At 39.9% G+C, this 224,039-nt stretch overlaps 1 protein-coding gene across 3 annotated transcripts; it reads right to left on the reverse strand.

The window, feature by feature from the left end:
* Positions 1-9,169: 9,169 nt before the first annotated feature.
* On the reverse strand, positions 9,170-223,786 carry arhgap36 (Rho GTPase activating protein 36). Of its 3 annotated transcripts, none has more exons than XM_072595113.1 (12): positions 223,753-223,786; positions 96,006-96,162; positions 67,477-67,545; positions 48,614-48,861; positions 47,666-47,861; positions 44,005-44,060; positions 36,861-37,011; positions 33,696-33,844; positions 31,452-31,628; positions 19,608-19,705; positions 18,820-19,064; positions 9,170-13,111 (listed from the first exon to the last, which is right to left on the reverse strand). In XM_072595113.1, exons 1-12 carry the CDS (start codon positions 223,753-223,755, stop codon positions 12,465-12,467), a joined length of 2,196 nt encoding a protein of 731 aa, XP_072451214.1. In that variant the 5' UTR covers positions 223,756-223,786; the 3' UTR covers positions 9,170-12,464. The 3 variants fall into 3 exon arrangements, with proteins under 3 accessions (XP_072451214.1, XP_072451215.1, XP_072451216.1); XM_072595114.1 differs by lacking the exon at positions 223,753-223,786 and adding an exon at positions 129,421-129,787; XM_072595115.1 differs by lacking the exon at positions 223,753-223,786 and adding an exon at positions 121,659-121,698.
* Positions 223,787-224,039: the final 253 nt, after the last annotated feature.

The raw sequence follows: 224,039 nt of genomic DNA on the forward strand, positions 1-224,039 counted from the left end.
GACTGTTCTCCTCCACTCCATGCACAAAGTCCTCCAGGTCCCTTTCAGAATTATGGTGTCAGTTTCCCCCTCTCTGTCATCACTCTCACTCCTTCCACAACCGAGCAGCACAGCTTCCATATGACACCATGCCTGCAGGCTTTGAAAGATGGCACGGCCACAAGGGATGCTGGCTTATGGGTGATTCAAGAAATTCACTTCAATGAGACAGGAATAAGTGTTAATCGCATGCAAATAAGCCTCTTGCTGCTCACTGGCAAACTTCTCATCTCATTTTCCAAAATTTAATTGCAGAGTTAGACTTTTGTCCCTGATGTTGAGAATATCATTACTGCCAACCTTATCATATTTTCCCAATTGACTCACCATTGTTTGGAGGCTGGGAATAATCTATCCATGAAGAAAATTGCAATACAACAGTAAGTCAGAACCTGGTGTATCTGAGATTACCATGCATTACAGAATCCAATAATTAGGTTACTTTGAAGTCTCAGCTCAAAGATAGTTGTTGACATTTCCTGACTAGTCTGTAAAGAATCCAAACTCAGCATGACATCAAACTGCACAATTAAAAGAAATTACCTTCTGCCATGCTAAAAAATATTAAGCAATATTGCTAATAGCTTCATAATGCTCAATATTCCTTCTCAACTAAAGATGCCAATTAAGCTTGAAATAGCTCCCCCCTTTAATGAGTTAGTTGTACAGCTTCACCATTTCGTAGGGAAATAAATGCTAATTGTCTTGACAATCTCTTGTCTTATGTATACAAACCCGAATAAATTTATTTGAGGTTTGACTTTCCCTGTGCTGTACTGTATCTGTCCTGCAAGGATATCACTGAAGCAATGAAGGGACTTGAGAATGACCGCAGCTGAACATATGAACAACAAGCAGGATTAGGCAATTCAGCTCCTTAAGCCTGCTCCATCATTCAATATGATCATTTCTAATCTCATCACAACCTCAAATCCACCTTTTTGCCCTCCCCCCGTAACCCTCTAAACTAGTATTGAAAAATCTCTCTTTCTCATCCTTCAATTTACTCAATGTCCCATCATCTACTACAGATTTATTACACTTTGAGATACGCTAGTGGACTGAGGAATGGCAGGTAGAGTTTAACTTAGATAAATGATAGGTGTTGCATTGCAGTAAGACCGACCCTATTACACAGTTAATGGTAGAGCCCTGAGGAGTGTCATCGAACAGAGAGGTTTAGGTATGCAGGTACATAGTTTTTTGCAAGTGGTGTCACATGTAGACAATGTGGTAAAGGCGGTGTTTGGCACACATGCCTTCGTCGGTCAGAGCATTGATTACAGGAATTGGGATGTCATATTACAGCCGTACAAGACATTGGTAAGGCCACATTTGAAGTACTATGTACAGTTATGGTTGTCCTGCTATGGGAAGGATGTTATTAACTGGAAAGGGTGCGAAAAAGGTCTGCAAGGATGTTACCAAGAGCAGAAGGTTTGCATTACAAGGAGATGTTAAATCAGCTGGGACTTTTTTCTTTGGATCTTAGGAGGCTAACAGGTGACCTTATAGAGGTTTATAAAATTATTAGGGGCATAGATATGGTGAATAGCAAAAGTCCTATCTCCAGGGTAGGTGAGTACAAAACTAGAAGGCATAGATTTAAGGTGAGCAGAGAAGGATTTAAAATGGACCTGAGGGGCAATGTTTTCATAAAGAGGATGATGCATATATGGAATAAACTGCCAGAGGAATTGGTAGATTCAGGTACAATTACAACATTTAAAAGATATTTGGACAGGTACATGGATAGGAAATATTTAGAGGGGTATGGACCAAATGCAGGCAAATAGGACTAGTTCAATTTAGCAAACCTGGTCAGCATGGATCAGTTTGGCCAGAGAGCCTGTTTCTATGCTGTATGGCTCTATGACTCTAAGTAATTTCTCCCTATTTCTGTTTTAAATCTTCTACTTACCCTAAAACTAGACCTCTCATTCTAGGCTGTCCCAAAAGTTGAAGAATCCTCTCTACGCCAACTATGTCAATATCCTTTAGTATCATGCATACCTCAATTAGATCTCCTCTTGTTCTTCTAAATCCAAGAAAGTGTAGGCCTAAACTGCCAATCTCTGTTTGTAATATGAAATCCTAACCTCTGAAATCAATTGAATTTGGAGAAGTGAACCAATAGAGAAATTGTGAGTCTCTTTGCTGAGAAATAGTGTTTAAAATCCAGCCTTCATGAAGAAGCTGTTTGTGCACATGGGTGGACAGATCTTTGAAGATTCCTGTATCAATAGTTGGTATTAGGAGTCTTGAGTGAGATTCAATGCTCATGTGAAATGCCTGAGATATTTTTCACTTTTAATAATGTTCTTGCTCATCTGTCTGTTAATCAGGCAGTTGGGGAGAAGAGAAAGGGTGGAAGTCCTGACAGATGGGCATATAACACTCAAGAGGTAAAAACAATGACTGCAGATGCTGGAAACCAGATTCTGGATTAGTGGTGCTGGAAGAGCACAGCAGTTCAGGCAGAATCCAAGGAGTTTACTTGCCCTGCTATGCCAAAAGATATGGCACAGTCAGATATTTTATGGAAGTTTAAGTAGCATTGCAGTCCGGGCTATTGGTAATTGCTAGAAGCTATCAGTTTGGAACAAAGAATTAGTTGTCCATTCAGGATGTTGCAGACTTTTCATAGATTTGGGAAAACCGTCTATGCATTGTAATTTTAAAGATATTCAAGAGACAGCAGTACAGGAGAGATTGATATTGAAAGGGTAAAAGTGTTCCTGGTGAGTTGCTGATATTGCCAAATTTAAGTGTTAATGTAACTTGCCAAACAATGTTGTCCATGTGTGGTGGAATGTAGTTCAACAGAAATCAGAGCAAACAGTTGCCACTCATTTACTGAAGTAGATAAGCTTCAATGAAGTAAGCAAAAGGCATTACCAAAAGAGTCACAAAGTCCTGTTACTTGTTTTACGTCAACAATGAACACAGAAATAAAAACAGGAAATGCTGGAAAATATGGCAGGTCTGGCACCATCTGTAGAGAGAGAAAATGAGTTAACATTTAAGTCCAATGTGACTGTTTAATTTATTTGGGAATGCAGGGTACTACAGCTGCACAAAAAAGGATCATATCGTCAAAGTGTGTTGGAAGAATGTCAACGGAAAAACTTCCGGCTGGAGGAAATGTCAGTCACTGCATAGCTTTGTTGGACAGTGGAAATTCACAGGACATTGCAGTTCAAGTAGCATTGGATAGAGTTCCAGTAAACATAAATGTCAACTGTGGGATAATAGTTAGCATGATTCCTGAATCAATATATTTTCAAAAATTGAGTGACCATCAATTGGAGAAATTGTGTAATGAATTAAGATCCATGGTAGAAAGAAATTTATCATAACAGAAAGGGGAACATAAGAAATAGAAGAAACAGTAAGTCATTCAATCCTGAAAGTTTGCCCTATTATTCTAGAAGCTCATGGCTGATCTGTCCCAGACTCTTTCATTTCAGCTCCTCATTGCCCTCAACTCCCCAATATTTCTAATACCTATCTACCTCCTCTTTAAATACTTCCAGTGCTCCAGCCTCCACTGTTGTTTGAGGCAGAGAATTCCAGATGTTTACCACTCTCTGAGAGGTGATATTCTTTCACATCACAGTTTAAAGTGAGTGTCTCCTTATTCTGTAACATAGTTCAAGACTGACCTACTAGTAGAAACGTCATCTCAACATCAACCCTGTCAAGCCCCCTCAAAATCTTATACGTTTCAATGAGATTACACCTCATTCACTTAAACTCTAATCAATAAAGGCCCAACCTGTTGAGCCATTCTTGATAAGTCAACTCCCTTGTTCCAGGAATTCGCCTAATGAATCTGTTTTTGAATTACCTGCCAATACATCCATTCTTCAACATGGGGATGAAAACTGTACACAGTACACAAGGTGTTACCTCATCAATACCCTGTACAGTGGTAACAAGATTTACCTGTTTTTAAACTTCAAACTCCTAACAATAAAAGTCAAAAGTCCATTTGCCACCTTAATTATTTGCTGTAACTGCGTCGTATTTTTGAGTTCCATGCACAAGAATATCTGGGTCTCACTCTGCTGCTCTTTTTTTGGAATCTCTTTAATTAGTGGTCTGCCTTTTGATTCTTCCTACTAAGCAGACTTTTCTACATGAAGATCCATCTGCCAAGTTTTTGTTCACTACTCATGCTATCTATATCCCCCTGCAGATTTCCTACAACTTCATCATAACATGCCCTTCCATTTATTTTTGTATTATCAGCAAATTTGGATACATTACACTGCATCTCCTCTTACAGATATCAATATAGATATATCATTCAAACCCATGACCATTACCACCTAGAACCACAAGGGCAACGGATGCCTGGAAACATCACTACCAGCAAGCTCCTTTCCAAACCAGTCACCATCCTGACTTAAAAATATATAACACTCCTTCGGTGTTGCTTAGTCAAATCCTGGAGGTCCCTCCCAAACAGCATTGCGCATGTACCCACATCAAATGGTTTGCAGTGGTTCAAGAAGTCAGCTCACAATCACTTTCTCGAGGGCGACAAGGTATGGGCAATAAATGTTAGCCCACATAGCTGCACCCATATTCTATGAATGGATTAAAGGTGAGGGTTGCTAGGACTTATCCTGAAAGACATTGATTAATCTCAACCGTCTGTCTGCTATGTGCTAACTAATCTTCAATTCATGCTAATATATTATCCCAATATGTTGATCGCTTATCTTGTGCAAAAGTGTTTTCTTTTATCAAATGCCTTCTGGAAATCCAAATACACAAAATCTACCATTTTATCAACTTCTTTTTTCATAATCCTCAAAAGAACTCTAGTAAGTTTGTCAAACATGTCTCCCTTTCAGAAAATCATGTTGACTCTTTTTCGATTGTGTTCAGCTTCTTTAAATCTCCTGCTATTTCGTCATTAATAATGGACTTTAACATTTTCCTAACAGCAAATGTTAGGTTAACTGGCCAGTAGCTTCCTGCTTTCTGTCTCCTTTCCGTCTATTATAATATTAACAAGAAGCAATAGTCAAAATTACCCATGATCAAAGTGATAGGTAAAACCAGTCTTGCTCTGAAGGAACTGACGTTAGGAGGAAATCAGAAATAAAAACCAAAATTGCTAGAAAAATTCAGCAGATGTGGCAGCATCTGTGGAGAGAAAGTTACTGTTTTAGGTCCAGTGACTCATCTTCAGAACTGATTGTAACTAGGAAAATGTTGGTTTCTAAGCTGAAGATGGGGTGGGGAGGGGGCTGTAAAAATGACCCTGAGCTTCCTGTTGCCTGCTACTTCATTACACCACTGTGTTCCTTGCCCAACATCTCCATTTCAGGTTTGCCTCGATGATCCATAGAAGTTCAGTGTAAGCTGGAAGAACTGCATCTCATTTTCTGCTTGGGGATCCTGCAGCCCTTAGGTCTCAATATTGAGTTGAATAACTTTCGGGCCTGAGCACACCTCCCATAGCTTTACCCCACACCGGCCTTGGGGTGCTACCACTAACAACCAACTATCAGTTAAAGGTCTCCATTAGAATTGATTCATTCCCCAGGCTGACCTTTACCCATTCCTTTGTCTGCCAAACTGTTGCCCTCTCTCTCTCTCTCTCTCTCTCTCTCTCTGCACTTGATGCCCACTATTGTTTATTCCTCTTCCCCTTCCCAATTTTTAGCATATATACCAACTATTTTCCCAGCTACAATCAGTTCTGAAGGACCACTGTACCAGAAATGTTCACTCTGCTTTCTCTCCGCAGATGCTGCCAGACCTGCTGAGTGTTTCCAGAAATGTCAGGAGAGATTTATAGAGTTGTAGATTCATTCAGCACAGAAACAGACTGTCCAACTCATCTGCACCAAACAAATATCTCAATCTGATATAGTCCCATTTAACCATCTAAACCGTTCCTATTCACGTACACATCCAGATGCCTTTTAAACGTTGTAATTGCACCAGCTGCCATCATTTCCTCTGGCAGCTCATTCTCCACATGCACCACCCTCTGCCTGAAAAAGTTGCCTTTCAAATCCTTTTTAAAATTTTCCCCTCTCACCTTAAATCTATGCCCTCTAGTTTTGGACTCCCTGCCAACCTCGGAAACAGACCTTGGCAATTCACCCTATCCACACCCTTCATGAATTTATAAATTTTTATAAGATCACCCCTCAGCCTCTGATGATCCAGGGAAAAAAAGCCCCAGCTTGTTCAGCCTCTCCCTGTAGCTAAAGCTCTTGAGACCCAGTAGTATCCTTACAAGTCTTTTCTGCACTCTTTCCAGTTTAACAAAACCATTTCTATAGCCTCACCAATGCCCTGTAGAGCTGCAACATGACATCTAACTTTGATACTCAATGTTCTGATCAATGAAAGCAAGTGTGCCAAATGCCTTTTTCACCACTCTATCTACCTGTGACTCCATTTTCAAGGAACTATGTACCTGCACCCCTCGGTCTCTCTGTTCAGTAAAATTCCCCCGGAATCCACCATTAACTGTGTAAATCAAACCTTGATTTGCCTTCTCCAGTTTTCTTCCATTTACCCATTTGGCCAAAACTGTCGTCTTTTCTCTGGGCAGTGTGAACATATTCTCCTTTTAATACTTTTATTTGAAATCTCAATTGTTCCTTCCTCATGGTTAGCTACCTCCGCTTTTGGCTGTGAACACTCACACAAATTGTTCCTCTCACTCTTCCTCCTCCTCTGGCTCTGATATAAAAAATATCTTTCCAGCATTTGTTGTAGCTTATTTATGATTTATGGGTTCGCAGAGGAAATCATGTAGACTGACCTCAGTTATGAGTTAAGAGTTTTCAAATTTCATGAGAATGGATGGAGTAAAACACACTTGGGGTGGCATGGTGGCATAGTGGTTAGCACTGCTGCCTCACAGCACCAGGGACCCGGGTTCAATTCCTGCCTTGGGCAACTGTCTGTGTGGAGTTTGCACATTCTCCCTGTGTCTGCGTGGGTTTCTTCCAGGTGCTCTGGTTTCCTCCCACAGTCCAAAGATGTGCAGGTTAGGTGAATTGGCCATGCTAAATTGCCCGTAGTGTTAGATGAAGGGGTAAATGTAGGGAAATGGGTCTGGCTGGGTTGCTGTTCGGAGGGTTGGTGTGAACTTGTTGGGCTGAAGGACCTGTTTCCATACTGTAAGTAATCTAATCATACATCATCCCACTTCAAATGGAGCACAAAGCAGATTACATATTGTTAATTGTGCTGTTCTTTAGCAGATTAACTACAAATTGGAACAAATATAAAATGTCTTTCAGTCAAACTTGAAAATTCATATTTATTTATCATCACATAGCTCACTTGCAGCAGAATACCAGCTGATTTGTTCTTATACAACCTAAAACGGGGTTTCCATTGCTGAAGCCACATTGAAAAAAAATAAACCAGCAGAAACCAGATTGTCATTGGGGATCGAGTGAGGGAAAGGAATCTGAATTTGAACTGGAAGTTAATGTGAAAGGACCTTGCCATAACTGGTTGAAGTGGCTACTGTGAATTGGAGTGAAACTATGTGGTGAAATGGTCGTGTGTTAATCTTTGCCTATATTTATTCAAGAAGTTAGATAATGGAAATGTTGGATTTATATGTATAGTTCTTGTTTTACCTTTAGAGGTTTATAAAGAAGGAATTTGAGAAGAATGAAATGAATCCAATGATTTGAATAGTTGCGATACAAGTACAGTACCGATACTTACATAAACACAGCTTGTGTCTGAAATCAGTTCAGATGTGAGTTGAAGTCTGACAGACCTACCTAGTGAAGTGAAAAATTCAACTGAAGGCCAAGGTCAAAATCAGTCCTAATTGGAAAAAAAATCTCTTCAGTCTCAGTCAAGTTGAGTCAAGACCTTTTTCCAAGTTTTAGAATTTTTGGTCAAGGAAGGATATCCTATTAAGAATAGAATATTAATGACTAAATTAGATCTGTATATAAATGAACATCATGAAATGAATGTAAGTTGTGTAGAATTTTGAACATTATGTAACATCTTCATCAAGGTATGAGGACTGTAATGGCACTTTCTTGTGGCCATTGGGTGAACATACCAAAGAAATCAGTTGGGGGTTTAACTTTCCATGTGTTGTACTGTCTTGTGTGTTTCTGGCAACAATATTAAACCAACCTTTGACCTTGTAGAAAGTTTGTAAATTTTGTGCTTCAGAAGTGAGCGGATTGTCACTGGAAAAAGATATTTTAAAAAAACTGCAAAACACTTCACAAATAAAATACTTTGAGAGAGGAATTGTTCTTGCCTTTCATATGCTTCTCATTTATTTTAATTTTTCTCCAGATTGTGGATGATGCTGCAAGGGCTACTTTGTATTATCCATCCCTTGTATCCCTGAGCAATCTTCTTGAATCATTCAAGTCAGCATTGTTATTGTATTGATGGTGTTTGATACAGTGATATGAATAGTAATATTGTCCAAGTTAGGACAGTTTATGATTTGGATGGAATCTTGGGGGCGATAATGCTCCTAAACCCCTTCTTCTGGAGTAAAGTTTCCAGAGATGGAGGCAGAGTTTAAATAAACATAGGAAAGTTACAGCAGTATCTCCTCAGATCGTCCATACTGCCGTCATGATGGAAGAGTAGATGCCAAATCTACTTATTCCAAACAGAATTTTCAACTGATAGCAATAAATACGGTTATATCCAAGGAGCAGGAGAGTCAATGTTTCGGGCAAAAACTCTTCATCAAGAATGAATACGCTAAATGAATACATTTCGTCAGTAGACCTCATTCTTGATGAAGGGCTTTTGCCTGAAATGCCCACTTTCCTGCTCCTCGGATGCTGCCTGACCTGCTGTGCTTTTCCAGCACCACACTCTCGACTCTAATCTCCAGCATCTGCAGTCCTCACTTTCTCCGAACAAATAAGGTTAATCAAGTTTAATATGGTGAACTTTGTTGTAACTAATGCTCAACAAAGAACAAAGTTCTACAGAAGCTGTACATTTTTTTGATAATTAGAGCACTGCCTAACTCTTTTGCAGAGTCAGCCAATTCAGAGATTGGGATCATTAGCAAATATGAGCAAATTTCCATGAAAAATAAAAATGTCAGGCAAGGAATTCATTTCATTCATTATCTGACTGGTTTATTAATTTCAAATTACAATTTTACTTGAAGCTGCCATGGAGACACAATGGTAATGCAATTGCTAAGTCAATCAGCATACAAAAAAAAACTGACCACTGCTGCTTCTGCCAGAGGAGAGGAATACATTTTGCTTTTACATTACAACATCACAAAAAAGGCTCCTCAAGGGGAGGCAATTTGTTTGGTATTTATCATTATCAATTTTCTCCACAAAAGATCCTAATTCTTCATAGAAAGAAAGTCATACAATCACTTCCGGTCCTTGAGCATCTCCTCCAAGTAACCACTCTTCAAACATGAGCTGGCTAAATATAAATTGAATATGAAGGTAGGCACAGATTTTTCACCAAACATTTATTGTTGAAGCATGTGGAGCAGGAGCTTTGGTTGAAATGTTTAACCTTCCTTAATCTATGTGAGACAAACCCTATCCTGTCCTGTATCATTTGATTCTATCTGTAGCTGCATTCCACATCAGATGTATAATTCAACAACTTGTCACAAAGGAGTGTTTGATCATTACGTCATCATCAAAGCTTCCACCCGAAACCTATTGCAATCTACCTTAACATTAACTCATTGGTTCCTTTATGTTTTACTGTATCATAAAGCCTGACAAACTCAATAATATATCAGTCAAGACCCCCTTGGAGAGCTGGGAAATCTGTTGAGAATACTGACAATTGTTGCAAAATGACCAATTTGTTATTTGTTGCTTTTTGTATATTTTTATCAAGATGACCACTGGTGAACTGATCAGGTTTGCAATTTAAGAAACCAATCTCAGAGGTACTCTTAGGTCTGTTGTTTTCTTTTTCAAGGTAAGGGTACAGAACAGACAGGAACTCGTGGAGTTTTAAAGAACAGGAGTTGTCAAGGTGGGGCTGTGCTGGTGAAAATTGAATCTACGTGTCATGGGCTGAGTGGAATGATGTTTGAAGTGAGTTTGCTGGAAATCTGGGGGTTACAATGGGACTGTTCCTGTAATGCTACAAATCTATAAGTGCAGTGAAGAGCAAAAAGGATTATAAGGCATAGCTTGGTTGCTGAGCTGGCTAATGTATAGAGTGTATTTTCTTTACTTAGTTGCAACTAAATCAAATTAATGCTTTATCTATACTGATTTTAGTTTGTAGATTACAGTAAATGTCCCAGAATGTAGCATTTTATCATTCAGTTTACTTGTGTTAGCCACTGGGAATGTTTGTTAAAAATTTATTCATGGTATGAGGGTGTTACTGGCTGGGCCAACATTTATTGCCCATCCCTAATTGCCCCAGAGGGTACTTAAGAGTCAACCACATTGCTGTGAGTCTGAAGTCACAAGTAGGCCAGACCAGTTAAGGATGGCCTTTTCCTTCCATAAAGGACATCAGTAAACTAGATGAGTTTTTCCAACTATTGGCAATGGTCATCATTAGACTCTTAATTCTAGATTTCAAATTTTAACTCAAATTCTACTACCTTCCCAGGCAGGATTCAAACCTAAGCCTCTGGATTAATGGTCTACTGATAATACTACAAGGCCATCACCTGCCCCAAATGATCCCTTTATGAAAGTTTTTGGTTTTCTGTAGACATAATAAAGGAATCAAACTTTATGCAACCTCAAAATATTAGTACACACCCACATGGAGAAAACATGACGAGCTAAATGAAGCCTGTATTAAGTAGAGCTGCCGCTGTATAAGTTTCGGTAGATGTCAAGATTTGCCATGCCATCACCCTATATCGAACAACCTTTACTTTTTAATAGAACCAAAGGAACAATCACATCAGCAAATTCCAATGGACATTTCTTCCTAATCTGTAATTTCAACTATTAACTGACCTGGCATAATCATTTCTTATTTCAAGCTGAAATGTCGATTTAATTTATCACAATATACTGATGTACAAACTCTTGTAGTATCACAGCAAGTTTGAAGCAATGAAAAGTCTGAAAATCACAACCCACATGACAAAGAAATTATCATGTTTCTGGTACAAATGAAAGCACTGAAATAAATCTTGACAATAACAGGCAATACGTAAACATGATTTGAACACAAATAACACTCAATAAAATCTTATTTAGATTCAGAAGGAATCATTGCACTTTATGATGCAATGGAATATTCTAACCAATTAGAGGAATGTCCAGGATGATAGGAAGATTTAATTTGAAATATTTGTAAAATAAAGAGGAGCACTTATTGTATATTTAGCTGGTACTTTGTGCTTACCAAGATGACAGATATTAAAGCTAGAGCTTTGTAAACAACCATTTTCAGGATCAAATCTCCAGTGACATTTCCGTTTCACATAGCAGTGTTTCTACTAACCAGTTCCATATTATGGATGGACTGTGTTCCAGTTCCATATGATGGATGGCCTGCCTTCCAGTACCCAATAGCAACTAGTTCGATCTTGGCCTAAGATTATTTAGGATAGGATATTCACATCAAGCAAAGAGGAAACATTCATCTCATTATCAGTGTTGGCTTTAAATGCATTGCATACAGTGGAAAAGGTAATGTGTTAATCCACCAACTCTTAGATTATATCAGTCCAACACGAGGAGGAAAAGTAAGATCTGAGGCACAATTTAGGAATGGAATGCTCCCTTATCGTGAACTGGTCCATAAACACCAACAAAGTAAGCACCATCCACTAAGCTAACCAATGCAAAATGATTTAATGTGTTTTATAAACATTAGAAATTTATGAATTCATTGCAATAGGTATAAGGAAGGCATAATTCTGGAGTTTTGCTAGTTTACTTCAAAGGGTTGAGGACAGATTTTTGCAAAACCTGTCCTCAAGAGACTGGAATAAATAAACTTGGTAAAGCCCATTATAGAACAAATTGTACAATGCATGTAAAGAGCAGAGTTCAGAATTCAAAATGCCTTTTCTCTGTGTTCTCATTCCTACAATCCCACAAGGCCTGAACATTCCTTTGAGTGTTAATTATTCAAGGACTTAGTAGGCTAACAAGGCAGACGGAGAAACATCCTCACTCATTTTAAAGAAAGTACAAATGCATAAAAATATAAACATTTCAGTTTTGCTAAGCCTAAATATCTACACAGAGACAACTGCTGGTGGCAACAAGGGGAAAATCAACAATACTGTCGGTAGTGTTTCCTAACAGGGAAATAATAGCAGATTTGAGATTAGCAAATCAGACAAGTCTTACACAATGTCTAATATCTAACTATCAGCATGAAATAATGGTGTCAAAATTATTCCCAGAAGTGCTGAAGCAACTTCCTTTTGGAGGTGTTCAATGAATGGGAAATTTCTCAAATCACACAGCAGTTTCACGAAGAGAATTTTTTTTCTGCTCATCTTTGAACTTACAATGCTGAAGTTGCTGTTGTCTCTGTGTTTTGTTTGGAGAATAAGCTTCACTGGCCCTTTTCACCCAAACTTTAGCTTCCATTTCCTCCCTATTTTTCTCATTTGGTAGTGCCTCACGCCTTTTAGATGCCTCAAGAATGAAGCCAGACTCAGTAGTTAGAAATTTTCTCAAATGTTCACTGTCAGGTGAGCTAGCAACTTCACTGAACTTTTTAAAGTTTCTGTCTGTTTTATCAGTACATGAATGTAAGATAGGACTTCCACATTTAGAATGAAGGTCTGAACGTACTCTTCTTAGCTTAGACGTTGCTTTTGTATTCTTTTTTAATTCTTCAGTGCTGCCTGTGAGGAATCGAGTGCAATTAAGACTTGTGAGCATCTGATGTCTGTTGTAGAGTGGTTGGGAACTGGTTGCTAAAGATACATCTGGAGATCTGTTCATTGGAACTAAAGTTGTGTTTTGTGTCCTCCACTCTACATCTTGCACAAAACCTTTTGTTGGTTCCAAAAGAAGTGTAGTTGTAAGGTTCTCCTGTGAATGAGATGCTCTCCGTTGACCAAAAGACCATTCCTCCCCAGACTCTTCAAATGAATCTAAAATAGTTTTAAGACAAAATGAAAAGTAAAGCTAATGACATCTTGAAAACTTTGTTAACATAATTTATGAACAAGCTTTAATTGAAAAAATGTTCTCATTAATTAGCTGCGAACTGACTTTGATTTTCTGGAGAAAATAGCTACAACCATTTCAATCTTTTCCAATTGGTATACCTTCTCATATAGGTATACTAATAGGTATAAGATCAGGCTTGCCACAAGTACACAAAATAGCAGCTTTTAATTTTATTTCATTGATGTGACAGATTAGTACCTGTAATACAGATTATTCACCACTAGGGCTGAGAATAAAATAATTTTGACTACTTACATTAGATGGTAAATGTTATGATCCCAACCCATATTTTGAAACAGTGTATTAAAGTTTTATAGTAGTGGTTTGCATGTTAACCAGATAATCTGGAAATTGTGCACAACTACATCAACTAACAGCAACCAGTATTTTGAAAATATGTTAAAACAAACTAATCAACCTGTTCGTAGGTGGTACTTCACACCTCTGGAGCAGGTGGGACTTGTACCAAGACCTCTGAACTTGAGATAGGGACATTGCCACAAGACCCATATTAGTTTTACATTAGGAGCCCGGTTGTTGACATGATAATAAGTCTTGAAGATTACTGTAGGCTACACATAGAAAATCTGTTTTCAGCTGCAGGGGGAAAAGAACACAATAAAGGCTCATAAATATATAATAGATTCAGGCTTGATAGGGATTCAGAAATGGTCTTGAGAAATGTTGGTTTACATGATTTTACTTCTTTCAGTTTCTCAAGTGAAAATTCTGAACTTTGAGCGAAACAATGAGGACAAATAAATACCAGTCTTAATTAACTATGAATTGCAAATAAAAGATGTTGGCTGGGATTGATGGCTCCCAAAAGCTGTGAATTAGATTGTGAACTGCCGAACTTAGTTTTATTTGCTGGAAAAACTGATTTCTTGTGCTTTTTTAAATCTTACACCATTTTTGTGTGGCCTGTTTGTGTGTTGGAAAGGTCATGAAGGCTTAAGAATATCTGTGTACATGCATGGCTAATAATATGCATTTCCAACCCTCACGTGACTTTTCAAGGGTTTGGGTTCACAGTGTATTTTGAGCCACAAAAGAGTATATAAGGAGTCTAGGTATAGTGTGAGCTTGTAGAAGGCCCAATTCAATCTCCAAACTAATAATCCAGCACCTAACATTGTTTAAAAATATTTATACCTCAACTCTCACCTCCCTTCCTCACTCTTTTCATCCAATCCCATGCAACTGCATTCCATCTTTGGGGGTGATGTTGTGGGATGATTGTAATCTTTTAAAGGCCAATTGATTAGATTCCCTACAGCCTGATAACAGGCCCTTTGGCCCAACAAGTCCACACCAACCCTCTGAAGAATAATCCACTCAGACCCACTTCCCTCTGACTAATGCACCTAAGTCGATGGGCAATTTAGGATGGTCAATTCATCTGACCTGCACACATCTTTGTGACTGCAGGAGAAAACCCGCACAGACATGGGGAGAATGTGCAAACTCCACACAGACAGCTGAGTCTGGGTTGGTTACCCTTTAGAGGGTCAGTGTGGACTTATTGGGCCGAAGGGCCTGTTTCCAAACTGTAGGGAATCTAATCTAATTTTTGTAGTTACCAGAAGTTCTGAGGAAGGGTCGCCTGACCTGAAATGTTAATTCTGATTTCTCTTCACAGATGCTGCCAGACCTGCTGAGCTTTTCCAGCAACTTCTGTTTTGATTTACAGCATTTGCAGTTCTTTCAGTTTTCATGTATTTCTGTTGGTTTTGAAAGCCCTAAATTTCCTCCTTAGAGTGTTTTTGGCCACTGGGGAAAGCCTACTGAAGAGTTGGGAATATCCTGAAAGGAAAGTGCAAAATATTTTAACACCTTCAAATGACATGATGATGCATAGTATTGTAATGTACATGTATTTTCATATGATTCATCATAGATGTCTGACCTGCACAATGCTTACATTGGTCAGCATTGTGTAATTGTTGCTGTGCATTACAACACTTTTTCCATTTATAATAATGCATTAAAAATTTAAAACAAACGTCATGTTGTCCTGTGATTTAAATAGACTTGCAGCCCTGGTTGTACAAAAAAAATGCTGTTTTTGAAAGTTGAAAAGAAATGTCGCACTTGCTCTAATTCTTTGACTGGCAGACACTCTGCTTTGAAATAGAAATGGGATACCAGTCTGTTCTCTGTTTCAAGCAATGTAGCTAGAAGTGATGGGAAAAGCAGTTCTATGTTCTAGTTTTCAAGGACAATGGTATTTTACACTGACACAACATCACTACTTAGGTAGATACTGTAGGAAATATTTTGTAGGAGAATGGTGGATCAACTACATCAAAGGTTATAAACAGGTTAAGGAGGATTACAATGTACCATGCTAACTGTATAATAAGAAATGAGATATATTAGTCATTTTAGTATTATGTTTTCTACCACTTCTTGTCATAGGAATATCAGGAGAGAGAACAATTACATTTTTTGTTAACTTCTCATTCTTTGAACCATATCCTTCAATGCTTTAAATGTGGGTAAGCCACTAAAGTCTAAGATAATTATTACCATTGAAAGAGTGAGGTAGATATTTGGATGTACCCATTTTTAGGCAGTGACATGGTGGGTTCAATACTTGCACCTGAATGACTGAGCCTCCTTTCTTATCGAGCTGATGTGTTGCCAATAATTGGTTGGAGAAGTATAAACTAGCATTCCAGAAGCCCTCAGGGAAGTAAAGGCTGGTGGACGCATTTTGCTGGTGGATTGTGTTTGAAGAAATAAAGACAGAGTGATTGCACTATGCAGACCTAAAGGCCTGAATGCCCATCTCACATGTTGGAATTGAACAACACTTCCCCTCCCACCCCACCCCAAGCTTACTTCCTGGTGGAAAGGTTTGAGTGCTTCCTACACTGAAAAAAAAGATGCCATATATCTCAGTTTGCAGGACCAGTGGCTTTTGGGCTTAGAGAGATTAGGCTATTACACTGAAAGTGGAAGAAAAACTCAGTATTCTGTTTTTATTGGACAGTTTCCAGTGTCTGTTATGCATTCTTGATTGATTAAATAAACAACTCAGATTTCCATGATAGCACTTTAGCATTTGATCTGTAGGTCACATTCTGTGATGCAAAGATAGTTATTTAGATCATTACCTGTGGCAAATCATCAGAAGACATCCAGATGTTCATCAGGGTACAAACTATGTCACAAAACCTTTTTTTATTTGTATGTACAATAGCAAGTTTATTTGCTTTTCAAGCTTACCTCATGGCCTACCCAATTTTCACTGGCTGAATACTAACAGTAGCATGATGAGGCCCTGAGTCAGCATTAATTTCTCACTTCAGTGCCTCATTTAGTTGTGAGCAGGGTGGCTATGCGCAAACGTTCCCATCCTGGAGTTAATTGGATCAGGAGTGGCAACGTGACAGTCTCCATTCCCCACTGTTCTGCTCAATAAAGTTCTTGTGTCCTCGAAACCCACCAGAAGGGGAGGGCAGTAAGTTTTTCCCTGGTTGACACCGTTGACTATCTGACAACAGGGCAATAGATGCAAATGTCTCAAACATTTAGGAAAAGAAAGAGAAGATGAGTTTCTGCTATCTAAGAGTAGAGCAGGAATATCAAAAGAGATATCGAAATGGACTAATGGTGCTTCTTGGTTATCATAACAATAGGTTGATATGGAGGACAGCTCAAGAGATATATGAGTAGTGGGAGTGGATTTTCTGGAACTGGGACCAGTGGCTCTGATTTGTGTACACGTAATAATTCTGAAGTAAAGGTAAGGTTGCCACAGTCCCAGTGGACCATAAAGCTGCTTTGTCTAGAGAGAGAGGGTCAACACACCATAAGCAAAGGGCAAGGTTGAGAAAATGGGACTTCTGTGGAAACTTCAGCTACTACAGGAATTGAACTCAGGCAGTTGATTTCACTCTGGATCGCAAACCAATTGCCAGACCAACTGAACCAACCAACCATACAGAGTGTACTGGAATGATGTTCAGTTACTGGAGTATTGAAAGAGGGTTTCAAAATCTGGCAGCAACATGAAAGTGTAGGACATTGGTAGGTTGTAGTTCCAGGTAGGAGAGAGATGCTGAGGGTTATTCTCAAATCTTGGTCCTGCAAACATTAGGGGCTAGGTTCATGAATCTGAGAGAGCTAGGGTTGTGAACTTCACTTGGAAAGAGGAAAACCAGAGTATGGTCGGACTAAAAGTAGAGAGGTATGGAATATAAGGAGTGGTGGAAGTACTAAGGTGTTGCAATGAGAAGGAAGATATAGGTGCTCAGAGAAGAGAAGAATCAACCAAACACAGGGAATAGGTAACTGCTTAGGATTGGGAGAGATGAGAAAGATGGATAGTATATAGGGTAGAGGTGAGGGAAAGCAGGTGAGCATCTTGGCAAGGATTGTGACAGATGGAATATGAGCTTGTGCATCTCTCTCCTACCTGGAACTACAAACCTACCAGAGTCCTACACTTTCATGTTACTACCAGATTTTGAAATCCTCTTCCAATACTCCAGTAACCGAACATCATTCCAGTACACTTTGTGTGGATGGTTGGTTCAGTTGGTTTGTCAATTGGTTGCGATCCAGATTGATATCTACAGTGTGAGTTCAATTTCTGTAGTAGCCGAAGTTTTCACAGAAATCCCATCTTCTTCAACTTGCCCTTTGCTTATGGTGTGTTGACCCTCAGGTTAAATTGCCACCAGTTCTCTCACTAGAGAAAGCAGCTTAGGACAGTGAAAGAAGGCTGAAAAAAAAATTACCCTTAGAACGAAGAGGACAACAATTTCTCTACACTGTCACTGAAGAGTTATCAGCAAAACCTATGAAAATGGCCATGAGAGGGAAGGGAGGTTTAACAGTGGTCACCTCTCTATCCCACTGACATTTGAATGAGAGTAAATCTGCTCATTGCAGGGCTTTTTGTAAATGTTTGGGAAACATTCCTCAGCATACTCTCCCCACAATCCCAGTTGCATACTCCAAATTCATACATAAGTTCTCTATCTTATTCCTCATTTACTGCAGTGGATAACCTGCAGAATGGCACCAAATTCTCATTTTCTGGTGGCAGAATTCAGCTGAATGTGACAGGCAGTTCAGGCAGTACAGGTACACAATCCTTTATTCAAAACCCATGGCGCCCACTAACTTTTGGAATTCAGAATTTTTCGGATTTCGGAATAAGTGACAATTTAACAGTGAACTTTTTAAAATCTTACTGAGCAGCAGACGCACCTGTGAGTATTATGAGCACTGAGGGAGAACTGACACCTGCCAGTGCTGGGCCACATTGGCACGTCACATCTGAGGGAGGTGGGTCGATTGGGTGTGGAGTTGGGTTAACTGTTTGTACACCAAACAACTGTGTTATGGAGAAAAAAAACTTCACAAAGAAAATTTTGGATTTTGGGGTTTCGGATAAAGGATGTTTACTTGTACATATATCTGCTTCTAAGATGATGCCTCAGGATTGTGATGGAAGAGGAAAGGGATGCCTTTTAAATACCTATGAAGTTTCCTTGGAGAAAGATCGCTCCCAGTGCTTTTACCTCGATCTGAGATTTTCTTTTGCTTTAGATGTTTTAAATTAATTCCATAAATCATTTTCCATTTCAATGTCATGAACCAGATATGTTACCTTTTAGAGATTCAGTAGAAAAGGCCTTTCCATGCTTTCCAAAGAATGACAGTGCTTCAGGTACTTTAAACAACTCTGAACCTGGGCTCATCTCCTTCTCATCCTTCACAGATGGGCTTTCACAGAAGCTGGGTGAAATGTTCATTGGTGTGTGGTCGCCACTTCTGGAGCTCCAGGAGTCACATGTAGACTTTGAGCAATGGCGTTCTGCCTTTGCAAATCTCTCACTTTCGTCATTGGAACCCCTGTTCAAAAATTAAGGGATGTTGTATTATTTGAGAGAAAGCATGTTCAGCCACACCATTTACACCGGAGAGCAAACTATCTTGCTTCCGATCAGATTTTTTTCAACACCTCCCCATCTAAAATTCTTCTGTCCTTTCACTGACATGGTACTTGTTTTTCTTTACCTATCAATGTGCTGTGATTTCTGTGATATTTCTGTGATATTTCACAAATATATTTCTGTGATAGTTCACAAATATCAAAAGAGGCAGGGCAGAAACAATAAGTATTTGCAGCTTTAATAATTGAAATAAGGGCCTTGTCATTGTTTGTGTGCATAGATTTTTGCGATGACTAATGGTTACAGAACATTCAAAAATGAAAAGCTACCTAAGAAAGTTTAACAACTGGAGTCCATGGCCATCCAAAGGAGGAGGATAATTACAGGTATGAATAATTTGTCACACCACACACTGTTAAAGGCCTTTGATCATACAGCTTTCCCTGCTTGTCAGTTATTTAAAATAAAGGATTTTTATTTCATTCTGTTCAGCATTACTTACAATTGGTATTTCAGCTTTCTGCGTAGGAGATAGTGAACAACATCATTGTCCGTTTGCATCAAACCCATTAACACTTCATGCTGGAACTCTGGAGAAACCTGGATAAAGTAACCAATGAAAATAATAGTGTATTGAAAAACATAAGCATAATGCTTTTAATAGTGAACATACAGAGGACAATTGAAATCTATGGCAAATTACAGCAGTTTAATGGTTTACATATTAAATAACGGACACAGGAAATGATTAACAAACTGTATTTGAATTACAGGATTTGACTGGTATATATGTAGAGTAATTCATACCTGGATATGAGGAATATGCTAGAATCAAATTAATGGTTAAAATTATAGTTGTTTAGTTGTTAAGGATTCATAAGTAAGCTCCCTCACCTCAGTGCTTAAGTGAGCTGTGATTTAATTTGCACAACAGGGGTCTTATCCATTGTTTGGTGAACAAGTTGGAACTCTGTATTCTATTCTCTGTATTCAAGTTAATTTAAAGTGGGCAATTGATTGGGCAGCCTTAGGCCTCCTGCCTAATGAAATCCACAGTTGGGCAGAAATCTCACCCCCAAGAGCTGATGGCCGGGTAGAGCCTTGCTCTGTCGTCAATAGTGGCCACTGCTGATAGACAACATTGAATATAGGAGCAGGAGTAAACCATTTGAGCCTACTCCACATTCATTGTGATTATGACTAATCATCCAACTCAATAGTCCGTACTTGTTTTTCCCCCCCATATCCTTTGATCCTTTTAGCCTCATATCTAACTCTTTCCTGAAATCATGCAATGTTTTGACCTTAGCTGCTTTCATGGTTTTTGAATTCTATAGGCTCACCACCCTTGGCTGATGAAGAATTTTTTCCTCACCTCAATCCTAAAACCCAGTATCCTTAGACTGTGAGCCTTGCTTCTGGACTCCCCCACCATCAGGAACATACTTCCTGCATCTATCTTGTCTAGTCCTGTTGGACTTTTATAGGCTTCTATGGATCACCACTCACTCTTCTGAAATCCATCCTAAATTCATGTTCAAACTCTCCTCATGTCAGTTCTGTCATCTTAGGAGTCAATCTGGTAAATACTTTACACATTCCGTCCATAACAAAAACATTCATACTTATGTACGGAGACCAAAACTATACACAATATTCCAGGTGTGGTTTGAACAAGGCCCTGTATAATTTCAGCAAGACATCATTGTTCCTCTTTTTGAATCCAGTCAGTATAAAGGCCAACATACTATTTGCCTTCATTACCACTTCATCCCCATATTCTCACATTCAGTAAGTGGTGTACAAGGACCAGATCTTGGTACACATTCCTCTGTCTCAATTTAGAGCCAGATAATAATCTGCCTTCCTCTTTTGTTTTGATGCTGAACAGGATAATCTCATATTCATCCATATTATATTGCATCTGCTATTTGATACTTCAAAGGGGACCTACAAGTGGGGGGCTGCCATTGATTCATGGAGGTGAGATCGGTCAGGATTGGGGTTGAAGAGAGAGTCTGACAAATGGGAGGAGGGGGAGAGGGAAGTCAGAATCAAGAGCTGGTGGCTTCCTGCAGGGGCTTACCTTTGCCGATGTCAACTACAACACAACGCATGGACTCCACCACCAGCTCACTCCCACACTATAAGGCATTGGCAAATCTGCCAGGGTTTGCTGGGCAATCTACCCCAGTTGCCACTGGTTGAGACCCTTAAGCATCCCTGTAAAAGATCTCAGTTACCCCTCCTTTCCATATGTTATATAAAATCAAAAAGAAATGTATTCATTTCCTAAAAATATGAAAATTTTGTAAATATTTTGCAACATTCAAATCTAAAATTTCTCCAAGAAACAAATTAACATCAACTTCATTTATTTTGTCTATATCTATTTGGCCTGTAGTGATTAACTTATGGAATGATTCTGATACAGTGCAAGACTGAATTCCCAAACAGTTAATTTCTAAATGTGGAAACAAAGTAACATTGAAAACAGGAGTAGGCCTAGGCAATTTTGCTCAGCAGATCTGCTCCTCCATTCAGCATGATCATGGCTTCTCCTTTATCTCAACACCATACTCATACCTTTCTCCTTGTACCACTTGACACCTTTAGCCTCTAAAACTCTTATCTAGTTCTTTCCCTAACATTTATTTTTTTTAAGACTCATTAATGTAATGTGGGTGACATTGCCTGAGCCAGCATTTATTGACCATTACTAATTGCCCTTGAGAAGGTCATGGTGAACTGCCTTCTTGAAGTGTAATCCGTTTGGGGTAGTAAAGGTGTGCCAGGAATTTGATGCTGTGACACTGAAGGAACAGTGATGTATTTTAAATTCAAGATAGTGAATGGCATGGTGGGGAATTTGCAGGTGATGTTCCCTTGTTTTGTGACTTGGCCTCTATGTTCTTCTGTGGTGGTGAATTCCACTGTAAAGACTTGGCTGCTCACTTCCATTCAAAATATGTTCCTTGCCAGCCTAACGCAGTCACAGAGAAGATCTGGGACAGAAAATAGATGAACTTTTGTTCTTTTTAAAAAAGATTTTATACCACAACAACAGAGATAATGTAGTTAGTACCTTTTAATATCCTAATGTGTCCTAGGGCAATTTGTAGGAGTGTGGTAGTGAATAATTTGTGAATAATGGAGAATACAGCAAAAGAACATTGGAATACTCAGGTATAGAAGTAATGAAGACTCAAGGGATTTCAGTTGCAAATAACCCAGGACTAGACTGGAGTCAGACATGCTACTGAGTAGTGGACAAATAGTCTTAGTAATGTGTGGAAATGTTTGGCTTCAGACAGCTTCAAGGAGACAGATCAAATTCCTGGCAAGGGAATGGACCATGTAGCTGGGATTGAAGGCAGTTTTCCAACCTCCTCAACACTTAGTTGAAAGAAATTTTAATGATTGTTTTTGCAGCAATTACATTGAGTGGGCCAGAAATGGATGATGATGTAGAGGTGAAATTGGGTGAGGTTCTTGATGATGAGGAGAGCACTTGGTTAGGTCTCTGCTGAAATACTGCTCCTCACTTTCAATTGCAATTATCCAAAAATTAATTCCATAATTACATTCAATCCACACTACTCTAGATTATGTTTCTTCCCAGTTAAAACAAGTGAGAAGTCCGTCATCAAGATTTATATAAACCTCTGGAGTTAAAATACTCTGGTCTTCATTTTTAGAATTATAGATGAATTTCTCATACACCTACTGGATCATAAGTACAACCAATGTTCGTTACTCAAGATCATATAGACTGCTTACATTTACCTTCATAAAACTGTTAACTTTCACCCTTATCTCAGTCAATTTGCTGTTAAAATTATCATTTGTGCCTTTCCCATTTATATGCTTAACCATTCTGATTAATTTCTGACTGGCCCTTCACTCTCCTGCCTTTCCAAAAATCAACGCATCCAGAATACTGTAGGTGATTTAAGAAATGTCCAAAGAACTGTAGATGCTAGAAATTGGAAACAAGAACCAAAATTGCTGAAAAATTCAGCAGATCTGGCAGCATCTCTGGAGAAAATTTTAAAACCTTAATCTTCGACCAAACCTGGATCACTTCTTGTCTTTATTACGAAAATTGGATTTTTTTCCTACTAAATTTGCTATATCAATGCAAATTTGTTTTAAATTTATAACATGATACTAGGCCTTGGAGTGCAGGTTCACAGTTCCTAGAAAGTGGAGTCGCAGATGGATAGGATAGTGAAAATGATATTTGGTATGCTTTCTTTTATTGGGCAGAGCATTGAGTTTAAGAGTTGGGAGATCATGTTTCGGCTGTACAGGACACTGGTTAGGTCACTTTTGGAATATTGCGTGCAGTTCTGGTCTCCTTTCTATTGGAAAGATGTTGTGAAACTTGAAAGAGTTCAGAAAAGACTTACATGAATGTTACCAGGGTTGGAGGATTTGAGCTATAGGGAGAGGCTGAATAGGCAGGGGCTATTTTCCCTGGAGCACCAGAGACTGAGGGGTGATTTTGTAGAGGTTTATAAAATCATGAGGGGCATGGATAAGGTGATTAGACAAGGTCTTTTCCCTGGGTTGGAAAGAACTAGAGGGTAAAGGTTTAGGGTGATAGGGGAAAAGATATAAAAGGGACCTAAGGGGCAACTTTTTCACACAAAGGATGATGCGTGCATGGAATGAGCTGCCAGAGGAAGTGGTGGAGGCTAGTACAATTACAATGCTTTAAAGGCATCTGGATGGGTATATGAATAGAAAGGGTTTAGAGGAATATGTGCTAAATGCTGGCAAATGGGACTAGATTAATTTAGGATATCTGGTCGGCATGGATGAGTTGGGCTGAAAGGTCTGTTTCTGTGCTGTACATCTCTATGCCTCTGTGGTGTAATATTGGAATTCTGAGAAATTTGATTAAGTTGTTCATGGGGATGTGAAAGACACATACTTATACTGATGGTCTTGGATATCAATCAGGAGCAAAAACTTATGATGTACATTTCATCTTTTCTAACCAGAAAGAAATAAGGCTGAAAGTTGCCATTTTACCACTGGAGACCTCAATTCACTTCTGTGTTTTCCTGGTTTGCATGCTTCAGTGCCATGATAAATATTGCATTATTCCATTGAGACATCAGCAAGGCCGATGCTCAGTGCTTTGTATTTCATTTTTCCGAAAAGGCTGCAAAGAGTGACAATAAATTATCTTGATCCCTCCAGATGTTGGAAACATTTTTCCATTTCCCATATGAAAGCAGAAGCAACAGATGAAGATAAAACAACTAAGGGAAATGTTTGTGATAATGCCGGAATTTCTGTGTAAACACTAAGAGGAAAACCTTGGCAATGATATATCACATGGCAATGAATGACACATTGTGATATTTACTTGAATGAAACTGAAGAGCCAACCTTGCACTATGAAGGAGCTTTATCCCCCTCTAGGGCTTTACGATCCCTCTTTGAGCAGAAGATTCTGTTTGTTTAGTGTTATCTATATATAGGCTGGGAAAAACATCCTCCCTGTTGCTCTTCTGCTTTGTTGAAATTGCTAATTTTGGCTGGAATACAATTACAGCCAAAATCTCACCCAACTATTAATTCTTTGTGTTACAAATGCATGTGCAGTTGGGTTTATGTTCCTGGCATTAGAGAGAAGAGGCTTACACTTTGTTTGTTTGTGGTAGAGCATGATCTGATGCCACTGAATCAAAGGTCATGAGTGTTACACCATAGATTCCCTGTGGGATTGCCCAATGAAGAGGAAACTCACTTGTATTATGAGAATAATATGATAGTGCTGGTGAGTATCTTTAAAGGGGAAAATCCATCCTGAAGATTGAAATGCATTTCCCATAAGGGTCTTGACCAAGATCCAATATTTCAGTAGACTAGTGTTATGATCAGAATGATGGAGGGGACTTTGCTACAAGGCCATGTCAATGCTGTACGTCACAGTTATTGCTCTCTCTTTTTCTGGGGCTCTCAGGAAGAGGCAATAACTTGGCCCAATGAGAGAGAAATTCATCAGTGAATTAGGTTTGCCCCTGCTATCATTTGTGTGTGGTGAGTGGGAGGAAGAGGGTAGTGGACTCCTGGTAGGAGTGCAGGGATGGGAAATCAAGTCAGGTGGTGGTATTTGTTACCACTCACATTTTCCTGCATTCTCCATTTGATTCTAGCTATGATCAGAGAGATGACCACAAGATATAAGAGCAGAATTAGGCCATTCGGCCCATTGAGTCTAGTCCACCAACTGATCATAGCTGATATGTTTCTCAACCCTATTCTCTTGCCTTCTGCCCATGACCTTTCATTCCCTTACTAAACAAGAACCTAGCTAACTATGACTTAAACACATCCAATGAGTTAGCTTCCACAGCCTTCTGTCGCAATGGGTTCCACATATTCCTCTGCCTGAAGAAAATCCTCTTCATCTCAGTTCTAGATGCTCTTCCAATCACTCTGACATTGTACCCTCTAGTCCTAGTCTCTCCTAGTAGTTGAAACATCTTCTCTACATCCATTCTATCCAACCATCATAATTCTGTAAGTTTCAATCAGATTACCATCTCCATACTTCTAACCAGATTCACAGACCCAGAGTCCTCAACCACTCCTCATCTGTCAAGCCCTTTATTCAGGATCATTTTTGTAAGCTTCTTTGCACCCTCCCCAAGGCCAGCTCATCCTACCTTAGATGGGGGGGCCCAAAACTCCTCTCATATTTCAAATGCAGTCTGACCAGAGCCATACACAGCTTTATCAGTATATCTCTGCTTTTTATAGCCCACTTGAAATGAATACAATCATTACATTTAGCTTCCAAATTGCCAACTGACCCTGCACGATAACCTTAAGAGAATAGTGAACTAGGACTCCCATGGCCCATTGTGCTTCAGATTTCTGGAGCCTTTCCTCATTTAGAAAATAAGCTACACCTCTTTTCTTCCTACCAAAGTGCATAACTTCATACTTTGTCACTTTATATTCTGTTGCTATTTTGCCCATTCTTCTCGTTTATCCAAGTCCTTCTGCACTTTCCCAATTTCCTCAGCAACAATGCTCTCAAGTTTTGTCATCTACATCATTAATGTATAACATGAATAGTAAGGGCCCCACACTGACTCCTACATAACTCCACCAGTCACCAGCTGCCATCCTGATAAAGATCCCTTTATCCCCATTCTCTGTGTTTTGCAAGTTGGCAAATCAACTATCCATGATAGTAGTTGCCTGTAAAACCATGGGGTCTTATTTTATTTCGTGGTAGGATTCGATAATTAAGGAGGCAGGTAGCATTCTTTAGAGGCAGAATTGAGTGTCCCGCATTGAGTGATGTCAAAGTGAAGAACATCTCAAATCTGCTTGCAAGAATCCTGGAGAGGGAGAAGGAGGCTCTAGACACCTTGGAGTGCAGGTTCATAGCTTCTTGAAAGTGGAGTCGCAGGTAGACAATTAGTGAAGAAAATGTTTGGTATGCTTTCCTTTATCATTCAGAGCATTGAGTATAGGAGTTAGAAGGTCATGTTGTGGCTGTACAAGATTGGTTTGACCACTTTTGGAATATTGCATGCAAATCTGGTCTCCTTTCTATTGGAAGGATGTTGTGAAATTTGAAAGGGTTCAGAAAAGACTTACAAGGATGTTGCCAGGGTTGGAAGATTTGAGCTATAAGGGGAGGTTGGAGCTGGGGCTGTTTTCCCTGGAGAGTCAGAGGCTGAGGGGTGAGCTTATAGAGGTTTATAAAATCATGAGGGGCATGGATAGGATAAATAGCCAAAGTCTTTTCCCTGGGGGAGAAGAGTCCAGAACTAGAGGGCATAGGTTTAGTGTGAGAGGGGAAAGATATAAAAGAGACCTGAGGGGCAACGTTTTCACGCAGGTGGTAATACGTGTATGGAATGAGCTGCCAGAGGAAGTGGTAGAGACTAGTACAATTACAACATTTAAAAGGCATGTGAGTGGGTATATGAATAGGAAGGGTTTGGAGGGATATGGGCCAGGTGCTGGCAGGTGGGACTAGATTGGATTGGGATATCTGGTCGGCATGGATGAGTTGGACCGAAGGATCTGTTTCCATGCTGTTCATCTCTATGACTCTATGTTTTGATCCACATTGGCACCAATAAAATAGCGAAGAGATCCTATTTGGGGAATGTCAGGAATTACAAACAAAACTTAAAAAAAAGACAAGGGTTCAAAGGTTCTAATGTCTGGATTAATATCTGATCCACGTGCAATTTGGTAAAGAGATAAGATGGGGAAAGTAAACATACGGCTAAAAGAGTGGTGCAGAAACAAGCATCAGTACTGAACCAGACAGAACTGTATCATTAGAACGGGCTCCACCTAAACTGGTCTCGACTAGGATCCTAGTGAGAAAGGCTAAATAGGGTGGTCACAAGGACTTTGATAAGCTCTCTTGAGCCCTCCCCCACTTAAACTGGTTTCAAGGTTCCAGAACAGTGTATGTGCAGAGTGGGTAGAAAGGGTCAAGAATCTAGCTTCAGATATAGACGATAAGGGGATAACTAGGAGAAGGGGGATGAGAGTTTTGTACTTAAATACACATTGTACATGAGAAAAGGTAAATGAGCTTGTACTGCAAGCTGAAATTGGTGAGTGCAATGTTGTGGGCATCACAGAGACATGGCAGCGAGGGAATCAGGGCTTAGAACTAAATATCCTATTGAAAGGACAGGTAGGTGTGCAGAGGGAGTGGGATTGCTTTATTTAGTAAGAATTGAAATTAAACTAACAACAAGAAGTGACAGAGTTGGAAGACATAAAACCTGTATGGGGAAAATTGAGGAACCAGAAAGGAAAGCAGAACCTGATGGGAGTTATGTACTGGCCCCTTAGTAACCATCAGGTTGTGGTGGCCAAGCCTTCTCATTTAAGACAGTCATAGTTAGGGTCTCGATTAGTAAGGATTACAGAAGGTGGAAAAATAGGGTTGAGAAACATGTCAGCCATGATTAAATGGTAGAGCAGACTCAAGAGGTTGAATGCCCTAATTCTGCTCCTATGTCTTATGGTCTGTCATCTTGGTATGTGGACTAGTGTACTGGGAGGGTCACAGTTTTGAGAGCAGTCATTGGCACTACTGCCCTGCTCTTGAACAAAGAGAAAAATATTCTTCTGCTCTGATAGCTGTCAGGCATTCATTGTCAAAGGAGCTGGTGCAAAAGAATTTCAATCAACCTGCAAAGCCAACACTTTCAAAATCAACTGTGCAACTGCCAATATCAATACAATTGGTAACATTCACTTTAACAGCTGCAACATTCTACCATTTAATCTTCACAAACAACCTAGAGACTGAGCTATTTATTTTGTGTTAACTCAGTTTTATTTAGACTCACGACTTATTCTTAATTTGTGTGTATGCAAGTTGCATTATTATCTCTTCTCACATTTAGTAACTAATAAACTCCTTCTTCTGTTAACTCAAGAAGGCCAGGTTGAATTGTCTCTTTCAAACATGTACATTCACGTATTTGTGGGAGAACAGCAAAGTTATACTTGTGTCCAACTGAGAGGGCAGGAGAATAAAATGGAGGAGTCAATTTGTCCCTTCGCATCTGTGAGCTTACCGATTTGGAGTATCCAGTCTGAACTTTGTAATCACATGGGGAAACTCGCTTGGTGCCAGCCTGAATTCATCAATTCTGTACTGATTTATACCATAATATATACCAGGTAGGTTTGCTTCCTATATTGAGCACTCGTGCACACTATTTTTTTTTTTGGAGAATCCAAACTGGATTAACTTTGAGGAAAGGTCACTGAACCCAAAACATTAACTCTGATTTCTCTCCACAGATGCTGCCAGACCTGCTGATATTTTTCAGCAATTTCCATTTTTGTTTTTAAACTGGATTATCTTTCCTTTGATGAAGGATGTAACTGCAAATGGGATTTGTGCCCCTGCCTTCAACAAAACAAGTGTGATATTTCAGGCTGGTCATTTTTGTTCATTCTCTTTTGAAAGTACAGGATTTCACTGGTTACATTGACAATTCTGGAAGCCTTATATGATGAAAGCATTGCTCCATCAGAGTACCAGGCCTGGCCAGACATATTGCTGGAGTTTTTATTGGGAGGCATTTGATTAAGTGAAAAGTTATTGCATTTGACTTACAAAGTTTTTGACTGAGATTTTCATTCCTGAAACTAGTATCATGCTGGTCATGTGTGGTTCAGGAGAAAATACCCAGTTTGGCATCATCTCCGCTCCGGGAAGGGGAAGGATAGAAAGGGATAGAGTTTTGCCTCATATGCACATAGCCACACAGGCTAGTTCATGCTGACACAGGCAATTGAAAAGAGCTGCCTAGATTTTAGATGAGATTCTCTACAGTGTGGAAATAGGCCCTTTGGCCCAACAAGTCCACACCGACCCTCCGAAGAGTAACCCACCCAGACCCATTTCCCTCTAACTAACGCATGGGGAGAATGTGAAAACTCCACACAGACAGTCACCCAAGGCTGGAATTGAACCTGGTACCCTGGTGCTGCAAGGCAGCAGTGCTAACCACTGAGCCACCTTGCCACCCACTTTTCTTGGACTTCTCTTAGATGTTTAATTAGACTTTAGGTACTCTAACCCTCACCTCTCTTAACCCAACACCCCCTTCACCCACTCCCTATTCCACCATCCTACCTCAATGCCAGTTTAATGCTAACCCTATTCCCCCATTACCCATTATAGCTCAATACTAATCTAATGCAAACCCACCCACCACCTTGGTCCTTACAGCCCTCATGCTAAGTCACCCAGTAACCACAATAAACAAACATGGAAGTCACGTAAAGATGAAATAAAATGAAGGTATAGAAATATATTGCAGACTTCTACAAGGGCTTCTATGTGTGGAATGTTATAGGGCCCTGAAAAACATGATCTATAGTGAGAAATCTATAGTGAGGGAACAGTTTCTGTGCAATGTTATCAATGTTAGTGTCCCCTTGGTCCTCACTTTCTACCCCACAAACCTCCACATCCAAAGGATCATAATGCCACTTCTGTGACCACTAAAGGGATGTCATGATCAGACACACATTCCTCTTGTCAGCATGCCGCAGGGACCATCCCCTCTGGGACAGATTTGTAAACTCCTTCTCCACTCCCAATATCTCCTCACACTCCCAGAACACCTTCCCCTGCAATCACAATTGTATAACTTACTTCCTCTCTCCTCATTGTCCAAGGACCTGGACATCTTCCATCTGAAGCAATGATTTTTCCGCACTTTACTCATTCTAGTTTGCCATAACCCTGCTCACAATACGTTCATTTTAAACTGGGGAGAGGAAGCACAGACTGGATGATTGCTTTGCAAAACACCTACTTTCTACCCACAAAAATGACCCTGAGCTTACAGTTGCCACCACTTTAAAACACCACCATGTTCACATTTCAGTTGCCGCCCTGCTTCAATGTTCCAGTGAGCCTCCGTGCAAGCATGAGGAACAGACTCTTACTTTCCACTTGGGGTCCCCACAACTTCTAGATCTCAACATCAAGTTCAATAACTTGAGAGCACGATTCCTTCCTTCCATGTTTATTATCTTATCCACCCACCCCCAAACACCCTGCTATGATGAATTACTTTCAGCACAGTCTCACCCACTCTTAATTCCATTATCATATTACATGAATCACTTTCACACAGCTTATCCGTTTTCTCCCATTGTTCATTCCCATTATCACTTACTCACCTTCTCTTCTGTCCTGGCTTACTATCAATAATTCCCTTGTCTCTCTACCCTTTCATATCCATCTGTCTCTGGGCTCTGTCTCCACTTGCCTGCTCAACACCTCTACCAACACTCCCACCCAATCTTGTCTTCAGCATAGAAAACACTTTTTCCTAGCTGCTAACCAATTTGATGTAATGTCACTGGACTCAAAGCACTGACTCTGCTTTCTCCTTCACAGATTCTGCCAGACCTGCTGAGTTTCTTCAGCAATGCCTGGTTTTGTTTCATATCTTAAGCATCAATAGTTATGATAGTTATGTGTTTTATTATTCTCGTTGAATAAGTATATTTTTAGACCCATCTTCCAATTCCCATGCAGTTTCAGTCCCTCTGTTACTTGTGAGGAATACCAGGATGATCAACAGGGAACACAGACCTGGTGTTAGAAATCTCCCAGCATTTAGTTTATCAATAGACATGGGCAACAGGAGCATAACACGCTTGAAGCTGAAGACTTGAGCAAAGTACTGGAATAGAAACTGAAATCCTGGAGCTATATTACTTTGTAATTATTTAGTGTTTTCAGGAAAGTAGAATATAGAGAAAAGTTTGCACAGAAAATGGCAAAAATTTATGCTGTACTTACTACAAAGAGGGTTGAGTAGTTTTCAATCATCTTTTGAATGACCCCAATGATTGCGGAGCTTTCCTCTACTTGTGCTGCCTGTACACTGTAGTCTTTCTCAGACTGTATCTCCCTATAAAGGAGGTTTGGGCCAAAGATGGTAGCCAGATTGACGACAGTCATTTTGTTTCCAGTCATCTAAGAAAAAACAAACAACCACCTTCTCCATGAGTACCATTTATTATATAGATATCTGGTAGAATATTATTCATCAACTGGAACAAATGGGACAGAATAATATGGGCAGTGAGTTCACAGTTTCCTTGTCTGATGGGAGAAGCCCTGGTACTGGAACACAAAGTTCTAAAAGTGGATCCACATTGAATACATACATCTTTTTATACTGACTTCCTTCGCAATCATTAAAAGATAAATATACAGCTCATTCATCCAAATTTATTTAACACTTGATTTGTCATACGTAGAAATTAATTCCATATTTAATTAAAGAGAAACTGCCTGATACCAGTCTGAAATTTGCATTTTGTCAGAAGGAATTTGTAGATCTACTGCTACAGGTTCATTTGAAGTTTCAATATGACTATCTTCCCCTCTTCCACTGTGTATCTCCACCTTGTGACAAAGCAAATGGTTCTTTAGGCTACTTCAAAAATTCATAGGATCATGTCAGACTATTCAGCCATTTGAGTCATGGCTGATCATCCAACACAGGACCCTGTGTTCTTAAACTGTGACCCCTGTTTCATTCTATCTTTTCTCACACTATGAGCTCTCCAGAGTGATCTTGTCAAAGAACTTCACATTGACCCAATTCTCAGTAAGCTGCTAATCAACAACTAGTATTCTGGGCTCATGTTTTGAATTTTACTCTATACACCAATGCTGGTTTACAGAGAAAGAAAATTACCTTTGACAGCTCACTCTTTGCTAACCACTGCTCCCATGTTCTTTTCATTTCTTCAGTCCTATCTTGATAGTTCTTAAACCTTCGTCCTGCTCACCTATAAGCAGCCTCATGGTAACATTACATAGAGATGTAGGAGCTACACTGATTTGTACCTTTTCACCACCTCTATGAACTACTCCACTGTTTCTGTCAGACAACATATCCAATATCCAGTCTTAGAAAAGTTTAGTTAAATTAGTAATTCCTCCTGTCTCCATCACTCTTCTTGATTCTTCAAATACTTTTGCAGTGTCACCCTGCTTAACTGACATGAAGCGATCAATGAGTCAACATTTGCCAGCAAGTGTGAGGAAACAAGAGAAAATTGTAGTTTAAGTTAAAGATAGAATCATAACATTCAAAACTAAAGGAACACTATTTTCCTTAAGTGTGTGTATCACACACTTTGCTCTGTCACACTGTGAGACATTATGATCCTTTCCAGCCACATTTCCTACAATAATGTCATCTGAATATTTTATCATAACATCCCATAATACACTCTATTTCATGTCTCAAATAAACAGTATGGCCCGAAAGTTCCTTAAGGTTTTAAATGCTTTCCTACCATAACCACTTTGGGTAAAACACCCAAAAAACTGGCACGGACCCACTTGATGTTTATTTGTTACTCTCCAAATATTCTTCAGGTGAAGGAGCGGCACTCCAAAAGCTAATGCTTCCAACTAAACCTGTTGGACTATAACCTGGTGTTGTGTGATTTTTAACTTTGTACACCCCAGTCCAACACCGGCATCTCCAAATCCAAAAATTCTGAGTAAGTGAGGAAGATTGTTCCCATCAGAGGAGAGTGCAGGGCCAGGACTTTCGGAGCCTGCAGTTTCTACTTCATTATCTTGAATGGAACTCAGGATATTAGTGGCAACCAATTAGCTCAACACAGGAGGTTATGCATTGGCTTCCGCAAGATATGTAAAGCCTGAAAAAATTTAATAGAATTAAATATTCTGCAGATCAGCCTGTTTTCTGAGAGTCCTGTCAAGATAAATGCTCAAAGTGGAAAATGGTAACAGAGAGTTTAGAGCTTCAGGACAGCTAGAAATGTATGTCCACCAGATACAAGAAATATCAGAGGCTTTATGTATAGTCAATCTCTTTTAACTGACTATTAGGTAACCGAGTATGGAAGTTAGCTTTGCATACTGCAACCAAATCTAACAGTCAGCAAACAGAGGAATGAGGAATTAATCTGATTTTATTGTCATTGGATTAGACACCAAGAGAATTACTTGCTTTTTTCAAAATTGCTGATGTATCAAAATTGATGTCACCATTACCTCTTGTCCATCTTCTCCAAGCGAGTCATGGGCATGACTTGCCACCTTTGACAGCAACTCAAGCAATCGGAGTAATGTGTCACAGTTACATGGAGGTAACAGATAAATCAGCAGCTGGAGGACAGAGAGCTGTTCCTTCTGCTTCATGGCTACACCAGACAAAACAAGAGTTCAGGATATTATGATATAACAAAATCATTTGATGTCAACTTATTAATCAAACCATACATCAGCAATTTGGATACGGTGATGATGGGTGTACAAAACATTATTAATGTCTGCGAAGGTAGGTTGGAAAGTAGAGGTCAATACATTTGTGCTTCACAATTCTGTGAAGATGACTTTTTTTTAAAAGGGACAGAAACTTTATTTTAGCAGTGAGTTAAAACCAATATTTCAAAGCCTGTGACTTGAACTAAATGACAAGATAAGCTAGGTTATGAGATAACTGTCAGAGCATTTTTGAAGTTGATTTTTGATGACCTACAGGAAGAGAGGATAGAGACCTGAAGTAGGTTCAGTTCAGAAGCAAGTATCTAGAATAGCAAAAGGGTAGTTTGGCTTTGAAAGTCTCCAGTCCATTGGAAGTGACCATAACCTCTTTTAGCAGCCAAAGTAGAGAAGGCTGAAAGCCTTCAGGTTTGCTTTGAGATCAGAGAAGAAAGATTATTGAGTTAACCTGTGAGAGCATGTCTTGGGAAGAGACAGAAATGGAACAAATCCCATCTGGTGACTGCAGAAATTTGCCTGTGATCTCATCAGTTCAATTATAAAGAAAGTGCACATAGGAGTATTATTTCACTGGGGTTGGATGCCTGTAATGGATATTGCTTGGAAAATACTTTGCTGTGTATAAGATCATCCCAAATAATCTTATATTTTTCTTTTATGTGAAATCAAGTTTGATGTTCTTCTGTTAAATGTGCATTGTCTTGTCAACATGTTCAGTGACTGATCACCATGGTAACCAAATTGTAAAAACAAAATTTATGGTCAATCAAGCCAAATTTCATTCTAGCATCTGACTTACTTGGTACTACTGGGGTCTCTGGGGTCATAACCATGTGGAGGCTCTTGGTGGAATGAAAAGCCACTGAGTTTAAGAAGGGTGTCTGTCTTTCAAAGTGAGTATATAGAGATATTAAGCATAAAAGCTGCAGATGTGTTGTGCAGTATAATTGCGTGGATTGGAATTTCAAAATCCCTCAGAGCCCTGTCAATTTCAATCCAATAATGTACTTACGTTGTAATAAGGTAGGACACACCAAAGTCATTTGCTGGAAGTTACATAGGCAATCTGTTTGAGCAATAGGAATGCCTAAAGAATCTTAGAAAAGGGGGGAAATCAGGAAATGAAAAAGGTATTAAAATGCAGCAGTATGTTCCCTCAGAACCTGCGACAAAGGAATATATGATTCAGGACAATCAAGAAAGTCAGACAACTGGAGTTTCTGAATATCTTATTTCAAAGGGACAGCATGCCCATATTTTTCTAATAAAGGAGATAAACCAGTAAAGTTATTGAAAACCATTGGAACAAATCAGTTATTGATTCTGGATAATGATACAATTAGTCTTCCAGAAGGGCTAATGAATGAAAGAAACATTAACTGGAAGCATTTGTTACAAATTGGTCCCATTATATACAGTTGGATTAAAGAGTGATTTAGTAAATGAAAAGTTGTAATTACAGTAATAAAGCAAATCCCTTTAAAAAAATTGATGTTATCTTGGCATAGATCTGGTGGATTAAAAAAAATGGCCTCTAAATGTTTTGGACCAACCAGTGAAAGTAAAACAAAACTGAAACATTCCAGAAGGTACAGCCTTGGATGTTTCCTGACTGTATTTTGTCTATATCACAGATTAAAAGAAATAAACAGGAAGAGTAGCATCGATAAAAAGGGAGGTGAATTGGAAATTCAGTTGTTATCTGACACTATTTTCAAAACTTAAATGAAAAGGATGACTGTAAAGAGAATGAATCTGGTCTGTTTAGCTTACCTACTTTAATAGAAATGCGACAGATAGGTTGTGAGTTGAGAGAGCCATATCAAATAGCCTACTCAGGGGATTGAATCAGTGCCAATACCTGAGTGTTATTATTGAACTAATGAAGTGATAATGTGGAAATGGATTCAACCTCAACTAACATCCAATAGGGGATGGGCAGTAGTACATCTGGTGGTAATTCCAGCTGAGTATGACAAAACCATTTTCCAAGTAGCTCCAAAATTCTGTGACTGGTTACTTGGATATTCAAAGCTAATATACAAAAGCATCTCTATTGGTCAGGATGATGTAAAAATATAGTTGCAGTTTGCTAGACATCACACATATCATGTAGTCGGAAAACCCAAACTATCCATTAAACATGTGCCTTTGATTCTAAGACCAGATTTTAACAGGATCTTAATAAATTGTGTAAAACCTCTCCCTAAAACTGAATTGGGAATTAATATCTTTTCACTTTTATGAAAGCTTAAACCAGAGTTCCTAAAGCATTGTCTTTTAGGGAAAGCAAATTGCAAAAATGGCAGTGGAATAGTTAATCAAATTTTCATTTACAAAGTAAAGATTATCCAAGGAAAAAATCAGATCAAGCTTCAAAATTTTATATCACAAATATTCAAAGAAATATTAATAAAACAATTTATGTCTTCAATTTATCATTGACAATATCAAAGAGAATTGGAAAGATGGATTCAAATTTTAAAGACTGATAGTTGTGCTTATTTTCAAAAAAGATGTCCTAATGATTGGGATAAAGGAATTGCCTTCTTACTGTTTACCAGTAGGGATGTCTCTCAGTCCACATGATTCAACCCTTTTGAACTGATATATGGGCAGTAGGTGAGAGGACCCCTTAAATTAATCAGAAAAAAAACAAAACTCAGAAGCAATACTTTTCAACTACGTGTAAAGTTTCTGAAGCAAATTAACAATAACACGGGAATTGGTCGAAATGTGTTTGAAAGTGTTCAACAATGAAAACTAAAAGCAGAAAAAGGTCAAAGCTCAGAGCTTTGTAGCTGGAGCCACGTTGTTAGTATTGTTAGCCATTTTCAGGAAGGTTTACTGGACCTTATCAAGTTAAAAAAAAAATTAATTCTGTAAGATTGCTGTCAGTGTGACTGTAAATTTGAGTAGTCTGATCTCACTCACTCATGGTGTTGATGAAGGCTGAGTAGAGTTCCTTGGGGAGAAGAGGATCTGGCATGTCCCGCAGGAATTCTTTCAATAATGCTGCTACATCATGGACACTGTGTTCTTCATCCAAAACAACTTGCAGACCTTGATCAAAATCATCTCGCAGCTGAAGCAACAAATATTCCCTTCAATAGTCATCAATTCATCAAAAACAAACCTTATTTGAAACAGAAATTCGTGCCAAATTCAATTTAACAGTTCATTCACAGGTCAACTCATTGATCGGTTCCAAATAGATCAGGCTAAACATCACAAAATGTGTTCACATCCTGGTGTAAATAAATTAACACTAATTTAACATTTTATTTTACCTATTTCAATATTCTTCTTAATTTTCATCCCCCCCCCCCCCCCATACTCCACTTCAACCAATAACACCCTATTTATTTTGAAGACTGTACCTTGCCCAATTTGTAATAATTTTCAAAGCTCATCATTAGGTGCTTTCAAACAATTTGCCAACAGACTTTATAAAAGACTTATAGAGCAGCATGGTGGCTCAGCGGTTAGCCCTGCTGCGCCACAGCGGTTAGCCCTGCTGCGTCACAGCGTCAGGGTCCTGGGTTCGATTCCAGCCTCAGGCGACTGTCTGTGTGGAGTTTGCATGTTCTCCCCGTGTCTGTGCAGGTTTCCTCCGGGTTCTTGAATTTCGTCCTGCAGTCCAAAAATGTGCAGGTTAGGTGAATTGGCCATATCATCCAGGGAAGTGAAGGTTAGATGCATTAGTCAAGGGTAAATATAGAGTAACAGGGTAGGGGAATGGATCTGGATGGGATAATCTTCAGCGGGTTGGTTTGGACTTGTTGGGCCAAATGGCCTGTTTCCACACTGTAGTGCTTCTATAAAAAACCTGTTCCTATCTTTGGTCAATATCCTTGACTTGGTTTTCCTTTTTTGAACCAACTGGTGTTCAGTTGAGAAGCATTTGCTCAATAGAGTCTGAGGATCCATATTCATATCATTTCACCTTATTTATTTGTATGAACTGGTCACAAACTGGTTCACAAACTGGTTGCATTTTATTTCATAAGGCTGATTCTTTTAGAATGATCAAGGAAATTTGCAGATGTTTACAGCACAGGAGGTCATTCAGCCATTAACCAGTTAGTTTACAAACTCTGACTACACTAATCCCATTTTTTAGCTCTAGGCCCATAGGCCTGGAGGCTATAAAAAGTAAGTGACTATCTGTACACAGTTACAAATCACACAACACCAGCTTATAGTCCAAAAGTTTTATTTGGACACACTAGCTGTCGGAGTGGTGCTCCTTCATCAGGTAGCTGTGGAGCAGGACCAATTTAGGATTGTTCAATATAGCATTTCAATTGCACAACACTAAAATCATTTGCTATAAATTCTGTGTCTTATGGTCCTGTCCACCCCAGTCCAACACCAGCTCCTCCACATCATACCTGTACACTGTTTAACTTAAATACCTGTTGAATGTTATAGAATTCCCCATGCTAACAGTGTAACCTCACATTTACCATGTCAGAACCAGCTAGCCTGCACTTTCCTGGACACTACAGAGCAATTTAGCATGGTCAATCCACCTAACTGGCACAGCTTTGGACTGTGGGAGGAAACAGGAGTACCTGGTGGAGGGGTATGGGGAGAATGTGCAAACTCTAAACAGACAGTCGCCAATGGCTGGAATTGAACCTCGGCGCTGTGAGACAACAGTGCTCACACAGTTGTATGAGTTTTTGACTTAACCACTCATTAAGACAACAATTCCAGAATCCCATCATCTTTTGAGTGAAAGTATTCCTCCTAAACTCTCCTCTTAGATTCAAAGTTAGAGATAAAAGGTGGTGACCCCTCCTCTGTGCCTTTCTATTCATCCTATCAACACACCTCAATCTTTTATATATCTTTCAGGTCACTTATCAACATCACTGCTCCAAGATAAACAACCCTAGTCTACCTAAAGGCTTAGATTTTCCATTTCTTCTCTTTTACTAAATCTTTGGTCAACCAAATTAATAATCTCGTTAGGTGCTTCTGTATTGACTTTTGATTTACAATGCTCTTATGAAGTACTTTTGGAAAAGTGAAGAATACATCTGGCGTGCTTGCCTTTATTGGTCAGTGCATTGAGCATAGGAGTTTGGAGGTCATGTTGCGGCTGTACATGACATTGGCTCGGTCACTTTTGGAATACTGTATTCAGTTCTGCTCTCCCTGCTATAGAAAGGAAGTTGTGAAACTTAAAAGGTTCAGAAAAGATTTACAAGGATGTTGCTGAAGTTGGAGGGTTTGAGCTACAGGGAGAAGCTGAATAGGCTGGGGCTGTTGGAGGCTGATGGGTGACCTTATAGAGTTTTATAAAATCATGAGGGGCATTATAGGATTTATAGCCAAGGTCTGTTTCCCAGGATAAGATAGTCCAAACCTAGAGGGGATAGGTTTAAGGTGAGAAGGGAAAGATTTAAAAGGGAGCTAAGGAGCAACTTTTTCATGCAGAGGGTGGTGGTGTATGGAAAGAACTGCTTGAGGAAGTGGTGGACTCTGGTACAATTACAACATTTAAAAGGTATCTAGTTGGGTATATGAATAGGAAGGGTTTGGAGGGAGATGGGCCAAATGCTGGCAAATGGGTCTAGATTAATTTAGGACATCTGGATGGACGAGTTGGATTGAAGGGTCGGTTTCCATGCTGTATAGCTTTATGACTCTATGACTATTCCTGTTTAATTCTCACCCCTCTTGAACAATTCAAATAACAAAATATTTGCCACATCATCTTAAGCTGTTCTCTACAGTATTTTGGCTTGAGCATGTTCTTCAATGAATTGAGATATTTTTCACCAACCTGTTACAACACGTCAGTGGTACGTGAACTTTGAACCAAAACTTCTGGACCAAACATAAGGAATCTCATCTGTGCTCTACAAAAACCCACGAATGATTGAATTTGCAGATATTTTCTAATCAAACTGCTGAGATATTATAACACACCTGTGGTCCAGGTGAGATTTTGAACCAGATCTTCTGGCCCATAGGAAGTTGCATGAGCCCTGCACCACACCAGCCATCATTGATTTTACAGATATTTTCCAATTAGCCTGTCCAGAGACTATATTGCATACCTCTGAAGCAGGTGAAACTTGAACTCTGGCCTCCTCACCCAGAGGTAGGGATATTGCCAGTGTGTCGTATGAGACCCAATATCAGCGAAATTACATTTTGCCAGTGTTAAGGGTCAACGGTCATCAGCTGTGGCAGATGATAAGGATTCCCTTAATTACCTGTTATGAGAAGCTCTAAAGGTCGTCTGTGGTGCAGTGGTAATGTCCATACCTCTAGACTAGGAAGCCTGGGTTAAAGTTGAACTAGCTTCAGAGGTGTGTAATAACGTTCCTGAACTGGTTGATTAGCAAAAACCAGTAGAACTCCATTCAGACTACCTGAACTATACCGAATGCCAGTACAGTGAACTGCCACATAATAAAGGTGAAATAAGAGTTTCCTGGATATTAAGAAATTATTTGCAACTTGTTTCGCAAGTTAAATATCTAAATGACTGAATGTAAATTACTTAGTGCTCTGGTCAAACCACACTTAGAGTACTGTGTCCACTTCTGGTCATTGAGCCCCATGGAGGCATTCAAGTCCCAGAGAGGCACACAGATCCACAAGGATGATCCATGACCTCAGCAGTTTGGGTTACGAGGAAAGATTGGTGAAATTTTACTATTTGTCTTCAAAAGTCGAAGCCTCATTAATCAAGATTGTAAATGGTACAGAAAATGTAAATCTGGAAAATTACTTCAAAACGAATTATAAGAATATTTTCAGCAGCTAAAGACTTAAACCAGTAAAAGTAAAATTAAAATTGATAACACCGAAGCCTGAATTTTACTATAGATCACAAGCACCCAGCTGGTTAACAGTTTGCAATGCTGAGAAGTAGCACCTACTTGGCAACTTCACGATAGACAGCCCAGTGTCTGGCCATGACTGTGTCTGCCGTCCAATTATAGGAGGCTGAGCTCCTGATGCTACTCGTCTAACTAGGCTGGTAGCTCTGAAGCCTCAGCAGCAGTTTTTAAGGGGGAGTTCTACTAAGGTTCAGAAGGACTGGATCTCTAGGCTCAAAGAAAGGAAATTATGAATCTGAGTGGAAGATAGTTGAGGCTGCAACTGCTGTCGTCAGTGCCTGTGGCCTCATCTTTCCTTTTTTGAGCCATGAGCCTCCAGTGGAACTGTATTAGAATGCTGTGCCCACATGTCTCCCTCTTATTTTACTACCTACTCCAAAACTCCACTCTTGGTACTATCAAGACTGAAACTGTCATATTCATATTTCAGTTCCTCTGTGCACAAATATTGATCCACATGTGAACTAGATTTTTTGGATCGAATTGAAAATCCTGAAATTATTTAACATCAAAACTGATTTTACAATGATGGGATGCTTTTAGGCTGAACACATTTATAAAATATCCAACCAGGATACAATAAAATATCTTGGGAAGGTGGGGGCTATGTATTGAGTGACATTTTAGTGAGCAATGGCAGGAGTCTGGAGGTGGGTTGATGGCAAGAGATCATGTAATGACATCTTCTGGAATATTCCCAGCTCCACTTGGGAATTACATTTCATAGATCATGGATCACTGAGAAGTGACTACCAATTTAGTTTTAACCCAATATCTTTCCACCTGGAACACTCCAAGTTTTTAAGATACCATTTCAGTCCTGCTTCATTGTGAAGTAATTTTAAATCTTGCATGCTTCTCTGTTTTTGTAAAAGCAAAAAATATGCACTAAAACAATAAGTAATTATAAATGAGCAACTCAAAATAATGGTAGCAATCCAGCCCATCAATTACAATTGGAAATAAAGGCAGAATATATTACCGTACAATTGTGTTGCACTTATGAGCATTTATCGAATATCATTTAATTTAATTTCCACACTGAATGTGTTCGTACATAGTAATGGATGCTTCATGAACATTAGATACTTGGGTTACAAACTGTCCTACTGATCTGTTTTTATGGCCAATTTTCTTAATTAACTAAATAATTCTAAGTTTAGTTGAAAATTAATTACGCAACTGATTTAACGACTGTGACCAAATTGTTTTGCCACTCTGGCGGTCAGCCAGACCGGGAAGGGATAATCCTAACCTGCCAAGTGATTGACAGTTCCTTGCAGCCACACATACAGGTTTCAGTAAGGTTAACCTTTGCAGAGGGAGCTAATAACATTGCCAAAGAAAAGGGCTGGGGAGCAGATTGATACTGTAGGTTCAGTGAAACATCATATGATGTCAGGTGAACTGGGCAAATGGTTGGCTATCATGACAAAACTTAAGAGGTATCATCAGCAACACTGCCTTCAATGCCAACAAGGTAGTTACAATCCCTTGGACTGAATTCCAGCTTTTCCTGGCTGCACAACAATGACGGTAACTACTGCTAAATTGCTGAAGAGTTCTGCGTGGATTTGGCTTGACTCCTAAATTCCAGTGCAGCAGTTCAGAGTTTTGTTTTTGCTGACAGGGAATTAAATGTAAAGAATGGGGAAATGGGGAGGAGCCTTAGCAGAATGAAAAAATGGATTTTTGAGCTATGTAAACAGTCGTAGCACCGCTGTGCTTTGTGAAAAACGAAGGGGAGGTGGTGGCCTGGTAACAATGTCACAGTATGAGTCAGGCAGACTATTGCTCTAGTGACATAGGTTCAACTTACAGCATGGCAGCTGGCAAAATTTTTAGTAAATCTGAAAATTAAAGCTGATCTCAGTAATCATGACCACGAAGATATCATGAGTGTTCTAAAAGTACATCTGCTTCACTCATGTTCTTTCGGGAAATAAATCTACGCCCCTATTTGGCCTGGCCTAAAAGTGACTCAAGATCAACACAGTAATGTGGATTATTCTCAACAGTCCTCAGACATGGCCCAGAAAACCACTCAGTTCGAGGGCAGCTAAACATGGGCAATGAATGTTGGCTCACTAGTGATGGCAAAATCCCATGAAAGAATAAAGAAAAACAGTCTGAGATTGTCCCAGGCAAACTTGAACATCAGGTCACTAGATTTTTGGTAACTCTGGTTGGAAAAGCTAAGGTGGAGTAAATAGAATATTTAATTCTGAATTGAAGCCTTTTATTTTAATTATGTAACAGGATTGCTGTAAACATTTAACATCGTTGTTCATTGTTGGCAACTTGTTTCACTTGGTGAAATTTCTGTTGTCATTGTCCAGATCAATATTTCATTCCACAGAGAATAAAGCAATTAATTCTTGCTCAAGATTAAAACTTCATAGATGACTACTTTTCCAGAGAGATTCTTTAGCCTTTCATTTGCTCTATTATTTCTTGACTTTTTAGCCTCAATACTGTTGTAGTTTTTTCCTTGGAAACATAAAAGTTGTGCTAAATAAATCAATTTGTCAGTGCATTGAATATAGGAGCTTGGAGGTCATGTTGTGAATATACAGGATATTAGTTCAGTTACTTTTGAGGTATTGCGTGAAATTTGGCTCTGCTTGCCATAGGAAGGATGTTGCAAAACTTGACAGGATTCAGAAAAGATTTACTAGCATGTTTCCAGGGTTGCAGGGTTTGAGCTACAGGGAGAAGCTGAATAGGCCCAGGGCTGTTTTCCCAGGAGCGTCTGAGGTTGAGGGATGACCTTATAGAGGTTTATAAAATCATGAGAGGCAATGTCTTTTCTCCAGGGTGCAGGAGTTGAAAACTAGAGAGCATAGGTTTATGGTGAGAGGGACAAGATGTAAAAGGAACCTAAGGGGCAACTTTTTCACACAGAGGGTGTTGTGTGTATGGAATGCACTACCAGAGGAAGTGGTGGAGACTGGTACAATTACAACATTTTAAAAGGCACCTGGGTGGGTAGATGAAGAGGTAGGGTTCAAAAGGATATGGGCCAATTGGTGGCAAATGGGACTAACTTTATATAGGATATCTAGTCAACATGGACAAGTTGGACCAAAGGATCTGTTTCCATGCTGTATATCTCTATGACTGTAACTTGTTTCAGATAAAATAGCAGCTTCTTTTATCTGGAATCCCTCTCAATTGAAATGCACTTCATGATTTTTAAACTTTTTATTTACCTGTCGAACTCTTTTCTTGGAACTTCCAACTCGGAAAATACCAACTGTTTGAAGACCTGAAGAAAAATAAATGAAAATTTTTTAAAATGTTACTTTTGATGGGTGAGCTTTGGAAATGATCAACATTCATAAAAAAAGATAATATTCGATAGGACTTGCAAAAATATTCATCAGGTATCCTTCCTTTTCTTTCCTGTAATCCTCCCGTTTGGGTTTGAAAGAACTAACTGAATTGGTATTAGATAATGTTTTTAAAACCTACTTTTAAATGAGAAAAGTAAAATGATAAAGTAAGCAACAAATATTAGCTGTTTAGAAATTAAATTAAGAAGTTGAAAAAGTTGTAGGGTCAGTGCGAAGCTACCTCATTTTTTTATGGAGCCCTTGCCACTACAATATCTACTTACAATGTGGAAGGAGATTGTCCAGGCTGCTACACAAAGACTGGAAATATCAGACAGGCAAAGGTAGCCTAGATGAGGAATTTATAGAATATTTTCAAGATAGTTACTTAGAACTGCAGGCTCTATTTGATATTGTGGAATTAATTAATGCCCTCATGATGAAGGCATCCATTAATAGCAACATTTACAGATTTCTACAGTCAGTTTGAGGGAGAGATGATGAGAAAGGTGATTCCAAGACTAGTATTTTAAACTTGGAAATGGGAAGAATTGTGGCACTGTGTAAGCAGTGAAAGTGAACTAGCAGATTATGTTCAAGAATGGATCAATACAAATACAATGGTTGACATTTAAGGAGATATTTCAGAATGCAAAAAAATTATATATTTCAATTAGGAACAAATATCCATGGTTAATTAAAAATTAAAGGTAGTATGAAACTTGACAAAATAAATATAACTGCAAAGATGTCAGAATACATATAAAAATAACTAAAATACTATTGAACAGGGAAAAAGTAGAGAACAAGAAAAGGTTAGCTAAAAGTATAAAAATAGAGTTTCAATTGATAGTTAAGAGTTTACAAAGTGAGCATTAGTCCTATGGAAAGTAAACTTGGGGAATTATTGATGGAAAACCCGGTAATCACAGATGAATTAAAGTAAAATACAGTGTGGCTAAACTACATCTTCAGACAATCACCATGAAATATCCTATAATGAGATGATAAGCCACAACCATATCAATTGCTGCCACCAATCCTTCTTATTGCTGTTAGCCCAAGTTCCTGATACTAGCGAGGACAAATGCTGCTGCAAATCAGCAGCAAATGACAGACTCAATCTTCAAAAAACAGTAAAGATTTCTTATATATTACATGCTATATCTATGATATATGGCAGCTTCCTGTGAGACATGTGTCTCAACGATAAAGAAAGTCTACATTACTGTTAGCTACTAAAGCATTCTGGTACACATAAGAATACATTGGATGTTGTATAATTCCTCTCAAGAACAATCCTTTATCTCCTGATGGCTGGAATTTATCTCATGATGTCAGTTAACCCTTTCAGGTACTGTCTTATTCAACGTCTCTCCCCAAGATTTTTCTGGATGTTATATTCATTGTATATTTGATTTAAATGATTCATGCCAGTCAAAAACAACCACCTATCACTTTGTGCCACTGAAAATATGCAACTTTCGACTCAAAAAAGAAACAATCTTGAGTAGTTGAAATCTACACCACACAATCTCTTGATTTTCAAGTTGAAAGAAAATCTCCTGGTATTTTTAGCAATGTCCAATTTCCACTTCCATTGAGCGAACAGCCAATGGTGAACTTCAAACCAGCGTCTATAGGAAAACAACAAATATGGACCAAATACTGAACTACAGAAGCAATCATCCCAACATCCACAAACGGAGCTGTGTTAGAACATTATTTCAACAAGCCACTACACAATGCAGCACAGAGGAACTACAAAGAAAAGAGGAAAATTACCTGTACAATGTATTCAAAAAGAACGGGTACCCAATGAACACTGTCCAACGATTTCTCAGCAACAAACCCAAACAAGCAGACAAAACACATCCAGAAACCCTATCCACTCTCCACTATATCAACGACATCTCAGAAATGTCTGCCAGACTACTTAGACCTCTTGGCATTATGGTCGCCCACAAACCCACCAACACACTAAAATAGCAGCTAATGAACTTGAAAGACTCTATACAGACAACAAGCAAAACTAATGTAATTTACAATATACTTTGCAAGAACTGTAACAAACACTACATTGGACAAACAGGCAGAAGACTAACCACCAGGATACATGAACGTCAACGAGCCACAAAAAGACATGACCCACTCTCACATACAGATGAGGAAGGACACCACTTCGACTGGGACAACACATCCATCCCAGGACAAGTCAAACAGAGACATGCGTGAGAATTCCTAGAAACATGGCATTCCAACCGGAACTCTATCAACAGACACATTGACTTGGATCCCACTTACCACCCCCTGAGGAAAAGAATGGGAAATGATATCACCACAGAATATGACATCACTGCAAGAAATGTCATCACTAACCCAAGGAAACCTAAACACTTAAATAGAAAGCGGGCCATACCATCAGTGCTTCATCCGGAGGATCACTAATGATGTTACCCAGTATGGTGACAAAACCTCTGAAAACGAACCTTCCAGCTCAGTGAGCGAATGTACATCCAGCACCTCAACCTGAGCTGCCAAACTTCTCAAAACTCACTAAAACCAACTGAATTTATGAAATCAGAAGACAGAATCTTTGAAGACCGTGAATGACATGTGCCATGGAGTAAAAGTTGGGAAACTCACATAAGATGACCAGCAAGGAGCTTATTGCTGTCAAAGGAACTAAGTGTTGAGCATTTCTTGTCAGTGAGCAGGAGGATGCCTATCTATTTTCATGTATTGACATTTCACCTCATTAATATTTATTTAGTCTCTCTGACTTTGCACTGAGACATCTTAATCTCACACCTCCGTACATAGCAAACACACTGCAAACAAAAGTATATCAACCAAATAGAGTCATAGAAATGTACAGCAAGGAAACAGACACTTCAGTACAACTTTTCCATGCTGACCAAACATCCTAAATTAAGTCAGTCCCATTTGCCAGCACTTAGCCCATATCCCTCCAAACCCTTCCTACTCACGTACCCATCCTGATGCCTTTTAAATGTTGTAATTCTACCAGCCTCCACCACCTCCTCTGGCAGCTCATTCCATACACGCACCTCCCAAATGACCATATATCATACACTAAGGACAGTAATCATCAGTCAAAATAGCACTGGAATATTTCTGTTAGCACAAAACTGTGGAGAGTGGTGGTGGTATAGTGTAATGTCACTGAATTAGTAATCTTGAATACCATGCTAACGTTTTAGGACAAGGGTTCTAATCCTATCATGGCAAGGATCAAGAATTTATTTTAAAAAGCTAATCTAATGGTTACCATGTAACCATTGCTGACTGCCATATGAATATCCATTTAATTCATGAACCTTCTTTAGGGAAGAAAATCTGCTATCCTTACCTGGTCTAGCGTACACGTGACTCCAAACTCACAACAATCTTAACTGCTCTGTGTCCAATTTGGCAATAAATGCTGACCCAGCAATGTTCCCCAATGAATGTTTTTTTTTGTTTAGAAAACTATGTATTTACTTTAATAGAACGGTAAATGTTTATTGCTGCTTACCATATTTTTCAATATGCTGACAGCATTGCTGCACTATTCTCGGGACCTGCCGGAATATGGGGTTCAGGCTGAGCTTCTTTTTGGTCTTTCTTACACTTTTCCTTTCCAGTTCCAATGGCAGAGAGAGCTGAAGGGCTTCCAGCAACCGTGACTGGTTGTCGTCTAGGTCAGTGATGGAGTCAACAGACACCGCACCCTAAAAAACAAAATTTATTCCACATTCCAGCTGAGTGACTTAAGACTATAGGGGTGTAACAATACATTAGTCTAGAATATAACTAGAAACTCTGAATGAAATCCAGATACTTGCTTTAAATAAAACAGCAAAAAAAAAGAAAGATTGCAAGAATCCTTGTTGCATCACTGATCGTGTAAGTGGAGCTGGGATTCTTGTGAATGATAAGGCATGTTACTGGGACTGTTGAAAAAGGTACCTTGATTTATGTTACAAATAGATCAAGTGGAGTGGTTAGCAGCAATTGGATGATCTGAAACTTGAGCGAGATCTGGGGAAGCTTCAAGTCAAAATTGTAGTGAGAACTCAATAAGATAGGGACTTCAGGGTGTGTAAGAGTTTCAGGTACATGCAAACAATCAATAATAGATTAAGAGGATTGAGAAGAGTTGCATGATGTAAAACCTTGAAAATTTCAGGAATTGGTTTTAGGTTAATGTAAACAGTGCTAGTAGATGTATGACTAAATGAACATTTGGATCAAATGGCCATTGTGACCATTGTGTCTTCATTCAGCAGTTAGATCCAATAAAGATTAAATATTTTCAAAAATCTTAATATACGTAAACATTTCAGTGCTCAACAAGTTGTTACAATCATCAGGAATTATCTAAAACTATTCTATATCATTTTGTGGCATACTTATCATCCATTCACAATGAATATTTATTATCTTATCCAAATTGGCTTCTCACATTAGAAAAGTAACGTACCCGTCTGTGGCCTCGAGAAAGATTATCCAGAAAAGTTGGAGAGAGGGGTTCATTTACTATTTCTGACAGGAATGCATCACTGTCATATAAATGTTTATGTTGCTTCTCAGCCCGAAATCTCATTACTGTTGACTCCAAGTCAAGGCAATCTCTGCGGCCTTCCTTCATTGCGTCTTGTTTTTTCTTACATGCACGGTCATTGAGGATAACTTGTGATAAAGGAATCCCAAACCCTAAAGGATACGATTCTGCAAAAGGAAAGGAACAATGCTAGGTTAGATATCTTAAACTTTTATCTAAAGTCTACATATTTTCACATTCACTTGACTAAGATTTTGATAGGAGATCAATTGGTTTTCACCTTTGGCTAGTAGTCAATTACACCATAGCATGCTTTATGAATTTCAAGCTTGTTATCTATTTACTCTTCTCTTTTGAAAGCATTACTGTCTACTACCTAGGCCTATGTCTCTTTTCCACCTCTTAAATCTGCCTATCATCTAATAGCTTTTGAATTCAGACTTTCAAATTTTTCATGTAAACTGAACAGCAGCAGTTTATTTTTTTGACATTTTTCATTAGGTATTGCAGGATTTACAATAAATATATCAGCACAGCCATTCCAGTGCCTGTAAAGTAAACAGCACTTCAGAATGAAGCCAGCAATGGCATTCAATGATTACTGAATACCTATAGTTTCTTACAGGCATTATTTTAACCCAATAATTTATTTATTTCACAGTTGTTATTAAAATAACATAGACTAGTAAATCTAGTCTTAAATTATTTAAATCAATCTTTTAAAATATATTCTTGACTTAAGCTAATCCTGTTCTGTCCTGCTTATCATTGTCCTGCAGCACAGTGGAGCAAGATCTTATTGTGAAACTTCTTTTGATACTCTGTCATATTCATTTTCAGGGTTCTTAAAAAAGGCTGAGTTCTTTAAGTTTCTGGAATAATGAGAAAAAAGTGAGACATGCAACAAATGGTGGAAAGGAAGCTTTCTTTATTCCAATAAACTGATTTAAAATTGAACATGAATTTTAAAGAAAATTAATCTTTTCTGAATCAAGCACATAAGATGCAGTCGGTTCTGCTATAACGTGGATTTCTTCAATGCGAATGAAGAATTTTAACCATTATTTGTAGAATCTGAACTTTCCTTACCTGTACTGGCTGTAACGTGATTTCGTTCCATTGGTTTAAATTGTGTTATTACGCAACTTTCTTATAATGCGGGATTGCACAGAGATGGAACTATTGCCTTATATTAGAACAAACTGTAGTTTGGGACGAGTGAACCTGGTTGAAGTTAATATCCCACTGAAGTTAATTTCTGTGTTGGTGACCATCAAACTATGAGAATGACATAAAAACCACCTGGCTGTCAATTAGTTTTGTGAAAGGAAATCCAATGCCTTACCCAATCTGGCCAAATGATTTCAGATTCACAGCAAGTGAATTGATTCTTACCTGCCCCTTCAAATGATATGGAGAAATTACATACAACATAGATCATTGCAGTGCAGTACAACCCTTGATGTTGCGCCAACCTGTGGAACCAATCTGAAGCCCTTATATCCTACACTATTCTAATTTCATCCATACGTTTATCCAATGACCATTTAAATATCCTTAAAGGTGACGAGTCTACTACTGTTGCAGGCAGTGCATTCCACGTCCCTACTCCTCTCTGAGTAAAGAAACTACCTCTGACCTCTGTCCTATATCTATCAGCCCTCAATTTAAAGCTATGCCTCCTTGTACTAGCCAGCACCATACAAGAGAAAAGGCTATCACTGTCCACCCTATCTAACCCTCTGATTATCTTATGTGTTTCAATTAAGTCAACTTTCAACTTTCTTCCCTCTAATGAAAACAGCCTTAAGTTCCTCAGCCTTTCTTCATAAGCCCTGCCCTCCACACCAGGCAACATCCTAGTAAATCTCCTCTGCACCCTTTCCAAAGCTTCCACATCCTTCCTATAATGCGGTGACCAGAACTGTACGCAATACTCCAAGTGCAGCTGCACCAGCATTTTGTACAGCTGCAGTATGACCTCGTGGCTCCAAACAAAATCCATCTACCAATAAAAGCTAATACACCATATGCCTTCTTAACAAGCCTATCAACCTGAGTGGCAACTTTTTGGGATCTATGTATATGGACAACAAGATCTTTCTATTCATCTACACCATCAGGAATCTTACCATTAGCCCAGTACTCTTTATTCCTGTTGCTCCTTCCAAAGTGAATCACCTCACACTTTTCCACATTAAACTCTATTTTCCACATCTCAGTCCAGCTCTGCAGCTTATCTATGTCCCTCTGTATTCTGCAACATCCTTCCACACTCCCACAACTCCACTGACCTCAGTGTCATCCACAAATTTACTAACCCATCCTTCATCTAGTGGCCCCAAAACAGATCCTTGCAGTACACGACTAGCAACTGAACTCCAGGATGAAAATTGCCCATCAACCATCACCCTCTGTCTTCTTACAGCTAGCCAATATCTGATCCAAATGGCCAAATCACCCTCAATCCCATACCTCTGTATTTTGTCCAATAGCCTACCATGGGGAGCCTTATCAAATGCCTTACTGAAATCCATATACACCACATCAACTGCTTTACCCTCATCCACCTGTTTGGTTACCATCTCAAAGAACTCAATAAGATTTGTGAAGCATGACCTACCCTTCACAAAACTGTGTTGACTATCCTTAATCAACTTATTCCTCTCTAGATGATTATAATTCCTATCTCTTATAATCTTTTCCAACACTTTACCCACATCAGAAGAAAGGTTCACTGGTCTGTAATTACCAAGATTGTGTCTACTCCCCTTCTTGAATAAAGGGACAACATTTGCTATCCTTTGTTACACAGTTGTATTTAAGGTGACTCGACATCACCTTTCTAAAAGCAATTAACAACAGCAATGCATGCTGACTTTGCTAGTGACACAAATATTCTGCAATTTTTAAAAAAATTTTGAGTGGGATCTTTAACCTTTGGAAACTTAGGGTAGAAAGTGGGAATGGGTATAAATGATGGTGGTTGAAAAATCTGGTGAGTGACAGTAGTGGAAGATGGAAGTAAGTACTTGGATTATTTATGGTCAGGGCGAACACAAGAACGTCAAATGATTATAATTGATACAATGCGAAGAAAGAGTGCTAATTGGTTGACAAGTTTATTCTGATTGGCTAAAGCATTATCATGAAGAAAGTAATTAGATTACTTACAGTGTGGAAACAGGCCCTTCGGCCCAACAAGTCCACACTGACCCTCGGAAGAGCAACCCACCCAGACCCATTCCCCTACATTTACCCCTTCACCTAACACTATGGGCAATTTAGCATGGCCAATTCACCTAACCTGCACATCTTTAGACTATGGGAGGAAGCCCACGAAGACACAGGGAGAATGTGCAAACTCCACACAGACAGTTGCCCGAGGCAGGATTTGAACCTGGGTCTCTGGCACTGTGAGGCAGCAGTGCTAACCACTGTTCCACCGTGCCGCCCAAATGGGAGCTTATAGGTTTCTCAATCTCTAGGGTAATTCACAATAAGTGCATTGAAAGGATTTAGTATATTGCTTTTGTTGGCACATGAATGCATGTAACTTCGGACAGTATAAATGATTCGCATTCCCTCTAAACTACACTGCATGCAGCATTTTCGAGGATCCACACATACCAATCAGCCAATGCATTCACTTCTAGTTTCTGTAGCTGCTTTTGTACATGAACTTGGGATGTCCAAGAATGTAGTTTACGAATTTGACTGATTGTTCTAAATTGGTTGTAAATGTAGCTATTTATATTTGGTATCATTCAGCAAGTGTTGCCCAAACAGGCAATCACATCTAACAATAGATGTATGTGTTTTACAAGCAAGGGCAGGGTGCTTATTGGAACCTGTATTCTGCTTATTGGAAACAAAGAAAGGGGCATGCCTTCTGATTCAATCAATCAATTGCTGGAATGTACAACCTTCACGCAGCCACTGAAATTATAACATCCACTTTTAGAGCTGAAACTGGTCTACATCAAATTACCCTGGAAAAGCAAAGTACCTTAACAATTTGGACAACAGGTGAAGCAAGCCATTTCAGTTGCTACAATGTAGTCATTATGCCAGTATCATTTTTCAGGAGGAGGCTGCTGTCACCAGTTCAAAAGTCAATCTGCCAACTATAGGACAGATCAACAACACGTATGAATTTCAGTGCACTTGCTGAACATGCCTGGGTATGTAATAGTTACATTCATACCAATAAAAATAATCAGTCAAGCTCATAACATGGCTCACACTGCTCAAAGTAGCATACATTCATACAATAAAACCCATTCTCTGCAAACAAGTGCAATATTTTCAAACCTTGCACCATTTTGAATTACTCGGGAGCTTGGGAACCTATAGTTCCATATCATCCTTTCAACGGCAAAGCTTTTGCCAATCAGTGTTTACTTGCCAACCAGTCCATACCCGTTACTCCTATCATAAAATATTGTTGTCATCATTTGAAATTTAGCATTCTTGAATTTATCCAAATGAGTGCAAGACAAGAATGACATGATACATATGCTACGTTCTGTACTTTTATGCAACTTTTTTTAAGAAGTGAAAAGGTGGCAGTACTCCCTGGGTTGAGAAGCTTGTAACACTTTGAATGGAGAGTGGGACACTGCAGTAGAAACAATGGCAGTGAGGGGATTGGGGTGAACTATAAATGTTAGGTGGAGGAAAGGAAAAGATGTCTGAGGAAGACAACCTCAATTGAAAGTCCAGTCTGCAGTCATTGGTAGCTCTTTTCTCTCTTAACCACATGTCATTCACCATAAAGATGGAGAGAAAAAGGAACACAACAGGGTGATACTTGCTTCATTGTAACATTACTGGACTAGTTATCCAGAGATCTCGAAATGTGTCAACTTCCACCATCCCAGCTTGTAGTGTTTCAATGAAATTCACCTGGAATGAAGATCTAATTTAGTAATCATCATTAAAAACTAATTTAGTCCGCTTTAGGGAAGAAAATCCACTGTTTTTATCTGGTCTGGGCCTACATAGGGCTCGAGACACACTCAATGTGGTTGACATTTAACTATCTTCTGAAATGGCTGTACAAGGCAATGAGATGAATTAAACCACTCCAGAAAAGACAAAATAGATTAAAACCTGACAAATCACCTAGTCTTGATCCATACATTGAAAATGACAAATGGAAACATGCTGCAAAATCCTCCTCACTGACAACTGAGAACCTGAGCCAAAATTAGGAAAGCTGCACCACAGACTAGTCAGGCAATATCTTGACATGATCATGGTCACTAAATAATACATTACACCAATGTCCTGGATTCTTCACCAACTGGACAGGTCTATCACACGGGGCAACTGAGTGATATACAGTCAGGAGAGAATTGCCTTGGAAGTCCTCAACATCCAGATTACATTAGCACCAAGCCAACCAACAGCAATAAACCCGCTGTTGATCTTTGTCTGTTGCTGCCTCTCAGTATTTCATTTTCAGCACTGCTTAGAAGAAACACTGAGTGTGGTAAAGGCATGGACTGTACTCTGGATGGCATCTTCAAATTCTATTGCCAAGAAAGGCAAAGTGCCAGAACTAATGATTAAGCTGGTCAAATCCCTAAGGAAATATTTGCCATACTGGGTCTGTGACAGGTTGTGAGAGAACCAAAAAGAGGGAGAGAAACCTATGTGGCCACGTCTTCACCAGCCTACAGCTCATGAGGGAATCTGCCTTTGACAGTATTGGTAATAATGACTACCGTACAGTCTTTGTGGAAACAAAGTCCAACTTTACACTGAGCACACCTTCCACTGTAATAATTCCATTGCAATCTAAAACAGCCCTCCACACAATCCACAACTCCACCAACCTTCGTATCATCAGCAACTTACTAAACCACCCTCCCACTTCCTCATCCAAATCATTTATAAAAATCACAAAGAGCAGAGGTCCCAGAACTCGATCCCTATGGAACACCACTGGTCACCAAGCTTCAGGCTGAATACTTTCCATCTACTACCACCCTCTGTCTTCAATGCCTAGCCAATTCTGTATCCAGACAGCCAAATTTCCCTGTATCCCATGACTCCTTACTTTCTGAATGAGCCTACCATGCGGAACTTTATCAAACACCTTGCTAAAATCCATGTATACCACATCCATTGCATTACCTTCATTGATGTGTTTTGTCACATCCTCAAAGAATTCAGTAGGACTTGTGCTATCAGCAAGTGCTTCCTAAACAATGTCCACATTCCTGTGGTGCATTTCCCTGAGAACTTCTGTTCCCACTTTAGGTGTCCCAGTTCCTGCCTAATAGCATTGTAATTCCTCCTCCCCCAATTAAATACTTTCCCATATTGTCTGTTCTATCCCTCTCCATGTATCCTGTCAGGTTTCCAATGCAACCTTGACTTGCAACCACATTACCATTCCTTCCTTTCCTGTCATTGGCATCAACTCTCTGACTTCTCACCTTTGCAGCATTGTGGCTGCATCTAAAGCATCCAGATTACTCTGATCTAAAAAGATAAAGCTCCATTATATGTTCCAGGACTATTAGACATTGACAATGAATAATGGTCAGTCACAGTAACCCTCACATTCCAATAATGAATAACTAAGAGCTCAGGGTAAGAGAAATATCAGAGGAGATGAAGAGGGAAATGAGAGAGAGAGAGAGAGAGAGAGATGATTAGCAATCCAAAAACATCAGAGAGAGAGAAGAAAAAATATACAATGCCACTTGGTCTGGCCAATATGTGACTGTAGATAGGGTTTTTGCCCGAAACATCGATTTTCCTGCTCCTCGGATGCTGCCTGACCTGCTGTGCTTTTCCAGTACCACTCTAATCTAGACTGTGACTGTAGATAAACAGGAATATTGCAACAGATGATGGTTCTGTAAAGGTTAAGCTTCATCCAATTGGATGAGATCTTCAGGATGTAGGTAGGGAAAGGCTGAGCCTTTTAGAATCTGAGAGAGAGGCAAGATTCCCAGGAGACTTAGTCACAGCGTGCAGGTTCTCCTGCGCCCCTGAAAAGCCCAGGCAATGGCACGTCAGTTGACAAAATGTGGCAAGAATGGAAAAATTAGACTTTTGACATTGAGAGAGGAAAAATAAATCAAAATTTTCCACAAAAGGTTGTAATTGCGAGGCAAGAACCTTACCGCATAGTCATCCCTGTAAATTAAAAGTAATCACAGGCAACTATTCCTGTGTCACCCTTGGGCCAGAATGCAGAGTCTTGTCTAAAAGAAAAATTGACAAAAACCAACAGACCCTAGCCCAAAACAGCTTTTGCACATCAGCCTACACAGCGCAAAGAATATAGGGCCTACAGAGATATTTGACATTCAATCTTGATCAAAACCATTCACATGTATTCTAATACACGTAGATTAGATTAGATTCTCTGCAGTGTGGAAACAGGCCCACGGCCCAACAAGTCCACACCGCCCCTCCGAAGAGAAACCCACCCAAACCCATTCCCCTATCCAATATTTACCCCTGACTAACGCACCTAACACTGTGGCCAATTTAGCACGGCCAATTCACCTGGCCTGCACATCTTTGGGTTGTGAGAGGAAACCGGAGCACCCGGAGGAAACCCACGTGGACAGAGGGAGAACGTGCAAACTCCACGCAGACAGATGGGAATCGAACCCAGGTGCTGTGAGGCAGCAGAGCTAACCACTGAGCCACCGTGCTGTCCACGAGTATTCCAACCATCTAAAAGCCTATTAACTTTAGAAGAGAACATTAAGACAATAGTGGCATCCCTGATTTCCCCTGAGGGGCCTTTTCCAACAAAAAGCTCCAGTACGAACAGCTTCCTCACAAGTAGCTTCGGATTCAAGAACCATCGAGGCTGAACCAAGAACCAAAAACAGAGAAGGCAAACCAAAGACCTCATCGGAACAAAGGACACCCGAGGAGGGGAAGCCAATCAATAGAAATTTGAATAAGAGATTTCAAACACAGATCTTTTCCAAACAGAGAACTGTAACAGCAAGAACAACAACCACATACAACCATCAGAACTAACAACCAAGAACTTGAAACAATGTCTGACTTGACCAATACCACAGGTTCTCAGACACAACATGAGGTGAAAATCAAGCTCACCAAATAAGCAAAAGTAGAGAAAACTAGGTACTGTAGGGGTTATGCCCGAAACGTCGATTCTCCTTCGCCTTTGATGCTGCCTGACCTGTTGCGCTTTTCCAGCAACACATTTTTAAGCACTTACCCAATAGATCCAAAATGCACCTTACTGCATCAACAGATTCAATCCAAACTTGAAACGCCTACGTCATCTGAAGTCTTCACCCAGGCTCTGGTTACGGCAAGCCAGAACAAGTAGGTGCAATTCAAAACTGCGTTCTGAGTGGTGAGCATAAACCCCAAGACCCCAAAGTTCTGACCTAGCTAGCAGGGAGGAGAAGGCAGGTAGTGACAGTGCATTAGGACCCTATGGCTGGGATATCTGATTAAGAGTCTGATTAACAATGTTTAATTTCAGTAGGATAATGCTCTAACACTAATTAATAGTGTATTTTAAAGTACTATATTAATTGTGTTAATTTCCATGATTATTGCATTATGTATTTTTTACATTATTATTACCTTTTGTATGTTAAACAATTGCAAATATTCTTCTACCCTTAGACATCTGTCTATTGTCTCTTCATTTCACATGCACTAAATAAGTCCAGTGTCCAGTAACAGGGGTTTGTTAGCAATTCGAACCGCTTCAAGATCACAAAATAACTAATTGCAAATGAGAACCTTACAGGTTCCAGTGTACCATGTGCAGCATATCAGAAATGAAACAGTTCCATAGTAAAGAGAGCAGTCAACATTTACATCAGATGACATTTTTACTAAAGTCATTATAAAGTGAGACATGGAGAACTCAGAGAAGGAGGGCCATGGAATGAGTCTAAATGAACCTTTGCCATAGTGGACATTATGCTGATGTACGCAGCACATGTACTGTCAAACTGTATTCGGAGACGATAAGCATGCTTGGATTAGTCAAACCTTATCTCTTCTCAACTCCACACTATAACACCCTTCCCCCCCCCCCACCCCCAAAGAAAAGTAACATAGAATATCACAGTATGTCATTAAACATGTACAGTTCAAGGTTAGAGGAAATTGGCTCTGTGTCACTGTGGAATGTATTTGTAAATTGTGACCTTCAGGTGAGGTTGCCTATAATTATTATTCCTTCACAGAGGTGACTATGATCACTTTTGGTACCAAAGTTGCTTGTGGCCAGGATTGCTATTCAACTGAACTGGCTACTGCTCACATTCCAAATGCAGAATTGAATGATTACAAATATCTTAAATCTATACTGTGTATGTGTTGATTAGTGCAGCTGGAAAGACCTCATCACCCATAAGAAGATCCTAAATGTTCAAACAGAAAGTAACTTTTTTTAACTCATTCTGGTTGTGGTCAGAACCATTTTTCATTTCCATTGCACATTTGCAATTTGGCTGAGGATGGAAGGTAACATAGAGTATTGCAGACTGGGGGATAATCTCAGTGATTCCACCATCTTTCTTTTCTTCTATGTAATCCTTGTTAACCTCATCAACTCTAAGTTTACCCAACACTTTCATTGATGTCTTCATCTTCTCATATTTCCCAAATTCCAAACCTAAAGCTCAGTTATGTCAACCATTTAATGCATTACACCACCATCAAACCAGTGACAATGCACCTACCCTGCAACTCCTGCTGTATCTGTATCCTCTAGTGCACTATTATCCCCTACACGTATGTGTTGAGCTGCCCTTCCCATCACGATAATCATTTCCTCTCTATTCAAGTATGCTATCTCTGATCCTTAACTTGACAACCAGAAAAGTCCCTGATAAGTCCCCTTTTTTCAATGAATAGACCGCAGGACTGACCATGACCTGTGAACCTGATTGACTTGAAATGTCAGTTCTGATGAGTGACCAGACCCCTGACAGAGCACTATGATTCATTGTGTTCCAATGCATGAAAAAATACTCGTCCCTGTGTACAAATTGGCCTGTCAGCTGAATTACAATGCAAGGTGTTGGTGAGCTCTAAAGTGCAGCGTTGAAGTGGTGAACTATATTCTAATTGACTTTGAGATGTATCATGATTTTGGAGTGAGGCTGATGTATCCAGTGCTGTTCTGCTTGGAGAAGGAATGCAGGAGGCCACTGTCCAGGGAGTGAGCCCCAAGATGATGTCGTAGATCTGAACTGTGGAATTTCTTCAGCCAGAGAGTGGTTACTCTGTGTAACTCATTGTCACAGAAGGATTTGGAGGCCAGGTCATTATTTAAGACAGGTTTTGATGGATTCTTGATTAATAAGAGGATTAAGGGCTGTGGGGAGAAGGTAGAAGAATGGGGTTAAGAAACACATGATCAAATGCTGGAGCAGATGCAACGAGCCAAATAGTCTAACTCTGCTTCTATATCTTATAGTTATGATGCTATAGAAGGGATAGACAGGCTTGAGAGGTGAATGGCTTATGTCTGGTCCTATTTCTTAGCTTACGTTCTTGTATTCACCCTTAGGTATGAGCCAAAGAATTTTTCATTAGTTTCTATGGCTCTTTGCTCTCATCAGTGCTTGTGAGATTTTTTATATCAACTCACAAGATCATGAGAACATTTCATTGAATTAATGAATTTCTCATGCTTTATGCTTGACAGTAGAGACACTTTTCTGGCCCCACGCATCCCTGTGGCGTATGAACAGGAAGATTTAAATTAAAAAGTAATCATGGGGTTATTGATTCAGCTGTAAAGACTGGATTTTACTCTTCTACGCTTCTTATTTTGGACAGAAATGGGGAAGGAATTGTTTTCAAACCGAGAACTGTTGCACTCTTTGAAAACAAGCAACTGACCCTCATTGTAAGTGTTGCTTCACACAGCTGCTTGTCTGAGCAGTCATGGCAGAAGATTTACAGAGCCAAGGGTTGTGTACAAATGCTGACTTGGCAGATTAAGAAATAAAAAACCTCTTCTCCTGTCCACCGACTGCATCAAAAGCTCTAACACTGATTCTGGGAGTTTGGGTTCACTCTCTGAACTTAAGTCGTCAGCCCGCCCTTGGAAAGTTTGCTTGATCTTTGTCATCTCTTTTAAAAAGATGCTTTTTGTCTTTAATTGCCATCAGTGGAGCTCAATTACCTCTTCTCCAATACACCTCTTGACCATCTCACATTTCCTTCTCACATGGCCAATAAGCAATATTGATATTTGTTGCAGTATTAATAGCAGAATAAAAGTACAGAACCAGAAAGAGAACTAATTCAACTTAAACTACTTCTTTACAACAGGACAATCTTTATTTATGATCATGATGGATCTGAAAAAGAAGTTGCTGGTTTGGAGTCTTTAAGAATTTCATTTAGCCTTGTACTGTTATTTCCTTTAGTCTTAGTAACAGTCAGTACAATGGAATGTTCTTCAATTTGATTGCATAAAAAAAGGAATGAAGGAGAGGAAACGTTTGCAAAGTATGGGATTAAAATTGATTCATGAGGTGCACATCTGGAATAATAATGTTATCTGTATATTGCTGTCAATTACTAGTTAAAAATGAAATTGAAATTTCAGTGGGGATGTTGCAGTACTTTGAAAGCATTTTGGTGTAAAGTTGCATAGAAGAAATCTTACAGAGCAGTCATTACAGATTTTCAGCCAGGAAAGGTAACAGCAGCCTTTATAATCAATTGCAAAAATATTTATAACTGCAGTTGTCAGACAGGATTTTAATCTTGAGTCAAATATTTAATTCTCTTGCAATGATGCCAAACTTGTAAATTGCAAAGGCATGCAGAAAAGTTGGAATCAACAACATCGAGGGTAATAATTTCACAGGTGAGACTGAATACATTTAGGAGCTTGAAAAGTCATCTGTAGTCGACCTTGACCAGAAATGCATTTTGTGTGTACATAGTGTTTAGAGAAATTCCACATCAGCAATCATTTGACAAAACAGGCTCCTATTTTATTCTCTCTTAGGGTTTATGATCCATGCCTGGATGCCATTCCTCAAGTTCCTCTAGCATATTGACCAACTGACCATTCTTTGTATGAGCCAACAAGTAGTGCTGTCGACTTTTAGCCAGGAGAGGATCATGGGTTTGTCCCATTTTATCCTCCTTTATATTTTCTAGTAATGGTTTGCTTTATACGGATCAACTGCACTATGTTTTTTTGTCATCATCTTCCCTAGGTCATTACCATTTTAACCGGGATCAATTGATTCAAGATGCACCAAAATTTCTGTCTAAGAACTCCCAATATATTCAAATCTTTTGTGGGCATTGTCAAGGATAACCTTTGGAAATGGACCATCACAACTAGCATACCCTTTCATAATATATTGAATGTGCTGGTGTTTATGCAGGTCATGGAAGAAAGCTGCAGAAAGCTGAAACTGCAGGGGGTGTGCTGGGGGATATTGTTGATTGAAAAATATGATCTGAAGATCAGCTCAAAGTTTGGTAAAGCATAGTGGCATACACGGTCATGTTCAGCTCAAGCATGCAGAAGTGAAAAGGAACTGGGCGAAGATCCAAGCCATGATATTTCTGATGAAAGGCAAATATTATTCTTGTCAATTCAGAGCACCAGGAGAATTTAGTTGATGAGGTTGGGTTTGATTTTGCATAAGTAGTTGTACACACTAACAATCAGAAATTTGATGATCATACTGGAATGTGGTACCAATAGTAGGAAAAGGTCATGGCGGAGTCATGTAGTCATGCCAGGAAAAGCAATTGCAGAGGGTTTGATGCTTATGTTGGGAGGATTGGACAGAATGGAACATTAGAGAACAAAACACAGAGGTGGATCAAGCAAACACATAATGGAGTGCAGAAGCCCAATTAATGAAAAAATTGCAGGTGAAGATTAAAAATGATGATACCCTGAAATTCAAGTGGCACATGATATATCTGGCTTATTAGGGGCAGGATAAAATCACAGTAAAAGCACTTAATCAAAGATAGAAGGGGAGCACAAAATTCCTGATCCATTAACCATTAGAAGGATTGCTTCCACCTGCAATGTGATCTTTTCATAACCTCAAACATATTTATCATAGCAACTTGTAAGCTGCAATGACTGAAGAAACAAAAGCTCAGATTTTCAATTCAAGGCTCTAAATATGAAGGATCAAGAGTGTAGTCGTGGAGGGTTGTTTTGTAAACTGGAGGTCTGTGACTAGCAGTGTTCCACATGGATTGGTACTGGGCCCACTTTTGTTTGTCATTTATATAAATGATTTGGATGAAAACATAGTAGGCATGATCAAAATGGTGGCATCGTCGTCAATGAAGAAGATTATCTAAGACTAAAAAAAATCTTCATCAAGTGGGCCAATGGGCTGAGGAGCGGTGGATGGAGTTTCATTTGGATAAATGTGAAGTATTGCATTTTTGTAAAACAATCAAGGGCAGAACTTATACAATTAATGGTAGGGCCCTGGATAATGTTATAGAACAGAGAGACCTAGGGGTTCAGATACATAATTCTTTCAAATTTGTGTCACAGGTAGATGTTTAGAATGGTTGCTTTCATTTCTCAGACCATTGAGAATAGGAATTGGGTCACATTGACGTTGTACAGGATATTGGTGTGGTCTCTTCTGGAGTACAGTGTGCATTTCTGGTTGTCTTGCTCGAGGAAGATATTATTAAGCTGGAAAGATTTCATAAAATATTTACCGGGATGTTGCCTTTAATGGAAGGTTTAGTTGAGGGAGAGGCTGGGACTTTCTAGAATGTAGGAGATTGAGGGTGACATTATAAAAGTTTATAAAATCATGAGCAGCATAGGTAAGGTGAATAGCAAGGATCTGGCATGGAGGAATTTAAAACTAGGGGACATATTTTAAATGTGAGAGTAGAAAGTTTGAAAAAGACACAAGGGGAAAGTTTTTTTAACATAGAGAATTTTTTTTTGTGTGGAATGAACTGCCAGAGGAAGTGGTGGATGCAGGTACAGTCACAACATTTAAAATACATTTGGATAATTACATGAATAGGAAAGGTTTGGAGGGATATGGGCCAAACGCATGCAGGTGAGATTAGTTTAGTTTGGGGACATGGTTGGTGAGGATTAGTTGGACTAAAGGGTCTGTTTCTATGCTGTATGACTCTATGACTCCAAGTCAAAACCTTTTGTCCTTGCCTCCTTTTATTTTTGCATCTAACAGGATTTAACATTAATAACCATAAGTGTAATATTAAATGCAAAAGACATATCTCAGTGAAGGAGCAAAATTTCTTTATGCAGAAACATAAATATTTGTGTTTATGTAGGACCTTTCACAACATCAGAACGTTCCAAAGACTAAATAACCAATGGAATATGTTTGACATATAATCATTGTTGTAATGTATATAAAACACAAGTGCCACTGTACTATCAGCAAGAACCCAGAAAGAGCAACTTGATAATAACCAGATAATTAGCTTTTAGGTTATTTGTTGAGGATAAATATTAGCCAGGGCACCAGGAGAATGTTTCAATTTTTCTTCAAAAAGAGTCTGTCTGAATTTTTCATTGCCTTGAAGGACAAGTCAGATCAGGTCTCAGTTCAAGTTCTCAATGGAGATGGCTGCTTCGAAACGCAACACTTCCTCAGTACTGCACTGGCACAACAGCCTACATTTTGTACCCAGATTTCTAGCATTGGGTTTGAAATTGGCAACCTTCTAACTCTGAAAGAACAACACAGCCACTCAGCCACAGCTGGAAATTATTATGTGGCCGAGGTTATAAAATCACTTCCAACACTAATAGTTGAGGCAGTAATAAATGGTTGCATTTCACACGATGCTATGTTTCTCATACCAGTCCCACTCCAACCAAGCCAAACAGCTGATCAAGAGTCTAACCACAATAGGCAGCCATTTTGTACTTGGCATAGAGCATGATTTCAACCTATTTTATAGAGTTGTCAGATAATCTGAATGATCAGCAGTGTTTTGTTCAAGCAGGAGCTGCTGCTGGGGTTATAGACAGTTCCCATGGAAGTGGAAGTTATAGAGGCCAGGCTGTAGAAATTCAAGGGCTAATTGAGGGCTCTGACCTTGTTGAGATGTGATTTAGACACATTGCTTTGTTTATCCACTTGCAGCAGGTACAATAATAATGGGAATAAGGCAAGGCATTAAATAGATCTTGAATAGACCTCTCATAGCTGCAAGGGTGACTGAGCTACCTGACAGCTGTATGTTCCTGTTAAATGGGAGGCTAGCTGTGAATGGTTGAATGGGATAAATGGCATGCAGGCCACATGTTACATTTTACAAACTTTACCCAACCTTAACAATCAACTAGGTAGAGATGGCTGGGCAGGTGATGTGCTGTAGCAGTATGATGTGGGAGTTGGCAGTTCCCATTGCAAGCTGCAGGGACCACATCTGCAGCAAATGTTGTTTGCTCGAGGAACTTCGGCTCAGGGTTGATGAGGTGGAATCTGAGCTTCAAATACTGCAGCACATCCAGGAGGAGGAGAAGTACCTGGATGCTTTGTTTCAGAAGGCAGTCACACCTGATTAAGTACTTCAAGTTCAGTCAGTGATCAGGGACAGCAGGGTGTGATTGCATGTGCACCAAGTAGGGGGGTCCTGAATTCAGGAATGAAGAAGGCTCAACCCTTGACCTTGTCCAACAGGTTTGAGGTACTTGCTCCCTACGTGGATAACGAAAAGGTCTCTATGGAGGTTGAACCAGCTGACAACAGCACTATGGTGCAGGAGACCATTCCAGAGGGAGCAAAAAAACAAGTGGTAGTTGTAGGGGACTGTATAATTGGGGGATAGATGGTATCCTTTGTAAGCAGGATTGTGAGTCCTGCATGATATGTTGCCTGCCTGGTGCCAGTGTTCAGGACATCTCTGACTGGCTTGAAAGGATATTGGAGTGGGAGGGCGAGGATCCAGTTTTTGCAGTCCACGTTGGGACAAACAACTTAGGCAAGACTAGGAAGGAGGGTTTATTTGGCGGATTATCAAGCACTAGGACCTAAATTGAGGAACAGGTCCTCAAGAGTTATAATCTCCAAATTACTACCCGAGTCATGTGCAAATTGTCTTAGGGATAAGAAAATTAGGGAAGTAAACACATGGCTAAGGGTATGGTGTGGAAAAGAGGGGTTCCATTTCACAGGGCATTGGCATCAGTTTTGGAACAGGAGGGATCTTACTGATGGAATGGTCTCCCCTTGAACCAATCTGGAACAAATATTTTAGTGAAAGGGATAAATAGGATGGTCACTAGGACTTTAAACTATTGAGTTGGGGGGAAGGGAAAGGGGAAACGGCAGTAAGTATAATGGTAAATAGTAAAGAAAGCAGCAGGTTAACGTGTGCAGGAGGGTTTAACTACATTAAAGACTATGAAACAAGTTAAAAAGAAGGAAAACTTAGGAGTTATTATTCATGGAGCTGTTAGAATTCAAAAAGAAGGTATGAAAACTAGCAGAAAGACACTGTACCTGAATACTCATAGTATTTGAAACAAGGTAGATCAGTTAACGGCACAAATCATTGCGAATGAGTATAATTTTGTAGCCATTGCGGAGACATGGTTACAGGATGGTCATGACTGGGAGTTAGATATCCAGGGGTATCAGACTATCTGGAAAGACAGACAGGAAAGTAAGGGAGGTGGTGTAGCTCTGATATTTAAAGACGACATCAGAGCAGTGTTAAGAGATGATATAAGTTCAATGGAGAATAAGGTTGAATCCATTTGGGTGGTATTTGGAAATTCTAAGAAGAAAAGTCATTGGTAGGTATAGTCCGTGTAGGCCACCAAATCATAGCATTACACTGGGACAGGCCATAAACAAAGAAATAACTAATGCCTGTAAAAATGGTACAACAATTATCATGGGGGATTTTAATCTATATGTCAATTGGTCGAACCAGGTTGGTCAAGGCAGCCCTGAGGAGGAGTTCCTTGAACGTATCCACCATAGTTTGCTTGAACAGTATGTAATGGAACCGACGAGGGAGAAAGCTATCCCCAATCTCATCTTGTGTAATGAGATAGGAATAATTAATGATCTCATAGTTAGGGATCCTCTTGGAAGGAGTGATCACAATATGGTTGAATTTAGAATACAGATGAAAAGTGAGAAGATAAAATCCAATACCAGGGTCCTGTGCTTAAACAAAGGAGACTACAATAGGATGAGGGAACAGTTGGCTAAAGTAGACTGGTTGCAAAGATTATATAGTGGGAGAGTTGATGAACAGTGGAAATCTTTCAAAGTAAGGCAGGTCATGCTAAACAAATTTACTGGAATTCTATGAAGACATTTTGAGGACAGTGGACAATGGGAACCCAGTAGGTGTGCTGTACCTAGATTTTCAAAAGGAATTAGACAAGGTGCCACACAAAAGGCTACTGCATAAGATAAAGTGCATGGCATTATGGGCAATTATTAGCATGAATAGAGGATTAGTTAGCTAACAGGAAACAAAGAGTGGGGATAAATGAGTGCTTTTCTGGTTGGTGTTCAGTGACTAGTGTGTGCCTTAGGGATCAGTATTGGGACCACAATTTTTTACAATTTACATCGATGATTTGGACATGGGGACCACACCTAGTGTATTTACATTTGTGGGTGACACCAAGGGTTAGTGCTAAAGCAAAGTGCGCAGAGGACTATGAAACTTTGCAGAGAGGTATAGATAGTTTAAGTGAATGGGCGAAGATCTGGCAGATTAAGTATAATGTTGATTAAATGTGAAGTCATCCATTTTGGTCAGAATAACAGAAAAAAAGGACTATTTGAACCATTAAAAATGCAGCCTACTGTTTTGCAGAGAGACCTGGGTGTCCTTGTGCATGGATCACAGAAGGCTGGTTTGCAGGTGCAACAGGTAATTTAGAAGGCAAATGGAATGTTGTCCTTCATTGCTAGAGGGATTGAGTTTAAAAGCAGGGAGGTTATATTGTAGTTGTTTAAGGTGCTGGCGATGCCACACCTGGGGTACTGCATGCGGGTTTGGTCTCTTTACTTGAGAAAGGATGAACTGGCACTGGAAGGGGTGCAGGGGATAATCACTGGGTTGATTCCGGAGTTGAGAGGGTTGGCCTATGAAGAGAGACTGAGTAGACTGGGATTATATTCATTGGAATTTAGAAGAATGGTGGGGTGGGATTGAGGTTGGGCGGGGGTGGTGGTGGATTGGTGGGGGGCAGCTTCCAGAAACAAAATATTACGTAGGGAATCAATAAGATAGAAGCAGGGAGGATGTTTCCACTGGTGGGTGAAAATAGAACAAGAGGGCATATCCTCAAAATTAGGGTTGAGAGTCTAGAATTCCCTGCCCAGTGAAGTAGTTAAGGCTGCCTCATTGAATGTTTTTAAAGCTAAGATAGATAATTTTTTGATCAGTAAAGGAATTAAGGGTTATGGTGAGAGGGTGGGTAAGTAGAGCTGAGTCCATGAAAAGATCAGCCATGATCTTATTGAATAGTGGAACAGGCTCAAAGGAGCAGATGACCTACTCCTGCTCCTCGTTCTTATGTTCAAGCAGGTGTGCAAAATCCATATCAAAGAGATAATTCAAGATTAGGTTGGAATAGATGGATGAATGAAAGAGAGATAAAGAGATATTGCAACAGGTAAGATAAACATGATTTAATCTGTTCAGGCAACTCCAGCACAGATTGGTTGGGCCTACCCAGATTGTTCTAAATGGAAGGGTTTATTTAAACATTTCCAAACTTGATCAAGATTTCTTGAATGTTGGAAAGCTTTCCCTACCTTTATCTTTTTTCTCTTTGGAAAGAGCATCTTTCTTTCGTCGGAAAGATTTTCTCCTTTTTGGCCCATCTGGAAAGGCAAGATTTTATCAGTTATTAGTAACTGGAAGCAATGAACTTCAATAGAGAGAATGCATAGGTGAAAAAACTCTGCGCAATTAAGTAGTTGTTAAAACACGGACTGAATGCGTGAATCTAAGAGACTGGGAACATTCTGAATTAGATCAGCTTTCCTTAGACGTTTAGAATTTTCTGGAACCATATAAAATGTAAAACTTCAGAACTTCCTGACAACCACAGCAAAGAGAAAAACAATTACCCAAGTTGAATTCCTCCCCAAGAGAATGTTCATAATTAAAATCCACATGAAAATTGTTTCCAGTCAGGTCATACATAAAAGCAGAGTTTAAGGCTAAAATTTGGACACATTCCAAGAACTAATTAAAACAAAATAGAAATTTGTACTTGGCAGATTGTTTTGCTCTCCCTACAGAAATTATTGACATTTTTCAACAACTTTTAACATATTTTGACATTATTCACTTTTGAAGCTTTCATTCACTCTTAAGAACAATCATGTGTGCCTCACTGAATCACATTTACACTGAAATGCAATCTTTAAGCTACCTGTTGATATTAATTGCACTGAAGAGCTACAATGTAAATATAACCTGACATTGCAAGTGGTAATCAATTGGCATATTTGTCATTAATTAATATTGAATGCAATACTAAATTTTTGTGCTTAGCATCATTTGATTTTACTACAGAGCTATAAACCTGACCACATGAGAAGCTAAGATAAGATTTGCACAAGCTGCACACCTGTAAAAATCAGTAATACTGAGCCATGGATTTTACTTAGTTGTGATTGTTATATCATGTACTTGTGTAAACATTTTAACAAGCAGTGTGCAGATCATGTGGTGGGATTATGAATTAATAGTTCCTTTTTCAATTATCTGATTTGTTTACACGGGTGGCAATGAGTACATCTTATGAAACTTCCCTTTGTTAATGGTTCAACTATCAGTACCGTCCTTTCCCTATCTCTCATCACTCAAGGAAACTTATCCAGTCTAATTTACTGTTAACCTCCCAGAAGGAGAAAAGCAATTTGCATCAGTGATTTAGTGTGTTTTCTTGTATAGTGTCATCCAGTCATACAGCATGGAAACAGGCTCTAGGACCCACCTCATCTAAGCCAACCAGGTTTTTGAAACGGAATTAGTCCTATTTACCTGCATTTGGCCCATATTCCTCTGCAGAAAAATACCTCAAGTTTATCTGCAGAGGGCCATAAAGGTCCAGCAAAAGTCATGAAAAATGCTAGCTATTTGTGAGAGTCTACTTTGGAATTCATGCCTTAGAATTAATGTCCTACAGGCAGAATTCACAAGCATCAACAGATCGTTTTGTCAGCACATACTTTAGCAAGGGCAATGAATATGATGCTTCAAAGGTTGAATTGTCAGATAACAAAGCCTCAACGCCTATTGAAGCATTCCAAAAGAAAACTTACAAGAGAAAAATGAAAGGTCACGTCATCACTAATGGATGACTGAAAATATGAAGCTGTTGCAGCCAGCTACCAGTATCGACATCTATTAGGAGCAGCAAACATTGACAATTGACCCTGTTTCAGGACACAAACTGCAAGCAAACTGTGTGCCAAATGCAATCTAATCGCACCAATAGCAAGGCTATCTCACATTCCAAGATGTATGCAAGCTATGCAGTAGAAAAGGACACTGGAGCCATGTATGATCAGAAAATTCCGGTCATGAATAATTCGCAATGGAACCCAATCACACACCGTTGGAAATGGTTGGCCAAGAACCACGGGGAAGCGCATCAAGACTACACTGACTTCTGGTAAAAATCCAGGAATATGACTATGTCTGCGACAAACCTGGTACAAAAATGGTCATCTCAGCAGACCAGATTGCCAAAAAATGAAAAAAGGTGGGGCCATTCCACTGGATGCTCTAGTGGAGGTGAGATGGTGCTGAACAACAGTGACTTTGGTTCCAGCGGCAGCAGGGTGGTGAAGGGGATTTTGTGCCTGGCCACCAAGGCCATGGAGGAGCACTTAACAAGATAGACTGTAAAGCTGAACACTTTTTCTTTACTGTTTTGATTTTATATTCTATGTTTTGATTTATAATTCTGAGTATTAAGATGGCACCGGAGAGTGGTGACACTATGCAACTTTTCATTGAATTTTGTAACAAAATACATGTGACGATAATTAAATCAAATCAAATCAAACTGGATCTATAAACCAATAGCATGGACATCAAAGCAGATGATATGCTTAAAATTGATCTTTACATATTGGTCTGTATAAATGTGACCAGCTTCAAATGGAACCAGCTAATCGCACAGAACTGAAGGCAGTGTAGAAAAGTTATCATTATGTGGTGAACTGACACAATAAAAAAAGGTGCTAGACACTCTCTTGAAGTTTTTGGCCCTAGAGAGATGAACTCAGTATCTCAGCAGATGTTACCTTGAAGGAAACATCTTGTGCTTGTGCTTAAAACTCTCCACCAGGAGATACTGGCGCAATGACCTTAACTTAACATGGACACAGTGGGATAAGAAGACTAGCATGTGATACAGGGTCTATCAGTCAGGGATTAGTGTGTTTGTTGAATTGTTAATGAGGATCACTGGAGCATGTGGGAGCCACCAAACACAACACCACAGAGAATCTCTATACCCGCATGAGATTCGGTCCGTTCCTGGGTTCAAAATTGTCGCTGATCTATTTACAGTGAATGGAGAGGACTTAATTTTATTCACTGATTACTTCTCCAAACTTCTAAATGTCAGACATGCAAAGACAATACGAGTGTGTCCAAGGCAGACAAATTAAGTGCCATATTCAGCACCTGAAGAAGTCATTTCAGACAATACAAACAGGGGTATTTGAACAAAAGAAGGCATGAACTTTATGACATCCTCACAACATTACTTCAAATTAAATTATCTCACTGAGTGAATGGTTTGCTCAATGATGTCATTCATCCTGAACTGTAGGACAACAGTACACATCCTGTGTGTCTCAATGTTACACCTCTCGTGGGGCGGTGGTGGGGGGGGGGGGGAATGTAGCTGTGAAGGCAATAGGTAGATGCAGTGGGTGGGATGGGGGGGTGGTGATGGTGATGGGTCAGGGGGAGAGTGGAGCAGATAGGTGGGAAGGAAGGTGGAAAGTAAGACAGTTCAAGAGGGTGGTGCCGAGTTGGAGGATTGGCTCTGGGATGAAGTGAGGGGAGGGGAGACGGGGAAGTCCTGGGCATCCTCCACCGCCAAATCCAAGCCATGTAACGCCTGGAGGAAGAACACCTCACCTTCAGCTTCGGGACTCTCTAACCACATGGCATCAACATTGATTTTACCAGTTTCCTCATCTCCCCTCCATACCTCCCCCCCTCCCCACCCACTTCACCGCAGTTCCAAACCTCCAACTTGGCACCGCCCTCTTGAACAGTCCTACCTGTCCATCTTCCTTCCCACCTATCCGCTCCACCTTCCACTTCAACCTATCACTATTACCCTGCAACTGCATCTACCCATCACCTTATGCCTAAAACATCAACTCTCCTGCTCCACGGATGCCACTTGAACTGCCGTGCTTTTTGAGTGCTACACTTTTAGATTGCGACCTCTAGCATCTGCCGTCCTCACTTTCTCCTAATGTAGAGGGGGAAATAGAGCCAGTTACAGGAGGTGTATAATACACAGATACAGTACAGAGAAAACATAAAATCATGCATCCAAATTGGAAAGTAAAGTCACTATACACTTACCAAACCACTGGGTTAAGCTCTCATTAGAGAGAGATGACTAGTGGAGATTTAACCTGAGGGTCACCACATCTCGTGTAAGGAGATAGATTGAAAAAGAATGCCTTTCATTGGTAACCTCAGCCAATGTGGGAATTGAACCCACACTACATCACAAACCAGCCAAAACGGTAATAGAATGTCAGGCCAATATGGGAAGAGTGACTCTGGCACCTGACCAGTTAGGGGGCTGGGCGTGAGGTGACAGTAAAAGTGGTGGTATTTGAGCTGGCAGAGCTCCCTCAGTCTCACCCATACCACGAGACAGGGTTTCTCCTCAATCTTTTACTGTCTTGCTCCGAACGACTTGTGTTGTCTTCCCAATCCACTCTGATCTCTTCTTCTGTCCTAAGCAGTCTGTGTAATGAATTTCCCTAATATCTCATATTCTCCATCCCATCCGATGAAATCCTTATATCACCTCTTGTTTCTCCCTGGATTATTCCTCTGATTTTCCACTAATATTGCACTTATCCCAGAACAATATTCTCTGCAATCTCCTTATTTCTCTTGCTAAAACATTGTACAACAGCAGCATACTGATGGAGTGGTAGTCTCCGTGGTTGTAGTGTATATCTCTATTAAGTGTTAAATGTGGAATCCACATTTCAGTCAATGGCACCCTATATTGTTGTGAGTCCTGCTAGCCTGACAAAGCCGTATGTTCACTCCGATTCTTCCCCTGATTGTGAAGTGGATTGTGAAGCCTGTTCTCCTGGTGTATAGGACATGACAATCCACTGGTACACTCTGAAATGTTAGCAATGTCACCAGGTATTATGTGGCAAGAAGTGAACACTAACGGTTAAAAAGATGATAGCATCATGGATGTTATTAAAAGTCCTTTGCCTAACAGTCAACCATCGGCCGTCCAAGTTCAGAATTGGAATTCACAACCACAACCACAACTAACGTTGCATAAATCTGGACTGAAGCGCAGTGAATACTTTACCATTCTCTTGATTTTAAAACAACAACAAAATGGCAATTTAATTTTAAATTAAACCAATATCAACCAAGTTCCCACACTGTCAACTTCCAGTGGGCTCCCATGATGTCCTGCATTAGTCCTTCCCAATTATTGTGCAAGAAGAATTGAACTGATATTGTTGGAGTTGCTGGCTTCTTTAGTGCTGGCACCAGTAGTGTGTTATGGAACCAAATCTTACAACCAGTATTTCTTGATAGTAATCTTTCCACTGGCTAGCAAACAACTAGGGAGTCGTTAAAAAAAGGTTCTCCATAATTGTTCCATTTTCCACTGACTGTTCCTTACAATTTCTCTGAGTCAAAGCAGCCCTTCTTGCCTTCCAGTGTGTCACTATATTATACATATGTAAAGATTTCTGTCAGTGTCAGTTCATGCAGTTAGGGCACACACTTTTTTTTGTTTAATTCAGAGCATTATGAAATAGCCCATTGAGCGCCACAGTCTATTTCAACAATTCATTCAAATTTCAGATTGTACAACGTGAGGCACAGACTAAGTTGAAAGCTCTATTGAAATCTTGAAATTAATTTCAATACTTTAGCAAGTATAAAGTGTCTGGCTTCTAAGATTAGAGAATAAATAAATAACAGCAAAGCTGAATTAAGGCAAGCAGAGTTTGCTAATGCATTGTCCAATTTTCTCCAGAAATCAGCAAGCTCCACTTCCTTCTTATTGCAAACAGAGGCAATACATTGTTTTCCAATTTTTTTAAACTTTTGATCTTCATTTATAACATACTTTTTAAATTCTAAAAAAATCCACAAGGCAGTTCCTTGAAATATAATTAAGTTGATACAATGAACACAGAAGATAAACTGAATCAAGATACAGTGATTAGAAATTCCAAGTTTTAATTTAGAATTTGGAAGACTGTTAGATTGAGGGAAATAAAACATTAACCGTTGAATTCTGGAAAAAAAAGTGCCTAAAATTCGTGGGTGATGAGGGAAGGTATATTTCTGTCTAAAAAATAACTTCTGCAGAAACTCAGCTGATCTGTGGAGAGAAAGAGACCTTTATAGAACTACCATTTTGTGTTTTCTCAGTACTTTGGTTTTTTTTTCATATATCCAGCATCTGAAGTATTTTGCTTATATTCACATCTTTATGTCTATCCCTACTTGCTGTGAGAAGGTGATGAAGGTGAACTGCAGATGAACTTCAGAAATCTATGTGGTAACTTTGTTGGGAAGGGATTTCTATTAGATTAATGTACAGTGTTATCAGATTTGTGATCTTGCTCATATCAGGAGGGTGTGTGACGTGAAGGGGAATTTGGAAGAACGTTGACCTTGTGGTAACGCTCATGTTATCCTTCTCAGTAGAAGAGATCCTAAGAAATGTAAGTGAATTATCACAGTGCATCCTATAGGTGGTTTATCCCACAGCCACAGTGTACCAATAGTACAGAGTGTAGATTGAATCCAATGCAGAGGTGCAACCAAGACAATCACTCTATCCTGAATGATTTCAGGTGTCAATCTGCTGTTGTGGATACATTTGTCTAAGTGAGTGCTGAAAATTCCATTAAATCCTTAACATGAGTTTGGCAGTTGATAAAGATGTCTTGTTAGTGACACACACAGTTTAGCCTCTGTCCGGCTTGAGTAACCACAATGTTGATATGGCTGGTTTACTTAAGCTTCTGGTTAATGATTACTGTAGCCCCCATGTCCCTTACTGTCATTTCAAGGCATTGACAATGATGCTAACAAAAGTCTGCAGAGATGATTGGACTTCCTTCCTTGGAAGTAGGAGACTTTAAATATAGTAAGAATTCCTGGAGATGAAGGATAAACAGCACTGTGGATTTGGAACAGTAATGCACATGGACTAGTATTGCTCATCAAAACTGAAGAATTTCAAATATTTTAAATATAAAATAACCAAAATGAAGGCTTTATGCTAAAATAAATCTTATTTATAATATTCGGGTATCAGATATCATTAAATAATGGAGGGAAATCTTTCCCCTCAATACTAAATCAACAGTGAGTTTAGAGTTTGGCAGCATTGTCTTAGCTGAATTTGTACAAATTCCTGAGGTGAACTCTGATTAGCCTTGTGAGCTAAGCTAAATTCAACCTGTTGTCTGCCAGTTTGTGATACACAAACAAAATGTAGACTAAAATTGCACAAGTGACTGTACTTCTAAGCAATATTTAAAGCTTTGTGAATTGGATGTTTCGAGAAGGTTAAACTGACTGAGCTTTTTCGAAGGCTGTATGAAACAAAATAAACAACTGGTTAAATGAAAAGGCGAATTTGCTGTAGCCATGTGAAATTGCCTTGAAATCAGAATGTGGCTCTTTCCAAACAGATCATCTGGCATCTGTAATTAATTACAAATGGAAGCATGTGAGACAAAAGCAGTAGGGTTAGTGAGAATGTTATCCTCCTGGGAGACAACGCATTCAGGGTCAATTTCTCATGACTGTAGATCAGGCCTGTTTATTTCCAATGGACTTTGATGCCAGAATGTCACTCTAAAAGAAACAGAATGGTAGGAAATATAATTGTTACATTTTCTGAAAAAAAGCATTGAGCAGTGACATTGGAACATTGAAGGTGGCATGTTTGGAATGAGACATGAAAAGCAGGTCCTGTCTGCTCCATCAGTTGAAGGGGTAATATTTGGAAGAGGCTCATGGAAGCTTTCTAGTTTCCTTGCCAAAATTTATTTCTCTTATATATATTATCTGTGCATTGTCATGTTTCAATTTGTGGGATCTGGCTGTATAGAAACTGGAAGATTGATATCTACAAACATCCTGAGTTCATATAAAGATGTTCATTCATCTGAATGCAAGTTCTTCCTTCATTCTTTTGTTTTTTTTACCCTAAATGATATTGGATGAAATCGTTTTGACTTCCATGACTCCTCATTTCGAGAAGGTCTATCTCATTTGGGGCACATGTCAACAAGACCGTGGGCGGCACGGTGGCACAGTGGTTAGCACTGCTGCCTCACAGCGCCAGAGACCCGGGTTCAATTACCGCCTCAGGCGACTGACTGTGTGGAGTTTGCACATTCTCCCTGTGTCTGCGTGGGTTTCCTCCGGGTGCTCCGGTTTCCTCCCACAGTCCAAAAATGTGTAGGTTAGGTGAATTGGCCATGTTAAATTGCCCATAGCGTTAGGTGTAGGGGAATGGGTCTGGGTGGGTTGTGCTGCGGCGGGTCGGTGTGGACTTGCTGGGCCGAAGGGCCTGTTTCCACACTGTAAGTAATCTAATCTAAGACCTGCAACACCACTGAGGTGGTACTGGCTGCTGCTAGTACTCCACCTACAGGAGGCCTTGGAAACAAGAGTGACCAGGAGTAGGTGAGTTATGGTAGGCAGGGGTTGATTGGGGAAGCATGACCAGAAAAGGAAGTTGGGTGGTTATCGATGCATTTCTCTCAACCCCAATACTGATATGGCCAATGACTGAGTGCTTCTGAACACGGTCCACGTACTTCCATACCAGGACCTCACACGAAAACACACTACAGCTTGTAAGATTGCTCGCTGAACTGGTAGGTTTGTTTTCAGATGTTTTGTCACCATAACATCATCACAGAGCCTCTGGTGAAGTGCTGGTGTTCTGTCTTGCTTTCTATTTATATGTCTTGGTCTCTTGAGGTGGGTGACATCATTTCCGGTTCTTTTTCTCAGAGGTTGGTAAGTGGGGTCCAAATCAATGTATTTATTGATGGAGTTCCAGTTTGAAGGCTAGGCCTCTAGGAATTCCTGTGCGTGTCTCTGTTTAGCCTGTCCTAGGATGGATGTGTTGTCACAGTCAAAGTGGTGTCCTTCTTCGTCTGTGTTTAAGGGTACTATTGATAGGTGGTGATGTCTTTTGGTGGCTACTTGGTGTTCGTGTATCCTGGTGGCTAGTTTCCTGCCTGTCTGTCCAACGTAGTGTTTGTTGCAAAGCCAAAGGGCATGACCAGCTATCACTAATATTCTTACATATAGACGAAGAAAGACACCACTGGCCAACACATCCATCCTAGTACAGGCTAAACAGAGACATGCACAGGAATTCCTAGAGGCCTGGTATTCAAACTGGAACTCCATCAATAAACACATTGATTTGGACTTGAATTACCAACCTCTGAGAAAAAGAACTGGAAATGATATCACCCACCTTAACAGACCAAGACACATTAAAAGAAAGCAGGATAGAACACCAGCATTTTAACGGAGGCTTACTGATGATGTTATGGTGATGAAACGTCTGAGATACAAACCTAGCAGCTCAGCGAGCAAATTTACAACTTCAACCTCAACCCGAGCTACAAATCTTTTTAAAAATCAGAAACACACTACGTTTAGCATGTTGAGCTCTCCACATGAAAAGACCCCTACCCATTAATACAAACGATTGTGAGTTGAGGCTCTTATGTAACCATGTGAAGAAAAGTCCAACCCATCTAAAATGCAGCTTAAGTTGACTGGAATTCAGTCATAGATGAGCAATTTGAAATATAGAAGGAAGAATGAAAATTAGGAAGCCTACACTTGAAAGAGGAAGATAATTGCTTGCACTTGTATACCAGGAAAAGATTTTGGCAATGGAGGGCACAAATAAAAAAACAAAAAGAGAACATCAAACAGAAAGACATCAGATAGATGATCTGACTAAAGAAAACTCAGTTTATATCTTTCAGGGAATTCAATAGAAATGTAAATATAGATAATAGAATGATGTTGATTTCCAGTATATTTTCATTGTCATAATATAGGAATGTAATAGTTGGTTGCTGGAAGTCGAACAGTAAAATAATACAAGTTATAGGGACATATAAATATCCTTCAGATGATACATCCATAGTAAAACAAATGGGGCTTAAAACAATAACAGTGGTGCATATTGGAATGTGTTCCCATAGAACTGAGGACAAAATCTAATCAGGCTCAGAATGACAGAGGGTCTAAAGAAATGGGTGGTCGAATCGAGGAAGATGGTCATCTCCATAATCAGATCATCTTGCTGCAACTTTCCTATTTTGCTGAAGCACCTGGTGAAGTCCCAATTGAATCTGTTCATTGCTGGTAAAACAGCTTGTTAGTATTGTAATGCACCATGGGTTGCAATGTTACCAAGCTCACCATGCAAACTAGTTATTGGGAAAACTGGACATGGAAAGCAAAGCAGGGGGTTCTTGGTGAATTCAACTCCACCTCTATAGCATCCCTCATGTTCAATTCTTCCTCATCTTATCATGGGGTTCTGAAAAGATTTACAAGGGTCTTGCCAGGGTTGGAGGATTTGAGCTACAGGGAGAGGCTGAACAGGCTGGGGCTGTTTTCCCTGGAGCATTGGAGGCTGAGGGGTGACCTTATAGAGGTTTACAAAATTATGAGGGGCATGGATAGGATAAATAGGCAAAGTCTTTTCCTTGGGGTCCAGGAGTCCAGAACTAGAGGGCATAGATTTAGGGTGAGAGGGGAAAGATATAAAAGACACCTAAGGGGCAACTTTTTCTCGCAGAGGGTGGTACATGTATGGAATAAGCTGCCAGAGGATGTGCTGGAGGCTGGTACAATTGCAACATTTAAGAGGCATTTGGATGGGTATATGAATTGGAAGGGCTTGGAGGATATGGGCTGGGTGCTGGCAGGTGGAACTAGATTGGGTTGGGATATCTGGTCAGCATGGGCGGGTTGGGCTGAAGGGTCTGTTTCCATGTCGTACATCTCTATGACTCTATGAACTGTTCCCAGAACAAATCTCGATGCAACAGATATTAGGCTATAGACTGGCACGCCTTACGCCAGAGTTGATAAAGTGTGGCACTGGAAAGAACTCAGCAGGTCAGGCAGCATCTGAGCAGTAAGAGAGTTGACATTTTGGGATTAACCCTTCATGAGGTCTGAGGCAGTTGGAAGGGGCTGAGAAATAAATAAGGAGAGGAGGTGTACGGCTAGGGGAAAGGTATGTGGAATTATGATAGATGGATATAGGTTGGAGGTGATTGTGATAGGTCAGTGGAAGTGTGGAACAGATAGGTGGGAAGGAAGATGGACAGGTAGGTCAGGTTAAGAGGGCAGAGCCAAGTCGAGGGTTGGACCTGGGATGGGGTGGGGGTGAGGGGAGATATGAAAACTGTTGAATTCTATGTTGAGGCTGTGTGGCTGTGGGCTTTTGAGGCATATGTGTTCCTCCTCCAGTTTGCTGGTGACCTTGTTTAGGTGGCGGAGGAGGCCCATCGGTGGAGTTGAAATGGATGGCTACAGGAAGGTGGGGTTGGTTAGTGCATATGGATCAGGGATGTTCCTTGAACTGTTCTGTGAGTTTGTGCTCGGTCACATTTTATCAACTCCGACTTCTCCGTCTTCTGTAGTCCTCACTTTCTCCTATGCCTTGCACCAGCACCATCTTTGAAAGTGGCTGTGCACCTGGACAAATGTTGGCATTCCATCATTGCCCCTCACTGTCAATATCATGGCCTTGCAGCCATAGAGCCTGTCTGCCACAGTACATGGTTGATATTACCATTCACATTCCAATCCATTCTCTCATCCCAGTCACAGTTTACATATTATACCATATATTTTATCTGTACTTAACTATATCCCATCTGAACAATCTCTAACTCAGTGCTACTCTGTCCCTAATGCCCACTAGAAACCTACATCTTTTCATTAGACAACAGGGAACATCACACATAGGCAAGCAATCTGACAATTCCAAGTATGTGTTTTATTTACAGAAAGCAAATGCAAATACAATAATCAATCGAGGCTGAAGGTCTCCCCCAGGTAGCAAACTGGATTTTGACATCATAATCAACAATACACAATTGTCAGGTGGTTGTACAATAGTTCCATGAGCCATGGTCACAGTAGACAGCCCTTGTCCCAAGTAGCCAGCCTTATAGAGCACCTGAAACCTCAAATGCACCAGGCACACGCGAGTTCTCCAGGATGCAGGAATCATTGCTTCTACCAATGTAGAGGGCACACATGTTCAGGGCATGGTGATAGTAATCATAATCACTTTTACATTAATGAAATAGAACTTCTTCCTATTAATTAATTCTACAGTGTAGCGATGCTGTCCTCTCAGAAGCACATGTATGCAATCGATAGCATTCTGCACCTGGAGGAACTGAGCTATGTTTCTGTATCTTACTGCCTGAGCTGAAGGACTGACCTCGTCACAGGGCAACAAGATGAAATATTGTGCCCTTGCTCAGATGTATCAGTCAAAGTCCTGATCCAATAGTGGTTCGTGACTCAGAGATCCCATATAGGTCACCCATCACTCTCTAGAAGGAGCAAGTAGCACAGAAGTTCAGAGTAGTAGTCACCTTTACAACCACCAGGAGAGGATAGGCTCATGCTCCTGCAGCCAGGACAGATCCATAACAGTTGCCCTGAATGTGTGGTTGGAACTGAGGCTCACCTATCACCAGGAAATGAAGTCAGGGCTAGAATACCCTGCCTTGCATGGATCCCAGGCATTCCGAGGAGCCCTCTGGCCAAGACCACTCCCTGATCTGCTGGGTCTGTACTTCATGGAGTTTAGAAGGATGAAGGGGGATGTGATTGAAACTTAATGGATGTGGAGATGTTTCCACTCATAGGAGAGACCAGAACTCAAGGGTACAGCCTCAGAGTGAAGGGATAACTCTTTAGAAATGAGAGGAGGAGGAATTTCTTCAGCTAAAGGGAGACAACTCTGTAGAACACACTGCCAGAGAGGGCTATGGAGGCCAAGTCATTGAGTGTATTTAAGACAAAGATAGATAGGTTATTGATTAGCAAGTGTATCAAGGGTTATGGGGAAAAGGCAGGAGAAAGGGGCTGAGAAATGTATCAACCATGACTGAATGGTGGACCAGATTCACTGGGCTGAATGGCCTAATTCTTCCACTATATCTTATGGCCTTAAGCTGCTCCTAAGTTTGCTGCTGGCTAAGGTCCTCCTGTGCCCACAGTAATCAACATGTCATCAGCAACAAAGCGGTGGAAAGGATCTAAACTGGGAATTGAAGGAGCAAAAGACATTGCCAGATCGCAGAACAGTCATTGATGACATATGCAGCAGATCAGGCCTGGGTACATTTCACTATGCAGTGAGACATGCAGCACCCTGATAACAAGGGATATGTCCCATCATTGGTTCACCTTAAAGTTCAGCCGATATACAGTACTTGGCGAAGCTGCCATACCAGGTTAATGACTATGCAATTAAATTGAGGAGAAAGTGGTGCAGTAATCTGCCATGCTGCCTACCCAGACACGTATCAAATGGTCAACTTCTTACTGAATTGAGTATAGACTATCATAGGTCTTACATGACAGGTGATGAAGTAATGTTGTATGGCTCACACAAGACCCTCAGAAGCTGCACAGATAATGGATCTCCTGAACCAATATTGGCCTTCAATAAAGACATTGCTTCCACAATATTGAGGTGCCCAAGTTCAATTTGCAAGCACCAGTGGCATGTAATAAATTTCCTTTGACCAGCATCTAATCCTATCCACACATATAAATTAGATTAGATTAGATTAGATTAGATTACTTACAGTGTGGAAACAGGCCCTTCGGCCCAACAAGTCCACACCGCCCTGCCGAAGTGCAACCCACCCATACCCCTACATCTACCCCTTACCTAACACTACGGACAATTTAGCATGGCCAATTCACCTGACCTGCACGCCTTTGGACTGTGGGAGGAAACCAGAGCACCCGGAGGAAACCCACGCAGACACGGGGAGAATGTGCAAACTCCACACAGAGAGTCGCCTGAGGCGGGAATTGAACCCGGGTCTCTGGCGCTGTGGAGGCAACGAAATGATTGAAAATGGTGACTTCATTCATTTACTTTTCCTTGCATCCAGCAAATGTGGATCCTGTGCTTTCACCAATCAAACTGACACCGACTTGACCCAACCTGAGCATTTCACATCAAGAAAATGGCAAGTGATGGCAATGAATGCAGCTCATGGTAGATGCTGCCAGCTCCAAGCCCCATCATGTCGCCAGGTATACCCCCAGACCTTCCATAAACCCTTTTAGCTTGAAATACCCCAACAGCCCATTTCTACCCTCTCCCCCATTCTCTACAACTGTTCTTCCTGTTTCCAATCCTTGGCATTACATATTTCTGATACCCTCTCTGCCTCTCTGTATTGTACTCTGTAGTGGTCCCCAACCCCCCCCCCCATAGTCTGCCATGCCCTCTAATACTGTTCCTCACATGCTCCCCAACATACATGTTGAGGTCCCCTCCTTGTCACTGACCTTGTTCTCACCTTTGCGAATGCTTCTGCCTCAAATCCTTGACTCCCCACCCCTTTCTGGCAATGATCCCCCAGCCTCCCCTACAGTCACTTGAACCTTCCTGAAAGACTGATGGATAGATACTGGACTCTATTTGACTCACGCATCTGACCAACTTCAACAAGGTGACTGTCCAAGCCCCCTGACTGCTGTAGTTGCAGCAATATGGGATTCCCCTTACAGTTTGAACTGGCCCTGAACTGACCACTGAACACCCCTAGATTATACTGGGACAGATCGCTTGATTACGAGCATCCCAAATGGGTGAACGGGGAAGCCCCTGGGATGTGTGTGGATAATATCTGTGACTGACAGCAGCCTCCTTGACTGCGCTGAGGGCTAGCACCCACTAATCTCTGATATGACCATTTGGCTGAATGGTCTTTCAGTTTGATTGTCATGCAAGCAGTTTGCTGTCTCGGTGTGCTATCCAGCAAGATGTCACCTCTGCAGCACACACATTGCCTTTCAAGCATTATGACAAGCAGCCTGTATATGCTAAAGAAAGCCTCAACACAGCAATATTGATAGCACCTTGGCACATTAGCCAGAGTAGGACTAACAGTCACAGCTTGGCAAGGCAAGGCATGGATGCTGCGAATGCATAATTTGGCATTAAGTAAGCCATTAGCCCTGAGGTTTCACTTATTCCAATCCTTGAGATGGGTGCTTTTCTATGTGTGCACCGTGTCTCTCCTGCAATCTTTCAATGTTAGCTTCTGATATATCCAACAATGCAAGTCTATATTGTAAAAAAAGTGGCCTGCAAGTGTATTGGAGAGGTGCTATGATGGCCACAGTGGGATGGCTCATGCTAAATGTCAATGTCTGTATTTAAGGGGAACAGTTGGCCGGTGCCTGTGAATCGTGACCTGAGCTGCAGTTTGATTGAATGCAACATGGAGGTCATTCAGACCAAATGGCGAGCTGAATCCACCAGTTGCCTGCACTGTTTCTTAGCTCAAGATTTCTCAAATCCAGCTTGTTCAGCACATTTGGCAAGTTAAGAAGCTGAATATTAATGAGGCAAGTTGGGCTGTTAATAAAAACAGAAATAAAAAGTGCTGAAAAAACTCAGCCTGTCTGGCAGCATCTGTGTGGAGAAAACACTGTTAATGTTTCAAATCCAGTGACTCGTCTTTCGGCTACGTTGAACTGTTAATAGTGTATTTAACAAGCAAAAATCATCTTAATTGGCAAATTGCTGTTATCTAACAAGAAACTCTCCTGCCACTCGTGAAAAGCATAGAAAATGGAATAAGGTGCTCATAATACTGAGCTCAGCCTCACCAGCCTTCTTATCTGATGCTGTCACAAATCTCACCATTGCCCAAATCTCAGATGCCTATAAAATTCCTCCTAAAGAAACAACCCTTCCCGCCACCCCCTCTATTTACTATATATTCACTTTGGATGTTTAACATAAGTTATACATTGTGCTGCAAATTTTAACATTTTATAGTAAAGTTCATTGCTTTTGGTTCAAAACAATGGAATTTTGTGGCATTATTCTCTCAACAAATCCCCCAGATCTGATAGTTTGCCCATTTTAAAAATAAAAAAATCTGGGCTCTTGCTGAATTATCGCATAAATGTTGGCAGTCAAATCTGAGATTGTAATACCCATTGCAAGCAGAAATTGAATAGACAAGGAACCAAAAGTTAAGGCCTCTTAAAGAAAAGTTGAAATTTCCTAATGATAGCAAGTGCATTTTGAACTATTTACAATAGATGACATTTAGTATACAATACAGGTGCAAAAAACTCAATAACGAAAAGCAAAGCCAGAGGTTCTGCAGTCTCATTATTTGTTAGGGATACAGTATAGTATGAATTTTACCATTAAACTGGAGATTCCCCCTGCCCACAGACACCAGCCCTGACCCCCACCACTGAACATAAACAGAACCAACTGCCTGGAATACAGCAGCTTTGCAGTAAAGCAGAGCGGTACAGTTTCTATGGAAAATTACTCCAATACTGCGTTACTAGTTTGCTGGTCTTCATTAGTTCAGATGAAACTTATAAAAGAAGTTGAGCCTGAAAAGTCAGCGAAAGAAGCTGAAAAAGGGATTTTGACCGAGATCCAGAAGATCTGGCCTATTATCAGGAGATTCCATCCTCTTACCCCACTTTCCCTGGAGACTGCAATAAATATTGGCAATTAATAGGTAAGTAATCTGCTTGTATAGAAAAACTGCTGAATATCCAGTGCATAGCTGAACTTAAGAACGTAGTTTCCAAAGGCTTTAATAATCATATTCAATATATGCCATATTCAATGTATGCCAACCAACACAGTGACCCATGCCAGGGAGATCTATTATTGGCTTCATGTTGCAATTAGGTAATTTACTATTCTGTATTTCCTATAGATAAATTTAAAATATATTTTGCTTCCAACAAAAGTTAAAGGAAAGCAAAAAATAAATCCCTTGGAATGACCAAAATTAACAACAGGCCACTTCAGATACATTTGCAACAAACTCCTTATGTTTGTTTCTGCAGTTTAAACAGGATAAACCATGCAAGGGTCATGTCATGCAGTTCAGACGAGATTGACTCAATCAATCTCATTCAGAGTTTTTGTCATCACTATAACCATCACTATAGGTGGGCTGGGAAAGGTGTGTGGGTGGGAATCGGGGTTGTTTGGGAAGAAGAGGATGAAATTGGATAACAGGTAGTAGGCATGGGCTTGTGATTAATGCCCAGCTTCATCCATAGACAGACATAATGCAGAAGTAGACAGCTCTATTAGTCAATGTTAGCAGTCGAACTTGGAGGACTTGAATGTTACAACAATGACCTCATGAAAGACCATCACTGAATATATCTGTGCATGACATTTCCTTCAAATTGAACATCAGCTTCAACGATTGCTTCATTTTATATTCTAACCTGATAGACACTGCTGTAAGTAAAGTGCAACTTACCAATTCACCAAAGATCCTCAGACAGCACCTTCCAAACCCACAAACACTTCCTTTTAGAAGAACAAGGGCAGCAGATATATGGGAACATTTCTACCTTCAAGTTCTCCTCCAAGCCACTCAGTATCCTGCCTTGGAAATACAGTTGCATTCCTTCACAATCGCTGGGTAAAAATCCTGGAATTCCCTTCCTAATAGCATTGTGGTTCAACTCGCAGCAGGTAGACTGCAGCAGTTCAATAAGGCAGCTCACCACTAACTTCCCAAGGACAATTACGGACAGGCAATGAATGCTGGCCAGCCATAATGCCAAGATCCCACAAAATGAATTTTAAAAAAGACACCTGCCATCCCAGTTATATTCTCTTTCACCCTCTTCTGTCGGGTGGAACATATAAAAGCTTGAATGCACACATAGAACATAGACCATAGAACATCGAACAATATAGCACAGAACGGGCCCTTCGGCCCTCAATGTTGCGCCGACCTGTGAACCATTCTCAACTTGTTCCCATACATTATTCCATCATCATCCATGTGCTTATCCAAGGATTGTTTAAATGTCCCTAATGTGGCTGAGTTAACTATATTGGCAGGTAGGGCATTGCATGCCCTTACCACTCTCTAAGAACCTGCCTCTGAGATCTGTTTTAAATCTATCATCCCTCAATTTTTAGTTATGCCCCCTCGTACAAGCTAACGTCATCATCCCAGGAAAAAGACTTTCACCATCTATCCAGTCTAATCCTCTGATTATCTTGCATGTCTCCATCAAATCCCCTCTTAACTTTCTTCTTTCCAATGAAAACAGATCCAAGTCTCTCAGCCTTTCCTCAGAAGACCTTCCCTCCAGACCAGGCAACTTCCTGGTAAATCTCCTCTGCACCTTTTCCAATGCTTCCACATCCTTCCGGAAATATGGCAACCAGAACTGTACACAATATTCCAAGTGTGGCCACACTAGTGTTTTGTATAGTTGCAGTATGATATTGCGGCTCCAGAACACAATCCCTCTACCAATGAAACCTAACACACCGTATGCCTTCTTAACAGCACTATCCACCTGGGTGGCAACTTTCAGGGATCTATGTACATGGATTCCAAGATCCCTCTGCACATTCACACTACCAAGATTCTTTCCATTAACCCAGTACTCTGCCTTCCTGTTATTCTTCCCAAAGTGCATCACCTCACATTTAGCTGCTTTGAACTCCATTTGCCACCTCTCAGCCCAATTCTGCAGTTTATCCAAGTCCCCCTGCAACTTGTAACATTCTTCCAATCTGCCCACTACTCTACCGACTTTAGTGTCATTTGCAAATTTACTAATCCATCCACCTATGCCTGCCTCTAAGTAATTTATAAAATTGACAAATAGCAGTGGTACGAAAACAGATCCTAGTGGCACGCCACTACTAACTGGACTCCAGGCTGAATATTTTCCATCAACCACTACTTGCTGCCTTCTTACAGAAAGCCAGTTTCTAATGCAAACTGTTAAATCACCTTCAATCCCATGTCTCTGCACTTTCTCCAACAGCCTACCATGTGGAACCCTTTCAAAGGTTTTACTGAAGTCCACATACACCATGTCACTGCCCTACCCTCATCTACATGCTTGGTAACCTTCTCAAAAACTCATTGAGGTTTGTGAGACACGACCTGCCCTTGACGAAAGCATGTTGATTATCTGATTCAAATTGTTCCTTGCTAGATGATTATAAATCTTATCTCTTATAATCCTTTCCAAAACCTTTCCTACAACAGAAGTAAGGCTCACTGGTCTATAATTGCCTGGGTCATCTCTACTGCCCTTCTTGAACAAGGGCACAACATTTGCAATTCTCTAGTCCTCTGGTACTAAACTTGCAGACAATGACAACTCAAATATCAAAGCCAAAGGCTCCGCCATCTCCTCCCTAGCTTCCCAGAGAATCCTTTGATAAATCCCATCTGGCCCAGGGGACTTGTCTACTTTCACTCCTTCGAGAATTGATAACACCTCTTCGTAACTAACCTCGATACTTTCTAGTCTAATATCTCTAAGATTTCACTTTGGCAGGAGAGAACTCAAGCTCCAGTAGCCAGCAAAACACTTCTAACTAACTAAAAGCAAAACCTTTTTTTGATTCAGTGAGGGCCTGGCTTCACTCACCCATGATTCCTTTACCTTACTTGAAAACAAAACATCCATGGAGAACTCAAAATTGTTTACCAACTGCCTGTCTGAAGGAGACATTTTGGCACCAGTTTGACAACATCCCTATGCAAGAGAAACATGACAGAACATGTCTCTAAAAGTCATAGTATCATCACAGCATATACAGATGGCCCAAAAGTCCCAGGATCCTCTAAACGCTGAACAAAGCCCAAGACTTTAGAACTCACTAATCCCTTTAAGCAGCAGACCAATTGTAAAACCTTGTGACTGACAAAGCAGGCCCTGGGAAGGGGAAGAGGCCAGGTCACATCACCTGTACTGTAAATAGCACATGTCAGCCAGACCAATCTCATGCTGTTGTTGCAACCCACCCAGACATCAAATATCCCTGAGTCACAGCAATTTTGTTCACATTCTGTCTTCCTGCCAAAGGATTTTCTCTTCACTGTCTCAATGATTCCATTCTGAACACCCTCCAATGCTTCCTTGATTTGCTACAGCACCCGTCAACCACCCAATTGCTTAATCTAGTATTCCAAAGTCTTGTTTCAACACTAACTGACTGACAATGTCCAACTTCTTCTGAGCTTCCCAGACCTTTCTAAGCCTATTTATAGTGAGTCAGCACACAGCATCACTGTGTAGTTTAGATCTTTCCTCAACTTCTCTGCTGGTGGTCTTGTCCCAGTGGTCTCTGCTGCTCTGTGTCACCACACTCTTCTTCTGAATCCCTGGTAATCTTTCTATCTCTGAACGTCCAGATACATGACTGCCATCTCTTTATCTAGTTCCTTTTCATAGGGTCAAAATTGGATATCTCGAATGCTATTTTTGCTCCACAGCAAAGCGCTCTAGATGACTCAGATGCTTATCATTTTTAAGCATTTGAATGGAAAGGAAACCAGTCCAGAACTGAACATGCAAGGCTGGATACCATGCTTCATACTGTGCATGAGCCAAGACGCATGGCCTGTTGATAATTGGAGTCCGAGACTTTCATCTGAAAATATCTCAGTGAATCACATAGGAAAGTTTATTAGAGAGGAGGAAGAAGAGGCAGGCCCAAAAAAAACAATTGTGCGGTAAGTTATCTGATCTGGAATGCATTACCAGAGAGTGTAGTAGAAGCAGATTCAATGATAGCTTTCAAAAATATAAGGAATAAATACTTGAAAGGAAATTAAAAACTTGCAAAAATCTGTGAGGGACAGAAATTGGGAGAAGGGGAGATCCACACTACAAAACAAAGAATAGAGCATGCTGGTAATTGTTTACTACATGTTAAAAAAAGAAGCCCAAGAGGTTGAAAAGGAGGTGAAGGCCCTCAGGTATTTCCACTGTGGTAAAGTGGGACATGTAAAGTCACAATGTTGGTCATTAAAGAAAGGCACTGTGGGAAAAGGTGTAATAAAAGTGGTATTAGTGAAGGTAGGAAAGGAAATTCAGGAGAGTGCACAGCCAAGACAGGGGCTGGGTATGGAATTAGTGTCTGATGTCTATAAAGGGTTTGCCTCTGCAGGTCAGGTTTACTCAGAAAGAACAGGGGAAAAAGGGAAAGAAGTTATAATTTTGAGAAATACAGGATCTAATCAGTCTTTAATAGTAAGAGATGAATGTATTTGCACTCTTTCTGACCTGTTAAATGAGAGAGTGGTAATTTGTGGGATAGATGGACAGAAATTTAGTGTTCCCTGATGTAAGATCAGTTTGGAGTTTCAGCTCAAGACTGGGGAAGTAACAGTGGGAGTGATTGACAGACTGTCAGTTCCAGGAATACAGTTTGTTCTTGGGAGCAATTTAGCAGGATCCAAGGTGGGATTGACACGCCTTGCTGTGGAGAAGCCAAAGGAAGGCCAGGGAATTGAGGAATTAAAAGAAAAATACCCTGGAATTTTTCCAGACTGTGTGGTAACTAGATCCTACCATCATAAGTCACAACATGAAGCAAAAACTAAAAGAGAAAGATGAAGGAGTTGAGTTCAGTTAGCGGACACCCTGTTTGATGTAATGGTACAGGAACTACCTGAACAGGCAAAGGGTCAGACAGAAGTATTTAGTCCTGAAAGGCTAATGGACCTACAACAGAAACACAAGACAATAAAAGATATATACGTTGATGCATACTCAGAAAAGGAGTCAAAATATATTCCTGAAGGTTATGATTTTAAAGATAGAATCCTAAGACAAAAATGGAGACCACAGCCGGTTAGAGCAGAGGAGAAATGGGCCAAAGTGCACCAGATTGTGTTGCCAGTAGCATACAGATGAGAAGTGTTACAGGTAGCACATGAACTACCAGTAGGAGGTCACCTAGGGGTACGGAAGATTCAGGCTAAGGTTAAAAAGAAATTTCTATTGTCCTGGAATAAACAAGGATGTTGTTAACTTTTGCTGTATGTGTCATAGATGCCAAATGTATGACAGGCAGTAATCATACCAGCACCTTTGTTGCCAATTCCCCCACTTAAAGAACCTTTCACATGGGTTATAATTGATTGTGTAGGTCCCCTCCCAAGAACTAAAAATGGGAACCAGTACTTACTAACCATAATGGATGTGTCTCCCAGGTTTCCAGAGGCAATTCCATTACAGAGTATTAAGGTAAAAAGAATGGTAGAGGACTTAGTAGCTTTCTTCACGCAGTATCGGCTACCCCAAGAGATTCAATCAGACCAAGGTTCTAATTTCACTGCTAGGCTGTTTAAGGAAGTCATGCATAGCTTAGGTATACAGCACTGTAAATCAAGTGCATATCATCATGTATCCCAGGGAGCTTTGGAAAGATGGCATCAGATTCTGAAGACCATGTTCAGGGCATATTGTCAGGATTGCCTGAATGATTGGGACAAAGGTATCCCATTCGTATTGTTTGCCATTAGAGATGCCCCAAACTAATCTACTCATTTTGCTCCCTTTGAGTTAATATTCGGACATGAAGTGAGAGGGCCTTTGAAATTAGTTAAAGAGAAATTGACAGGACCAAAGTCAGAGATCTCACACTTGGATTAAGTATTTGAGTTGAGGGAGAGATTAAATCAGTTAGGTGAATTAGCTAAAGAGCACCTGAAGAGGGTACAGCATAGAATGAAGCAGGCAGCAGATAAAAACTCTGAAATTTAGACATTTTCACATGGGAATGATGTGTTACTACTGTTACCAGTGTCAGAGATCCTTTCAAAGCCAGGTTTAGTGGTCCCTATCAAATTGCAAAAAAGTTGAGTCAGGTAAACTAACTGGCAAAGATGCTAGATAGGAAAGAACTGTATTCTACACATGATAATATGTTGAAACCTTGTTATAACAGAGGGAAGGAACTGGAGAAACAGGTGGAAGTTAATGCCCTACAGAGTGAGGAATCAAATCCAGATGATGTGGAGTTTGATGTGCCTCAAAATATGTTAAACAATGAGGAAGACCTTGACAAGTGGGATAGGTTAGTTAACCATCTGTCTCAGGAGCAAAGAATGCAGTTGAAAGGTTTGTTGCAGCAATATGAGTACAAATGCAGGAATAAGATAACGAGGACTTATGCTATTGTACATGAGGTGTAAGTAGGGAATGCTATTCTGATAAAACAATATTCTTACAGATTTAATCCTTTAAAGGCCACTTTGGTCCAGAAGGAGATGGATGCAATTCTCAACGAAGATCTCAATGAACCTAATCAGAGCAAGTGGAGTTTACCGATCGTGCTACTTCCTAAACCTGACAGAACTCAATGACTTTGTATGGACTATTGGAAGGTCAATGCTGTAACAAAATCAGACTTATACCCAATACCAAGATTGGAGGACAGTGTAGAGAAGGTAGGACTTACTGCATGGTTATTGGCAGGTACCTTTATCAGAGAAAGTGAAAGACGTTTCTGTGTTTGTAACCCCAAATGGGCTATATCAATTCAAAGTGATCCTTTTTGGAATGAAAAATGCACCAGTCACATTCCAAAGACTCATGAACAGAGTTGTGGCTGGGTTTACAAACTGTGCAGTCTATCTGGATGATGAAGTGATCTTTAGTGAGTCATGGAAAGATCACATGGTACAGTTGACAGAGCTCCTTGAACTATTAAGAGAAGCAAAACTGTTAAAAAACTTAAAGAAAACAGTATTTGTGAAGGCAGAGGTGATGCTCTTGGGCATAACATCAGTCATGGAAGATTGACACCAGGGAATGCAAAGACAAAGGCCATTGAGGAATTTCCACCAACCTCAAAGAAAGACGTGCTTCGATTTTTGGGACTAAGGGGATTTTACCAGAAGCTTTTTCTCAACTTCGGCAGCTTAATAGCACTGCTAACAGGTTTATTAAAGAAGAATACAAAATTTTGGTGGTCAGAACAATGCCAGGAACATTTGACAATTTAAAAGCAGCATTAACCACTGCACCAGTTTTAGCGACACTAAAGTTTTTGAAACCCTTCAAAGTTGCAATCGATGCTCGCTATATAGGGGTTAGATTTGTACTGCTACAGAAAGATGATGATGGAATTGAATGGCCAGTTGATTACTTTTCAAAGAAACTCAACAGCTACCAGAGAAAATACTGTACCATCGAAAAGGAATTTTTGAATTTGGTACTGGCCTTACAACATTTCAATGTTTATGTGACAAACAATGTGTCAGAGACAGTTGTGTACACGGATCACAGTCCTCTTACATTATTGGAATGATTTGAAGTTAAGAATATGAGATTATTTAGTTGGAATTTTATGTCGCAGACTTTTAATTCACATATTGTGGGTTGTAAGAGTGTAATAGCTGATGTGTTACTGTGGATTTAATGGATAAAGTATAGATAAGATTGAACAGATACCAATGTTATCAACATGTGTGCAGAGATTAATATGAACTTAGATTAATGTCTTATTTATTTCCTAGTAATAGGGGTTCAGAATTAGAAGAAAAATGAAACAATCTTTTCATTATGATAGTTCTTTTTTTCTTAGGGGGGTGGTGCTATGAAGTTGAAGAAGCGTAATGTTTCTTTGAGAGAGAATAAAAACTGTTTTGCACTGAGAACTTATAGGCACCTGTTGCATGTCTCAGAGTATCCTGGAAAATTGAAAATATGTAACATTTGGCTGTGAAACAAAGACCTGAGTTTTGGTTGCTGTTTTCACAACAATTCAAGTTTAACCAATCAGTTTAAATTATGCCCCAGGATACAAAAACCCAATCGAGTTGGAATTTATTCTTTGTATTACCCTTGAACCAATGATTAAATCCGATGTTTGGGATATAAAGAAGCAGGCATTTTGGAAAATTGGACAGAAATTAACTGCAATCAAGAGAGTAACTGCCATCTAGAGAGAGACTGCCAGTCAAAACACTCGCTAGCAAAAGGTATCTTTTTTGTATGAAACATCTTTGCAGTGGAAGACAGAACATGACCCAGGGAGATCTTCAGCCAATAGAAGACAGACGCCAATAATAACAGTTGCTATGTGGTTTTGAAATTAAGTTAATGCAATTTTAATACAGGCTTTTATTAGACCAGTATATTGTTATAGAAGTGGAGGCAAATAACAAGCATTTAAGAGAAAGGAAGCTTAGAGTTGTAAATAGTTGTTGTTTAATGTTCACTTTTAAAGTTAAAGAATAAAATGATATTTTTTCTTTAAAATAGTGGAATTCGGGAGTTCCCACTCATACTTTAACAGATCACGAGGCGAGGTGAGCTTTTCTGGGTGTTTGATTTAATTAGCAGACGGGTTCACCGCCGTGATGTAACAATATGTTCACGGAGATGTTACCTCTTTAATGTAATTACTATCACAAATATAAATAATTGTCCATGCAAGAAGAATACAGCAAACTTCCTAATCAGCCTGGGCTCCCATTTACCATATCATGAGAACACTGTTATCCTGACAAAGCTTTTGCATTAGCAAAGTACATTTCAAGAGACTCAATTGTGCCTTTTTTTCTTCCCACATCATGCTATACGTTGTCATGGAAATTGAGACTGAGCTTCTTTAAAAATAATTGAATTATAAAACGTATTAAACAGAAAATATTTGTTTCAGGACTGCACTAACACATGTTATCATTTAACCAAAGATTTAAAAAAATAGCCAGGAAACTTTGGCTTGGTTTCTGGGAATATCATTAGACCATGACACTCATTTAATCTGCCAAAAATAGTGTGCCTGGATGAAATTCTTTCCAGACAGCTCTGAAAATTGACCAATTTCTCCTGAGAGGCACAATAGTCTGCCCACTCATGCATACCAATCCTCACTGCAAACTGTAACACTTTAGATATCATCTACTGCTTGAGGAGTATAGAGGGTATCGAGGCATTCCTAAGGAGGAAATCAGGAGGGCAAAAAGGCAATGAGATAGCTTGGGCAGATAAGGATAAAGAAAATCTAAAAGAGATTCAAGTATATTAAGGACAAAAGAGCAACTTTTGAGCAAGAGAGATTACGGCACCTTAAAGATCAACAGGGCTGATATTTGTGTGGAACCACAGGGGATGGGTGAGATATGAAATAAATATGTTGTGTCAGTATTTACTGCAGAGAAAGACATGGAAGTGAGGGAACTTGAGGAAATTAATGGTGATATCTTGAAAACAGTACATATTACAGAAGAGGCAGTGCTGGAGTTCTTAAAATACAAAAAAATAGATAAATCACCAGGATCTGATTAAGCATTTCCTAAGACATTTTGGGAAGCTAGGGACTAAATTGCAGGGACATTAGCAAAGTTTTTTTTAAATCATCTGAACCCACAGGTAAGGTGTTGGAAGACTGTAGAGTGGCTGATTTTGTGCCTTTACTTAAGAAAGGCTAAAAAGAAAAGCTATGGAACTGTTACCAGTGAGTCTGACATCAATGGTGGGTAAATTGTTGAAGGTATTCTGAGAGACAAGATTTACATGCATTAGGGATAACCAACTTTGTTTTGTGCACGGGAAATCATGTCTCACAAACTTGTTTGAGATTTTTGAGGATGTTACCAAGATAGATGAAGGTAGAGTGTTTGACATTGTCTACGTGGTACTTTGTAAGGCCTTCAACAAGGTTCTGTGACTGGTGAGCAAGGTTAGATCACATGGGATCCAGGGAGAACAAGCCAATTGCATAACAAAATTGGCTTGCCGATAGAAGACAGAGGGTGGTGGCGGAGGATTGTTTTTCAGATTGATGGCCTGTGATGGGAAGTGTTCAGTTGGGTTTGGTGCTGAGTCCACTGTTGTTCATCCTTTATATAAATGATTTGGATGAGAATATAGGAAACGTGGTTCGTAATTTTGGGGATAACACGAAAATTGAAGTGGATAGTGAAGGTGATTATCTAAGAGTACAACAGGATCTTGATTAGCTGGGTCATTGGGCCAAAGAGTGGCAGATGGAGTTTGATTTAGATAAATACGAGGAGTTGCATTTTGTTAAGACAAACTAGGGCAGGACTTAGACAGTTAATGTAAGGCCCTGGGAATCTTGTTGAACTCAGAAACCTCGGAGTTCAAATACATATTCCTTGAAAGTGGTGTTGCTGGTGAACAGTCTTTTGGCATGCTCATCTACATTAGTCAGAGCATTGAGTGTTGGAAGTGGGACCTCATGTTGCAACTGTACAGAACATTGACAAGGCCACTTTTGGAGTACTCTGTACAGTTCTTGTCACCCTTTCATAGGAAGAATATTATTAAATTTGAAGGGTACAGGAAAAGTTTCCAAGGATGTTACCAGGACTGGAGGATTGGAGTTATAAGGAGAGGCTAAATAGGCTGGGAATTTTTTCCCTGGAGCATTGGAGGTTGAATGGTGACCTTATAGAGGTTTATAAAATCATGAGCGGCATAGATAGGGTGAACTGCAAAGGACTTTCTTTTCCCTAGAGTAAGTGAGCTAAAAGCTCAAAGGCATTGTTTTTAGGTGAGAGGAGAAAGATCTAAAAAGGATTTGAGGGGCAACATTTTAAACACAGAGGGTGGTGCATTTACAGAAGATCTGCCAGTGGAGTTGATCAATGTAGGTACAGTTATTTGAACAGTACTTGAATAGGAAAGGTTGAGAGGGATATGGGCCAAATGCAGACAAATAGGATTAGTTTGATATGGGAAAATTGATCACATGCTGGACCGAAAGCTCTGTTCCCATGCTGTATGATTCTATGACTCCTCACACTATGTGTTAACCACAGAAAAGATCAAGCTTCTGGATTTAAAGAGCATTCTAATTTAAAGAAGAAACTGCATTGAGATCTGATATTTATTATATTCATTTCAAGCAGCAAATCTTTATGACTTAGTTTGATCTAGATAAACACCCCAGTTCCATTGGAAGTTGATAGTCTATCCTCAACAAAATGGATTTTTTGGATCTCTTGTGCTTTAAATTAGGCATCACTCAAAGTTTCTCAGAAGCTATTTCAACAAAGGTTTAATGTTGTCTTTCACCTTTTTATTTGATTCCCATCCTCTCACCTAGAAGTCGTTCCAGTGTTCATGTTCTGTTACTGGTCATTTTACTGGGAGAAAATGAGGAGTGCAGATACTGCAGATGCTGGAGATCAGAGTCAAAGAGTTTTAGGCACCATCTAATGAGCAGGAGAATCGATGTTTCGAGAATAAGGTCTTCATCAGGAATGCTTCATAGATGCTGCCTGACCGGCTGTGCTTTTCCAGCACCACACTCTTCGACTCTGGTCATTTCATTGTCAGGAATCCCTCTGATTCTACTATTACATATACATAATTTCTCCAAATATTTCTAGCATGTCAAGTTAACTCCTTCTAAGAATTGTCCTTCTTTCAAATGACTCATTCTGTCATAAACAATCTGCACATTTAATGTTTTGCTTATAATTTATAATTTGCCTTTTATAGACACCAGATGTCCCATTATTTAATAGCCAGTGATGTACTTTACTTCCTGTCTCTGCAATGTAGTCACTACTGTTGCAATACACAAAGCATGGTAACCAATTGAACATCAAATTCACAGAGCAGGCCAGGTATTTGTTTTAGGTGATGTTGACTGAGGGATAAAATATTGGCCAGAACATTGGGGATAACTCAACTCCACTTCTGCAAAGTGCTAACACAAGCTGTTCTTTGTCTATCCAAGGAAGTAAAATGAGACTCGTATTAACATTTCATCCAAAGACTACACCCTGGACAGTACTATACTTGTTCAGTACTATACCAGAGCGTTAGCTTAGAGTATTACATTCAAGTCCAGAGCCGGACTTCAATCCACAATCTACTGACTAAAGGGCACAAACACTGCTAACTGCATTTCAGCCGACATATATTCAAGGGGTCTAAACAGAAAACTGATTATTACTTGAAGTTATACCTTTAGGAACAGTAATCTGACAGCCCAGATTTTTCCCTTGAAGGTGGAAGAAGGCCACTTCCTGCAGTCTGGCACGCTCCAGTTCAGAGAGACTTTGGATAGGGACAGGCTGCAGTATGACACTTTGTCCAAACATGGTGTTCCAAGTGAAATCACCCTACAAAGGAACACATGGTACAAGTTAACATAAAACAACACAAAACAAAAAATACAACCATCATAATGAAATTATACACAAACCTTCAATAAAACACTGGATAAAAGCAAATTACTGTGGATGCTGGAATCTGAAACCAAAAGAGAAATGCTGGAAAATCTCAGCAGGTCTGGCAGCATCTGTAAGGAGAGAAAAGAGCTGATGTTTCGAGTCTAACTGACCCTTTGTAACTGACAACTTTGACAAAGGGTCAGTTAGACTCGAAATGTCAGCTCTTTTCTCTCCTTACAGATGCTGCCAGACCTGCTGAGATTTTCCAGCATTTCTCTTTTGCCTTCAAGAAAACATATTCATTGCTAACAATCTCAATTTCCCATTTGATTTTAGGAACAGGGAACTCCGTTAGAGCTTTGAAATTTCTTGTTTGGCAACACTTGCCCTGGTACCTCGATATGTCCTAGGTATGTTACCCTTGCTTTTGTACATACACTTTTGTCTAGATGTATCACCAAGTTTGCTAACTGCAATTTCTTAAACGTCTTCTAATTTCCTTTCATGCTGTTCCTACATGTTGTGATATATAGTAACATCATCTGAGTAAACTGCAGAGTTCAGTACTTCAGCCACCAATTAGTTCAGAAGTCTTTGGAATGTAGCTAGGTCATTTTTCTCAAACTCAAATGACATGATCTAAAGTTTGGTATAATGCATGTAGTGTGAACTCTATAACCCTTGGTGTTAATGGCACTTGTCAATACCCTTTCAAAAGATTAGATTTAGCAAGAAGTGAAGTATTGCAAATCTTATTAATAGGGTCTGCTAATCAAGGAATTGGGTACAAATTAGTAGTCACTTTTCCGTAATCTATACAGATTCCAGTCGATCGATTTGGTTCAGCAATCCACACTCTGGTTGAACACCAGCTGCTTTGACTACATTCAGTCAAGTGACTTACCAGCATGCATTGAATTTTTGTTTCGATCTGAGATTATGGTTTGTTAAGCCTAGAAAAGCAATGTTGTCTATCTGCATGAATCTCTGATATCTGTATCCTGTGTAAATAATGTAGTAATTCCTGGTATTCTGTACAGATTTCCCTATACTTTCTAAATAGCATTATTAAATCCTCCTGCTGCTCTTCCTTGAAATATGAGAACAGGATCAGCTTAAATAAACTAAACCCTGTAGATTAATTTGGAGAATCTCTGGTAGCCCTTAGTAAGAAATCTAATCCTTTGTCCCAAACGTAAGAACTTTTATGATATTTAATCATGGTTTTGAATATCTGTTGGTATCTCGCCAAAGCTCCTTGTGTTTATGGATAACATGCATTTCACTTCAATTATCTTACTTTTTCAGTACATCACCAGTTTGGGTGTAAGTTAGAACCTTGATCAGATCGCATTTCAATTTGTAGGCCATAATAAATAAAGACTATATTCTTTTCCATACTTCCTTAGCCTTAATGATTCTGGAAATGGGTTGTCAAACCTAGAATTGAAAGAATATATTGGTGGCCTGCTTTCCTTTGTGTAATGGTCCTATACAATCTATTAACTCTTGACTGATTTTTCAAGAAGTGATGTGCGTATCAAAGATTCTGATTTAAAAACATGTTGAGATTTTCCTATTTCCTGGCATGTAAGGCACATTTTACAGAGTTGTACTTGTTCATTCTTGACCACATAAAATACTTGTTTGTCAATATTTGTGTTTCCATATTCCTATGTTTCTTTCCATAGGAATTTCATATGCCACTCAATTTTCCAATTGTTAACACTATCTGATGAATGACCATCTATTCTTCCTCTGCAGGTCTGTGAGGGTGTCTCCACTTTCTCATCTTTTAATATAATAACACTCCTGAAATCCTTCAACCTCGGCTTCAGTGTGAACTGTCTGTTATGTCTGATTTTATTTCAGATCAACTTTATGAGCCGCAATCCATGAAGCTATGCCAAACATTCCTTTTGATTTTTTTTCATTCTTATCTAACTATTGCTTCTGGTATTAATTTGACCTCCCATGATGAACTTTGTTTAAGCCATTGCTCTGGTCACTACTCACAATGGAAAAACATCTGGAACCTATTCTTGCAACTTTTCCATCTACTTAGATTTTCAAAGATAATTACATTATTAAATTACTGGAAATTTTGAAGTTTAAAGTTGATCCTATGCAATGTTAGTTTGCTGAAACTGACAACAATAAATCTTGCCTACCACAACAAACTGGATGAAGAGATTAAATAAAAAACAAAACCACACATTTGATGGAATGAGATAAAATCACTGAAACCTTCAGCTTTAGGAGCAGATTGGTCAGACTTCTTGTCAGACCCTCTGCTTTAGTAGAGGTTGCCAGTGGTGAAAATGGACCAAGCACAGACTGTTACTATCAGAGTTTGTGCCTATAAGACGTAGAATTCTATTTCAACACAGAGCTCATTAAACTTGGAACTGTTGCTGCTGTGGCTGCAGTCGAAGGTGAAGGAAGGAGATAGATTGGTCATCTATCAAAGAGAAGAATATTAGAAGGCAGACTGACCATGTGAGCATCTGAATCTTGGGGAAATCAAACAACTAGGGCATAGTGTTGTATCACATATCGGAATTTGATTGGACTGTGCACGTGACACAATTGGCTGTTAATAAAGGAATAATTACTTGGGTACATGATTCCCAGAGTAAACCTTCAAACCAGATGCAGAGTAGGTATCTGGTCGAAGTAACCTTGCATTAGGTAGGGAAGAAGAGGGTTCTTAAGCAGAGATTGGGTTGTTAAGAAGAGATAAAAGGGAATACTAATAATAACTCAGTGGTACAGAGGGAGTTGGGTGTCCCAGTACATGAATCACAAAGCTAATATACAGTACTAATAAGAAAAACAAATGGATTGCTGGCTTGATTGCAAAGGGAATGGAACATAAAGATTAGCGAAACCTTATCGCACTTGTAAAGACCTTACTGACACTACATCTAGAATACGGTTTAGAGTTTTAGTCTCTTGATTTGAAAAAGAGATATAATTGGATTAAAATCAGTCCAGAGAAGATTCACCCAACTCACTCTTGGATGAAGGGTCTGTCTTATGAAGAAATATTAAACAGACTGGAATTATGCCATCTACAGTTTAGAGGAATGAAAGGTGATCCAATTGAAACATACAAGATCCTGAGGAGACTTGACAGGGTGAATAGCAGGATAATGTGTCCTCTTGTGACAAAACTAGAATTAAAGGATGCAATTTGACAATAGGGGTCTTCCTTTTAAAGAAGGAGAAGTTTTCTTTACTCAGAGTTGATTAGTCTGATTGATTTCTATTCACAGGAAATAATGAATGCTTGATTATTAAATATATTCAATGATGAGATCGATAGATTTGAGATGAACAGGATAGTCAAGGATTACAGGGAACAGACAGGAAGCTGAGAATGAGACTGCAAGCAGATAAGTTGTGATCATGTTGAAAAACAGAGCAGGGTCAAAAGAGCCAGATAGCCAACTCCTATTTTCCTGTATTGAAAATAACTTGCACCCATCCGATAGAATGAGATGAAGGAAGGTGAAAGCAGTGGTGCATCAATATAAACCAAATGGACGGAATGGTATATTGCTGTGTTGCAATCAAGTTATCTTCTATATTATCTCATTGACCTTGTTATCCCTTTGTTTAAAATGACTGAAAACACAATCTCTGATCATTCCTAGAAATCACACTTCACCAAATTTCTTCCACCTATTCACTCCCACTTATTTCCATCCATGGAAAAATAACCTGTTTTCAGTCTTTTACCACAGCTCGTCCAATTTTCTAACTATCTAGCCTTTGGCCTATAAATTATCATTACCTTAATGTAGATACTGATTTGCTAACCAAAGTTTTACTCTCCAACATTTTTGATGGCAATTAAAATCTTGAAATTCTCTCACCGTTGATGCATCTCCTGATATACATCTCCAATTCTCACAGAATCACAGAGTTGGTACAGCACAGAAAAGAGTCACTGGGGCTGTCATGTCTGCACCAACTCTTCAAATGAGCTATTCACTGAACACCATTTATGACTCCGAAGTGACCTCTTGTCAGTTTTATTTCTTTTGCCAATTAATTTGATTCTAATTTATTTGGCTTAGATTCAGTTTTTTTTTCAAACATTCTTTCACAGGATCAGGGTGTAGCATTTGTTGTCCATATGTAACTTCTTGTGAACTGAATAATTTAATAGTCCATCTCATAGGTATTTCAGAGTCAACTGTGTGTCTGGTTTCAGGTGTAGGCCAGAATGGTTGAACGTAATATTTTTCCTTCTCTAAAGAATACTAATAAACCAAATGGGTATTTTAAATTAATCAGTAATGGTTTCATGATCACCAATACTAGCTTTCAATTCCAGATATTTTCTTAGTTGAAATTTAATTCCTTCAGTTTTTCTCTTAGGAACCCATGGTCTCAGATAAAGTTTGTCATCCTCCAGATTATCAGGAAAATTATCACAATAGCACAGTCCCTTCCTCCCTACTCCATTAAAGTTGGCTTTCCCCCAGTTAGTTATTCTTACTCTAGATGTTTCTTTTTCTTTTTCCAAGCAAATTAATCCTTAGAATATAACAATCACTGTCCCCTGTATGTTTTCCTACTGATATTTAATCTATTTGGCCCAGATCATTCCCAAGAAGCAGATTTTGCCATGTGTCCTCTCTTGTTGACTTGGAAACACACTGCTACAGAAAATCATCTGGAACATAATTGCTTAACCTCTATGTCTTTTACACTTCTACTCTGCCAGTTTATACTAAGACTATTAAAGTTGCCCATTTTAACTACTCTATAATTCTTACACGTGACAGATTTTCCTTACAAATTTATAGACGAAAAAATATGCAAGGAAATTACAGAGCGTTGCTGATTTAAACATCTTTTCCAGACAATTAATCATCCTTCACTAAATCTGGTGAGACCACATAGTGTTGAGTGCTGATCTCAAGTGCTAAAGCTGCCTGATATGCAAAGATTATCCAGGAATGCAATAATAATGCCAGACTGCTCTTCTCACTGTAAGCCTTCCACCCTTTCCTACTTCCTCTGTTCTCACCTTCACCAATCATTGCAAGGAGTTCATGAACTCTTCTTACAAAGATAAAGACCATTGTTCAGCTGTCTCTGCTGCTCTCCTCCCTTCTTAGATCACTGGGTCTCAGTGTTCTTTCCTGCTGAGCTAAATTTGCATTTTTCTCAAGTTCCTTTCCTGATTGTCTTATGCTCTCAATGAGCTCTTCTTATCAAATTGAAACACAACTCTTCCACTCTAGAACCTATTAGCATTAAATTGCCAATTGCTTAACTCCCCTTTCTTGCTCCAATATTAGGTTACATTATTAACTTCTGTCTCATCAGATATTATTCTCCTCTCCTTAAAATCTGCTTTCATCCCTCTGCTCAAAAAGCCTCGACCTCTCAGTTTTGATAAACTAACACTCCATCTCCCTTCTTTCCTGGGGTTTTATGTTTGAGTCCCACCTAACAGACTTTCACTAAATGAAGTATTCCTTATTAAATCAAAATGATAACCTTTCTGGCTGTGGAAACAGCAATGTATCTCTCCTAGTCCTTCTCAACAAGACTGCATCCTTTGACATACTGAAAACTATGTTCTCTTCTAACACCTCTCCACTGTCACCCAGTTGGTGGGGTAGCATTACTCTGTGTATTCTTATCTATCCAGTGATAGCCAGAGAATTAACCTGCTATGAATTCTCTTCCCACTCCTGTACCATTAACACCAGTATCCTCAAAAATCTATCCTTGGATCCGTTGTAATCTCATTTTCATTCTGATGTCACCTGAAAACACTTACTATTTTTCATAAAGTTATGATATCAAACTCGGTCTTATCAATTCTTTCATGAACCCTTCACTATATCTAAACTGTAATGTTATTTGCCTGAAACTCAGGACAAGATAAGCAGAAGTTAACTTTTTGTCAGTGCAGACGTGATGGGCTAAAAGGGCTTATTCTGTGTTGCAGATTCTATGAAAGATAGAAGCTGGTTACTTGAGTACCCACCACACACTGCACTCCTTCTCCGGCAACTGTCTAAAATTGTACCATACTGTTTGCCATTTTGGAGCTATATTCAAACTCAAGGGTCTGTTTCCATGCTGTACATCTCTATGACTCTATGAATATAGTGTCTTTTTTTTGTTTAATAAAGCTTGTATAAAGCACTTTGGACATGTTATTATTTTAAAAGATACCACATAAACACAAGTTGTTGTTGTAAATTCTATCATATAATCATATTGTTCTAATCATGATTAAAACAGCACTTGAATGGTACACTGTATGGAAACAAATAAGACAGTCATTCACTCAAGTTGAAAACAGACCAACATTAAGCACAGAGCTTGCATATTATATTTTATATCTCAATACATCTTTCCATTCATGATGGGGTACATTTGGGCACATCTTAAATTGCTGTCAGTCACTACCATTGACGAGGATTATAATGTAATAGCGTCACGAAACAAAGTCAGAATAGAAGCAGCAGTGATCAAACATGAGTACATAGCTGCACAGTTAATACTGTATGTATATAATCTTATCTATTAGTAAATAATTTACTTTCTTTTTATGAATGGTTAGCCCAGATATTTATGTTGTGGTCAACACCGGTCCAGCAATGGCATGTCCACCAGTGAGTAGTCATCTGTCCTTAGTCATCAGCCATGGTATCAGAATAATAAGGACCACTGACGAAAGGGAGCATCAATCTAAGACAAGGAGAAGACCACCTAATTCTGCAATGCTGATCATCAGTCAACAGGATCTTTGACGCAGCTGGAGCGGAATATGTATACCCATTTCGTACTTCACAAACTTTATCATAGCGTAAATCAACATGCTATTCCTTTTTGGCAGAAGCACATCATGCATTACTTGAGAAAACAGGAAAATGAAAGCTACCCATGAGAGATATGCAGGTAATAAATAATCTGACATGAACTTTGGACAAAAGTTTGGTAATAACAGTTAACTGATCCCAACTGGAATTCTGCATAAATTGTCAGCATATTTGTCAGCACATTTACAGAATTAAGTTTATATCAACAAGGAACTCCAAGCAGCATGGCACTGTAACAAAGCAAAACTCAGTCAGAAAAACTGAGTAATTGTCATGAAAATACAGCACAATGTAACAAGCAACACCAGTCTGAACCAGTCCTCTGAAAACATAGAACAGTTTAAAGCCAAGACTGTCATTGTTCAGTGAGGATGAATGCGCAAGCTGCCGAGGCATTTCATAAATTTGGAAATCTATGGCTTTGTAATATGTTTATTTAGATACAATGTTATGTTAAACTTATGTTTGCGTAAATAATTAGATTTTCTAATGCTAAGTCTCCAGATTGAAGAAAAGGAGAATTGGGATAGGTTGTACATGTCCCTTTGAGGATTACAATGCTGTCAGTTACTACCATCAAGACAATTTTATTTGTTCATGGGATATGTGTATATGTGGCTGGGCTAGCAATTATTACCCATCCCTAATTGCCTACAGAAGGTGATGATGAGATGTTTCCTTAAACTGTTGCATTTCTTGACACGTAGAGGTACCATAGTACTGTTGGGAAGGAGCTCCTGCATTTTGAACTAACGACAATAAAAAAAAGCAATGTCATTTTTTAAACTTGATTTGATTTGAATTATTCCAGTCACATGTACCTAAATACAGTAAACAGCTTTGTTTTGCAAGCAGTACAGGCAGATCATAGCAAACAGGGACATGCAGATCATAGAGTTTTTGGACAGAGCTGCACAGGAGGTGCACAAAGCAAGATCAACATTATTTGAAGTTAGAGAGGTCCATTAAGTAGTCTAATAACAGCAAGGAATCTGTTCTTGAACCTATTGGTGTGTGTTCAAGCTTCTGTATCTTCTGCCTGATGGAAGAGGTTGTAGGAGAGCATTACTGGGATGGGAGGTGTTTTTGCAGATGTTGGTAGTCTTTTCAGAACAATGAGAAGTGTAGATGGAGGCCATGGACAGGAGGTTGGCTTCTGTGATGGTCTGGGCTGCACATACAGCTTCCTGTAGTTTCTTACAGTCTTGGCAGAGCAATTGCCATACCAAGCCGTTATGTACCTGAATAGAACGCTTTCTATGGTGCATTTGTAGAAGTTGTTGAGGGTCCTTATGGACATGCTGAATTTGGCTAAGCCACCTGAGGAGGAAGAGGCCTTGCTGTGCCGTCTTGACTGTCACATCTACATGGAAGGTCCCAGACAGATGTTTGGTTATCATCACTCCTGGGAACTTGATGCTCTTGACCCTCTTCACCACAGCTCCCTTGGTGTAGATATAGACATGTCCAGTAAGTTGTGTAGATGGTTCATGTTCTCACATATCTGCTGACTTATCCTTCTAGGTGGTACAAGTGACAGGTTTGGAAGGTAATGAAAAAAACTTGAGGTACTGCAGTGCATTTTGAAGATGCAGCATGGTGCTGCCACTTTGTGGGGGTGAAGGGAGTGAATGTTAAGGGATTAAAGCATACTCAGTTAACTGGACTGCTTTGGTCTGGATATTGTCAAATTTCTTACATGTTCTTGGAGCTGCATCCTCCAGGAAAGTGGTCATTATTCCATCATAGTTCTGACTTGTGGCTTGCAAATAGGGGACAGGCCACTGGAGAAACAAAAGATGAGTTAATCACCATAGAATTCCTGTGTATGGACTTCTCTTGTAGTCACAGTATTTATAGTTCAGATTCATGTCAGTTTCTGGTCAATGGTAACCTCCAAGTCATTGATGGTGGGACATTCATTGACAGTAATGCCACTGAATGCCAAGTGGTGATGTCTAGATTCCATCAGGATGGTTATTAGCTGACACTTGTGTAGTAATGAATGTTACTTGACACTTATCAACTCAAACCTGGATGTCATTCAGGTCTTGCTGCATATGGACATGAATTGCTTCAGTTTCTTAGGAGTTGTAGATATGCTGAACATTGTGCAATTATCAGCAAACATCCCCATTTCTGACCTTATGCTGGAAGGAAGGTCATTGATGAAGCAGCTAAAAAGATGGTTGACCCTAGGATATGACCCCAAGGAGCTCCTGCAGTGGTCTCAGATGGTCGATCTCCAACAATCATAATCTTCTTTCTTTGTTCAAGGTATGACTTAAACAGCTGTATTTTACCCCGATTTGCATTGACTCTGGTTTTATTTGGACTTCTTGATGCCAAACTCAGTCAAATGTACCCCTGATATCAAGGGTAGTGACCTTGATGGTAATTCTGGAGTTCAGCTCTTTTGTCCATGTGTGGACCAAGATTATAATGAGGTCAGGAACTGAAAAGTCCTGATAGAACACAAACTAAGCAACAGTGAAAAGGTTATTCCTTTCCTGACTTTGCAAGGGCTACTTGAAAGCATTTTTGAAAACTCCTTCCACTACTTTGCTGATGCTCAAGATTAGGCTAAAAGGGACATTTGGCAGGTTGGATTTGTCCTGACTTTTATGGCCAATACTTAATCTTGAAAATTTTCCACATTGCCAGGTGGATGCCAGTGTTGAACTGGAACAGCCAGGCTAGGGGTACAGCTATTCTAAAGCACAAGTTTGTGCTACCATTGCTGGAATGTTAGATCATAAGACTTGGAGCAGAAGTAAGCCATTCAGCCCATCGAGTTTGCTCTGTCTTTTAATGTGACTATGTCTGATCTACTAATTCCCAACTCTGCTTTGCTGCTTTTCCCCCATAACCCTTGATTTTGTTACCAGTTAAAAATCCAGCTATCTCAGCCTTAAATATATGTAAAAGTCCAGCCGCTATGAGTCCCCTTATTTTGTACTGCTCTCTTTGAAATAAAAGCCAAAATTCAATTTGTCTTCCTTATTTTCTTCTGAACTTAGACACTAGCTGTTATGATTTATGTAAATCCCTCTGCTCTGTAGCTTTCTGTAATGTTTCTCCATTTAAATAATATTATTCTCCTCTATTTGTCTTGCCAAATTGTGTAATCTTACATTGTATTTCATTTACCAAGCTTTTTGACATTTGTTTAACCCATCTATATCCCTCCACAGACTGTGTCATGCTCACCATTTGTCTTTCCATCTATTTTTGTGTCATCCACAAACTTAGCTATAGCACAATTGTTTTCCTCAAGGTGATGAATATATATTGCCAATAAGTTGTGACCCCAGCACTGATCACTGTAGCACTCCACCAGTTACAAATTCACATCCTGAATAGACTTTCCCTTACCCCAGCTCTATCATCTATTAGTTAGACAATTCTCTATCCATGTAAATATACTACCTCTGACAACATGAGTTCTTGTCTTATTAAATAACCTATGTCTGGTACCTTATTAAGAACCCTCTGAAAATATAAATACATTATATCCATGAATTTTGATAGGCCTATTGCCATTGTAGTATCCAATGCATTCAACATTTCTTGATGTCACATGGAGTGAGTTGATTTGGCTGAAGACTGGCCTCTGTGATGCTGGAGATTTTGGGAGGTAGCCAAGATGGATCATCCACTTCGTACATTAGCAAAAAATGGATGCAAAGCTTCAACCATGTCTTTTGCACTGATGTACAGAGCTCTCCCATTGTGGAAGATGGAGATTCTTATGCATCTTCCTCATCCTGTTAGTTACTCACCACCATTCACGGCTGCTTGTGTGGAATTGTCAAGCTTAAATCTGAATGATCATTTGTGCAATCAATTAGCTCTGTTCATGTCATGTTGCTTCTGCTATTAGGCACACAAATCATTCCTGTCATGTGTTGTAGCTTTACCAAGATGACAGTTCAAAGATATGCCTGGTATTCCTGACATGCCCTTGTGCACCCTTCATTGAATCAGAGGTGATTTCCTGGCCTGAAGGTAATGACAAAGTCGGGGATATGTCAGGTTATCTCTCAGGTTTTTGATTTGTACTATTGATGCTGGCTTAAAGAACCTCAAAATGCCCAATTTTAAGTTGCTTGCTTTGTTCAAGGTTTTTCACATTTCGCCTGGAGGTGGTGCAACAATACACAATGGAGGGTATCCTCAATATGAAGATGGCCTGTTGTCTCCAAAAGGATTTTTGCAGTGGTCATTCACATCATCCTCATTTGAGGAGCAGGAAAATCGATGTTTCAGGTGGGAAAAGTCGATTTTCCTGCTCCTCGGATGCTGCCTGACCTGCTGTTCTTTTCCAGCACCACTCTAATATAGACTCTGATTTCCAGCACATGCAGTCCTCCCTTTTGCCTATTCACATCATCCTTGTCATGGAAAGGTTCATCATGATAGTTAGATAGTGACGATAAGTTCAATTAAGTTTTTCTCTTGCTTGTTCCCTCTTGGTTGCCACACTCTAGCAACTATATCCTTTAGGATTCAGCAGCTTGGTCTGTTGTGGATCTACTAGGCTACTCTTAGTGATGGATATGGAGTTCCCCACCAAGAATACCTTTAGTACCTTTGTCACCTTCAATTCTCCAAATGCTGTTCAACATCGGACAGTACGATTTGTTAGCAGAAACTGGGTAGGGGTATGGTGAGGCCTTAAGTGATAATCAGCAGCAGGTTTCCTTCCCCATTATAAAGTTTACTGCCATCCACAACTTTGCCTCAGAATACTAAAGACATAAGGTGCTACCTAGAACGGAATCAAATGATTTTTGCAATTGATCTCCATTGGACTAAAAAGGAATTGGTTGGCCACTTGGTGCTTGAAACAACAACCCTCTGAGACAAAGCAAAACTGCCATAGCTGAACTAAGTTGGCATGCGTGAGTTTTAACATATGTATCAAGCTGATACAACAAAATAAACAGGTATTTCATACTAAAAGTTCAAAATATTATTATCACACTGTACTACGGATGCTGAAGATCCGAACTCAAAATACAAATGCTCTGGAAACTCAGCATGTCTAGCAACATCTGGAGAGACAGAACATCATGTCCAATATGACCTTTCTTCAGAACCTGTATTTAGATCAGCAAAGAATTGTACAACCTTAGTAGTTCAGGTTTCAGTTGACATTACTGCTGGATAATTCAGGTGCCAGACTGAAACCTAGTTTGATGGGCAACTTTTAAAATTCTAACTTAAACTATTGCCTATCATTGAAATAAAAGCCCATTTGCTGCAGATTTGATGTTTATAATGAAACAGATGTTTATTACAAACAAGAAATGAGGATAAAATTGAATAAACCAAGCTATTTACTATAAGCAAGATTCCAAAACACACGATAAAAGGAAGATCCCATCTTTGCAAAAACCATCAATTTATATACTCAAATATCAGAGAGTTCCTTTTACTTTTACATGTAAATATTTTACATAACTTTTTTTCAGTTCTCAGGATTAAGAGTTTGATAATCTTTTTCTTGATTATTCACACAACTGAGCAAGACTCGTCGGCTTCAATAAATTATAATTCATTGTAATAATTAATAATTATTAAACTTCCTCATATACAAAGATTAAAAACAGTTCAGAATCGAAAGTGAAATGAATGATATTAATACAAGGTTAAGGCTCAAATTTGACATCACAGATGAAACATGATTTCTAAGTCAGCAACTCTAAGATATACTGAGATAAGATTTCAAATCAATTCAGGAATTCTGTTGCATTAATTATCCAGATTTACCCCTTGACAGAGGTTAACTTAAATATACTCTAGGTGCAGAATGGGTTAGCAGACAAAATATCAAGCATAACTCAGTCATAATAAGTGGCTTGAAAGCTTCTTTTTGGTTACTCATGAGGCCTGACTCCATAGCAATAAAGTTTATTTGTCCAGGACGCCATTAAAACATTCTCTTTAGGGAGAGGGGAGAAATAACACCTCGCATGTCTAAAGTATGAGAGTGTCAGCTGTGACTCAGTGGGTCATACTGTCACCTTTGAATCACAATGTTCTGAGTTCAAGTTCCACACCAGGACTTCAGCAAAAATCCATGCTGACAGTTCAGCACAAATGTGCACTGTTGGAAGTGTTAGCTTTCAGAGAAGACATTAAACCTTGATTCCATCCATCTGCTCAAATGAATTATCACAGATCAGCTTCAGAAATTAAGCCCCACAATTCCCAGAGTCATCCCAAAACAAAGAACAATAGAGCACAGGAACATGCCCTTCGGTTCTCCAAGCCTGCGCTGACACATTTTGCCTTCTATATTAAAACTGTCTCCACTTATAAGATCCATATCCCTCTATTCTCTTCTTATTTATGTATTTGTCTTGGTGATTCTTGAATGCTGCTATTGTGTCTGTTTCCACCACATACTCTGGCAGTGTGTTCCAGGCCCTCATTCCCTTTTGTGTGAAAACCTTGCCATGCACATCTCCTTTAATCATCCCACCTCACTCCTTGAGCCTGTGTCCTCTAGCAACAGACCTCTCCACCCCGGGAAAAACCCTGTACTTTCCACTCTATCCATGCCATTCACAATCTTATAAACTTCTATTAGGTCAACCCTCAACCTCTCACGTTCCAGTGAAGACAAACAAGTCTATCTAACCTTGCTTTGCAACCAAAATCCCCCATACTAGGCAGCATCCTGGTAAACCTTTTCTGTACCCTTTCCAAAGCAGCCACATCCTTCTGGCAGTGTGGTGACCAGAACTGTATGCAATATTCCAAGTGTGGTCTAATTGAAGTTCTATAAAGCTGCAGCATTATTTTCTATCCTTATGTTCAATGCCCCTTTTAATGAAGGCAAACATGCCATAGGCCCTTTTAACTACCTTATCTACCTGCGCTGTCATCTTCAGTATCTGTGGGCCTGCACACCCCGATCCGTCTACATATCAATATTCCTAAGGGTTTCGCCATTTACTGGATAATTTCCACCTGTACTTGAGACCTTCCAAAATGTATCACCTCATATTTGTCTGAATTAAACTCCAACTGCCATTTTTCTGCCCAAGCCTCCAACTGATCTATATTCTGCTATATCCTCTGACAATCCTTCTCACTATCCACAACTCCACAATCTTTGTATCATCTACAAACTTACTAATTAGACCAGCTATGTTTTCTTCCAAATCATTTAGCAGAGGTCCCAGCACTGATCCCTGTGGAACATCATTAGTCATAGTCCTCCAGTCCAAATAGTATCCTTCCACAGCTACCCTCTGTGTGCTATGACTAAGCCAGTTCTGTATCCATCTTGCCAGCTCATCCCTGATACTATTTGACCTCATTTGGTCCCATAAGTGACACTGTTTTACTGAAATCTATGTAGAGAACATCAACTGCTTTTCCCTCAACAATCGTCTTCATCACCTCCTCAAAAGTCTTGATCAAGTTAGTGAAGCATGACCTCCTCTGCACAAAACTATGCTGTTTATCGCAAATCAATCTATTTGCTTCTAAATGCGTATGGATCTTGTCCCTGAGAATCTTTTCCAATAATTTCCCGACCATTGATATGAGACTCACAGGCTTGTAATTTCCGAATTAACCCTGCTACACTTCTTAAACAATGGGATGACATTGGCCATTCTCTAGTCCTCGCATCTGTGACCAAACAGGATACAAAGGTACTTGTCAATTCTCCAGCAACTTACTCTCTTGCTTGCCTCAATATTCTGGAATAGATCCAATCAGGACCTAAGGACTTATCTATTTTAATACTTGTTAAGATACAAAACACCTCTTCCTTTTCAATTGCAACTTGACATAGAAATTCGACACTTCCTTCCCAAAGGTCATCCTCCACCAATTCCTTCTCTTTGGTGAATGTCGACACAAAGCACTCATTTAGGACCACACCTACTTCTTCTGGCTGCACACATATATTCCCTTTTTTTGTTCCTTGAGTGGGCCGACCCTTTCTCTCGCTATCCTCTTGCTTTTTATGTATGAAAAGCCTTGGGAGTATCCTTAACCCTGTTTGCTAATGATTTTGTGACCCCTTTTAGCCATTCTAATTCCTTGCTTAAGGTCTTTCCTACTTCCCTAATATACATCAAAAACTGTGTCAGTTCCTATCCTTCTTGACCTTATGTATGCTTCCTTTTTCTTTTTGATCAAGGTCATAACGTCCCTGGTCATCCAACTTCATGTAACTTGCCATACCTATCTTTCATTCTAACAGGAATGCTTTGCTCCTGAACTCTTTTGAACTGCCATTTGAAATACTCTCGCTTGTTTGATATGGATTTACACTCAAACAGCCTCCTCCAATCAACACTCTCAAAGATTTTATAACAGTATGCAAATTTGCTCAATTAGCCTACTTATATCACTTCACCTGACAAAGGAGCAGTGCTCTGAAAGCTTGTGACTTTAAATAAACCTGTTCAACTATAACCTGTGACTTCTGACCATGTCCACCCAGTCCATCACCGGCACCCCCACATGATACCTATATTTTGGACCAAGTTAACAGAAAATATAGACCAGGTTTCTGAACTTAACAAGAGTACAATACAAAGAGTTACAACTGAATAGATTATAATACAGTTAAACAATAATGAACCATTGACATATAATTCTACTAGATAAATCTAACTCCTAATTTAAAAAAAAATTTAAATCTCTGCCTACTTTTGCAAACAGACAAACATTGATATTATGGGTAGAGAGAAAAACTGGAAAGTCGAGATTGTGGTGCTGGAAAAGCACAGCAGGTCAGGCAACATCCGAGGAGCAGGAAAATCAACGTTTCGGGCAAAAGCCCTTCATCAGGAATCAATTCTGTAAATTTTCCTGCTCCTTGGATGCTGCCTGACTTGCCGTGCTTTTGCAGATCCACACTCTCGACTCTAATCTCCAGCATCTGCAGTCCTCACTTTTGCCTAGAAAATCTGGGAAGGCAATTCAATGGTCACTGAACACAGATGATCATGCCAAATCTGGCTAATCCACTATCTCTCTTTTCCAGGTGCTTTTACTTGCTTACGGGAGGCACAGTGCAACTAGCATTCATAAATTCTCTGACTTATTAGTTAAAAACAATAGTTTACAGAAAATGGGGACAGAAAACAAACTGGCTTTCTTTAAGCTCTAGGTTTTTTTTCTGCAAGGAGAGACATACAGTACTTCCCTTTTCAGAGATCCAAAGGCATAAGACTCTTTCGTTCACACCCACATACTGTTCAGATACCTGGGAGCTAATCACATAGCTTTAAGCAAACAGAAAGCCTTTGTCATCAATAACTGGCCACCACTCCCCCTATTAATCAACTTTTCGTCTCCAGTCTGCAACTTGGCTGTTGTGTTTTCAACATTACAATAATGAATACACTTCAAGAAAATGTAATTAGTTGCAAAGCACTTTGATTTATTTAGTAGTTGTGAAAAAGCCGTGCAAATGTGTTATTTCAGAAAAGTACAAATAGAAGGTCAGGGTAAATAGATAAATCTACAGGAAGCCTGTGCTGGCAAAGCACAGCCTCCTGTTACGCCCAATAATTTGAACAAATGCAAATCTGTTCAGAATTACACTGGGTAGTAAATTTAATAACCCACACATTTTTGGTTCAAGTTCCACTATAATAAATTTTGAAACCACATTCAAGTCCAGGAGCATATAAACATATGGTATTGCCACAGCTGCAAAATGCATATGAATTAGGCATGTTTTTCAAAATTACTCCTGCCTCCCCTACAATTGATCACATGTCTGATTGTGTGTAAGCACAAACATGTCTGAGTAGGCCATAGGACCCCTCTTACCTCCACCACTATTGTACAGAATCAAAACTGACTTCAACCTTAACTTCACTTTGCCTTCCAATCTCCCTATATGAAATTCTGGGAACAGAATTTCAAGATTCACAATCCCCTGTTGCAGTGATTTCCCTTATTTTAGATATAGTCCTCCTTGGGTATGGATAACAAAACATTGTATATCAAGTAGAATTTTCATAAAGCCCTGTACAATCATTGTGAGGCTCCCTTATTCTGGTACTCAATGCCCTTGAAATAGACAACAACTTACCATTTGTCCTCGTAAATGTTTGTTGTACCTACATATTAATTTTGTGGGATAGAAATTGATTCACACCATTTTTTATGGTAGGGTGAGAGGGGGGATAACTTTCATCCTGATCCACTGCTGTAAAATCAGCAATAAGTACTAGCAGCAACTGAAGTAGCAGTCAGCATGCAGCACTCCATCCACTGAACCCAATAAATGAGATAGCGCTGCAACTCATGAGAACAATAGTGATAGAATACACTGCTGAGATAATTAAAAGAAAACAGTATATAACTGCCCTTTTGCTCTTTTCAATTTCCTCCTTCCTTCATTCTATTACCTGGCCTGAATTAAAAGCTGCTGTTGGAATAATCTGATTCCTATCTACCTCCTCACTCTCACCCTAACCATCCTTTCCTGATTTTCTGTTTTTAGATATCCAGAAATTTTCACTTAGCTGGTTACAGTGGGCCAGGACATATTAAGAAAGCTGCCCCACTCACGCACAGAAGAGAGGCCATAATTTGCTGCAACATTCACAGCCCCCAGCTCAGACATTGCTCCAACGCGCATCTGATGCATACTGAGTAAAGACCAGAACATGGCGAGTGATTGGCATGTATGAATTGCAGTCAAGGTTTTTGGGAAAGAAGATGCTATGATGATGTCTCTCAGATGGATGCAACAATGAAGAACGCCATGGCTGTCTGAGAAAGTAAGTTAATTCAAAAAGGCATCTGATATGCCTCTTCCCTATCTCATGTTCCTCATCTTCTTCCTCATGAGATGGTCTTTAAGTCCTGGGAGCCATGATGATGCCTCAATAATAGTGATGTGAAGACTGCAGGAGACCACAATGAACTTTGAAATCTCCTCCAGATAGTATTGCAAAGCTGCTGCCTATGCAGGCAAGTTACTGACTTGTTATTTACAAGGTGGTTGCTGCCAGGATAGCATGCATTCACTGACATAATCTTTCAGGCATAATCAGGCATATCACACATTCTACTTATGGAACAGCTCTCTTATCATTTTTGTGTGTCTTCTCATTATCATGGCAGAAATATGGAGCTCAAAAGCACTTGCATGCAGTTGGTCTTCTTGCCAACCTTCTTAAATGACTTTTAGAACCCATGTGTGCTACATCTACTAGTTCCTTTGCCTGTACTATTAGGTACACGCTCAAAATTAGTCAAACCAAATTTTTTTTTAGTAAAACCATTATAACATTCCTACTGACTAGTGTTAGGCCAACAGGCCTGCAGTTCAATGTGTTCTCACCCTTCCTGTCTTGAAGAGCGGTGCTACATTTGATAATTTCTTATCCACTGGAGTATAGGAAGATAATATTTTAGATACGCACCCCTACCTAATGCTCCTCCCTTCCCCACAACACAACCTTATTTTGGTACAATGACTGTTTTTTTTCTTGTTCTTTAAGCCAATATGCCACGTGCACATCAATACTGGTCTGGAGTATTGCAGACTATGGTTGTCCATGTGTAAACTGTCCCTGAGACAGTTTGGACTTTATTGCTAAATAATCTTCTTCAACTCCTCATATATTGGAACACTTCTTTATTTGCATAAGTACACAGCAGAATATCAAATACAATTTTTTAGTCAGAGATCTCTCTTTTCACATGCTCACTCTAGTGTCTTCTCTCTGACTAATGTCAGGTCATATGATCAGCTCCATCATCATGATTTAACAAATCTCATTCTATGATAATTACCTTTTATATGGCATTTTAATGTCTATAATGTAATGTTCTGCAGCAGCTATGTAACATGCCTTTAAGGGACAAGCTTATCCTCTCACGATAGTATCATGGCATTTGGCCTAGAGGTATAAAGGTCTCAGACTCCATCTTACTGAGCCCAGTTCTCTTGCAGTATGACACACTGAAGGAAGTGAGCTACATCTTTCAAATTGCTTTGCTTGAACCTAGACAAAATGTAAAGTATGGAGACAAATACTGGGAGCTTTAATAAATGTTTACTGATTTGTTTAGTGCTATGTGACCCACCTCTCATATTTGTGTGTTATGAATGCTATCATAAGAATCACAGCCTGATAATTGCACCTTATCAGCTACCATGCCTCTCTATCACATTATGTCTTTTAAAAACCCAAAATATACTACATCCATCCATTCTGTTTTTTCACCTGACTGGTTACATTCTTAAAAAGCATCTAATAGACTTGACTAACACAATTTTCCACTCATTTAGACTCTTCATAATCATATTATGATTTTCTAAGTGCACTGTTACCCCTTCCTTAATGCTAAGTGCTATCACAACTCTCAACGTTAATGAGAACAAATTCATTATTTCTATTTGTGCCATTAATTTGTTTATCATGTTACACATGCTTTATGCACTAAATTGATGCTTCTTTACTTTAAAATTGCTACTATGTGTTGATACAAAGTCTTAGAGGTAGACTAACATTTTTTTTGAAGCATGGAAACAGCTCATTAATTTTGTAGCTTAATTAGCTACAAGTGGTTAATAAGTGAGTGCTCACTAGTGTCATCATGTTGGAATCGAATGTTTATTGGGTAATAAGTGGTAAGACTGAACTTTTCCAAGGCAAAAACATATACCTTACACTTCACAACCTTCCATCACCCCTACAGCACTTGATTGGCTGGTGTGTAATCAGGTAGGTAGTGAGGGTACATAACTTGTTGCACATCTTACATATGGTAAACTGGTTAGCAAGGTTAGATCACATGGAACACAGGCAGATCTAGCCATTTGGATACAGAACTGGCTTGAGGTAGAAGACAGAGGGTCATGGTGGAGAGTTGTTTTTCAAACTGGAGTCCTGTGACCACTGGTGTACCACAAGGATCAGTGTTGGGTCCACTGCTTTTTATCATTTACATAAATGACTTGGATGTGAAACATTAGGAGTATGGTTAGTAAGTTTGCAGATGCCACCAAAATTGAAGGAGTAGTGGATAGCAAAGAAGATTTTTCAGAGTACCGTGGAACCTTGATCAGATAGACTGGTGAGCAAAGGAGTGGCAGATGGAGTTTAATTTAGATAGGCAAATTTTAGAAAGGCAAATTAGGACAGGATTTATACATTTAATGGTAAGGTCCTAGGGAGTGTAGCTCAACAGAGAGCTTGGAGTGCAAACTTGAAAGTTGAGTCCCAGGTAGACAAGGTAGTAAAGAAAGCATTTGGTATGCTTGCCTTTATTGGTCAGTGCATTGAGTATAGGATGGGAGGCCATTTTGTAGCTGTACAGGACAATTACTAGGCCAATTTTGGAATATTCTGCGCATTTCTGGTCTCTCTGCTATAGGAAGGATATTGTCAAATTTGAAAGGATTCAGAAAAGATTTACAAGGATGTCGCCAGGTTTGGAGGGTTTGAGCTATAAGGAGAGGCTGAATAGGCTCTTCTTGGAGCATCGGAGGGTGAGGGGTGACCTTATTGAGGTTTATAAAATCATGAGTGACATGGATAGGGTGAATAGACAAAGTCTTTTCCCTAGGATGGGTGAGTCCAAAACCAGAGGTTTAAGATGAGTGCGGAAAGAGCTAAAAAGGACCTAAGCAGCAACTTTTTCATGCAAAGAGTGGTGTGTGTGTATGGAATGAGCTGCCAGAGGAAGCGGTGGTGGCTAGTGCAATTACAACATTTAAAATGTATCTGGAAGGGTGTATGAATAGGAAGGGTTTATGGGTCAAATGCTAACAAATGAGATTAGGTCTATTTAGAATATCTGGTCAGCATGGACGCGTTGGACCAAAGGGTCTGTTTCTGTACTGTAAATCTCTAGGAAAGTTTGACTATGACTCACATAGGACTGTGTAACAATAAAATTCCTTTCCATGTTTGCATTTCTTCATGTGGGCACTTAGAATCTCCCTAGATCATAACTGTGTGCTTACTACTCAGATTTGTGTATGCATTTCAGCTTTCAATTCCTCTCCACAGTTTAATGATGAATAATGGATCCTTTCTCATTTTTTAACTCAATTCATATGAGTTCTGTAATTTGTGCAGCAAGTTACATCCTTTTCTTCCTGCCACTATTATTTTATCTTTATTGTAGCAACTCTATCCTCTTTTTTTCTCCTTTTCTCGTCAAAGGTCTTTTATATGAATGCCAATTCAAGGATTTGGGATAAGTGCAGGGCATTGGGTTTGGTGTACTTTTAGTGGTAGTTATGTCAATGCAGAATTGAGGAACTGAAGGACATTTTTTCATTGTGGGCTTCTCTGTTCACTGTATAGCCAGGTTTCAGGCTACAATATTAGCATTTAACTGACATTACTGAATTCCCCATTATCAACATCATGGAGATTACCATTGATCAGACACTGAACTGGACTATAGCCATGATGTGGAGGTGCTGATTTTGGACTGGGGTAGATAAGGTCAAAAGTCATATTCCATCAAGTGATAGTCCAACAGCTTTATTTGAAATCACAAACCTTCGAAGCGCTGGCCCTTTGTTCACTTGACGAAGGGGCAGCACTCCAAAAGCTTGTGATTTCAAATAAACCTATTGGATTATAACCTGGTATGATGTGACTTTTGACCTTGACTGGCCGTATACATACTGTGGCTACAAGAGCAGGTCAGAGGCTAGGGATACTGCAGTGAGTAACTAACCTCTTGACCACCGTCCCCAATAAAAACCTGTAGGCCATATATAAGACACGATCAGGAGTGTGATAGAATTTCACCCATTTGTCTGGATAAATTCAACTCCAGCTAGAACAGGAAGCTTTACACAATTCAAGGCAAAACAACCTGTTTGATCGATACTTCTTCCACCAATGCTCAGTAGTAGCAGTGTGTACTGTGAACAGAATGCCCTGCAGAAATTCAAAGAACCTTAGACAGCACCTTCCACGCACATCTAGAAGGACAAGGACAGCAGATACATGGGAAAACTTCCACCTGCAAATTCCCAACCAAGTCGATCACTATCCTGAAAATATATCTCCTTTTCTTTGCTGTCATTGAATCAAAATGCTGGAATTCTCTCCCTCAGGGCATTGAGAGTTTGCCTATAGCATATGGACCACAGCTTTTCAAGAAGCCAGCTTGCCACCACCTTCTCAAGGGCAATGAGGGATGGGTAATAAATGCCAGCTCAGCCAATGATGTCCAAGCTCCATGAGTGAATAAAAAGGACCAGCTGTTCCAAAAAGGAGCCTCTCTACAAATAATTGTGTCTAGTTCACCCATTTTGTTCTGAATACTTGATAAGTTGCTGTACCATCAGTTTTAACTTTTTTATTTATTGTTCCTCGATCTCTATTTTTACCAGTTACGTTACATTTATGCTCTATGACTTCATCTGATATCTAGCCATTTGTATTATCCATAATCCTGATTTTAGTTTGTCCTTTACTAACTCTTTAGTTGTTAGATTTTTATAATTTATCATTATATTCTGCCATCCAGGAGTCACATTTTATGCACTTCAATCATCTGCAATGGAAAAACCATACAACCTTCCCCCATGTGAGAGCAATATTACCACAATGACAGCCATGTTTCAAGAAGTTATTCTATCAACACCTTTGCAGGGCAATTGGGAAATGCAATAAATGTGCTCTTACCAGCAACAGTAACATCTCAAGGTTTTGCTAATTTAAAAAATATAGATGTGGCAACAGCCTGTTCCAATTATGCCAGTTAGATTATTGAGTTGTCATCTCCAATTTCTATTTTCATTAATGAGAAAATAAACCCAACTCCTGGGCTCTATGCCGAAATATTTCTACTTATAGCTCAGCAGCTGGTCTCCAGCAATCCCTTTCCTCTAATTGTTTTAACCTATTTTTCCCTGTCGTAACATGTTTTTCCTTAAGCTTTCACTACATGTGACAAATCTCATTAAAATACATGTCATTACTTGTTATGGTCCTCATTAAAAAACATAACAGAAGTGGAGCCTTGTACTCCCATCCCTGACAGAAGGATGGGGCAGAAGGATGTTGAGGCCAAGTCATTGAGTGAATTTAATACTGAGATAGATAGGTTCTTGATTGCTAAAGGGATCAAGGGATATGGAGAGAATGCTGGAGAATGGGGGGTGTTGGTTTATGCAAAGCTATAGTCTCACTAGCACTGGTACTTTACTCAAGGAAGGACAGAAAACTTACATCAGATTCCCCACTCTTCTTCATAAGTTGTTGCTTTTAGTTCTGTACTTTTAGGTTTCCAACACTGACTGAAAACAATGCAGACAATTCCAGACACAAATCTCAAATGCACTACTGCCTCACCCTCAAGGTTCCACCCCTTTGATCACCTTGACCAAGCAGCCACACATCCCTATGCAAACATAAAAGGTGAATAGGCTATTATTTTCCTGATTGAATGATTTTCCACTGTCAAACAGGAATTCATTTTCCATCTGCAATGCTTCTATAACTGACAAAAATATTCAAAACATATTCAACAAAAATGACCAAGAAATAGCACATTTCTTAAGCTCCCCAATAATTTTTCTTTGCAGTTGCTTGAGGCAGTGTCCTGGAACTTAATGTTTCACCTCTGGATGATTTGAAATTCCCAAAGTCTTGGTAACTATAATGTCTCTCTGTGTAATTCCAAACTCAGTTATATCTACACAAAGTTCCCTGATATAATATCTTAGGAACACTAGTACTTTCCCCCTTTCTTCCAATTACAAATTCCAACCTCATTATGAACTCAAACTTGCTTACAAATGTACTAAAATGCAACAAAATTTATAGTCATGGAACTTTATGGTGAGAATATAGAAAGTTGTTTTCAGATAATTCCCCATGATTTGTAAATAGCAAATATGTCGGGGAATTTCAGGTTCTAACCACTTGTTTAGGACATTTGGTAACACATCTGTTGTAAGCTGTCTGTGTGATGGAATATCCAGTGGAAAGGGTACATGGGGAGGTATTTTCCAGTCTGTTTACCCAGTGTTACAAAACCATTCAGAAGTTGGTGTTGTTCAAATCTTGTAGAGACTGGTAGAAAGTTAAAATTCTGTCTTCTCATTTGTAGAAACACGATCCAATAGGACCAAGGGCCACATAAGCAAATCAATTGTGTGTGATTGATGGAAGGCAAGTAGTTCCACAGCACACATGATGCTTTGTATTCTTCTCAATATTTTTCATAAGAAAATTATCTGGCTTGTAGATGATACTTTATTTACCACTCTTCAAAACTATTATTGTTGGGAACCCTAAGCACCTTGAGCCATTTTAGGAAATGATTTTTGTGAATACAGCATTTTTGGATCAACATTTGCTTTGGCACACCTCTTTCTTTGAAAATATTTTGGTGGATTGTTCCAAAACAATTGGAGTTATCTTTAATTTTAAATCTCATGCACATTGTGAAACTCAATCATTGAGACAACTTCAGGAAATATTTAAGGTGCATAGCAATCAGAGTTACAATTAATAGCCTTTCCAGCTATATCATTTGATCCATTTTTTACTCCAGTTTTTCAAGAAGTACAGAGTACACAAAGAAAAGGAATTGCATGTTATGTTTAAAACAGAGACAATTTCCCAGAAAATGTTGGAAAATAAAATTAAGGGAACTAATTTTCAAACCTTTGCATCAATATCAGGATTGAGAGATGGTTCTTTTGTCATTAAGTTCCAAGCACTCTTGCTTTCATTTGTCAATGCCTAATTATCATATGTCAGTCAAGCATCAGCATAATCACCTGGATGAAGTAGCAAACCCTAATCCCGTCACATGCAGGCATCATATCAAAAAGTGACTGGCTGCAGTAACACTGTTAATTTGTTCTCATATTTTAGGACTGTAATCCATTGCAATGGCCCTCACACTCTTTTGGCTGAAATGTATTAACAACACATGCCAAGGATTGAACCTGATTACTCCTCGGTCAGTATATCACAGTTAGCCGTGGAAAGCAGACTTAAAACCTATCCATAGCATCACTGAAAAGCTAACTTGTAAAACAACTAAAGATATTGTTTTATTTAAAATGGGTTTTCAATCTAATGAAACTAATGCAGCCTTGTTTTGTCAGTGATTCATAATTGACTAGTTCAGACTTTGATGAGAAGTCTCCAGTACAGTCTTCCATAATACATCTCCAGGGGGTTATTTATGGACTCTGCTTCAAGATGTGAATATCCACTGAAGATGTGACTGGTGCAGAAGAAATGTCTCCTGGGAATCCTGCAGAGACACACAATTATCTTTCAGTAATTGGAGGTCAGCCAAATGTTGATGGAATGCAATCACTTTCAGTTGATGGATCTGGAGATGGCTTGTTTGCCACAACTGTGAAATCTATAATTCTCTGGTCTTGTGATAATTGACTTCACCAGCAAGTGCCACCATTATCAGGAGAATGCCTCTTTGTTTAAAGTGGGAGCTGACGAGTTCCTACTAACTTCTCAACAAGCCTACAGCTTTAAACAGCTTCTCACACAGGAATCTCTGCTTTGTTAAGGTTAAACTTGACTCCCCCACCACTCAAAATCTCTGAAGTTTCAAAAGTAGGTGACAGCTCACTGTGTCAACTTGTAGATCAGACTTGGCTTCCTGGTCAACTTTGGCCTGGTGCGATGCTTGCTCCTGCTGTGAACAAAAACTGGTTTTGTATTTCTTTTAAAAATTCAAACATTTACTTACACCATCATATTAATGCCAAATTTCATTGTGAATGAGGATGGACAATTAAACAATTAACAGAAAGAGGAGGCTGCTCAAATATCCCCATCCATAATGATGGGGGTATAAAGCACAGCAATGACAAAGGCAAGGGGGTATGAAGCATTTGCAACCATCTTAAGCCAAAAGTGCCAAGTTATTGCAGGCTCCTCCTGAGGTCCTCAGTCTTCACCAATTTGATTCACTTTGCATGTTATCAAAAAAATTGCTGAAAATATTGGATGTTGCAAAGGCTATCTGCCCATGAAAATAAGACAACAATCATAATAAAAAATTGGAATTAGCTAGCCAATCTGTTCTAGTACAGCTGTAATGTTGATATGTACCTTACAACGTGAAAAATACCCAGGTATTTCCCAACCAGTGAAAGTAGGACACATACAATAATGACCACTAGGACATTAGATGCAAGGAAACATCATTATCTACATGTTCCCTTACAAGCCCCACACCATCCAGACCTGGAACTATATCACTTGTCCTTCACTGTTACTGTGTCAAAATCCTGGATCTTCCTTCCTAATAGCTCTGTGGTTTGACCAACACCATTTGGATTGCAAAAATCTTCTCAAAGAAAATTAGGGATGGGCTGGGAGTAGCCAGTAATATCCACATTTCATGAAATAATAATTTTAAAAATTCTGGACTGATCATCAATAAGTGGGCAACTGTACTTGTGGTGCAATGATAGATTCCTCACATTGGGCTAAAAGCTCTGTATTCCAGTCCCACACCAGAACCTGATGGCCAACATTCATGGCAAAGTCAATGAGTTGATAAACAGCCCAAGAATCCATCCACTACTAATCCACAAAGGAAAGAAAGGTGTGAATGCATGCAAAAGTAAGGTGTGCTGAATGTGCTTGATGAATTGATTTGCCAATCAAAGGACCACTGACACATTCATGCACAAATGTTATAAATTCAGATGCAACATAATGTTAAGCTCAGTAAGTTCGCCCAAACAGTTCATGTTCCCAGACATAACAAACATATTTTAATTTACTAAATCCATTTCCTTTTGAATCAATGTCTTGATGGTTAGAATTCAATGTGCTGTATTGCCATCATTTCTGAAGATAGATGCAGCCAGAACATGCTTCCATGAGTAATCAGCAAGAGACTGCACTTAATATTACAAACAATTATATGTAGAATGCACAACACAAACACAGGCCTTTCAGTGCAACAAGATCATTCCACTTGAAACTCTTCTCATCTAAACCTGCCATTACAACTGTATTCTCTTTTTCAAACATTACCATCTTCTCTGAATTTATTCATAAATCTGTTATGTGAAGCACCTTATCAAATGTCTTTTGAAAATCCAGATAAACTAAATCTACCGCATTACTATTGTCCAATTTTTCTAATTAACACCTTAAGAGAATAAGATTATTAATCAAGAGTTTCCCTATTAAAAACCGTACCATTTATTATTCCATTTCTTATTTCTAGATTTTTTCCATTATTTCTTTCAGAAGGATTCCATTATTTCTTCTGCCAATGATGTTAAACTGACTGCTCAATAATTCTCTGGCCATGTTCTGTTATATTTATTAAATGAGAACCATATTAATTACCAAACAGCCCTCTGACACTACCACCTTTTCTAATGAATCATAATGCATCTGTTATTCCTTCCACAGACTCTTCTAAAATATGTACATGCTATCCAGCCAGAACAGGGACTTTGTCCTTTCTGAGTTTTGTTTATTTTATTTAATTAGTCTTTAATATATTAGTACTTTATTTAATATTTAATACTTTATTTTAAATGTCGAGAGTGTGGTGCTGGAAAAGCACAGCAGGCCAGGCAGCACCTGAGGAGCAGGAGAATCGACATTTCGGGCATAGGCACTTCTTCAGGAATGAGGCTTGTGGGCCGGGGCTGAGAGATAAATGAGAGAGGGGTGGGGCTGAGGGTGGGGAAGGTAACTGAGAATACAATAGGTAGGTGAAGGTGGGGGAGAAGGAACATGTTCCCAGACATGTTCCCAGTCGGAGAGGAACATCTGCAGTCCTCACTTTCTCCTACGTTATTTTAAATGTGTTCATTTCATTGTGCATTTCATCTTTCAGTGTTAAATACAGAACAATACAGCACAGAAACAGGCCCTTTGTCCCTCCAAACCAGCGCCGATACATTTTGTCTTTTCATACTAAAATGGTCCTTACTTACAGGATCCATATCCTTTTGTCACTTTATTCATGTATATGTCCAGGTGTTGTTAAAATTCTATCTCACTATCAAGCATCGAAGCAAAATAATTACAGCAGTGGAACCTTGATTATCCGGCATTCGATAATCCAAATCTGAATTTGGATTGTCCTGCAAGATCGCAAGGTCCCGAGGCTTGGCTAAACTGTGTTATCCAGCATTCGATTATCTGAACAAAATGCTCCCTGCCCAAGTTGTTCGGAGAATCAAGATTTCTCTGTATTCTGATATAATATAATACTTCCATTCCCATGCAATCCTGCGATACAAGACAATCATGTAATAGCAGCACCATTTAAACCAATGGAACCATAATCACATTATAGCCAATACAGGTAAGGAAATTTCCCATTCTACAAATAATGGGCTAAATTCTTCAATCATGTTACTGCCAATTCACATTGAAGAAACACACATTATAGCAGAACCGACTGTACTAAATGTGCCTCTAACACTATCAGTCATATTTTTCAGTCTATCCCTTAAGTTTCTATTCTCTTCACAACAATCCCTGTTTATTGATATGCTTACAAAATAATTACTATGTTGTTTTTCTAAATTCCTTTTCAATTTAATTTCATAGTTCCTCTTAGTCCAACTGTTTATTGGGCTCTCTTCCTAATTCTTTGCATTTTCTCTTATACTACACATCTACACTGTCTGTGTATTTAATGTTTGCCTCTTTCCTAATCCTCATCTGGTACTAGACCCTGAATATCAATGAGCTGTTCCAACACTGCAAGTTACTACCAATTCCTATACTCATGTTAAAACCAAATACACTAGCAGTAAAAACTGTTTAATAGCAGTCTCTGGTCTGATTGTTCTTTTCCTTACACATGAGAGCTTAGGCTACATCTCACTCTGAGTTTGATGCCCCAGTGAAGGATAGTCATTTCTGCACAAATCAGGGATTAAACCCGAGATAAATTTTAAGACTATGTGGTATGCATGGACTTATTTGTGTCATGGCCCTCTCAAATAATATTTTGTCTACCAAATCATTAACACCCTGTGATTGCTTAATATTTCTTAAAATCAAAACATTAATAGAACATTGGGTCAAAAAGTCATTTGGCTGATTAAATAACTATTTTAGTTCCCACAAAATTCAACTGATTCTGTTTCAAAGTGGTCCTGATGAATTCTGTCTTGATCAGCTTTGTTATGCCTCACTGGGATAGGGCACTGCAAACAAAAAAAAAGCCCCAGTATTCTTGGAGTTGTCAGAAAAGTTAAAGATTTTTGAAAGTCCACAGAATTCCCCAATTTACCTTACCTTTAGGTCCAAGTTGATAAAAAAACCTAAGTGTTAAGAATTATCATTTATTACAAGTAAATACACTTTACATGCAGGTAACACTTCAGAACCATTGGCTGTAACCCTACTAGTTAAAATATTAAATTCCTTATATAACTCCCTCTACTCCCATACACTCAAATTCAGACCAGACAGGGGGATAAAAAGCATGAGTATTAGGGGTTGAGGAAGAGCCTGGGAAGGCAGTTCAGTCATTCCTTTCCTCTGGATTGCTGAGATGATTCTTGTGCTGGTGAGCACACTGCTTCTCACGTTTAATTTTCTAGATGTTTTCATTGGTTTGTAGAAGGCACAAGGTGTTTGGTTCACATTTATAGAAACTCCCTGACTTATTAATTCAGTTTACAACAACTGAAATAAAAATAAATTGGTTTTATTCAGTATTAAAGTGACCAGAGAGAGAATGGAGATAGCTCTTAGGCTAGTGGAGTTTGAATGGATTCTCTATCTTGTTCACAGCTTTAAGCTGTTCAGCGAGTTGAGAACCAATCACATAGTTGTTGGCATACAGAGGCCTTTGCCATCAATAACTAGTTACCAATCAGCTTCTTGGTGCAAATTAAAGGTCCATTTGTAAATACCCCTTGGCTCCAAGTCATCTGTACTATCTCCTACTACTGTATGAACAAGTAGCTGTGTAAACAGTGCTATCAAAGACTATCAGTTACTTGTCTTTAAAAAGTGCATTGATCCTGGATGGCACGGTGGCTCAGTGGTTAGCACGGCTACCTCACAGCACCAAGGACCTGGGTTCAATTGCAGCCTCCAGTGACTGTCTGTGTGGAATTTTGCTCATTCTGCCTGTGTCTGTGTGGGTTTTCTCCCACAGTCCAAAGATGTGCAGGTTAGGTGAATTGGCCATGCTAAGTTGCCCATAGTATCAGGTGCATTAGTCAGGGGTAAATATAGGGTAGGTGAATGGGTCTGGGTGGGTTAATCTTCAGAGAGTCGGTGTGAACTTGTTGGGCTGAAGGGCCTGTTTCCATTTTGTAGGAATTCTAATTCTAATTCTCAGTTTGGTTCACAATTTAAAATACAGGAAAAAAAATGACAGCTTAAATATATTTCAAATTCTTGAGTCTCTTAATAACCATCACCTATCTTCTCCAATCTTACACTACTGAGTCAACATAGCATCATTTCGATTGTGTTAGTGACATTTTAATGTCAGGGTGGCCATAACAGACTATATATCAACTGAAAACTTCCTCTAGTCTTCAAAAAGTTAATTTCTTCTTTTCTCAGACAGGAGTTGCATGTGAGGCAATCAATTTCCTGACTTTGCCTTTTGCCAAATGTGTGTTTGTGGGATGTTATCATATTGGGACAGTTGATTACTAATAGATACTGTATCTATTATTCTGTTAAGTTTTCTATTAATGTTAAATTATTCTAAATTCCTTCTTCCTTGTGTTGTATTTTAACTATAGTAGATGAATAAAGTGTATTTTGCTTTAAATCCAGTAGTTTGACCAATCGTATTGCACCTAAAATGCAACATCTTACATTTGCCTTTAAAATAAGAAAAGTTATGATCTAGACTAACTGCTAAATATTTTGAGGGGGCTTGGTCTGGTCCATAACAACAACTAATATTGACTTGTACACAATGTCCTATCATGTCATTTCCAACCATATCACTACATGGAGTTACATTACTTAAGTATGATCTATTATCATAGAAATTATTTATGCCAGGCAACATCTATTTGCATTTTTCTAAATGTTTGTTGATGGAAGCATTTTGCAAATCCCATGAAGAGTCTTTCAAAAAAAGTACTAATGGTCAGGCAAAAATGCTTAGCCAGCAATCCTCTCCATCCAGTAATCATTGATACAGCCCATGAGGGGCCCTACCTTATGTTAGGTTTATTAGCATCACGATTCTATGTGTATACATCATGAGATAATTAGGTAAATCAGGTAAGATCATATCGAATATGTTGTAAACCAGAACCTACAGGAGGAAACCAGAACGGACAGAGGAAACCCGCGCAGACATGGGGAGAAAATGCAAACTCCACTCAGACAGTCATCTGAGAGTAGAATCAAACCTAGGTCCTTAGAGCTGTGAGGCAGCAGTGCTAACCACTGAGCCACCATGCCACACTAAGGGGCAACCTTTTCATGTAGAGGGTGGGTGCACATATGGATGAACTGCCAGAGGAAGTGGCAGATGTTGGTACAATTTCAACATTTAAAAAGGCATCTGGATGGGTATATGACGAGGAAGAGTTTGGAGGGATATAGGCCAAGTGCTGGAAAATGGACTAGAGTTATTTAGGATATCTTGTTCATGAATGAGTTGGCCTGAAGGGTCTGTTTCCGTGCTGTACATCTCTATGACTCTATGATCATGTTGTTTGCTCACAACTTTCCTATCACTGTAGTAGCATGCAGTTTGTCGAGCTATTAAACTCCATTTGTGCAGTTAGTTCTGAACCTAGCCCTATTTAACAAAGCTTGATGTCAGATATTAATATTGATGTTAACAGCATTGATGTCATTTACATTGCTTCTTGCTGACATTATTGAAGAGATCATGTAATGTTCTGGATATCCTGGTAATGAACAGTTGCTTCCATTTACACTGCAAACTGTACCAGTAAAATCTTGAGCAATTGCAAAATTCATTTCCTGCTTCTGGATATTACGCAATGTTTTATCGCCGATACAATGTCATCAGAATGCATAGTTTAAAATCACACAACACCAGGATATAGATTACCAGATTACCGCCTACGGTAGGTAAAATCAGGAAAGCTTTTTAAATCATAACATTTCAGAGCCACGAATGTTTCTATTTCCACTAGATTTTAATGTAGCTCTGTGTGATTTTTAATTTTGTACACCCCAGTCCAACACCGGCATCTCCAAATCATCAGGATGCATAGCTGTCCTGATACTTGGATTCTACATTGTACAGAACTGCAGTGATGAAGAAAAACAAGCTCACAAGAAAAGTAAATCACTATTTTATTTTACCATGCTGCTGATACACACAGAGTTTTCATTGCCAGTGGAACATTGACTAAAGCCAATTGCTCTGAATAAAAAAAAGGAAAATCCATGGTGATATTCTCAAGCAATAGCTCTACTTAATTTAGGTAGCAAGGTTCAAGTATCCACATTGTTTATTTTCCCATTGCTCATGTCTGCTCATTGACATTCCAGCAGTCCTCTTCGGGACCTTTACCGATGTTTATTAATGCAAATTGTTGTTGGATCCTAGTCACACAGGGCTCTGCTGTATAGCATGAAAACCCAATTGTTATAATCAATGCAGAAACATGGGATCAAATGTCCATGTTTACTTTTATAGAAACTAGCTCATTTAACCTTCAAATGCATGGATAAATGTTTTTATTGTTTGACAAATGTGATCAGTGGTTACATGAGAATATTATGCTGGCTTGTTGCTCAAATGTAGGGCACTTATGCTGGGCAGTGCAGCTGTCAGAGGGAGTCCAAAATTTCTATCATATTCCATTAATATAGAATCCCTTATGGTATTGCCACTTAAGTCATTGTCACAGACAGTAGAACAACTTTGATACAGTGCAATTCTACTGTTGAAGCCAGGATTGACAGGAAAGTGTGCATTACAATTGGTTGGGAGAAGTGTAGAACAGTGCAATCCTTAGCTTTATTAGGATTACCGTCTATGGTAGGTAAAATCAGGAAAGCTTTTTAAATTATAACATTTCAGAGCCACGATTGTTTCTATTTCCACTAGATTTTAATGTAGCTCTGTAGTACAAACTAATTAGAAAATATTTACTTACAAGTTTCATAGACTTTGTCAGCAACAAAGTCAAACTGATTAAAACTGATCCCTCAAAATAAAAGTAGTGACATTATTTGCATTTGACTACAGAAAGGTGCAAATGGAATTCACATTGCATGTTAGAATAAATGTTGTAATTATCATGTACCAAAAAAATTCAGCAGAATAAATTAATATTTTAGCAGCAGTGTTAACTTCAAAGGAAACAGACATTGTCAAATTATCTTATGAGACAATAAAACGTGACATTTACAAATCTGAAATAAGTACTCACCGTGAAAGCCTTGATATCCGTATCTGGGATGCTGACTACAGTTCAAACAAAATGCTTTATCTCTGTTTGAAAAACTAACAGCCAGAATGCTTATGGACCTCATTCACTCCATTTGCTGTTGAGAGCTGCTGTTGGAAAATGAATGTGGCTGTGCATGCGAGTGGGAGATAGTGAAAGATGCAGCAAGCTGGAGGGAAACTATCACCAAAAAACTGCTCCTTCCATTTGCATTAATCACTAATGTTTACACAGGCTGGGAATGTGACCAGCTTCCCTTCTTTCTGTGGGAGTTAGAGAAGTCCAGAAAAGAGTACGAGTTGCCAAAAAGCATTCTCTGGATAGACAGGGAGTAACAGAACACGGAAAGAAAGACTTTGTATATGTGAGGGAAGAACACACAAGCTGTATATAGTTAAATGATCCAGCGACAGCAAAGTAAGCTGGGTAAGCTCAGGCTAAAAATTACACAAATCCATTATCTGCTATAAAATAGAGACCCCATAGGACAAATCAGCAAGCCTCTTATTTTTTTAAAATCAGAGCTTTCACATACAGCTCAATAATGGTTTCAGCAGTTGTCAGTTAAAAATGTCTCTTTGTGAGTTCATGAGTCATTCACTGGCTATAATAGACGTGGTAAAAATGATTCTCCTCTACACAGGTTTTTTTTATTCTTTGCTGAATGCTGAATGTCTTGCATTACTGCAGAATATCAGAGACAGCTACTCAAGAATCACTGACTGCAAAAAACAGCCAACTCAATGGTGCATTTTAATTGAAATTTTCAGCCTTATGAAAAGGGAGATTTGTATTAAATGAAATACTGTGCCAGAAGTCCCAGGTATGAAGCTCAGCTTATACTGTAATGATTAATCGCAACCAGGTCTCAAATAGGTGTGTTCAGCATCTCTGCTGTATGTGACACTAAATCAGTTAACGTTCCTGCTCCTGATTATTATACAGTGACTGCTGTTAGAAACTGTGTTTAAGAAGATGCTGATGAAAACAGAATTGAGCTTTTTTTATTATTCCTCATCCCTTAACTGAATAGTCTTTTTTGGGTACAAAAGTAAAGAATGGCCTCCAGATGTAGAAGTGGAGCATAACTCACTCCCAAGAAAATAATACTCCAACAGGAATGATTGTCACTAAAAAGATAGAGGAGTTAATTAGGAATGAAAGTGAGCTTAAGATTCATAATGCTCACCTACCTGACATTGGATGGTCAGCGATTCAGTTATCAGTGCCAGTCTTGTCAGTTTTTCTGGCACTTTTTGATTGCTGTTGTTACAGGTAACCCCTGATGAGGTCCATCCTTCCAATTTCTCCTGTCCTCACAAACCATCCCACTTTACTCCAACTGTCTCATTTTTTCCCAAATGATCCAGACCTTCTAGCTTATGTGATTATTGTAGTTTCACCATTATCCATTTAGTTCTAAACTGCCCAATGTTCAACTGTGCTAGATCTTTATTTCTTATTTTACGTCTTATTTATTTTTCTTGTGTATTTGGTTGTCATTCTACCAAAGAAAATGCTTTCAGAGCACTTTGGTTTGACTCATTGGTTGATGATTAAATAAATTAATAATATGATTTCAATGACAGAGGTACATGCATGCCCCAAATATAAAGTGATATGCAAACATGTTAAAAGCAGAACAGGCAACAATTTAGTTTATTTGCGAAACAAAGAATCATTAATACAAAAGCCTTGCACTTTCAGACACTCCCAATCATTCATTGATTGGTCAGTAATTGTCCCATCCAAACCAGGAAGCGTCAAATGTGAATTTAACTAGTACCACCTATTTCGCGAAGCCAGGTGTCTTGCTCCTGTATATTCTGTAAGTTTGGTGGACCCTATTTTTGAAATGGTTCAGGATTCATTGCAATGACCTCAAACTTAAACAGACTGCAATGCTCATTGTGATATTTCAAACATAAATGAAACATGTAGCTTGGGTAAGGTAGTGGAGGGTCACTAAGAGTCGTAGAGATGTACAACACAGAAACAGACTCTTCAGTCCAACTTGTCCACGCCGACCAGATATACTAAATGAACCTCGTCTCACTTGCTAGTATTTGGCCCATATCCCTCTACATCCTTCATATTCATATACCCATCCAGAAGCCTTTTAAATGTTGTAATTGTACCAGCCTCCACCACTACATCTGGCAGCTTATTCCATAAACACAGCACCCTCTGCATGAAAAAGTTGCCCCTTAGGTCGCTTTTAAATCTTTCTCCTCTCAGCTGAAACCTATGCCGTCTCAATTTGGACTCGCCCAGCCCAGGAAAAAGGCCTGGCTTATTTATTCTATCCATGCTCCTCATGGTTTATAAACTTCTAAAAGTTCATTCCTCTGCCTCCGATGCTCCTGGATAATAGCCCCAGCCTAATTAGCCTATCCCTAAATCTCAAACCCTCAATCCTTGCAACATCCTTGTAAATCTTTTCTGAGCCCTTCCAAATTTCACAACATCCTTCCTATAGCAGGGAATTGCATGCAGTATTCCAAAATTAACCTAACCAATGTCCTGTACAGCTGCAACATTACATTGCAAATCCTATACTCAATGCACTGATCAATAAAGGAAAGCATACCAAATGCCTTCTTTACTATCGTATCTTCTTGCAACTCCACTTTCAAGGAAGTATGAACCTGCACTCCAAATTCTCTTTTTTTCAGCAACACTCCTCAGGCCCTTACCATTAAGTGTATAAAGTCCTGTCTGATTTACCTTTCAAAAATGCAGCACCTCACATTTATCTAACTTAAACTCCATTTGCCATTCCTCGGCCCATTGGCCCATCTGATCAAGATCCCATTGTACTCTGAGGTAACCTTCTTCGCTGTCCACTACACCTCCAATCTTGGTGTCATCTGAAACTTACGAACTATATCTACTATGTTTACATCCAAATCATTTATATAAATTTCAAAAAGCAGTGGGCCCAAACACCAATCCTTGTGGCACACTGCTGGTCACAGGCCTCCAGTCTAAAAAGCAACCCTCCACCACCACCCTCTGCCTTCTCTTTCAAGCCAGTTCTGTATCCAAATAGCTAATTCTTCCTGTACTCCATGTGCTTACCCGTCTAACATGAAGAACCTCATCAAATGCCTTATTGATGTCCATAAAGATCACGTCCACCGTTCTATCCTCATCAATCCTCTTTGTTATTTTTTCAAAAAAATCAATGAAATTCATGAGAAATGATTTTCTATACACAAGGCCATGTTGAACATCTTTAATTATTCCTTACCTTTCCAATTACCTGTAAGTCTTGTCCCTCAGTATGCACTCCAACAACTTGCCTACCACCGCTGTCAGGCTCATCACTATGGTTCCCTAGCTTTTCCTTACCACCTGTCTTAAATAGTGGCACCACGTTTGCCAACCTCCAGTCTTCCTGCACCTCTCCTGTGGCTATTGATGATACAAATATCTCAGCAAGTAGTTCAACAATCTTTCCCTTAGCTTCCCACAGATTTCTAGGGTACACCTGATCAGGTCCTGGGGATTTATCCATCTTTATGCATTTTAAGACATCCAGCATCTGCTCCTCTGTAATATGGGCATTTTTCAACATGTTGCGGTTAGTGCCAGCAAGACTACAAATGTTTGAAAGACAAAAGGCAAGAATATTGCCATTGAAAAATAATCAGTGCAGTTGCAGGTGCTCTGCTCATTAAGGAAGCATAGCAACTGAGGTGTGTAACATGAACTTCCTGTGATTTGAGCAAATTAATATTCCAAAGATCAGGAAGCATTTAGCATGTAACAGTAGCCTGGGAGGCAGACCGACAAGCTTAACTTACAAACCTTGCTCAGCAACAAAAGAACTAAATAAACTTCAAGACTCCAATATTGTGACGCAGTATCATATATCGTTAAGTACAGTTCTATTTTACTTAGATTAGGAAAGATTAGTCTTGGTTGAAAAACAAATTAAAATTCTTTCCTAATAGCTCCACTATTGACCTTTTGGAGAATATTGCACTCTTTCTGATCCTTTATTCTTGTGTACTGTGGTAGTGTCATCATTTTTGTACGTGGACCATATCCTTTGCACTCAGAACCTAATCCTCACCAAAAACCATCCCTCATGGCTTTTCAGTCTTTCAAATAGGATTAACAAGACTAACAAATCATAAAGATTGCCAAGGTTATCCACTTTATTGTTTCTGAGTTACAATTAAATTTTTAACCCCGAAACAAGAGATCATTCTTTACACAGTTGATCCAACATTTGGACTAGATACTATTATGATCAGATCATAGACAAGGCTCCTAATTCATTACAGTTCCATACAGGATACCCCAAGTCATTAAGCTCCCAGATGAAGAGGGACAATTTTCTTATTTATTCATCTGCCCCCTCAATTGGTTACAATAAGGTTGATCCATAAAAATAGATCTCTTCCCTTTGTGGATACTTTTCTCCCAGATCAAATTAATTTGTGTTTCAAAAACAGTCAATTTAACCTGGCTTTCTTAAGTGAACAAAAGTTTATTAGTTACTAACGTCAAGTAGAATTAATAGCACAACACGCATACATACAGACTAAGAATAAGAATGGAGTCCAAAGAGAATTTTTAAATTGGACAGGTCAGTCTCTGACTTGTTTGTGAATGTTGTGACTGTTACCAATAGTTGATACTGGTAGCTGAACAGTCAATTGAGATATTTGGCTTGCAAATGAATTCATTTTTTTGTTTCCTTTCAACAGTAGCTAACTTGCAGCACTCAGAACCAGATCCTTCTTCCTTCATTACCTGTGTCACAGGGATGCTTAATGGCTGTTCTCGGAACTGTTATCTTCACAATACTATTCTATGCACTAAGCCATTATCTTTTAATTCACATATATCATAGTTGAAACTCGCTTTTTACCTTTGTTCCTGTGTATTTTTCAAAGTATAAAATGTCAGCATTTCTCGTATACAGACTGCTGTTTTTGTTTTAAACTACCTTGTTCACAGTCTTACTTACTCAAAGAGGATTACAGTAGTTTGTAGTGCACTTGTCCCTTTGAATCTGCTTTGATTGCTGCACGTGTGACATTTCAAAATTACTCTCCAGACAGCTACTGAATTCAGATCTGCAGAGATTCTGGTTTCATCAGTCCTCTTATTAAGAACGTACGTTAGAATTAAAGTTTGATATGTCCATTGCTGATCCAAGTTTATGATCCATGGTCATGGCAGCATGTATATATCCACCTTAAGTGCAGTCAGTTATATGCTTGTCAGAATTCTATCACATCACAGAAGTACAAGGCTCTTTTTTATACTTTGCTGCTTTGTATTGTGCATATGATGAAATGCCTAGCTCATAAAACAAGATATACTACCTGCTGCATGTGACTATGGACTGAATGTTGGAATATGACAGAGGTCCCGGTGCCTGGAATAATTTTTTTTATGTTTAAAGTATCTTGAGTCTTGACAATGATTGGATTAGTGGTGCTGGAAGAGCACAGGATGCTGCCTGAACTGCTGTGCTCTTCCAGCACCACTAATCCAGTATTTGCTTTCCAGCATCTGCAGTCATTGTTTTTACCTCTTGACAATGATTGACAGCCACCCTATACTGGTATTTTATCTTCAAGTATGGGTATTCAAGTTCACTGTATCAATAATAAACTTACTTTCAGAATTTTCATTGCTGCTGGCTCAGAATTTTCATTGCTGCTGGCTATTAACTTCTAACAGGTTCAACTATGAGACCAGCATAAAGACGTAATTTCAATCATCTGTCATGTCTGTTCTGATCCCCAAGTAAGGATGTAATGGGATGTCCATAGTTGAACATTGGGTAAAAACGAGGACTGCAAATGCTGGAAACCAGAATCTGGATTAGAGTGGTGCTGGAAAAGTACAGCAGGTCAGGCAGCATCCAAGGAGCAGGAAAATCGATGTTTCGGGCAAAAGCCCTTCATCAGGAACATTAGTAAGGTTTCTAACAATGGTAACTGTAGAGTCAGGTCGGTAAGGCAAATCAAGGCAAAACTTTAGTATTTGTTGGTAGGGTCCTGGGGAGTGTTGTTAAGCAAAGAGACCTTGAGCTGCAGATTCATTGTTCTTTAAAAGTGGAGTTGAAGTTAGACAGGGTAGTGAAGGAAGCATTTGGTGTGCCTGCCCTTATTAAGTATAGTAGTTGGGATGAGGAAAATCTTCCTATAATAATAATTGGGAAAACTGGAAAGTAATGCACATCAAAAAGGATATTAGTTGTTCCAGTGGTAATGTGGAAGAAAATGGAGCATTATTCATTAAAACCCACACAAATTATAACAATGGCAGGGATTATCCACAATTACCCTTAGAATACAAACTGTATTAAAGCAGGGGGGTGAATGAGACTTTCTGCCCAATGTTCAGTTTCCATCAGTACAATTTTTTTTTGAAAAATAATTTTAGGGATCGGTTTGAAATTAAAGCAAAGGAGGGCTTTGGACATTATTTGGCAGAGATAATAACTATGGATGATTTCTGAGAAAACAATTACCAGATGAGTTAATTTAGCTTGAGTGCTTGTAAATCCAGGAAAGCCAGATGATAACATTCAAGGTTTAGGAATCAAATGCTGTGCATTTTTTTGCAGTGTATTGCTGACATCACCAGTCAATTCTCATTCGTTTCCATGCATCATGAATCAAGGTTTCATTGTATGAGTCATGGTTTCTCAAAAACAGTTAGACACAGTGGAACAGTGTTTTACCACATCGCTTATAAAAATATTGCAAGCTCTGGACTCTTCAGCCTCAAATAAATTAATCCTCAGTTCTTTAGAAACACTACAAAGTGAAATATTTTATTTGAAACCTACAAGATGTAACATCAATCTTTAAATGGATTTTATGGTATGTAGAGAAATGTTGGATCACAACAATTTCTGCTTAATGTTGTCTGGCAGCATATCTCAGAGTTATTGTTTTGTACAGCATGGAAACAGACCTTTCAGTCCAACTTATCCAAGCCGACCAGATATTCTAAATTAATCTAGTCCCATTTGCCAGTATTTGGCCCATATCTCTTTAAATCCTTTGTGTTCACATACCCATCCATATGTCTTTTAGGTGTTGTAGTTGTACTAACCTCCATCTCTTCCTATGGCAGCTCATTCCATACACAAACAACCCTCTGCATGAAAAAGTTGCCCCTTAGGTTTCATTGCTATCTTTCCCTCTCATCTCTAGCTTTAGATTCCCCTACACTGGGGAAAAAAAGACCTTGGCTGTTCACCCTATCCATGCCCCTTATAAACCTCTAAGGTCAATCCTCGGTCTCCGACATGCCAGGGAAAATAATTCCAGCCTATTCAGCCTCTCCCTATAGTGAAAATCCTCCAACCTGCACTAGACTGAATATTTCTTATAAAATACTCAGCATGAGGGTTCAGTTGTTTTCTCAGAAAGTAATTGGGCCTAAATTTTGGCAATAAGGATCCTGAAGGGATTGAATTTGAATGTAATGATTTACAATTTGACTTCCTTTTAAAAGTGGGTCATTGAAAAAATACTTCACCAATTGTAATGTTCCTGCTTCGAGTCCTTTCTACATCTACCACACAATTTGGGAAATAGGAAAGGATTCAGCAAATCAAGCCATCTAAGTAAGATGCATTCCACATTATTTGGCACCTCTATTCTTTCCTTCCTCTCCATGGTGCAAATGAATAATCAGCATTCTCTTCTCCCACTCTCTTATAACTTAACCCTTGGATTTGGCATCTGTCATGGCAATAATCTGAGAACATTCAATCAGTGTAACCAATTACTCCCAAAAAGATGGGCCAAAGTGTGGTCTTGCTCTTTGAAGTTTGTGACAAATGTAATCATTCCATCAAAGGCACACTGTATCCTTGAGAACTACCAAGCCTTAGATCCATTCCCATTGTTTCAACAAGGTCAGTACATCTCCCTTTGAGGCTTTTTCTCCTATTTGCCTCAAACATGCCCACTTCCAATGTGCTACAATGCGCCATGTTCAGCAGTATCATTTGGCTCAATTAAATACCTTTCATTGTTTTTAGTTTCAATAAGCTTGGGGTAAGCTTCACATATCAGACAATGATATCCAGCACTGCCCCACTAGCACCAATTGAGACTCCATAGATAGCAATGAAAAAGTCAAAACTTGCCCAGTGGAATCTCGTTAGACCATAAGCCAACTGATAAGATTCCAGTAGAAACTTCATTCTGCTGATACTTAAGTTTTATTCCCTAATCGAATCTGACGAATGTTTGGCCCCCCCAAAGCATTGATTCTTGTTTTACTTTTACAATTATGATATGCAAGACTTTTAGGTTTTGGGAATTTAATTTAATTTATAAAGAGGGTTGTGTGACCTGTTCTGAAGTTATCCTAAAATCAAACTTGAGTATATTAGTGTTGAGTGTTAGAGATTAAAATCTGGCCAGATCATTTACCAGGAAGAAGGAACAAATTACTACAATTGGAGACAATGGCAATGGCCTGCATGCTAAGAGTATTTAGACTGAGTCTCCAAAGTCCTGGAAATATGTTATTAATTCCTGATTGTAAACACTATACTTTAAACAGTCCATTTGGTTCCCAGATGAAAGAGAATTGGACTGTCAAGAATAGCTATTCAACACTTCTTTCTGGGCAAAAGGTCCATGTGATTCCTATGGCTACGGGGAGGGGAAGAATTTACAAGAAACCCAAAGATTTCACAGATGCAGCTAATCTTTCAGGATTTGGAGAGAAGGAGCAGCTAGAAGTCAAAATCCTCTAAGGTTCACTGGATAAGAGTACCAATATGAACCTGTGCTTAGAATAGAAAGACCAGTGTCATTAGCAGTTCAAAGAAATTTGCCAAGTTTTACTTAGAGAGAGAAGACTCCTGGAAAAATCACACAATGAAAAACAGTTCTGGAATTTCTTATTTCCAGGTAGAGAAAAGGAGCATTGGAAGTCAATTCTCCGGAGCTAAGAATCATATTTGGACTAGCACTGGCACAATTGAATATCTTATTAATGGACAGATTACTATATACCCTGATGGTGGTTATTTTCAAGGTGGTAAAAACAATAACTGCAGATGCTGAAAACCAAATTCTGGATTAGTGGTGCTGGAAGAGCACAGCAGTTCAGGCAGCATCCAACGAGCAGCGAAATCGACGTTTCGGGCAAAAGCCCTTCATCAGGAATAAAGGTTATTTTCAGTTGTGTGAAAAGTTCTGCTCTAGCATAAAATACACGTTGTCTACAAAAATACTATTTAGTGAATTGTGCTTTAGTCTGATTGTTACAGTAAATATCTTAAAACATTAATCTTGACATGCTATACATTCAGCTTTACCTGGATGACTAATTCATTTTGAAAGTTATTAGTCTCTGCAAGGACTATACCAATGTTACACTGACTATTTTTGAGTATTAAGTAATCAAAATAATTCTTTTTACATACCAAAACTAATTATTCCCTGAATGATTGTAGTTGAAAATAATAAAAATTGGTGAGAGAAGGTTTGTTTTCCTGACAGAACAATATGTGACTTTAGATGTTCAAATAATATAATTAGAAGTTCCCGAGGAAGTTTATTTTTCCCTTTCTAAACAGGACTTTGAAAGTGAGCATTTATGCCTGTGGAGTAAGAAAATAGTTGCAATTCAGTGTCTTTAATATGTATCATGACAAAGTTTCGCCAGAAACGGAGGGAGGATGGTTGGTGTTTAGTCAATAGTGCATGGAGACTGTTTATTACAGGAAACAATATCAAATTTGAAATCTTACTTTGTTATCCTTTCAAGTTCCATGTTTGAATGTATTTTTAAAATTATCAGTCTCTGGAGGCTTTTGTCAAAATTGCTTCAAATCACTTCACTGGAAGGTAATGGAAACTTAAAGTATGTGGTTGATTTTGATTCTTCCCTTGACAGATCTGAAGTGATGTAACGGGTCCAAGTTGCTGTATCTACTTCAGTTAGCAATTCCGTCAGTACTAATAGCTGCTTTATTCTTTTCTGGCAATTAGACCCTTCTCATCTGAGAATATGTCTCAGCTACTCAATTAAAGTGGATAATTTGGAAAGAGGCAAGAAAGATGTAGTAAACGGTATCACTAGCGCAGCATGGTTTCTTCGGAGCTGAAAATGTGTTGCTGGAAAAGCGCAGCAGGTCAGGCAGCATCCAAGGAGCAGGAGAATCGACGTTTCGGGCATGAGCCCATTTCCTGAAGAAGGGCTCATGCCCAAAACGTAGATTCTCCTGCTCCTTGGATGCTGCCTGACCTGCTGCGCTTTTCCAGCAACACATTTTCAGCTCTGATCTCCAGCATTTCAGTTCTCACTTTCTCCCAGCATGGTTTCTTACAAAGTTATTTGACACAGTCTCACACCCAACAGACGTTTACCCTCTCCCCATTCCAACTCATGCTAACACATGACCAAGATACTTGGGTGCGAGAGGCGAGCCACTGTGTGTTACACACTATCCATATGAGAGGCAGAGTTGAAGGAATCTGACCTGGTGATAAAACGCCCCAGGAGGACCTACAAGAGAAAAAGAACTGGCTCACAGGGAGAGGTTTGTTGTGATTGTAATGAGGTCAGTCAGGCAGACCTCAGAGAATTAGTTCTCTTATTGGACTAGGTTACCAGCCCCAATGAGGGAGCTCTGGCTGACAGACATAACAAAAGTGACAGAGGTATTGTTCAAGCTGAGAACTGGCTCTGAGGAATCTGACCTTGAGTCAAGGGCTCCCCACAAGTAAATAAATGGTGAATTGGTGATGGTATACCTGCCTCTGAGGAGTTATTTCACATTTGACTCCAGACATACAGCAATGTGATTTGACTCTTAACTGCCCTTTGACATGGTCCAGCAAGCCTCTCAGTTCAAGGACAATTAGGGCTGGGCAATAAATGCTGAAAAAGTCAACAATCCCAACATTCCACAAAACAGTAAAGAGTAACAATGCATCATTGCACTTGCCATACAATAGGAGAAAGTGAGAACTGCAGATGCTGGAGTCTTCGATTCCTGAAGAAGGGCTGATGCCCGAAAAGTCGATTCTCCTGTTCCTTGGATGCTGCCTGACCTGCTGCGCTTTTCCAGCAACATATTTTCAGCTTTTGCCATATAATACTCCAGGTTATAACCACCACGCAATGCACAAGATGACATTCGCTACACAAAACACCAGATTATAGTTGATCAAAAATGCACTGGATCAGATTGTTACCCTCTATGCTTTTAAAGTTTTTTCTCCCATGTAATAGTGTTACATAACAGACATATGTTTCCATGTAAGTTGAGTTATGCATCTACAAAAAATGAACTGAGCCATAATGCCTGTTAGTTGAGTATTTCTGTAATTTCATGATTTCAAATATTCATTAGTTTGCATTGGTGTAGGACTTACACACTATTGTTGATGAATATTTCCATCTCCATCAATACAACCAAAATTTAAGTCGTTGTCCTTGTTTTTTCCGGAATTTTGCAAGTGTATTGAAGACATTATCTGTTTTCCCCAAATGTCCACCCCTGTGGTCAATTCTTATAGTTAAACTATATGAAGAAAGTTTTCCATTTTTACTCAGTGTGTTTGGGTGATTTGGAACTAATGGTCAAATTTTTAAAAAATTTCATACTTGCCCTTCTTGAGCGCATTTTAAATAATAATCCATTCACTGTAATTCTATCTTTCTCTTGCTGAAATATTGCTGTTGTCCTACATAATAAGAGAACATGTATTGTAAACTGAGAGCATGCTAATTTATGTGCTTTCAGTATTGCAGAAGTACTCACCAAGTAGGGATGGGCAAAATGCCAAGCTTACTCAAATCACAAGAATCAACATATACTTTAAATTTTATTCCAGCTGCCACTCAAATGCTGATTAAAGAAAGATTCCACAACTTCAAACGGATGAGGTTAGCATTGCTTACTCACATAATTTAGCACAAGATTAGAAATTTCACCCCTGCTAAAGAAATTTTGGTTCCTCTTTCTATATCTGTTGATTGACCTCTGTATGATTCCTGAAAAAGGAGTCACTTTGGTAACTCACACAGTGAACCTATACCACATTATCTCCAGTACTGAGGAGGAGCTGCTTGTTGAGTTCTCATGTATGACCTCTTCTCTCACAGGTTACTGGGGAAGTTGCCAATCGCTAACTAAATAGTGAACGCCACACAGCCAGAGTCCTGGGCAAGCAAAGGCTAAGCCTATGGAAGATGATAGATTTGTGTCGAGTCTAGAGTTTGGAGGAGGGGTGGTTGGGGTTCACTGAGGAAAAAGCAACAGCAGTCAATTCAGCTGGTATAGTGGTGCAACCCAATACATTGACTGATTACAGTGCATGGCATTAGCCTGTCACATTGTGAGACATCAGTTTTTTTGCATTAGTTTGATACAATGGATTGCAGCTTGAAACAGGAGCCTGGCAAATTGCCTGTCTTCAATGTGTGACAATAGCCTGGTACATTGACTAGCATGTATATTCATGTTATATTTTTGTGAAATAAACCTGTAAACTTAGCATTTGACTCATTTTGAATTGAAGTAATTTTGTTTTCTGTTGGAAAGATTTTGAATGATATTGTATTAAGACATCTTAGGCATTTCAAAACTAAGTTCAAACAAAACATGTTTTTTAGACATTTGAACATGCAACAAACGTCACACTGAACGTAAATGTTTAGACCTGGGTTGTTATGTACATACTAGACCATTAAACTCTCCTCAGTCTGGCAAAGTAGCAGGATACACTCTAAATAATGCAGTTCATCAATGCATCAGGTCATTTATACATGTTTACTCCCAATACTGGGGAGTTTTACTGGGCCTGACCACAAGCTTCAAAGGTTCATGGAGCTGTTCCCCATAGCTGACCAAATAATGAGCACACACACCTACAGTCTGGATAATGGAAAGCAAAATCTGTGCGAGAGGAGGGATCTGCAATGAGGTGGAGTGGGTAAACAGCGCATGCTAGGCAAATGATCTCATTAGTTGTCAACATCACCTCATCTTCTGTCAGTAACAAACTATGGTTTACCTGCTAGCTGCGGCTTTACTTTATACAGTTAAGTTTTTGGATCCACTTCAAGCACCACCATATGTTTGAGACTTGCCCATCAACTGTGATTTTTAACAACTCAGCAACTTCATTATCCTGCCGACATACTGCAGCTTGTGATGATTTGAAAATGTTACAATTTTTTGATTGATGTGAAATAAAGGAGCAACCTTTGTATCTCTTTAATTTTGCAAGCTTTGTGGTAATCTTTTGCTTGTGACATACACATTCAACACAGAGAGCAGCTCTTATTGTTAAACTGGATGAGGTTCTATGTTATTGTTCTATGGATCTTGATGGTTTGAAACCTTTGGTCAAACAGATCCCTTTTCCATTCTTTATTTATTGTGTGCTTTAAAAATTATGTTCCTTTCTCTATAACTGTATCTTGCTCTCACTGAAATGGTGTTATTTGCTCTACACAATAAGAGAACAAGTATTGTAACCTGAGAACATACAAATTTCTAGACTCTTACTGCAGCTGATGAACCTTCTATGTTCCAGTATGTGCACTAGTGCACTATTTTCTGCATCCTGATAAAGGGGCTGCTTTGATAAGTCAGACAGTGAACCTACACCACATATCTTCCAAGCACTGAGCAGGTGTCATTACTCAGTGAGTTACTACACATGGCCTCCTCACTCACAGGTAATCCGTCCAGTTACCTGCAGCTGACTAAATAGTGAGCACAGCACAACTAGTGTCTGGATAACAGAATCCAGAGTGAGAGATAGATGATGGTTGGTTATCGGTCAACATCTTTTTCCTGCACACTGGCAAATCTCATGAAACCATTTTTGTGGAATCCTGGTGTCTGCTGCCAATTGTGAGAAGGCTTGTGCTCAACTAAACCTCACATACAATGTGCCAGAGCAATGAACCAGACTGTACTTTGTGGCAAAATTCACCAACTATATTCCATCATCTAGCTTACCAAACTGTATCCTACAGCATACTCTCCGGCACACTGTACCAGATCAATCAACCTGCACAATACAGCCAGTAACTACCACCACACTTTCACTGGATGTCCCACCAATGTGACAAAAGCAACATATAATCAAATATTCTCTAAACTGAACAATATACTTCATACTATAAAGTAGTCACAGAATCACAGAATTGTTATGATGTAGGAGGAGACCATTCAATCCATCTTGTCTGCACAGGATCTGCGAACACTTTGACATAGTACTATTCTCCTGCCTTCTCTATGCAATTCTGTGCATTGTATTAACTTAAGCAATTATCTGTTGCACTGTTGAATGCTTCAGTTGAAACTACCTTCACCAGCATTTTCTCTCTAATTTATTTTCCTTCTGCATGGACTTCCAAGGTTCATGCCCAGCAGGAACTTCCGAAACCAGGAGTCAATGCTGCGATCCATGTTGACATGTCAAACAGCGAGCATCGTGTACTGGAGCAGCAATGTTCAGAGGCAGCCATCTAATTTACAGGAACATTAGCTTCCACTTCATTTCCAGACAGTGTATTCTGGGCCCTAACCTTTTTGATAAATAAAGAATATCTTTCACCTTGCATTTGCTCCTTTGGCAAAACACTATAACGCTGTGGGCTTTTACAAGCAGGAACAGTTTCTCCCTATCTTCCCTGTCCAGGTACTTCATGGTTTTGAAAACCTCTGTCAAATCTGTTCCCAGTTTTCATGTCTCCAGGGAAAAACAGTCCCAGTCTTGCTAATCTATCCTTGTAACTGACGTTTCTTATCCTGGAACCATTCTCTTCTGCATTCTCTCCAATACATTCACATCTTTCCTCAAACATTGTATCAAGAACTGTACACTATACTCTCAGAATTCTAACTAATGACGTATATAGTTTCAGCATAACGTTCCTACTGTTATACTCTTTTCCCTTATTTACAAAGCTTAGAATACTCTATATTTCATTAACATCTCTCTCTCTCTCTCTGTCCTGCCACCTTTAGTTACTTATGGATGCATACACTCAAGTCATTTTTCTCCTGCACTCTCTTCTACGTGCTCCCTTTGGTCACTTTTAATAAAATGTATCACCTCCCACTTCTCTGTACTGAACTTCATCTGACACCTATCAGGCCCATTTTTCCAATTTGTTAATGTCCTTTCAAAGTTCTACAATGTCCACCGCACATTTTGCAATTTTCCCAAGTGTTGTGTTGTCAGTAAATTTTGAAATTATCAAAATTAATAAGATCAAGGTCATTACTATAAACGAGGGAAAACAAGGAACTAAATACCATCCCATGGAAGACTCCACTACAAACCTGCTCCAAGCCCCAAAAAAAAGGTATTACTCTGTTTTCTATCTCAATCCATAATCCTAGTACAGGTTTTATTCCATGACCTATAATTTTCCTCATAATTCCACTGTATCAAACACCTTTTGGAAGTACATATACATCAACACTCTTACTCTCATTAACCTCTGACAATTTCAAAACAAATTCTGGCAAGTTAGCTAGACACAATTTCCCTCATCAAATCATACTGACTCTTCCAAATCAACCCTCAATGTGACTATTAGTTTAATCCAAAAAAAATTGTTTTGAAGAGTTTCAACACTACCCCCGCTCCCTTGCCCAACCCCACCCCAACCCTATAAATTGATCAAGTTGAAATCGCTGGGCTTATCCTGACAACCTATTTGAACAAGGGCATTTTGGCTTAAATTCTCCAGTCCTCCGACAATGCTCCCAGTACTGGGAAGAGAAAAGCACTGACATTGCCCCTGCAATTTCCCCTCACTTCCTTCAGTATCCCTGGCCACATTTATTCCATGTACATATGCACATGTACATATAGCATATCAAATCCCTCTTCCCTTTTAATCTTGAACCCATCTTGTGACTGAAATTCTTCCTCTGCCACCATGACCTGGGCAGCATCTACTTCATAAGTAAAAGCAGATGTAAAGTGTTCATTTCACATGTCAGCCACACTTTTTCCCTTTGCGTGTAAATTTCCATTTTTGTCCTTAAGTCAGCCCACTCCTCCTTCTTCCACACATCTATAATTGAAAATGCTTATAAAAGACTTTTGTGTCTGCTGACAGTCTTTTTTCACATTCTGGTAACTTCACTTTGTTCATATGCTTTCTTACTTCCCATCCAAAGATCACAGGTTAAGTGAATCGGCCATGCTTAGTTGTCCAGTAGTGTGCAGGCGAAGTGGGTTAACTGTGGTAAATTTGGGAAAACTGGAATAGAGTGGGACGGTCTTGAGAGGATCAATGCAGACTCAGTGGGCCGAATGGTCTCTATCTGTGCTGTAGGAATTCATGGTACTGAACCTTCTGTATTCAGCTTAGTTTTCAACTGTTGCTACTAGCTGACACCTGTCATAAGGTGACATATTGTTCTTTAGTTAAGTTTCCATCTCCCTTGTATCAAGAAAACTCTGAATTTGTTTTCTCCCTTTCCCCTTTTGAGGGAATTCTTTGACTGTGTCCAAATTATCTTCTCTTTGCAAGTTGTTGATTGTTCAGCTGCTGCTTTTCCCATCAACATTTAGCTTCACTCCATCTGGTTCAGCTCCATTCTTGTCCCTTAGAAGTTGATAAATGTCATATTTCACCAACATCCTGAATCTTATGATAAAATGATCGCTGTCCCCCAAATGCCACTTGATTTATTTTGTCCCACCTAATTTCAAAGAACCAGCTTTAACAGTGTCTCCTTTATTGTTGGACTGGACACATAGTGCTTTAGGAAATTCTCCTGAACACTTGACCTTCAAAATTCCAATATTGCTGTCTATATAAAGTATTTACAGTCCCACATTACAACATCTATGATAATGACATTTTGTTATGATTTTCTTGCAAATTCCTTACAACTCTGTGATTTCTTTATAAATTTGTAAAAATGAATTCTCATAAACACAACTGTATCTTTTATTCATTCCTTGTCCCTAGCCAAAATGTTTGTCCTTGAACTCTGTCAAATGTTCTCTTTCTCCATTACTACAAAACTGTCCTTAAACAAAAATACCACGCTGAACTCAGTTTTTTTTTCTTTTCCTAATTTTCTTCCCAATTTGTAACCAGGAATATTTAATGCATAGACCTGCCCTTCCTTAAAACAGGTCTCCATTTTCAATATAACATCATAATCTAACATGGTAATCTGTGCCTGTATGTCAACAACCTTATTAACTATAGTGTGTGCATTGACATAAATACAATGTAACCTTGACTTAAACTTCATTACTTCCCCCTTACTTCTGACTCTACCTATTAAATGCTATTCTCTATTTCAGCTGAGTGTAATGTGGTTATGAGTCAGACTTTTCCCTGCATTTTAGTTGTTAGCTGATTTCAAAACATGTTAATGTTCTGGAAGCCACCGATGGTCTCAGCACCATTGGTCTCAGATTTTGACCACATGATGAAAGCAAAGGCTACAGGTGGTTTGACGTGCATTTGTTTTAATGCGAGAAGGTAAGGCAGATTAATTTAGAGCTTGGATTAGTACCTGGGAGTATGATGTTATTGTTATTACTGAGACTTGGTTGAGAGAAGGGCAAGATTGGCAACTAACTATCCCAGGATATAGATGCTTCAGGCAGAATAGATAAGGAGGTAAAAGGGTTGGTGGAGTTGCATTACTGATTGGAGAGAATTTCACAGCTGTGCTGAAGGAAGGCATTATGGAGGACTCCAGCAGTGAGGCAATATGGGCAGAGCTCAGAAATAGGAAGGGGGCAGTAACAATGTTGGGGCTGTACTACAGGCATCCCAACAGCAAGTGTGAGAAAGGTACAAAGTGAGGGGAAAGATATAAGAGAGACCGAAGAGGCAACGTTTTTACGTGTACGTGTATGGAATGAGCTGCCAGAGGAAGTGGTGGAGGCTGGTACAATTGCAACATTTAAAAGACATCTGGATGGGTACATGAATAGGAAAGGTTTGGAGGGATATGGGCCAGGTGCTGACAAATGGGACTAGACTGGCTTGGGATATCTGGTTGACATGGATGAGTTGGACTGAAGGGTCTGTTTCCTTTCTGTACATCTCTATGACTCTATAATATCCTCTCCTGGTCACTATCCAGCAAACACCGTTGAACAGTTCATATGTGCAGTTATTGACAGAGTTCTGTATCAATGTTACAAATGATAACATTGAATAATAAACCAAAGCCAATCAATGCATCATTTGTGCTCAGAAGTGTTTGGCACTGCAAACCAGGAAGAACTGACATCATATTACAGATAGTGAGTATCTAAATCAACAGGACAGGATCCATGTTAAATGTGCAAGTTTACATAAAGGTACTGAATTGTTGATGAATACTATACCAAACAAGGTAGTTGTGGTAATTTCCAGTATCTGCTGTGACCAAAAAAACAGAAACCTGACATCTAACATCTGCTGGAGCTGATTAATTCAGAGCTCCAATGACAGCACTCAGGTTGAACTGTAATTTTTATGTCAACAGCTCAAAATGGCTAGTTCAACAATCAACTTGCAGCATCAGCTGACATTTGCCACAACCTTGATAGATACAATATAAATTATTCATCTTCCTGACTCCTTAACTCAGTTAACAGGTGATTGGAAGAGAAAACAGGTCAACAGCAAATTTTCCATGACTCAAAGATATCTGGATCTTCAAAATGCTGAACAAGGCAGGTATTGTGAATACAAATACAGATTGTAAATGAGATATTTATCTTGGACTATGAGTACAGTGCTGGGGAATGCAAGCTCAAAACAAACAAGATATGGAGATTAGACCAACCTTTCCATTAGTGTAATGGATATAAAGAGGAGACTTCAGAAAATGCTATCTAATTGGATTAACAAAAAAAAGAGTTTGGATAAATATCAAAAAAGAGACTGGGAAACAGGCAAAAACCACAGAAGAATAGAGATATAAAGAGAAAGATGTATAGAATTATACATGAAATTAAGGGAAACATTTGATCTCAAAATGTTTATAATATGTTGTATGCAGACATCAGAGAAGAGCTAAACATGTCTGATGTTAACCAGACGTAGATATATTTAGATACACTTTATAAGATGGAAAAGACTATTTGTCAATCAGTCCACGTTGGTGTTTATACTTCAAACAAAAGGCCTACTCTAATGTGTTTACTATTTTCCTTTACTTCCACCACCTAATGAACCTATTATTCCGTACTGATATATCCCTGCTTCAATTACTGATAGGAACTACAATTAAAAGGCCTCTACATGAAATAATGACGTCGATCTTCTGGAGGAAGATAATCATTGTTGCAACACAGACAGGAATTGTGTGTTGCAACCATTTCAAAATCTCAATGCAGCTGAATCCAGGGGAATCCAGCGGGAAATTGAAACTTGCATTGGGAAATTACTTGGCTCCAAAAGTCACTAACATGGAGACTTCAGGTGGTTCTGACTGATGTACCTTAACAGGTAACAGGAATTTAAATTTGCTCTAACTATGAGATAATTCCAGCACTGAACACCCCAACTCAGTGCAAACTCCACATTTGTTCATTTGTGTATACACACACAAAGTCCTCCACCTTCCTGAATCCCTGGCACGATAGACCACAACAACAACCCCTCCAAACCACCCCTTTGCTACTCTAGATTGCACCTCTCCTCCAGCCCAACGTATCCTGGACTTACCATACCAGAGCTGCACAACTACCCACGGAGTCAACTATTGTCCTGACTCCCACTCTCTCCAACCAATAACCACTCCTTAATCGCACTGGCCCTTGACTGAACTCACCCCATCTCCTGGCTGACTCCCATGACTTGTCTCCCCAGTTGAACTCAACTAAACTGACCCAAACTCCTTCCACTTTAAATCAACCCTACACCCAATCTATCCTAAGGCTTCACCTACCTATCTGCCACCTTAACCCAATCTGTCTGGAACCTTACATCCATTCCTGCTGGCAGCTGATAAAAATGTGGTTGCAACCCTGACCTATCCTGGTGCTGCCTGTCTGGTTGCTGGACTATGCTGAGCTGTTTCAACTGAGAAGGCTTTTGGCCAAGGGGTTGGCCTAGAAAACTGCTCCAAACACTCGTAGGTAACTCATTGGCTGACCTGGGTCAGGAATAGAAATTCTGACCAAGATCAGAAGATTCATCTTATTCTCATATTTATTCCCATTTATTCTCAATTTACTATTCCCCATTGTGGGCCATGTGCCTGAGATGGAGTAGGTGGCAATGAGCTGGTCCCTGACAAGATATGGAAGATGTCAGGTGGAGTATTAGATCCAATGACATCCTGGGTGGTTGAATAAGGGAGGGGTCAGGTCTGGGTGTGACAAGGTGCAGGGAGGTAAAAGGTGAGTTGGTGATGTTTGTAGTTCTGGAGTCTGTTAGATCAGGTAGGTTAGGGAGAGGTGGAAAGTTAGGTCAGTTATTGAGTGCTTATGCATGGGGCTCAGCATTGGGAGGTTTGGGTATGAATTTGTGGGTTGGGTGGGTAGTCTGTGGCATGTTAAAGGTGGTTCAGTTTTATAGTTAGCTAGGCATTGGAGGTTTTGATTTATTTTCCCAGCTACCTATTCAAATTCAGAAATTTCTGAAGAAACTCAGCACTTTTACCTAGCTACTGAGAGTTCTGATGAAGAGTCACCGGACTCAAACATGCTTCCTACAGATGCTGCCAGACCTGCTGAGGTTCTCCAGAAATTTCTAGATTTGTTTCAGATCTCCAACATGCATGGTCCTTTGTTTTATTTCAGTGTTTAACTCCCAGCCGAACCTCTCCCAGGTATGCCCACCTTGAAGAAGCTCCTCTCTCTCTTGACAGGATTTCTAACGTTTCTTCTTGTTCTCTATCAGTTTCCACCTACCTACTCTTCTCTACCTTTCCCTAACCCCTTCTCACTTCAACTTCAGCATGAACACCACTTTTACCTATCTACCAACAGTTCTGATTTATATTTAAAATTTTATCATCATGTTACTGAATTACAGATGTACAGGAGTATAGTGAAAAGTGTATAATGTTGCCACTAACAGTGCGATCTTAGGTACAAAGGTACCTAGTTACAATGAAGAGTCATTGGAGTTGAAATGTCAACTCTGCTTTCTCCCTACAAGCTGCCAGATCTGCTGAGTTTCTCCAGCAGTTTCTGTTTCTGTTTCCCATCTCCAGTTTTTTGTTGCATTTTACCTATTCAAGTAAAGGGGTTGGAGCCCTCAGAATTCTTCGGCTCTAATTTTGGGGACATTTTTGGAAGATTCCAGCCACCATGTAAAATGCCCATTCAAAGTCTCAGCTTGCTGGCCAATTCGTTTGAATGCTCAGTTCAATTTTCAGTTACATGAGGACTTTTCCATGGCCCCAGCAAACACATTCTATCTATACCAGCAGTATCTTTCCATCAGAACCCTGGGTCAATTTATATCTGGGTCTCATCCCTTTTATGCAGCACACTTGGTTCATTTGTGAACAATTTTATTGTCCTCACAATAAATCAGCAATGTTACAATCTCATACTTCATCTCCAGCAAATTTAAATCATGTGTTCATCAATTCAATCCAAACATAAATTAAAACAATGAAAATTTAAACTTATCTTTCAACATCTGGTAAGTTGAAATGTCCCGAGTGTTGCTAATACTGAAAGAAGGTTGCTTTAGTGCAAGTGATAAATGGACACAATATTAGTAATTTGCACTTGTTCAAAAGTCTGTTTTTAGTGGATAATTTGGAGCTAATTGCTGATTACCATGATTGGAACTTGTCTGGAAATCTAAAAAAACTGAAACCTGCAGAATTAGCACTCAAAAGCCGATTAGGAGTAATTTTAATGGAATAGTATATGTGGGCTTCACATGTCCACTGTGACCGAAAGTGTGGGATAGGGGACATGTTACTACACACCTCAGGAATTGAAGGACAGGGTGTGCAGGGTCTCAGGTGCGGCATGGAATTTAGTAATACAAAATATCCGAAAGATGTCCTGCAGAATAAGGATATATGCTCACATAACACTCTGGTCTCCCCTCTACTCTCCTCAGCAGCAGTTAGTATTCCTCTGCCTGATTTTACTTCCCCTTCAGACAAAGGGGTCTTCCAGCTAAAAGCCAATGATCAACTTTTTTTTTACCCTGATGATGCTTGTAGGGTGTTAAACAAGCTACTGAAGCATGGCACCTATTCTCTTTAGGTGAAGCTCTCAGATCATTTACAGAATAAATGATGACTGATAAAGTGATCTCCTGGAAAGACTCTCCGTGTTTCAGAAATCCTCTTCAGACCTCCAGCAGTAAATGGACTGTAAAAGCTAAGCCTGGCTTTTAAGTAATGTCTGAAATTCTCATGATGATTAGTTTACTCCTGGTCAGCTCATTGTTATTAGGAGATTAAAGCTATTAGTTGCAGCAGCATCAGCAAAGTGCTGTACACCCTTTTCTGAGAGCACTAGCAGGAAATTTAATTGTCAATAAGTGCTTTAAAAATTCTCTGGTGACTTTTTTCCTAAGTAAAGCTTCAGCTCCTTTATCAAGATGGCACCTTGTGATAAATGTGAATTAAATTGATGTTGTAATTGAAGACGTCTCCACCTTGAGGCCTCTTTAACGGCTAAAAAGTCCAGGAAAAAAAGTCCCCATGTGCTTCTAATAGCTTGTTATGAATTTTGCTGACTGCTCTTTCACTTCTCCATAATCAATGTTTCGTACATTAGAACCAATTTGTTTTACAATTTCCTCCTGTACATATCAGAGCACATCAAAAGATTCTTAACCAAAACTCCAAAAGTAATCAAGGGGAAAAGTAGAGAGAGAAACTGGACATAACTATCGCTAAAGAAAAGAACTACTCAGGAAATTAATGATGCTAAAGGCCAGTAAATCCCTTGGACCTGACCTGATGAATTTTAGGATATTAAAGAAAATAACTACATAGATACTTGATGCACAGGAGTCAAGAACTCTTGGATTCGGAAAAAGAATCCCAGAGGATTAAAAATTTCCAATGTAATATCTTTATTCAAAAGGGAGATATACAAAAGAAAGAGAGGCCAGTTAGCTTAATACCCATTATTGGGAAAATATTAGAGTGTATTACAAAGGATGTAATAGTAGAGCATTTATAAATTCATAAATGATCAAGCAGAGTCAGCATGGTTTCATGTAGAGGAGATTATAACTGACAAACTTTACTCAAATTCTTTAATCAGCAGGATAGATAAAGGTAAACCAGTAGTGTCATATATGTGGATTCCCAAAAGACATTTGCTAATGTATCACACATCAGGCAACTTAATAAGGTAAGGTCCCATGTTGGCAGTAATATATCATCATGGATAGAGAATTGACTAACTCATTGAAGACACAGAGTGTCACAGAGATGTAGATTACATTTTCAGGATGTCAAACTGTAACTACTGAACAGGAATCTGTTCTGGAGCCACAATAGTTAACAATATTAATAATACATTCACTTTCTCTAAGTCATTATTACTAAGTTTGCAAATTGGACAAAAATAAGAGGGAAGGCGAGTGGTAAGGATGATATGAAGAGTGTATAGAGTGCTACAGGCAGGTTAGGTAAGTGGGCAGAATCTTGGCAGATGGATTATAATAAGGTCATCCACTTTAGAAGAAAGAATAGAAGAGCCAATTATTATTTAAATATAGAAAACTGCAGGATACTTCAACTCAGAGGGATTTGGGGACTCTCATGCATTAATCACAGAGAGCTAGCAGAGTTCAGCAGATAATTGGCTAGGCAAATAGAACGTTGGCTTTTATTCCCAAGAAAATGGAGTGTAAATAAATGAAAGTCTTACTAAAACTATACCAGTCATTAGTCAGACCACAGCTAGAATACTATGAACAGTTTTGGTCCCTTACTCAAGCCCAAATAATGCATTTATTCACTAAATAGAGTGTTATGCGCTCTTCTGTTCCCCAACTCAGGCAGACAGAAATATGAAATTGTTGGCCTCCTCCTCTTCTAAAATATGGCATCTCCTCTTTTTTAGAAAGGGTTGTGAGGCAAGAGAGTCCAGATTAGAGTGGTGCTGGAAAAGCACAGCAGGTCAGGCAGCATCTGAGGAGCAGGAAAATCGATGTTTTGGGCAAAAGCCCTTCATCAGGAATGAGGCAAGAGAGAGCACCATTTCCACAGAGGCCTTCTACTCCACACATTCTTGTGTTTCCTTACTTTAATGGGTCAGGGTTGTGATGAGGAATTCTGGATTCAGCACAGAGCCTTCCAGGATCTCAATGTTGTTTGGGCATGATGGGATGGTCACCGTGTACGGATGCATTTGTGGAGACCCTCCTCTAGATATTTGGTTTTTCTCTGTGCCTTTCTTCCATATGCACACTCTCAGCCACCATCTCACTTGCAGTCATAATGACATTGGCTGCCAGTGTTGTCGTCTTTTGCAGGGTCTGAGATGGACTGATGAGAGGCAGTGTCGTAATGCTAGCTGCAGCTGTCTGGATAGACCCATGGTGGACTTTGAGGTGGGGAGCTCTTTCTAGCATGTGCTACTTCTTAATAAAGAAGGAACCACATACCACCTGCCTTCCAGAAGGCTTGGTAGGTGTCCTGCTCTTAAATCAAAATGAACATTCCCTCCATAACCTTCTCCTGGACCAGATCAGGATATACTTGATATCAGAAGGAGTAAAGATAGCAGTGGCTGGCCTGCTTCAGATCATGCAAGACTGATATGACCCTTTACCTTACCTTCTCCATTTGTTAAAGCAGGTAAGGTGGAGCTCAGATGGAAAGAAGGGTGTAACATTTGACATGATAATGCTCTGAACAGTAGCCTCAAGAGTCTGCTAGCAGCAACATCCCACCCATGGTGAGCCCATTCTCCATGATTAGTGTGGGCAATGCACTTAATCCTAAGGATGAATGTAGCAATGCCATGCATTTGAAGGCTGAGACAAAGATTCAAGGACAAATAGCACCAACCACCATTCAAACTTAGACTTCTATCACCATTACATTGTATAAATTGTACTTTACCCCGTTAACTTGATACAAACCTTGAATGGCAAAAAAGGCCACTGAAGCAGTAGCGGCCTAGAAAGTAGGCATCCCTGTGTAAGTGTAACTGAGCCCTGCCATCACTAAGTATGATGTTAGAGCTGCCAGTATTGGAGACTTGTAATAAAACTGGTGTCCCGACAATTTTTAAAGGAGAGGAGGGAGAGAGGGACCCAGATAAATCAGCAAGGTGGGAGTTTATAAGTTAGTGGGTGCTTCTTCCTTGTTGCAGCAACTGGAAAATAATGATTGAGTTGTGGGAAGGGTGGTGTTAATTTTGGCTGCTTTATACCCTCAGCTCCTCTCTTTTCCCAAAGTGCAACTGAGGTCTGTAGTTTTCAGATAGTTTCAATTAAAAGGGCGGCATGGTGACTCAGTGATTAGCACTGCTGCCTCACAGCACCAGGGACCCGGGTTCGATTCCAGCCTTGGGCGACTGTCTGTGTGGAGTTTGCACATTCTCCCTGTGTCTGCGTGAGTTTCCTCCAGGTGCTCTGGTTTGGTACAAAGTAGCCTCCATATCTCTCAAGTTCATTGTGATTAGTTGATGAATGATCGATGGCAGGCAGGAAGGGCTGCTCTTTGCTTACTTTGAAACTAAATTCCAAGTCCTTATGATATTGTTGCATCTCCTTCACTCTCCTGGAGGCAACAGAAGTAACAACAAATATTTCTGAATAAATAATAATCTTATTTTATTCTCAATAGGCAGCTGGGATTGGTCATAGAAAATCTAGTTTAGGCCGGTTCAGGCCAGTTCAGGCCGGGTCAGGATGTTTGCTTCCTCCAACCAGCAGAAACAACAAGATATTGAGACCCAGATCCTGTTTCTTCCTTGGAGTGGGTTGGTTGAATAAACAGTCTTTGGAAAACAATAACACGGCTTACTCTCTCACACACTCCCAAGAACACCACCAACTGTCTGGTATTGGCCTAGTGTTTGGGTAAATCTTATATTCAGTGTCAGACAGGCCCAGCACAAGAATGATTCTTTGTTTTGAGATATTTTTCTTAGGAGTTTTCAACGACCGAATCATGGAGTGTTTGGCCTTGGTATTTGAAAACATAAACAACATCCATGGCAGTAACAGTCTTGTGCCTACTCCCAACCCGGTGCCCATTACTATTGTTTATCTCTTGCCTTATCCGGCCTTGTGCATAACACAGTACAAGTTTTACTCGGCCATTTCACCACATCCTGCTGTGGCCCATTGTTAGGTATATCTTTCTTCACTATCATCTACTTCCCCAACCTGTGACGTTTCCTCCCTTTCCCCAACCATACTGATCCTTATGACCTTTTAATTGGGGTTTGTTTTTGTGTTTTTGCAAAAGTGGGAAACAGAGTCCCTTAAAATATTTTCCAAGAAAACTTTCAAGATACTCTGGCTCTTCTCATAAATGAAGCCAGAGATACACTCAACATCCCTACTGTGAGCTAGTCAGCAAGTCAGCTAGTCAGGGCTTCATAATACCCTGGATTTTGCCTCAAAGGACTTTGGTAAAGAAGATGCCAACAGGCACCGCATTGTCGAACATCACTAACTAGAGACAAATGCCTGTGGTAAAGAGTAAAGGCACCTGCCCAGTTGGTCTCGAATGAGCAATCTTTTGGTCAGTAATGGAATAATTTGATTAATTGCATTGCAGAAACTAGTGTGAATATTAACCTGGAATTCTGGTTACCAATCCAGTGACATTACTACTGTTCTAGTTACGTTTTAATCAATCTTTTCAGACATGTTATGACACACTTTTTAAACAGAACCTTGGCCTTCAGCTCAATGGAAAGGACACACTGTGCCCAAAGACCATCTACAGAAATAGACTGTGTCAGTTACAAATTAGAGCAACATGTCCTTTCTCTGGATGCTAATATTTGAGTTGTAATAAAGTTTCAGCCTGGGAACCTTGCACGTGTGAAATGATTATGGATAACCACTTCACTGCAGCAACTTGAACGCCACACCACCTTTCTATTCTTTTGAATAAAACATCAACAAGTTAGACAGCCTTGACTGGCACATTGTAACAAAACCCAAAACAGTCAATGGTAACTTATAGAGTTGCAACGGAAACATATCAGAATTAAATCAAAACATGAGTATACCAGGGGAACTCATTATCCCTAAAGGTCTGTACTGTGCTGGTCAAAACTGCATACTCACTCTTGATAGGTGTAGCTATAGAAAAGTGACAGATAGTCAGAAGCTACAACCTTCTCCTTGACCCACTACCTGGGACTTGTTGTTGGTATTTTGGCCAACAGGAGCAGGCCCATAAAAAGCCCCTGTCTATTTCCTTCCTACGCCTTGAAACAAAACTTTAATGAGATTAGACTTCAATGGTGGGATGCTGTAACAAAATCTTCATATGAACTTACTTAGCTGAAATTGCATGGTGCAGATACATGCAACACTCTCCACTCCACATCCCCAGTGGAAAGAGGAAGAACCTCTGTATAGAGCTCCCTCCACTGGAAGGCAGCATGTCACATAGGGCATTTCCACATGACAGACAGAGATGAGGAACTGGAGAGTATGCCAGAATTGCCTCTGTGCTATTTTGAAGGGCACAGAGAGGATTTCTCTGAGGTGGCTCAGGTTGTGAGGCACTGCATCCTGAGGGAGGGCTAACTACATTGTGCCAAAGTCAAGTTCCAGTTGCTCAGGCAACCAAGTCATCCAGTAATACACCATACACCTGACCACCTCGATCCCCTGTGCATTCTCAGAGCTATGCATCATGGTCAGGAGTCCCTGAATGGTTTGGGTAGTGTGTTGAAGGCTAACTTTACCCTCACACCAACTTTATATTGTTTGAAAAGAAAACATTAAAATCAGGTTGATCAGCCCTGGTGAGACACTATAATATAAACAAAATTAACTATCAATGGAGACTGTGAGAAACAAAGCTCATTCACTTCAATAATTTCAGTCCGAGACAAGATCTGAAGTAATCAGTACGTTTATTATACGCTTGCAAATAGACACGCATAGTCTAGAAAGTACATACCTTATATAGGATTCACTACTCCCAACCCAGTGCCCATTACTATTGTTTATCTCTTGCCTTATCCGGCCTTGTGCGTAACACAGTACAAGTTTTACTCGGCCATTTCACCACATCCTGCTGTGGCCCATTGTTAGGTATATCTTTCTTCACTATCATCTACTTCCCCAACCTGTGACGTTTCCTCCCTTTCCCCAACCATACTGATCCTTATGACCTTTTAATTGGGGTTTGTTTTTGTGTTTTTGCAAAAGTGGGAAACAGATGCTTATAACTACTGCTTGTACAAGCATACCTGGCTTAACCAACATCTTCACAGCACCTTATCTATTTGTCTGTAACATCTACCATTGTTTGCAGGCACGTTTCATTCTTGTATGCACATTTTAGCTCATACAAAAACAATTATATATTTCCTCCACCTAGTTTTCATTGTTATTGACTCAGCTCTTGGTTGAAACAATTGTACACCGGTAAGAGTGCATTTACCTTGCATAAGTAATTATGATTGCAGAAGTAACACTACTTTACCTATATCCCACAGAGACTTAAATCCCAGTAACATTGTCTATGTAATGGGCAGTGTCTTCTGCTGGTAAACAATGCCCACCAGCTTTCTACATTTTTTTCTCACGAATTTGTTCAGAAATAGTAACATAACCCTCTAAAGCAGGTGGGACTTGAACTTGGGCCTCCTGTTCTAGAGCGAGACACATTGCTGCAGTGACACAAGAGCTGCCTAAGTAAATTTAATCAGATTCTCAGACACAATGCACCAGAATGCCAGAGCAATTGGCAATTGATCGTGGACCTTCTTGCTCAGAAGTGGGGACATTACCACTGCTCTATAGGAGCCTTCCCACGACCTTTCTGCTTTTCTTTTCTGAAATTAAACTGAAATGGTTAGACAGCCCCTGGCAAGGTATTGAAACTGACAGGCTAGATCAGATGCTTACTAAAAACAAGTCAAAATATTCTTGTCAGGGTGAAGGTGCATCCCAACCCCTGCAATGTGCACCAGTTGTTACAGATCTCTATCATTCCAGTGGACACAACCTTACTACTCATTTAAACAAGATTGTACTCAAGAAAACAGCTTCTAATTGGGTGCTGTAATGAGAAATTAAATCAAACAGTCAAATGAAAGCTTTAAAAAAAGAAAAGAAATTTATGAAACCAAATTAATGTTTCCACCACCTTTCTGCACTGAGTCTAAAGCTCTATCTAATTAAAGGGGAAAAGAATCTACGGATGTTGGAAGCCAAAAATAAGAACAGAAAGCTTGCTGAGTTTCTCCAGCACTTTTGATTTTGCTCCATCTAATTTGAAGAGACTGAAGATAAATTCCTTAAGAATACTATTTGTCATACACAAGATGTAGTTTATTATATGGTCGCAATGGGTTACATTGGCTACAAATACCATTAAGTGTGAGACAGCTGTCTCCAAGGGAACCTCCTGCTGGACTGCTTCAGCTACACCCCAAAGACAGTGGAAACAATTAGACTGGGCAGAGCTTAATTCAGTTTCAACACTGGCTTTTTCAGAGCTATTACTGTGTACAACAGAGACCATGTGAAAATAGACAATGAAATTAAAAACGTCTTTATGCTGATCTTCCAACAAGAGTTTGCCACTAACAAAAATAATGTTTCTTTGAAACTGAGTGTATGGGCCTTAAGCAATCTGGAATATATCATACAGTGCAATAAACCAGCCATGCGTAACCAGTGCTCCTTTTATGATACACATCAGCAGCACCCACAACAATCTTGAATGTACCACACAATGTAACAAATAGGCCCTGCACAACAAGGAAAGAAAGGAGGAACCTTACAGCTTGCACTCATGGTCTCAAATGAACCCTGCATTAAAATTGATCTCCATATAGGGTCATAGAGTCATTGAGATGTACAGCATTGGAACAAACCCTTCAGTCCAATCTGTCCATGCTGACCAGATATCCCGACCCAATCTAGTCCCACCTGCCAGCACCCGGCCCATATCCCTCCAAACTCTTCCTATTCATATACCCATCCAAATGTCTTTTAAATGTTGTAATTGTACCAGCCTCCACCACTTCCTCTGGCAGCTCATTCTATACACGTACCACCCTCTGCATGAAAAAGTTGCCCCTTGGGGTCTCTTTTATATCTTTCCCCTCTCACCCTAAACCTATGCCCTCTAGTTCTGCACTCCCCAACCCCAGGGAAAAGACTTGTTCTATTTATCCTATCCATGCCCCTCATAATTTTGTAAACCTCTATAAGGTCACCCCTCAGCCTCCGACGCTCGAGAGAAAACAGCCCCAGCCTTTCAGCCTCTCCCTCTAGCTCAAATCCTTCAACCCTGGCAACATCCTTGTAAATCTTTTCTGAATCCTTTCAAGTTTCACAACATCTTTCCAATAGGAGGGAGGCCAGACTGCACGCAATATTCCAACAGTGGCCGAAACCGATATCCTGTACAGCCACAGCATGACTCCTGTACTCAATATTCTGATCAATAAAGGAAAGCATACCAAACGCCTTCTTCACTATCCTATCTATCTGCGACTCCACTTTCAAGGAGCTATGAACCTGCACTCCAAGGTCTCTTTGTTCAGCAACACTCCCTAGGACCTTACCATTAAGTGTATAAGTCCTGCTAAGATTTACTTTCCCAAAATGCAGCACCTCGCATTTATCTGAATTAAACTCCATCTGCCACTTCTCAGCCCATTGGCCCATCTGTTCCAGATCCTGTTGTAATCTGAGGTAACCCTCTTCACTGTCCACTACACCTCCAATTTTGGTGTCATCTGTAAACTTACTAACTATACCTCTTATGCTTGTATCCAAATCATTTATATAAATGACAAAAAGTAGAGGGCCCAGCACTGATCCTTGTGGCACCCCACTGGTCACAGGCCTCCAGTCTGAAAAACAACCCTCCACCACCACCCTCTTGTCTTCTACCTCTGAGCCAGTTCTGTATCCAAATGGATGGTTCTCCCTGTATTCCATGAGATCTAACCTTGCTAATTAGTCTCCCATGGGGTACCTTGTCGAACGCCTTACTGAAGTCCATATGGATCACATCTACTACTCTGCCCTCATCAATCTTCTTTGCTACTTCTACTAAAAACTCAATCAAGTTTGTGAGACATGATTTCCCATGCACAAAGTCATGTTGACTATCCCGAATCAGTCCTTGCCTTTCCAAATACATGTACATCCTGTCCCTCAGGATTCCCTCCAACAACTTGCCCACCACTGAGGTCAAGCTCACTGGTCTATAGTTCCCTGGCCTGTCTTTACCACCCTTCTTAAACAGTGGCACCACGTTTGCCAACCTCCAGTCTTCCGGCATTTCACCTGTGACTATCGATGATACAAATATCTCAGCAAGAGGCACAGCAATCACTTCTCTAGTTTCCCACAGAGTTCTAGGGTACATCTGATCAGGTCCTGGGGATTTATCCACCTTTAACCGTTTCAAGACATCCAGCACTTCCTCCTCTGTAATCTGGACATTTTACAAGGTGTCACCATCTATTTCCCTACAGTCTTTATCTTCCATCTGCTTTTCCACAGTAAATACTGATGCATATGTCACCCAATAAAATTAAATTCATTGCCCTCTATATTTACACCATTCCCAAACAGTGAACAATAGATATTCTCAATGGTTTTTGCCTGCCACTTGCAACATTGAGCATAAGCTGACAAATGAATCTTATTTTTATGAAAGTCATCCTTCAGAACCACAAGTATAATTGGTGAGCATGTATTAATATTCCTTTGTTGGGAGGAAGCAAAGTTAAAATTGGATGTACTTTTTACAGAACTAGTGCAAATGGCATCACATTGCTGATTTTTGGCTCCCATATCTGGTACGACCTGACTTACATTTTGTGGCAGAATTGAGTACCACAGAGCAACCAATACAAAAGGACACTCCATTTCTGAAATGAGTTCTCTATCATTCTTCTAGTGTAAAACTGGAAATAGATTCCAATTAACTAAGCAGTACTGCTATTAATGTACAATCTATTAGAGCTTTTGGGGCTTCAGTTTGTGCACATGCAGACAAGGCAATTTAGAAATATGTCCATTCTGAACAATGTGTGATTTCCACCTAGTGGGGCTATGACAATAAATACTAATATAAGTTGTGACCAAACAGCAAAATAATTTAACCAATTGGTTTGTATTTTCAGGAACAGTCACCTAGGTTTAATTCCATTTCTTGTCTTTACTGGAACTGAACTTTTTAGAGCTAACATTTATCTTCTGCAGCTGCTGTTTGTAACACTGACATGAGGTAGGATAATGCAAGCATCTTGAGACATGAAATAACATAGCACCTGGTGAGCAGTACAAGTTCATTTCAGTCAACATTCACCACGGTAAACTGAAGAACAAACATCCAGACTTTAAAGTCTTGAGCTCAAGATATCTCATCCAGATAGCTTTCAGGGGCATGAAATTTACCATATCATGTAGTCTATATTATGATTGTTATTAATGAATGAGTTTATATATAAAATTCAGAAGACATATATCATCGCATTTAATACACGCATATGAAATATTGAAGCAAATAAATCTGAGTTGCACTATTTATAAAAGTAAATAGTTTCTACAAAGTATATTAGTAACAAAGAATGGTTGTATCTGTTTTATTCAACTTCTCATCTTTGTTACCACTTAATTTAAACCTCGTTTTGATAAGTTAAGAACTCTTCACTAAAGCATTTTCAAACTTCAATTTCCTAGCCTTTGGACATCTACTTCTGCATCTAACAACTTGCTCAGCCAATCCCAAATCACTACATTCAATGCCTTTATTCCTGTAACACATTTACACTCTTAACCTTGGCTGAGCACGCAATCTTCCTTCAATACTTCTCTTTTGTTATCCAGCTCAGATGATTGTCCTTTTAATAATCAAATTGCGGCTTGAACACGTAAATTGTGTAACGAAAACAGAAACATCTAGTGAAAGTCAGCAGGTCTGATTGCATCTGCACAGAGAAACTGAGTTAGTGTTTTAGGTCCAATGATCCGTCATCAGAACGGGTGTAAATTTGTGCTCCACCTTTGTGTAATCTGCTTTAGGTCAACAACTCTCTCATGAAACATTCCTCCAATTCTGACTACTTAAACATTCCACTTTCCCCACCTGCATCCTACCATTTACAGCAGTGATTTCTCATTGGTTGGTTGTAGTAGCAGCCAATGTATATACCAACTTTCCCCTGACTACAATCAGTTCTGAAAAAGGGTCACTGGAATTGAAACATTAGCTTTCTCTCTACAGGTGCTGGCAGACCTGCTCAGTTTCTTCTGATTTTTTTTTTAAAAGATTTACAGAATCTGCAGTACTTTCATTTCTTAAATATAAATTAAACATCATTTGGCCAAGACTGCCCTTGCCAGATCTTTGAAGAAGCTATTCAATTAATCTCATCCCCAAATCTTCTCTGCAAATATACCATTCCATTTACATAATTATTCAATTCCCTTTTGAAAGTTATAATTGAATTTGTTTCCATACTTTCAGGCCATGCATTCTGAGCATAAAATATTTCTATTCAAACCTAGGGTGTTTTTAGCACACACAAAATTGTGTTATCACAGCATGACCTCACCTATCCCAACATCAGGCCCCAAACTTATTATCAGTGAAAGAAGTTCCTTTCTATCTATTTCATTAAAAGCTCTCAGCATTTCAAACGTACATTAAATTTCCAGGCTCTTTTGTCTTCTCTGAACAATCCTAGTTCCTCCAGTCTAACTAAAGTCATTTACGTCCTTTCAAAATGGAATTGTTCTTGCTATTGCTCGGTAAATGATGGACAACATATTTCATTTCCAGAAACTTCCTTGGCTTAAATTGTCCATGACAACTATAAAAGGTCTCAAATTCCATCTGCTCCAAAGGTATGTAATAGATACTCTGAACAGGTTGACTAGAAAACAACTTTGAATATGTTGCGAATATGGATTTTTAAGCTATTAGCTGATGCATTGATATCGACTAGTTGCGGTGCATCATTTCATGATAATATTTTTTGTCTTCTTATCTCAACATTAAGAGATATTTCCAAGTGCATCTACCCTTAGTAGTTTCCATTCATCACAACAGGGAAGCTTTAGTAGGTGGGCTGCATACCCCTTTACTTAACAGAAAAAACACTTACTGTATTCAGTGATAATGTTTCAAGAGGTGAAAGTTCATTTATCTCCTTTAGCATTAGTAGCCAATTTCCAGAAATCATTATAACGTATTACTATTTTGTCCCTGTTCATTATGGACAATTGCTGCAAAACCCATTTTCCTGAACAAAGGAAAATGACACCAAATCAAACTGTAATGCCTCATTTTTGATGCAAATAGCAAAGTTGAAACTATTGAAGAAAGTAAACCAATCAAAGCTGTAGATCTTTGTTTGTTTTGTGAAAAGAACATAGGACAGTAAAGGATCAGAAAAGATTCTGCTGTTGGATTGTGTTCTCCACAAAAACAAACGCATCCTGAATCACCTCACATGCAGTCATAAGTATGTGTTGTAACGATTGAACGAAATGAACTTATATATTTTTCATGATAATGTTCACAAAAATGTGAGTGCAGAATATGAGTAAAGTAGCCATAGAAGGGCTTTTGCCCGAAACGTCGATTTCGAAGCTACTTGGATGCTGCCTGAACTGCTGTGCTCTTCCAGCACCACTAATCCAGAATAGTCCCAGAGAACCAGTCTCTCTTTAGAGAGAGAGAATGGATGGTGAGTTTAAGTCAAAGATCAAGATTGAGAAGGTGGAGCTATTACTGCAACCTCAGCCAGTGTGGGGATTCAAGATGGTGCTGACACCAGACGACTCCTTGCGAGCTCTCTATAACAGATCTAACTAACATTTCGACATTTTTAAATCTAAATTCTATGTCTGTAAAAATTACTCCTTGCACACATCCTCTGCAGTGTAAACTATATGCCTAACTCTGTCCATCTTTTTATTTCGCCATATGATCTGTACATCCTTGCTTAATACGATCTGACTGTACTGCTCACAAAGTTTTTCGCTGTACTTAGGTACACGTGACAATAAATCAAATTGAATCTGTGCTGTTGGTATTATACTGAAAGTTGCCACCCAGGTTGATAGTGCTGTTAAGAAAGCATACGGTGTGTTAGGCTTTATTGGTAGAGGGATTGAGTTCCAGAACCATGATGTCATGCTGCAACTATACAAAACACTAGTGCAGCCTCATTTGGAATATTGTGTACAGTTCTGGAAGAATTTGGAAGCATTGGAAAAAGGTACAGAGGAGATTTGCCATGATGTTGCCTGGTCTGGAGGGAAGGTCTTACGAGGATAGGCTAAGGGACTTGGGTCTGTTCTCATTGGAGAGGAGAAGGCTAGGAGGGGATTTGATAGAGACATACAAGATGATTAGAGGATTAGATAGGGTGGACAGTGAGAGTCTTTTTCCTCGGATGATGACGTTGGCTCGACCAAGGAGGCATAGCCGCAAATTGAGGGGTGATAGATTTAAGACAGATGTCAGAGGCAGGTTCTTTACTCAGAACGGTAAAGGCATGGAATGCCCTGCCTGCTAATGTAGTTAACTCAGCCACATTAGTGGCATTTAAACAATCCTTGAATAAGCAAATGGAAGATGATGGGATAGCGGAGGGGGATGGGCTTAGATTAGTTCACAAGTTGGCACAACATTGAGGGTCTGTTCTGTTTATGTTCTATGTTCTATGTACTACATCACAACTGAGCCATCCACCCAACTGAGCTGACTGACCACCTGCACAGTGTGTGCTTCCCTATTTGTTATGGAACCTTTAAGCAGAAATTTATATAACACTGATTTTTATTGCTTCAATGGAAAGCATAAGATTCAACTGTTGACAAGTGTAATCTGAAGAAAGTCAATAAATTGATTCATCAGCAAATAAATGCATAGAACAATAAAAAGTAATTACTTGTCTTTATAATATGTTATCATGTCAAAACATTTCAAATCTTTTCACAAGATAAACCATAATTACGGAAGAGGAGACCTATGAGGTCCATCTTAACTTGATCACACAAGAGTTCAATTTTACGATATTACAATAATCGTTTCTTTAAAATAACAATGATTATTTGTTATAAAAACTAGATTTTTCAAGAATAAATCAAGAAACTAGATCAACCCTAAATTTAGCATTGACTGGTCTGAATCTCTGTCACTTTGCTCTATTCTAACAATTTAATTAAAGATACTACTTCAGATTCCTTTCACATGTATTACATTTTTACACGTATTACTATCGTTTTTGTATTGTGGTCAAGCTGATGTTTTGCTATGTACTGATCAAGGGAAAGTAAGGTGTGAGACTCCTGCTGAATGGAGAATTGGAGCAGCAAGAGGCAAAGATAGTCCCGTCATGATGATAAAAGTTACAGGATGGAGCAGCCTACTGCAAATATTGACACCTGTTTTGATGAGTAGTGCATGGCCCCACTATAACAGTTTAGGCAGTGGTAGCAGTTTTGATATGCTGACCACCTCTATGAAATTGTTGCACTTTGGAAGCAAGAGGAATTACTCTTCCCCAATGACCAGTTGGTATATAATCGTGGGCATTGAATAGTCAGAGAAAGATAATTAAGATGCCTTGATTCAGTATAACCTTTTTATTATTTACTGAGTGGATAGGAAGCCAGTATTTATTGCCCTTGACTAATTGCTTTTGAGAAAATACTGGTGAGCTGTCTTCTTGAACCACTGCAATCTGTTTTGTATGCTGTCACCCATACTGCAATTATGGAAGAAGTTCAAAAAATATCACCCTCAACAGGGGAGACGCTGTGACATTTCTACATCAGGGAGGTGAGTGGCTTGGTGACAAATGTGCAGATGGTGATGTTCCCATCTATCTGATGCTCTTGATGTTCTAGATCAGTGGTCTTCAACCTTTGTAAGTGCAAGATTACTTTTTGAACTTAAGTGAAACCCAGGATACAACCAAACAACATATAGAATAAACAGTTTATTTTAGTTCTGTATAAATCTGAAATCAAGTATATATCATTATTCATTTTGTCCTCTACTCGCCAAGTCTCAATGTCAAACATTGTGTAATAAATTCCAGTGCCTTGAAAGTCTGGGTTATAAATTGGAATGCTAGTTGTATACAATCTAACAACTGCCTCTTTGTGACGTGAGTGCAATAGCTGGACTTTATGTGCTCACTTAGGAGAACACTGTCTCAGGTTTGTGGAACTGAAGTAAGCTTTTACTTTAAAGGCACAGGATAATGGGTGCAGCATTTTTTTCCTTTTTTTTCATAAATCCCCAAAATTTATTATCCCTTGATCTGACTTTCAACTCAATTTCAAATTACACAGTAATTCTCTCCATATCAACTCTTCTGCTCTGTGAATCAAATAACTGATGCAATTTGGTAGCCAACCCACTAATGTCTGCTTGCAGAACTTAACTCAAGATAAATGTGACTATTTGTTCCATCAAATCTAATTCCCGAAATCACTTAAATTCCTGTGCTAACTTCCTTAGATCTGCACAGAGGTCTTCTGGGGCAACCTCTCCTCTGTTTTTGATTTTGTTTTTGAGTGTTTCCTCCAGATTCAGGAATTGGTGCAGCATTTTATTTTTGATTTGATGGAAACACAGATCCAGTTTCAGTTTGAATTTTTTATTAGCACGGATCTAACGTACTGAGACTCTTTTCCCTACTTCACAATTCAGGTCGTTCAGTTTTGATATTACGTTTGTAGAGAACCCAAGGTCAAGCAACCAAGCATTGTATGACTGCTGAAGTAAAAACAATGACTGCAGATGCTGGAAACCAGATTCTGGATTAGTGGTGCTGGAAGAGCACAGCAGTTCAGGCAGCATCCAAGGAGCTTTGAAATCGACGTTTCGGGCAAAAGCCCTTCATCAGGAAGACTGCTCACTGCATACTTCATTCCTTGATTTAAGTGAAGTGACAATTGGGGCATCTAACCTAAACATCTTTGTAGGACCTTCTCCCGACTTAATCATCTCTCATCAGCATGGAGGATTAGCTCACTGTAGGCTGCAACAAGTTTGTCGAATGAGTGTTAAAATAAGCAGTGCTGAAGAGCTCTTGCTCAAATCAAATTTACAATCTTAACAAATTGACTTACGTGAGATCAGTCTATACCTTTACTTGCTAATGCTTATGGGTGGGTTATACACTGGTAATTGACAAAAGAGGGGAAATTAAAATCATTTATGCAAAGTGCAACAATGCCCACATTTAAAATAGAATAACCTTTTTTTGTCACATGCCCTCGAATGAGTGCAGTGAAAAATTTGTAATGTCTCCTTTTGGTACCGTCTTAGGTACAAGGTACCGAGGTACAGATACATTTAAATCGAAGAATGTTGTGCTGGAAACTCACAGCCGGTCAGGCAACATCCGAGGAGCAAGAGAAATGATGTTTCAAGCATAAGCCCGTCATTAGGACTTTTAAGTGTTGTTAGAGAGTTAAAAAAAAGTGTTGTTACAGAATTAAAAAACAGATTACGTGGAAACAGCTAAAAAGTCCAGAATGATTATAAGTGACAATAAAAGGTGGTAAGAAAAAGCCAGGGAACTATAGCCAGTGAGCCTGACATCAGTGGTGGTCAAGTTGTTGGATGGAATCCCGAGGGACAGGATTTGCATGTATTTGGAAGGGCACAGACTGATTAAGAATAGTCAACATGGCTTTGTATGTGAGAAATCATGTCTCACTAAATTGATTGAGTTTTTTGAAGAAGTAACAAAGAGAATTGATGAGGACAGAGACGTGATTTATGTGGACTTCAGCAAGGCGTTTGACAAGGTTCCTCATAGTAGACTGGTTAGCAAGGTTAGATCATGTGAAATACAGGGAGAACTTGCCATTTGGATACAGCACTGGCTCAAAGGTAGAAGTCAGAGTGTGGTGGTGGAGGATTACCTTTCAGACTGGAGGCCTGTGAACAGCAGTGTGCCACAACGATTGGTGCTGGGTCCACTGTTTTTCATCACTTATATAAATTATTTGGATGTAAACATAGGAGTGTAGTTAGTAAGTTTTCAGATGACACCAAAATTCGAGGTGTAGTGGACAGTGAAGAAGGGCTAATTGGCCAAGGAACGGCAGATGGAGTTTAATTTAGATAAATATGAAGTGCTGCATTTTGGAAAGGCAGATCAGAGAAGGACTTATGCAGTTAATGGTTAGGTCCTGGGGAGTGTTACTGAACAGAGAGACCTTGGAGTGTAAGTTCATAGCTCCTTGAAAGTGGAGTCATAGGTAGATATGATTGTGAAGAAAGCATTTAGTATGCTTGGCTTTATTGGTCAGAGCATTGAGTATAGGAGTTGGGAAGTCATGGTGCATTGTACAGGACGTTGGTTAGGCCACTTTTGGAATATTGTGTGCAGTTCTGGTCTCCCTCCTATCAGAAGGATGTTGTGAAACTTAGAAGTGTTCAGAAAAGATTCACAATGATGTTGCCAGGGTTGGAGGATTTGAGTTGTAAGGGGAGCCTGAATAGGCTGGGACTGTTTTTCCTGGAGCTCTGGGGGCTCGGGGTGACCTTATAGAGGTTTATAAAATCATGAGGGGCATGGATAGGGTAAATACAGAGGATTATCAGGCATTTGCTATCTGAATATCACATTATCCAGCAAGAGCGCAAGATCCTGATACTTAGCTAACCTATGTTGTCCAGCATTCGATTATTTGGCATTCCATTAACCGAACAAAATACTCTCCGCTTGTGTCCTTCAGATAATCGAGGCTCCTCTGTAGACAAGGTCTTTTCCCTGGAGTGAGGGTACCCAGAACTAGCGGACATAGGTTTAGGGTGAGAAGACAAAGATTTAAAAGGGACCTAAGGGGAAACTTTTTCACACAAAGGGTGGTGCCTGTGTGGAATGAGCTGCCAGAGGAAGTGGTGAAGGCTGGTACAATTACAGCATTTAAAAGGCATCTGGATGGGTATATGAATAGGAAGGGTTTGGAGAGATATGGGCCAAATGTTGGCAAATGGAACCACGTTAATATAGGATATCTGGGTTGCATGGACGAGTTGGACTGAAGGGGTCTGTATCCATGCTGTACATCTCTATGACTATAAGTACTTAAATTCCAGTCTGTGCCTGTTGGCCCCAGAGCACGAGGGCATGCTACATCCATGTTCCAGCCACCATCCAGGACTCACTGTGCCGCTGCTCTGGCCATCGGCCCCTTCGCTCCGCTCCACTGGGGTCTCCGCCCACGGTTGTTCTGCTACAGGTCTCGGCCCGTGTTCACTCTGCTACCGGACTTGGCTCCTTAGCACCGCTCTGCTACAGGACTCGGCCCCTGTTCACTCTGCAACAGGACTCGGCCCCTTAGCACTGCTCTGCTACAAGACTCGGCCTGTGTTCACTCTGCTACAGGACTGGGCCTGTTAGCACCGCTCTGCTATGGGACTCGGCCCATGTTTGCTCTGCCACAGGACTCAGCCCGTTAGCTCCGCTCTGCTACAGGACTCGGCCATGTTCATTCTGCTACAGGACCTGGCCCGTTTTTGCTCTGCGACAGGACTCAGCCCGTGTTCACTCTGCTACAGGACTCAGCCCGTGTTCACTCTGCTACAGGACTCAGCCCATGTTCGCTCTGCTACAGGACTTGGCCCGTTAGCTCCGCTGGGCTAGGGGACTCAGCCCTTGTTCACTCTGCTACGGGGTTTGGCCCGTGTTCACTCTGCTACAGGACTCCGCCCGTGTTCGCTCTGCTACAGGACCCAGCCCATGTTCGCTCTGCTACAGGGCTCGGCCCGTGATCGCTCTGCTACAGGACTCGGCCTGTGTTCACTCTGCTATGGGACTCGGCACGTTAGCTCCACTCTGCTACAGGACTCGGCCTGTGTTCACTCTGCTATGGGACTCGGCACGTTAGCTCCACTCTGCTACAGGACTCGGCCTGTGTTCACTCTGCTACAGGACTCGGCCCATGTTCACTCTTCTACAGGACTTGGTCCGTTAGCTCCACTCTGCTACAGGACTCGGCCCATGTTCACTCTGCTACAGGACTCGGCCCATGTTCACTCTGCTACAGGACTCGGCCGTTGTTCGCTCTGCTACAGGACTTGGTCCGTTAGCTCTACTCTGCTACAGGACTCGGCCTGTGTTCACTCTGCTATGGGACTCGGCCCATGTTCACTCTGCTACAGGACTCGGCCCATTAGCACCGCTCTACTAGTTTGTGGGCAGCACGGTGGCACAGTGGTTAGCACTGCTGCCTCACAGCGCCAGAGACCCGGGTTCAATTCCCACCTCAGGCGACTGACTGTGTGGAGTTTGCACATTCTCCCCGTGTCTGCGTGGGTTTCCTCCGGGTGCTCCAGTTTCCTCCCACAGTCCAAAGATGTGCAGGTCAGGTGAATTGGCCATGCTACAGTGCCCGTAGTGTTAGGTAAGGGGTAAATGTAGCAGTATGGGTGGGTTGCGCTTCGGCGGGGCGGTGTGGACTTGTTGGGCTGAAGGGCCTGTTTCCACACTGTAAGTAATCTAATCTAATCTACTACAGGATTCGGTCTATTAGCTCTGCTCTGCTACAGGACCTGGCCCCTTAGCACTGCTCCGCTACAGGACTCGGCTCGTGTTCGCTCTGCTACAGGACTCGGCCTGTGTTCGCTCTGCTACAGGACTCGGCCTGTGTTCGCTCTGCTACGGGACTCGGCCTGTGTTCGCTCTGCTACGGGACTCAGCCCGTGTTCGCTCTGCTATGGGACTCGGCCCATGTTCGCTCTGCTATGGGACTTGGCCCGTGTTCGCTCTGCTACAGGACTCGGCCCGTGTTTGCTCTGCTACAGGACTCGGTCCATGTTTGCTCTGCTACAGGACTCGGCCTGTTTACTCTGCTCTGCTACAGGACTTGGCCCGTTCCCTCTGCTCAGCCACGGAATTGGCCTGTGTTCGCTCTGCCACAGGACCTGACCTGTTTGCTCCGCTGTGCCATGGGACTCGGCCAGAGTTTGCTCTGCTGCAGGCCTCAGTCTGTGTTTGCTCTGCTCCACCACAGGACTTGGTCTGCATTTGCTCTGCTCCTGAACTCCAGGTAGGCCAAGGATAGTGAGAAAGCAAAGAAAGGTGACAAAGAGGAGAAAAAAAGGAAGAAAAGGGAAAGGGACTGGAAAGCAGAGGAGCTCCATGTGGACCGTCCTACTTGGTTGCCATCTTAAAACATCTAGCAACATGAAATGTTTGTGTCAACTGTAGTTGTGATGGCTACATACCATAGATAGTTATGGAAAACCAGCTTTTTGAAAGGAATTTTTTCCTCAAGTAGATTTATTTTTTATTGTAAATATCCTTACCTTCTGTTCGCTCTTTAAAGGAGCAGAATGATGACAAGATTTTCTTTAGTTATTAAAGGCCTTGAAAACCATGTGTACAAACCATTCAGTTAGCTGTGTCAGCCACGTTTGTTGTGACACTCTATCAAGAGTGGTCATGGTGCAGATTAGTCTCTGGATCTGTGTTTCTCGAACATCCAGAATGTTGCTGACTGCTTTCAAGTGTGGAGGCGCAGAAGATCACTTGGTCGCTTGCATTGCTGGAATATTGAATGTGGAATGCAACAGCATTCCCCATAATTTGCTGTAGTCAGAGGGAAATGGGTATTGGTGGGTAGCTCTTTGGAGGGTCGATATGGACTTGTTGGGTCGAAGGGCCTGTTTCCACACTGTAAGTAATCTAATCTAGTAAGTAATCTAATCTTACCAAGCACCAGTGTGACACCTGAGGTCCTTCTTCATGCCTTACATTGTGAACATCATTGTGACATTCCTTTTCCTCTCGTGTGTGATGTGGTATGCTAGCTGGGCATTTGCCCAGAACTAGTTGCCCTTGAGAAGGTGGTAATGAGCTGCCTTCTTGAAGTGCTGCAGCCTACATGCTGTAGTTTGACCCACAAAGCCCTTGGGGAGGGACTACTCTCTGCAGTCTGAGGTGAAGTGTTCACATACACCTCTGTTTCAGAGCTCTCTTCCTGAACATTGGTGCTGTGCTCCTTACCCAGTGCCATTGTATATGGACCTACCAAGGTGCAAGTGTCTGCTCTTGTGCCTGATATATTACTGCAGTCAGATGTGACACTGCCTACTTGGTCATTGCAATGTTATTGCTTGCTTTTCTGGGAATGTCCCCCAACTATCAGTAGCCAAGTAAAAGACCTGGAATGTATTTTGCTGGATGAAAACCACTTTCCCTCATTCAAGCCAAGCTCTGCTTTCTTTGTGTTTGTCATTCAAAACAGCAGCAACATAAACATATCAGAAAACCGTAAAGTTAAACAAAGGTCAATTGAATTTAAGTCAATTGCAAGTCAAAAGATAATGAAGTAATGCTCTGTAATCCATTAATGTCCCGTTTATTTATGAAAACAATGTTTGTTGATGTCAACATTTTGTTCAATTGGGATCTATCCCATTGATTCTTCTTTCGACACAAGTTTGCCCTTTGCACGTTCGCCCTTTGTAATGTTCTCCAAGAACACCTTTCCTGCAGTCAGCAGGATTTTATTGTATAATAAAGAATAGCCTTGTTATTACATGAAATACAAACATTGTCTTTTGTTTATTTTTATGCAACAAGTGAACTTCAGAGGCTATTCTTGGGGGTCTGCTTGTCACTTGCTGAGAGGCATTTTGCACAGATTCCCTTGAGAAAGTGGGAGTGGACATTGTTCTTTAACTGCTTTTATATCTCTAGTTCCCTCTGTGTATTGATAAAAAAAACTTATTGTGCCTCAATTGGTAGCACTATTCTTTCTGAGGCAGAAAGCTATAGATTCAAGTTGTGAACTCAAACCTGATGCTGTAGTGCAGTACTGAAGGAGATTAAAGTTTCATCCAAAAGGCAGATCATCTAAGTCCTGTACACCATCTCCAGTGAAGTAAAACCTCACATGGAACTATTTCAAAGAAAAACAAGGATCCTATCCCTGGTGCACTGCTCAATATTTATCATTTAGTCAGCATCACTAAAACAGATTGTCTGGTAATTATCACATTATGGTCTGTGGGAGTTTTCTGAGCACTAATTGGTTGTTATCTTTCCTATGTTGCAACAGTGACTAGATTTAAAAACTATTTCCTTGGATGATATCCTGTGGTTCTGAAATGCACTTTATATACCATTCATCTTAATTTTCTTATTGTCAGTTCACTTAGAACTATACTTTCAAAATTTTAATGTCAATGTTTTGGGTCCTAGTTCACCACATTTCCACAGTTACTAATCCAATAAACCACACCAGTGGCTCCAATTTAGATGGCACTTTTATGCTGCAAATGTTACTTGCCATTTATCAGCTAAGTCTGAATGTTATCCAGATCTTCCTGTAAGGCGCACACTGCTTCAGTGTCTGAGGAGTTTTGAATCGTGTTGAACATTGTCAATCATCAATAGGCATCCCTGAATTGAGTAACTTTAATTTTTATAAAATTCATTCACGGATTGAGGGTGTTGCTGGTTAGGCCAGCATTTATTGCCCATCCTTAATTGCTGAGAGCAGTTTTTCTAAAAAAAAAGAGTGAACCACATTGCAGTGGGTCTGAAGTCACACGTGGGCCAGTTCAGGTAAGGATACAGTATCCTTCCCTGAAGGACATTAGTAAACCAGATTGGTTTTTCCCAACGATCTGCATTTTCTCCATGGGTTTCCTTTGGGTGCTCTGGTTTCCTCCCACAATCCAAAGATGCACAGGTTAGGTGGATTGACCATGCTAATCTGCCCATAGTATCCAGGCATGTGCAGGCTAGGTGGCTTAGCGATGGGAAGTGCAATATTACAAGGAGAGGTTAGGGGGATGATTCTAGGTTGGATGCTCTTCAGAAGGCCAAGAAGGTCTCGATGGGTCAAATGTAGGGATTCTATGATTCTATGACAATGCATTAATGTTTGTCATGAGACTCTTTCAGAGTCCAGATTTTTCAAAAATTAAATTCAAATTCCATGACCTGCCATGGCAGGATTTGAACCTGGGTCTCTGAATTAATAGTCTAGTGGTAATATCACAAAGTCATCACTTTCCCAACATAAAAGTGAATCTAATCATATTTCTTGACATTGTCAATGACATTATCATCACTGAATTGTCTGCTGTCCACTTGGAGTCAGGGTAATACATCATGGAAATAGGCACTTCACCCCAACTTGTCAATGTCAACCAGGTTTCCTAAATGGAACTTATCCCATTTGCCTATGTTTGGTCCATAACCCTCTAAATCTTTCAATACCCACGTACCTGTCCAAATGTCTTTTAAATATTGTAATTGTATCTGTCTCTGACAGGTCATTCCATACACACACCATTGTGAAAAAGAGAAATTTTATCAAGAAACACCTCCAGGTAACAAACTCTGTCCTGATATAAAATCCCAGGAGTTAATCTGCCGTCAAACACTGTGAGCATGGCTTGATTTGAACATGAAAACCTCTGATCTGAAGTCAGACATATTAGTGTCACACCACAAGCCCAGACCAAAACATTTTAACTGTCTATCCAAATAAGTACAATTTCTACAAAAGCAGAGACTGAGAATTCTGCAGTGAGCAATCTACCTCCCAAAATCATCCACTATTGACCTGTGGAAACAAAGCTTACATATACTATACAGTTTTGAAAAGCTGCAATAGTTATGGAAGATGTAAAGCAAGGGATAATGAGAAAGGTGCCCTTAACATGTTTATTTAAAATGAAATCAAATAAAATCAGATTGCAAAACCTGTGAGACTCTAATTCATATGTATGGGATTCCTCAGTTTGAGTTCTCACTTTTTAATGAGGATATTAGATCCTGGCAGATTACTGGATCCAATTTGAAAAGGTTTCATTTTTGAACTATATAAAACCTGTGATTATAATTAAATTCTGAAGTTCATTCAAAACAAACATTCTGAGGGCAGGATATCAAGGGCAAAATATTACAATCATCTGCTACAGGTGTGCAGATGGAGGTGAGGTTAAATGTCACCAGTGACTTCCACGACGTTTGGCCTCTATGCAATTATGGGGAATGGTGTGTGGACAAAGCCTCAGGCAACCTGCACAGCTTCAACATGGAGGCTGATGAAAGGGACTTAGGGACAAATCACTCCACTCAGGCTTCAGGCTGGAAAGATGTTTGGCTCCTCTAGTCACCATCAACTCTTTTTTTGCCACTATGGGGTTCCCCTGAAGTCACAGACAAAAAAGCGGAAACCACAGCATGTCATTCCTTTTGTGAAAATATGATTAGCAAGAGTTGGAACATACTCTGTTCAAACGCTGGGGGTCACTGAATTACTTGCTCAACAGACACGAATTTTTGAGGCGTTTGCTGTCGTTACCAGCTGCTTATTTTCTGCAATCTCTACAACTGATATGGAGTTTAGTTTGTGGCTGCTTGGCTGTGGAGAGCCAGAAACAGGAGAGGCAACACAATTCCTGTCCACAGCAGGTGCTCACCCTAATTCTGCCCTATAATCTGCTCCCCTTAGCAACTTCTCTATTAAGACCCCACTCCCAATTTGGACATCATTTCCCTCTTCCTGCCATGAAACACTGGAGACTAGGTTCTTGGGCTCTGGAATGTGGAACCTGGAATGGATTTTAGTCCCAGTTCTAACCATTGCTGCCACTGGACCTGCTGGGACCTGCCAAGCAATCAGACACAACTAGCAAGTGATTGTGCAAATTTAAAAATGTTGAGTATTTCTGAAATGCTGTTGAAAATTTTCATCTTGTACTCGTCAGCACAAATGCAAGAATACCAACTTTCAAAGGGAAACAACGATTTGCTATTTAACGTGTGTATTTTGTTTTGTACTAGTTCTCTGGTTCTTCAATCTGCTGATGAGGCCCACAGCACCTCATGTACAGTCAGTTTTGAGCTATTAGATATGTTATTAATTGATCATACTTAACATGATGGCAGTATCACAGCAACATCCTCCATCGGGGTCCATGTGGAAGTTATTCTTAATTACTCCTTTAAGTTGCAGACAACTCTGTGAGAAATGTTGAAATCCCCACCCAAAGTATGCAGGGAATCCTTGTTGCCCTTAATGTTTTCTCCAAGTGGTGTTCAACATGGAGGATTAATGAGCCATCAGCTGAGGAATGCAGAAAGTGATAATCAGTAGGAGGTTTCTTTGTCTCTGTTCGATATGAAATGGAGACTACATGAAGTGCGGAATCAACGGCTCACTCATCTGTTTTTTTCTTATCAAGCTTTAATAGCCATTTGTTCATCTGGATCATTGTTCAGTCCTACTCAGGCAGTTTTATTGTTGTAGGCTTTTGAAAAACAATTCCAGGTACTGGAAATTGTGCCAAATGTTTTCATTAGGATTCTAAAAATAAAGTTCATGCATCAATCTCCTTTTCACAGCAGTTACGGCATCATCCCCTTGTCCAGTAATTTGTTTCCTGTCATTTCTTATACTGTGTACAGCAGATGTGAATGGCTTGACTGCTTCCCAGAGCCTCAGTTGCATATTATTCTGCATCTTCTTTAAACATTATACCTGCATTTCTCTGGCTGCTCAGCTCTATATCTACCCCCACTGGCTGCAGGTGCTGTATCCTGAATTCTCCTTTCCATATGTCTCAGATCTTCCATGTCACTGGTTTGATCTGGCCTTTTAGATCCCAACCAATACCTGAAACCCTCTTCTGAAAGGATTCCTTGTCCAAGACTCCAATCCACTCTTTTTCGGCTGACAGCTGGCAGGTATGGATCAACTGCTGGAGTTCCTAATTGGGAAGGTTGGGTCCGGAGGGCAAGCCACCATCATTCTTGGTGAACAACTTGAATTCTTGAAATAGCTTTCCCATTAGTGACAGAGTTGCAATCATTCAGCAAAGGTAGGGTTAATGCAACATTAGAGCAACAGATAGTGGATGTTATGTGTTAACTAATTAATTCAGAAGCTAGATAAAGTGAAGAATAGAAACAAGTCTGTGATTGACAGTCTTAACCTTTAAGATTTTTTTTTACTTCAGTTAAAAGCATGAAGCATTAAGTCGCTAAACCAGAACTCTATTGAAGCTATAACCAGCTGTCCAATGATAAACACTGACATTACTTTGGTTTATATGATGCTTTGTATGCCAGACAGTGACATCTTTTGACAGTATGAAAGCATTGTCTCTCACACACTGCAAACCATGTGATGTTAAAATAGATCAACACATGCGTCACCTTGCTTTGCATGTACCTTTGCTTGTCAAAGTGATCAAATGACTAATAGATACTATCATAGTTATATTGTTTACTTGATGCTAGGCATTTACCATTGGCTCAGCATCACTATCCAATCCTGGAAAATGGACTTTGCAGCTGCTTTAATTTACCTGTCCAGCATTTAGTTGAATAGGGCACAGCATAGAAATCAGATATACTCCAGCCTATAGGCATATCTTCACCAGAAGGTTGAACAGTAATTTCTGTACTGAAGCATTGGTTATTATCATAGGATTATAGGATGATATAGCAGAGGAGAAGGATATTTAGGCCTGGCTCTACCAGTATTGTGAAAAAGTAAAATCAAATAATCACACTTTACTCTCCTTCAAATTTACCTTACAAATATTTAACTTGTTCCTTTTTGTAAGTTATTAGTGGATCTGCCTCCACCACTATATCAAATAATATTTCCAAGATTGTAACAGCTCTCTATGCAAATGTTCTTTTGCCTCATGTCACTTCTGGTTAGGTTGCCAATGAGTTAAATCTGTACCTTCTGGTTGTCAGTACTGTCACTGGAAGCAATCACTCCCTAAATTCATGAATTTTGATGCACCCACGAAGTGTAGGTACATGCATAATAGTAATAGGTTAGACATTCCAGGATTTTGATCCAGTGACAGTCAAGGAATGGCAATATATTTCTAAGTCAGTTTGTGTGACTTGAAGGGGAAGTTACAGGTGGTGGTGCTCATATGCTTTTTTTGCTCATCATTCTAGTCTGTAGTGGTCATGTCTTTGGAAGCAAGGAACTATCTAAGGAACTTTGACAAATTTCTGCAATGCATTTTGTAGATGGTACATATTGACACTACTAGTCAGTCATGAAGGAACGAACATTTGTTGATGTAGTGCCAACCAAGCAGGCTGCTTACTTCTGAATGGTGTCGAGCTTCCGAGTATCATTGGGGCTGCAAATAAGGAGAATTCCATCACATAACTGACTTGAGCCTTATAGATGGTGAGGACTTCCAAGACAATCCTCTCCTGACTGTATGTCACTATGATGGGCCTGTCTAGTTAGTAAAGAATCTGGGACATTGGTGTAATGTATTAGTTAGTGACCTTGACCATGTCAAGATATTGCCTGACTAGTCTGTGGTTCAGCTTTCCCAATTTTGGCTCAGGTTCTCAGCTGTCAGTGAGGAGGATTTTGCAGCATGTTTCCATTTGTCATTTTCAATGTATGGATCAAGACTAGGTGATTTGTCAGGTTTTAATCTATTTTGTCTTTTCTGGAGTGGTTTAATTCATCTCATTGCCTTGTTAGGGCCATTTCAGAAGATAGTTAAATGTCAACCACATTGAGTGTGTCTCGAGCCCTATGTAGGCCAGACCAGATAAAAACAGTGGATTTTCTTCCCTAAAGCGGACTAAATTAGTTTTTAATGGTGATTACTAAATTAGATCTTCATTCCAGGTGAATTTCATTGAAACACTACAAGCTGGGATGGTGGAAGTTGACACATTTCCAGATCTCTGGATAACTAGTCCAGTAATGTTACAATGAAGCAAGTATCACCCTGTTGTGTTCCTTTTTCTCTCCATCTTTATGGTGAATGACATGTGGTTTAGAGAGAAAAGAGCTACCAATGACTGCAGACTGGACTTTCAATTGAGGTTGTCTTCCTCAGACATCTTTTCCTTTCCTCCACCTAACATTTATAGTTCACCCCAATCCCCTCACTGCCATTGTTTCTACTGCAGTGTCCCACTCTCCATTCAAAGTGTTACAAGCTTCTCAACCCAGGGAGTACTGCCACCTTTTCACTTCTTAAAAAAATGTTGCATAAAAGTACAGAACTTAGCATATGTATCATGTCATTCTTGTCTTGCACTCATTTGGATAAATTCAAGAATGCTAAATTTCAAATGATGACAACAATATTTTATGATAGGAGTAACAGGTATGGACTGGTTGGCAAGTAAACTCTGATTGGCAAAAGCTTTGCCGTTGAAAAGATGATGTGAAACTATAGGTTCCCAAGCTCCCGAGTAATTCAAAATGGTGCAAGGTTTGAAAATATTGCACTTGTTTGCAGAGAATGGGTTTTATTGTATGAATGTATGCTACTTTGAGCAGTGTGAGCCATGTTATGAGCTTAACTGATTATTTTTAATTGGTATGAATGTAACTATTACATACCCAGGCATGTTCAGCAAGTGCTGACATCATGCCAGCACTGAAATTCATACATGTTGTTGATCTGTTCTATAGTTGGCATTTTGACTTTTGAACTGGTGACAGCTCCTCCTGAAAAATGACACTTGCATAGTGACTACATTGTAGCAACTGAAATGGCTTGCTTAACCTATTGTCCAAATTCCATGGTAACCACCAGCTTGTTGATAGTGTGGGAGTCTGTGATGATAATGTTATTAAATGTTAAAGTGCTATGGTTAGATTATCTCTTGTTGTCAATGTTTATTGTTTGACATTTGTGTGGCATGAATTTTACTTGCCATTAGATATTGTCCAGTTCTTGCTGCATTTGGACACTGACTGCTTCAGTATCTGAGAAGTTGTGAATAGTGCTGCACATTGTAAATTCAACCAGCAAACATTCCCACTTCTGACCTTATGATGGAAGGAAGGTCATTATTGAAGCAGCTGAAGATGATTGAGCCTAGGACACCACCTTGAGGAACTCCTACAGATATATCCTGGAGCTGAGATGATTGACCTCTGACCGTTTGTGCCAGAAATGACTCCAACCAGTGGAGAATTTTCCCCTTTATTCCCAGTTAGTCCAGTTTGGCTAGGGCTCCTTGATACCAAGTTTATTCAAATGTAAGAGCAGTCACTCTCCTCTAGAGTTTAGATCTTTTGCCCATGTTTGAATGAAGTCTAAAATGAAGTCAAGAGGTGAGTGGCCCTGGCAGAATTCAAACTGAGTGTCAGTGAGCAGGTCATTGCTAAGCAAATGTTACTTGATTTTTTTTTGATGATAACAAAATCCATTGTTCCATTTTTGCTCTAAACGTTTCATGGAAATGTATTTCCTCATCCCTCATACCATTTTAGTAAATGTCTCTTGCACCATCTCTGAAGTCCGGATATTTTTCTTTAAGCGTGGTTCCTAATATTAAAAACAATACTCCAGCCAAGCTTCAACCAGTGATTGATTAAAGCTTAATTTCACATCCTTGCTCAAGTACGTTCGTCCTCTATCAAGCCAAAAGAAACCATTGATTTTCTTTTTAAAATAACCTTTGTATTTTGTTCTGACACCTTTACAACAAATATTAGTCTGACTGGCTTGTTGTTGTCTGATGTATCTGACATTCCTTTTCTCAATAGAGTGCAACTTTTGGTTCCCCATCTCAACTATCCTTCCAGGAAGTGCATTCCAGACACTCACCATCCTCTGGTGAAAATGTTCTTCCTCAAATCTCTTCTAAACCTTCTGCCTTTCACTTGAACATTATGGCCTCTTGCTATTGACCTTTCAACGAAAGGGAACAGCTGCTTTCTATTCACCATGCCCCTCAATCTGATATACCTCGATCAGGACCTCGCCCAAAACTTTTCTGCTCCAAAGAAAATGACTCAATCAGCCTCTGTTAATAGCTGAAACATTCCATCCCAGGAAATATCCAAGCAAGTCTCTTTGCAATCTCTTCAGCGTAATCTCATCCAGTTTCAAATGGCCTCTCTGCTCTTATAATCTATGCCACCACCAATAAAGGCAAGTGTCCTGTATGCCTTTGTAACTACCCTATTGACTTGTTCTGCCACCTTCAGGGATCTGTGGACAAGCATCCAAAGATCCTTGAGTTTCCTTGTGCCTTGCCATTCTTTGAGTATCCCCTTCACTTTTAATAAAAATAACAAAAATATTTAGCACACCAGCCATGACCTCCACTTCCGCTAGACAATCTAAGTGCCTAATCCTCCTTTTTGCTGTCTATATTTTTACCATTTCTTTGCATATGAAAGACTGTCAGGCATTCTTCATGTCAACTACTAGTCTTGTTTCACATGCTCTTATTTCCTTTATTTTAGTTTTCCTATAAATAAGTTGTAAATAACTTTATTGAGCATTAAACTGCAAAAATAAAGAGTACTTAGCACATACTTTACTCTTTTGTTTTGAAACAAAATTCTATTACTATATAAAATAAAGACATATCATGTAAATTAATACTGAACATGAAATCAACTTTTAAAATATAGCTTCTTTAGGCAGTTATGCTAGAGTACATTATTTCCACCATCACTGCTGATTTCCACATACATTGGTGAACACCAATGAAATATAGATAATTGGGTTAAACAAAAACAGGTATATTAACAGATAACCACATTCACTTTTCAGACATTCAAACAAGAATTGAATAGAATGGCTTGACACTTTCCTGGGTTCAGATAGTTATTCTAAACACTTTGAAAAATTGAGGAGGCAAGTTAAAATCTTAGGTTTATGGTAATTACACTATGTATATCAACAGCTTCATGAGCAATGCATATTTTTTGTGATAATTGTGGCCAGAATAATTCAAGAAGTAAAGAATTCAAGTCATACCCCAGAGTGAAATATGGATTGATAGATCATACATGTTAATTTTGTGATTTTGCTGCTGTGATAGTGCAGTGATGGTAATGAGTTCAGTCAGGTGGACCTCTGAATAGGAGTTCCCTGACTGGGGCTGTTAATCTGGCTGACAGATATTAACAAGAGTGTACATACAGAGCTGGTTTCGAGAAAGCCGGAACAGGGTCAAGTACTATGCACGTGTACGAAGAACAAAGAAAATTCCAGCACAGGAATAGGCCCTTTGGCCCTTCAGGCCTGCACCGATCCATATCCTCTATCTAAATCTTTCACCTATTTTCCAAGAATCTGTATCCCTTTTCCCCCTGCCCATTCATGTATCTTAAATGATGCTATCATGCCCGCCTCTACCACCTTCATTGGCAACACGTTCCAGGCACCCACCACCCTCTGTGTAAAGAACTTTCCATGTATATCTCCCTTAAACTTTTCCCCTCTCACATTGAACTTGTGACCCCTAGTAATTGAGTCCCCCACTCTGGAAAAAAGCTTCTTGCTATCCTCCCTATCTATATCCCTCATGATTATGTAGTCCTCAATCAGGTTCTCCCTCAACCTCTGTCTTTCTGATGAAAATAATTCTAATCTACTCAACCTCTCTTCATAGTTAGTGCCCTCCATACCAGGCAACATCCTGGTGAACCTCCTCTGCACCTTCTCCAAAGCATCCACAACTTTCTGGTAATTTGGCGACCAGAACCATATGCGGTATTTCAATTGTGGCCGAACCGAAGTCTTATACAACGGTATCATGACCTGCCAACTCTTGTACTCAATACCCCATCCAATAAAGGAAAGCCTTCTTGAGCACTCTACTGAACTACGTTGCCACCTTCAGGGTACAATGGACCTGAACACATAGGTCTCTCTGTACATCAATTTTCTCCAGGGCTTGTTCATTAACCGTATAATTCACTCTTGAATTGGATCTTCCAAAATGCATCACCTTGCATTTGCCTGGATTGAACTCCATCTGTCATTTCTCTGCCCAATTCTCCTATATTCTCTGACAGTCCCTTCATTATCTGCTACTCCACCAATCATAGTGTCATCTGCAAGCTTGGTCTTCAGACCACTTATACCTTCCTCCAGATCACTTATGTATAATCACAAACAACAGTGGTTCTAACACAGATCCCTAATGAGCACCACAGGTCACAGTTCTCCAATTTGAGAAATTCTCTTCCACTGCTCCTCTGTCTCCTGTTGCCCAGTCTTACTGAAGACCATGTAAATGACATCTACAGCCTTTCCCTCATCAACCAACTTTGTCACTTCCTTAAAAGGAATCTATTAAGTTGGTAAGACATGACCTTCCCTGCATGAAACCATTTGCCTATCACTGATAAGCTCATTTTCCTCCAAATGGGAATAGATCCTATCCCTCAGTATCATCTCCAGCAGCTTCCCTACCACTGCTGTCATGCTCATCAGTCAATAATTACTTGGATTATCCCTGCTACCCTTCTTAAACAGCAATTCTCCAGTCCTCCGAGACCTGATCTGTGTTCAAGGATGCTGCAAAAATATCTGTTAAGGCCCCAGGTATTTCCTCTCTCGCTTCCCTCAGTAGCCTGGGATAGATCCCATCCAGAACTTGACTTGTCCACTTTAATGCCTTTTAGAATACCCAACACTTCCTTCCTCCTTTTGTCAAAATGACCTAGAGTAATCAAAGATCTATCCTTAACTGCAACATCTGTCAAGTCCCTCTATTGGTAAACACTGATTCAAAGTACTCATTAAGAATCCCACCCATTTTCTCTGACTCCACGCATAACTCCCTTGTCCTCGAATGCGCCAACCCTTTCTCTAGTTACCCTCTTGCTTCTTATATATGAAAAAAGTTTGGGATTTTCCTTAACCCTGTTTGTGATTTCAAACTGGACTATAGCCTGGTATGGCATAACTTCAGACTGAATATGCTTAGTGACTGATTAGATTAGTCACGGATTATATATACCATAATTTAAGTTTGAAATTAAAGTCCTCTGAGGTTATCATATCAAACAACCCTCCCACCAGGGCGAGTAACTTTCCGCACTTTCATTTTTCAGGATTGAATTAGCTGCCACACTAAATTTAGCAACATTTCGAAAGCTCTTTAAGACCATTTAAAAACCTGATGAATCTATTTTCGCGTATGAGATGGGATTTCTTTTTCCCTGTCTAGAACTGGCCAAGTGATCAGTTTTCTTTCATTTTTCTTTTCTCTCAAAGCAGACAGAAACTTGCTAGATTGTCAGCAGGAAAAACATTTTGCATCTGCCTTCCACTTCAACTTCATTCAACTGCAGAAGAATGTAAAAAAAACTTACCGGAACTGAACCACATGTCTTCATTGATTTCAAAAGAGAAGTTGGAAGTGAAAAACCCAGGTACATTGCAGCAGTAAATAGTTCAGGTAACTCACTGAAAAAGTTCCAATACTAAAGGGACTGATAATATCTTGCCTGCGAGTTCGTCATACGGAAGCAAGGGTGTGAATTTATTTGATGCAATGTTCCAGCAATTTGTCTACTTTCCTAAGGCTCTTAGTCATTGTTCAGCCTCAACTTGTTTTATATAAAAGCTGGATTAAAGTGTCAAAAAAGAAACAGCATTGTGATGGTAATTTGAGACAATTACTAGAAGCTTAAATTTTAATGCAGTTTTAATAGTCTGCAAGAAAACTCAGCCATATTAAACAGTACGTGAATTCCAAGACTGTTTCCGAACTGACCCAAAACAGAATTGTATTTTTCGTGAAACAATGTGGTTTTTATTCACCCTTTCATGCCTGAAATCAGAATATCAAGAGTAAACATGTTGTTTTTATTTGAAATTGCCACTTTTACCCAAACTTAACAGGAGCAGGCTAGGATCATGATACATAGGTGGAGTTTTGAGGTTTAGTATGCTGTTGGTTACTTTAATTATTAATGTCTAACCAGTAGAAGCTACTGGAACAATGTTTAAATATACACTTTTGGCATTGTGATTATGTTTTCTAAATTTCTAGATCACTCATTGAGAAATAAAGCAAGCTACAAAATTCCATGCCCTGTTACTTTTCACTTGAAAATTCATTGAGTTGATTTTCATGTCACAACCAGCCTGTAAATGGAACATTGCCAGGAAGGTTGAGGCAGAAGGAAAATGTACCAACCTGGGAGTCTGATCTGATCCATTCCAGTTTTAAACAGTCAGTATGCCTGTCAGAAATAGGTGATGATCTCTTAGTTATAGCAATTAGAGGTCGACTAAAAGTGCCAGCATCAGCTGCCTCAACCTGTTCTTCAAACGACCCACAAACCATAGGTGTTACAGGTCAAGTGATGGACACTATATTACAGGGATTCTTATATGCTATTATTTAAGATTGAGACACATTTTTCTTGTGGTTTGGATTGTTTTATGGCTATTGTATGATGGATTCTCAGTATACTTCACCTTGCTGAAAATGATATCTGGTAAGTTTGCTGCTACCATCCTCCTTCCTGAGTCTATAGGACCTGCCTGGGTTAGCGTAGCAGAGAAAAAACACATGTTGTTTATCAAAAGGTGGATTGTGTCTTAAATAGGATGTAGTTTATTGCTACTATTGCAATAGTATGCAAGCTACATTGGTGTGATAGACAATGGACTGAATTTCCCCAAAAATCACCAAGTGTTAATTTGAGGGAAGCTCATGGAGGGGTTGCTTTTTGTGAGTTCTAGCAACTTTGCTTATGCCATTTTATGTTGCTCACCTCATTAACACTGTACTCTGCCTTCATGATGCCTATGTCCTGCTATCTTGCAAAATCTGACCAATGTTGGAACCTTTCAGTGTTCATACAACAAGCACCATATGTAATTCCCAACTGTGCACTGTTTCAAACTCTCCCACCCTGGTCTGAAATCAGCATCTGGATCATTGTGGTATCCACGGTCTGGAAGTACTTAAATTTGAACAAGAAGTCTCACCATCCTGTCTGTACATACAGTCTAAAACTGCCATTGGAGGACGAGATGTGCAGAATATTTCTTTAATGGCAAGAAGTTGGAAAGTATACATCTATACTTCGGTGTCCTAGTTGATAAGTTACTAAGGCCAACATGAAAATGTAGCAAGTTATTCAGAAGGCTAATAGAATATCAGCTTTTACTTTACAAGCGGACTTTAGCAAACCAGTGGTAAAGTATTTAATTTTAAGGCAGTTGAGTTAGACTACACCCGGAATAATGCTACTGTTTTGGTCCCCTTATCTCAGGTAAACTATTATTGCCATAGAGAGAGTGCAAAGGTTCATCAGATTTGTTCTCAAGATAGTAGGACTGTGCTCGAAAGATAGATTTGGCAAACTGGGCCAATATTCTCTAGAGTTTATAAAATCTAAAGCAATCTCATTGATACTTAGAAAATACTTAGAAGGGATAGGCAGGATACATGCAGGCAGAATGCTCCTCTGGGTTGAGAGTTGTGCATCTAGCGGCTACAATTTAAAAATAAAGAGGTATGCCACTTAGGTCTGAGATTGAGTATTTTTTTTAACTCGGAGGGTTGTGAATTTTGGGATTTTCTACCACAGAAGGCAGTGAGAGCTCAGGTTTTAAAAAAAAATTTCATTAAAGTGAGGGCATTGCAGACTAGCCCAGCATTATTGCCCATCCCTATTTGCCCAGAGAGCGCTTAAGAGTCAGTGAGCTCTGCAGATGCTGGAGATCAGAGTCGAGAGTGTGTTGCTGAAAAAAACACAGCAAGTCAGGCAGCATCCAAGGAGCAGGAGAATCAATGTTTCGGGCATAAGCCCTTCATCAGTAATGAGGCTTGTGGGTCAGGGCTGAGAGTAAATGGGATAGGAATAGGATTGGGGGAGGGGAAGTAACTAAGAAAGCGATAGGTGGATAAAGGTGAGGGAGAAGGTGACAGTTCGGCTGGGGAGAGGGGGTGAGGAGTGATGGACAGGTCCGGAGGGCAGTACTGGGTTGGAGACTTGGAACTGGGATTAAGTTAAGAGCAGATGGGTTTTGCAACCATCAATAATGGTTTCATGGTCGTCAATACATTCTTAATTCCACATTTATTTTCATTGAATTCAAATTCCACCACCCATCATGGCAGATTTCAAACCTGGGTCTCCCTAGGGCACTATCCGGGTCTCTGGATTAACAGTCTAGCAATAATAACACTAAGCCATTTCCTAACCAATAATTATTCAGTAAGTTTAAGATTGGTGAGTATTTGATTGCCTGTGGTATACAGGTTAGATAAAAGCCATTGAAGAGTATGATCAGCAAATGATTGCATTGAATGATCACATGTTCCTTCAGAAAAGAAGTGTTTGGAAAAAGGTAAGGATGTGATAGTACTGAAGGGAAAAGTACTTACATCCATTATTATCTAAAGTAGGTCAGGGTGGGAAACGCAGTAATTATGAAAGTAATGGGCATTGGCTTATACATTCACTTCCTGCCGTATGAATTCATCAGACATTTCACATGCCAATTCTTTATGGGATTCTGCTTTGTTTTCCAAAGGGAGTGTGTTAATATTTATGAACCTGGAGCACTTGGGTTTGAAGGAATTGTGACGGGTTTTTATGACTTTACTGCTTTCTCTGTACCTGTAATTAAAGGGGATGGGGGGGAGGGGCTCCATAAAAGTCAATCATAACATTTATTGGGCTTCAGTAAAGTACATTTAATTGGCAGTGGCAACACTTTTCCATCCTGTAAAATTATAATTGGTATTGTGGTGGTTAACTCTGTATTATCCATCGACTGGGTTATTCAAGACTCCCACACCTTGGCTTGGCTGCCTGAGTCTCATTTGCAACAAGGGATTACAGTGGGCTGAGAACATGCAGAAATCTGTTGACCTCTATCTTCTCTCAACCCCCTTCTCATCCAGCTTTTGTTTCTATTTACCTCTTCCACTATCCTTCTAGTCAGCAGTGTCAATGTCCGTCACTTTCATATCTCACTTGCAGTTACTTGCAGTGTAGATATGGAACCTGGAGGTCAGCTCACTGTACAGAAGATCTTTGGCTATGCATCTATCATGATTCTAATGCATGTGCCTAAGCAATGATTGTATGCTGATGGAATTGGAAATTGTGTTTGTCTTGATATCATGACATCTGGGGAGAGTCTTGGATATATTGTGTAAAAAGAAAGTTGGAGGGTCTGGAGGATCCTACTTGATGGATTAGCTCAAATGAGCTGATGGCTTTCCTCAACCACATAATGCACATTTTAATTGGGGGTGACTCTGGGATTGGTGAAGAACTGAGAGTGGGGCAGGACAAGCACAAAATCCACTCTCAGGTCTCAAGAAAAGCTCATTTACCTATCTTCAGAGTGGAATGACTGATGAATTCATCCAAAGACTATTTACAGATCTTAGAGGGAGGTTGCTTTTCCTTCTTCCAGATTGCTGAAGAGCTGATTTTTTTTCCCCCTAAGATTAATTTCAAAACTTCCAGCCTCATTGACAACTTCCTGGTCAGTTTTTGTTGAGGCAGACAGGGCAAGGAAATAGGTTTTTTTCTCCAACATGGAAGAAAATTCCAAAAGCCTACATAAATACAAGGACTAGTGACGGCCTGCTAAGCTTGAGAGTTTTGGTGTTATCACTCCTCAGACCTGAATTTAATGCAGTAACCACTTCAATGCCTAACAGAAGGGGTGACCATACCTCTTCACATCGTTATCATGCCAACAGACTTTCTCTTCTTCCCTTACATAACAGTCTTCATCACCAACTCCAAGCAGACAAGAAGTGTGTGAATGTGTTTGGAATCAGAGTGATTGTGTTCTCTTATGATTCACTGCCAGCACTCTGTTCTGACTTTTCTCACTTCACTTTCCAGCAACATGCTTTTTGCTGAACCATTCCCAGTTCTGTGTGCAGCTCCTTCTTCTGTATTAAAAACCCCATTCATGGATACTTCAATTGGCACTTATTAATTCTCACCCTTTCCTTGCACAGGAGAAAATGGCATGCAATAGAAGAGGATTTCGGCTGAGGAAGGAGTATCCAGCATCCGGGTCCTCAACCAGATGAAGCGCAAGCACCAGAAACCCATTACAGTTCAAGAGGGCTGCAAATTCAAGACAGTGAGGTGAACAGCCTACTGAGCAGGGTGACTATGTATTTCTGAAAGTCATGGCTCAGTTTGTAGCATTTTCATCTCAGTGAAAAATTCCACTCGAGAACTTTAGCAAAATTATCAAATAGTTTGTTCTTTGAGATTGCTGCAATGTCAAAAAAAGCTGTTTTTTGAATGAAATTTTAAACGTGAGGCTACTTGGGTGCATTTAGAATATCCCATGGCATTACTTCAAAGAAGAGCAAGAATTCTGTCTAGTATCCTGGCCAATATTGATCCTTTAACCACGAGCACATAAATCAATTTTCTGGGAATAAGCACACTATTATTGTTGAGAGCTGTGGGATCTCATTGGCTGACATTTTGGTACATTAGAATTGTGGCTACAGTTCAAAAGTACTTAATCAGTTGTAAAGTGCTTTGAGAACTCCAGTAGAGATTAAAAAGCACTATATGACTGCAAAACTTTCCTTTATGCATCTGAAAATAATCACACATTCACCCAGCTTGACAATATCAAGCTACATTAAGAATGATGCCAGATGCTATTGTTAAGTCTACTGGCATCAGAATGATAGCTACCTTCTATCATGATGTCAGAAGTGGGAATGCTCGTTGATGATTGTACAATGTTCAACACCATTCACGACCTCTCAGATACAGAAGCATATGTCTATATGCAGGAAGACCTCCATTGTATTCAGACTTGGACTGATAATTTGAAACATAAATTCATGCTACCTTGTTTTAACCGGAGCCCAGGGAAGTTTTCCCTAAGTAATTACAGTTCCAAAAAGGATACCCTAGATTGTTAAACTCCTGGGCGAAGAGTGATGAACTTGCTTCACTCGTTTTTTCCCTTCTTTGTTAACCTACACACTCAGTTGGCACAACAGGCTTAATGCAAACATGACTTCTTTCTCATTGTTCTTTCCTTCCAGACCGAATGTATTTATCCTTTAAAAAGAACCAATTTAACCAGGCTTTGTTGCGGTAACAAAACAGTGAAATTTTAGTTACTAACTTCAAAAATAAATAATAATGTAACACACATAACACAGTGATCAGGAATTAGAAGGAAGTCCAAAAAAAGTAAAAGTTAAACGATTTACAGGTCAATGTCTGGGACATTGAGACAGACAGAGACACACAGAGACAATCAGACAGCTAACAATTTGGACCTGGTGCATATCCTTCAGAACTACTCTGAAGTAATATCTACCCAAGACACAAAGCTAATGAAGAATAGAGAGAAATGAACAATGCTTATTGAATCAGTAGTAACCTGTGGAAAATGCATCAAGTAAATATTGCAAGATTCAAGGCATGTGTTCGGTCTTTCATCTGAAATAGAAGCAATCTGTCCTTGGCCATGACATTCAATGAGTGTTTCAATCAGCATCACCGATATTAAATGTACTTTAAAGTTATGATAGCTCTATAAATGTACTACCAGCACTTTTCAACAAAATTGTATTTGAAATATTGCTCCTAGGAGAAATCTAACACTTTCAAGCTTAATACATTAAAACTTACTGAATGGGACTGCAAGTTGATAAATACCCTGGACTTGACGATCTACACCCCACAGTGTTGGAAGACATGGTTTATAAATAATGAATGTGCTGCTGGTTATCATACGGGTTTTATTAATTCTGGACCAATTCCAACAGGTTGGAAGACAATAACTGTAATACTGTACCACTATTTGAGAAAGGAGAAGACAGAAAACACATAACTACAGACTTATTAGCTGGAGATCAATAGGAAATATGTTTGATTCTATTAAAGAGAATGTCAAAACTGGACACTTATGGTAGGTCTCAACAGTGTCAGCATGGATTTATGAGAGGAAAATCTTGCTTGACAAACCTGTTAGAGGTTTTTGAGGATATAACAAGCATAATAAATTGCAAGGAATTAGGAAGGGAGATGGTATATTGGCCGAATTACAAAGAGAATTTAAGAAAAGGAATAAAAAAGGCTTGTATAGAGCTTTGGAGTGACTGTGTCCTGAGTATTGTGTTTTCATCTCCTTACCAAGGGATGGAAACATTTGTCAACATGAGAGAGCAAACGTTCATCAAACTGATCCGTGGGACTGTCCAATGGGAGTCTGAGGAGACTGGGCTTGTATTCACTGGTGTTTAGAAGAATGGGTGGTTATCTCATTGAAGTATACAGGATTTGATAGGGGAGGTACAGGTTGTTTCCCATGGATGGAGGTATAGAACATATTAGAGGTGTTGTAATCTAGAATAAGGAGACAGTTTCAGAATAAGAATAGTTCATTTAGGGCTGAGATTAGGAATTTCCTTTGTTACTAGCAGTGAATCTTTGGAATTCTCTACCACACTGTAGCTTTGACATTTAGAAATATTTGATTTCTATCTTGCAACTATCAACGGTTACAAGGATAACACAGGAAAGTGGCAATAATATAACAGATCAATGGGGATATAGTTAAATGGCAGAGGATGCTTAAGGAGCTGATTGACCTGCTCCTGTACATATCAGCCACTTCCACTTCAAAGCAGATAGCACAGAGAGGGTTGGGAATATACTCAAGCAGGAACATATTGCCATCTTCAATGTTCTTGGTGTCTTGAAATGTAATTAACTGTATCACAACAAGATCCAGGAAATTTCATCTGGAATGGACAGGGCAATCAACTGTCCTTATCCCCACAATTTTTGTTCATCTATTTTGTCCTGCAAAAGAGAGAGTAGGATATGCGTCGGTGTGCTGTACTGTGTTTTCATAATAATCTTGTGACAGTTGCATATTTGGAGGCATGTGAAGGCAATGAACAGTGACTCTGAGGCTAATACCATTGAAAACGTATATGAGGAGGAGGCAGAATATCTGAATGTAATGCCTGAGCATCAGGGGCTGTTGCTGTGCGAGTGATGTGGATCAATGTTCCATTGAGCAGTGTGAGATACTGTTGGTTAGTTGAGCAGACCATGTCAAGATGCATTAGTTACCCATGATCACTCTTGTGACAATGCTGCCAGGTTCTTGGGCTGAGACTATATACATTGACCTCCCTGAACACTTGCAGCTGTCTCCTTCAGATGGCAAGCCTTCTAGTCCACCACTGACCCATGACCTCCCTCTTCCTGTTGAATTCCATGAATAAAACTACTAGTGCCTAATTCATAAAGAAGAACCTTCTATCTGCGCTGCTGCTGTATTGCAAATTAGAGACAATTTGCATTCCTTTCAGTCAGAACAGATTTTTTTTTAAAGAGGGATAGACTCTGATTAGGAGGTGGAAATTGAATAGCTTCATAAACTGCTAGGACCTCCCTACTCCCCAGTCCCATTGAACATGTAACTAACCAGCTACAGCCATGTTTGGCTGCATATTGTAATCGTGGAAACATGAGAGAAAAATGGCCAATCACAATCTCTGAATCCAAAAACTGGTCCAGACTAATTTCTAGGCCTTTATGTTTCTTATTAACAAGAAAGCCTCATCTTCAATTGATAAGATGCATTTCTGAAGCTCAGTTCTCCCAAGGCTTGTATTCCATTATCATTCTTTCTGGAGGTAGGGACAATGTAAACTCAATTTTCTGCTCATTGAAAGCCAGATCAAAAACAAAATTAAATCACCTGTCCCTAAAATTCATCTTGTTAAGACAGAATTTGTCATTATCATTAAAAGTGTTTTGTGAGATGAAATTGGAGATGTGGAAACTGTGAGTTTAAAAACAGAATTCACAGTTAATTCCGACAGTTTGGAGGGGGTATTGCTGGCTGGCCAGCATTGATTACCCATCCCTAGTTACCCTTGAGAAGGTGGTGGTGAGCTGCCTTCTTGAACTGCTCTAGTCTACCTGCTGTGAGTTGACCCACAATGCCATTGGGGAGAGGATTCCAGGATTTCGATCCAGTCGCAGTGAAGGAATGGTGATAACTTTCCAAGTCAGGAAAGTAAGTGGCTTGGAGGGGAAATTGAAGGAGGTGCTGTTCCCTTAGATCTGCTGTCCTTGTCCTTCCAGATGGGAGTGGTGGTGGGTTTGGAAGGTGCTGTCTGAGGATCTTTGGTGAATTTCTGCAGTGCATCTTGTAGATAGTACACACTGCTGCTACTGAGCATTGGTGGAGGGAGTGGATGCTTGTGGATCCAGTGCCAATCAAGGGGGTTGCTTTGTCCTGGATGGTGCCAAGATTCTTGAGTGTTGTTGGGGTTGCACTCATCCAGGCAAGTGGGGAGTATTCCACCACACTCCTGACTTGTGCCTTGTACATGGTGGGCAGATGGTAATGCAGACAAGGGAGTGTTTGGTGTTTGGTGAGGATGATCCTTTGAATGTGGAGGTTGATGAGATGAAAAGAGAGAATTGGGGAACATGATCACACTGTTTTCAGTACAGACTCCAGCATCTGTTGTAATTTGCTCTTAATGCTGATAGATTGTGAAGGCACAACCTGCTAATGATGGACTTTTTTAACCTTCAGCAGGGAATTAAACACCTGATGTGGTGTTGTTTATATTAGTTACCATAACATAAGAACCAGACATGAATCACAAAGTGCTGAAAAATTCAATAGATGCTTATTTCAGCACTTGGCATCTAGAGGTATGTTATCATCACAGGCACTGACATGCCAGCGCTAGTACTGAGCAACTCAGTTACAAACTGTAGCACATTTCTCTCATTTGTAAGTGACCCCAGGAAAATAGAGTCTGAGTCAAGTCACATAAGGTGATACAGTGATTATATCATTAATATATCTCATTAAAAAAAATTGCAAAGTATGGACAATGCTCTGCCACAGCCTTTCTCATGGAACTCTCCACTCTTCACCTCTATGCTTATTCATGTTATACTCAAGAGCCTGTTTTGGGACTCTCACAGCTGGAGAGGCGGAAGTGCTCACCACTGACAGCATGGAGCCTCCAGCATCATATTTAAAGCTCAGCCACACACAACTTCTGACTCTACAGGCCAGGAATTAGCCCTCACACTGTGGTGCTAAAGTGTCAACATTCACCTGGATCAGAGGTAAGGAAAGCTCACTTCTACTTTGTAACAGGGGGGTGTTGGTGGATAGGTTGGTGGAAAGGTGAGTAGTCCTTTATTTACCTGACTTCAACAGGAGCCCACTCTGGATGCAAATAGAACCTGACATCAGGACTGAAGTGGCCCCAGCATTGCCTAAAGTAGGTCAGTAATCTTCAAAATTCCACAAGGGAATGTTCCCTTATCTTCACTCTGCTATTTCACACTTACAGGGCCAGCACATCCACTAGCTCTGCCACAACAAATGCATCTCATCAAGACTCGTTGGCAATACTGTCAATGTCATTCACATCATGTCCATGTCATCCTCCAAAACTTCAAACCCTTTCTACCTTGTGTTCATACTCAGTCACTGAGTTCACCTCACCATCATTAGGGCGGCACGGTGGCACAGTGGTTAGCACTGCTGCCTCACAGCGCCAGAGACCTGGGTTCAATTCCCGCCTCAGGCGACTGACTGTGTGGAGTTTGCACATTCTCCCCGTGTCTGCGTGGGTTTCCTCCGGGTGCTCCGGTTTCCTCCCACACTCCAAAGATGTGCAGGTCAGGTGAATTGGCCATTCTAAATTACCCGTAGTGTAGGTAAGGGGTAGATGTAGGGGTATGGGTGGGTTGCGCTTCGGCGGAGCGGTGTGGACTTGTTGGGCCGAAGGGCCTGTTTCCACACTGTAAGTAATCTAATCTAATCTCTCCTGCTCACGTATCACCATTAATCACTCTTCCATCTACTTCCAAAATACACAAGCCTCCCTTTGTGTCACTGCAGGAAAGATTGGCCCCACCTCCTAGACTGATATCTCATCAGAAGCCCAACTGACCTACATGCAATCCCCATACCAGTTGCACTTGACCTGCAGAACTGACTGCGACCCAATCCCCAGACTTCAAGGCCAAGACTGACCACAGCAAACCTGCTGGACTAGAACAAGTCTCTTGACTGACTGTGGTAATGGCCATAACTGTCTGTAGTTCCCCTTTACCCCACTAGCTTTCTTATGTTATCATCATTTAGTTGAAGCACATGCAATATGTGTAAACTGCTGGCACATAGGACAAGTATGACATTGATGCAGCTCGGAGCTGTACAAAGACGTATCCAGCCCCTTGAATGTTCGGTTGTCTCAAGAGCCACAAATGCCTGCCTCTCCACCTGTGTTAAAACGAAAAGCAAGTCAGACAGGCTACCAGCCTGTAACAGAGTTCCAAAGACCTTATGTGCTAAGAAAGCAATGTGTCCTTGGCTGGCAGCCTCCAAGTAATCAGAGTCATGAATGAAGGTGCAAGCTAAGAGCCATCCAAAGCAAGAATCTACATGAGTGCAAAACCATCCTGTGCAGGTATGTGAGAGGATGGCCAGGAAAAATATTTGGTGAGCTGTAGCCACCATGCACTTGCTATTTTATCTGTTTGAAGTCTGAACCATATGGTTATTTGGTGATGGAGAGGACAATTGAAAGAGGCATATCGATAAGACAAGTTGGGGCTTTAATGAGAAGTGAATGCATGGAAATAAAGTAGTCACTGCTCAATGGCAAAATTCTAAAGTCACTGAAGGCCTGTTGGAGAAATCAGGAATGGTTTCACAATGTTGAGAACCTGATTTTTCGTTCTCACCAAATGTTCCCATCTTCCTTATCATTGCTCATACCCACCAAGGAAAGGAAAATTCTACCTATAGCTTAACTTCAGTCTCTAAGGATCATGCACAAGCAACATAAGTTGACATCAGTTGATAACCTCGGAGGCCACAGTTGACCATTGTAAGTCTGGAAAGTTTTCTTAGTACATATCTCAAGCTGGGATCATTTGTTGAAGTGCAATCATTGTATTTTTGCTGTGCATGTAATCCATGAAATAATTGATGATGAAGTTAAAGCAGGGGAAATATCGATTTTTCATCTGGTCTACAGGAATCTCATGAGGAACATTTTGTCAAAAGAGTTTAGAAGCAACTCTGCTTTGTACCTCACATGTTATGCCTGGCTTGGGTGTTTGATGATGCAATTGACCATTCTGTACAGTATTTAACAAGTAGTTAAGCCAAAATAAAAAAGTGGCCAAGATGGAAAAATAATCCATTCTTGCTCATCCTTTATCTTAATTAACATCAACACAAAAATACAACAAATCCTTAGAGATATTGAAATCTATGCATGTAGATTCTGAGGCCTTGTGCTTCAGCAAAACCTGTAGCTACAACAATTGTTTATACCATTAAATAGAGACTTAGTAAACAGTACAAGAGATACAGAGATCGAGATATATTTTGCAAAGTAACATGAAAAGATGATTATTGCAGCTAACTTTAAACAGTTAGAGCAGAGCAATAAATATTGACCTCACCAATCTTGCCACAAATTTCAAATGATTAATAAAAAAAACTGCATTTCAATTGTTAAACAGTGTCTGCATAAGCATTCAAAAAACAAGTTCAGTCAGACAGGGTTTTGATGTTTACACCATTGTCTGTTGTATAAATGTGTTGAGTAAGCACAGGATGTGCCCAACCCACCACCACTAAAGCACTTTTGTCAAGAGATTCTAGTTTATCAGTGCAGCAGCAACAAAAAGGCAAAGAGAAAAATAAAGATTGTTCCTTATAGCCAATATTTACAATTGGCTCAGAACATGACAAAAAATAGAACTGTAAACAGTAATCATGAAAGAAAAACTAGAGTGGACAGAAATAAAAAGATAGAGAAAGTAAGGTCTGTAAATGCTGAGATCAGAGTCGAGAGAGTGGTGCTGGAGAAGCACAGCAGTTCAGGCAGCAGCCAAGGAGCAGGAGAATCGACATTTCGGGCATAAGCACTTCATCATAATTCCCGATAAGGGGCTTATGCCCAAAACATCAATTCTCCTGCTCCTCAGATGCTGCCTTATCTGCTGTGTTTTTCCAGCACCACCTCCAGAAATAAAAAGTTACCACATATCCCCTTTCCACCTCAAATTCTGCTTCTGTTCTTTTTTTAATCTGTTAATATCTTTAGCTGGAATGTTCCAACACATTCTCCAAATTGATTCCAAAGTGTCTCTTGTGATATTTCTCCAAATACAATGTTGTTGCAAAGTACTATTAGTTAAAAGGAAAATGACTGATGCAACTGGATTGAGAGCTGAATCTTAGACTCCTGGCTCCAGAGTACTACACTTTATATAAAGATGCAAGTTAAGCATGTGATGTAACAATAATTTGCTCCATCAAGCAGATTTTCCACTTGCCACACAGTCATTATGCAGGTGTAGATCAGAGTTGCGCATAGGGACCTTTCAGAATTCCTATCACAAGGGATTACTTGGGAAATTGAATTTTCTGGTGTGCCATTCGACATGTGAAACCTTATGAAAGTTGCTATATAAATCAGAGACGTCAGACTATTCTTTTGAAATTAAATAAAATAGTTAATCAGGCATAGTTAGACTATTAAATATATAGTTACTCAGGAGGTAGACTATCAAACAGACCCCATACTCACCTTACTCAACACCCAGACCCCTTATACTCCCAGACTCTGACCTGACATCACGCCCCCCAGACTCAATTCCCACAACTTATCCACCTCAGGAACTGATTCTTTTGCCTGGTACCTGAAACCCATCTCTTGGAGCTGACAATGCTGCCCCAATCCCACCCCCTGCCACTGTCAAACCCAATCCTCGTGGATCTTCTCTAGACCCAACCATTCACCTCAATCCCCCTTCCCAATGCCACAGCAACCAGACCAATCCTCTCTTTCTCCTTCCCGCCCATTTTTGGACTTGGACTGTTGAACTCACCCCATCGTGATATCGCTGCGACCAATTCTGACCATCCGTTCTCCATTGCTGTACTAACCCAATATGCCCCACTGTGATACCTGAACCACTAGATATGAAACCTACCCTCCCCACCCCATCACTGAACCTAATATCTTCATCACACCATGACCTACAATTACCTAAATACTTACCTGTCTTCTTGCCACCTTGCATCCTACTTCCACTTCAAGTGGTGCCCTACCAGTTCCACATTAACCCTTCTCCTACTGGCACCCTATCCATTTGGCACCCTTCTTACCTGGCACCCTACTCCCTACTCAGCTGGCATCCTGCTATCCCACTTTCTGATGTACTTACCCCTTGACAGGACCTTTAATTTGGATATTATGTCAGCTGATTGCTGTGAAGAAGGAGAGCGAATTGCCTTCCCCTGATGGTTCAATTCTACAAAAAAGCTGTCATACTTCTGAGTGAGAACCTAGCAGAAGAAACTTTCAAACATGTGGAGCTCCCTTCTTTTCTAAGAATAAATTATCTAGATGAGATTCCCACTTAATGGAAAATCTGGTCCTATTTTGCACCATTAATACAGTGAAAATCTCAATGTGCTACCCAAAAGGAGTGGAATAAGTTGTGTATGTCAAATGTTAGGGGACTTAAAAGGAATTACATTTTTGTGACAAACTTGTACATTATTGATCCATGGTATTCATCATTTGCCCTGCTTACATCTATAAGATAGAAACTCAATTGCCTTTTGGAACATTAGAGATAAAGTGATGCCTTCTATTTTCTTTCAGAAGGTTAAATAAACTGAGCAAACCTGATGCAAAAAGACACATTATGTCTGGTATACAAAAGAAATTGCCTTTTGCTGAACAACTTTCACTTGAGCATTGTTGTGTTCTTTTATTCTTAAAATATTACAAACTTACAGTGAACTATAAATTACTTCTCATCAAGTTCCAATAATGAAAAAGGCAAATAAACCAGTGAAAATATTTTCTTTGTTTTACTGATCATATAGAGAGTTGTATCTTTGATTTTATTTTCAGAATCCATTGAACACAATGTATCTTTGGGATTTGTTTCATTCAAGAGGGTGTGGATACACACCACAAATTCCAAGAAATAACTATGAATAACCATTGGTAAAGGCAAAGTTTACATTTCCAGGAAACCATGCAACTTTCACGAAAACACACCTACTTTGCATTGATAATAGCACTGATTCCTGGATTCATTTGAGGTGAATTTTGTAAACAAAGCTTTGGAAAATGATTGTAATTGTAAAGCTTTAAACTGAACAATTCCCTCAATAACCTTACTGGAACAGACTGGATGTATTACTCATACTCATGTTCTATTGTGCACTGACATTTCACTTGACTGACAGCTAATTGTAACGTTAAAAAGCACAACATGGCTGTTAATAGAGGTACCACTGAGAAAGCTGTTTAAGCATTCAGGGCTTTGTGACAGTCACAGATAATATTTAACTATCTCCCTGAATAACTGACAGTGTTCAGGTCTTTCATTGACACCTTGCTGTTATCTTTATTATGTACTGGATCTAATGGAGAGGTGATGGCTGAGTAGTATTATTGCTGGACTAGATTAGATTAGATTACTTACAGTGTGGAAACAGGCCCCTTTGGTCCACACCGCCCCACCAAAGCGTAACCCACCCATACCCCTACCCCTTACCTAACACTGTGGGCAATTTAACATGGCCAATTCACCTGACCTGCACATCTTTGGACTGTGGGAGGAAACCGGAGCACCCGGAAGAAACCCACGCAGACACGGGGAGAACGTGCAAACTCCACACAGTCAGTCGCCTGAGGCGGGAATTGAACCCGGGTCTCAGGCGCTGTGAGGCAGCAGTGCTAACCACTGTGCCACCGTGCCGCCCACTACTCCCAGATAATGTTCTGGGGACCTGGGTTTCAATCCTGCCATAGCAGGGAGTGGAATTTGAATTCAATTTCTTAAAAATGGAATTAAGAGTCTAATGATGACCTTGAAACCATTGTTGATTGTTGGAAAAATTCATCTGGTTCACTTAGGGAAGGAAACTGGCCGACAGGTCACTCCAGACCCACAGCAATGTGATTGACTCAACTGCCTCCCTCGGCAATTAGGGATGGGCAATAAATGCTGCCTAGCCAATGATGCCCTGATCCATGAATGAACAAAGAAAAGAAATGCCTGAGCTTTTGTTATCACACGTTTGAACGCCTCCCACTTGTCAGACATCCTTTTACCTGTGAACAGTCAACTCCAATCAATTTTTAAAACTTGTCTCATACCATTAACATTTGCTTAACTTCAATTAAAAGCTAACTTATATAAAAAGCTTATCCTCTTCCATAATCATTTTGCAACTAATAGAATTATGATCGCTAGACACAAAGCATTCACTTTCACTTCAGCACCTGCACTGCCTTATTGTCCAAAAGAAGATCATGCTTTGCTACATCTCTAATAGGAACATCCACATATTATAGAGTCATAGAGCTGTACAGCACGGAAACAGATCCTTCAGTCAAATTCATCCATGACTTTGGATATCCTAAATTAATCTAGTCCCATTTGCTCGCATTTGGCACATATCACTCCTTCTATTCATATACACATCCAGATGCCTTTTAAATGCTGTAATTGTATCAGCATCCATCACTTCCTCTGGCAGCTCATTCCAAAAGTGTACTACCCTCTACATGAAAAGAATTGTCCCTTAGGTCCAATTTAAATCTTCCCCATCCACTTTAACCTTATGCCCTCTAACTTTAGACTCCCCCACCCTGAGGAAAAGACTTTCGCTATTTACCTTATCCATGCCCCTCATGATTTTATAAACCTCTATAAGGTCACCACTCAGCCTCCAATGTTCCAGGAAAAATAACCCCAGACTATGCATCCTCTCCATATAGCTCAAACCTTCCAACCTTGACAACATCCTTATAAATCTTTTCTGAACCCTTTCAAGTTTCACACCATCCTTCCTATACGAGAATTGCACACAGTATTCAAAAAGTGGCTTAACCAATGTCCTGTACAGCTGCAACATGACTTCCCAGCTCCTATACTCAATGCATTGACCAATAAAGGCAAACAGACCAAACACCTTCTTCACTATCCTAACTAACTGCAACTCCAGCTTCAATGAACTATGAACCCGCACTCCAAGGTCTCTTGTTTCAGCAACACTCCCTAGGACCTTACTATTAAGTGTATAAATCCTGCCCTGATTTGCCTTTGCAAAATGTAGCACCTCACATTTAACTAAATTAAACTCCATCCGCCCATTCTTCAGTCCATTGACCAAATTGATCAAGAGCTCTTTCTAATCTCGGATAACCTTCTTTGCTGTCCACTACACCTCCTAAATTGGTGTCATCTGAAAACTTACTAACCATACCTCCTATGTTCACATCCAAATCATTTATATAAATGACAAAAAGCAGTGGACCCAGCGCCTATCCTTGTAGAACACTGCTGGTCACAGGCCTCCAGTCTGAAAAGCAACTCTCTACGACTTTTCTGGGTCACCTATCTTCAAGTCAGTTCTTTATCCAAATAGCTGTTTCTCCCTGTATTCCATATGATCTAGCCTTGTTAGCCAGTCTACCATGAGGAACCTTGTCAAACCCCTTACTGAGGACCATATAGATCACATCCACTGCTCTGCCCTCAATCTTCTTTGTTAGTTCTTCAAAAAACTCAATCAAGTTAGTGAGACATGATTTCCCATGTGCAAAGCCATGTTGACTGTCCCTAATCAGTCCTTGCCTTTCCAAATACATATAAATCCCTTCCGTCAGGATTACGTCCAGCAACTTGCTCACCACTGATGTCAGGCTCACCGGTCTATAGTTCCCTGGTTTTTCCTTACCACCTTTCATAAATAGTGGCACCACAATAGCTAACCTCCAGTCTTTTGGCATCTCACCTGTGACTATTGATGATATAAATATTTCAGCAAGGGGCCCAGCAGTCACTTCCCTAGCTTCCCACAGAGTTTTAGGGTACACCTGATCAGGTCCTGGTGATATACCCAACTTTGTGTTTTAAGACATCCAGCATCTCCTCCTCTGTAATACTGACATTTTCAAAATGTTGCTATTTATATCCCCCTGTTCTCTATCTTCCATATCCTTCTCCACTGTAAACACTGATGCAAAACGCTCATTTAGGATCTCCCCCTCTCCTGTAGGTCTACATATAGGTGGCCTTGCTGATCTTTAAGGGGCCCTATTCTCTTCCTTGTTAATCTTGTCTTGCATGTATTTGTAGAATCCCTTTAAATTCTCCTTAACCCTATTTGCCAAAGTTATCTCATGTCCCCTTTTGCCCTCTTGATTACCCTCTTAAGTATACTCCCGCTGCCTTTATACTCTTGTAGGGATTCACTTGATCCCTGCTGTCGATATCTAACATATGTTTTGATAAGGAAAGTTTTCTTGAACACATTTGACAAATTCTTCACTATTCAAACCTTTGACACTACGGTATCCCCAGTCAAAGTTTGGAAAATTAAAATCCTACATTACAACAACATCATGCTTTACATATATCTGAGCTTTTTCTACGTTTGTTTCTCAATTTCTCTGACTATTGAGGTGCCTATAGTACAACCTCATGATCTTTCCTTTCTTATTTCTAATTTCTACTCCTATATTCTCACTGGAAAATGTTTAGAAATCTCTTCACCAGTTATAGCAGTAATGTTGTCTTTAATCAAAAATGCCACTGCCCCTTCTTCCTGTTTCATTTAGAACCCTGAGCATTGAGCTGCTAATCCTGTCGTATCCTCAGCTACGTTCCTGTAATAGCTATGATGTCCCAACCCCATGTTCCTAAACATGCCCTGAGTTCATCAGTCTTACCGGTAAGACCCCTCGCATTGAACTAAATGCAAGTTCTTTCAGAGTTACTTCCTTGTCTTTCTTTTCTAATTGTTTTACATTTTTCACATTCAGAACCTTCCCTCATGAATCTTTCAACTTGCACTGCTACATAGAATTTCTCCACACCCCCTCTCTAGCAGTAACAAGTCTCCCTTAATTGAATAGCAAATCACCCCACTAAGATACTAATCCCTTTCCAGTTCAAGTCAAACCCATTATTTTTGACGTGGAGGAGTCAGTGTTGGACGAGGGTGGACAAAGTTAAAACTTACATAACACCAAGTTGGACTCCAACAGGTTTATTTGGAAGCACATAAACCTGCTGGAATATACCTAGTGTTGTGTGATCTTTAACTTTGCCCATTCTTTTTGAACAATCTTTTCTTGTAAACTCATTATGTCAAAATCAACTTAAGAATCTCAAAAGTAAATTAACCAATATTATTTGGAAATCAATCATACCCACACCTGATATTTCAGTTGCACAAAGCCTTAGTCATATCCTGTCTGGAGTATTGTGTGTGGTTTTGTTCAGTGCACATCAGGAAACAAGATTTTAAGTTTTCAGCATCTATTGTATCATTCAGTGAATGCACTAGGAGATAAATAATTATCGACTGCATAATTAGGTTGTATGCCCTTGGAGTTAGAAGGTATGTTATGGACTAAATCAAACCCCTTTAAATCTATCAAGGAGATAGCCTGGACCCTTACTGTTACCTTATTTCAAGGCATGTGTAAGGTGCTATGTTTCGGATGTAGTCGATTGGTTACGTTACTCGGCTTTAAACATAACACAACTTATCTTACACCCAGTTAAAATACATATAAAAAAAAGAAGAATTAGTATAATTTTACTTCTATTCAAAAACTAAATAGAATAATAGGTTATTTAACTACTAAACAGTCCCAGTGTAGTAACATCTCATAAGCACCCATGGCAATGGCATATTCAATAAAATAGATGGTCTCAAATGCGATGTTTCTCCAGTCAGGAGAAAATAAAACGCCAAGAGAAAATTCTGGTATGGAGAGAGCAAACTTCAGATTTTCGTTGTGGCAAAGAGATGTGTAACAGCTTCCGCAGCTAAGTTCAAAACCCAACAATTGAAAGCCAAATTAAAACGCTGGTTCTGATGGAACCTCACTCCACCCATTCATTCTGCTTCTCCTGTTCTAACTTCAAATAAAAATAAAGGGCCTCTCAAGCTATTTACTTCATTGGCTTGGAAGAAACAACTCTACATTTTTGGGTGAAAGCCTCTCCCTCAAAAGAAATGGAGTAAATACACTTCTCAAAGCCATAGTACCATCATAGGTGGAAGGACTGAAAATACAATATACAGAAGACACAAACATGAAGCCATAGTAATAATGGACAAGATCCCATATGTAGGGAGTAGTTCATGAATTTGAATAGAGGATTGGCAAACAAAAAGAAAGCAGAGTTGAAATAAGAGGTATTTTCAGGATTGTAACCAATAACCATTGGAAGATGTCACAGGAATCAGTATTGGGACCAAAATTATTTACAACATGCATTAATGACTTGGATGAGGAAAGTAAATGTACAATCACCATGTTTGCCCATGACACAAACGTTGTTGAAAAAAGGAGTTGTGTAGATGAGTGAGGTTAAGTGAGCAGGCAAAACATTGGTAAATAAAATATTATGTGGGGAAATAAGAGATCATGGGGACAAGTAGAATTTTATTTAATGGAAAAAAAACTGCAGAAAACTGTAACACCAAGGGGTTTGGGAGTTCAGGTTAAAAAACTCACAAAAAGCTAGCATCCAAGTTCAGCAGATAATAAAGCAAGCAAATGAAATGTTTGCCTTTACTTCAAAGGGAATTGGGTGTAAAAGTAGGGAGGTCTTTAAAAGACTATAGAAGGCTCGAGTTACACCACAGTGTATAGTTTGGGCCCATTTTCTAAGGAAAGATACTGGCATTGGAAGCAATCCATGGAACATTCACTTGGTTAATCTGGACATAGAGGGATATTGAGATGGTTCAGCCAGTCCTCATTGGAGCTTCAAAGAATGAGAGCCAACTTAGTGAAACATACCATTTTCTTACAGGGGCTTGACAAGGAGGTTGTTTCCAACCTTTGAGAGAGTACAAGACAAAAGAACATAACCTCAGGGAAGGAGTCACCCAAGTAAGACAGAGATAAGGAAGAATTCCTTTTCTTAGAGAGTAATCAAACTCTGGGATTCTTTACTGCAGAGGGTTGTAAAAGTTGGGTCGTTAAGTATTTTCAGAGCTGAGATTAATCGGATGCTTAATTAATAGTGAAATCAAGAGTTGAGGAAAAGGCAGGAAAATGGAGTTAAGAATGTTGCAGTCAACCACAATCCTATGGAATGGTAGAGCAGACTTGGTTGGCTGAATCACTTACTTCTTCTCCTACATCTTATAATCTTATATACAGTGCCTACAGGCTCTGTGTATTTTATCTACTATTGGCACAATTGGCAATTGCAATATGGCCCAAACAGCCTCATACACAGATTAAGAATTTTGTCACTTTTTATAACTGTATACTAAACATGTGTTGTCAGAAATCAATCAGAAGAATCATGCAGAAACCAAAGACCAAGGCAAGTGATTAAGCATCATGAGAAATTGCACTGAATAGTCAGAAGTGGATGGCATTTAAAGGAATCAAGGGCATGTAACAAAACAGCATCAGGACAAGGCACTCAAAATGTAATGAGCATGCCCAGCCCACTGAGGCATAGTTAGCAGCTACTTAACATGATGATCATTAAAGAATGCATTTGGTACATTTGCCAAAGTTCAGATTATATGTCCACAGATGAAGGGTGGAATTCTTCAAGGGGCAGCATTGGGGCAACAACTGTTCACTTTAGATATACTTTGGTAGGAATAATAGAGGCAAAGACAATTTTCTAAACAGGAAGAAGACATAGAAATCTAAAGCATAAACGGACTCAGGATTCTCTTAAGATTAACATGCAGGTTCAAGTATCAGTTAGGAAAGCAAATGCAATATTAGCAATAATTTCAAGAGATCTAGAATACAAGAGCAGAGATGTACTGAAGTTGTATAATGTTCTGGCCAGACGATATTTGAATATTGGAAAGCTGTTTCGTGTCTCATATCTCAGGCAGGATGTGCTGACATTGGAGAGATCCAGGGGAAGTTTACAAAAATGTTTGAGGGATAAAGAGCTTGTCATATGAGGAGCAGTGAGCACTCTGGATTAGGGGAGTGGAGGTGGGGCACAGAATCTGATTGAAATTTACCGAATACTGAAAGGCCTGAATAGAGTAGATGTGGAGAAGATGTTTCCACCAGTAGGAAAACTAGGACCTGAGGGCACAGCTTCAGAGTGAAGGGATGGCCCTTTCGAACTGATATGAAGAGGAATTTCCTCAGCCAGAAATGGTTGATCTGTGGAACTCATTGCTGAAGGGGACTGTGTAGGAAAAGCTTTTCAGTGTATTTAAGAGAGTTAGATAGGTCCTTGATGAGTAAGGGGATCAAGGGTTACAGGGAGAAAGCAGGTGAATGCGGTTAAGAAACATATCGGCTATAATTAAATGGAGAAGCAGACTTGATGTGCCGTAAGGCTTAATGTACTTGTCATTATTATATGTTCAGAGCCAGAGAATTGCCTGCAAAAGTTTATCTTCCTGCTCCCACACTAACTTGGTTACCACAAAAAGGAGATTATTCTGGACCTCTTCTTGTTCCTATGTACAAGCTGATCCTCAATGGCATAATTCAAATCCTTTCCAGGATACCAACACCCACGTGGACCTAAAACTTTTGCTTGATCCTAGCACAGCTCCTGATCTGAACATTTTCCTTGTCCAATATGCTTTACTAAATGAGTTGAACTGTTCTCCAATTACATATTGAGAAGGCCAAAGCCACTGTTTGGTTACTGCGCAATTCTTTCTTTAGCCACTGACTCCAATTCTCTTCTTGGCAACTGCCTGCATCTGAATCAGCTAGGTAAAAACAAGGACTGCAGATTAGAGTGGTGCTGGAAAAGCACAGCAGGTCAAGTTTCCTGCTCCTCAGGTGCTGCCTGACCTGCTGTACTTTTCCAGCACCACACTAATCTAGACTCTGCATCTGAATCAGATTATAATGCTCTATGTCAAATTTGATTCCAAGATAAACGTCTTCAGTATGTCCATACAATCACCAAGATGTACATATTCACAACATCATCTGACTCAACCTATTTCAACAAATGCTGAAACCCTCATCCATACCATTGTTCCCTCTAGACCTGACTGCCTCAAACAGGAGAGGCTCCTATTTCTCCCTCTTCATAAACCAAGAATCATCAAAACTCTTCTGCCGGTAACATGACTTGCTCTTCACTCATCACTCCCTATTCCACATTGGTTCCTGTAGAAAGAACTCTTTGTTCTTAAACTTCTCATTTTTGTTTTCAAATCTTACCATTGTTTTATTCCAGCACTGTATTCTCTTCTAGCTCCACAATGCTCAGAGATACCTGTATTCCTAGAATTCTAACTTGTTGAAAAATACCAATTTAAACCATTGTACTTACAGAAATTTCATGAGCTACTAAAGATCTAAGCTCTGAAATGGCATTAAAATAAATTTGCCTTTTTTTCTTCCCTTAAAAAGTTCAGTTAAACCTGTGTCTTTGACAAAGTTTTTGTACTCTACCCTAATAACTCATTTGTTCTTCTGTGTCAAATGTCATTTGATGACATTCCTAAGAAATCATTGAGCAATTTCATGACATTACTGATGCCATTTTAACACCAGCTATTTCTGTCATTGTCAAAATCATTTTAGGTCACCTTAATTCATCACCCCGAAGCACTCTCCATGCCTCATTGTATCATCCATTTGATTTCTAACTGGGTTGCAGGATTTCTGCTTCTACTGCTGTTTTGATTGTGCTTTGTGAGAGGAAGATTTCTTTGCATCAGTTCCAAATTTGTCTTTTACACAATTTGAAGTATTGTCCCATTGTCATACTCTCATTTTATTTGGAAACCACATTCTGGTTTGACCTTGCCCCTATCATTATCTTTCATGTCTCATAACTAAATCTCTGACACTACAAATATTTGAAACCTCCTTTTCAAGACTTCGGAGAATAACTGGATGTCGTATTCATGCTATGTGCTGACCAGGTCTTGAAACAGCTTATTCATAACTTATCCTGACCCACAGAAAATACACTGCACTAAAAACAAAAGAGCAGATTAGGCACTAGTGACATTTCATTGGTCAAATAAAGGCATAAAGAAACATTTGATGATTAGGAAAGAGACAGTAAGTAGATAAATGGCCAATGAGCACAGCACAAGAGAGAATATTAAGAAGTTAGGAGAGAAATAAAGAAAAAAGTCAGAAAGATGAAGAGGAGCTATGAACTTCAATCAGATGGAAAATTCAAATTTACGTTCTTACAAGCAGGAGAGATTGCAGAGAGAAGAGTTAGAAAAGAAACATAGATTGAAGCATGGAACCTTTCTTCACGGTAGTAGTTTCTCTGCTACCAGCAGTTTCTGACTGCCTGCTCAAACAAACCAGAGGAAAAAGCTTGAACTGGGAGAACAAGCCACTCCCCTGCCTTGTTTGAAGTAGCCTTTCCAAACATACCAGCACCTTTGCTTTTACGGCCCCTCAAGAAAAATCAAAAGCAAAATAACCTTGTTAAAGGGGAAGCATCGTCACGATGTCCAGACCTTTTTAAGCTTTATGAAAGCAAAACATGCTGGAGATCACAATAGGTCAGACAGCATCCATGAGGAGAGAGCAAGCTAACATTTCAAATCTAGATGACTCTTCATCAAGACTTGAAATGTTAGCTTACTCTCTCCCCATGGATGCTGCCTGACCTGCTGTAATCTCCAACATTTGTTGCTTTCAATACAGATTCCAGATCTAAAGTAATTTGTTCCTACTTTTTAAGCTTTATCCTGAGTGACTCAACACCTCATGTGAATGGCTATCTTGAAATTCAGAGTAACTGTAATGGCATGGGTTCAATTCTCAAATGAGCTGCAATTTAATTTAATTGATCTGCAAGTCTCATCAGCCTATTTCTCCCTTCATCAGAGATGTGGTAACCTTCAGGTTAAACCACGCCTAACTCTCTGGAGAGAGAGAGTAACACTGACATCTTTACATCAGCCTACGACACAAAAATTAAATAAATACAACATTGACATTATACTTCATCAGACATTCTGTTCCTCTTCAATGCTACTTCTAAGATCTGGGCTGTATCCCTACTTCTACTGGAAGCTCTTGACCTAAAGTCTTGATATGGACTTTTTTTATTAAACCTGAGGTTGGTGACAAAACTGATTCCTACAATTACTCACTCTATCAATCCTCTAACTATTGTCCCCTGAACACCCAACTCACCTCCAATACCTCTAACTGCCTGACTAGCATCCAAACCTGCCCTAGTGTTCCCTGGCATGGCCTCAGTGTCCCCCAAATCTGATCGGATTTGACCGTCCCACACAAGCTCCCTCAATGAATCCAACTAACCCCATCAGCCAAATGACATTCTCAATCCAATCTCAATAGCCCCATCACCTAAAAACCTGAATAGCTCTAGTACCTAAGCACACCCATGACCAAACCTGACCAATGATTTCTTCTTGACCTAGCAAATTAATCTGTCCATCCCTTGACCCACCTACTTGCTCTCCCAAATCATGTATTTTACCTACCTGCAACTTAACCCCTGTTACTTTGTCAAGCTACAATTATATCCATCAGCTATTATACAACACTGTCCATCTGCCAGCCTACCAATCTACCACCCAATCATTTCCCATTGTACATACCTCAAACGTGCTAATCTACCAGCCTGCCCCTTTAACTCATATACCCTACCAACATACCCCACTCAATCTACTCCCTTGCCCACTTACTCACTCAGCTTACCCCCCTGATTTACCTCTGTCACTCATCCACCTTACTGTAGTACTTATTCATTCACACACCCATTCCCTCATATCCATCTATCACCCATGCCCAACATTCACTCTAGATATTAAAACTTACAGTAAGTCAACTAGTGTCACAAAGTGTTATTGCCTTTGTAGTGTTTCTATTTGCTGTTTTCCATGTGGATTCCTGCACCGACTGATTACTGCATTGTAAAGCTGACCTTTTGAGATTTAGATGTAAATGTTCTGATGTATTGGAAAATGTGAGATATGGCTCTCAACATCTATTATAGTGTTTATCTATGAAACACTTATGAAAGTGCATTTAATACATTTCAATGCCCTCAAGTACTTGTTTCCTTATAAAAATAAATATAATTCCCAAGGCCACTGTACCTTTAATACTCTCAGTGTCAGTTAAAATGTGCATTAACTGGCCCGTCCCTCTATGTTAATGATAGATTGCAGAAAGCAATCAGGCATGAATAATGGCTAAGTGATAGTACTCAGGGTTAGAACATAGAACATAGAACAATACAGCATGGAAAAGGCCTTCCACCCTCAATGTTGTGCTGACTTGTGAATTATTCTCAGCTCGTTCCCTTACATTATCCCATCATCATTCATGTGCTTATCCAAGGGTTGCTTAAATCTCCATAATATGGCTGAGTTAACTACATTGGCAGGCAGGCCATTCCATGCCCTTACCACTCTCTTAATAAAGAACCTGCCTCTGACATCTGTCTTAAATCTATCACCCCTCAATTTGTAGTTATTCCCCCTCGTACAAGCTGACGTCATCATCCGAGGAAAAAGACTTTCGCTGTCTACACTATCTAATCCTCTGATCATCTTGTATGCCTCTATCAAATCCCCTCTTAGCCTTATTCTTTCCAATGAGAACAGACCCAAGTCTCTCAGCCTTTCCTCATAAGACTTTCCCTCCAGACCAGGCAACATCCTGGTAAATCTCCTCTGCACCTTTTCCAATGCTTCTACATCCTTCTCGAAAAATGGTGACCAGAACTATACGCAACATTCCAAGTGCAGCCCCACTAGCGTTTTATAAAGTTGCAGCATGATATTGAGGCTCCAGAACTCAAACCCCTTACCAATGAAACCTAACACACTGTATGCCTTCTTAACAGCACTATCAACCTGGGTGGCAACTTTCAGGGATCTATGTACATGGACTCCAAGATCCCTCTGCACATCCACACTACCAACAATCTTTCCATTGACCGAGTCCTCTGCCTTCCTGTTATTCTTCCCAAAGTGCATCACCTCACATTTAGCTGCATTGAACTCCATTTGCCACTTCTCAGCCCAATTCTGCAGTTTATCCAAGTCCCCCTGCAACCTGTGACATTCTTCCACACTGTCCACTACTCCACCGACTTTAGTGTCGTCTGCAAATTTACTAATCCATCTACCTATGCCGGCGTCTAAGTCATTCATAAAAATGTCAAACAGCAGTGGTCACAAAACAGATCCTGTGGGACACCAGCTGGACTCCAGGCTGAATATTTTCTATCAACCACTACTCACTGCCTTCATTAGAAAGTCAGTTTCTTATCCAAACTACTAAATCACCCTCAATCCCATGCCTCTGCATTTTCTCCAAAAGCCAACCATGTGGAATTTTATCAAACGCTTTACTGAAGTCCATGTATATCACGTCAACTGCCCAACCCTCATCTACATGCTTGGTCACCTTCTCAAAAAAATCAACGAGGTTTGTGAGACATGACCTACCCTTGACAAAACCATGTTGACTATCTGAAATCAAATTGTTGCTTGCTAGATGATTATAAATCTTATCTCTTATAATCCTTTCCAAAAGCTTTCCTACAACAGAAGTAAGGCTCACTGGTCTATAATTACCTGGATCATCTCTTACCGTCCTTATTGAACAAGGGCACAACATTTGCAATCCTTCCGTCTTCTGGTACTAAACCTGTAGACAATGACGACTCAAATATCAAAGCCAAAGGCTGTGCTATCTTCTCCGTAGCTTCCCAGAGAATCCTTGGATAAATTGCAACCAGCCAAGGGGACTTGTCTACTTACACTCTTTCCAGAACTGATAATACCTCTTCATAACTAACCTCGATCCTTTCTATTCTAATATCTCATATTTCATTCTTCTCCTCTATAATATTCTCCTTTTCCTGAGTGAAAACCGATAAGAAATGTTCGTTTAGCACCTCTCCGATCTCCACAGGGTCCACACTCAACTTCCCACATCTGTCTTTGACTGGCCCTATTCCTACCCTAGTCATCCTTTTATTCCTCACATACCTATAGAAAGCTTTAGGGTTTTCCTATTTGCTAAAGACTGCTCGTGTCCTCTCTTTGCTCTTCTTAACTCTCTTTAAATCCTTCCTAGCTGATCTGTAACTCTCAAACACCTCATCTGAACCATCTTGCCTCATCAACATGTAAGCCTCCTCCTTCCGCTTAACAAGAGATGCAATTTCTGTAGTAAACCACAGTTCCCTTACGTTATCACTTCCTCCCTGCCTGACAGGGACATACTTATCAAGGACACACAATATCCGTTCCTTAAACCAGCTCCACATTTCCATTGTCTACATACCCTGCATTTTGCTGCCCCATTCTATGCATCCTAATTCTTGCCTAATCGCATTATAATTGGCCTTGCCCCATCGATAACTCTTGACCTATGGCATGTACCTATCCCTTACCATTTCTAAACTAAATGTAACCTGAATTATGGTCACTCTCTCTAAGAGAACAACTCTTAGTTGTTCACCTACAACTAAATCAAACACCTGGCCTGGTTCATTACCAATAGTAGATCCAGTGTGGCCTCTCCTCTTGCCGGACCTTTGACATACTGTGTCAGGAAGCCCTCCTGTACACATTGGACAAAAACTGATCCATCCAAAGTACTAGAGTTATAGCATTTCCAATCAATGTTGGGGAAGTTAAAGTCCCCCATAATGACCACCCTGTTTCTTTCACTCCTACCCAGAATAATTTTGCCAATCCTCTCTTCCACCTCCCTGGAACTCTGCGGAGGCTTATAAAAATCTCCAAGCAGTGTGACCTCTCCTCTCCTGTTTCTAACCTCAGCCCACATTACATCAGTAGATGAGTCCTCATCAAAAGTTCTCTCAGCCACCGTTATACTATCCTTGACTAACAAGGCCACACCTCCCCTCTTTTACCGCCTTGCCTGTTCTTAATGAAAGATCTAAAACCTGGAACCTGCAACATCCATTCCTCACCCTGCTCTATCCATGTCACTGAAATGGCCACAACATCGAATTCCCAGGTACCTATCCATGCTGCAAGCTCACCTACCTTATTTCGGATACTTCTGGCATCGAAGTAGACACACTTCAAACCAGCTTGCTGTCTGCTAGCACATTCCTGTGACCGTGAAATCTTGTCCTCCAAACTCTCATCCTCCTGTGCACTGCAACTACACCTCAGGTTTCCATCACCCTGCTGAGCTAGTTTAAATCCACCCGAATAGAACCAGCAAATTTGTCGCCCAGGATATTAATACCCCTCTGGTTCAAGTGAAGACAATCCTGTTTGTAGAAGTCCCACCTTCCCCAGAATGAGCCCCAATTATCCAAATACCTGAAACCCACCCTCCTGCACCATCCTTGCAGCCACGCGTTCAGCTGATATCTCTCCCTATTTCTTGCCTCGCTATAAAGTGGCATGGGTAACAAACCAGAGATAACAATTCTGTTTGTTCTAGCTCTCAGCTTCCACCCTAGCTACCTGAAATCCTGCCTTATATCCCTATCCCTCTTTTTACTTATGTCACTAGTACCTACGTGGACCATGACTTGGGGCTGGTCACCCTCTTCCTTCAGGACCACAAAGAGACAATCTGAGACATCACGGAACCTGGCACCTAGTTATGTGAACAAACAAGTTATTGAAATCAGCCAAACAGATTTTTTTCTCTCTCTGCACACTAATACCAGCAGGCAAGTTTCTTTCTAATTTTTAAAAGGAAGATGATTTAAATAATATCACAGTTTCAAACTTTTCCAGACCTCATCTGTCTTCAAGAGCATGATTGTGCAATAAGATCTCAATTGCAGTGAGAATGAGATCTGATTAAATGGCCTGCTCTGTTCACATTTCCCACAGGTGAGTGATCTCCCACCTCCAATCATTCTATTCTACTCAACCCGATTGCCAAATTGGTTTCTGCCTTCCAAGAAACAGAGAGATTCCAAATCTGATGTATGTACACCATTTTGAATATGTTGTGGACTTTATGACTCCTCCAAATGCAGGCTGTTAACACTGTATTTCCCTCTTCACAAATGCTTCCCTGAACAATGAAGGTATATTCTGTTCTTATTTGTAGCATTTGCCGTATTTAACTTCATCCAAACTCGCTCTTCATTCTATAACCGTAGCCAACATGTTGTGCAGTCCCTTCATAAATAAGCCCAAGGGAATATTTTGGTACTCCTTCTCCACTCTTGGAGGAATGCACTTCTTGTGCACTTTGTACTAAAGATGGCCCTAAGTAGGAATGGAAGATAATTTCTAAATTTTAAAAAGATAGACTAATTGGTGCAGTGCAAGGGAAGATATGCATCTTAGTTGCGCAATTCTCATGTACAATCTTTGCCAAAGCGCACGCCCAAGCCAAGAATTCCAAGAAACTGAACAATTTCCTGTTAAAACCCTTAGGAAATTCCCTCTCAGAACTTCAGAATTCAACCATGTTTGAGGTAGATATAAGGTCAGATTTCTGTTATGGTGTAATAATTTATTTTCCCTTTTGCGAAACGAATTTTAAAGAAAAGGCATTTTATAAACGAGTTGGGTTTTCGACGGTTCTGAATCAATTTACTGTCAATGTAAGGAGGCAGCACCATCACGAGACAGAGGGATTGTTGCTTATGGCCAGCCGCCCTCTGCTCTCTAAGCAATGAGTTTTTACTGACTATTCAACTGCATTGGGCATCATAGATAAGCTTGATTGTTTCCTCATCTGATCTGAAACCTCAGCACCACAAGTGCACTTGTCACCAACTATCATTGCAAAGGGATGGGGATTCAGAACATTGGCCAAGTAATTGGTTATGTAAAAAATAGACAACATTGTTACGACCAAACATGGCAGAATGTAGGCATAATAGTTTTCTTCCAGTGCTGTGGTGTTCTTTAGCTTGTAGAAAGCAAGAACAAAGTTATGCAGGATTGTTAGAGAAAGAAATGAAAGGAATAAAACATAGACGGTGACAGAAAATTCAAGGTATGAAGGGAAAGGGGAAGAAAAGCAAGCAAGCAAGAGTAAGCAAGAAAATGAAAAAGGACAAAAGTAAAAGGGACAGATGAGCAGTGAGAATGAGGAAAAGGAACAAAAAGAAATAAATTGAATAAAGAATAAAGGCAATGAATGAATTGTGCAGAGAAAGGAAGAAAGTGAAGGAATTGCAATTGACAAGAAAAAAGCAAGTGAAACAGTCGAAGAGAAATGCAAGTGGAACTGTAAGAACCACAATTGGAAAGTGTTGTAAGTGCCATGGTGACTCATGTGATATAATGGTCTGAAAGGGTTAATGCTGAAGAATGCCTCAAGCACCACCCAGCAGGGTGATGTCGTACAGACTTGGTGGAAGAAAAAGTTAGGAATTCAAAGAGGTAAGACCAACCATCTGAGGCTCCCTCATAGAGATATTATTACAGAGACTATCAGTGTAATTTGTAGTTTTCAACATGCAATACATTTTGAAGTATCTCTTCTTGTCTGATTGCCAAAATGATTTCCTTTGACCACACTAGTCCAAGTAGGCTTTGTTAATCCTAATTAGGAAAGTGAATGTGGCAGCATATCTACCATGCTACAGGAGCAGTGGTGAGGATTCAACTTAGAATGGAAAATATGATCGAACCTGAATCTGCTGAAAACACTACACAGACTGACTTAAATGATTACATGTACATGGCCCACAGTGCAAAATGGATGAATATACCCCTAATATAGTTATGGAATTTTGACTTAAAAGCTCCACGTATTTAACAGAAAAGGAGGTCATTAGAAACCATTTAGTGCTTGTAGAAACATTTCTGAATCATGAATGTTCAATTTGGCAGAATATTCAGTCAAGCACATTCAGTGCCAATAATTAAACTGTTCAGTGAAAAGTAGGCATCGTCAACAGCTGAAGCAGACTTTACAGTCAGCATACCCTAAAAGGATTGATTGTATCAGTAAGTGAAGTGTCAGTAAGTCAGTTGATTATTCAGACTCAGATTAAGCAGAAAAATGTCATTCCAGCAGTGGATTTCCAGCTCACAAATTTGTAAATGTAAATATACCAGCTTTCAGACCAACAATGGCAGCATTGTCTACTTTTCCTTATACTTTCATTACTATTACTTCCTTCATTGACTGATTATGTTCTGAATATCAGATCAGTTGACGCAAGTAAGTTGATTCATTGGAAGTAAGCGTTACGTTTTATAGTTCGGGCAGATCATTGTCTGGTTGCATGATGAACAAAAACAATAATCATGTACACATTCACCTCTTGGCCCTTAAGGAAACTAAAAGGAAACCAAATTGTGACTTCTAGCTCTGACTGTAATTCCCAGTTGGTCTGGCTGGAAGGAGAAACGAATGTCTCACAGAATGCAGTATACTTTTAAGAGACACACTCATGATATCATTATTGTATCATAGCATATGAGCTAAAGGCATAATGGTCAGACTTTATTTTAACTGGGGCCATTCGAAACATGACATGCTAATGACAATGTACTACTGTTTGTGACCAAATAGCTGAACAAACCAGATACTGAAGTGCTTGTGATTATAATAAGAACATAAGCAGCATCTGTTGAACCCTCCAGTGCTACATTACCCATGTCTAATTCTTATGTTAGCTTCTGCAACATAAGTATTGAGATATCAGGTAAAACTACCCTGTTGGAAGCAAAATGCACACATCACTGTCCAGGCTTCAAGTTGAATTGTCAGTTTAGGATTTGATGGAACAAGTTAGACCAAGATCAGAAAAATAAAGTGGTTAACTCCCTTATCCATTATAACTAGGGCAGTCAGTCATCTGGTTTTGCAGTAAACATTCCAGTTTTTAAATGGTCTTGCCACTGTCTGGCACTGAATCTCTTCACATTCAATACTTTGATGCTTAGTTCATTTACTATAGTCAAGCAAATACCATGTACTGTATTCTTTTTCCAGTTACAGAATTCCTTAATCTCTATCACTGTTGGTTTACTGAGCTTTCACCCTCAATCACAACTGAACATGACAGCACTTTTTTAAAAATACTAAGAACATGGGAGAAGGAGTAGGCCATTTGGGCCCTGTCAGGCCTACAATAAGATCATGGCTGAGCTGGTGGTCATCTCGGCTCCACTTTCCTGTCCACACTCCTGATTCACTTATCTGTAAATACACATAAATTCTGTTTTCTCTCAATAGTAAAAATATCACTGTCCACATATGACCAATTAAATCTTCTGCCACTGCATGTGAAATAACTCCACAGAGGATGGTATCCCTTCACCAAGCCACCCTTTATTTACACGTGCATGGTACTTGACACTGTTCTGGTTTTCTCAGAGCCAGCTCTCAATGTGAACAGAACTCCTGACACTCCTGTTTCAGTCAGCCAGATTTAAAGCCCCAATCAGGGAACTCCTACTCTGAGGTCCAGCTGGCTGACCTCATTACAATCCCTCCACATCCAGGGATGGAGACCTGCTCTATTTCTTGAAGCCTCTCCGTGGGTGTTTTTGCACCATGTCCAGTTCCTCTGACTCAGTCTGACACGCTGCCCGTATCCGAGACCGTCATCTGCCTCTTGGCCCTGGAGGATATCTGAAGAAAATCCTCTTCTTCAGGTGGTGAAGACATGAAGGCTGTGACATTCACCATGTCCATCTCAGATTCCAAGGTTTCTTTTCCCCGAAAACGGAAGGGGAGAATCCATGGGTTCTTAGTGTTTCTAGCTGGTCTCAGAGGCTGGGTATACTTGCAAGTTTGCAGCTTTCATATAGTCCACATGCTTGTCAGGACCACCCCATCTACTTGAATGTTGTACCTCTCAGGATTTGACCTCACATCGATTTTGCCTCTTATCCTTGCAATTCCTGCAGTGGCAGGGGAAGGTGCCAGGATGGTAGGGTGGGTTGTCAGGGGGCGTGGACCTGACCAGGTAGTCACGGAGGGAACGGTCTTTGAGGAAGTTGGAAAGGGATGGGGAGGGAAATATATCCCTGGTGGGGGGGTCCGTTTGGAGGTGGCGGAAATGTCCGCGGATGATTTGATTTATGCGAAGGTTGGTAGGGTGGAAGGTGAGCACCAGGGGCGTTCTGTCATTGTTACGGTTGGAGGGGTGTGGTCTGAGGGCGGAGGTGTGGGATGTGGACGAGATGCATTGGAGGGCATGTTTAAGGGAAATTGTGATCTCTAAAGAAGGAGGCCATCTGGTGTGTTCTGTGGTGGAACTCGTCCTCCTGGGAACAGATACGGCGGAGGCGGAGGAATTGGGAATATGGGATGGCAGGAGGTAGGGTGGGAAGAGGTGTAATCCAGGTAGCTGTGGGAGTCGGTGAGTTTGTACAAAAACATCGGTGTCAAGTCGGTCGTCATTAATGGAGATGGAGAGGTCCAGGAAGGGGAGGGAGGTGTCAGAGATGGTGCAGGTAAATTTAAGGTCAGGATGGAATGTGTTGGTGAAGTTGATGAATTGCTCAACCTCTTCGCGGAAGCACGAGGTGGCACCAATGCAGTCATCAATGTAGCAGAGGAAGAGGTGGGGACTGGTGCCGGTGTAACTACGGAAGATCGACTGTTCTACGTAGCCAACAAAGAGACAGGCATAGCTGGGGCTCATACAGGTGCCCATGGCTACCCCTTTGGTATGGAGGAAGTGGAGGATTCGAAGGAGAAGGGTACTTTTTGGGACATCGGGAGAGGAAGAAACGGAGAGCTTGGAGACCCTGGTCATGGCGGATGGAGGTGTAGAGGGATTGGATATCCATGGTGAAGATGAGGCTTTGCGGGCTGGGGAAACGGAAGTCCTGGAGGAGGTGGAGGGTGTGGGTGGTTCTCGAATGTATGTGGGGAGTTCTTGGACTAGGGGGGATAGGACAGTGTCAAGGTAGGTAGAGATGAGTTCAGTGGGGCAGGAGCATGCTGAGACAATGGGTCGGCCAGGGTGGTCAGCCTGTGGATCTTGGGAAGGAGGTAGAACTGGGCAGTGTGGGGTTCCCGGACTGAGGTTGGAAGCTGTGGGTGGGAGATCTCCTGAGGTGATGAGGTTCTGTATGGTCTGGGAGATGATGGTTTGGTGTTGGGGGGTGGGGTCATGGTCGAGGGGGCGGTAGGAAGATGTGCCCTCGAGTTGGCATTTAGCTTCAGTGGTGTAGAGGTCAGTGCGCCAGACTACCACTGCGCCCCCTTTATCTGCTGGCTTGATGGTGAGGTCGGGATTGGAGCAGAGGGAGTGGACGGCTGCGTGTTGTGAGGGTGAGAGGTTGGAGCGGGGGTAGACAGATTGAAGTGGTTAATGTCACAGTGGCAGTTGGAAATGAAGAGAAAGTCCATTCAAAGTAATCTAAGCCCGAGACCAACTAAAATGAGCGCTGGGGCAAAGGAACCTGGGTTTGGATGTATAAATCAGCAGGGCAGATTAATAAAGTAGTTAATGAAAGGTTCTGAGGCCTTGGGCTTAATAAACAGGATTCCTGATGAATGGCTTTTGCCCGAAACATCGATTTCCTGCTCCTCGGATGCTGCCTGACCTGATGTGCTTTTCCAGCACCACTCTGGTCTAAACTCTAGTTCCAGCATCTGCAGTCCTCACTTTAGCCTTGTGTTCAGTTTTGGCAACCCACTTTCTTCGTTGACAGTTCCTCAGGATCGAGGATGACTTGCTTCCCCTTTGGATTATGGATGGGTTTTGTGGTGGCTGAATATTCCATTCCTGGAGCCACCGACTCTGCAATAGGTGAGGCAGGTGGTGTTTGAGGAAGGAGGTGGGTTTGACCCACTGGATTCGGCACACTCCTTCCATCACTTACACTTGGCCTCCATGTGTTCCATTCAGTGATACTCAAAGTGGTTGATGCCTTTCAAGATACTTCTTCTCCAGTTTGTCTTCTAGGACAAGTGTTATATTTGCAGTTCATTGGAACTATTCATAGAACGCAAGGCAGGTGGGTGGTAAACTTGAACAGAGAATCTTTTATTGTGCATCCTGTCTGCTCCAGTGGGTTTTAAACTGCCTCCCCTAGCTCCTGCTCTGGTCACCTGACAGCTGTCTCTTAAAAGGGGTATCACACACCCAACTACATAACTACAAGCAATTCCCACATATCAGTGGAGATGCTGCATTTGTTTAGGAAGGTTTTAAGCATGCCCTTGGAGCATCTCCTCTGCACTCCTAGTGACCACATACCATTACAGACCCCAGAGGAGAGCACTAGTTTGGAAAATTTTGTGCCAAGCATACAGACAATGTCGCTCTGCCATCGCGGCTGATCATGTGACCAGTATTCTGACATGAGGGATATTGGTAAAAACAAGGACTGCAGATGCTGGAGACCAGAGTCTAGATTAGAGTGGTGCTGGAAAAGCACAGCAGGTCAGGCAGCATCCAAGGAGCAGGAAAATCGACGTTCCGGGCAAAAGCCCTTCATCAGAAATAGAGGCAGGGTGCCTGCAGGGTGGAGAGATAAATGAGAGGGGGGTGGGGGTGGGGAGAAAGTATCATAGAATACAATAGGTGAATGGGGGTGGGGATGGAGGTGATAGGTCAGAGAGGAGGGTGGAGCAGATAGGTGGAAAGGAAGATTGGCAGGTAGGACAGGTCATGAGGATGGTGCTGAGCTGGAAGGTTGGAACTGGGGTGAGGTAGAGGAAGGGGAAATGAGGAAACTGGTGAAATCCACATTGATACCCAGGGGTTGAAATGTTCCAAGGTGGAAGATGAGACGTTCTTTCTCCAGGCATTGGGTGGTGAGGGAGCGGCGGTGAAGGAGGCCCAGGACCTCCATGTCCTCGGCAGAGTGGGAGGGGGAGTTGAAATGTTGGGCCACAGGGCAGTGGGTTTGATTGGTGTGGGTGTCCCGGAGATGCTTCCTAAAGCACTCTGCTAGGAGCTGTCCAGTCTCCCCAGCGTAGAGGAGACCGCATCGGGAGCAACGGATACAATAAATGACATTGGTGAACTGTGCAGGTAAAACTTTGATGGATGTAGAAGGCTCCTTTGGGGCCTTGGATAGAGGTGAGGGAGGAGGTGTGGGTGCAGGTTTTGCAATTCCTGCAGAGGCAGGGGAAGATGCCAGGATGGGAGGGTGGGTTGTTGGGGGGTGTGGACCTGACTAGGTAGTCACGGAGGGAACGGTCTTTGCCGAAAGCGGAAAGGGGTGGGGAGGGAAATATATCCCTGGTGGTGGGGTCCGTTTGGAGGTAGCGGAAATGATAGCTGAGGGAGGGAATGTAGACGAATCCAATTAATATCACCTTACTTCGTTTTTATTTAGTTCAATGCTCCTCCTCATTCCAGGGGGCTGGCCCACCCAAACATCAACCCGTCAAACCTCTTATAAACTTGGAACAACTAGTCAATTCTCATTCCCCTTTTAGTGCAACATGAAGTGGAAGTTGGGTGTCAGTGTGTTAAAAATCACACGTAAACTTTAAAATAAGAATGTGAAGGATAAAGCATTAATGCAACTCTACCCACACAGTGCTCTCTCCTAGATTGCATAATCAGTACTTTGTTGGCTACAAGACATGAACAAAATGTTCAATATTTGGCACTTCATTTGTGCAGGCACCTGAAATTTACTTCAGCTCAGGTGACATTTCATTATTAGCAGACATCATGTTACAGGCTAACAAGGGATCATATATATCAAATGATTCCAGTATTAAATAATTTGGAAACAGAGTATGTGCATGAGTCAAACATTCTCCACCCTGTTCTTTCAATTTCTTCCAGGGCCCAAGTACAAAAGGGTTGCTGCAACCTTCCAACATTAAAGATATATTTATTTCTCTTTTTCTAAGTTATCTTAATAGAGTCAGGGGTAACAAGATGGTCCTTGTGACTCCACAAATCCACTGAGGTTCTCAACCAGTCAACACTTGCTGTCTTCCCTTATCTTCTCTGAGTGTAGTAGCAAGACCATGTTCATTACTCTTAATTCCTACCTGATGTGCACTGCTGGCTACACAATTGACCTCTATGGGACCAAAGGAAATTGACTGATGCCCATCTCAGGTCTCTAGCATCTGAGGCACACTGTGATACCCCCACTTGAGACCTGAAAATAGACCCAGAAAAGATTCTTGCCATCCTTTCACTACCATACAATTCACTTCAAACCCTCTGCGTAAAGAAGAAATTTTGATGAGATTTAACTGAAAAATATTAAAAACCGAGAAAGAACAAAGATTTATTTTATTTTAATCACTCATTTTCATGATGTTAATTTAAATGTGGTCAATTGTGTCATTATTGTTCCATAATGAGGCAACTAAATTAGTACAAATGCAGTAAATATGTGATTCCCTTTGGTTTGGGGGCCAGATCTCCCGACATCAATTCTCCATGGTTTTGAAGAAGACATTCACAAAATTGTTCAAGATCTCTTTGGGAGGTATGGCATGTTGTAAGTGATGGCCTAACCTACATGTAGCATAAGGTTTAGAAATGTTTTAATGTAAAACCCAACGCTATAGATATAAGAGAGAAAACTAATGGAGGACACGTCTCAAAATTTTGTGTCAAAGATTTCATATCCATTCAACAAAATGATTCAGGAAATTGGAGTTAATACAGGACATAATGGAGCAGAAGTTTGTGCCATATAAATGAGGAAGTCTGTACTCTCAGTGCTAGTAGCAGCTCATCAAATGGCCTCCCCAGAAGAATTGATATAGGTCTGCAAAATAAAGATGTTTCCGATGTATCCAAAGTTAATTAAGGATAATCGGTTTACTTCTTCTGTACATTTTCATTAAAAAAGGGTTTTAGCCTAATTTGTAATTGAAATCCTACATGCATCAATGCAGCACCACCCAATTTCATTGTCAAACAGTTTCCATAGAATTAATGCAAAAACTAATAGTCATGCTCACAGTGATCTTTCCTCCTGTCCCATGAAAATGGTAACTCTCGACCACAATCATGGGGTTTGAATTGACAAGAGAATGCTTTCAAATACCAATTATAATTGATGTATAAATTAATACTCCATCCATAAAAGTCTAAAAACATTGGGCTTTGGGTGTGAATGCAGTTCTCAAAACTTGAATTGAACACATTTGCAAATTTTCTCCCAATTTACCAATTCATGATTTGACCTATTTTAAATTGCAGAGCAACTCTAAGCTTGCTATCAAATTGCACATTTTGCGAATCCAAAACCTTGAAGCTAAAGCAAAACACATCTTATTCCTGTTACAGATCATGAGTTACTTCATTATCTCAGCAAATCACTACACTAGACTGTTTACATGAAGCACGCCAAATTAATAACTCACTAAATTGCAAAGTTATCAGTAATTCAGAGTTATTAATTCAAAAATTTGAAAAGCATGAAGCTAGATGTATTCTATATCACTGATGTGGTACTGTTAGATCGCAAGATTAGAAGAAAGATTTTGCACAGACTGTTAAAAAAAATTAGTTTTGACTCACCATGTAATATAATGGATTGTCAAAAAATACTGAATCATCCATTTTTATGCTGCAGTTCACAGGAATCAGAAAGGATAATCCGTTGCTCAGTCCACAGCAAGAACTGTGTCAAATAAATATGACATAAGAAAATAGCGAAGTATTATCTTTGCTTTCTTCACATTTTCTCATGCAGCAGTTGTATCTGAATTTTGGTCTAGTGGCACCATTCAGTTTCTCTTGTCTGGGTGTTTGTTAACTGCCTGGGCTGCTGCTGACTCAAACAACAGGAGGCAGAGAGCTCACAG

Source organism: Chiloscyllium punctatum, chromosome 25 (assembly GCF_047496795.1).
Source record: "Chiloscyllium punctatum isolate Juve2018m chromosome 25, sChiPun1.3, whole genome shotgun sequence".
In the NCBI taxonomy this organism is placed as follows: Eukaryota; Metazoa; Chordata; class Chondrichthyes; order Orectolobiformes; family Hemiscylliidae; genus Chiloscyllium; species Chiloscyllium punctatum.

Excerpts from the sequence above, each read along its gene's own strand:
- arhgap36 (XM_072595113.1), bottom strand. Across the intron at positions 37,012-44,004 it reads CCAAGAAAAGAGTTCGACAG|CTGCGAGATGATTTTGATCA; the intron begins GTAAATAAAAAG and ends TTGTTGCTTCAG. Across the intron at positions 19,706-31,451 it reads ACTACTCAACCCTCTTTGTA|GTTTCTCCAGAGTTCCAGCA; the intron begins GTAAGTACAGCA and ends TACTTTATCCAG.